The sequence below is a fragment of the Leucopleurus acutus genome (assembly GCF_964270905.1).
Source record: "Leucopleurus acutus genome assembly, chromosome: 8".
Lineage (NCBI taxonomy): Eukaryota > Metazoa > Chordata > Mammalia > Artiodactyla > Delphinidae > Leucopleurus > Leucopleurus acutus.
In genome coordinates, this window is record NC_139151.1 from 87,325,188 (window position 1) to 87,613,545 (window position 288,358).

At 40.5% G+C, this 288,358-nt stretch overlaps 4 protein-coding genes across 6 annotated transcripts; 2 read left to right on the forward strand and 2 right to left on the reverse strand.

The window, feature by feature from the left end:
* Window positions 1-1,611: 1,611 nt before the first annotated feature.
* On the reverse strand, window positions 1,612-24,764 carry TRAF6 (TNF receptor associated factor 6). Its single transcript, XM_082844868.1, has 7 exons — window positions 24,455-24,764; window positions 22,693-23,013; window positions 18,802-18,952; window positions 17,716-17,874; window positions 16,319-16,390; window positions 6,579-6,656; window positions 1,612-5,232 (listed from the first exon to the last, which is right to left on the reverse strand). The coding sequence occupies exons 1-7, from the start codon at window positions 24,487-24,489 to the stop codon at window positions 4,363-4,365; spliced, it is 1,686 nt and encodes a 561-aa protein (XP_082700994.1). The 5' UTR covers window positions 24,490-24,764; the 3' UTR covers window positions 1,612-4,362.
* A 32,845-nt stretch (window positions 24,765-57,609) lies between these two features.
* On the forward strand, window positions 57,610-60,741 carry RAG1 (recombination activating 1; the record flags this gene model as incomplete). Its single annotated transcript, XM_082845007.1, has 1 exon — window positions 57,610-60,741. The coding sequence occupies one exon, from the start codon at window positions 57,610-57,612 to the stop codon at window positions 60,739-60,741; it is 3,132 nt and encodes a 1,043-aa protein (XP_082701133.1).
* An 11,045-nt stretch (window positions 60,742-71,786) lies between these two features.
* On the reverse strand, window positions 71,787-73,370 carry RAG2 (recombination activating 2; the record flags this gene model as incomplete). Its single annotated transcript, XM_082843932.1, has 1 exon — window positions 71,787-73,370. The coding sequence occupies one exon, from the start codon at window positions 73,368-73,370 to the stop codon at window positions 71,787-71,789; it is 1,584 nt and encodes a 527-aa protein (XP_082700058.1).
* A 367-nt stretch (window positions 73,371-73,737) lies between these two features.
* IFTAP (intraflagellar transport associated protein) lies at window positions 73,738-133,065 on the forward strand. 3 transcript variants are annotated; one of them, XM_082844322.1, is made up of 7 exons: window positions 73,738-73,850; window positions 90,423-90,577; window positions 111,015-111,169; window positions 112,411-112,482; window positions 113,773-113,833; window positions 124,681-124,820; window positions 132,828-133,065. In XM_082844322.1, exons 2-7 carry the CDS (start codon window positions 90,436-90,438, stop codon window positions 132,984-132,986), a joined length of 729 nt encoding a protein of 242 aa, XP_082700448.1. In that variant the 5' UTR covers window positions 73,738-73,850; window positions 90,423-90,435; the 3' UTR covers window positions 132,987-133,065. The 3 variants fall into 3 exon arrangements, with proteins under 3 accessions (XP_082700448.1, XP_082700449.1, XP_082700450.1); XM_082844323.1 differs by having other exon boundaries at window positions 73,850-73,971; XM_082844324.1 differs by lacking the exon at window positions 73,738-73,850 and adding an exon at window positions 77,474-77,527.
* Window positions 133,066-288,358: the final 155,293 nt, after the last annotated feature.

A 288,358-nucleotide genomic window follows, 5' to 3' on the forward strand; every position in this document is an offset into this window, starting at 1 on the left:
AAACCAACCTTAATAAGTCTCATTAAAAGGAGCATCTCTAAAGTGGTAAGGCAAATGTAACAAAATGCTATTTGTGGATTCCAGGTGGTAGATGGCCATGTTACAATTCTTGCAACAATTCTGCATGTTTGGAAAATTTCATAATAAAGTGCTGGGGGAAAAAAGCAAAATAAAAGTAACATTTATTTCTTATCACCGAAAACTCACATGACAAATAACCTGCCAAAAAGTGGTGCACCTCAACCAGTATTTTCACTAAATGTTCATTGTTGATATTTGAGTGTGTGCTGTGTGCCAGGCACTATGCTAAGTCTGGGGTTTCAGCTATGGACAGAACCTTGCCCCTGCCGCTCAGTTGATGTTCCCCTCAGGGCCACTGATAGCATCTCTTCCTTGGAATACAGAAATCCATCTGCCCTTCTTCCCACTGGCATTCTATTTAGCTTTTATCCTGAAATCTATCTGGGAGAAAGCTGGGATAAATGCAATTCATCAGCAGAGACAGGGAAGCTCTATCAAGAGGAGGTTCTCCCTTTGAGAGACCGCATCTTAGCGAAGCAACTGGGCATCTCCTTGCAGGTATTTGCCTTTGACTAAAAGTGAGGGCTGTGATTGAACATCATGATCTGCAGAGATGCATCTGATTTGATTTCATCAGATCACCTTTTCGGATACTAGGAATTTGGAAGTGCCAACTCCATTCTAGACTCTACAATAGCGACTGTGAAACTAACTACAGCTTATCATATATATGCACCCGGGAATTTTTAAAAAATGTATTTCAAAGGAAAAACACAAATGACTATTGTCCCTTTTTCATTTCCTCAAGGCACTGCACTGCTTAGGTTCTATGGAACTAGGCATCACAAAAACACCTGATGGTATTTCTCATAAAACAGTGAGTAGAATTTAACTGAGGCAAAACAAGAACAGCAGTAACTGAATTAAGGAAAGCTATTTCAAAGCCTTAAGTTAGAAAAACCTCTCTAATAATTAAAAATGTTTTCTGGTCACCAGAGACTTGAGGATTCCCTGGATAAAGGAATGACAAGCAACTGCTCCTTTTTGGTGAGAATGTACTCTAACTGCATGCATAATTCATAAACATGCTCTTAGTTTACCTAAGACTTATGGTATAAAAACAGCAATGGGGGACAATTTTATAATTTTATACCTGCCACAAAAACTAAATGCTAGAGATCATTCAACATCTCTGTTAGTCCATCTTTAGGGGAAAAACGCCTCAATTTTCATCCTATTTCACTTTTTTCTATTCTATTTTTATTCCCCCCAATAAAAGTTTATTCATGTTGTAGTACAGCCAGAAACTGTCATTGCTGCAACCGCTAACGGACAGTAAAAAACTACCAAACTACCACAACATCCTGACTTTGTTTTCCAATAACAAAGGGTATGACCTGCAGCAAGTTTCATCCAACACTGGGTTGGACACCTCTGGGAAAAGAAAAAAACAATTTATTTTTAATTTAACAATGTCTAAAAGCAATGTCCAAAGATAAATGTTAAAAGGTTAATAAAACATAAATACACAGCTCAAATACTTGTTAGCCAACTGGGTGAAACCAGCATGTTGCAGAGTGAGGCAGGAGGTTTGAAAAATGAACGGAAGAGAGCCACTTTCCAGCTAAGAGTGGATTCTGAGTTGAAGTCACCAAAAGTTTATATATGGAGAGTTTGACCATTACTTTTACTCTATATTCACAATGAACGACCAGTATAAAATAAGTGGCAGGTTTATTACAAAATGCCAAATGTTGGGGGTTAAAAAAAATTGTTCAAATTAAAAGGAGACCCTAAATTGATACTAAATTGAAGTATTATGTCAGCAAAAAAAATAAAGCAATTTTTCTACTGGCAAAATCCTCTTGTAGATATTGCCAACTTTCTGCTGGTTAACACTTCATTTCTTAAAACAGAATTTTATGGTTGGCATGGACCTTAGAAATAGCTAAGTCAACTCCTTCAGGGAAACCTGAAGCTAAAAGTTGAAGTGAGGCAAAAAACTGTTTTTGTTTGGATTAAGGCTCCCAAGTTAGTAGAAAAAAATAACATAACCAAAGCAGGAAATGGCTCGCCTCAGTACCTAATGCACAGCCATGCTTTTAATAGAAATTTGACCAGGAAGCTTTTAAATGCTATTTCCTTCTCTGTGAGGGTTGAATGTTTTGTGGCAACATTTTTTTCTCCAAGAAAAGGACATGTTTACTGTAAAAAAATATAAAACATGTAAGAAAGCACAAAGAAGAAAATAAGTCATCAAAAAGAGTTTAGTATATTTCCTCCAGGCTTTTTTGTTTCTATACAAGAGTAACTGCCATTTTTCACATGGAACTGGACAGCAATTTATTTCTGGAAAACCATCACAGGAACAGCAGCGGTGCCGGGCTCCTCACCTAGAGGGCCGTGCCGCAGTGATCCTCGGGAGCTGGCTGCAGAGCTCAGGGGCCACGGAGCACGAACTGTCAGCAAGCCAACTGTGAGCTAGCGACGGGCAGCTGCTGCTGATGGTGGCACTAGGAACAGGGTCCCTGTATGACCTTTTCTTTCCCCCACTTTATAGAATAAACCCACCAGAGCAGGAGCCTGGATGTGGGGTGGGTAAGGAGAGTAGACAGAAAAGTAAAGGGAAAGGTCAGAGTGACACTTGCTGGGTCTGCCCGGAACCGAGACCATTCCTTTGCACGGTCTCTTGGCTTCCTCTTGAAATGAAGGCTGATCTTGAACACCGGCCAGGGGCTCTGATTTGGCCTCTCTGGAGTTGCAGGACTACCTCAGACAACTTTAAACAATCTTGTGTAAACAGCATGGTGTAGGGGTCCTCTCAGATTCTTCATAAGAGCCTGTACTAGTTGTGGGACTCCCTGAGAACTACATTTCACCATAATCTTTAGTATCTAAGGCTTTTAACAAGTATCTAGCGGCACAAAACCCATCCCTCCCTGTTAGGAACAACTGACCACTTCAATACATTCCACGTGATCCTCCTCAGGTATGAACTGTGGGACTAAAGCCACCCACTCCAGCCAAGTCCTGATATAATCACTATGACTTCCAACCTTGGTTTGGTGACCTCTCAGGTACACCAATGATCTCCCAAGTATTAAGAAATTCTGCATTTAGGACAGCAATTTTCTTCCATTAATTGAACTAAACCAGAAGGTGTTCAGAAGAGCTGAAAATTTCTGGCTCAAATAGCTTTTCTCACCACCAATGAGCTGCCCTATTGGTTGACTAGTTGAGCCATTTAAAATTTTTGTTGGTGATTATGTGTGTGCATCTCCTTGTCCTACAACCATTAGGCAACAGAGAACATAGGTAGGGCTGTGGAATTCACTCTGCCTGGAATAGACAAAAGGGATTTATAGCATAACACCCAGCAGCTGGTTTCCACATGGTTCTCAGAGTTCTAAACTCTGGACAAGATGCTACTTTGTAGCCTCAAGTAAATAAGCAAGGTACAATGAAACAAGAATTATTCAACAAACAACATATCCACACTTAGTAAGCTTATATTTAGGGTTTAAACTAGTCCCTGAATATCCTTAAAAACACCCTGCAGGCGGAAAAAACAGGGTTAATGAGAACTTAAACTTTCCAAGGATTATGGTTCAAATCCTCTGAAATCTACAGGAGTTCAAATAAAATGAGAACTCAAGAATAATAATTATTCTCGCTGGCACCAGCGCGAGGCGGTAGTGATTCTCAAGCTTAATATATTGCATCTAACACTATAAGAATACGTGGAAATTTTATGGAACGTCCATTATTATTAAAAGGTTTGAGCTTTACTACTCCAAACCTGGGTTTGACAATAAACCCCCCTGGAGCAAGAGCCCATGAAAATAAAACAAAGAGATATCCTACTGGAGAAACAACTGCTGCCGTAGGCCATAGGCACTTCGAGTGTAACCATTTTTAAAAGGCAGGGAACACGTCCCGAGAAAACTGCTTCAGATATTTTTTTTTTTTTTTTTTTTTTTTGTGATAACACGGGCCTCTCACTGTTGTGGCCTCTCCCGTTGCGAAGCACAGGCTCCGGACGCGCAGGCTCAGCGGCCATGGCTCACGGGCCCAGCCGCTCCGTGGCATGTGGGATCTTCCCGGACCGGGGCACGAACCCATGTCCCCTGCATCGGCAGGTGGGTTCTCAACCACTGCGCCACCAGGGAAGCCCTGCTTCAGATATTTTTAACAGGAAAGTGGCAAGTGACCTCTCTAACCACATTCACTGGTGGGTGTATCTTCCCCATTGCTTTTTTTGTTTGTATGTTATTGAAAACAGGGCAAGTTTTCTCCAAATGTTTTTTCTGTTGTTTTGTTTCTTAAACAAATGAGGGGATGCTATATCCCCAAGTCAGTACTTCGTGGTTGAAAACCCTCCCTCCGAAGACTGCCCATGTCAAAGCGGGTGGAGACCTCACAGCGTACTAATAACGTGTCGTCCTTGATGAAGGTTCTTTGTCTTAGGGCTTCCAGATGCATAAAGGTCACATAGCCAAACCCTTTGGGGTTCCGTGGGATTGTGGGTCTCTGGAAGGCAAGCAGCTCTGGTTTGGCGTCCATTATCTCTTCATGGTTTTGCCTTACAGGTGCTTCAGACTGATCAAGGATGGTAAGGCGTATCGTACCCTGGAAGGGCCAAGGGAGGTGGCTGTCATACTCTCCTTGCATCGTGTGGACAAAGAGGGATATGTAGTTGGCACAGCGCTGTGCAGTCGGTAGCTGCAGGTGCAGGCGCATGCATAGTTTGTAGCCAGGTTTGCCTGTGTAGAATCCAGGGCTGTGAATGACAACAGGTTTCTCCTCTTCTTGAGATTTCAAGTGCATCCCAAAATTGCCAATCTTCCAGATGTAAATTCCATTGCACTGCTGTGCTTCTATTTCAGCAACTTTGTCCTCAAGGGTTCGAATAGTTCGTTTTAGCTCACTTACATACGTGCTCTGAGTTTCCATTTTTGCAGTCAGCTCCCGGATTTGATGGTCTTGTCTTACAAGGCGACCCTCTAACTGTTGAATGGTTTCTTGGAAATTCTGGACCTCTGAGTGACACCCAGAGGAAATCCGGGGAAGAGAGGCAGAATCACATGGCAGCATGCCACGCTGAGGTGCGGGAGCTATCGCAAGGCTTAAAGTCTGAACAGCCTGGGCCATCATTCTCATGTGCGACTGGGTATCCTCTTGCAGGTGGCGTGCCAAGTGATTCCTCTGCATCTGAAAATCATGCACAGGCCTTAGGTTAGGAACAGAGACGTGAGCACCAGGAAAGGGGCCTAGCCAAGCCAAATAAAAGGTTTTTAAGCCATGTCATCACTTCCCTCAATCCCCTACAACCTTCTTTGATTTCATCAGATTCTCGATCCAGTAAGATGATCTTGCCTCCTAATTCCCTGAAAAACCGAGAGGCTATCTGCTGAATAATCGTTCAGGGACTCAGAAAAAAACCTCCCTCCTACCTGTAAAAGTATCAGGATCTATACTCATCCTTCTTTTCTGATTCAGAGCTGACTCTCCTCTTGTCCTAGATTAATGCTTCACCTGGGCTCTACCTGGCACCTGCCCCTTTTCAACACCTCAGAGATTCTGCTTAGCTATCCCCTTTCTCCTTTATTTTCAAACATTCTCTCCTCTTAACCCTTCCCCTCAGAACAGAATTAGTAAAGTCTTTCCTGTTTAAAAAAAGGGGCAAACCTCTCTATTGATCTTGTATCTCCCTCTAGCTAGTATCATTTTCTCCCTTCTCCTTTTATAACCAAGAGGAGTCCACCTGCACTGCCTGCCCCCAATCCCTCACTTATTTTTACAAATCTGTTGCAAAGTGGAACCTTCCCTGTCTTCATACTAAGATCATCAAGAATAGCCTGTTATATGAAAAAAAAATCATATAACAATTTTTATTGTAAGGGTAATTCATGTATATTACAGAAAAATAGGAAGTGTAGATGATTAAAAAGAAAATAAGTTACCTATTATCTCACCTAACTACCATTAACATTTTGATACATTTCCTTTAAGTCTTTGTCTCTACGCACACAAACAATACAGAATTTTCTCACAAAGTGTAACCATACTATACACTATTTGCTCATTTTATTTTTTTAATTATTAAACACATACTTACTGTAAAAAAGTCAGATAAAAAGGCACAGTGGAAAAGCCGAAGTGTAATCGCACTCTCCAGAAAGATCAACTTATCATAAACAATGCTCCCTCTCAGACATTTGACACAACTGATCGCTAAGTCTTGAAACTAATTTTGGAGATCATAACAATAACTTCTCCTTGCCTGTTTCATCAACGTCTGAGACTGTTCATTCATGGCTCCTTTCCTGTTCTACTTCTCTTTCCTGTACACTCTATATGATCCCAATCACACCTCCCATTATCATCACCAACTATTTCTCAAAATTAATATTCTGAGTCCCAATTTCTTGGAGCTTAAGACCACATAAACAATGTGTGTTGGCCATCACCAATCCACTGGTATCCTCCACTACACTATATAACTTAGTTTTCTTGATCTATATTCAAGAATTAAAAGGGAAAAAAAAAAACCTTACCTTTTCATGGCAACCAAAAGTACTGAATGTGCATGGAACTGGGGCTGTAGGACAGTCTAGATCATAATGATTAGGCATCTGAAAACCAAAACAAAGGTTGAAAAATGTTTTACCCTGCATATCATAGTCTAGTTTGACAAGATCACACTTGAAATGAAGAGTTACACTTCATCTAAACAAAATCATATACTGTCAGTGGCTGACTTTGTTACAAAATGGCTGAGTGAATAGTTGCAACAAAAACCAGTTAGCCCACACAGATTAAAATGATATTTACGGACATCCTCCAGCTGGATATTAGCTTGGACAAACCACTCTCCCTGCCCCACTGTTGGTCCACCACTGGAAAGAATAATTAGGAACAATAAGATGTCACTGAAATATCTGTAGCTGATGAGATGATCAGATTGGCATTTGAAAAAGCCTGATTCAGTGTAAAATGATTGTGAGAGGATCAGCTTGGTACCTGGGAGAACAGCTCTGTGGCTGGTAGGGTCTTGGTGCTTGGGCGGGTGTCAGGCCTGTGTCTCTGAGGTGGCAGAGCCAAGTTCAGGACACTGGTCCACCAGAGATCTCCTGGCTCCATGTCACATCAAATGGCGAAAGCTCTCCCAGGGATCTCCATCTCAATGCTAAGACCCAGCTCCACTCAATGACCAGCAAGCTACAGTGCTGGACACCCCATGCCAAACAACTAGCAAGACAGGAACACAACCCCACCCATTAGCAGAGAGGCTGCCCAAAATCATAATAAGGTCACAGACACCCCAGAACACACCACCAGATGCGGACCTGCCCACCAGAAAGACAAGATCTAGCCTCATCCACCAGAACAAGGCACCAGTCCCCTCCACCAGGAAGCCTACACAACCCACTGAACCAAGTTTAGCCACTGGGGACAGACACCAAAAACAACGGGAACTATAAACCTGCAGCCTTCAAAAAGGAGACCCCAAACACAGTTAGTTAAGCAAAATGAGAAGACAGAGAAACACACAGCAGATGAAGGAGCAAGGTAAAAACCCACCAGACCAAACAAATGAAGAGGAAATAGGCACTCTACCTGCAAAAGAATTCAGAGTAATGATAATAAAGATGATCCAAAATCTTAGAAATAGAATGGAGAAAATACAAGAAACAGTTAACAAAGACCTAGAAGAACTAAAGAGCAAACAAACAATGATAAACAACACAATAAATGAAATTAAAAATTCTCTAGAAGGGATCAATAGCAGAATAACTGAGGCAGAAGAACAGATAAGTGACCTGGAAGATAAAATAGTGGAAATAACTACTGCAGATCAGAATAAAGAAAAAAGAATGAAAAGAATTGAGGACAGTCTTAGAGACCTCTGGGACAATATTAAACACACCAACATTCGAATTACAGGGGTCCCAGAAGTAGAGAAAGAGACAGGGACTGAGAAGATATTTGAAGAGATTATAATTGAAAACTTTCCTAATATGGGAAAGGAAATAGTTAATCAAGTCCAGGAAGAGCAGAGAGTCCCATACAGGACAAATCTAAGGAGAAACACGCCAAGACACATATTCATCAAACTATCAAAAATTAAATACAAAGAAAAAATATTAAAAGCAGCAAGGGAAAAACAACAAATAACATATAAGGGAATCCCCATAAGGTTAACAGCTGATCTTTCAGCAGAAACACTGCAAGCCAGAAGGAAGTGGCAGGACATATTTGAAGTGCTGAAAGGGAAAAACCTACAAACAAGATTACTCTACCCAGCAAGGATCTCATTCAGATTCGACAGAAATATTAAAACCTTTACAGACTAGCAAAATCTAAGAGAATTCAGCACCACCAAACCAGCTTTACAACAAATGTTAAAGGAACTTCTCTAGGCAGGAAACACAAGAGAAGGAAAAGACCTACAATAACAAACCCAAAACAATTAAGAAAATGGTAATAGGACCATACATATCGATAACTACCTTAAATGTAAATGGACTGAATACTCCAACCAAAAGACAAAGACTGGCTGAATGGATACAAAAAGAAGACCCGTATATATGCTGTCTACAAGAGACCCACTTCAGACCTAGGGACACATACAGACTGAAAGTGAGGGGAGGGAAAAAGATATTCCACGCAAATGGAAATCAAAAGAAAGCTGGAGGGCTTCCCTGGTGGCGCAGTGGTTGAGAGTCCGCCTGCCGATGCAGGGCACGCGGGTTCGTGCCCCGGTCCGGGAGGATCCCACGTGCTGCGGAGCGGCTGGGCCCGTGAGCCATGGCCTCTGAGCCTGCGTGTCCAGGGCCTGTGCTCCGCAACGGGAGAGGCCACGGCAGTGAGAGGCCCACGTACCGCAAAAAAAAAAAAAAAAAAAAAAAAAAAGAAAGCTGGAGCAGCAATTCTTGTATCAGACAAAATAGACTTTAAAATAAAGATTGTTACGAGAGACAAAGAAGGACACTACATAATGATCAAAGTATCAATCCAAGAAGAAGATATAACAATGAAAATATTTATGCACCCAACACAGGAGCACCTCAATACATAAGGCAAATGCTAAGAGCCATTAAAGAGGAAACTGGCAGTAACACAATCATAGTAGGGGACTTTAACACCCCACTTTCACCAATGGACAGATATCCAAAATGAAAATAAATAAGGAAACACAAGCTTTAAATGACACATTAAACAAGATGGACTTAACTGATATTTATAGGACATTCCATTCAAAGACAACTGAATACACTTTCTTCTCAAGTGCTCATGGAACATTCTCCAGGATAGATCATTATCTTGGGTCACAAATCAAGCCTTGGTAAATTTAAGAAAATTGAAATCATATCAAGTATCTTTTCTGACCACAGCACTATAAGACTAGATATCAATTACAGGAAAAAAATCTGTAAAAAATACAAACACATGGAGGCTAAACAATACGCTACTTAATAACCAACCGATCACTAAAGAAATCAAAGAGGAAATCAAAAAATACCTAGAATCAAACGACAATGAAAACACGATGACCCAAAACCTACGGGATGAAGCAAAAGCAATTCTGAGAGGGAAGTTTATAGCAATACAATCCTTCCTCAAGAAACATCTCAAATAAACAACCTAACCTTACATCTAAAGCAATTAGAGAAAGAAGAACAAAAAAACCCCAAAGTCAGCAGAAGGAAAGAAATCATAAAGATCAGACCAGAAATAAATGAAAAAGAAATGAAGGAAACAATAGCAAAGATCAATAAAACTAAAAGCTGGTTCTTTGAGAAAATAAATGAAATTGATAAACCATTAGCCAGACTCATCAAGAAAAAAAGGGAGAAGACTCAAATCATTAGAATTAGAAATGAAAAAGAAGTAACAACTGACACTGCAGAAATACAAAGGATCATGAGAGATTACTACAAGCAACTATATGCCAAAAAAATGGACAACCTGGAAGAAATGGACAAATTCTTAGAAAAGCACAACCTTCTGAGACTGAACCACGAAGAAATAGAAATTATAAACAGACCAATCACAAGCACTGAAATTGAGACTGTGATTAAAACTCTTCCAACAAACAAAAGCCCAGGACCAGATGGCTTCACAGGTGAATTCTATCAATTTAGAGAAGAGCTAACACCTATCCTTCTCAAACTCTTCCAAAATATAGCAGAGGGAGGAACACTCCCAAACTCATTCTAGGAGGCCACCATCACCCTGATACCAAAACCAGACAAAGATGTCACAAAGAAAGAAAACTACAGGCCAATATCACTGCTGAACATAGATGCAAAAATCCTCAACAAAATACTAGGCAACAGAATCCAACAGCACATTAAAAGGACATACACCATGATCAAGTGGAGTTTATCCCAGGAATGCAAGGATTCTTCAGTATACACAAGTCAATCAATGTGATAAACCATATCAACAAACTGAAGGATAAAAACCATATAATCATTTCAATGGATGCAGAAGAATCTTGTGACAAAATTCAACACCCATTATGACAAAAACCCTCCAGAAAGTAGGCATAGAGGGAACCTACCTCAACACTATAAAGGCCATATATGACAAACCCACAGCCAACATCATTCTCAATGGGGAAAAACTGAAACCATTCCCTCTAGGATCCAGAACAAGACAAGGTTGTCCATTCTCACCACTATTATTCAACATAGTTATGGAAGTTTTAGCCACAGCAATCAGAGAAGAAAAAGAAATAAGAGGAATCCAAATCAGAAAAGAAGTAAAGCTGTCACTGTTTGCAGATGACATGATACTATACATAGAGAATCCTAAAGATCCCACCAAAAAACTACTAGAGCTAATTCAATGAATTTGGTAAAGTAGCGGGACACAAAATTAATGCACAGAAATCTCTTGCATTCCTATATGCTAATGATGAAAAATCTGCAAGAGAAATTAAGGAAACACTCCCATTTACCACTGCAACAAAAAGAATAAAATACCTAGGAATAAAGCTACCTAAGGAGACAAAAGACCTGTATGCAGTAAACTGTAAGACACTGATGAAAGAAATTAAAAATGATGCAAACAGATGAAGAGATATACCATGTTCTTGGATTGGAAGAATCAACATTGTGAAAATGACTCTACTACCCAAAGCAATCTACAGATTCAATGCAATCCCTATCAAACTACCAATGGCATTTTTCACAGAACTAGAACAAAAATTTCCACAATTTGTATGGATACACTAAAGACCCCAAAGAGCCAAAGTAATCTTGAGAAAGAAAATCAGAGCTGGAGGAATCAGGTTCCCTGACTTCAAACTATACTACAAAGCTACAGTAATCAAGACAGTATGGTACTGGCACAAAAACAGAAATATACATCAGTGGAACAGGATCAAAAGCCCAGAGATAAACCCACGCACACATGGTCACCTTATTTTTGATAAAGGAGGCAAGAATACACAATGGAGAAAAAACAGCCTATTCAGTAAGTGGTATTGGGAAAACTGGACAGCTATATGTAAAAGAATGAAATTAGAACACTCCCTAACGCCATACACAAAAATAAACTCAAAATGGATTAAAGACCTGAATGTAAGGCCATACACTGTAAAACTCTTAGAGGAAATCATAGGAAGAACACTCTACGACATAAATCACAGCAAGATCCTTCTTGACCACCTCCTAGCGAAATGGAAATAAAAAGAAAAATAAACAAATGGGATCTAATGAAACTTAAAAGCTTTTGCACAGCAAAGGAAACCATAAACAAGATGAAAAGACAACTGTCAGAATGGGAGAAAATATTTGCAAATGAAGCAACTGACAGAGGATTAATCTCCAAAATTTACAAGCAGCTCATGCAGCTCAATATCAAAGAAACAAACAACCCAATCCAAAAATGGGCCGAAGACCTAAATAGACATTTCTCCAAAGAAGATATACAGATTGCCAACACATGAAAGTATGCTCAACATCACTAATCATTAGAGAAATGCAAATCAAAACTACAATGAAGTATCACCTCACACCTGTCAGAATGGCCATCATCAAAAAATCTGGAAACGATAAATGCTGGAGAGGGTGCGGAGAAAAGGGAACTCTCTTGCACTGTTGGTGGGAATGTAAATTGATACAGCCACTATGGAGAACAGTATGGAGGTTCCTTAAAAAACTAAAAATAGAACTACCATACGACCCAGCAATCCCACTACTGGGCATATATCCTCAGAAAACCATAATTCAGAAAGACGCATGTATCACAATGTTCACTGCAGCTCTATTTACAATAGCCAGGATGTGGAAGCTACCTGTGTCCATTGACAGATGAATGGATAAAGATGATGTGGCACATATATACAATGGAATATTACTCAGCCATAAAAAGAAACAAAATCGAGTTATTTGTAGTGAGGTTGATGGACCTAGAGTCTGTCATACAGAGTGAAGTCAGAAAGTGAAAAACAAATACTGTATGCTAACACATATACACGGAATTAAAAAAAAAAAGGTTCTGAAGAAACTAGGGGCAGGACAGGAATAAAGATGCAGACAGAGAATGGACTTGAGCACACGGGAGGGGGAAGAGAAAGCTGGGACAAAATGAGAGAGTAGCATTGATGTATACACACTACCAAATGTAAAATAGACAGCTAGTGGGAAGCAGCTGCATAGCACAGGGAGATGAGCTTGCTGCTTTGTGACCACCTAGAGGAGTGGGATAGGGAGGGTGGGAGGGAGACACAAGAGGGAGGAGCTATGGGGATATATATATATGTGTAGCTGATTCACTTTGTTACAAAGCAGAAACTAACACACCATTGTAAAGCAATTATACTCCAATAAAGATGTTAAAAAGAAAAAAAAACAAAGAGCAGCTTCCAAGATCACTAGAGTCTGGTGGGTCTAGGAACATGAGCCCTGTTGGTTTTCAGAGTTAGATATTTGGGGAGCTTATCTCTCCAGTGTATGTCTTAAAAGTTGAAATGCCTGAGGAGTGGGTTTGGACCCTTCAGTCCTCAGGGAGAAGCTCCAGGGTTTGAGTTCCCTCCTGCTTGTGGGTATATGGTGAGATTGTTTCCTAGCCTTTCCTACCCACTTCGATGTGATTTTCTTCTCATTTGCCTAATGTGTAGTCATTACTCAGCCAGCCTTTTAGGTTTTTATAAGAGGAAGTTGTTCCATGTGTAGCTGTAGACTCTTGGGAGGAGGCAAATTCACAGGCATCATATTGAGTTGGCCAAAAAGTTCGTTCGGGTTTTTCCGACCATTTTATGGAAAACCCGAACGAACTTTTTGGCCAATCCAATACATAGCTGTCTTGAACAGGAACTGCAATATGATGTTCTTAAGCAATTTTTTCTTCATTTTCAAATTAACTCCAGGTATCTAAGGGCCTCTTCAAAGCAATACCTGGCTGGATTTAGATTGGCTAATGCATATATATAAAAGTTGTTTTGCAGCTCTGTTAAGCTTATTTTATAATTAAGACTTAGCTGATTTAGACTGGCTTTGCATCAACATAAAATGTATTTTATCAACTTAAAAAAATGATATTTACTTCCAAAAGTCACAAAGGAAGGAAATATCAACGTCTCATACCATGCCCCCAAATCACTCAAAATTCATTTCAAGAAAATGAATTTATTCCTATTGCCAGGGAACTGGCACCCTCTAGCGGCATTATAAAGAAAAAGTACCTTCTGATGTCAACCATGACCCAACTAAGACTCTCACTGTGGTCCAGGCCACTGAATCCCTATTCAATAAACTATATACGTTAGAGCCACTGACTGCACCCTGTCTTTCCCTCATGACCATAAATCTTTCTTAATCTTCTTACTTTCATAAATCTTCTTACTTTTTGTTAACCTGCGCATGCTTTGACTACAATGGGGAGACTAGATGTTAGAAGATATTTTAAGCACTTTAATAAAAGTTTTAAAGAAAGTCTCAGGCTTTGATTTGGGGACTCTAAATTCTTTAAGGTAAGATCCATTATGTAGAATCATGTTCTTTGAAAGTGGTACTAAAATTTCCTTTAGAAATTTAGTTTAGCTGTAATCATAGATATTTCAAGCAGAAACAACATCAGAGACCATTTAATCCAGTCCTTCATTTCGCATAATCTAGAATAGTGGTCAATAAAATTTTTTGTGAAGGGTCATATAGTAAATATTTTCAGCCTTGTAAGCCCTATGGAGTCTGTCCCAAGTACTCAGCTCTACCATTGTGGCACAAAACCAGCCACATACAACACATAGGCATGGCTGTGTTCCAATAAAACTTATTTTAAAAAGCAGGCAGCAGCCAGATTTGGCTGGTGGGCTGGTTTGCGGATCCCTGATCTAGAATGCCCACTTTCTTGTCAGAGATCAGTGGGCAAGTAGTGGCACAGTCAGGGTTAAAATTAGGTTTTTCTGACTCTAAACCTAGGGTTTTTTCCTACATTAAGTTTTACTTTTGCTGGATTTTAGATGTGCTGTGTGGTTTCCTTTAAGTATTAAAACAGAGCAAAAAGCAAAACCCGGGAGATGAGACTTCACAAGCAAAAAGTTACTTACACCTTCAAATTAAGGCCCTGTTGGAAAAAAACCTAAAGGACTCTTAACAAATGAATGGAAAAGTTTAGTTGAGGGACAGGTTTTGCTTGTTCCTACTTAGTAAGGTAATCAATTATGATCTCCGGGTTTGCAGATTTCATGAGTGTATAAATATTTAGTGACTAATATTCATATTTTGTGGGTAAACGCTCCAAATGTCAGAAGATAGCAATCAGATGGAATTTTCCTTTCTCTATTAATAAAAAAAATGAATAGTTTTCTAATATAACTACTACTTCTGATGATACCCCATCAGTGGTCTACAGGCAACTGAACAGAGGGGCTACAGATTCTGGAAATCTCAAAATCTCCCAACACGCCTCGGGGACATGGCTACAAATAACATCCTGCTACTGAATAGACTTGTTTCCTTCTATTTCATTGTTCTTACTTTTTCAACTGGTTTCTGGATACCTAAGATCCTTATTTCACAGAGTCTAAAGATGTATTGATATTTCTTATAAAGTTTCTGGTGTTTAAATGAGCATTTTAAGTTATTTTTATCTAAAAATTACTTGGCTTTGGAACTTCTATGAATATATATAAACACAGGTATTATGTTAATGACTTAGGAATTTTAAGTACTCAGGGCTGAGTATTTCGTTCTTTCTGAAATTATTCATTATAGTATTTGAAAAAATTCAGTTTTCTTAAAATTGAAATACAGATTTACAATACTGTGTTAGTTTCAAGTATATAACAAAGTGATTCAGCTATGTATATATTTTTCAGATTACTTTCCATTATAGGTTGTTACAAGGTATTGAATATAGTTCCCTACTGTGTTATGTATATCCTTGTTGCTTATCTATTTTATGTATAGTCTGTTAATCTATACTAATTTATCCCTCCCCACTTCCCTTTCCCCTTTGGTAACCCTAAGTTTGTTTTCTATGTCTGTGAGTCTATTTGTTTCGTATATAAGATTCATTTGTATTTTTTAGATTCCATATATAAGTGGTAACATAAAGCAATTGTCTTTGACTTACTTCACTTAGTATAATATTCTCTAGGTCCATCCATGTTGCTGCAAATGGAAGTATTTCATTCTTTTTTATGGCTGAGTAATATTCTATTATCTATATATATCACATCATCTTAAACCAATCGGTTGTTTCCAAGTCTTGGCTATTATAAATAATGCTGCTATAAACACTGGGGTGCATGTACCTTTTCTTTTTTCTTTTTTTTTGGCCGTGCCGCACAACCTGCACGATCTTAGTTCCCCGACCAGGAACTGAACCTGGGCCCTCGGCAGTGAAAGCACAGAGTCCTAACCACCAGACCGCCAGGGAATTCCCCGTGTACCTTCTCAAATTAAGAGTTTTCATCTTTTGGGGATATATGCCCATGAGTGAGATTGCTGGATCATATGGTAGTTCTACTTTTAGTTTTTTAAGGAAACTCCATACTGTTTTCCATAGTGGCTGCACCAATTTACATTCCCACCAACAGTGAAGGAGGGTTCTCTTTTCCCCACACCCTCTCCAGAATATTATTTGTAGACTTTTTGATGATAGTGTGTGAGGTGATACCTCATTGTGATTCTGATTTGCATTTAAAATTCACATAGTTTTAATTCTTCTTCAACCTGTGTTCATTTTGCCTTATTGATTTAAATTTTCAGTTAAAAACCTAATTCACTTCTTTAACCTGTTTATGGAAATACTGATTTATGAAAGGGAATCATTATACCTGTTCTCTGATGAGCATGGTGTTGCAGTATTCACAGATGACATTTGCCAAAGGACAGTTCTGGTCATGAATCTAAATTTTATTAAAGAAATATAAGAAAAAAAGTGAGAAAACCTGAAAAGGCAACACCAACCTATTTTTTTTTGATGTGTGTAAAACAAAAATGTGAGAATAATCTATAAAGGTTATTTTCTCTCCCTTTGCCAGTGTAGTAATGAGATTCATCTCACCCTCCAGCTCTTTAACAGAATATGATAGTATACAAAAGATGCATCTGTGACTGTCTGAGCATCATTTAACAACATTATAATTCTCCAAAGACACCTTTCCAAAAACTTCCAGCAGCAGCATGATTCAATTAAAACTCTTATCAGGAGGGTAAAGAACAGAAGCATGATTAGGGCAGGAGGCCCATGTTCTCAAAGGCCCCAGAAAGGTGAGCCTTGTTTTCTAGAATACAAAAAATTTAAGAAATAATTAACCCTTCTGGTTATGTCCATTTAATTTACTGAAGTTTAAGAAGACACCAATTTGCTCTAATTATGCCTCAGACTTTTTAGAAAGTTAGCTGACATTTTTTTGAATAATTCGTCAACTTAATGAGCATAATATGCTTGATCTCATAAGAAAGTAGGGAAAATTAACAAGATAAATTTGTAAGAAATACAGTTTAAGGAAGTATCTTAATAGTTACAAAAGAACATAAATCGTATGTACACTATTTTAGTAAAAGGGACATAGGATACGGATCCAGGATCTAGGATCTCAGTGCTAGCTTTGCCATTGATAATATTAATATAAAATTACTTAATCTCTCTACATCCCAGTTTATAAATGGGAAAAATATTCTATGTTCATGACGCTGTCAAGTGCCATGAAGTTTCTTTTTAAAAATAAATGTTTTAATTGAAGTATAACATAAGTACAGATAAGTGAATTCATCATATGTGTTTGATGAATTATCACCAAAGGAACACACTTTGTAGGATTTAACTTAATCTCCTAAAAGTTTTAACCACTCATTCTCTTTTTTAAAGAGAAAAATATAAGTCTTATACAGTAATTCTTTTATTTATTTGTCTCTAATACAAGACTGGTCATTAAAATATCACATAGGGAACAGATCAGCATATACCTTTCCTAAAAACTTGTTACTTGTAGATCTACTACTGTGGTAAGCAGTAGAAACAATGCTTTCTCAGAAAGAGATGAAAATATAAACTCTACACTCATTTACTAGAATGGTTTATTGAACTTACTTTCTTAAAATATCAGTCTTCTCACAACTTATAATACAGACTCAGAACTGGATTAACATCTTCATCTACTGCTAACCCCCTCCACTGTACATTAAAAAAAAATACTAGTGGAATTAACAAATCCAAGTTAGTACATGCCTCTTTATCTTCAAATGCCATCGATACAGCACAGTTTACACAAGAAACCTGTCTCCTTGGACACTCCTTGACAATGTGAATATTAAGTTGGCATTTTTGGAAGGGACGTTGGCATTGGGGACAATTCATAAGAGCAAACTCACAATGTGCTCGATGATCCTATGATGGAAAAAAATTATCAATTAGTATTTGCCAATCCTTAAGAAATCTAAATATAATCTCTTCAAAGAATATACTGTTCTCTTCTATAGAATTGTCCACTGAACCCACTTTGTTTAGTACACACCACAGAACCACAATATGAAGGCCTTAATGGGTTTTTTTCAAAGAATGGTTGTGAATTGAAAGTTTATACAAAGGATGTGACTTTTCAGGTTCATGTATCCAATTAGGGAAGAGAGTTGGAAAGAAGTCAGATTTTCTCATTATCAATTTAGTAGTGTCGAAAGGCCGCTCCTCCAAAAGGAGCTAAGTAAAGGGGGCAAGTTACAAATATATTTTAAATGCTTAATTTCAAATGGAACATAAGCAATATTTAACTTCTTGTAAAACCACCACACTAAGGACTGATTAATTTAAAAGCAAATTATTTTATCTCGTGGATTCAGTTAATCTCAAGCTATAGGAGAACTATATTATAGTTCATAATAAAATGAATAATTTAGAAAACCAGAGAAAAAAGTATGAGGGTGCTAAGACGATGGCGCTAAGATGATGGCTACATGTGACTTGCTGCTTATTTCAAAATGAGAGAAATGAAGCTATGGAATTAAAATGTGACACTTGTATTTAAAATGCTCTTCAGTTTTATTAAAGATAATGCTCACCCAAAAAACTTATAGAATACTGATTTATTTTTTATCATCACTGGGGCAAAGCCAGAGTAGATGGAAAAAGAAATTTCTAGTTTCTACTTATATTTATACTCAATAATGAAAGGGAAAGGGTTGGTATCAATTCAGCAAGAATTTGCTAACCAATCACTATATGCTAGGCACTGGCAATATCCAGATGGACACAGCAAAGTTCCTATTCTCTAGGAACTTCCCTGCCTATATGCTAACAGCTAGAAAATAACTTTAATACCTCAAGATGCCTCAGTTCCATCTTGTGCAGACAACCTTCATTTGGACACTTCACCATCAGAGAAAGAATCTCTCGTTTTGCAAAATTGTCAGGAAATAGTTGATTTTCCAGCAGTATTTCATTGTCAACTGGACATTTGTGACCTGCATCCCTAAAAGAAACAAATAAAATACATATTATTTGGTAGATTTTAAACAAACATTCACATTAGAAAATACACACAACTTTAATTCACCACATATAAATTCTCTACTTATTTCCTATAGAAAATAAATGAACACATTATATTGTATAATATCACTAAAATAAACTGTCCTTTTATAGACAGTTTATGAACAATTCTTTTATGAAATGGATACAACTAGCACCATATGGATTATCTATCAAAAACTAGTATGGGATTTTAGATTGTGGGATAGATTTCAACCAAAAAATGAGAAATTGAATAAAATCATATTTTGAACAACACAAATGAAGTGAAAGTTAAGGATGGGAATTTTGGCAGTCTAGCAGGCCTCTATCAGCAGCTATTCAACATACTAGGGATATGTAACTAATTATATGCTGCTCAGAATATACTAATAACATGTCTATAGTTATTAGTCATAAGTAAAAATTAACCAATTAGCAGTAAGTAGCCCCAGGAGGCCACATTTTAAGGTTTACTTTGAACAGTCATCAACACTGGCTCACGGGCAACAAAGGTTTCCTTTATTTTTATGTCTAGGGTACATACAATGCAATCAGGAGTTAAAGGACCTCTATGTCCTGCTTCCCAATGGTTTATTCTATCTTACGATGGAAAAAACTACCCCAGGAAGCTTGGGTGTCTGTCATTCCCCTTTAACTTTTTGGGATGTTTCAATCTTCACTCACGAAATGTGGCAGGTCAGATAGGCTACAGAGCGTCAATCACTCAAACATTTGTTGCACACCTCCTACGTGTAAAGCAACAGTGGTGGTTCTTGTGTACGTAAAGTTGTTGAAAATGGGAGTCTGCTGTCAAATGCCTTAGAACTACAAAATGTGACCGACATAGTCAGTCTTTATAGGGCTTCTCTCACACTGCATGATATTATCCTACTGTCGAATATTTTTTGAGAACCAGGGACGTAAACAAGTTTATTGAAATATATTCCCCAAACATAAGTGATGGATATCTAAGAGAAAATAAGAACCTTTCAAAGTAAACTGGAAACCATTATCCACCGCATTAGCAATCACTCCAAAGGAAAATGGAATTGGATTGAGATGCTGCCTTTTGATTCTCCGAATGACTATAACCGATGAGAAATTTCCGAGCCATTCCTTTAAGAACATTAAAGTTGAAGTAAGTGGTCATTTCTAGCTTAGAGGGAGATAGAAAAAAAAAAAAGCCTCACACTTCCTTTTGTAGGTTTTACTTCCTTTTCAGACCATTGTTCCACTATTTTCATGAATATCTTGCTATTAAAAAACTGCTAAAGATTAGCTACCTTCCTGGGCATGGGTGACACTTGGGTTTTTCTGTACATCTTCACCTACAGGAAAATCAACGATCCATAATATGGTCCTATTTCTACCTAAATACAATATAAATTGAAAATCATTATAGACAGAAAAAAAAGTTGAGCCTTTAACACTGCTCTCATGTATACCCTAAACCAGTGGTCTCAACTAGGGCAATTTTGACCACAGGGGACATCTGGCAACATCTGGAGACACTCTGGGTCTCACAACTGGGAAAGTGGGGCTATTTCACCATCCAGTGAGCAGAGGCCAGGAATGCTGTTAAGCACCCTACAACATCAGGACATTCTTCTACAACAAAGAAGTATCTGGCTCAAAATGCCAATAGTGTGGAGGATGAGAACACCAACTCTAGAGAGATATTGCCAATTCACCATTGGGTAACATATTTTTCCCCCCAATTGAAACAAGACACATGCTCCCTTGTAACTTAAGTTAAGCCAATTCCCAAGTATGGATGTAGTTACCACAAATTCAAATTTTATAGAAAAGTTTAGCTAGACTAACAAGAAAAAAAAAGAGAGGACTCAAATAAAATCAGAAATGAAAGAGGAGACATCACAACTGATATCACAGATACAAAGGATCAAAAGAGACTACTATGAACAATTATATGGCAACAGACAACCTAAAAGAAATGGATAAATTCCCAGAAACATGCAACCTACCAAGACTGAACCATAAAGAAACAGAAAATCTGAACAGACTACATTACTAGTAAGGAGAGTGAATCAGTAATCAAAAACCTCCCAACAGGGCTCCCCTGGTGGCGCAGTGGTTGAGAGTCCGCCTGCCGATGCAGGGGACACGGGTTCATGCCCCGGTCCGGGAAGATCCCACATGCCGCGGAGAGGCTGGGCCCGTGAGCCATGGCCACTGAGCCTGCGCGTCCGGAGCCTGTGCTCCGCAACGGGAGAGACCACAGCAGTGAGAGGCCCGCGTACCGCAAAAAAGAAAAAAAGTCGAAAGAAAAAAACTTACAAGATGAGTGAACAGCCAGCTAACCTACTTAAAAATGATTTCACCAATATGACTAGATGCTTATTAGTTGAAGAACCTAAAATTCCCCCACTTCTTCCATTTTTTTGTCCTGTATAGAACTCCTTAGTCACCTAAAAATATTCCCATCTAACTTTTGAATTATAGTAAAATGTATCTATTTCTTAGGAGATGTTTTAATCATTTGTGGAAACCCCACATACTTTTGTTCAGTTGATGCAATCATGATTTACTGAGCACCTACTATGTATCAGGTGCTATTCCTGGCACTTAGGAAATATCAAGAACTAAAATAGATCTCAACCCCTGCTCTCAAGGAGCTTATACTCCAGGTGAGCAAGCAGACAATAAACACACAAATTATCTGTATTTTTAAATATGAAAAGTGTCAGAGAAAAAAAGAAAGGTGGGTAAGGGAGACAGAGAGTGTGGGCAGAGGTGGGGAAAGGCATGCTGCGGTATAAACAGGGTAGCCAAGGTACCTACGAGAAGGTGAGATCTGAGCCACACTGGAGGGAGAAAAGGGCACTGACTAAGCAGTTAACTGAAGTAAGATGCAGAGAGAACAGCTGAAGCCAACTCCCCAAGAGCATGCTTCACAAGTTCAAGGAACAGCAAAGAGTGAATTGGTAGAGGGGAGGGGAGCCTAATAGAGAGATGATCAGAAAATTTACGGACCTATCATATAAGGCCTTACAAGGGCTTTGGCTTTTACTCCCAGACGACCTGCTGCAACGCTCTGAGCAGAGATGACATCATCTTACTTATTTTACCAGGTTCATTCTGGCTGCTATATTGAGAACAGCCTGGAAGAAGGCAAGGGTGGAAGTAGGGAGGCCTGTGAGAGAGTTGATGGTGATTCAGAACAGGGTGAGGCAGGGATTGAATTCTGGATATATTATGAAGGCAGAGCCATCAATCAATACTTTCTTTAAAAATACTGGTTATTTCACAGTTGTCCATAGGCAGCAGGTAGCAGACAAAATTTAATGTGGCTAAAATGAGAATAACGATTACTCATAAAGTCAGCATTATTTGTATGGTTGAGATTATCGTATTCTAGTAGGATCATCATTTAAGGTACATTATTTTAAATTATTTTCTTAAAGCTTAGAGACACACCCTAGTCTACAATACAACTGCTTTAAGTAGAAGTAGCTACTTATTGTTTATTTATCTGAGGGTCAAAGGAGGGGAAGACATAGTAATTACCTTTCATACTACAGTAGGAACTGGAATAAGAATGTAAATTTCTCAGTTTTCTGTTCAGTGTTCTTCTTCCTGAAGTAGCTTTTTATGTATAAGACTATTCTTGGGATGCCCTGTGTTCTATGTAATAATGTTCTATTTTGTTGTTATAGGTTCATTCTTATGCTCACGTACCTTATTGATTTGATGATGCAGGCTTTGCAGAACCTGTGGCCGCATGGTGTTTGCACTGCTTCCCGTAATGCCATCAAGCAGATGGGGCATTCATACTTGCTTTCCAGGGGTGGGTCAAATTCCACGTCATATCCCTGGATCTCTTCCATAAAAGAGCTGGAAAGATTCACTGTGCTGGCAGTTCCACTCACACTGTCATCTTTTGCTGCAGCACCACAGGAGCTGGCGGCCATGGCAGCACAGCAGTCGCTCTCAGACTGGCTGGATCCACAGCTGTTTTCCCAGTGTAGCAGACTCATAGTAAGGTGATTATCGACTGCTCTGAAGAAATAGCAAGACAAAAAATGCCTTCACATACACACATACACATACACATACACACACACACACACAGAGACACACACGTATCATAGCTATCTATGCAAGCCACCTTTTAGTTGATAAACATTAGCTCTGTTAATATTATTTACAGAAAACTTTCAAAGTTTTTTCAGCTTTGCTTCATGACTATTTTACAAGTTAAGGAGTTCATGATCTAGTAGGATGGATGGAATATAAGGTTAAAAGAAGAAACATACCTCAATTGTAATAATGAGCATAATTATCTGTTTAAATGTCTGTTTTCTATGACTGCAGTTTCAAGAATGTTCATTTCCTCAGTACTCAGCACGAGCTTTCACCTAACAGGTGTTCATTAGGCAGCTGCTGAAGAACTGAATTATGCTGCCGAACTTCCTTCAAGTATCCAGAGCTGAAGAGAACAGCTCGACCAGCAGGCAGTGTGAGGACGAACAATGCACAAAGGATCAGATGATCATGAGAAACTATTAGTTATGTGATTTTGGGCAACTAACCATTTGGATCTCAGTTTCTTCTTCTAGATCTAAAACTCTATTGACTACAGTTGAGCCCTGAACAAGGCAGGTGTTAGGGAGGCCGACACCCGCGCAATAGAAAATCCGACTTGGCCCTCTGTTCCCAAAGTTCCACATCCTCGGAGTCAATAACCACAGATCCTTTACTGAAAAAAATTTGCATTTAAGTGGACCTGTGTAGTTCAAACCTGTGTTGTTCAAGGGGTCAACTGTACCTCCAAATGTTCAGCGTGGCAATTTCTATTACACAGAAAGAACGGAATTGAAAAAGTATATCTGTATGTCCTCGTGCCTTCAGTCATGTCAAGTGACTATGTTTCATTACTAATGACTGGAAAAACAAGTGAGGTTTTGTTTGCCTATGGAAAACTATTGCTTTCATGGTAGGTGGGATGCTTTCAAATTCTAAACCATTACCACAATTTACAAGTGAGAAGCTAAGGTCTAAAAGCAGTTCACAGCCTAATTAACCAGGTCTCTCTTGTAGGTAATTACATGTATAGAAAATTCCCACTATGTACCAGATATACAGTTGACCCTTGAACACAGGGGTTGGGGTGCCGACACCCACGCAGTCAAAAATCCACATATAACGTTACAGTTTGCCCTCTGTGTCTGTGGTTCTATATCCACTGATTCAACCAACCTCTGATAATGTAGTGCTGTAGTATTTATTGGAAAAAATCCATGTATAAGTGGACTCATGCAGTTCAAACCTATGTTGTTCAAGCGTCAACCAGAGTTCTAGAAAACAGAATGTAAGCCTCCAGCCAATATGGTAGACAATGTATCCCCCGCCTGTCTCATTTTTATATAAAATCCTGGCTGCCACCATGTCAAATAGTGGGTTAAGACAGTAATCCTCTATTTTTTACAACTATAGATACCTTTTTCTTCTTCTCAAAAAGATTTTGAGTAGCATTTGATGACCACCTACAAAGGATGAAGCACTGTTCTGGCTGGAGAGGCAATATCATGAAGTGGTGAAGAGCTTAGATGCTGGATCGGATGATCTGGGTTTAACTCTTGTCTCCATCATTTGGTGTATGACCTGGGCAAACTATATAACCTTTCTGTGCTTCAGTTTCCTCATCTGTAAATGGGGGTAACAAAAGAATCCACCTCAGAATTACCGAGAGGATTAAATGTGTTAATATGTGCAAAGCACTTAGAACTGTGACTGGAAGTAAAAATGAGTTGTTATTATGTGTACCTCTATAGAGTTATTTTATTTAACAATTTTATTGCCCCCCCCGTTATCAAAGTGGAAACTCTGAAGCTTTAAAAGGCTAAGTAACTTGCCAAGGATTACCCAACTAATAAGAAACAGAGTTAGAATCAGAACCCAAGACTACTTCACCCAGAGCCTGTGCAATTTGTACTATCCTATGTTTGTCTATGTTTTGATAACTTTGTCTATAAAGCTGAATTTAAAATTTCTTTCCATTTATTTTTATTACACTAGACTAAGATGCTGACCACAGCTTCTGTTAAACATGAGCTGTCCAGTGTTACCAGGTTGGGTTGACAGAATTCCAAAAAATCAGTAAAGAAAAACTCGTGTTTTGTTCTACTTTTTTAGTTTCGATAATATTTTTGAAAAGTTAAAAACAGTTTGCAAAGCCTTGTTATAACTAATGCAGAATCCCGTGGAAGACTCAGTACAAGTTGATAAGGAGGAAGGGATGGCAAGATAATGGCAAAGAGCAGAACTAGTTATTACGCCTGTGCTCCAGGATGGGGTTATAAGGCCCCTGTTATACCCTCCAAATCTGTTGATAGATAACACTGTAATGCTATACTAGGGTTTATATCCTTTGTTATTTTTCTTCCCATATACATTTTTGTGTTCAATTACTACCTTAGTTAAATTTCTTAGAAGTAGAATTATTAGGTCAAAAAGTATATAACTTTTTATAGTTTCTGATAGATGCTGGTTATCCAATATGATATGTTTTGATATCCAATATCAAAGGCTTTATAATTCCCACTCCCAAAAGCAGAGTAAGTATGAGAACACATTTTATATACCTTTGATAATTCCAGGTATAGTTACCTTTTGAAACTTTAACCATTTTTTTTAAAGTAAAATCACTTTTGAGAAATTAATATTCGTTTGGTTGTACAGCATATATCAAAATGCTAGCCAGGAGACAAAAGCAGAAGTCCCTGAGCTAAGTCTACCTTTTCTGCCCAAATGTCCAGTTAAAATTCAGTTTATTGGATAGTCGATGAACTGCCCTCTTGCTATCCAGTCCAAAAGACTTGAAGGTCTTTAGATTTAGAGACCTTTTATAGCAAATGTGTTACTAAGAAAATCTGTCCAATCAGTCACAATTCCTTAAAAGGAATTCCACTGCAGGAATGCAGTGTCAAGACATGAAAGTGAGCACTCTTAAAAATATACATGCCATTATTTTTCATGCTTTAAGTAATACAGAAGCTTTTCATCTTTCAAATAAACTTTTTTAGGTAGTCACTCTGTCTACAGTATGTAGTCCCATGTAACTATACTACAAAGGGAAAATTAACCTAAAGCAGTATTCTGAGTGCCATTCAGTATTTTTAGGTTTACTCTTTCTGGCAAGTTAAAACGTTTTTTCCTTTTACTTTTAGGGACTGTGATGACTTAACTGAAAATCACTTTCTTAACTACAGTGAGTAACTATTTTAATTAACACCAAGAAAAAAACCCCAAAAGTGCTTAGAGTCAGCTATAGAAGATGGTCTGGGGGGGTTCCCTGGTGGCGCAGTGGCTGAGAATCCACCTGCCAATGCAGGGGACACAGGTTCGAGCGCTGGTCGGGGAAGATCCCACATGCTGCGGAGCAACTAAGCCCATGGGCCACAACTACTGAGCCTGCACTCTAGAGCCCACAAGCCACAACTATTTAGCCTGCGAGCCACAATTACTGAAGCCTGCGCACCTAGAGCCTGTGCTCAGTAACAACAGAAGCCACCGCAATGAGAAGCCCATGCACTGCAATGAAGAGTAGCCCGCACTGGCTGCAACTAGAGAACGTCCTCGTGCAGCAACGAAAGACCCAACACAGCCAAAAATAAATAAATAAATAATTTTTTTAAAAAAAAGAAGAAGATGATGATCTGGCAACCGTGTAGAAAATACTATGCTTTATTAGTATTTTTTTTTAACCTCATATGGTGCCTTAGGTATTCACTTCATGAGATGCTACAGAGGTACGCTTGGCTTTACATAAGCTAAAATAAATAAGAGTAAACAGATATTCTTACCTTCAAAGATTTCTTTGGCCTCTTTTCTATTCTAACATTCAGAATTCATGTGGCTTTCTATATGAATTAATGGAAGAGACAGCACAAAGTTTAAATGGTTCCTTAGTACGTTAAGAGCTTCATGACTGTAATTCCCTCTTTGTAATTGTGAATCTAGTACAGTAAGCACCGAGTTAATTAAATATAGTGGGATGTAACCACTGCCAACTTATTTTGACTGCAAAATGAATATCAAAAATAGCCTTATAAGAAATCATGGCTTAAATTCACCTATTAGTATGGGGTTATATATTATGCTCCAAAGAGTATACTGTTAAATATTTTGTGGGAGGGGGAGTAGAGTGATACACAAAACTTTGTTCCTTTGAGATCAACAGATGCTAATGAGAGAAACGTACCAAGCTAAAAAATCAGTAAGTTATGTCTTGAACTGGTCAATTTTAAGTTTTAAAGTAAAACCACATAATACAAAACACTGAGAAATTACCTTTAATTTGCTACTAGCTTTAGAAACAAGAACTATTTACCAAATCCTTAAGATCTATTCTTAAAATTGCAAAGACCTGCAAAAGGGCTGCAATGGCGAAGGTGCTGCAAAAGAGTCAACTACTATGCCTTATTTTTTAACACAAATTTGAGGGGACATTCCCTTTCCTAGGCATGATTTGTTCTCCTCCAGGAGGCAAAGATTTGAACTTCTTTCAAAATCTAAGTGGCCAAAAATTTATCAGCATCACGTATCCAAATTTGTCACAGAAAAGACTTCAAGTTACAATTCTTAAATACTGTGATGTATATAGTGCGTGCAGGTTGAAACTCTGATCATCACATGGGCAACAAGGGCCTGAGACACATTCCTTCCTTGAGTCACAAAAAAAGCCACAGCGTCCTCACCCCACTCCCATATCAACATCAGAAAAGCCCCTTCTCCCTTCCCGAGTAATCACAAGGGAATGGATAAAATACCAGTGGCCAGGTTCACAAGGCCAACACTCAGAATTTCAAGTTTTTCTTGTTTCTATGCCTGTGTAGCAAGACATTTAGTGATTTACACTCCCGAGAAACCAGAGAAAACACGCAAATACTATACGTTGTATGAAGCTCCTAAAATTTGTAGGTGCTTTCTGTTCACATTCAAGACAGTCCTAACTCAGCTGGAGTTCCCCTGAAGCCAAATACTAGGAACAGCTTTATCAACCCAGCGTCTGGAACAATCGCTAGAACTGCCGCGTGCAAGGGCGGGGGAGGAACATTCGTGTCAGCTGAACCTTTTCTTTCAAAAAAAAAAAAAACACTTGCTGCCTGGGACATCTATTTGAGTTCAACAGGGAACCCAAAAATAGCTCTCCCATGACAGTGACAGAGGGAGTCGCTGAGAACCTAAAAGGGATTTTTTAAAGCCGGTACCATCCGAGCAATAGGAAAATACAGGAGGCGATTTCCTTTTCTGGGAAGGGGAATGCGCGGGGTGGGGGAAGTCGGGCCGAGAAAGTTGGCGCGAGATTCCAGCTGAGGGATGGAGTGAGCCGGGGAGGTGGTCCCCACCGGCCGGCGGAGCAGAGGTGAGGGGACAGGGGGCGGCGTCTCCAACCTGTGGGAACCCAGGGGAGAGGAGGCGGCGTCCCCAACCCGTGGGAAGCTAGGGGCCAGGGGCGGCGTCCCGAGGTGAGAAACAGGAGAGGAGGAGGCATCCCAGCCCGTGGGGAGAGAGGCCGCCACCGCCGGGAGCCGTCAGAAGGAGACTCACCACTCCGGTCCGCTGGGCCGCCGACTACGCCCGGCCGCAGGACTCCACTCAGCCAAGGTGCCAGGAGAGAAAGGCACCGCACTCCAAGCCGAGGGTGCCAGGACGCCAGTCTCTTGACCCGAAGGCCGCCGTTACTGAATCCCCCGGAAGCCCGAGCCCCATCCGCGGATGCCCCTACTTCCGCCTTCTCCGCTCGCCCGGGCGAGCGAGGGGCGGGGAGCGGGCAGGGGAGGAGACAGAGCGGCCCAGCCGGGCGTGGGCGGCCCCTGGCGGCGGTCCTCCACAGGCGCGCGCTGCGGCGCCGGCGCGGGCAGGTCCAGCAGTCAATCTAGAGCTCTCCCGCTGCGCTTCCGCCTCGCTTGGGTGCGAATCCCACCTAGGAATTCCTTACCCTGCAATCCTGAAGTGAGATCTGTCCCGGAGTAACTGTGATCTAGTGAGCAGCAGCAACAGCAGTAATCCCAAACTGTGTTTTTATAGTTTCCCAATCCAAGCAGGAGAAAAACCCCAACTCGGCGAGATTACTTGACCTTCGAAAAGCCTTCACTCCTTCCCTAACTCCACCCTCCTTGCCAAGGAAGTTTACACGATATGTAGAGCCCTCTGTTATCGCCTGGTCCTTCCCCTTCAACCAGTCCAAGGGAGTCAAACCCATATATTTAAATATTTCTTTGAAACTGCTGCCAAACACATCATCTCTTTTTCGGTCAACGGCACAAGAAAGCTATTTTTAATTCCCTGTTTAACTGCATGCAAACCTCTAAGGAATGTAACAAGAAGATGCGTGAGAGATTTTGGCTCACCTCTGCAAATCTGACTCATCCTTCACCTCTTGGGGGAGGTATTACAGGGTGTTGGGTTTCATATGTACATGTCCTGAAACCAGAGTGCTTCATTCCAATCTAGTTTTTCCCCTTTATAAATTATTTGACTTTAAATAATTTACTTAATCTGACTTCAATTTTTTCATCTCATTAAAATAAGGATAATGATAGTACCTACCTCATTGGTAGCATTGTTGGAAGGGAAACATAAGTTAGTACGTGTTAATAAATTATTTAAAACTAGGACATAGTATGTGCTCAATAAATGTTAACAATACTGTATTTCCTGCTTTCTGGCTGCTGATATTCATAAAAAATACTTATGTTTTTAAGATAAGAAACTGTCACAAGTTTTCAAACTCACTCTGCCACCCCTCTTTTTAAAAAGTATTTTGAAATAGTTAAGACACAAAAAGAATTATACACACATCTGTGTGCTCACCACCCAGCTCAATAAATAAAACATTGCCAGTAGAACTGCCAGCTCTTGTGCATCCCTCCCCACTGATTCCCAGGGCCCTGTAAAAATAAATCCCCTATGTGATGGTGAAGAGATCATGATATAAAACTGAGAGATGGAGAAAAAGAAGAACAAGGGAGGTAGACTTTCCTCCACGTATTAATATGTGCTCTGGGGCAAGTTTTGTAACTTCTACGAACTTCAGTTTCCTAAACCATAAACTAGGGGATAATATTTACCTTCCAGGCTGTTGTCAGCATCAACTAATAAAAATGTACGTGAGAGAACCCAGCACTGGGCTTTCAGAAAGATTAAGTGTTGTGCGTGTATTTCACGATTTTCACACGTGTCCTTGAGGGGCTTCCTCCTACTTCTACAGATCCTATTCATTCTTCCCTGTTTATACTGGTAGAGAGTGTTGGCGCTCACCCATGCCCTGGGCACACAGGAGACTTACACTGTCCCCTTGCAGTCAGACAGTGCCATATGACTAGTTCTGACCCACAGGCTGTTCAGGGCAAGGGAGGTGTGTCATTTTAAGACCAAAGCATTTGATTTTCATTGAAAGACCCACTTCCCCACGTGACAACCATGGGGCAGCTGTAAGAGGCTGGATAGCTAAATTGCTGTATGGAGGGCAGTTGCCTTGGAAAGTCAATCCACCTTCATTGGACTTATATGAGCAGGAAACAGATCTCTGTTGTTTCGAGCCATTGAGATGTTAGGGCTGTCTTTTCTGCCGCACAACCCAGCCTATCCTATGCAAATTCCTCCTTAAAGTCTCCTCTGATCGTTCACACCCCTACTGGACTAGGAATCAGAAAACAAAATTTTCCTCTTGGCTCTGCCTCTTATTAAAATTGGACCTGGTCAAGTATCCTCATCTGTAAAGTTGGAATAAAATCCATCCTGTCTCCTTCTCAGAGGCTTTATTAGTTCAAATGAGATACACGTGAAAACTCTTTGTAAACTAGGAAGCTCTATACAGGTGGCAGGAACTGAGTATTCTGATCAGTAGGGTTATCTGATATGTACAGCAACCACAGTACCTAGGTTTCCTGAAACGTCGCTAATTTAAAATATTTTCCAGTTTCCTATATAAGTATTCAAAGTGGGCAAAAATATCATCATGGTATCATTTCTGGGTTGCTGTTTTTCACACTCTATTTGAAAACTGAAATAAGATTCACCTTGTAGGCTGTCCCAGGTAGGAGTGGGAGGGTGAGAGATTTTCCCCCATTTAGAAAAAGGATGGCTCTCTAAGTTTTAAATGATAAAAGTAGAACACAGTTCTTTAATTCAAACCATATTTACTGAACAACCATCATGTATGTGTGGCAGTCAGCCTTGAAGATGCTATTTATGTGCATATGTGATCCCCTTGCACAATGAATAGGGTACAACCAATAGGATGCTGTGAAAATGACAGAATGTGACTTCCTAGGCTAGGTTGTCTCCAGCGTTCCAAAGGAACCAAATAAAGAATTCATATCTGGCAAGGGAGAATTTGTTCGTGAACAAGGACAGATTCAGTAAGAAATATTCTAAGTGATTCCATCTTATTTTATTTAGGTAACAAACTCAAAACAAGTCTCAGTGCTCTATCATTTCTCTCTCTCCTTTCCTTCCTTCCTTCCTTTCTTTCTTTCACATCCATCCATTTGTCTATCTACCCATCTATGTGGATATCTGATATGTCTATTTTAGAGTTAAAATTCATAAATGAGATGGTTTTCATGATGCATATTATTAGATTTATTTTGATTGAAAACTGATGGAGAGTGAATCTGTTTGGTTGAAATGGTTTGTCAATAAGGACTGGCTTTATTAATTAGGTTGTGTAGTAGATTTCCTCCATAAATGGAATGAGACTTGAGTGAGCTAAATGTGCAGAGTTTTGTCAAAAAAATATGTACAGACTTGTAAAATATACAGTATGGTAGAATTACATCTTTTGCAATTATTTAAACTTAACAAAAAATTTTACACATGCCAACCTAAGAGCATGCAATGGAATATATCATCTTACAAAAGCACTTTAGAGTCAGAAACTTTCTCATACCAGAAGCAGGAAGAGCAAGAAAGTAAATATGTTATAACCTTGGATAAAATTACAGACCAAGGAAGACTGAGTCAGTCAGAGGAGGCATTAGATATGATGGAACCTAGAAAAGGTCAAAGAGATCCAGTCGGGCATCTCCCATGTACATTCAGTTTGGGGGAGGAAGTGTCCTGGATCAAAATCTCCCTTTAGCTATCCATGTTCAAAGGCAGGAGTTTTGGAGATGTCCTGATGTCATTAATCGTTGAGTTGCAAAAGCAATTTACCTATTGAATGATTTCATGGTCACTAACAGTAGCTAAGTGAAGCCAGAGGAGCACAGGAAGGAAGCTTACCCAACAGAGGGTTCCGGTCTTGGAATATACTCCGAGTACAATAAGTTTCAGGGTAGCCTCCTTCACCGTTTCTGCCTCTCTCCTCACACCCCACTCCACCAAAATAAGGGAAAGTTCTCAGAGCAGAGGAGGGCATGGGTGATGAGAAATGAAGGAGATGGGCAATAAAGGAAGATGAGTGAGGTGTGTGGACATGTGGGTGTGTATGGGGAGGCTCCTAGGGAGACTGCAGACACTAATAACAGGATTTGGGACTATGCCCTTGGCTCATTTCACTGTCTAGGTTGAGAGCAGGCTCTGAGCCACTAGGAGGCAGAAGCTTAGTTTTGGAACCTACCTTGGAATCTATGGAATTTCCCAATATTGTCCATAGCAGAGTTTTCTTTGGTAAAGCCTACCCACTGGCAAGGAGTGAAAGTACTCACCATTCCTCTCCACCCTCTTCCCAAATCCCAAGCAAGAACCTAGACTTTTTGTGGCCATACTCATTTTTCCTGCTCTTGGAGAAAGGAGGAGATCTTTTTCCGCCCTTCATTTGGGTAAATGAGGAGGGTGGGGACATTTCCACTGCATTGCAGCTAGATTTTCCTAGCTAGTTTCACTAGAGATCATCAAGCAACATTGAGATGGTAAGTGGACCCAGTTTACTGCTTTCCTTGGGGGAAAGAATGTACCAGCCATAGAATATAAGAATCTGATCTATTCATATATTTTTAATGAAAACAAATTGCTTTTGTCTGATTTGTAGATTTGTTTCCTGCGAGCTGAGTTAGTGTATAGGCACACTGGGTGGAAAAAAAATCAGCTTTTGAACTTACAGAGCTAAGGGTCAGAGTATTTCACCAAGGTAAACAATACCTTATGATTTCTCTTGGTACAGTCTCTTCTAAACACTTTAAAAAGCATTACTATGGGGCTTCCCTGGTGGCGCAGTGGTTGAGAGTCCACCTGCCGATTCAGGGGACACGGGTTCGTGCCCCGGTCTGGGAAGATTCCACGTGCTGCGGAGCGGCTGGGCCCTGAGCCATGGCCGCTGAGCCTGCGCGTCCGGAGCCTGTGCTCCGCAACGGGAGAGACCACAACAGTGAGAGACCCGTGTACTGAAAAAAAAAAAAGCATTACTATGAAGAAAAATCATCCAAAACCTGAAATAAAGTAGGAGGAAGGCAACAGTGACATTGTTTAACATGTTTGCCTAATAATTAATTATCTATGTCTGAGAATTCTCCTGTTTGACTTTGCTATTTTACTATTTGATTAGAGACCAGACACTGAGGTTATACATTAACTCATAGATTTCCTTCCAGTAAAAAAAACACACACCCTGAGGTTAATGCACTATGGGATATTAACTAATTTGTATCGGCTGGTAAATTTCAGCATTCCTTTGACTGACTTTAATATCTGTTTCTCCAAACTTCCTTTGGACCAGCTTTATCATCTTACTAATTCTCTCATTAATTAATGGGCTGAATAAAATCGTAGAATGTGTTCATTCTCGATTTCTGTGGCAGTCTTGTGTTGACGTTTTTGAAAATTGTACTTTATCATTACAACATTCCTGCTTAACTCTGCTTCTATACAACATCTGCATATTGAATGAATTTCTCAGTCAGATTTTTGCATGGTTGATGTTTGAATGGAAGAACGTTAAACCTTTCAGGACATTAGGATCCTTAAAAAACAAAGCAAAACAAAAACCTTAATCATGGCACTGGAACACAAAATCAAAAATGTATAGTTAAGCGTTTGGCTTATTTATATTTTGAAACAATAGAGGATTACCATTCAGGAAGGCTCTTGAGTTCAAAAGTCTCTTGTGTGTGAGTTCCTGCACGTTGCCAGGTGTAGAAACTCTCACAGAGGCAGTGGAAAGCAGAGAAAATCTGAAGCACGAAAGAGGAAGTGTTCAGAACTGTGGTGTGAGCTTGCTTGGTGGGAAGAACAGGAGATATATTTCCAGTGTTCCTCATTAGATTTTATAATATAATTTCCCCAAAAGACAGTTAAATAAATAAATGTTTAGTTTCCCTGAATTGCCCACAATTGAAGTTGAAATAATGTGTCTTTTATGCAACAGTATTATTTTCCATAATTGTATCTCTCTCACTGCAAACATTTTTTCAGATACAGTATGAGTCAAATAGTCTTTTGTGGGGCAGACAGCGGTGGGGAGAGGGAAAGCCAGTCCCAATTAATAATATTGTTTTTATAGAATATGTAGTTTGTTGCAAATAACTCAATAAAAATGCTTTGGGGAGAATATACAATTCTTTTATAGGTTGGAAACAGCCTAAATGAGGATTATGACAATGACAAAATTAAGTAAATTAAAAGCTGCTTTACTATGAAAGGGAATGGAAGGTGTGTGTGTGCTTGGGGGTTAATGCTGTCACTCTAAGTTTTTCATCACATAGAGTAGGACACATTCCAGGTTCCTGAAGCCTGTGTCCACGTTTGCCCTTTTCATATGGTGCTGTTGTTAATGGCTTGTGATTGTTAAGATGAAACAATTTTCAGTTTCAAGTTGAACTTTCAGCATTTCATCCACCAAAAATATCATACTTTCACCTCAGTTTCTGCCAGAACAGAATATATTTCTTTCTGGATTTTCTAAATAAAACATTGCTTTGATGAATAACATGGGACTGACTACTTTCTTATAACAAAGTAATCTTCATGTTCTGAATGATAGCTAATCCTCTAGGCTTTCCTGAAGGAGTTTCTTTAGGGGGTACAACATGTAAGAATTCTGTTAAATTAATAATGACCTTTGAAGATTCTACATGTGCACATTGGAAGATTTCCAAAATGGTTTCTTGAGGATGGTGGTGGTAATTTCTTCTCAAGGCATTTATTAAGGGTCATTTGCATTTTTTGTTTTCTGCACCAGTGAACTAGGGATATAAAGGGTCAACACTAGAAATCAATAAACGAGAGATCATTTTGCCCATGACCAGAGAGGCATTGTTTTCTGAGAGGAAACTCCTCAAAACTAAATTAGGAAAAGTGCCAAATAACAGACTCCAAAGAGGAAACAAAGTATTAGAAATTGGAACACAATCGGAAACTGGAAATGATTCATCAGCTTTAGTTCTTTTGCCCATAAAATAGTTTATATTTATCTCATTTCTTACATCAAGCATTTCCTAATTAATTAAAAATGCCTCAAGATAATATTAAAAAATGTGCAGTTTCCTATCTAAATGCCTGAATCTATAATAAATTAACTATTCCTCTAAGTTTGAATATCAGATTATTTCTATTATAGTATTTGCTTTTATAATGTGTCAGTGAACTTTTGTGGATGAATCTTTGCCCACATTTCAAACTACGACTTTAAGATGGGTTTCTTCAGTGGAAATTGGTAGGTCAAAGGCTATGGATATTTATGACTTCTGTTTCAAATGACTTCCCAGAAAGACTGTCAATTTTTGTTCCATCTAGTTCTTGGTATGTATCTTACTCATTCTCCCCAGGATTCTAGGTTAGTGTATTATTCTAAAAAACAAATGAACACACACGCATATACCACATACCCCAATAACTGTAAAAAGAAATTAAAACTCACATACAAGATAAAATATTCATTACAGAAGGTAAAAAATATAAAAGAAAAAATGTCCTCTTACATTTTTGAAACTCAGTTCTACTTTCCTGAAGAAACCACTGTGAAGGAAAAAAAAATGACTAACTTAAAGTTTTTAAACATGGCCTTGCTATCTATATGACTACATTCTGGAAGGAGGAGAGTGCCTATTGCTCACACCTGGGGACCACTACGCCCCAATCCCTGCATTCATCAACGTCACAACACTTTAATGCGTACAATCTAAAGCCACCTTTAGGAATTGCCTAGCAGCTCACTGACATTCCACTGGGGAAGATGAGACCCCAGGACATTCAGACCGGAGGGGGATGTATACTTTGGAGACATAAGTTGGCAAACTTGAAAAAGCCTATTTAAAGGTACTGAAACAGGTCACAGTAGCTGATCAGTAAAATGTTTAAGATTTATAAAAAGTTTACAGCATTTATCTAAAGGACTAGAAAAGGAGATAGTGTCTGTCTAGGCAAATAGGACATTAAAGATTCTTAGTATGGGACAGAGTTCATAACTACTGATTATGGAAGCTGTTTCCCTCATCATCACTCTTGCCTATTTGCTTATCTTTCAGGAATGTTCCATGTTGGCTGGCTGGCTTGCTCAATCTCTTTTTCCCTCGTTCTCCCCCCTCCCTTAATTATTTGAGAGTTTAAAAAAAACTTATTTATGAATTACTTGGGAACTAGTTGCATATTATCATATTGTCCCTAAATAATTCAGTGTACTAAGAACAAGGACAATTATATAGGTTCCTATATAACCACAACGCCATTATCACACTCAGAAATTTAACTTGTACAGTAGATATTATCTAACATACAACCATATTTAAATCTCCTCAGTTCTACCCCAATAATCCTTTAGAGCTGTTACTTCGGTTTGATTTTCCGTCCAGGGTCCAGCCCAAGTTTGCAATTGCATTTGCTTGTCATTATATAATCTTTAAAAAAATAAACTTTAATTTTGAGATGATTGTAGATTCATATGCAATTGTAAGATATAATACAGAGAAATCTCATTTACCTTTTACCCAATTTCCACCAATGGTAACATCTTGTACAACTATAGCACAATATCACAATATCTTGATATTGATCCAGTCAAGATACTGAATATTTCCATCACCACGAGGATCCCCCATGTTGCCCTTTTATAGCCATACCTAGTTCCCTCCTCCTCGTACCCTCCTTACACACTGGGAACCACTAATCTGTTCTCCATTTCTGTAATTTTACCATTTCAACAATGTCACATGAATGGAATCACATAGTATGGAAACTTTTGCATTAGAATTGGTTATAAACATTCCTATAAGGTTTTTTGTGTGAAAATAAATTTTATTTTATGTCCAGGAGTACAATCACTGAGTCATATGGTATTTGTATTTTAGCTTTTTAAGAAACTGCCAACTCGTTTTCCAGAGTGGCTCTGTCATTACACATTCTCACCAACAATGTATGTGTGATTCAGGTTTCTTGCATTAGCTTTTCTGATAGATATGTAGTGATGTATTACTGTGGTTGTAATTTTCACTCCCTTAATGGCTGATTATGTGCAGCACCTTTCCCTGTGCTTATTGCCACCTGTACATTCTCTTTGGCAAAATGTCTCTTCATGCCTTTTGCCTATTTTCTAATTATATTCTTAGTCTTTTTACTGTGATCCATTTTGAATTAGTTTTTGTATAAGGTGTGAGACTAGGTTTCTTTCTTTCCTTCCTTCTTTCCTTCCTTCCTTCCTTCCTTCCTTCCTTCCTTCCTTCCTTCCTTCCTTCCTTCCTTTCTTCTTTCCTCCCTCCTCCCCTTCCATTTCTTGCTACTATCTTTCCTTGCCTTTGGATGTCCAATTACTCCACCATCACTTGTTTAAAAGGTTATCTTTCCAGGGCTTCCCTGGTGGTGCAGTGGTTGAGAGTCCGCCTGCAGATGCAGGGGACACGGGTTTGTGCCCCGGTCCGGGAAGATCCCACATGCCACGGAGCGGCTGGGCCCGTGAGCCATGGGCGCTGGGCCTGCGCATCCGGAGCCTGTGCTTCGCAATGGGAGAGGCCACAACAGTGAGAGGCCCGCGTACCGCAAAAAAAAAAAAAAGGCTATCTTTCCTCCATTGAATTGTTTTTGCACCTTTGTAAAATAAATGAGTTGGGTATATTTGTGTGGGTCTATTTTGGGTTCCTTTATTCTATCCCATTGATCTGTATGTCTATCTCTCCAATAATACCACAGAGTCTTGATTATTGTAGTTATATATTGTCATGAAATCAAATAGATGAGGTCCTCTTACTTTTGATTTCATTTTAAAAATTGCTTTAGCTATTCTAGTTCCCTTGCTTTTCCATATAAATTTTAGAATAATATTGCCTATCTGCAAAATATTTTACTGGGATTTTGATAGGAATTGTGTTAAACCTATGTTTCAATTTGTGGGAGAACTGACATCTTTATTATGTTGAATCTTTCAATTAATGAACATAGTATGTATCTATTTACATCTTCTATGATTTCTTTCATCAGCACTTTGGACTTTTTCAACTTGATAGAGTGTTTACAAGAACCTACATCTAACATACTTAATGGTGAAAAACTAAATGCTTTCCCCTAAGATTGGGAACAAGGCAAGGATAGCCAATGGCACTGCTCTTATATTACATAGTTCTGGAAGTTGTAGCCAATGCAATAAGGCAAGAAAAGGAAGTAGAAGGCATACAAATCACAAAAAAAGAAATAAAACTGTCCCTACTTGCAGACGATATGATTATCTATGTAGAAAATCTTACAGGATACACACACACACACTTCCTAGAATTAAAAAAATGAGTCAGGAGATCTCAGGATATAAGATAACCATTAAAAAATGTTGTATTTCATTATGCTAGCAGTGAGCCTGTGCACACTGGAATTTAAAATATAATATCATTTACAATTGCTCAAAAAACTGAAAAACCTAGGTAAAAATCCAACAAAACATGGATTAAGAGCCTGCATGTCCGGAGCCTGTGCTCCGCGACAGGAGAGGCTACAACAGTGAGAGGCCCAAGTACTGCAAAAAAAAAAAAAAAAAAAAAAAAAAAAAGTCCTTCTTTTTTAAGGCTGCATAATAATATTCCATTATATGTATATATCACATTTTGTTTACCCATTCATTCTTTGATGGAAACAAGGGTTGCTTTCACCCCTTGGCTATTGCATTATCTTATTGTTTCTGTATGTTAGGAATTCAGGCAAGGCTTAGCTATACGCAGAGTTTCACTGGGCTGCAATTTCATCAAAAACTTGACTGGGGAAAAGTCTGCTTCAAGCTCAGGCTGTTGGCAGAATTCAGATCCTTGAGGTTATAGGATTGAGATCTCTGTTTTCTTGCTGGCTATTGCCTGATGGCCTGCTCTCAGTTAAGAGAGGCTGCCAGCCTTTCCCTGTCTGGCGACATTCTCCATAGGCCCTCTTGCAATGTGGAAGCTTACTTCTTCCAACCAGTGAGGAAGAAAATTTTCTCTCTCTGGGCTACTAAGACAGGGTCTTATATGATGTAGCATAGTCAAAGACATAATTATCACCTTTGCCATATTCCCTTGCTTACATCAAGTCACAGGTTCTATCTGAATTCAAGGGGAAGAGATTTACACATGAATGTTTTTATGTACTCTCCTGTATGTGTAATATATTTTATAGCACATTAAAAAAATAAGTTAAAAAGAAAAGTAGCATAGATAGATAAAAGGATGGAGTCAGTCAGTTTGTCTATTTATCTATCATCTATCTATCTTCATCATCATCATCTATGGTAAATTAAAAACAAAAATAAACCAATGCAAGGCAGCAAGAGTTATCCTAACCACAGTAGAAATCAAGGAAAAAGCATAACTGGCATAATGAAGGTCATTTTATATTGATCATATTTCTTAACTTTTCCTTTTCAAAGGTAATTTTTTTCCATGAATGGATATTTTCATGATCTTTATTACTCCTTAAGTGTTGACATTTTAATAGCCTACACTTTGGAAGAGATCTTTCTGTTCATTATCTTTTTCAGAGTATGGTGATGAGCTCTCCTAGAGCTAAAGCTTTGTTTAGTGCTGGAAAATTCAATGCTATCTTGAGTAATGCTTTTATTCCACGTGATTTGACTGGATTCAATTATCTTTGGGGGAACACCCACCATTCTGTGTGTTTCATTTCACTATTTCACTTATTCTATAATATCTATCCCTAACCTTTTCCTCATTATTTTCGTCTCTGCATTCACTTCCCGTGTGATCTCAGAGTTTTTCTCCAGTTTGTTTTCTATATCAGTAAGTTGCAAATTTGTCTCTTATGGCATCCAATGTATTCATTGTATGTTTTCTCCTTGGGTGTTAGTTTCATTACACATGCTTCTTATCTTGGTTTCTTCTCATCAAGAACACTGCTTGTTCAACAGAGGCAATTCCTTTTAGGAATATAGGTAAATAAATATTTTCCCTTTTGTCTTCTGTTTCAGAAAAAGCCCATCCTTTGAAGCTTTGGTGCCAAGCATTGACTTTTCCTCTCTAGCTATGAAAGTCTTAGATGGCATCTTCTTCCAATATAAGGCTGTTTTGTCTACCTTGAAAATCTGTTGTTTAGTGTAGCTACCTTAATCATTTACCTTAGCTAGATCTTCTGGATAATTTGCTGCAGCTTCTACATCAGCACTTTCTGCTTCACCTTGCACTTTTACGTTATGGAGGTGGCTTCTTTTCTTAAACCTCATCAACCAACATCTGCTAGCTTCAAACGTTCTTTCTGCAGCTTCCTCATCTCTCAGCCTTCAGAGAATTGAAGAGAGTTAGGGCCTTGCTGTGGATTAGGCTTTAGTTTAAAGGAAAGTTGTGGCTGGTTTGATCTTCTATCCAGACCACTCAAACTTTCTCCATATCAGCAATAAGGCTATTTTGCTTTGTGTGTTCACCGGAGTATCACTTTTAATTTCCTTCAAGAAGTTTTCCTTTGCATTCACAACTTGGCCAACAGTTTCATGTAAAAGGCCTAGCTTTAGACCTATCTCAGCTTTGACATGCCTTCCTCACTAAGCTTAATCATTTCTAGTTTTTGATTTACAGTAAGAGACATGCAACCCTTCCTTTCACTTGAACACTTAGAAGCCATTGCAAGGTTATTGATTGGCCTAATTTTGAAAATTGTCTCAGGGAACAAGGAGGCCCAAGGAGAGGGAGAGAGGTGGGAGAACAGCTGGTTGATGGAGCAGTCAGCGTACACACAGCATGTATCAATTAAGTTCACTATCTCCTTTGGGCGTGGTTCATGGAGCCCCAAAACAATTACAGTAGTTGCATCAAAGATCACTGATCACAGATCTCCATAACGAATATGAAAAAGTTTGAAATATTGCGAGAACTACCAAATTGTGACAGGGACATGAAGTGAGCCAATGCTGTTGGAAAAATGGCACTGATAGACTTGCTCAATGGAAGGTTGTCAAAACCTTCGATTTGTAAAAAACTGCAGCATCTGTGAAGTGCAATAAAGTGACGTGCAATACAAATGAGGTCTCCCTGTAAGAAAAACCAATGGTAGCTTTCTTTCCAAATTTAAGCTCTTGAATGCAAATGCAAAGAGTCTCAGTAAAATTGTTCTTACTTGATTAAAGGGTTCTTGTTTGACAGGATAAGAAGACAAATAGGGATAGGTTCCTGGCTTATCGTATATTCTGCAGGCTCCTTTTAGTTTCGTAACATAGTTTTAGTATGGTAAAACAAATACACCATCATTGAACTGAGAAAACTTTTATATGCCTCTAAAGCTGTGGTTGGGCAAAAGGGGTTTTAAGGAGAAGCTTTATGAGGGACTCCTTAACCTGTCCCCTCTGCCTGATTTCATGGCTAGTGCATTGCTGCTTCCCTGAAATGGATTTTTATTCTTGCCTTTGGAGTTGGCTTCTAGATACTTGGAACAGCTGCTTCTCTAAGCTGATTCTCTATCCTGATCTTTGCCTTTCTGCTTTGGGCAACCCTGTTCATCAGGGCAGCCTCCCTTCCCATCTCCAAGTTGGAAGGTATCCCTGAGGCTGTCAAGAAGGAGGCTTCAGGTCAATCCTCAATGAGCTTTCCCTTTCCTCCCTTTTCTCCTCTTCCCCTCCCTCCCCCTTTCTTGACTATTTTCTTTCCAGACTATTTTCTCTGCAAAAATTGAAGAGTGCATTGGAACCCTGTTATGGACTGAATTATATCCGCCCCCCAAATTCACACGTTGAAGCCCTAACTGCCAATGTGGCTATATTTGGAGATAGGGCCTTTAAAGGGGTAGTTAAGGTTTAATGGGATCATGTGAATGGACCCTAATTCAATTGGACTGGTGTCCTTTTAAGAAGTAGAAGAGACAGCAGGGATTTGTATGCACAAGGGAAAGATCATGTGGGGACACAGCAAGAAAGTGGCCTGCAAGCCAAAGAGAGAGGTTCTGGGAGAAACCAATGCTGATGATACCTTGATCTTGGGCTTCCAGCCTCCAGAACTGTCCGAAATAAATTTCTATTGGTTAAGTCACCCAGTCTGTATTTTGTTATGGCAACCCTAGAAAACTAATACAGATCCTATCATCATTCTGCTCATCTGTAGAGACTCCTTCTGGGGATCTTGGCATATGTCTAATTTTTATCACTTATATCTGGTACTGCTGAAATGTTGTATGATTTTGTGGGCACTTTCATTGGGCATTGGGAAGAAGGGCTCCCTTGGCCTTCCCTCAATCTCCTCTGAAACCTTATATTTCTCATGGTCTCTAGCATGTAATTTAGCAGTTATGCCCCATCTGTTCCATTCATTGATAGCGACAGCTTTAATATCATCTGCCCAAATAACCTAGTTCACAAGCAGCAGGTTATTAAGTTTTTTAATCTCTGTCTAACACAATACTTATGCTTCAAAATGCTGAAGATTTAGTTGATTGGTTTAAAACCTCGAATTGGATCCAGGGCACAGGGATCTTCTTGATCCTTTCAGTTTCCTATGTTTAAATGGTGAAGGCAGATTCCATGAGGAGTGAAGGAACTGGGGGCTTCTTCCAACAAATTCGTGTATTTTGGAGCCCCCAGTCTGGTTTCCATATGAAGTGATGTGCTGGCCTGTTGTTTTCCTCGGGGACCTCGAGGCAGATGTAGACAAACAGCAGATGAAGAGGAAGGGCTGCGGGCCGGCTGAGAGCTGTAAACAAGGGGAGCTATACTAAGAAAGGTCTCCATCTACAGCACTGTCTCAATCCTGCCACCCACTGGGCATGTTCCCAAATTGACTTTCCGCAGTCAGCTGCTCAGTGACGGGTGTGCAATGGTTTGTAACAGACACAAGTCTCAGCTTCTTAGAGTTGGGAGGATTCTCAGACACCACATCCCCTGACGTTTAACAAAGTCTCATTGCGGTGCATGAAATGAGTTTAGGTAGCACACGAGATGACTTCAGGTGGAGACATATTAACGCTGGGTGCAGGTTAACGCTGAATTGCTTTTCCAGTTTTCTTTCAATCCTTTTTAATTTGGGAAGGAAAAAGTGTCTATTTGATGCCAGTAAACCTTGACACTCACTCACCTTTCTTTCTAACAGTGAGAGCATTTTCCTTCCTACATTGTATTTCTGCTACAAACCTTTGATAACGTATAAAATCCTTCTCTAAGTAAATTGATATAAGTAAACAAGGTAACTTCATTTAAAGACAAATATTAAACAAATAATAGTGCAGGTGGTATTTGGATAAGGCAAAAATCGTGAATGTGGTACAGAGTGAAATTATAAAGATACTGGCATCCCATCCCCTCCCTTTTGCTTCTACAAATGAAGAAACTGAGGCCTCTTTTGTAATGTTTCACTGGGGGGCTGAGTTGGGAGAGTCGAGATAATTGACTAGTGGCACCTGTTATGACCATTACGCCCAAGAGGAAAAAGAGGCTGCTCCGGAAGTAACCAGAGCTTGGCATTGGACCTTCACTATGGCAATGCCTGAGACACAGGGAGGGTCTCTGGCCAGCCACCCTTCCACTGGTCTCTTTGCTAGGAGAAAGCGTGTTAATATTTGGGAGTGTGGTCTTCACGGCATTAAGAGGCATGAGAAACCTGGTACTTTCAGTCATATCAAAGGGGCATAAGAGCTGGCGGTGTTGTGTGAAGGCAATAGAGCTTGGTGTCAATAGTTGAACTTGGGGCCTTAAATTATATTTTTGATTTTTCCCTTTTAATTCATCAATCAAATAATTATTGTTATAAATTTTATTTACCTTCAATGTAGAAAAATATGAAAAAATGGAAACTATATATACAATCATGTGCAGAGCAGTTACACAGTTCAGTTGCACATAAGTGAATGTCAGAAGCCAGCAGCCTTACCATTGGAGCCCCCATTCAGTCCAAAGACAGGAAAATTAATCTAAACAATGCCTGTCATTTGAGATGAAACTAGCCAGTCCTTGTGATTTTCTCTCTTGTTCTCTCTCTCCTTCTTCCCTGGTGGCTACTACATGTCTGACATCATGGCTGGAGATGGAGGGTAGGGACCTGGCTGACATCTGTTCAGGTTGTTGGGTGTGATCTCGATCACATGCCAGAATCTGCAGACGTAACTCTTTTTCATCACCGGTCATCTGACTCTAGCTCAGCCTTCTCCTCCTTGTGGTGGTGAAGTCCTCTCTTGACCTGTCTGTGTCCCTTTCACTGTTCCAGCATCAGAGAACCCGTGGCTTGTCTCCGACCTCTGATCCCCAGCGCCCCACACGGTGTTATCAGCTCTGCTGTGTGACCTCATGCAATCATGCAGCAGTGAAACTGTGGGAGTTTGCTCATTTTCCCAGGCTCAACCCAGGAAGTTACTCTGTGCTCTCAGATCCCAAAACTTATTGGGACGTGGTTCTATTCTCACCTCCCCTCCTTCTAGCGCTTAATATTTATTAAGTACTTACCAAGTGTCAGACTCTTGCACCAGGCATTTTCATTTAATTATTTGATCCCCCAGGGATGCTGGAAAGTAGGTGTTACCCATTTTTATAGAAACTAAACTAAGAAAATCCTCACTCGAGTGGTTACATGAATGGTTCAAAGTCACACAGTCCATAGTGACAGAACAGAAAGCACATCTCGTATCCCTTGACTCTTGATTCTCTATCTCATTATCTCTATCTACCCTACCTACTACTCCAGGTCTATCTTAATTCCACATTAGACTGCAAGTCCCTAGAAGTCAAAGGCAGCTGTGATGGTTAATTTTATGTGACAACTTGACTGGATCACAGGTGCCCAGATATTTGACTAAACATTATTTTTAGGTGTGTCTGTGAGGATGTTGCTGGATGAGAAAATCATTTGAATCAGTAGACTGAGTAAAGCAACTTGCCCTCCTCAACGTGGGTGGGCATGCACCATCCAATCTGTTAAGGGCCTGAATAGAACAGAAATGTGGAGAAAGGGAGAATTTGAGCACTTTCTCTCCCTTCCCGCCCCCTCCTCTCTCTCTCACTGTTTGAGGTAGGACGTCCGTTTTCTCCTGCCCTCGGACTGGGTCTTACACCACTGGCTTTCCTGGGTCTCTAGCTTACAGATGGCACACCATGGGACTTCTCAGTTTCCACGATCATGTGAGCCGATTCCTCGTAATAAACTTCTCTCCTAGATAGCTAGGATAGAGATGTCTCCTACAGGTTCTGTTTCTCTGGAGAGCCCTAACATGGCGGTGTCTAATCTAATATTTCAGGCAGAGAGAATAGCAAGTAGCAGCATATATGGACTTTTTGAGGACCAGCACAGAGGCCAGTGTGTCTGTAGGGAAGTGGGTAGAAGAAGAAATGCTCCTTGTTAGTCCTTGTGAGGTCCTTACTTTTTACTTTAACCCAAGATGGGGAACAACAGGAGGATTTTGATCAGAGAAGTAAAATGAATAAGATGAGAATTTGGTGACTGATTGGATGTGAGGATTTAGAGAAAGAAAGAAATGAAGGATGACTTTAAGAGTTTGCCTTGAAATGGGGATTTACCTTTGATGAAAAAGGTTGTGGCTCCGGAGGGTGGTTTTGAGCGGCAGGATTGGGGGTTCTTGAGGCAACGTTGTGCTTAACCATGTGCTAAGCAGCTTACATGTATTAACTCATTTAATTCTCCTGAGAACATTACCACGTACATATTATTATTCCCATGTTTAAATGAGGAAATGGAGTCAGAGAGGTTAAAAAATATACCCAAGGTCACACGGCTTGCAAGAGGTGATGCTAGAATTTAAACCCAGGTTTATGTCACTCCAAAGCCTGGGGTACTCCACACCAGAGCCCAACATTATACAGGTAATAGTGGCCATGATAGCCATATTTGCTCATTAAGACTGAGGTCCAGTGAGCGTCCTCAGACTTGACCATCCAAAGAAACTCTTCTTCCTTGAGTGGATAAGTGAAAAGAGTGTACGAGATGAGAGACTGATCTCTACTTTCTTAGTCTTCTCGGGCTGCTGAAACAAAATACCACAGACTGGGTGGCTTAAACAATAGAAATTTATTTTCTCACAGGTCTGGAGGCTAGAAATCAGATATCAAGGCGTCTTCAGGTCGGTTTCTTCCGAGGCCTCTCTCCTTGGCTTGTAGACAGTCACCTTCTCACTGTGCCCTCACATGGTCTTTCCTCTGTGCTTGCACATGCCTCAGTGTGTCCCAATTTCTTCTTGTAAGGACATCAGTCAGATTGGACTAGGGATCACTCTAATGACCTTATTTTAACTTAATCACTCCTTTCAAGGCTCTATCTTGAAATACAGTCACATTTTGAGGTACTGGGGGTTAGGATTTCAGCATATGAATTGAGGAGAACATAATTCAGCCTACCTTTAAATCAATAGGCATAAACCACAAGTTACTTCAACATTACACTATGTTATTATTGATTATTACCAGGAGAAATAGATTTGATGGAGAAAGGGAGCTATGTATCCAGGTGACCAAAAGGCCCCGGAACCTGGAGTTGATTCCTGGAATTTTATGCAAGTCTCTACATAATGGTCTGTGGTCCATGAGGAACAGAGAAGCCACAAAGGCCCTGAGGAGGTCTGAGGACTATTCTGATATCATGTTACTAAGAACCTTTTTTTTTTCTAGTATAACATATGTAATATGTACATATTAGAGATAATCATGGATTTTTGTTATGGCTGGTGATTTTGGGGGATTGAAGGGGGCATTGGAGATCCTGGAAATGTTGAGGGGGGCTTGAGGAGAATGAAGGTAAATTCTTCTTTGAAAGAAGTACAAAGAACAACCAACCTCAGTTAAAGCTGAATTCACTGATCTCCCCTTATTTGTCACAAAGCAAAGTTACTTTTTATCTTTATTATTTGAAAATTGTATTATTTTTTTAATTTTAATTTTTTATTTTCTTGGGCTGCACTGTGCAGCTTGTGGGATCTTAGTTCCCTGACGAGGGATCGAATCCAGGCCCAAGGCAGTGGAAGTGCAGAGCCCTACACACTGGACCGTCAGGGAATTTCCCAAAGCTACTTTTTAGAACTGACATGGAGACAAGAAAGAGTAGAATTCAGACTTTTTTTTATAGAAACTTATATAATGAAATAAATAAAGTATTACTATTAGTAATACTATCTTCAGATGTGGAAATAAAATACAGACTTCTTTCTGTAATGATAGTGGTAAAGGGCAATTTTATCCACATTTGAAAATTGTACTCTTTTTGGGAGGGAGGAATGTCCCAGGAAAAACTTATAACAAGATATACATTTAAATCACATAGTAATTTTTAAAGTTTTTTTTTATAAACATGTTATCGACAATTCAATGGCAGGTTTTTGAACAAATATAATTAGAAGCTGATTCTACCTATGCCTTTCCAGAACCACTATTCATAAGTTGAAAAGGAATATAGTTTTTAATTAAAATTTATTAAAAACTTAGCAACTGTTCTCATTAGATAGAAAATTAAGCCACATAGTAACTATAGATAGAAACACAAGTCAAATTAAATTATAGTTAAATCCCCTTTGTTTAAAAGTATTCCTTTCTCACTCTCCAAAAACAATTATGAAATTTTTGGAGCCCGCAAACTGTAGAACTTGGGACAGTTGCCCAGTTTGGCTTTTTGTAAAGATATCTGTTGCTGTCCTGCAATTAGTCGTTTCAGGCCATTATGTTTACTCTAGGCTTGAGAAAGCCCATTTCTCAAACTTGAATTCTAACCCTGAGACATTTAGATCAAATTCATTCTACATTGATGTTTGAACTCATTCTTAGACCTTATACAGCTGAATGAGATGAGGAGGAAAGAAATGGCTTTCTATATTTGGGGTCTGAAAATGGAACAGATGTCTCCGGTTTAGAAAGGATGTCTAGTAGAGTCCGAAACACTGGACATCACTTCTCATTCCTCAGACTCCCTCATGAAGACATGTTCCTTACATCTTCACTTGTTTGAGGAATGGAGAGAAGGCATTTATTACATATTTTCTGGGACCAGTTAAAGTAGCAAAATAGTGAGTTCCATGTTAGACCCTTGATTTTAGTGGAAGACTAGAGTTAACTAGGTCTGGGGTCCTGAGCAAGTTACTTCAACCGTCTCAGCTTTTGATGTTGTTTCATAGTCAATAGGAATTATGGGAGATTCCTACAGAGGCAGGTGATGGTGGAGGGGATGGGTAGGGAAGATAGAGGTTGGGATAAATGGAGGAGAGAAGAGAACCAAACTTATTGACTACTGAACTAGTTCATGGACTTGAGACTTTTCCTGATAACTCAATGATATAGCCTTTTTTTGCCCACATGATGGCACTAGTTGTTTAGAAAACAGCTTAGCTAACGGCAGAAAGCCCGCCAAGGCACTCCTGAATTTGTGGCGAAAGAGCTGCAGCTGACGTTGACAGCAATTAATAACACATTAGAAAATTTACTAACAGGGGTAATCCACATTGAGTTAATTAGAAAGTAATTTTAAGACTGGAGAAGTGGGGGAGAAACGAGCGTGTGGGGATGCTCGCTTTCTACCACCAGCGCTGTGGCAAGTTTGCATTATCACTGAAGGCTCTAATCTAGCAATGACCTGTTACGGTTCTGCTTTGATGCCAAGTCGAGTTCCTTTCCAGGCTAAGAGAAGCAAGAAGGCATCATCGGGGTGGGTGGGGGAGGGATGCTCCCTTTTCACTGGGAAGAATATTGTCTTGGGACTCCAGAGACCAGCTTGTGATGCTATTTTTGCTACTAATTCCCTCCTGTAACATTGAACAGGACACTTTGCCCTTCAGGTACTGTTTCTCGCCTCTAAGATACATCCATTGGGTCAGGTAATCTCTAAATTCCCTTCTAGCTCTGGCATTCGATTTGGTGATGTTAGAAGACAAGAGTTTTGTGAGCTGGAAATATGTAGATACATGCTTATATATGTAATCACAGTGTCAGTAAACAGCATCTGCTGGATTATGATAAGAGCACAAAATGCAGTGTTCACACTCTCAGACCACAGCTGCAGGAGTAGATTTTGATTGATATCAGCAACTGGAGTTCCAGGCTGGCTGGGAGGAAATTGAATTTGAAAAGGTCTTTTAAAAGGGCCTGCAGGGAGCCCAGGGGAATAAGTGTAGGCAACCTGCCTACAGGTTTGGGGCTTGGGTGGAGAGACAGATTAAGGGAGGGACAGCAGAGTGCATGTGCCCAGAGGGAGCAGGGCCAGTGCAGACACTGTCCGCACTTCTAGGATAACCACAGCTAGTCACTCAGCCGGGAGGGCTCTACTCAACACTGGGACCTGGCATCAGATCATCCAAACTCTAGTTTGCCCTTTTCCTACTGCTAAATTTAGCCAAGATCTGTCGGCCATATTTTATTTTTAATTTGCTTGGAACAACGTGGAAATCCTGGCAGCTTTGACTTTGCTGTTTCATGATGGAAGTCAGGGTTTGCTCTAGGTGGGGTCTGTCACATGGAAAAGATTTGAAACGAGAATAGTGGGTGGAATTTTAGTGACCAGGAAAAGGGGCTCGGCATGTTTTCCTGGTAATCCAATGGAGGTCATCTCTCAGCAGGGCACAGGGGACAGCGACATGATTTCAACATGGATGGGAGAAAGAGGTCCCCAGGTGTAACGGGGAAGGACAAGAAAACATGGGAAATCCTGCTCTTGAAGAATCTGGTGTATAAAAATCCAGACTTTCAAATATAAAAAAATAGAAGTTTCTTCATATGCACCCAATATTTTATTTTGCTTCATTTAAAATTAATTATTAATAATTTATTGTGTATCTTTTTTTTCTATTTTAAAAGGGACATATGACTGATAAAAAATTAAACAGTACAGAAATTTTTGGTAAATATGATACAAAAATGATAAAGCTCTTGTTTAATCTGGTCTTACACTTATGCCCCTGACCCCTATGGCCTGGTGTGTATTCTTCAATGAGTCTCTTTAAACATCCAACTTTCCTAAGAAAAATTGAAAAGGACTCCATTTATGAATGTTTGAGATGGAGAAATTTTCCAACTCTGGCTTGGGGTTGAAGATGACCCCCTGACCCTGTTTGCCTTGGACTTTCAGGGCTGAACCCAGGAAAGTTCCAGACAAAGTGGGACAGTTGGTCACTCTAGTGTCACTTAACTTCTAAGTGGGTCTATGGATCTGAAGCCTGATCCTCTGAAGCTGGGACTTGATGCTTTGTTCCAATTCTGTGAGCTGTTACTGTTTTCCTGTTTCCTTCAAGGTGAAGCAAGAACCTCTGGCCCTTCTTCTTTCTGGGAGTCCAGTGGAGATGCAGGGTTTTGCAGTGTGGGAGGATGGATGGGAAGGGAACCTTCTTCCACGTCAGCCATGCTGTGACTCCTCTCCACTTGACCCCTTGTACAAAGAGGACATGAAGACCCATAAAGCCACATCCCAGAGACCCTACTTCCTGCTGATTTGAACATGGACTCCATCTTCAGGAACTTCTCAGCTCCCACCTGCCCAGCCTCATGATGTCATATGAACCTTGGGTATAAACAAACAGAAGCTCCTGAAAGCCACAGGCCATCTCTCACATATTATTGCAGTGGCTTCTGCTCACTCTTTATCTTAGTGAGCAGAAAGCTGTGTCCCCCAGGACTGTTGTGTGATTGGACAGGCCTGGGTATAAAATAGTGGGGATATACAAGAAGTATCTAAAGAGGGTGGCACAGCGCGGAGAAATCCTTGCACCTGCTTCTTTGACAGTTTTGCTGAAAGTGAAATGAGAGCAAGGCCACCCTCACTTGGGGGATAAAGCTGGTCTAAGAATTATAAAGGGGATTTGAAACAGAGACTGTCCTAGGTAGACTGATGACTCATTTTTGAGTCATCCTCACACTATTGGTACCAATGGCTTTCCGTATTCTCCTTTTACAGAATAGTGAAGTGGTTAAGGACATGCACTTTGAAACCCACTTCATTATTTAGTGAAGTGTATCTGTGGGTAAGTTTCTCCATTTCTCTAAACTTCTGTTGCTTTTCTTTGGGGAAAATAATATCAAATGCGTAGAATTGTTGTGAAAAATAAGTGATATGTAAAGCACTTGGAAGCTTGGCCTATTGCTGTGGATAACTAGGGGCTAAAATTGTCAATCCTGGGTTGTAGATGAGGAGATGGAACCTCATAAAGTTTAAGTAATAAATCCAAGACCTGAGGCAAGATTTAAATCCTGGTCTGTGACTTCAAAACTCTAGTAATGTAAACGTAATGTTGTTACAAGGAGCACAAACTTCCCTGACTGAGAACTGACCAGGTAGGTCATTTCAAAATTATGATAAAAACGATCATATGGTTAGCATTTGATGAGTACCTACTAAAGGCAGACACTGTTCCAAGTATTTTCTTATAATAACTCTCACTGTATAACCTCATTGACTCTTTGAGGTATATACAGTTCGTATTTCCATCTTACCGATGAGGAAACTGAGGCGCAGAGCTATAGAACACTGGCAGAAGCCCCAAATTATGTTGACAAGATCATTTCCAACCAAACAGTCCTGGGGAGTGAACTGGCAGCTTTGGCAGTGTTCCAGCACACGCCCATGTGTGGTTCTACACTCAGGCCCCCCAGCGAAGCTTCCTGATGAGCCAGGTGCCAGCTGGAGCTGGGGGCTCCTGGCCTGTGATTGGCTGCCATCATTTGTGGTTAGCCCTGTGTGGTGGGGGAGGCTGGGAAGGACAGTGGAGGCTGATAAATATTGCAGCAGGCTGCTCTGAAAGACAGGAGGACACACTCTGCCTTCTCTTTGATATCAAGTAATATCAACCAAATTGCAGACATCCCAACACTTTGTCCAGGCAGCCTGCTGAGCAAGGTAACACTCATATTTTTCACGCCTTGAGTCACAATATTTATGACATTTTTATGTTTCTACTTAGAAGTACTTGGGCTTTTTCCCTTGCAGGGAATGAGAGGAGGGAGCAAGGGAAGCTGACGTACATTTGGTTTTTCTCTCTAATCTATGAAAATAGGAAAGGAACAAAAAACCAAGTTGAGGAAGACACTGTAGGTTCATAGAGAAGATGCAAAATATCTGAATTACTGTAAATGAGTGCTGCAGGCAAAGGAAGCGTTTAAGGAGTGCCTTTTTTCTTTGTCCACACCACACCCGGGGATATTAGTTCCCCGACCAGGCGCGGAAGCTCAGAGTACTAACTAGTGGACTGCCAGGGAATTCCCTAAGGAGTGCTTCTTGAATGGATTTGTAAAAGGAATCAGCAGAAGGAAAGGTGTGAGGTACTTGGAAAAAAATACCGTGCTGGTCCAGGCAAGAAAAATAATCAGGAGCAAACAAATTCTGGGGTTGGAGGAAATGTATACTTGCTCAGGTATTTGCCAGGTACTGCCAGGAATTTCCTGAACTAGATCGGACTAAGCAGAAGACCAGTATTTCTCCAAGCATGACCTGTGGGCCCCTAGTAGCAGGATCACTGAAATGCTTGTTAAAAAATATGATTTCTGGACTCCATCTCAGATGGAGAATCAGACTTGCTGGGACCTGATGATATTTTTTTTAAACACAAGCTCCCTAGTGATTCTGATACATGGCAATTTTGAGAATTGCCACTGTAGAGACCCTACACAGAGGTTACGTTCTTGAATGGGATTCCTGAACATGGGCTGTGACAGTGCACTTCTCTTTCTGAAGTGGTTCAAGCAAGGTGTTGCCTGGAGGAAGAACCAGAATCTTCAGGTCATTTTGTGGATGCCTGAGACATAAAAAGTCTTTTGATGCTTTCAGCTTTTTGATGCTGGTGTTTGGCAAATAGTAGACAATAGTATTTGTGGAGTGAATGAACGAATAAATGAGTGGGACAGTGACAATAAGGGGTAACTCTGGGCCACACAGTATTCACTTGAACATTGTATACGGACCAAGTTGAAGATGTTAAGAGGAGAGATTGTGGACCAAGTACCAGTACGTTTGTGTGTGTAGGGTGTGTGTGTGTAGGGTGTGTGTGTGTAGGGTCTGAGTGTGTAGGGTCTGAGTGTGTAGGGTGTGTGTGTGTAGGGTGTGTGTGTGTAGGGTCTGAGTGTGTAGGGTCTGTGTGTGTGTAGGGTGTGTGTGTAGGGTCTGAGTGTGTAGGGTGTGTGTGTGTAGGGTGTGTGTGTGTAGGGTCTGAGTGTGTAGGGTGTGTGGGTAGGGTGTGTGTGTGTAGGGTGTGTATGTGTAGGGTGTGTGTGTGTGTGTAGGGTCTGAGTGTGTAGGGTGTGTGTGTGTAGGGTGTGTGTGTGTAGGGTCTGAGTGTGTACGGTCTGTGTGTGTAGGGTGTGTGTGTAGGGTGTGTGTGTGTAGGGTGTGTGTGTGTAGGGTCTGTGTGTGTGTAGGGTCTGAGTGTGTATGGTCTGTGCGTGTAGGGTCTGAGTGTGTAGGGTCTGTGTGTGTGTAGGGTGTGTGCGTGTAGGGTCTGTGTGTGTGTAGGGTGTGTGTGTGTAGGGTCTGAATGTGTAGGGTGTGTGTGTGTGTAGGGTCTGAGTGTGTACGGTGTGTGTGTGTAGGGTCTGAGTGTGTAGGGTGTGTGTGTGTAGGGTGTGTGTGGGTAGGGTCTGAGTGTGTACGGTCTGTGTGTGTAGGGTGTGTGTGTGTAGGGTGTGTGTGTGTAGGGTCTGAGTGTGTACGGTCTGTGTGTGTAGGGTGTGTGTGTAGGGTGTGTGTGTGTAGGGCTGGGCTGGGAGTCACGGGTGGTGCTGCTGTGGTTCTACCTCCAGAAATAACTAAGGATGCTCTCATAAAAATGACACTTCTGCCCCAGCCAAGCCACCCCAGACCGGCTTGTCAAAATGAATCCACGCCCTGTGGGGAAAAGGAGCCCTGTAGCTGTGATAGCAGGTGATGGCAGTGCTGAGAGGGCAGAGCCCATGGGAACAGGGCTGAGCCAGCAACAACCACCCCGCCTTGTAGAGCCTGAGGCTGGTTCACTGCTGAGACCTTTTGTTAGAAGAGGGGAGATCAAGCATCTGCAAGATTCCTGAGTGTCAAAAACAAAAAAAAATCCATGACCGACAAGATAACTCTTTCATAGTCCTAACTTCATGTGTCTGCAGGTCCATATTTCAGTCCCCTTTCAACATGTTTACCAGAAAAGAAAGATAAGCTAAGAATGGTGGTCAGATTTGAGTCTTAGCCAAATCTTAAACTTTTCTGGGGGGAAATTTAGGAAGAAATATGGAAAAGGGACCATGGGTACATAGAAATCTAGCCTTTACAACATTTTTTCCCTAAAGTGAATATATCGCAAAAATTAAAAAAATAATCTGTATTTGTTGTGAAACATTCTAATGATATAAAAATGAATTAAATAGAAAACTAGAGATCTCCTTACCAGTGCCAATTCTATTTTCTAGAGTTAACATTGTTAAGGTTTTAGTGCATATCCTTCCAGGTTTTCTGTATTTTCAGATATATACAAACATGCATAAATGAAGTCTTACTATACTTGCTATTGTTCTTCTGCTCTCTGCTTTGTCATGTGGGCATCTTTTTGTATCTTGACGTATATAGAAATTGCACATATGATCAATGCATATAGAAATTTAAAATTTCTGTGTTGTTTTCCATTGTATATCTGGACCAGAGTTTATTTAATAATGCCCTATTGGTGATCATTTATGCTGTTTTCTATTTTTCAAAGTAACAAACAGATCTTTTAAACAGATTTTTAATTTTTTTCTTTCTCTCTCTCTCTGTCTCTCTCCATATAAATATCACTGTGGGAATAACCTGTGGGAATGTTTCAATAGGATAATTTCTAAAAGCAAATTTATTGCACAAAAGATAATATATATTTAAAAAATTTAAAGACATTGCCACATTTCCACTAGAAATATTATACCAATTTACACTTCTCCCAAGACTGTATGAAGATATCTGCAATCCCCATGCCTATATTAATGCTGATTAATATCAATACTTTTAATTTTTGCTAATCAGATAGACAAACGATACCTTATTAGAACTAGTTATTAAAAGTTCTATCTTCTAAAAGTAATATAAGTTTATTTCAGAGGAAGTAAAAATCATAGATAAAGATAAAAAATATAAAACATCTATAGCTTTCACAGATCACCACTATTAGCATCTTGGTGTATGTTCCCCTAAAAATAAGAAGAATAACACATTTCTCCCACTCCCTCTTACTTCTAGTTTGGATAAACTTTTAGCAATTAAGTAGAAAAACAATCTAATAAATAAATTTGATTGGGATGTCAATGGCTAATAACTGCTTGGGGATGGTACTCTTTCCATGGGAGTAGTTACACAAATGTATTTTGGCAGATTTTGACCCAACATTTCAGGCCAATGCCAGTCAGGAGAGGGTGGGTAGGGAGGGGAGAGAGTTCTAGGGAGCCTTCCAACATGCCTTGTGGTTGACTTACTCATTGTGAAAGTTCAGTATTTAACTTGAGTAGCTCTAAAGAGGGTCATGCATGCATTTTTTTTTAAAGAAGAACTCAAAATATTATCTTGGAATTCCAGAGAACTAGTGCAGAAAAAGACAGGGAAGGGAAAGCCTAAAGAAATAAAAAAGACACTTGGGAATGAGTTCAAAGCAATGGGGCAGAGGGCAGGGGACACGGAAAGTCCTCGGCCCTGACCCAGGACAGAATTTAGGAACATAATAGAACTGTAAACAGCCCTGAGATGTTGGTTGGGCTGCAGATGAAATATTGAATACTTCTGATGTTAATGAGACCTTTGAAATGGTTTGGAACTGTTTGGTTCTCACACAGTTCTGCATATAGAACAAGGTAACAGGATTTCCTTCTCAACAAAGACTGGAAGTTGGCTTTTAGTTTTTATGAAAAACATAAACCTCTGAAGCATAACGCATGCAAGATGCAATAAAATTCAGTGGTTTAAAGGGGCGATCTGACAGGAAGCTTTGTTAGCAGCTGTCAGGACAACCCTTGTGGCTTCCTCTCCCACCCCTACCCCCAAATCCCACCTCTGGGCAAAGTGTGTTCATCTGAGGATTAGTCTCCATGATCACATGACTAGAAAAATTATCATCAGTTTGGTTAGTTAGTTAATTGAGGGGGAAACCTTGTTTGATAAAATTGGCAGGTCAAGAGCATTAACCCAGGCAAATATGAGAAATATAGATGATAGTCTGAAAATACAGTTGCTGTTTTCCCAGTTGTGTGTACTGAAGAATTTTGAGAATATTGGGCTAATTGGGTATAGAGACACTCAAATGGCATTTTGAGACTTTTTTCTGCTGCTCCATGATGTCTACACCACAAACCAGATTGCTAGGGTTTCCTGGAATGTATAATTGCTAACGTTTTTCAAAGAAGAAAAATATTACTCCCACCTCTTCTTATTACAAACTATAGAGCTAATGACCAGTGCCCCGTAATGACTTTCAGGATGGCCTGTGTAATTTTATCTGAAAATACTTGAACTTTTCATCTTAAAATTCTTCAGAATCTTTGTACATGCACACTGTAGTTTGTTGCAGGTTTAGAGAGTTCTGTGGGTTTTATTCCTGATGGAGAAACAACCTTATAATTTACAGCAGCGTTCGCTAATTAAAATTGTAAGCATAATTACTATCCATGATACTTATTATTAGCGTGCATTCATAAAGCTCAAAATTCACTTCATCCTTTCACGTCCTGAGTAATTAGTTTCTTTGGATTTGTAGCTTTATCATCCCTTTATGTTCCATTTGGAAGAAATCAACAACCAACCTCCCGGGAGACAGCTTTAAAAAGCTGGAAATATATTGTCCAGCTAATGCAATGAGACTGATACAATGCAGAAAATATGACTCTTCTTTGGTTTAGTAGACAGCTTTTCCTTGCATTTATTCAGCAAATAACTATTGAGCACATAATGTGTGCTAGGAAACTTGGGGAGACAGAGATAAATCACTCAAGGATTCTGTCCTCAAAGACCTTAAGATTTCACTGGAAGGGAAATAATATTGTACATATATAATAGTGTACATCAACTATACCTCAATAAAAAATAATAAGTTAAAAAAATAAGTTTGTACATATATATGTGAAATAAACCATGGTGTTGCATGTAATTAGATACATGGTATAGATGACCATCAGCACTGTCAGAACAGGGAATGACCCTCTCTCCGCTATATGATCAGCACCTAACATAGTATATTAAAATAGGAGGTTTAATAATTATCTTTTTGGATGATTTAATAAGTGAATAATTGAATGTACTCATTTGTATTCCTTCCAAGGTACATCAGTGGGATATTGAAATTTTTTCCTAATCTGACTTGTTTTTATTGTTTCCAGGTACCTCAGCCAGCATGGCTGTCTCTTTGCCACCCACCCTGGGACTCAGTTCCGCCCCAGACGAAATCCAGCACCCACATATTAAATTTTCAGAATGGAAATTTAAGCTATTCAGGGTGAGATCCTTTGAAAAGTCACCTGAAAATGCTCAAGCGGAAAAGCAAGATTCCTCCGAAGGGAAACCCTCTCTAGAGCGATCTCCAGCAGTCCTGGACACGCCTGGTGGTCAGAAACCAGCTCTGACTCAACTGGCATTGAAGCCCCACCCAAAGTTTCTGAAGAAATCCCATGATGACAGGAAAGCAAGAGACAAAGCCACGCACCAAGCCAACCTGCGACATCTCTGCCGCATCTGCGGGAATCCTTTCAAAGCCGATGGGCACAATAGGAGATACCCAGTCCATGGGCCTGTGGATGGTAAAACCCAAGTCCTTTTACGAAAGAAGGAAAAGAGGGCCACGTCCTGGCCAGACCTCATTGCCAAGGTTTTCCGGATCGATGTGAAGGCCGATGTGGACTCGATCCATCCCACTGAGTTCTGCCATAACTGCTGGAGCTTCATGTACAGGAGGTTTAGCAGTGCCCCGTGTGAGGCTTACTCCCCAAGGAATGCAACCATGGAGTGGTCCTCCCACACAACACCCTGTGACATCTGCCACATTGCCCGTCAGGGACTCAAGAGGAAGGGTCATCAGCCAAGCGTGCAGCTCAGCAAAAAACTCAGAACTGTGATTGACCGAGCTCGAGAAGTCCGTCGGCGCAAGAGGAGAGCCCAGGCCAGGATCAGCAGCAAGGAACTGAAGAAGAAAATCGCCAACTGCAGTAAGATACATCTCAGTACCCAGCTCCTGGCACTGGACTTCCCGGCGCACTTTGTGAAATCTGTCTCCTGCCAGCTTTGTGAACACATTCTGGCGGACCCTGTAGAGACCAGCTGTAAGCATGTATTTTGCAGGATCTGCATTCTCAGATGCTTCAAAGTCATGGGAAATTATTGTCCTTCTTGCCGGTACCCCTGCTTCCCTACTGACCTGGAGAGTCCAGTGAAGTCTTTTCTGAGCATCTTGAATTCCCTGATGGTGAAATGTCCAGCCAAAGAGTGTAATGAGGAGGTCAGCTTGGAAAAATATAATCACCATGTCTCAAGCCACAAGGAATCGAAAGAGACTTTCGTGCATATTAATAAAGGGGGCCGGCCCCGCCAGCATCTCCTGTCCCTGACCCGGAGGGCTCAGAAGCACCGTCTGAGGGAGCTCAAGCTGCAAGTCAAGGCTTTCGCTGACAAAGAAGAAGGTGGAGATGTGAAGTCGGTGTGCCTGACCTTGTTCCTGCTGGCTCTGAGGGCAAGGAATGAGCACAGACAAGCCGACGAGCTGGAGGCCATCATGCAGGGACGGGGCTCCGGCCTGCAGCCGGCTGTTTGCTTGGCCATCCGTGTCAACACCTTCCTCAGCTGCAGCCAGTACCACAAGATGTACAGGACTGTGAAGGCCATCACAGGCAGGCAGATCTTCCAGCCTTTGCACGCCCTTCGGAGTGCTGAGAAGGTCCTTCTGCCAGGCCACCACCCCTTCGAGTGGCAGCCACCTCTGAAGAACGTGTCTTCCAGCACTGACGTGGGCATTATTGATGGACTGTCTGGACTGTCCTCCTCTGTGGATGACTACCCGGTGGACACCATCGCCAAGCGCTTCCGCTATGATTCAGCTTTGGTGTCTGCTCTGATGGACATGGAAGAAGACATCCTGGCGGGCATGAGAGACCAAGACCTTGAGGACTACCTGAATGGCCCCTTCACCGTAGTGGTGAAGGAGTCTTGTGATGGGATGGGAGACGTGGGTGAGAAGCACGGCAGTGGGCCAGCGGTTCCGGAAAAGGCAGTTCGGTTTTCCTTCACTATCATGAAAATCACCATCGCTCATGGGTCACAGAACGTGAAGGTGTTTGAGGAAGCCAAGCCTAACTCTGAACTGTGTTGCAAGCCCTTGTGCCTCATGCTGGCAGATGAGTCTGACCATGAGACCCTGACGGCCATCCTGAGCCCTCTCATTGCCGAGAGGGAGGCCATGAAGAGCAGCAAATTAATGCTTGAGATGGGAGGCATCCTCCGGACTTTCAAGTTCATCTTTAGGGGCACCGGGTATGATGAGAAACTTGTCCGGGAAGTGGAAGGACTCGAGGCTTCGGGTTCAGTCTACATTTGTACCCTTTGTGATGCCACCCGCCTGGAAGCCTCTCAAAATCTTGTCTTCCACTCCATCACCAGAAGCCACGTTGATAATCTGGAACGCTATGAGGTCTGGCGTTCCAACCCATACCATGAGACGGTGGAGGAACTGCGGGACCGGGTGAAGGGGGTCTCGGCCAAACCCTTCATTGAGACGGTCCCTTCCATAGATGCACTCCACTGCGACATCGGCAACGCAGCTGAGTTCTACAAGATTTTCCAGCTGGAGATAGGGGAGGTGTATAAGAACCCCAGTGCCTCCAAAGAGGAGAGGAAAAGATGGCAGGCTGCCTTGGACAAGCACCTCCGGAAGAAGATGAATCTGAAACCAATCATGAGGATGAATGGCAACTTTGCCAGGAAGCTCATGACCAAAGAGACGGTTGAAGCAGTTTGTGAATTAATTCCCTCCGAGGAGAGGCACGAAGCTCTGAGGGAACTAATGGACCTTTATTTGAAGATGAAACCTGTCTGGCGATCATCATGCCCTGCTAAGGAGTGCCCAGAATCCCTCTGCCAGTATAGCTTCAATTCACAGCGTTTTGCTGAGCTCCTCTCCACCAAGTTCAAGTATAGATACGAGGGCAAAATCACCAATTATTTTCACAAAACCCTGGCTCACGTCCCTGAAATTATTGAGAGGGATGGCTCCATTGGGGCCTGGGCAAGTGAGGGAAACGAGTCTGGCAACAAACTGTTTAGGCGCTTCCGGAAAATGAATGCCAGGCAGTCCAAGTACTACGAAATGGAAGATGTCTTGAAACATCACTGGTTGTATACCTCCAAATACCTGCAGAAGTTTATGAATGCTCATAATGCATTGAAAACTTCAGGGTTTACCATAAACTCCCAGGGAAGCTTAGGGGACTCATTAGACCTAGAGGACTCTCCAGAATCTCAAAATTCAATGGAATTTTAAGCAGGGCAGCCACTTATGAGATGGTTTTGCAAATAAATTTTCCTCTGGGTGGCATTGTGACCTTCTCCTGGTACCCTTCACTCCTGTGTATGGGGCTTCACCACCCAAGCGGTGGTAGGTTGGAGAGGCCACAGATGCTGAACCCATGTCAGGAATGGATAACTGGTGAGCTGATTGCTTGAGCCATTTAGGGAGTTCAGAAAAGCAACAGGAGGAATCAGTTATTTGAAAGCTCAATAGCTGAGAACAGGAGTAACTGAGGGGGACCAGAGATGAACAAAGATATGTGTATGTGTGACCGTGTGACGTGAAAATCAAAGTCAAGGTTGTCAAAGGACAGCCAGTGAAGGCAGGAAAGGAATTTGACTTGTGGTTTCCATCTACCACCACCTCCCCAGTTATTCTAGTTTATATTGAGATGTGTTTTCTATATTGAGATGTGTGTTTTCTATATCATTTTTGCAGAATTATTTATTTTATAAATTTCACATATTTTGGCTTATTCTACAAGATTCAGGAAAGCTTTTCAGATCTCTCTAATAATCATATCTTACATTTGTATGGCACAGTGACCTTGACAATGCTCCTGGTGCATTTTGTCATTTGGTACACTTATGCAGAATACCCTACATCCAGAAGATTTTTGGAAAATCAGTCTTTTTCTGGATTTAAATGATGTCTCTGTTGTAACTCTTGGAGTTTAGGAGATCATCTGGTACCATGGATTTTTCAATCATAAAGGGAGAATAAAACCGTTAGCTGCAGTTGGTTACTAAATCTTGTGATAATACAAGTTTACTTAGCTATCAGTAGCCAGGTATGATTTTTATTTTTTACTTTTAATTAATTTAGATTCTCCAAATGCTTTTCCATACAATCTCAAAGCCACAGAGGCTATTAAAATCTGGTTTTGTTTACTGTATGAAAACAGTCTTGCTGAAAATTTCTGCCAGGTTTTCTTCATTTGAAACCTGGGTCAATTTTACTAAATCCACTTTTCATGGAGTTTTTCCCTTTGCAATGTGTTATTTTTTTCTATTATGATCAGCTTACTTTCAGTGTATTAAGATTTTTGTAGCAGGATATCTTTGTACTTTTCTCACCTGCTAAGTTTACATGGAGCCTGCTCGTGGTACAGTGGAAGAGTTAATATTTGTAGAGGGTTTTTTTTTTTTTGCCACTTTTAGAATATTTCTACATTCATTTTGCCTCATTTTTCCTCACTACAACTCTGTGGGGTAGGCATGGTTATGATTTTCATTTGGTGGAGAGTTAAATGATTTGCCCAAAGTTACAGGGATAGTACATACCTGATCTGGAATTTGAACACAGTCCTTTTGTCTCCAAATTCCACGTTGTTTCTACCACGAAAATTAACCACTTTTTTTAAAATTTTTTTTCTTTTTTTTAATAAGGAAGTAATATAATTTATTTAGAATCTACAACTAATCACTATAGTTTGTAATCTTGGGATTACATTTCTTGGGGGCAGGGATGGGTGGGTTTTAAGTCCTTGGTGTGCTTTGGGCCTTTTGCTGGAAGAAAGAATTGCCAAAATTCCCAAGAGCCTCCCAAACCTCTGGTGGCTCCAGTTTTGGGAAACTATTGTCTGTATCCTTAGAAATTTGGGAATTGCCAATTGTTGGCAGTTTAGAGCAGGCATGGGATTTTACATGCTAGTGAGTCATAATGATATGTTAGTGTTAATTAGTTTTTTTCTTCCTTTGATTTTATTGGTCTTAATTGCCACTCTTCATACAGAGTATATCAAAGAGCTTTGTAATTTGGTTGTCAGACGTGCATCAGTGATATTATCCTAAATGGTATGCATTTGGTCCTTTTACAGGGATTGAACCTGGTATTTTTCCATTTAAAAAATACAGCGTTTTTTCTTGCTTTATATATATAGAATACATAAATTACAAAGATGTTTGTAATTTAGTTTTCAAAAAGATATACATATTTTAATTTTATTTTTTCTTGAAAATGTTTAAGTTTTGCATTTTGTAAACAAATGGGCTTTGAAGCCATGACTTTCCTTCATCCCATTTAATCCTTACAGCATGTCTCTGCACGAATAAACAGATAAATTCATGTAATCATCTTACCCCCTGAAGCATGCTGGCGCTGGTTTGTAGATTTTTTTCCTGCTTCTACTCTGTTACTCGATTGGTGGCAATGTAAATACTTTCCAATATTAAATTCAACTTTTCTAGCATTTAGGAACTATTCTGAATGCATGTGAGTAACAGCATGATTTATAGCACAACCCTCCCAATAATCCCTTAATCAGATCACATTTTGACAAACCCCAGGAACATCTGGCTGCAGGAATTTCAATATGTAGAAATGCTGCCTATGGTTGTTTTTGCCCTCACTGTTGAGATTGTAATATACTAGACCCTGGTTTTATATTCAAGGTTTATTTTTGACAATGCCCACTGTAAATGCAGCCACACACTCTAGGGAAATTCACCACAATGAGTGGAGTTTTTGTTTTGTTTTGTTTTGTTTTTAAGTATACACTGAGACTTGAGAAGTGCAATGCATTTTTCTCCCATGAAACCTGATTCTACAAGTTCTCCTGCCAACCCACTGAGGTGCACTGCAGGGACCAGTGATAATGGCTGATGAAAATTGATGAATGGTCAGTATGAGGCCAAAAAGTGCTTTGGGATTAATAAATATGTACCAAGAAGCAAGAGCAGGAGGAAAAGATGCCTTTTCCTTCCAGGTGAACTGAAATTTAGTTTTGCTTCCATTTGTTTTCACAAAATATAGATGAAGACAAAGATTTTTTTGGTTGAGCTTGTGGGTCTCGCATTAGATCAAACAGAATTCAGATTACACACAGCTAGGAGATAGAGTTTGTAAGCACCAGTGGTGGTCGGGAGAACGAATCATCATTTAGATGCAAGTGATTTTTTTTTTTTTTTTGTAGTACGCGGGCCTCTCACTGCTGTGGCCTCTCCCATTGCGGAGCACAGGCTCCGGAAGCGCAGGCCCAGCGGCCATGGCTCACGGGCCCAGCCGCTCCGCGGCATGTGGGATCTTCCCGGACCGGGGCACAAACCCGTGTCCCCTAGCATCGGCAGGCGGACTCTCAACCACTGCGCCACCAGGGAAGCCCTGCAAGTGATTTTTGCTTGCAGATATGTATGTGTCTTCAGTTATTGTTTGGGAGGTGGTACTATTCTTTCAATGTTAAGAGGTTTTTTAATAAGAGTAGTTATTTTGTCCCTATTTTATTTTTTTCATTTAACCATAGTAATCTACATAAATATATACCTCATTCGTTTTTGGTGAGATTTTTCTTTTTGTGGAATTGCACTTCACTTTATTTTCATACAAATAATTGTAAAGTTTGTTTACTGGCTTCCAAGACTCTTCTTCTTCTTCTTTTTGTGTTTGCTTTAGGAAAAGTTCAGGTACCAGGATGCAATTGTTTTATTTGGTGATTTGATGCAAAGGACCTGTATTTTCATGTCAAATGATTTCAATTAAAATATGTGTTTCAATACTTATTTTTATATTTTAATATTTTCATTCCTTATTAATGTTATGGTTATTGTTAACAACTTTATGTTTAAGTATTTGAAATAAAAGTTTAAAATTTGAAAATAGTGAGTATTGTGATTTGTATTCAAATAATAATATTGAGTGCAACATTTAAAAAAATGAAGTAACTTTTTTTTTTGAGGGAAATACAAAATAAATTTGATGATCTTATAATAAAAAGCAACAGAATGGTGACAATGAGTATAATTTATACTACTATAGGAGAGATGATTTGGTTCCAGATACTTAAGGTAAATGTAGGATGTGAAAATGAGTCCTATTTAAACTCCTTTGAGAGTCTGATGAAAATATGACCCTGTTCCCCAGAAAATTCACACATTCATATACCAACATTTTGGTCAGAGTAGTTGACTTGTCTAGGGCCACACAGATAATGGTAGAAGTAAGCTAGAGCCCAGGTTCTTTTGACCAGTTCTTTTCCTAGTGATAACAACAAAAGCAGCAGTAACAACAACAGTAATGATAGCTACCACTGACCAAACAGTGTGGTGGACACTTTGCATATGGTTTTCTCATTGCATCCTTTTGGAGTCAGTACCACTATTTTCTTCATGTTATACACGTGGTCCCTGAAGCTTATCTCAGCCAGAAAATGGCAGAACCACGTCTTGGCAATCTTCCCCCTAGTTCTGTCCATGTTACCTTCATACTAGTCTGTCATCTCCACATCATCCGTGAAATTTCAAGTAACTTAGTGCCACTTTCTGGAGACTTCCAAGCTCCCTCCTACTCAGAACACAGATTTAGCCCGGCTGCTTCCATGCAACCATACCAGTTTTTTTTAATATCGAAATATGTTTGTACTTGTAGGTAGGTAGCCTGTTCCCCAAAGGCCCTGTTCCTGCAGCCCCTCCCCGTCCCCCAGGATCTCAGATCCAGCATCTAATAAGTTAACTTTTGGCACAGCAGGGAGCTTTAAGGACCTGCTCCTGCACCCTCTTTTTTCACTCATTTTTTAAAAAAACTCCTATTATCCTTGCCTTGTACTATTTTTTCCCAGCTTTATTGAGGTATTATGGACAAATAAAATTGTATTTATTTAAAGTGATGATTTGATATAAATATACATTGTAAAATACTTTTCGCAATCAAGTTAATTAGCTCATCCAGTGCCTCACACAGTTACCTCTTGTGCGTGCGGTGAGAACACTTAAGATCTACGCTTTTAACAAATTTTAAGTGTACAAGGCAGTACAGTGTCATTAATATAGTCACCAAGCTGCACATTAGATCCTCAGAACTTACTCATAACTGAAAGTTTGTACCCTTTGATCAAGTATTTGAACATTACCCCCTGCATTTGAGAATGAAGCATCTTCTCACACTTTAAGGTCCAGCTAATTTCTATATCATTCCCAATACCCTTTGTAACTACTTCAGCCTATTTTTAAAACAAATATTTATAGGATGTCTTCTATGAGCAGGCAACATGTGTTTGGCACACACCAGAGATATAGCGGTGAACACAGATGGTTTCCGCTCACAAAGAACTGTGTGGAGGTAGACATTGAATCAACTATAAGCCTAACAAATGCATGACTCCACAGTCTAGTATGTGTTATGAAGGAAAAGTACTAGGTACAATCAAAGTGCAGTAAGACAATGGAATTTAAACTGGGGAATCAGAGAAGTGTCTCGGAAGAAGGAACCTTTAATGGAGACTGGTAGGATGAGTGGGGTGAGGGCAGGTGAGAGGTGATAGACCTGGGTCAACTTAGCCTATGGGAACACTGAGGTGGGAGAGTGATTGGAGGTGTTTAGGAACTGAAGGAAGGTCTGTGTGGCAGAAGCAGATAGAGAGGAAGAGGGTGCTGCATGAGTCTAGAGAATCAGGCAGATGCCTCAAAATGTAGGACTCTGTGGTTTGGTAAAGACTTTGGATCCTACCCCAAGTGCAAATGGAAACCATTGCGGAGTTTGAGGCAGGTAACTGTTGCAATCCATGCCACGCCAGGAGAGGGACACCAGTGGAATGCTTTTGGAAGGTATTAAATGTGAAAGGATTTCCAAGATTGAGAAGGTTATGCATATAAATTTAAATGATGGAGTAGCTATTTCAAACATTTTTGACATCGGTCACACACTGCCTGCTAATTCATATGTCTCACTCCCTTAGTTAGGTGACTGTGTCCAACTCTAGGCTGGAGAAGATGCAGGGAGATTCTGCAGTATCCTCAACTTGACAGCCTCACCTGTTCATAAAGTTAGCATTTCTTCCCCTGACATTTTCCCTTCTTTTTCACGGAAATTTCTTTTCCTTCCTGGCTTTCAGAATGAGGTATTAGTTCTCTTAGGAATAAGTGGGCTATATTAGACGTTTCCTGACAGAATTAGGTTTGGGAAATGGTAAATTCCAAGACAAAAAGCAATATTCTATACTGGAATGGAATTTGGTGGCATATAGATAATTTGGAATTCTTGGCACTGTGGATTAGAATGACTGCCTGTTCTATCTAAATATACCATGATATCCATTCTAATCTTGTGTGAACTCTTTTCACTAGAAAAGAGAATAATTTTAACCCAAGACCTCACCTCATCTCTTTCTGTGAATTTCACCATACTTTTTGTTCCCAAGTTCTATGAGATGTGATAGTTTGATTGATCAAGATATTTAGAACACAGATTTATTTCCATGTCTCATCCTTCATTTATTAAAGACTGGAAAGATAGAAGGACAACTGCAGAAGTGAGTACATTTCAGTTCATATACAGTGAGCTTAATTCAAGAAACATTTTCAGAGCAACTATAATGTAACAGAAACCATGCTTGGTACCAAGGATACAAAGTTGCTTTCTAGGAGCCCACTGCCAAACAGAGAAGGCAGGCATATATGGTCTCAGAACAGTCAGATGATTGGAGGGGCCATGGTGGAGGCAGGGAGACCAAGTCAGGAGGTTGTTTAAACAGTCTAAGCACAAGATAATACAGACAGGGGCAATGAGTCTGCAGAGCATGGGGCTTTGTTTCTACTTTAACAGGACTCTGTTAGTACCCTTCATTATAACTTCCAGGTACTTGTGACTATTTCATCTGGTTGTTTAAATATATGCTATAGCAGGTATTGGCTTCGTGCTTACCACATCCATTTCCCTTTTCTGGGCACACAAACTATGTTTCTATTTCCCAGTTCCTTTGCATCTAGGTGGGGACATACAACTAGTTTTTGTTTTTTTGTTTTTTTAATCAGTGGAATGTCAGAGGAAATCATCTATCACTTGCAGGCTGAAACATTTGCATGAGGGTGTGCCTTCTCTGTGTTCTTTCTTTTCCTTGTATCTGAAGTCTTCAGGATCCAAGATAAAGATGAAGATGGCACAGTTGACAAACAGAAAAAGCCTGATTCCCTGGGACACATCTTGGAGGAATGCCACTCAGATGGATAGCTTAATAAGGGAAACCTGCATTGCAACCTGCTTGAATGAAAAATAAACTTTGTGACAATTTACTGGTGTTTGGGATTTTTTTTGCTAGCACAGCCAGTGTCAATTATCCTGACATACTTATTTTCTTATTCTCATCTATGGAGTCATTCAGAGGTTTGTTGGTTCCATTTATTCTTACATCTCTTGCTTATTCAGTTAGTATAATTTATTCACTCTATTTTACTCTAAATATCTATATCAGTGTTAAGCTAGGCAATGAATAGGTCTCTTTGACTGCCCATATTGGAATACAGATGCAACTCACTGAAGAATTTAATTCAGTTCATTTCAATGACAATTTAAGTGCCTATAATATGCCAGACATTATGCTAAGTACTAGGTATATAGAAATTACAAAGTATCCTATACCTTGGGTTGAACTGTGGAGTTGGGAGAACAGTAGAAACCCCAGATAAGCTTGGGGAAGTCAGGAGCAGAGCGAAGGTGCACCTCACTTTCCTGACAGAGTGTAAGAAGCAAGTGACTTTCAGAGGCGAAATGGTGATGAAGTGGTTTAGCCAGAGAAACTTGGGAAGAGGTTCTGTGACCCAGTAAAGGTGCAAGAGCAGGAAGATGTGCCCAGGGGTGGTACAGAAAACAGACAAGTCCTAGATGGTCTCACAGAGAGAACTGTGGCCACGCTGGGAAAGGAAGGGGCAGAAAGATCTCCCATCATGTGAGCCCAGAAGGGACCTGAAAGCGGCAGAGAGAGAGAGAGAGAGAGAGAGAGAGAGAGAGAGAGAGAGAGAAAGAGAGAGGGAGGGAGAGAGAGAGAGAGAGAGTGAGAGCATTCTAGACCTTATAATACCTTGTGGTTAAGGCTGAGGTGCAACCCAGGAGTCATCTTCCAAGCTAACCTCAGGCCAGGTGGATGTTGAGAAGCAGCTAGTGAGGCGGGACAATGACCCTAAGTACCAGATACTTCACCCTCACTCGTTCCTACTCTTGACACCTCAGCATTATATTTCTTCTGGAACTTGGAGAAAAAGTTGGGTGAACACAGAGAGCTCTAAATTTATTAAAGCTAAATTTCCAACGCACAGTAAAAGGGATGCATAATGTAATGTGAGTTGATTTATAGAAAAATAGTTTTATTTCTTGTAACTCTGAGTTTATAAGCAGAGATTTGCAAGCATTACAGCTATTAAGGAGGAGATGGGACTCGGAGGAGGCTTCCTGTAGGAGAAGCAGGTGTCTGAACTGGGATGTAAAGAGTGGATAGGAATGGACCAGATGGACTAGGGTATTGGCAGGTGTTATAAAGTACAGGAGGGAAAGTGTGCCCTGCAGAAGGAATGGGTTGCCCCAAGGCCCTGAGTACGTGTGAAACAACTAGGGCTGCTCACCAGAAATGTTATCAGTTCAACATTTTTGGAGACTGAGCACAAAGTGTGAAGAGAGTAGTAAAACAGAGAGGTAAGCAGTAGGGGACAGGTCAACATGATAGGAATGAAATTGATGTGATTTTATTGTACTGATGAAAAACTGGGGGCCCCTGCCCTGCTCACCTCTCCATGCGTATGCCACTCCTTGCTCCCCTTGTTTACTATGTGCTCCCCAGACTGATGTTCTTTCAGTTCCTCAAACGTGACAAGCTTCATCTCACCCTTTAGACAAACTACTCCTTTTCCACTATGCTTTCCCTCCTCCTAACACATTGAACTCATTTGTACTTGTAGATGAGTAGAGTCCCTTAAAATAGTCACCCTGGAAAGCCATATACTTATTTATTGATATTATTCTTGTGTAAAGCGTTTTGGGACTTACCTTTAGCACTCATTTGTGAGGCATATCAGAAAACCCATTTTGTCATCTCAGACTTCATTATTGGCCTAAAGTGCCAATAATACTGAGAGTTACACCCTACTAGCCTTTGGACATTTGTCTGTTTCCAGAAACCAAATCCATCTCGAACTATTGAGTATCTTCAAAGGAATGAAACATAGGCTCTGACAGTGATTGAAAAGTGAGTCCTAGAAATGTTTTTGGCAAAAGCATTATACCATTGGGATAAGTGAATACTCTTCTAATGTGGTTCATTTGAAAGTTTGCATGTGCTTAGTAGAAAAGAAACCTTATTATCATAAAATCACATCTGGTGGACTCATTGGTGAGATGACTTAAAAGACCTATTTTTACAAAAATTTATGGTAAGTAAAACCAAAGTACTTGCTCTTGACACCCACCTCCCCCAAAAAAACAGCTATGCTAATGAGATCTGAGCTTGACTGTAGAACCCACTGAGTTTATAATTGAATCACTCAGATTACCATATGTTGATCTCACTGATTACAAAAAAAAATGGGTAATTATTTTTTAGCCACTTGGTCACTGAAGACAAGTCAAGATAAGAGAACGTATATAGTACTTGAGGGAATAACCCTTTTGAACCCTGTGGAGGGTGTCTCAGTTCCAACTTGTGCTACTTCCTACTAATAGATAAAAAATAAAACAGAGAACTCCTGAGAAAATTAAACAGTATCATTTTGCCTGCAACTGGGTAACTACAAATGTTAATAATTGAAATAAATCAATATAAACAGAAGACATTTTCATATTTTATTAGTTTTATATAGGTGATGGAAACAACAAAAATCAAAACAGTGGTACAGCAAATTATTCAAAAGGTATATTCATCAAGCAATTATTCAAAAGCTATATTCATCAAGCAACGTTACTGAAACAAAGTGAACATGATTTAATTTTTTCAAATTAATTTCAGTATCTGAAGCATGGAACTATTAGCAGAAGAACTTTTGTTCCAGGATTTCATCTCCTGTATGGTTCATATTTCCCCTAAATTTGGCAATAAGAACTCATACACTGTGGACTCTTAGTGAAAACTGATGAATAAGAGGTTATGGTTTAAGCTCTTAGGCTAAAGTGAAATACTTTTCCAGAAAACTATTCCAGGAGGGAAGACATTTGTATCTAAGGTCATCTAATTATCAATTGATAATGTGAAGCCTCAAAATTAACAGTCCTTTTAATTTCAATTCTAGCAAGTATCTAATTGAAACTTAGCAAGCTCACTGATTTTATAACTTTCATTGGCAGCAAACTTCGTATATTAACTAGACTCATAAACACACACACATTTCTTTTTTCTCTTTAAAAATCATCTACCTATTAACTTTATCAAATTCTCTAAACTTTTATTATTTGGGTGAGTAATCAATATTACTTGGGGAAATAACCTCTCCATGAGATTTATTTGGTGGTTCTTTCTTAGTGCCCTGTTTCGGAGAGCTAAGAAGCAGTGGACTGCTGTTTTTATTATATCTCTCAAAGAATTGGTTCAAGTGCCTAGCTCTGGTTTGTCATCTGTGGACCATATGATGGGGGGGGGGAGGTCCTTTGAAGAAAGTGCATGTGGATAGTTTGATAAAATGTAACAAACGATGTAGATTCTTTTTCTCTTCCTTCATGTCAATGGAGATTATTTATTTCTTCCTATCTATCTATCTATCTATCTACCTACCTACCTAGCTCCTCATAGCGTTTTCTGTACATGGGCATAGTCAAGTGGCCATTGTAGAGGTGTACAAAGAACATTTGTGTGGGATACAGGTGATTCAGTCTTAATTTTTGGTCAACTACCAAATTGCTATAGTTCACAAAATAATTTATTTAATTTCTTTGAGTGTTAATTTCTTTACTAGTTAAATTTTTTTTAACTGCTCTATGGATTATTTGTTATCAAAAGTCCTATAAGGGATATAAGCATAGCTTGATTATTATTACTGCTTCTGTGTTTAAGATCCCTTGAATAAAAAATTCAGATCATAAATTCTCATTAAGATAACTGAGTAAAATATTTTCAAAATATAGGTTATAGGTCCTGTATAGGTCTAAATACAATGACTGTAGTTAGAATTGTATTATAAGCACTTTTCCCTGGCACTTCATTCATATAACTGAAAGAAAACATTAGACATTTTCAATAAACAAAAATAGGAATATAAATTTTATCATTGTTATGATTCTTTAAAATAGGTTTAAAAATTTGATGCACTTGAATCTGAAAGGCTCTTGTTGAACTAATCAAACAACCTTCTAAGAAAGGATTTCTTGGCAGGAGTAATAATTTTCCCAGAACCCTTTTTGTGGAGGGATTTCAGTGGAGGCTTTTTTAAGGGTAGAACTCTTTTGGGGGTTTGCAGTGCTCTTGCTATCTCCACATGCTCGTTGCAATAATATTTGTTGCTTCCTTCTGACAGATGGATGAGTGTGCTTTCTGCCAGATCCATACACTGGGCATGGACCCAATGCCCATCTCCATGAGAGCAGTAAATCATGGCAGGTTTGTTGAGCTCAGTTGAATAAAATGGTACCCAAGTGTTGATATCCACATCACAAGTAGGGCAGCATGTAATCCAATAGCCCGTTTCAGACTCATCTTCCTCATCATCTTCATTATAGGTGTCAAATTCATCATCACCATCAAAACTATTTGCTTCTGCACTGAAACAAAATTCTTCTGAGTCTTCAAAGGGAGTGGAGTCCCCTGGGTCTTCTGTTGATGTCTGACTATTTGTGAATGTTTTCTGATCTTCATTCACATCGTCTTCAGCACATTTCAACGTATAGAAATAGAATGCTTCTGAAACAACCTGTTTATTGTCTCCTGGTATGCCGAGGAAAATAGTTCCATTTCCCATGTTGCTTCCAAACCATATCTTGCTGTGCTTAATATCTGGGGTCCAATCTGGGGTTTCCATCTCACGAATTTCCATCTTGTTGTCCTCAAAAGAGATGATGTTGCAGACCATTCTTTTTTGATTTTCAAGCTGATAGCCACCAACGATAACAAATTCATCATTGCTTATTTGAGTCAGGATTGCACTGGAGACAGAGATTCCTCCTGGCATGACTGTGCAATTCACAGCTGGGCTACCCAGAGGGAGATCAACCCTTATTCTGTATAGGTTGGCAGGGCGGATGTTATTGGCAAGTGAATGGCCTCCTAAAATATAAATGGTATCATTTCTGGCAATGGAGACGTGAAAAGATAGCCCATCCTGAAGTTCTGGAAGAATGTATGATGTAGAGCACCCAAATTCAAAATCCACCAAGAAAACATGGGGCAGGCAGTCAGCTACACTGTTCCATTTTTCTGTGGTTCTTTGGGCGGAAGGTATGTATGACCGTCCTCCAAAGAGAACACCCACACTTTTTCCGCGACTATACACCACGTCAATGGAATGACCATACCTGCCTTCAGGAACATCTCCTACCAAGTCTTTCTCTGTGCAGCGAAAAGTAACTTTTTTGTTGTTCTTGCAAACAACAGACATGATATAGATCTTATCTGAAAGCTCATTGTTTGGTGTTTTCCCTCCATGGATGATGTACTGATGCTTTTCAGACTCTAAGTTGCCTTTGAATGTGCAAGTGGCTGGGTAACGAAGAGGAGGAAGGTAACAGGAGTCCTTAGAGAAGACTGCAGGCTTCAGTTTGAGATGGTTATGCTTTATATCAAAATGGAAAACTCCAGTGGGGCAGGACCTTTTGGGCCAGCCTTTTTGGCCAAAGAAGAAAACTTGCCCATCAAAATTCATTAATGAGAAGCCTGGTTGAATTAAGGCTATGTTATTACCGACTGTTACCATTTGTAGTGACATATTTTCTGATCGTGGATAGATCTTTTACCTGAAAGAATTACAAAATTTTTTTTGCCTTACTACATCCCTTCATATAAAATCACTGTGTTTAGATCCCCTCACACACAAGATCCCCTCTTTTAAGAAAAGAGCTGTCCCACAAGCTCGTAGTGGCCTGAATTCGCAAAATAGCAAAAATTCAGGCAGCTAGGTAAGCAAAGAGAAACAGAACCTTCCAGCTTAATACCATTCAAGAAGCTGGGACCCGTTTTAGACATGGACTAGCGTCCCTTATACTTCTGGGAATTGTAGTCCTTTTCCCTTAAAGATTGGCCGCTTGTCAGCAGAAAGAACTACATTTCCCAGAAATCCGTTCTCTATGAGATTCGTGGCTACGATAGTTTGTCTCTGTGGCTCCGCGAGAGGAGTCTGTCTGAATAAAGACGCCAAAAATGCGAAGTGACTAGACGGGAGCCAAGACGTAAAACTAGGGAAGAAGAGGTGAGAATGGCTGACGCAGACCCAACATCTAGGTTACGGGAAAGCTGCGGCACCGGGAGCGGCGTCAGGCTACCCCTGCCCGAGTGTTGTTGGAGCGTCTCCTGGGGACTCTTATTAACAGGTGACCCGGTAGGAAGCAGGGCTGCTTGTGGCTAGAGCGGGGTTGCCTGGAAACCACAGCCCGAAGAGACTCCCGGCCCAGGTGTCCTCACGGACTTCTTTGGAGCTCGAGTCAAAATTGCACCCCCGGGCTTCCCTGGTGGCGCAGTGGTTGAGAGTCCGCCTGCTGTTTCAGGGGACGCGGGTTCGTGCCCCGGTCCGGGAAGATCCCACATGCCGCGGAGCGGCTGGGCCCGTGAGCCATGGCCGCTGAGCTAGCGCGTCCGGAGCCTGTGCTCCGCAACGGGAGAGGCCGCAACAGTGAGAGCCCCGCGTACCGCAAAAAAAAAAAAAAAAAAAAAAAAATTGCACCCCCGGGCCTCCTTCGCTTAATGGGGCGGGGGTGTGACGGGGGCACAGAGAATAAAAAGCTATGACTATTTTGCGGAACCGAAAGATTAGTCTCTGAATAGCTGGGGTGCAGGGGAGAATTTACCTGATAATGGTTTTTTACCACTCCTGTATTTAGTCATGGAAACACAGTAATGAGACTTTAGCGGGTACCACGCCAAAGGCCATTTGTTTTCTCAGCTGCTCTTCCTCCGGTTTTTAGAGTTCTTTTAGGGATGCAGAGAAGTTTCCTAAACACCTCTCCTTCTCCCTTCCTCCCCTAGCCCCCACTCCTCCCTCTTTTTGGATAAGAAAATAGAGTTAGTGGCTGTTATTTCAGATCTCTCTTTCCAGCCCCAGAACCTTGGAAGTAATTAGTAATTCTGTTGTAAGCAGGCATTAAGCAAAGAGGTGCCAGAATTATTCAGAATGTAATATTTGTATGATTTTTTAAAACAGGTATTTACTAGATGGAGTAAGCTTGATAAATTTTAATTTTTTTTTTTTTTTCGGTACGCGGGCCTCTCACTGTTGTGGCCTCTCCCATTGCGGAGCACAGGCTCCGGACGCGCAGGCTCAGCGGCCATGGCTCACGGGCCCAGCCGCTCCGCGGCATGTGGGATCTTCCCTGACCGGCGCACGAACCCGTGTCCCCTGCATCGGCAGGCGGACTCTCAACCACTGCGACACCAGGGAAGCCCGATAAATTTTAATTATTAGAAAAATTATTACTTACCTTGGAGGAATGTCAGGAGCCTTAATGGGAAATGCACGCCCTGTTTGCAGAGTGAGGTCCTAGGCACTAAAGATTAAAGGAAACAAAATAGCACAGATTCCTTTACTTTTAAGAGTAAGTTGTTAATATGCTTCAAAAACAGTATAAAACAGTGTCTAAGAGTATGGGCTCTGAAGGCTGACTGGCTGGATTCAAATCCTGGCTCTGTCACTTACTGTGTGACCTTGGGCAAGTAATTTAACCTCTTTGTGTCTCAGTTTCCTCATCTGTAAAATGAAATAATAATTTTACCTACCTTACAGGTTGATGTAAGTTGTGATTAGTAAGTTAATACATGCAAAGCACTTAGGACAGGGCTTTATACACTGTAGGTCATAGCTGTGACAATTATGCTTGAACTTATAAAAAGTAAGGTTGTTAATGCACAGTTACCTGCTAGTCATGGCAGATGATGTTTATAATGTTGGAGATGATTAGAAGGGCTTTAGGATCTGGGAATCTGGTTAGTGGGTGTAGACTGATAATTTTTTAGACTAGTGAGAATTAGATAAACATATACAACAGAGGAGTTGGTGTTAGGTTCAGTTTAAATAACAGGAAATATTTCATTCTTCTCGTTACGCTTTCTCTAACCCCTCATTAAATATGCAGACTCTGAAGTTGGAATGTCTGAGTCCAAATTTGGGCTCTAAAAGTTATTTGCTGTGTAACTATTTTGGGCAAGTTTTTTGTCTCTTTTTTTATCTGCAAAATGGGGATAATATTAGTACCTATTCATTGAGTTATTTTTGAGAATAAATGGGGTGACACATGTAAATCACATAGCACATATGTGATCATATATGCTGGCACATAATAAGTATTGAAGAAATGTTAATTGATGCTGTAATTTATTTTTATTCCCCTTGCAAAGGTTCTTTGGACCGTGTGGAGTTTATGGTCAGTCTAATGAGATCTTGGGGGGCCTGTTTGCCTTGAAGATCAGGTGTAATTAATTGCTAATTATTCTCTTCTACTTATGTTTAGCTTACTTGGGAGACTCCTCAAGGTGTGATATTTTAATAATCATCTGTGGGTTATTAAACCAAGTGAGGAACTGGTGAATGAGAAGGATTATTACTAAGGTTATGAAAGCAAGCCTTTTTCTTCCTCAGACCATGGTGGTTTGTAGGTTCAGCAACTTGCCTTGCTTATGAAATAACCTGGGCAAGTGTTTTATTTACTCGTGGCCTATCCAGGTATACATGAGAGAAGGCATCTGTGCAACTAAGAAAATGCTCCCCATGGGAACTGAAAGGAAGTATTCTTGGCGCTCAGTTTGGTAAAGGAAAACCATACGCGATTACACTCAGCATGATGTGTGATGATTTTTAGAGAGTTGCTCACGTTTGGGCTGAGGGAGCACCAAAGCCTGCTTGTTGTAAACACCTGTGAAGACTGTTACTGGGATAGAAAGCAAGCTCTACAGAGGTAATGGGTCCCAGATCCCAAGGGGTGACCATACAATAAGAACTCCTGCTTTTAAATGGAAAATTAAAAATAAAATGTTTTCATTGTAGCCCATTGGCTTCATTTTAAAGTTCATAGGGATTTTGGCTTCTCATAAGTGAAAGCACTGTTATTATAGATTAAACAGATATTTTCTTGGGCAAGACATAAGGAATACTACCCCTTTTTGTAGCTTATTTTGGGTCCCCAAAGATTTCTGACCTGTTCTCCCTTTGGTGCCCTGCTATTTGGCTCACCTCATAATTTCAGGGCCCTAAAAATAGTGGTAAAGTTGATTACTGTTAAGATGAATTACCTCTTCTTGTAACACAGTTCAAGAATCTGTGTATTTAATTTTTAGATTATTCATTTTAAACTATGGGCAGATGACTTATGTATTTAAAGAATGAACAAGAACATTGAAAGTGTTTTCACATTATTTTGCCATACTTGTTTATTTTGCAATTTTGCTTTACTAACTTAAGTATGTCTTTACAGGAATAGACTATAGTATATTTTCCACGGTTTTACTATGACTCTATTCATCACATCTTGGTTTTTAAAAGGTGACACTAGAACTAAATCTACTGAAGTGGTTTTCTTTAAATAGGCCAGATAAACACAGGCAGATTTGGAAAAAAAAGACACTGTTCTGTGACCGAAAGAAGTTTCAAAGTCAACACATTAAAGATTCTTTTTAAAGGTCAGAAATATAGAACCAATAAATTTATACAAGTCTCCCAACCCCATGCTAACATTCCTCAGCAGGGAGATTTTCATTTATTCACTGTGAAGCTAGGGCATAGTTGAGAATCAAAAAAGGGCTAATGATGTAAGGTCTGGGTTTGTAGTTTCCTGTGTCTGAACTGACACTCTTTTCCTTCCAAAGGAAGCTACTGTACTCGGAAGCATTAAATCTTGCTGATCAGTGTTGCCCGTTTTCCTGATTGCTCCAAAAGAGCAGGTAACCTCGTGTAACTGCAGTCTTTTCGTGTACGAATTAACACTCTCTTGCACGGTTAATCAGGTTTGAGGCATACAGTGTTTGACTCTTTTGCTGGCAGTAAAACCAGGATTAGGTCTTCCTTCTGACACTTATGCCAGAGAAGCATTTATGCACTAAGATTAAAATTTCAACACTGATGCCACAGGAATAAAATCCTTGCAGCAGCCTGAGACCAGAAAGCCCCTCTCTCTCCAAATTCTACATCATCCCTTCCCCATCTGGACACCCAGTCCACCTGGAACTAACGTACTGCTGAAGGGGGGCATCTTTCCCTTAAAGTTGACAAACGTAGGCTCCCATATTTTAGCTCTGTTAGAAATGAAGTTATTGGACCTACCTGAAGGCCAGGGGCGCAGCTCACCCCTCTCTGAATCTTTGCCGCTAAACCAGGTATTAAATGTCCGCGCTTGGGGAAGATTCACTGACTGCTCACTCTGACCGTGGCCTGCAGAAGGATGACAGTAAAGAGAGTATGTATGTGTGCCTACAGATGTTCCAGTGAACACTGATCTAACGGGAGTAACTGACTGTGACCTTTTTTTTTTCTTTAGATGGTTAAGGGAGATATCCAGCCGGGGTGTACCCTCAAGATTTAACTGTTTTCTTACTGGTGAACAATGGAAACATAATCTATTATCTGTAAAGACCAAAAAAACCACAAAAAACTGGTAAAATCCTGATATATTAAAAACATTTTAGAATGTTTAATATGTTTATTAAGTGTTTATTATTTAAACACTTAATAAACATTAATAATATAATAATGTTTATATAATTAATAAACAATAATAATGTTTATTATTTAAACACTAATATTTAATGTTTAAATAATTAACATTATTTTAAAAATACTGTATGATTCGAATGGGAAATTATTTTTACTAAAGCAGAGACTACTAATACGAATGTCAGTTATTTTGACCGTGAATTGCTCCTCAGTGGTCTCATTTTCTTTAATGCAAGGCTCAGAAGGAGTTCTGATTATGGGAGGCCTACCACCAACTTTGTGTCAGGGAACTGCTGTGTAATATTGTATAGTGGAATGATTAAGAAAATGGGCGTTAGAGTCAAGCTGACCTGGTTTTCTCTGCCAGCTTTGCCATTTTCCAGGTGGAGTCATCTTAATCCTTAAGCCTCTTTTCCCCCACCTCTGAAATGGGGATAGAAATATTTATGTCAAAAGATTGTTGCAAAAAGACTAGATGAGATAAGGTCTTTGAAGTGCTTAGCCAAGGAAAATATTCCACAGTGGTCTTAAAAACTATGATAGTAGCCTCCCCATTCCCACTCCAAAGTTTCATAATCAAAGGAAGAATAAACCAAAAGGTTGAGAACAGATGAAAAAGCTGACTTAATTTTTTTTAATGGACCTAAGTTTTTAGAGCAGTTTTAGGTTCGCAGTAAAATTGTGTGGAAGGTACAGAGGGTTCCCATATACCTCGTGCCCCCCACTCACTCATAGCCTCCCTCATTACCAACATCTCCCACCAGAGGTACATTTGTTACAATCGATGAACCTACATTGACACACTATTATCACCCGAAGTTACATTAACATTCACTCTTGGTGTTGTACATTCGATGGCTTTGGACAAATGTATAATGGCATGTATCTACTATTATAGTATCATGCAGAATAATTTCACTGCCCTAAAAATTTTCTGTGCACCACCTATTTGTTGCTCCCTCCCCTCAATCCATGGTAACCACTGATCTTTTTACTGTTTCCATAGTTTTGCATACTCCAGAACGTCATACAGTTTTCAGATTGGCTTCTTTCACTTAGTAATATACATTTAAGTTTCCTCCTAGTCTTTTTATGACTCGATAGCTCATTTCTTTTTAGCTCTGAATAATATTCCATTGTCTGGATATTCCACAGTTTATTGTATTTTCCTACTGAAGGACATCTTGGTTGCTTTCAGGTTTTGGCAATTATGAATAAAGCTGCTGTAAACATCCATGTGCAGGTTTTTGTGTGGACATAAGTTTTCAGCTCCTTTGGGTAAATACCAAGGAGCACTACTGATAATTCATATGGTAAGAGTATGTTTAGTTGTGTTAGAAACCTCCAAACTGTCTTCCAAAGTGGCCGTATGATTTTGCATAACCACCACCGATGAATGAGAGTGCATGTTGCCGTACATCCTAGCCAGCAGTTGGTGTTGTCAGTGTTCTGGATTTTGGCCATTCTAATAGGTGTGTAGTAGTTATCTTGTTTTAATTTTCATTTTCCTAATGACATATGATGCGGAGCATCTTTTCATTTGCTTATTTGTCATCTCTATGTCTTCTTTAGTGAGGTGTCTAGTAAGGCGTTTGGTCCATTTTTTAATTGGTCCATTAATTTAATTAATCAAGTTGTTTGTCTTCTTATTATTGTATTTTAAGAGTTCTATGTATATTTTGGATAACGGTTCTTTACCAGATGTGTCTTTTGCAAGTATTCTCTGCTATCATGTGGCTTTTCTTTTCATTCTCTTGTCAGTGTCTTTTGTTATTTTATTTTTTTATAGTTTTATTTATTTATTTATTCGGCTGCGTTGGGTCTTCATTGCTGTGCACGGGCTTTCTCTAGTTGCGGTGAGCGGGGGCTACTCTGTTGTAGCGGGCTTCTTTTTGTGGTGGTTTCTCTTGTGGAGCATGGGCTCTAGGTGCGCAGCCTTCAGTAGTTGCAGCACACAGCCTCAGTAGTTGCAGCACGCGGGCCCTAGAGCTCACGGACTTCAGTAGTTGTGGCTCATGGGCTCTAGAGCACAGGCTCAGGAGTTGTGGTGCACGGGCTTAGTTGCTCTGTGGCATGTGGGATCTTCCCGGACCAGGGATCGAACCCATGTCCCCCGAATTGGCAGGCGGATTCTTAACCACTGTGCCACCAGGGAAGTCCTGTTAGTGTCTTTTGGAGAGTATAAGTTTTTAATTTTTATGAAGTTCAGCTTATCAATTATTTCCTTCATGGATCGTGCCTTTACTGTTATATCTAAAACGTCATTGCCATACCCAAGGTCATCTAGGTTTTCTTCTATGTTATCTTCTAGGAGTTTTATAATTTTTGTTGTTAACACTTAGGTCTGATCCACTCTGAGTTAATTCTTGTGAAGGGTATAAAGTCTGTGTCTAGATTCCTGTTTTTGCATGTGGATGTCTAGTTGTTCCAGAACCCTTTGTTGAAAAGACTGTCTTTGCTCCATTGTATTGCCTTTGCTCCTTGGTCAAAGATCAGTTAGCTATACTTATGTGGGTCTATTTCTGGGTTCTCTATTCTGTTCCATTGATGTATTTGTATATTCTTTCACCGATACCACACTGTCTTGATTACTGTAGCTGACCTAATTTTAAACAATTCATTAAAAACAGTTACATCAAGAAAAATATATACTATTTATTAAGCCCACTTCCTGACCATAAAACTTTTCATTTCTTTGTGCTCTATTCTAATTTTTATCCAAATGTATACATATTTTTACTTAGTTATGATAAGAATGTATTTAAATTTTGTTTTATCTTTTTAATGTAACATTATTTCATATATACTATGAAATGTATATTTTATTTCCAAAATTTTTAATAGTTGCCTAAAATTCCATTAAGTAAATATATCTGACCATTCAGTATTGTTGGTCATTTAATCAGGTTCTATGTGGCTTAGATGATAGAATGCAGGGATCAGAGGTAGACAGATTTGGAGTTGGGTCTTAGTTCTGCCACTTACTAGCTGAATGGCCTTTTTGACCTTCAATTTCCTTATCTCTAAAACAGGGACGATACCTGCCTTACTGGGAGGATTAATGGATATAAACTGTCTGTTATAAAGAGTGTACTCAGTAGATCTTGTGTAATGATGATGGTGCAATAAATATATTTGTGTAAGTGAAGGTTTTCATTTTTTGCCAAATTTTAGGATATATTTTCAGGGTTGACTTTTAAAAAACTGACAAGTAGCTCAGTTGTTTGGCTGATTCTTGGCATTTGGAATGTTGGTCCATGCCTTAAAAAAGTGTCATCATCTCTTCTGTTACTTCCATGATGACTTTTTTTTCTTTGTCTGCAAACGAGTATCGGGTTATTTCTCTAACCTGTTTATGGTGTATAATGATTATGGCGCTTGAAATTCCAGCATCAGTGACAGCTCCACAGTAAATATAAAGTAAGAAATGCAACCTAGAAACCAGGGGTAGGTTTAGGTAAGTGTTTTAGCCTTTGCATTCTACTAACACCAGAAAACAGGCAGTTTTTTGCTAAATGGGTTAGTGGTCTCCTAAAGAGACTGGAAATTAGCAACATATTTGGAAATGGATTTTTAAACCCTGAGCCCTTGCCACACATTAAGAAAGCATTAGACTCGCAGTGAGCTCCTTCAGAGCCCCCCGTCTACCAGAGTCCTCAGCATAGAAACTAAATGTGAAGTCATGAACAATATTTATTGAGTATCCACTATGTATAGAGTCATGCGGAGAATTAGGAAAAAAAAATCACAGACTCAGCTCTTGCCCTTAAGGAACATGCATGATAGCAGGATGAAGCAACTTTTTGATTGAGGATAAACATGTTTTACATTCTTCCTATGCTCACCCTTTCTTAAAAGTTCACCAAGAAATCACAGTTATAGGGGCAGAGTCAAATTCCTACCGAAATATATGGATTTCTCGTGCCTTAAATCCAAAGACTATGGACAATTAAAGAATACAAGTCAGTGTCATTACAGAGTAGAATAAGTTTTATTCCACAGAGGAGATAAAAAACTTAGTAATGGGATATACTGACATAGTAATTGAATGAAAAGGAAGCATAATTGGAGAAAAATAGAACGTCAGAGATGGAAGACAGCTTCAAGTCCAGTCCCCTTATACCTACATTCAAACTGCTTAAGGCTAGAAAAGTTAAATAACTTGAAAGGGTAACATAGCTGCAGGGGTGTGTGTACATGGTGGGTGGAGGAGGGCAGGGGAGGAGCACAGTTTTGTGAACTCATGACAGTGTTTCTTAAGAAGTGCAGTGACCTCTCAAGCATTTCCATCCCCATCGTATAAATGGAGAAAAAACTTAAATGACATTGTTGCTCAATGGTTAGCAAGTGTTTGAAATGAGGTCAGTGGCAGCTTTTCATAGCATTCAAATAGGCATAGACAGGGCTTCCCTGGTGGCGCAGCGGTTGAGAGTCCGCCTGCCGATGCAGGGGACACGGGTTCGTGCCCCGGTCCGGGAAGATCCCATATGCCGCGGAGCGGTGGGGCCCGTGAGCCATGGCCGCTGAGCCTGCGCGTCCAGAGCCTGTACTCTGCAACGGGAGAGGCCTGCGTACCAAAAAAAAAAAAAAAAAAAAAGGCATAGACAATTTTTACTTCTTTAATAAGTGGCTGATTTTTCAGGAAATAATGTAAATAGTGTGGGAAAGGGAGATGTTTGAATGAATCCCATGATAGAAGCCACAACTGAAACTAGCCAAGAGGAGAAAAGAGGAAGGAAAAGGAAATGTATAGAAGGAAGCAATCTACAGTTAGTATGATGGGTTGTCAAGAGAAGAATGTGACAAGTGACTTGTCATTTTTTATTTAAAGTAATGAATTAAATACAGCCACCTGACCAGAATGTTCCATGATGTAAGGTGGACACTTAGTTGTAAAATAAAATGGAGCAAAATTTCAGAGGTGTTTTACAATGTTGTACTAGAAAGAAAATGCACTTAAAATTTTTATTCTTAGAGAAGGAGCGAATTTGTGTATGTTAATTTCTACCTTTGAGTATAGAAACCATGATGGCAAAAGGAAATTGTTTTTATGTTGGTGTGTGTGTATGTTATGTGGTGTACATCAAGGCAAAATTGCAAATAAAATGCTGAGAGAAATTGGAAGCTAGGGAAGCACTGTATTACTTCTTAAGGCCCATTTATTATTCCATGGTCATAGGAACTTAGAATCAAAAATAGCTGAGAAATATATTTTAAAATCTTATTTCTTTTAAGATAACGTCAGATGAAAAGGTCAGCTTTATTTGCAAGATCTGGCATTTCAAAACACTTGGAAATGAATTCCTAAAAGCAGAGTTGATTTAGTTTGGTTGGTCTACACCTGCTCCTAACTAACTGTGCAGGTGTTGCTTTAAAGCAGGCTTTCTGGTCTTGTGAAAGTGCTGTGCACTGTGCATGTGGCCGACAGGCTCCGGAGCTGGAGAAAAAGGGATGATTTTAATTGAGAGTAGATGGCTTTGTGCCACAGTAGTTATGCAGTACAGATAAAATGAGCAGTAATGGGACATTGCGTCCCATGGGAAGGTGGGATTACAATTGAGCTAATAAATCTTTTATGATTGAAATCTTATTGCGTGATTAAAGAGCTCTAAAGTTAACTTAGAAACTCTACTGCCTTATGGATTCACAGCTTCATCAGGGGCCTTGAAAAAATGTGCACTGAAAAACTCACTGTTACTGTCTGTAACTCACTGAGGTAGTTGATCACATTTCTGAGGCTAGGAGATCAGTTTTGAATAAGATTGAAATATGTGTATTGTACATTTTTCTTGATAAAATGTATTAGTCTAGAGGTCACTTAATATGCTTGTAGGAGTTTTGTTAGGGGGTGAAGGTAGGGTATTGACTTGTGATTACACGACTCTTAAATTTTTCAAAAAAGCAAATTAAGAAACAAAAAATGTTAGTGAAAAGGTATCTTTCTGCTTTCAAAAACAATGGATTTTCTGAAATTTGTCTTATGGGTATATCCTTCAGCTTCCATGTCCACAGGTAATTTGCTTTTTAAAAAAACAATAGGGAGTGAGCAGGGAGAGGCAGTTCTGAATGCTTAACTGTTTGCATTTTTGTTTAATGGAATTAATAACTGTGTAGTTGAAAACAGTCTAATAGTTGACCTGCCTCAGTGAGTCAAGACAGACGTTTCTGGGTTGGCTTAAACAGCTTGGAGCAAGAGTATATTTTGGGGAAATAAAATTGATTTTATACAGTCTGCTGATGAACAACAGGGCTTAATGAATGATAGCCTCAAGAAACCCCATTGCAGTAACTTGGATGGATGATCAGGAAAGGGGGGAAGCAAATTTTTCAAGAGGAAAGTTTCTGCTTAAATATGTAATTTTATAGATCAGTATTATTCCCATCCTCCAGAGCTTTCTGCAAGAGGAAAACAATCAACATGCCTGAGTTCCAACATTTCTTGGTAAACTTTTACTGGGTGTCTTTTCTTTCTCTTTTCCTTAAGGTGAGATCTTTTGTCAAGGAAAGAGTAAAACAAAGACATGCGTACTTCTGAGACCTCTGCACAGATGACAGTACACAACTTCTGTCTTCTAAAGCTTTGTAATCAACGTTCAGCCCTAAGCCTCTCCTGCCTCCCACAAATGCTTTCCATAATATTCACTGCAGAGGCTTGTACCTAGGGGAGTTTATATGGAAGTCCAGAGGCTTATACTGTCAACTTTTTCGGTGATAATGGAGAATTCCATGCTTTTTAACGTATTAAAAAAGGCTTGTTGGGAGAAGCTTATAAATTGGAATGCTGTGTATTCTTAGATGCTAGAATGTATGTCTTTATCTCATCCTGATAAACTGTAAAGGAGTTTAGATCCTTTTCTGTTTTGTAAGGTGTTTTGTATTTATGCCTTCCTCTTTTCCTTTGTTTTCTTGTTCCTACTGGTAGATGTCTAAAACAATGGTATATATGCATATGTGTCTGTGTGTGTGTGTGCTTTGTCTCAAGATGTTTTGTATGTTATTGGGGTACAGAATGTGCTTGTAGTCAGACGCATGGATACATCCAACCAGGGTGAGATTGCTGCTTTTTGTTTAAGTTCCTAATGACTTCATGTATGCCTTAAAAGTCATAATCAATCACATCTCATTACTGTTTATGATACGAGAACCACATAATACTGCTCATCAGTAGAGTCATTAGTTGACAAAAACCTCACTTACAGTTTCTTTACCAGATTCCTTTATTTGTTCTCTGTGATTGGACTAGATGACCTTTAGATTTCTCTCAACTCTGAGAATCTTTGGCAATTTCTGTCCTTGGATTTCGTACTCCTTAATATGATCTAAACGACATAAAAAGTATTATAGGATGCAAAATAGTTGTTGTTCAGTCAAGGCAGAAGCCATCAGTTCACACCGAGTCTCTTCTATCATGTCAATAAATCTATACCCGTACAGTATAATTTGGTCTTTTGAGATTTGTCCATTTTCCAAAGTATAAAAGGAGACCTAGCCTTTGAAGTCTCAAGGTTGATGGTTTCATTCCTCAGGCTAGATGAATTCTTTTTAAAATATCCCATTTTACGTTTCACACAGCAGGAGCTTCTTATGAAGAAGAACTATGAGAATTTGAGAATGTGGGCTTTGATAGCCCCTGCACAACTCTTTAAAAATGTGTTATTATTTATTACTTTCAAGCATCAGTGGTAAACCTCACAATTTAAAAAAACACAAACAAACCTTTTTGCAGACTTACACCTTTCTGTGCTGTTAGAAAGCAGGTTATGTACTTTGAGAGGGGACACTAGCTCAGGGTGACTTGTTTCTTAAGGCTTATCACGCTCGGCTCTGACAGTTGTGTTTTGTTTAGCTAAGTCTCATGAAGCAGGGATGTGAAGATAAGCATCAAGGATATGCTACAGCGATGGTGATAATTCCACATACCGAATTTTATAATAATGTCTGTAAAGGAGCAGGTACCCTTTACAGGGACCTTCCTGGGACAGACACCCCCCTCCCCACCCCGTGTCCTCTGCCTGCCTCTTGTTCGTAAAAAGGCTCTAGTCTCCTAGATCTTCCCTGAGTTCCAAAGAGCAGATTCAAACAGCTACTAACTAGGGAAGTGAGGGAATTTACAAACAAAGGAAGTACAAGCCCAACTTAATTTTTTTCATGATTGTTATCTTAAACCAATGCCTTGATTTATGACCCCAGACTGTGGGAGATAATGTCCTGTGGGTTCAACCAGCTGGCCCCAAGTGGACCTGAACTTGATGACACGCCAGGATCAATTAAAAACTGAAACTCCTAAACCATCACGGAGGCTCTGAGTACATAATACAATGTTGCAACCATTGCTTTTGCTCTCTCCTAGAAAAAGTTACAAAAGACAGACGTCCCTGCTATTCCATAGCAGTGGAGTGAAGGGTTGACAGTGGGGAATTATAGCCATGGCATCAGCTCCTGAATAAAGCAACTTTTCCGTTTTCACCAACACTTGTCTCTCAAGTATTGGTCTTTCCAGCAGTGAGCAGTCAAACTTGGGTTCAAACTACCAGCCTCATCTAGTTACATGTCCTTTCAGAGAGCAGGTGACACTAACCGGCTTGAGTGGTCGTTAGTTTCGTTATTTGTTAGTAAGAAAGGGGACTCCAGGAAGGTTATGTGACTTTCTTGCTAGCTCCCAGTGACTCAGTAAGAAGAGAGCCATGTTCCTAAGGAAGCTTGTGGTCTCCCTGTGAAATTCAGTAGTCAAAGCAGAGCAATACATCCTCCCAGTGGTTCTTCTGGGTGCTGTGACTGTGAAAGTGTTACTTCTGATTTACCAGTGGGCGTTGTTATACATTTAGTTTTAGTTATCATCACAATATGCTCTGGGTCTTTTATGTGGAGCTTTAAGCCTTAAAACAAAACACCAAACCAAAACAAAGAATCCTGTTGTCCAAGCATGTGTCTCTCTCTCTTCCTTTTTCTGTTTTAGAAAAGTACTTTATGGTAAAAACACAAACTAATGTGAACGGTAACTGAAAAAGCATTGCTTCCTTCTAGAAAACCACTAGGATTTGCATAAACCACTTGACTGTCTGGTAAATGATTATCTGCTCTGTCAGTCTCTGGGGACTTTTAACATGAGGTTATTTGTATTTTTATAGATAAGGAAAGTTCTAAATTTGAAGGTGGGTATCTTTTAAACTCTCTAAACAATGACAGCTTGTAAAACTGGATTTTCCAAAAGTCTTTAAAAAGTCAGTAAAAACATAACCTCTCCTGAATTCTGGTAACCACATGAATAAAATTAAAGGCATTGAAAAATTTTGAATTTGTGCTGTGTACAGCCTGTTGATTGTTTGCCTTTTAGTAAAGCTGAGATGTGTTAAGGCTAAATACTCAAAATACACCAATTTGAGAATTGCAAAGGAAGTTTGAAGGAATTTCTATTATCACCCTTAAAGCATCCACGAGAAGGCATTTACAGCAATATAAAACACAATCTGGCTGCTTCTGTTTGATATTTTGCCTGTAGAAGTAGATTACCTGAGAAGCCTTGAGAAAGAGATTGATATGGTACAGTGTTGGAATCTTGCTGGGATGCACTTCTGGAAGAGCAGAAGTGTTTGTAATTAAGTACACGTCCTACTGATAGTAAAATAATAGCCACCTTTGAATTTATCATTATTTATTATTTAGCAACTAAAAGCACATAGTATATTAAACTATGGGTTGCTGAAGCCTGGCAGTATTACAGGTAAATTTGCATACACTGTAACTGGTGCTTTTTCCTATATCTAATTTTCAGGTAGAAATAGCTTGAAACAGTTTCTTTCACTTTGGGTTGGCATATAGCTACACTTTTAATTTTCACTTGGACTTCTACAATACCATGTTTTATCTAGGGTTGTAATGCATCACGAATTCTCTTGATTGATCTTTGGGTAATATTAGTACCTTCAAAGTCAAAGGGGTCACAGTCAAAACATGTCTTCATATAGACAAAGGACAGAGTACTAAGAGTGATCCATTATCATCATCATCATCATCATAACATTTCTTGAGGCCCCATGTATATTCATCTAATCCTCATAGCAATCTTGGGAGGTTCTTGTAGCTTCGCAATTCCAGTTTAAAACCCTTGGGGTCAGATGTCTTTCAGAATTCAGAAGTTTTTGGAGTTTAGAAAGGTAATCAGGGCAAATGCCACGTATTACAGAAAATCTCCAGTGAGATCAGGAAAGCACCCCAAAAGCAAGCCCATTAGTATTTTTTTAGGGAAGCATATGAATAGTTATACTATTTAAACAGAATAAATAAAAGTCATAAACACTTTCATATTAATTCAGGTCAGGTCTTGCCACTAGGTGGCTTTGGGTATCATCTTATGAATACATTTTTGTTTTATTATTTTTTTTTCTGAGCTTTTTGGTAAATACCAAATAAAGTTAATAACAGACACCAGATTTTCACCCTTGTTTTGGAAAAATAGAAGAACATGGTGTCTATACAGTATCAGAGAACCCCTCCTTTTTATTATCCCCCATGAATTACACTGGGTGCTTAGGCTGTCATTATTCTTCTGCTTTGTGTAGATAGTCATTTTTTCTCAAAGCTGTGTAAGAATCATATTTCACACAGAATGAATGGAATTTAACAAGATGAAATATCACAACCAAAAACAAAGTTCAAACTCCGCAGGGATTGAGGCGTTGTGTCTTAGCTGACAAGCATTTAGTTAGTGAAGCAGTCAATGAATGAGCTGACCATGTGAAGGGGCACTAGCATGTGAACGTGATCTTCAGGTATAAAGCAGGAGTGTAACATTTGGAACGTGAGAGTTAGTCAAATCTCAGTGTCTCCAGACCATACCTGGAGTCTTGTCTTCATTTCTGGATGGCATATTTTAAAGGGATGCAGGCACTGTGAAATCTTTTCCAGGTAGATTGATCAAAAGGGTGAAAGGACCCAAAGCCATGTCATACAAGGTACAGATATAGTGATTGGGCAGGTTTAGTTGAGTCTTTTGCCAGCTTCTAGCAATATCTGACTATAGTACCTGCTCAAATGCATAATTTTAGCTTAAGACTGATGGACTGCCAGCTCTATGCCACCTCCTGAGCTATGAAAAGACATGGACCCTGCCTTTCACGGGCTCTAAATCTAACAGAGGACACAGAAATGTATACAACTATTTACAATACAATGTGATAAGTGGAACAGTAGACACCGCTTATAAAGAGGCAGCACAGAAATTATGATTTGCTCTTCCTGTGATGATGGGAGATGGGAAGCTAAAGCTTTCAAAGAGAAACTGAATTCTGAACTGGGATTTGAAAAAGAAATGAAGTGAATGAAATGAGAAGATTGAGAAAGGACAGTATAGGCTTGTTCAAATATTTGAAAGGATATCACGGATAAAAAGGATTGAAATTATTCAGTCCCATCCAGGGACTCGGGACCAGCTGGGGTAGGGTACAGGGAGACAGATTTAGGCTCAGTCTTAGAAGAAGGCTTTAATAGAGCTGTCCAAAGGCTTCTTTGGAACATTCAGAGTTCCCAGTGTCTGGATGTGTTAGAGCACAGACAAGTCAGCTGTTCGGCAGCAATAGTACAATAGTATGGAGGGGTATGTGTGTGTCATGCAATGGTTAGAGAAGCATAGTGAAGTACTTAAGGGCATGGGTTCTAGGATCACACTTCTAGAACTGACACTTCTGCCTACTGGCTCTGTGATCTGAGCTAGAATTGTTATGAAGTGCTCGGAACAGCACCTGTTACCTAATACGTGCTCAAAAGGAACTAATAAATGTTAGCCACTATTGTTGTCATTGGAAGGGTGGTTGTTTGACATATTCTTTGAAGTTCACCTTACCTTGAAAGATTTTGGGTTTCTGATTGTGTAACTGTGGTGATATTCCTGTGAATTAAGAAGATGGAAATGAGGAACTGAAGCAAAAATAAAATTGTGATAGTTAACAGTTTAGCCATTGAGATAGGAATAAAACTCTGGTCTCTTGAACTAGGGTTTATTGCTCTACTAACTATCTTGACTTGTCCTTTTAGGACCTTGGAATTCTTCTACCTACACATCTGGAGTATTTTTAGGGGAGGCTGGTACCGCACAACTCTCTGTAGCTCATGTTTTTCTTTGTCTTACAGAGAAAGTGGCTTCATGAATAGGAATGCCTGCCAGGTACCAGAATTGGAGGTGATGGATGAAGATCGGCACATTGAAGAAGTCTTGGATAAGTTTGTGAATTGTCACGAGCAAACATATGAAGAATTTCTGAGCACTTTCACTCATCTTTCAAAAGGTGAAATGGAGAAGTAAACTTTCTATAGCAGTTGAGACAATGAATTTTATTATAGTTTTATGTCTTTGCTGTCTTTTTCAGAAAGACTATTGAATGAGCATTCATTCATTCTATCTCTTTGATCAGGTGATTCTCATCAGGGCGTTTGCAACTGATGCATGTAAATACTAACATTTTTATCCAATCAAGAGTTGTATTATGGAGTCAGAGCCATTGAATTTGAGAACTAAAGAGGACTTGAGAAATCATTTAGTAGTAATCCCTTCGTTTTATTTTTGAAGAAACACAAGCGCAAAAAAGTGGAGGTTTTTAAAAGCATATTGAAAACATTGAAGAAATCTAGCATAGTGTAGGGTGTGGAGTTACACTGCACACTTTTGGATTCTGCCATAGCCACTTTCTGCCTTGGGGGGAGGTCACTGAGTAAAGAGGGGATAATAATAGTACCTTAAAGGTTGATGAAGGTTATTTGAGATAATCCATGTAAAACTGTTAGCATAATGGCTAGCACATACATGCTTAATGAAGGCTAGGTATTAGTATTATTGTTGTTGTTGTTGTTGTGATGATGATGATGCCATGTTTTCTGTAGAATGGAAACAACCTTTTAGACCGGAGTGATAACTAAAACCCTAAAGGCCAAACCCGTGCTGTGTGTTTCTTGTGATGTGTTTGGTTGCCTCATGCAGTATTGTTGTTTTATTGAGCCAACAGTTATAAGTTGGAAATTTTACATAAAGATCTTGATTTGCTTTTTTTTTTCTGATTAAGTGAGAAGGTCGGTTACCTCTTATTTCCCTGATGGCAATATCAGCTGGAGTTCAGGAGCCCTTGCCATGTGACCTCCCTCGTTTGACACACTCTCTGGCTCTCACACACTCGAAAAACCTGTGTGTACCCTGCCTGCTTCCCTCACTTAAGTGGCTCCTGTAGGCATTGAGTTCTTGCTCTCAACCTTGGGATCATGGGATCATGGGATCCACATTCGGCAGACTGTTGACTCAGCTCTTAAGCGGAGTCCAGTGTGCATCTGGTCATGACAGTCTCAGGATACCTGACTTCATGATTTGAAGTTATAGTTCATGTGTCCTTAAGAAATGTAAAAGAAGGGTAGTTAATAATGAAGAAAAGGAAAAGTGATTCCAACCTGATTCTTTTATTGTGCCAGATAGTGGGAATATCATTATCTATTTTGTTTACACTTAAGGGAAACAGAAAATTTAGGAAATTCTTGTTAACTTGGGCTGTGAATGATCTATTTTGACATGATATGTGGATCAAATTAATCTTGATAATGGCCAAATCATCTTTTGGTCTATGCACATGGATTTAGGAAGATGCTTGCTTTCTCTGAGCCTAATGATTTAGTTCCATGTTTTCCAGAGCCAAACATGGCAGTATGAATGGCTGGGGTAGGGTGTGGAAGCAAGGGTATAACTGGCAGAATTAATGCATTTCGGTGTGCCAGTGGCATTTTGATAATCCAGATTATTTCAGAAATTTATTTGTAAGGCGGACTTTATTTTTGTACTCTGAAAAACTAAGAACTCCTTGCAAGGACTTGGATATTCTAAGGAGGTTATGCTGTTTTTGTTTTTGGGATAAGGGGTCTAATTCTTTTTTCAATTTTCTGTATGCTCATTCCATGCCGAGAGAAACTGTTGCAGATGTGGTGACTTCATTTTGAGTTCAGTTTTAGGCCCCAAACTGAGCTGAAATAAATGATGACACAAGTCATATAAACTGCATCTCCAAGCACACTAGTTTTTTCCCTTTCAAAATGTCCCTAGGCGCCAGTTCACATTATAAACTAATGACCTGAAAAAATTCCTCCTACAACAAAGATTTGTGAGTGGAAAAATATGTCTTAAATCAGTAAGTGTCCTTTTTTCCCCCAGAAACATTTAAATACCTTCTGAAAAGCCAAATAGTACTTAGGGTCAAGCCTAAGAGTTGAATGATAGCCAGCAGAATTGATCAGTCAGTGTGTTCTGTCTGTTAGTTCTGTTTGATGGAAGACATGAAAGCTGTTTCTTCAAAGTTTTCTCCTTCTTTCTAGCCCTTCTTTCCTTCATTTGTCTTAGTGTATTTGGTTGTTTTGCTCATATGAAGTGGAATCTTTTCTGTGTTAAACTGGCTATCACCACATATACTTATGTACATTTCTTTAGTAAGTTTAGTATCTCAAGTACATTACCATTTCCACTAATTGTTCTATTTATTTATATAATAGTTATATGCCAGAATGTTTATGGGATTCATTTTCTTTCCAAGAGTGTTAAAGGGGTCAGTAATCCTATTAAAAATATTTCCCTGGAAAAAATTAAACTATAGCCTTATTGAAGAAATTCACATTACTGCTTCAGATGCTTGGAAAACAGTTGGAAACTGTTAATATTGTACCATAACTGTAACTGTAGTACATTTATGTTGACCATGTTTTGCAGTTTTTTGTTTCTTTTTTTCTTTTTTCCAGTACGCAGGCCTCTCACTGTTGTGGCCTCTCCCATTGCGAAGCACAGGCTCCAGACGCGCAGGCTCAGCGGCCATGGCTCACGGGCCCAGCCGCTCCGCGGCATATGGGATCTTCCCTGACCGGGGCACGAACCCGTGTCCCCTGCATCGGCAGGCGGACTCTCAACCACTGCGCCACCAGGGAAGCCCTTGCAGTTTTTTTAAAAAGCAGCTCTGGTTTTAATAATCACAGTGCATAGTTGATGATGACTCCAGTGTTTTGTCAAAATGTTTAAAGAGACATATTACTTATTAGTTTTAAGCAGACATTTATAATTGAATTCTCATTTAGTGTCATCAGTTCAAGAAAGTAAGACTTAGTTTAAGATTTGTATTAGAAAATCAGCATGCAGGTTTTGGTTTTGTTCATTATCAGTGAAGACATTATATTTTTGACATTATTGTGGATAATGATAAGAGGCTGACTTTCAATCTTTGGTATTTCAGTTTCTTTGTGAATATAATTAATTTATACTGGACTATTTGTCTAAAGGAAAAAATGCTTCTTCCTCCTTATCTGTTATGTTTCCATCTTTTTTTAGGTTACAAAAACACAGATATAAATAATTATACTTGATTTTCTGTTAATGCATTCATTCATTTATTCATTCAGTAATCCTCTGTGTCTTGTTATGATCTGAGTTTCTTGTTTTAGATGCTAAGGATTCAAAAACAATTAAGATATAGTTTGTGTTCTCAAGCACTCATAGTCTCACACACACACATACACACACGTACACATACACACACACCATTATTGTTACGATTTTGTGCTTCAGGTAAAATGATTAATTTCCATTAAGGTTGCCAATTTTACCAACTTCAGCTTAAAATGCTTTGGAAATTGAAATGAATCTACTGTGATTTTATGATTAACTCTTAAATAGGACTTCGTATTTCATTCTTAAAATACCTAGGATCCAGATTCCCTAGAATCCAGATTTACCTGTTTCTATATTACCCCATAATAATAGCTTTTTACTCAACTGCCATATTTATCTACTTTAACCTATTTTCTTATGTCGAGATCAAAGATCTTGTTTCTGATTTTGATGTGTAATTTTGTTTCTTGTTTTCTTTATGCCGTTCTCATTTCACTTTCAATACTTTGTGCTTTTAGCATTTTATTCTTTCAACATATATTTGAAAAGAAAAAATCCTGTCATCTCAATCTCCCTTTCTCCCTTCACACTTGTTAATATTTGAATTAAATTCACCCTTAGGTAGAACATTGTCTGTCTGAATGTTCTGGACAAACGGCTATGCCTGTGGCTTTATAATCTGGGTGGTCTAGTCTTTGATTGTCCCAAACTCTTAGTTTCAAAACCTCTGAATAGGTTTCAGTTTTTCTTAGGTTTTAATAATCTTAATACTCATGAGAGAGTTTGACCTTCTCTTATTGATACGCAGCTGACATTTGTTAAGTACTAGGTATTATGCTTAGCACTTTACCTGGGTCATCTCAATCTTTGTAATTACCTAGTGAATTTCTTTTTTACATTTTTATTTTTATTATTCTTAACTTACAGATGAGGAAACCAAGGCTTAAGGTTAAGTAAATTGCTGTTATGGACTAAATTGTGTCCCTTCAAAATTTATCTGTTGCAGCCCTAACCAGTAAGGCAACTGTATTTGGAGACAGAGCCTTTTAAGAGGTAATTAAGATTAAATGGGGTCATAAAGGTGGGGTCCTAATTCAGTATGACTGGTGTCCTCATAAGAAGAGACACCAGGGATGCCTGTCCACAGAGAAAACACCACAGGAGGACACAGTGAGAAGGCAGCCATTTGCAAGCTAAGGTGAGGGGCCTCAGGAGAAACCAGACCTGCCTACACCTTGATCTCAGACTTCTAGCGTCCAGAAGTGTGGGAAAATACATTTGTGTTGTTTCAGCCACCTAGTCTGTGTTATTTTGTTATGGCAGCCCTAACAGAATTGCCTAAGGTCATGTAACTAGTTAGTGATGACATTGCATTATGGGCCTAATCATCGTGGCTCCAGAGCCCGTACCCAGAACCATTTTGCTTTTCTGCCTTCCATACAGCATTGGGCAGTTCTCAAGGTCTGGGATTCACTGGCATGTGGATAATGTGAGCCATAGGAATGGATGTGCTACCCCAAAACACTTACACTCTGTACTTCTCCAGAGTGTAAGCTCCATGATGGCTGATTGCTCGGGGGTTTTGTTCACCATTATTATTCTAGTGTCTAAAGCAGTGTTTGGTAATGTAGAATAAATCAATGCTTAATAAATATTTGTTGAATAAATGAAACAAAAAGAAAATAAGAGAATGAAGGATGTCAGAAACACAGATAGGAGGGCCTCAGACCAAACCCTAAAGAACATACACATTTAATGGCTAGGCACAGTAAGAAGAGCCCACCAAAGGATGCCCCGATGTCATGATGCCCCGAGTTTGGATTTGATATACTAGCTAACTGGGAACCATAGTAGAATTTCAACACACACACACACACACACACACACACACACACACGCACTGCAAGTGATTTTGAAAAATAGAGGCAAAAAAGGAGAGAAGCAACTAGAGTCAGGGAGACTAGCTTAGCTAGGAGGCTGAGCAGAAATGCATATATGGTTGCAACAGACTCCACTAGGGCCATGGAGGAGGAAATGGAAAGGAGATAGGGCCGATGCAAGTGAGAGTGACAGTACCTGGTAACAGGTGACTGACGGAGGATTAGGGAAAAGAAACCAAGATGAGTCACAAGTGTTTTACCTGGAGATCCTGAGGCCCACTGAGGCCAAGTGACTTGTTCAAAGTTCTCATTTCAGGAGCCTTTTATTTTTTCCCTTACTGAGTGTATGTTCTGTCAAGAGCTCAGGATCTTGGGCTGGGACTTGGTTTATACTTCTGGACTGATACATTTTGAGTTGTCAGTTCAGCCAAAGGAATATCACCACTCACACTTGACAACTTCTGAAAAATGTAATTAAAAATGAAACTGGTGACAGCACATAAAACAGCATGTTTCCGAAGTTGACATACCATTTTGGTCCCCAAAGCTATTTTGAATTTGAACATTAGAAATGCATCTTTAAACTTCCAAAGAGGGACAAAGAGTCTTTTCCTCATCTGAAGAATGAATTTAAAATCTGCTGTAGAAAAATACCGCAGAGAAAAATAGAGAAAGCAGCTGGCCCTCTTACCAATTTCAGAGCAGAAAAGGAATTTCAGTAGAGCATAAAAACAGCTTTCTCTCATAAAGAAAACACAACAACAAAAAATAATCCTCGCTGTGCAGCCTTTTGCAGTTGTTTTCTGTCTAGTATTAGATAGAGACCAGCGGGCTTAGCATTGTTTTGACACCCTTGCGACTGGCAGATTGCCTGCCAGCGGAAGCTGGAAATGAACTGACCAGCTTTATGCTTCCAGGTGGCACTTAAGCCACATTTTCTGTGCTGTTGTTATCAGCCATTTAATTCCCTACTGAATATTGAGCGGTGTTTTTAGTTCACAGGCCATTTGCAGTGTCTTTCTGTTTCCTTTTTTACGTTAGCCACATTAAGAAAAAAAGGCAACTTGGGAAGCACTTTTGCAAATGTGAGTTTAACAGTAAAGTGCATTATTGAAAATAGCAAGTACAGCAAGTAGCAGTAAACTTGCTTTAACTTAAGATATAGACCACTGGGATGTTAAATTCAAGAGAAATTTGTAGAAGGCATCATATGAGGACTTGGTAATAAAAGCAACTAGGCAATTAAAAAAAAACCCACCTAATTAACCTGGTATCCCAGGGGAGAGAATAAGGAAGCAGTTATTGATTGATTGATTGATTTTTTTGGGGGGGTATTGTTGAAAAGACTAAAAGGAGAAGAAAAAAAGCTCATGGTTTTATATTGATCATACATTTAGTAGCTCTCTGTATGTGACTTATTTATCACAGAATAACATCAAATATCACATAGAACACTGAAGGAGAAAAAAGTATTGGATGAAGTGAACTACTTTATAGCAGAGTCCTTTGGAAGAAGCATCATCAGCTGTTTAACCTTTTCTTTCTCTTTGGGGGACCAAACTGTCCCCCAAACTGTCATTAAGCAATTTTCATTTGTTTCTCTATTTCTTTTGTCATCACTAAATTACTTCTCTTCGGGAACAAATTGACAAATTATGAAACACAGAAAACTGCTGGTTCAGTTGTAGAAGGAAATTTCCCCCTCTCAAATTATGATGGATTTTGAGCTGATCAAGCCATTTTGTTTTAGAGATATTACCATAAATCTTCAGCCGCAGTTGTTACAATTCATATTAATTTTACACATGAATATTTGGTCCATAGATAGTCATTTGTCTTCTCTGCTGTAGTTTAGGTGTAATTGGATAAGGAAAGAAAATGTATTTAAGTATTTACAACATTTTGAATTACAATCATTACATTTATTTTCGGCAGTGCTTTTAACACATATTTTCTTGCAATAAATATCTTTTCTAGTGTGTTTTCTCAGTAAAACACACATAGATGTTATGTGAAGTTTTAAATTTGACTTATGTCCAAATAAATGAATCATTTTATTTCTCTCTTTATAACTTTTCAATACACACACATATACATATATATTATATAGTATATTTTATATGTACATATAAATTAGGTGAACTTTCTTAGGCAAATGGAATTTTGAACTTTTCCAAAACACAAGCAAAGAATTACTGGTAGCCAAAGAAACTTTTAAGATGGTTACTAACAACCTTTAAGTAGCCAATTTAAACAATATTAAGTGCATGCACATTTGTTTCGTATGCATTTTTCTTTAATTTTTGCTTATTGTTGTCAATATGTTGTTATACTTGATGGAAAAGAGTAAATTACTGGACTTGAAACTGAGGTGGTCATAAGATTGTGTCCTTTGATTCAGTGAATGGGTACATATTCACATCTGGATGGTTTTAGCAAAATGTTCTTTCAGCCATAGAACAATAATATTTTCTTTGAAACGGTCAGCTAAACACAAAGGGATACAAACAGGAAACTTTATTTTAACCGAACTCATATCTTCCTTATATGAAAATCCAACCACAATCGGTCTAGTATGAGATTTTTTTGTGTCTTGTTTTCCTTCCTATTTGGATTCATTCCAGGTGGGATAGATTGAAGTGAACATTAGTTAGCTTACTCTTTTTGCAGCCCATTGCTCCCTTAGCACAGTGAGGAACCATTGTACCATTTTCATGTTCTTTCCGGACTTACCCTGCCTTTGTGTTAGTTTTTGTAGCGTGTGAATCCCTGATTAGAAAAAAGGGATTGTGAATCAAGTACCATTTTCTCTTTTTTTTCCACCTTCTCCAAATTAGGCTTTGTGTGACTTATAGCCAGTCATCTAATTTCGGGGTATTGGGCTTAGTCCCTAATTGTAGTGTCAATCCAGTTCTTGCTAATGTTGAGGTCATTTCTGTATTGACTGCATTCCTGCTATAATTCAGGCATTGAGCTAGAATCTGGGAGCACAAGATGAATGAGACAGAAGTATGTTGTTCTTATTTATTTCTGTGTGCTGGGTGTTCCAAATGCTCTAGATGTGTGAAGGCACAATAGCAATCTATATGTCTGTAGACTACGTACAGTTACAGGTTGATTGCTCAGGCAGTGCATAAAACAGTATCTAGAATATTGCCTTTGGTTTTCGAGTCTCAGTTTTAGATTGAATAAACACTTAATACGAGTTAAGAAAAGAGCAATAAGAATACTTAGAACAGCGGATTTAAAGACTTTTTCTTTTTTTTTACTTCAGGTTTTTTTTATATTCAAGGGATGTCTTGGAGCACTCTGAAAAAAACGAGGGAGTGTGAAAGACATGTATAATTTAAGTCTGTTCTTGCATTGCTCTCATATGCCAATGTACGAGTCCTATATTATTACAGATTTATATAGAAGAGGTTATTCTACCTCATAAAGTTTGAAAACTTCTAGGAAGCATTTATTTATAAAGGAGACAGAAGAAAATTACTCCAGCTTTCTCCAACCTATATGAATAAAAGAGGTTGTCTTGAGTAGATGCATCTTTGTGTAGGCAGGCAGAAGGGCATGATCTCAAGGTGAAGGGAAATTTCTTAGGTTGGAGGAATTTAGTTTTATGAAGAATTGAGTATACTGCCCTTATATTTCTTATTTTGTTGTGGGCAGGACCAGTGTAATGGAAAGGATGCTTTTCTAATATAGGATTCAGAAGACCTGGTCCAGGCATTTATTAACTCTTTGAGACTGCTGTCCTGCCACTTACTCTCTCTGAATCTATAAATCAGGGATAATTCTGTCTGCTTGGTGTCTCATGGTTATGGAGAGAATCAGATGAAATATACATGAAGATACTTGATAAGTTTTAAAGATTTACTCAAGTGTTATGACAATGGGGACTATTTATTATTTAAAAGAGGAACATCAAGGTTAAATATTAAAGAAATCTTGATTATACAATATAAAAAATGTAAAATACTGTCTACAGTATTTTATATTTTTATAAAATTTTATGTATTTCAGTATAGTTTTCCACACCTCTTCACTGAAGTAGTTAAAACCAATTATGTGTAGTATGTATTGTGTAGTATCTATGTATAGTGTGTATTGTATAGTGTAACACTATACAATGCAGGGAATAATCCTACACTGGCCTCTGGTGGATGGACTAAATAATATGTCTACACATAACCTTCAGGCAAAGGTATTTATGTGCTTTGACAAAGATGAGGTATCAGAAACTTCTTTTTAATTCTAAATTTTTAGATTCTGCTCCACAGAATCTTTACTTGGGACTCTTACCTTAAGTGTATGTAAAGATCACCTGGGAGATGCTTATTAAAATGCAGCTTCCTGGGGATCAATCCCCCAATTCTGAGTTACTAGTTCTAGTGTGCAGCCCAGGAAGCTTGACTTTCAGACCAGCTTTGAGAAACACCCTAAATGAGATTAAGGAGGGGCGAGGGAAGATGGATGAATTCATCAAAATTCTGTGCTTTTGGGCTTCCCTGGTGGCGCAGTGGTTGAGAGTCCGCCTGCTGATGCAGGCGACACGGGTTCGTGCCCCGGTCCGGGAAGATCCCATGTGCCGCGGAGCGGCTGGGCCCGTGAGCCATGGCTGCTGAGCCTGCGCGTCCGGAGCCTGTGCTCCGCAACGGGAGAGGCCACGACAGTGAGAGGCCCGCTTACGGAAAAAAAAAAAAAAAAAAAATTCTGTGCTTTTGTATATATAACATTTCTCTAGGAATAAGTTCCATAGCTTTCATGAAATTGTCCACACTCTTCACCCAAAGTGTAAGAACAATTATTTTACTTTAAATATAACTTTAGTTTAATGTCATCATTTTATATTATTTAAAAAAGATACTTTGACAGTGAAAAAGCATGACATGATACAGGAATGATTTTTTAATTGAAATATAGTTGATTTACAATGTTGTGTTAATTTCTGCTATACAGCAGAGTGACTCAGTCATACACATATATACGTTCTTTTTATATTCTTTTCCATTATGGTTTATCCCAGGATATTGAGTATAGTTCCCTGTGCTATACAGTAGGACCTTGTTGTTTATCCATTCTATATATAGTAGTTTGCATCTACTAACTCCAAACTCCCAGTCCATCCCTCTCCCACCCCACTCCCCCTTGGCAACCACAAGTCTGTTCTCTATGTCTGTGAGTCTGTTTCTGTTTCGTAGATAGGTTCATTTGTGCCATATTTTAGATTGCACGTGTAAGTGATATCATATGGTATTTGTCTTTTTCTTTCTGACTTACTTCGCTTAGTATTATAATCTCTAGTTTCAAAAAATATGGAACGTTTCACCCATTTGTGTGACATGTTTGTGCAGGGGCCATGCTAAACTTCTCTGTATTGTTCCAATTTTAGTATCTGTGTTACCAAAGCAAAGCACTACAGGAATGGTTTTACTTTGATCTTGCTAATCTCTGATACAGAGGCTAGGATATAATAGCTTACAGAATTTTAGGGTGGGCTTTGGTTCAGCATATATTCTGTCCCAAGTCTGAAGGATTATAGTGCATGTGTCTGCAGGCCAAAGTTACCCAATCACAGGGAAATCTGTCTACCTCTACTGTTGCCAGAAGAGTATCTGAGTATTTTGCCATTAGCGAGTACACAGGCAAGAGACTTGGGAGACCACCTGGGCTATGAAGGCATCTTGTTGCACATACTTCTAGGAGATGCCCCTCCAATAATTTTGTGCTTTTGGTAACTTTTCTGCTCTGTATTTCATACATGAGGGTACTTTGTAATTTTAAAAAATGTACTCAAGTGTAAAATTTTATGATTGGGGTAACTATGATTTAAAAGAGGGACCTCAAAGTTAAATATTAAAGGAAACATGAATCCAAAATATTAAAAAATGTAAGTGTAAAATATCATATATGTATATGTATATTTTTCTTTGGTATTTCTAGGAAAGACTTCTTAAGGAGGAAGGAGATGCATGTATGTGTTCTCCCTGGATTGAGGGTTTGAAGAAAATGCTTTTCACCTCTACAAATGAATGTTTATTTTTTTGTTCATGGTAGGAAAATTAGAAAATACAGAGAGGCACCAAAACACATGCATATACAGATATACAGCAAAACAAAAAACATACTCTTTCTGCAGCAGTAAAATTTTTAACTACTCTGTGGTCATTCAGAATGAAGATTACATTTCTCATTCTCCCTTGCAGTTGGGTATAGTCATTTGACTAAGTATGTGCCAGTAAGAAGTGAGGGGAACTGATATGTGTAACTTCTGGGTCAAATCCTTGAGAAATGTGCCCTGGACTCTTTTAATTCCATTTCCCCTGGCAGGAACTAGGCAGTCATTAGAGCAACTCTTTAGACCCAAAGGTAGAAGCCATGTGCTGAGGATGGCAGAGCACCCCACCAGCCTGGATTCCTGGGTCATCTCATGGAACAGAGCCTGTCTACCTGCCCTAAACTGTTACATGAGAAATAAAATACTTATTTCAGCTGCTCTATTTTGATACCTCCTTGATATAGTAGCTTAAACCACGCCTTCACTAGTAACAGAGGGAAATAGACGTCCAGGCTTCTTTCTCTTTCTTCATACTCTTGCTTAGAGCAAGGGTGTGTTGGTGCTTCATGCTGGATTATGTGGAGAAGGGTCGTGTCTTAGGAACGGCAGAGCAGAAAGATAGGAGGAGCCTGGGTTCTAGGATGACTTTGTGGAGCAGAGCAACCATGTTAGCCCTGAATTATCTACACCTGTACTATTGCATGAGTGAGAAATAGACTTCCATCTTGTTTAACTGATTGTTACTTTGGGTATCTGTTTCATGTAGGCAAACCTATATCTAATTAATAAAGCCATAATCCCGTGTCTTAGAGATAAACCATGAGTGTATTATATATCCTTCCTGAATTTTTCTGTTGATTAATTTGTATATATGTATACAATTATTAGTTAAGAATATAGACTTGCTGACAACCAGGATTTGAACCTAAGCTCTGCTATTTCCAAATTAGGTGGTCTTAGGAAAGTTATTTAATATCTCTGAGCTTCAGTTTTATTATCTATAAAATGGATGTAATAGGCTCTACCTCATAGGCTGATTCTTAGAATTAAATAATTATCTATAAAACACACATACACATAGATGTTTGTTTATATTAATAGTACCTGAATTATAGTAAGGGCTCAACCTAATAGTTTCTTTCATTTATATATTCAGCAAATTTATTATAATTATTTTGTAACAGTGTGATCATACTATATACTCTTTTTGTAACTTGCTTTTTCATATAACATTATGTTATAAACATCTTTCCATGTCAATAAATTTGGTTATTTAACAGTATTTTTCATGACTGCATTGTATGTAATCGTATGGATAGGCCATTATTTATTTAGCCATCCTTTTTGTTGAACACAAGTTATTTCAAATTTTTTGCTTCTATAAATGATGTTATATTGCACATCCTCATTCATACAGTTAATGCTCGTTGAACACCTAGTATGTGCGAAGTGCTGTTCACATACGTGAACAAAACAGACAAAGATCATTATCTTCAGGGAATTTGCATCCTGTAAGGGGGAGATAGACAACAAACAATAAACACAACAAATAAGAAAAATATCTGTGTTAGAAAATAGTAATTTCTCTGGGAAAGAAAAATAATACAGAGCAGCGTATGGAGGATCATGAGTGCTGGTAGCAGGGGTGTAAGGTTGCAATTTTATGTAGGGTGATTTGGTTAGGCCTCCGTGGGAAGGTAAACTCTGAGTGAGGACTGGAAGGAAGAGAGGGAGTTAAGCCTGCAGAGACTTGAGGGAAAAGCATTTGAGGCCAAGGGAACAACTAGTGCAGAGGCCTAGTGACAGCAGTGCCCGGCCTGGTTGGGGAATAACGAGGAGGCCAGAGTGACCAGAGTGGCCTGAGCAGGGGTGAGAGGAGGAGAAGCTGAGGTCGGGGGGTGTGGAGGTGGGGGTGGGGGATGAGACATGGATAGCCTCGTGGGTCCTTGTAATGACTTTGGCTGTATTAGTAGTAGTATTAATTTTTGGTAGCTACATTTTTGCACCCTTCTTATTTGTGGCCTTTGGATAAATTTTTACACATGGAAATGCTCGTTCAAAGATATGAAAAAATGTAAGGCCTTGATTAAGTAAAAATTTTCAGGGGAATAGGTCAGACATTTTTGGCTTTGTAGTGAAATCTTTGCCCACATATTTAATTATTTTTTTGGATACATTCTTAGACATGGAAATGCTGGCTGAAAGATAAGCAGAATGTTATGCCTTTGAGTGAGTAACAGTTTTAAGGGGATAGATTCTGTTTCTCATAGGCAGAAGTCGTGTCCTTTAACCTTCCCAGTTCCTAGTCTTCCAGCCTAGCGTGGTGCTAAGCACACAGTGAGCTCACTGGGTGAAGTGTAGTGTGTCAGTCTGCCTTTCAGTCTTAATCATTACATGTCCTTGGGAATGGGGAAACAACATTTTCCCTTTCAGGAATTGTGAGTAAGTTTCTGATGGAGGGGTCCCTATTCTCCTTAGGCTTACATTTTAGTGGGAAGAGACAGAGCACGGACAATTAAGAAATGTAATTGCAGATGATTTCAGATACATTTGGAGAAGAAAACAGGATCATGTTTCTAAGGCTGTGACCATATGAGACAATAAGATGATCAGAGTTGTCGCTTCAATTACTATATGCATTTTTCCCCTTGCTGGGGTGTGAAGGGAAGCTGGAACTCTGTGGTTGGCCTTTGTGTTGATTTCAGCATGTCGTGGCACCGCGTGGAATTGGATTAGTGATGGTGGTCTTTGGATCCAACTCAGTATTAGAATCAAGGGGGTACCAAATGTGGAAACAATCCAAATGTCCATTAACTGGTGAATGGAAAAACAAAATGTGGTCTATCCAGATAATGGAATAGTTTTTGATGATAAAAAGGAGTGAAATACTGACATATACTACAACATGGATGACCCTCAAAGATGTCATTCTAAGTAGAGAAGTCAGGTACAAAAGACCATGTATCATATGATTGTATTTATATGGAATGTCTAGGAAAGGCATATCTTTAGCTATAAAAAGTAGATTAGTGGCTGCCTGTGTTTGGCAGTAGGAATGGGGAGTGGCTACAGATGAGTACCTGGGACTTTTTGGGGTGATGGAAATGATCTAAAAATGTAATTGTGGTGATGGTTGGACAACTCTATATATTTGTTAAAAATTATTGAATTGTACACTTAAGTGAATTCTATAAATACACCTCACTAAAGCTATGGAGAGGTGGAACTACTATTCACGGATACCTAGATCCTTACCTGAGTGCTTCACTGGATGAGCATATGGCCTTGTGACTCTGGGTTTGGCTGAAGAACTAGGAGGATGCTGCTTGTCATAAATATTTCCTATTAATAAACCATTTGTGCATAGCCTTGAAATTTTTAAGTAGATAAGGACAGTGATACAAAAAGAAACAAGATCCTACTTTGTGTAGACAGTGTCACCCTGTTAGGCATTCTGGGAGCTCGGGGAAGCTGTGCTCAAATATGCTGCATCTGCTCCCACGCTGGACCAGCTTCCTTCTGTGGCCTTGACTAAAGCAGTTGGGAAGGTGAGTTTATATTATGGGATGATATGTGTGGCCTCTTTGCACCAACATGTAATCCATTTGACAGGTTGCAAGCATGCTGTAATGTCTACTGCCACCATCACAGAGATTGTTTAGTTGTTGTTGTTGTTTTTAAGTTATCTGGGGCATGCCAAATTAAACTAAAATAATAATACAGATTGCCATGGGAAGATAAGATGAACATTCTGAGATATCTAGAGGGAGGAAACATAACCGCTTGGAGATAGTGTCTTCATTTCTGTTCTAGAAACACAAAAAGAACCCACATTGTGAGCTCTTTTCTCGTTTCTTAAATCCATCGCTGAGGCTCCCTTTACTTCTCACCTGGATTGCCACAGTAGCGCCGTACTTTCTAGTATGAAAGTATCTGAACCACTCTGCCGCCTTCCATCCATTTCATCTTAGAGCACAGCTCTAGTTATGACTCCCAAGGGCCTTGGTATAGTACAGAGTTTTTGTCAAGCCCTGCAAATAGCAGCCCTTCCATGCATCGCAGAATATGTGCTCCTGCCTTCCTGGAATACATGGTGGTTCTTCCTCAGGCCCCACGTGTTCCCACCATGGGAGCTTTGTTTGTGCAGTTTTCCCTTTGTGGGATACCTCCTCACAGGGCTCACCTGCTGAAATCATAGCCGTCTTTCAAAGCCCGGCTCAGACTCCCCATTCCTATATGAAGCCTTCTGTGATTCTCCCAAACCAATTGCGATTTCACCCTTCTCTAACTCTGTGTTCCCTCATATCCTCTGCGTTAGTGGTGTTCTATTTGGGTGGTTTGCATACCTGGCTAAACTTCTTAGTTTGTAGACTCCATAAGGGCAGGGACTGGGTCTTACCCATCTTGGGTCACTTTGCACATAGTTGATGCCCATGATACAACCTGTGGGTTGAATAAGTTGCATAACTCAACTACCACTCAGCTTTTCTCCCTGAAAACAGCAACTTTACACTATCCTCACTTCTTTTTTTCTCTCTGTTACGTGCCTAACACTGGACATTTCAAAATGTCAACTTACTGCTGTTGTGTGCCTCATCTTAGACTTTTGACACACTTTTTTTTTTTTTCTGAGCTAGGGTTGTGCATTTGTGTCTTGGCAGCTGGAGAGCTATGTCTATGAATAATGAGTCAATTATCATCCAGCCTCGGGGAAAGTACAATTATTCCTGACTGGCCAGGCTAAGGTAATCCTCTCCTCCCTGTGCCCTTTCCAGTGAAGAACATGAAACAGTTGGAATTCAGACCACTGCAAAGGGAATTTAGACAAAACATTTGTCTGCTGAATTTAGCTTCTTTGGACTTATTCTGATTTATGATTGATTGGTTTTTAAATTACTTATTTAATCCTAAGGACTGTCGCTCCAGGGGAGGCCATATACCAAGGAGTATGTGATCAAGAAGCAGTGGAGTGAAGTAGTTTGGCTGGGCAAATGAAGAGCAAGTTTTGTCCAGAGCAACATTGCTTTAGGCTAGGAGTATGATATGAAAATCACCCCCCTGACTTTCAAAGGACCCAGTCTTGTTATAAGCGTGATTGCTTATCCCCTATGCTCTGGGCAGGAGGTTTTTGGCAACTACCCAGTGTTGCACAGAATTTCCCCCCCATGAATTTTTCTTTCCTACTTAACAACGTATTCAGTATCTCTTCACAACTGAGAACATGCTCTTGATTTGTATTTCTGTTGACCATGGTGCAGAAGAACGGACACTCAGGTGTTGCTGGGAGAATTAGGTCATGAATTCTGATGTTGGTTGTGTTGATCTGTGAGAACTTTCCTGTAAAGTGTAAACTTTCTTCTAAGCTCATGGACACTAGTCTGGCCTTTGAATGGATGAATTTGAATTTTTAAAAAGTTTCTTTCAAAACTGAGTTCTCTGAAACTGACCGCTTTCATCTGGAAGATGTACAATCAATTTACGATTGGTGTTTAATTTATCGAGGCGTCCATAGTTTCAACCTTTTGCAGGAGTGTAACCTTTTTCTTTGGCCTGAAATTAGACACTGTAGGTGTAGTTGGTGACCTTGTAAGGGAGATCTGTTGGAAGCTTGTCTGTTTGGTATCAAAAGAAAATTGAAATTCCATTGCTTCAGAATAATGAAACCTTTAGCAAAAAACCTTTGTTTCATGTGTATTGAAGTTTTGACTCAGAAATGCCCAAAGAAACACTCTTTCAGGTCTCAGTAACCGACTTGTTCTCTGAAATATTGCTGTTAGATTTCCAAAGTGTGTTATGTCTGGCACTTATTTCAAAGCAAGGAACATTAGGGATAAGATGAAAAGGTAGAAAAGGACTCTGATGAGAAGCAGAAACAGAAGAAGATGAAACGCACGCTTGGGTGGCATGTTTGGATGGCCCCCAGGATAACTCTGGGAAGCAGCATCTGGCACTCTAATCAGGCTTTAGGCCACTTCGGATTCTGGGCTGTGCCAACATCTGCCATTTTGTCATTATCATATTGAAAAAGAACTTCTTTCCTATCTTCTGCTGCCAAGAGATTTTTTTTTTTTTTGCTGTTTTTTTAAAAAATGATAAAAGCATTTGTAAGAAGCACTTCGGGGCCTTTGGAGTGAAATAGTACTTACTCTTGTGAAACTGCTTTCAAGGTTTAGAAAGGAGTCTTAAACAGTAGGTTCAGTCAGAGAGGGAACAAGTTCTTTTCTGAATCTTTCCATATTTTAAAAATGAAAGCTTTATGTTTATGAAAGGACGAAGTTTTGAAAGAGTAAACAAGAAGTTGTGTTAGATCTGAGACCTCAACCATCGCTCCACATCAGCATCGGAAGCTGGGACTTCATTACATTTTGCTCTTTATTTTGAAGGAGTTTCATCTGGTTATTTGTCAAATAACCTGGTGTTTTATTGGAAATGGCAGAGGAGCACACTGAGTGATAATAAGAACAAACAGAACTTGTCCTTACGGAACATCTGTTCTTCCCAGACATCACTGTGGTTTTCAAGTATGTAAAGCAATAGATTATTACAGTAGTGTTGTGCTGAGTACACGGCATTTTCTCAGGAAATACTAGGTTTAGGTTGTGCTAAACTTAAAGGATAAGCAAGGAGAACTGAAACTATTCCGCGTCTTATTAGAACAGGACACTGAGGAATGGCAGGGAGCCACTGGTTGCCTCTAACTTTGATGAAGTTTGAAGGACCCTTTCATTCCTCCTCACTCCTGTTTCCAAGCATCTCCATGCCTGTCTTGCTCCACGCTGCTGCCACTGCTTGTCTCTGCCCTAGGACTGATGATTTTACAGCCATAATTGTGGCTGTAAAAGAGGAAGAAGTCAGGGAGGGTAAACCTAAGACCATTTTGTCCTCACTTCTGTGGCCTGGCATCGTGCTGGTTACTCCAGCAGTGTTCCTGTAACCCTCCCATCACCTTCCTTAATCAGCCCCTCAGCCCCTCCACCCCCAGCAGCCAAGGCGAGTGCTTCATATCAGAGTTTGCAGGGATTTGTTGGGGCACAAGGAAGGGGTCACCCGTCCCAGTAGTAGCTAATTAGGAGTCGTGGGTGCTGGTGCAGGAGGCAGTAGAGAGAGCTGGCCTGAGCTGGTGGTGTTTGCTAATAAATCCCTTTGAAAGAAAAAGCGATGCATTTAAATATTTGTGTTTTCCCTCTCTGGCTTACTGAGCTAATGCTGTATTATAGGCTAGGCTACCTTATCTCTTCTCCCCAACAGTATTTCTGTGTTAATGTCCTATAGATATCCCTACAAGTCTTTTTTTTTTTTAAATAAATTTATTTGTTTATTTATTTGTCTGCGTTGGGTCTTCGTTGCTGCGCGCGGGCTTTCTCTAGTTGCGGCGCGCAGGCTTCTCACTGCAGTGGCTTCTCTTGTCGCGGGGCACAGGCTCTAGGCGCATGAGCTTCAGTAGTTGTGGCTCACAGGCTCTAGGGCGCAGGCTCAGTAGATGTGGCGCACGGGCTTAGTTGCTGTGCAGCGTGTGGGATCTTCGTGGATTAGGGCCTGAACCCGTGCCTCCTGCTTTGGCAGGCGGATTCTTAGCCACTGTGCCACCGGGGAAGTCCCCCTACAAGTCTTAATTCTACCAATGATGAGGTATTCAGAAGCAAACACAGGATTCTGGCGGCCTTGCACCAGGCCGAGATCATTAGAACAACAAGAATCTTTACTGATTTTGAAGCCATGCAACCAGTGGCTCAAGAGAAACATGCCACTTTGGTGGGTTAGGCTGTTTTGTAACCCCTTCAGTTAGATACCTGACCAGGTTGTTCACAAATAAACCCATGTCTCCAGAATCTTTCCATGGTGGAGTATTGTAAGGGGATGGAACAGGGTGCCCAAATCTGACAGTAGCTTGATTTCTGCCACTTGGCCTCTTTTGAATCCCTTATTCACTCTTCTAGTGATCCTTGAAGTAGATTCCTGTGTTTTGCTATTGTCATTTGAAGCAAGGGAGTTCTAGTTTTAGTATGTGCCATGCTCCCTGGGTTCTTGTACTATTGTAAACTTTTCTTCTTTGTCTCCTTTCTGGGCTTTTTAAAATTTCTTTTTTTTTCTGCTTTATTCTTCTGTTCTCTAAGAACCCTTTCCCTTCATTTACTGTACTATTCTAAGTTGCACAGCAGTGAGTGCTGGATTAGGAAGGCCTGGGTTCACATCCCCACTCTGCTACTTACCAGCTGTGTAACTTTGAACAAATTATTTAATCTCTCTGTAGGCCTTGGTTTCTTCACCTGTAAAATGGGGATACTAACAGTACCTACCTCTAGGCTTATTGTGAGGCTTAAATGAGATTTATGAGATGCATAATAAAAGACAGTCTGACCCTCAAGTAAATGTTAACTCTTATTTATTTTAATATTGCTGCTAATATTAAAAATAATTTTATGGCTTAAACCACTGCCCCAGTGTAATCGACTACCAGCTCGTTACCTATCGCTGTGATCTCTCTCCCACATTTTAGCCTACATTTGCAGCTGCCTCTGGGACATTTCCCTCACAGTTTCCACTGGCACCTCAAATGCAGCATGGACAAAAGTTAATTCATTCTCTCTCATCTGAATTTGTCCCCCACATTTCTGTTAATGGCATCATGTTATAATTTTCTCTTAATTTAGGATGAATCTTAGACTCTTTCCTTATCCTAAGGACATAATCATGAATGTGCAAAGATTTAACACAAACGTATTCATTGTTTATAGTTTTAAATAGTTGAGAATAGGTTAAATAAACTATGTTAAATATATACGGTGGAATTCTCTATAATCATTAAAATTATGCAGAATATGCAATAGTATGAAAAAATATTGCTCTCAAGTTGACTTATAATATGGTATGTACAGTACAATTCCATTTGACTTTTAGAAGTTTATGGGTGAATAGATAAAAGATGAGAAAAATAGCCACTGAAAAAATTTTGTTGCAGCTTTTGTCTTGTAGGATTATGAGTGATATTCTAATTTTAATCTTTTTCTTTTACAAATTTTCTAAAATCATCCATACATTGCCTCCATATTTTTTTTAAAAACCCTCAAATTTAGAAAAAAAATGAGATCGGTAATGTCCAAGAGTCTTGCAAATACTTTATTGACCTCTTAACAATGGCTGAGAACGGTGCTGGATACAAACTTATAAATGTTTGTTGAATAGTGAATGAAATAGTGTTATCTTTCTATGCATTTTTAGAAATAACTTTATAGGTTAAGAGTGTTTAATGCTTCAAGCATTCAGTTTGTAGATTTTTTTGAAAAGTATTTTTTTTGTTGTTTGGAAGAAAGATTCTCAATAAACACAAAATAAACTAGACTGGATGTGGTGGGTGTTTTCTAATATTATGTAATTTATCATTTCAGATAATGTGACCGAAAGAGGAGCCTTTGGAACCAATTCTTCAGAAAACAATTTTCCTTCAGTAAAATTTACTCAGAGAAATGAACCCAATGATCACCATCTTAGCAATAAAGCCATCTTTCTTCGTACTTTGTCACAGTGTTCAGAAGAGGAACAGGTAATACCATAGCACATTTACAGAAACAGAGAAAAAAAATTTTTTCATGAATTAAAAAAAAGAAAGAGACCATAATAAGAAACATCGGACAACTATTGGATCAGTAACTCAGACTCCTAATTTTAGAAGGAGTGCCTTTGGGATACTTTACTGAAAATCATCATTACATTTCATGATTTCAACAGCCAACTTTTATGATAGTAACTTAATTATCCCCAATTTTTGTTAAAAACCTCTTAAGGATCTGCCATCTACAGATTTTTCTTGAAATTATGTCTATATTTTAGCTTGTCCTCTGGGACAAAAGAGTTCCTTTTTGTAATTCTCTGTGTAAATGAGAGTTTCTTTTACCTGTCCTGGATTCATGTCCTTCAGACTTAAAGTAGAATATGTTATCTTGGTTCTTCCGAGATTTGGTCAATAAATAAATGTTAGATGCTCTCTTCCTAATCTTCAAGACTTCATAGACTATATTCACATTCTCTTTAGCTATGGTTTTTAACTATCGAGGAATCCTAGTGGAAGCTGTTCTATTTTTTAAGCCATTTGAGTTTCTACTTTTTATCTCATCGTGTATTCCCTGTGATATTGTGGACAGAATTGTATATGAGATTATGGTTTTATGCAAGGGAGAAAAATCTCCATGTTAGAAGTGTGTTTATATACAGCGAAGGGCTATAATTCTTTAATTCTATAACTTATTTCCAGTGAGGTGATTATGGGACAAGAACTTTTCTTTCTAGAGGATTCATTGTCTACTGGCCATCATTGGCAATTGGAATTACATTTTCTATTGAGTCTTTAACCAGTGTGTGAGAGGCTAAGAATTGTTCCACGGTATTTTTTCCTAGTAACTTGAAAATGTTATATTAGCATTCTCTGATTTGTCCTTCAGAGGCTCATTGGGGTGGGATGGGACGGGGGCTGGGGTAATGAGGTGCGGAGTGTTCATATTTTACACATGAAAAAATTGGGGTTAAATAATTTACCCTAGGTTACACTGTAGATGAGTCTAGAAGACAGAAGTAGAAGTCAGACCTCCTGGAACCTATTCCCTGATGGCTGCTATGACTTAGTGAATCTGCTGTCACTAAGGTGTCATGGTTTGTCACGCATAGCTAATTAACAGAAGGCGGAAAGGGAATTTTAGTGCCTGAAGGACTACAACATCAGCTCCTTTATTTTCACTTGTTTCATCTTCCCATCAATATGTCCTCAATGTTGTTTGTTTGTTTTTCCAGATAGTGATGGATGAAGGCCAAAAAGTTGGCAGTTCCTTTCAGGGTGATCTGAATCGGGCAGGAAAGGTGAAGGTAAGGCATGATTCGATTTTATTCCATGGCCAAAACCCAGAAAGAGCATAAAAACCTCACAGGACTCATTTGCTGTCTGTCATACAAATTTGGAGAATTCAGCAGATTTTGTCTATATGCTTTAAAAAAAAAAAGTGGTGTTTGATTATCTTAAACTGTCCTTGGTGGCCTGGGTTCTGGATCTTTTTTCCTCAAAGCTTTACAAATGGAAGGGGTGCTTCAATAGAGAAACGTGACTCTTGTCCTGACAATATAACAGATTCTCAAGTTTTAGTACTGAAACCATCATATGGAAGATAAATTTTTGCTGTCCCTTGGAAGTCAAAAAATAACTGTAGTTATGTACTTCCAAGTATGGAAGCTACAAGCCATGGTCTGGCAGGTAGAGAGTGGGGAAGAAAGACCCAGGCTGTGTTTTGAATTCCAATGATGAGATCTAAATTTATAATTTTATGGTATTTTGTTATGTACATGTTTTAGGTCATAAGCATAAAAGGCATTTTGACATCATGCCTTTACTAGATCTGCCTTCGGGTGCCAGTGGTGAAATCATTTGTTTATTCACACTCTTTGATATTCACCTGAGATGAATTGGTTCATGTCTGAAGTGCTACCATTTTGTTGATCTAAAATGTCTCGTTGTCAGCTTGCAGTGGAAAGCAACATTGAAATGCTGCTACTGTCTGTAAAGGTCATTTGCTCTGCTTTTTACCTTTGAAGTAATTTTCAGTTTTATTTGCTCAAAAGAGAGAACACTTGATTTTTTGCTCTGTTCACCTCTCTTGTGATTACCTGGGGCAGGATGATTTTGTCTTGGATGAACCTTCTCCCCTGCTTTCTTTAGTTTCTACTCTCTCTTTGGAGTTTAAAGCACACTGTTGTGAGAATAGCCAGACCCACCACCATCATTTGCTTGAGGAGCAAAAGCAATAAAACAAAACCAAAAAATAGAAACATTGTTTCAGACTGTCTTGATGGTGGTATATATTCTGGGATAGAATCAGGAACAAAAACTTTTCAAAAACTTCCCAGACTGTTTTTTCCCTTTCAGTATAGAGATCTTACTGTGGTGCCTGTGAAATCCCAGCCAACTTCCAGACTTAGTGCTTCTTTCAGATGTCTCTGGGAAAGCACAGTGAACACAAAGGTCTCTATCTGGGACTCAAAAGTTAATGAGAAAAGGAGATTCATTTGCTCACTTGAGTGTTGTGGAAGTGGATTCACTGATTCTTAATTGCATATTTTTCTCTAGGTCTAATTTGCATAAAGATGATGTTAATCCTTTTCTAGGTAGACAACTTCCTTGATTTAGAAGATTTGGACTTGGATGAAGAGATTAAGCCCCCAATGAGTAAGAGTATGCTTTCTGTTTCCTTTCTACCACTGCTTGACCTTTTTCTCTACAAATAAGACTTTAGACAGCTTTTCTTTTCTTTCTTTCTTTTTTTGGGGGGCAATCCTTACCTCTGCTTTCCCTGAGATAGGAAAAACTGGAGTCCTGCAGTCTCTTTTTTGATAATAAAGATTTCAGCTGAAAGGTCATACAAAACTTGTTGAAGGTTGTAATGTCTTTGGTCTTAAATGAAGGAAAGGTGTTCTTCCTCCCACCCCCCACCCCCATTTACCATGTGATTGATTTTTGGATAATTGTCTCAGAGTCATTTAAGTCAAACCCTTATTTCTTAGAAGCACCATGTTGTAAATTGAGATTATTTTTGAGTGCTACTTAAAATATCAGTTGATCATAAAAATTATGCGAATTGATCATAAAATAAACAAAAAAATAAAATCAAAATCTTTGCTTTTATAAATATTTATTAATATGTAAACCAAACAATTAAAACTAAAGATATAGTGTGAATGTTTTTTCTGGGGCTTTCTCTGAGGTTTATGTAGATGAGGCCTTTTCCTTTCTTGGTTAACGTTTCTGTGTAAGACTAGGTATCCTTTGTTGCTCAAAGGGGCTTTGAAATATGTTCAAAATTTGAGTTACTTGTTTTGAAAACTCTCGTTCCTAATTTAATATGTAAGAATATCTCAAAATTAGTTGAATGTTAGGGAAGGGGCAGTTTCCATGGGGTTTTGGTTGTTGGTGTTTGATTGTGTCTACAGTCCTTAGGTGGTCATCAACAGCGACTATGGTCATTATTGTTGGGGAAGGGGGCTTCTTTATAATCACACAGCAGTTAAAGTGCAGGGTGTAGTTGCTTGGGGGATGGCCACTGTCTGTGAATTGACTGTATAAGCCTCTGCTTTGGCTTCTCTGCCTGAATTTGAGAGGCTTTGGTAATTGGAAGCAATTAACATTTTTATTCTGCTTCCAAACATCACACTACTCTATTGAAGGCACTGTTACTCAAGCACTCTATTAACCAGTAGACTTCGCAGATTTTTTTCCGTACTTGCTTGGTTCAAGGGAGATCAGAGATCTAACAGAATCACAGAGGTTCTCTTAACTTTAATGCCTTAGGCAGTTCTGAATTTCTTTATTAGAGCAGTTTAGAGGCTCTGATTGGATTAGAAGGGATTGCTGAGGATTTATGAGGAAGCCAAATTTGTGGAGGAAGCCCACTGTTTCTGGGTTTTGGGTGATTTGGGGAAAGGGAACAGATTCCTGGGTCCTGTTCCTAAGAAAGAGTCTAATTCAGAAGGTCTTTTGTGGCATCTAGTGATCTGCATCTTTAACCACTACCCCAGGGGATTCTGATATGGTTCATCTGTGGGTGATACTTGGAGTCTGAACGTATACCTTTGCAACATAAAATTAATTTCATAGGAGGGCACAGAAGTGCACAGGTTGAACATTTTTGTGATGGTTTAAACTTGCTTTCTGCCGGTAATGAGAAGGTCTGTATACTGACATAATCCTGCATAGCCAGCGAATTTGATTTTGGTTGTATCAATATTTTAAATTAGTCTTCTAACCTTTTCCATTATTTTCACATTGTTTTCTTTAAACTTTTTTTTTTTTTTTGGCTGCGTTGGGTCTTTCTCTAGTTGAGGTGTGCGGGGGGCTACTCTTCGCTGTGGTGCATGTGCTTCTCATTGCGGTGGCTTCCCTTGTTGTGCAGCATGGGCTCTAGGTGTGCAGGCTCCAGTAGTTGCAGCATGCAGGCTCAGTAGTTGTGGCACCCAGGCCCGAGAGCACACAGGCTTCAGTAGTTGCAGTGGGCAGGCTCAGTAGTTGTAGCTCATGGGCTCTAGAGTATAGGCTCAGTAGTTGCGGCTCATGGGCTCTAGAGCGCAGGGTCAGTAGTTGTGGCACACAGGCTTAGTTGCTCTGCAGCATGTGCGATCTTCCCTGACCAGGGATCAAACCTGTGTCCTCTGCGTTGGCAGATGAATTCTCAACCACTGTACCACCAGGGAAGTCCCTCTTTAACCATCTTTTAAGTTTTTTTTTTTTTTTTTTTATCCAGATCTGTTTCTGTCATTTAAAAAATTGCAAAGAAATGTCTCACTAGTATGATTTTTCTGGAAATGAGATAACAGGTAGTTTTGCATTTGTGTGTATAAAAGCTTACTGAGGCTGAACCAAGTCTCAGTGGACTTGGATGAGCTAGTCAGGACCTTCCCAGGTGTAAAATAATGTGAAAAGCCAAGGCTAAAAAGCAACCTAGGCTTCAGTGATCTATTCCAATTACCAAAAAGACCACCAAGCTTCACAATTTTCATAATGCACAATCTGGGTCATTTGAAAGGAAAGAAAAAAGAAATAGTTGTGCCAGGGTGAATTTTAGATTGTGTCTGATTTGTATGACACTTAAGGAATGGGAGCAGAAGGCGAATATTTATATCAGATGGGAAACGTGACATTTTAAACAGGCAAGTTGCTTGTATAATTTTGGCAGCTGAGGGGTTTACTGATTAGATTCTGTTGTTATTGTTTAAGCAACAGATTTGCTTGGGGCAACAAGGAAGTGAGTTGCGTATTGTTTTTCTACCACTGACTTTATTTGTTCACCTTTTTCATTTTCATAAATATTTTCCAAGATTCAGGCGCTTGTTTCTGTCCTGGTATTTGGCTTATTGTTTTGGCAGCCCAGGTGGAGACAGTTTTTCCAAGCAGACAACTCAGTGCTGTGCTATTGACCAGTTGTTGGAGGGAACCTTGGCCACAGAGTTTGGTGCCCTGTGTTTATTTGATGTCACATTAACGATTTTTTCCTCCTTTGAGATAAGATAGTTAACCTGATGGTTAGTTACTGTCATGCTCCAGACTGTTACCCGGAAAGATTATTGTTTGGAATAGGTATTAGTTATTATGCTTTGGCCATTGGAGTAGGAAGAATCTTCTGGTCGTCTTTATTTTTTACCCCCTCAGTTGGCCCAGCATGTTCTCTGGATGAGTGCAGAAGGTCAAAGAGACTTTTTGAGGCCTAGTTTTCAGAATTATACTGTCTTATACAAGTTTCTTGACCAGTGGGTATACTTATGCTATGGTTGATTGTGTTGGATGAAAATGGGCAACTGATTCCTGCTCAAAGATTGGCAGCCTTATTTGATTTTCATTTTCAATCTCTCCAGTACTCCCAGTTCTAATGAAGGCATCACTTTCTCTGTCTCTCCCTCTTTTTTAAAAAAATTCTTTCCTTATCTGCAACTTTAAGGCTTTATGTAGACTATGAATGACCTGGACTCTTATTCAAAGATATTTAACAACTGTGACTGGATCCTGGAATAAAATAAAGAATAAAACAGATCTGGTTCCTGTCCTTGGAAATTCATAGTTTATTGGAAGAATCAGACATATCACAAATATATAATTACATATGCTCTAGATCTCATGAGAGCATATGGCAGGGGAATTTAATTTGTCCATGGATCAGAGAAAGTGCTGAGAGCCTGAGATCTAAAGGATGAGTAATTATTAACTGGGTGAGGGGTGGGTAAGAGAGTATAGGAACAGCATAAGAACAGTGTGTGTAAAGGTCCTGAGCTAGGAGAAGATGGCATATTTCAGCCAACAGAGAGTTTAGGCATTTCATTTACTTTCCACTTGGGACTGTTAAAAATCATTCTTTCATTGCTTCGAAGATCACTAAAAGATCATTGAGAGGGAAAAAATCCTTGCTTCAAAATGTTCCTCTATCGCTGTTCCTCCAATTTTTTTTTTAATGTGCAAACTTATCCATCTATTAAATTCAAACTTGAAAGCCATATCAACCACAAAGGCAAATGCTTCCACTCCATTCCTGAGAAGGAAACAGAATTGGGATGATAATTCCACCCTTTCAATAATTCCTCTATTTATTTCTCCCCAAGGGTAAAGGAAGGCATTATCTAATTGGAGAGATTAGGGAAAAAAACTGATGTGTATGGATGAGACATTTTGTTTCTTCTTTTGGGTTCATGCTGTTTGGAAGGTGTATGTCCTCTCTTCTGTGCCTGTGTCACCTTTCTTATAGTAGACACACTTTAAAAGGGGCCCAGGTCTGCCTTACATGGTGGTTTTCAACCTGAGAGATACATTGGAATCACTTGAGGAGCTTAAAGAAAAACGACAATACCTGGATCCTGCCTTTGGAGATCCTTTCCCAGTAGTCTGGTGTTTGTCGTGGGCATTGGCAGTATTTAAAGCTTCCCAGGTGACTCTAACATGCGTTTGAAGCTGAGAACCATCTCTAGACAGATGTCTGGAGGTATCACTCTCTGAGCCCCTACTCTAAGGGCTCTAGGGATATGAAGAGGATCTCCTTATACCTGGCTGGATTCATGTCATCTGTGCAGACTCCCTGTCAGGTGGGATAGTGCAAGGTCTAGACTTGGAAGGAAAGTTTGATAAGTAAGAGGGCAAATTGTGACTGCAGGACAAGCTCTATTTTCAAAGTCAGCTCTATTAGTTATAAAGCTCATATTTTGATCCCCATCTATTTGACTCCTGTATGGATTTTTCTTTTATTTCTGTATTTAAAGTAGAGGGATATGATTTATTATCACTGTCAAATGCCAACTCCGCCCATGAAGTAACTCTTCCCTGACCTTCCTGACCTTCCCCTTGGATGGGCAGTAATCTTCCTCTGTTTACATTTCCACTTTTATTTATTTTGCAGTTATTTTTTTTCTCAAAGTAAGTTTTCATTAATGTGTCTCTTGAAAGTGGCATATGGTTTATTCATATGCATGTACACACACACACATACACACACAAATAAAACTTCATCTTTTAATTGGTGAGTTTAATCCATTTACATTTAATGTAGCTGCTGATATATTTGGCTTTAAATCTCTTATCTTACTATTTTGTTCTCTATTTGTCCGGCCAGTTATATGTGCTTCACTCATTTTTTGCCTATTTTGGAGTAATTGAGTATTATCATATTATTGTTTCATTGCCCTTATTTTTGCTGGGTAGAGAATTCTAGGTTTGTAATTATTTTTTTTTCAGAATTTTTAAGACGTTATTCTATTCTGTTATGGTGTTAATTTTTTCTCTGTTGAAAACTGTCGAAAGACCAAGTGTCAATCTGATGGTTGCACATTGGAAGGTAATATGTTTTTTACCTCATTTGACTACTTTTATGATTTTCTCTTTGTTTTTGTTTGTCAGTAATTTCACTGTGCCCTGGCATTGTTAACTTTGTATTTGTTCTGTTTGGGGTTTGTAGATTCTTGTAAATGTTAGGAAATTCTCAGTTCTTATGTCTTCAAATATTACCTGTGCCCAGACTTTTCACCATGTCCCACATGTCACTTACGCTCTTTCCTGCATTTTCCATCCTTTTTTATTTCCTTTCTTTCTTCAGTCCAAATATGTTCTACTATCTATGTTCTAGTTCAGTAATACTTTCTTGAATTGTATCAAATATGATGTTAAAGCCATCAATATTTCAGTTATTATAGTTTTCAAGAGGTCTGGAATATCTATTTTTATAGATTTTAGTTCCCTGCCAAAATTTTCCAGTTTTGTAATATATTTATTGGAATATATTAATCAATTATTTTAAAGTTCCTGTCTCATAATTCCAATAACTGAGGTGTCCTGTGAGTCCATTTATATTATTAATTTTCCCTTTTGATCTGATATCTTTGTATAATTTTTGTTTGAATGCTGAACATTGTATATAAAATATTACATAGGCTCTGGATGATTATCTTAATCTTGTTTTAGAAAAGCTTCTCTTCAACATTTTGTTAGAAGTTAGAGTAGTCATAGGTTATCTTAATCCAATATGGGATTGAGCTGATTGGTAACTGGGTTTCAGGCTTTATGAGGGCTGCTCTACTTCTAGTTCTTGCTTACTGCTAGGGTGTAGCCCTTCAAGGTAAATCACAGCCCCTCCTTCTTGGAGATCCCAAACTCTATTTTTTATCTTCACAGCACTGTGAACCTGCTGGTAGTTCTGCTAAGCTTCTCAGCCTCTTGATCTATTTCTTCTTCACTTCTTGGTTTTTCAGCCTCTGCTTACAAATCAGTAAATGACATAAGTTGAAAAACAGCTTAGACTCTTAGATTCACTTTCACTACTTTCCTTCTCTCCAGGATCTTGGCCCCTCAAGTTCTGGACTTCCCTGGTAGCTCTCTAATGCCTTTAAGTAGTTGATTTTTTATCATTTATTCAGCTTTTCTAATGTTCTTGGTGGGAGGGTCAGACTCATATTAAATGTGGTCTGGGAGCTCCTTGGAAAACCCCAAGGTCTGAAGGTCAAATAAGTTGACGTTTGCACTGATGTTGCAAAAGCAATGATGGGTAAAGATGCTAGTAACTTAGTGTGAATCAAGGTAGAAGCACCAAACTATACTAGTAGTCACTGTAATCCTCACTGTCCTGAATTTGTAATTAAAGCAAATGCCAGTTTCCATTGCAAATGTCCTTGATGAAGTGGTAAAAGTTATTAATTTTATTAAACCTTGAGGCTTGAGTACACCTCGTCTGCTGCATACTGAAATACAACAGTTGTATTTCACATATACATGAAATACATGAACATTTTTTCATGGAAAAAATGAAAAACACTTTTTCATGAAAAAACACTTGTGCAATTGAGGGGTGTGCTGAACTTGTTTTGTTTTGTTTTTTCTTTCATGGATCAACGTTTTTACTTGAAAGAATGACTGACAAAGTATAGTTCTCAAAAAGGAATGAAGTGAGCCCGTCTCTACAAGACAACAGCTGACAGTACTCATTGCCAATGATAAAATTGGCAATGGATCAAGTGAAAATTGGAGTTTTGGAAAACTTACATCCAGTGCTGTGAGCTTGAGAGCTTCCCAATATTTAAAGCCTTTTCTGATAAAATTGGTAATGTTAACTAATGTGATTTTTATATTGCATGATGAAATATGTCAACATTTGAAAGATCTGCATAACACAGTGAACCACCATTTTCCAAATAACCAATATATGATGTTACAAAATCATGCACAGGAGCGCAATCCATTCAACATGTAAGATAGACCAATGGATTTTAACATAAGAGTATGAAAAATTTACTGAAAGGGTGTCATATTGCACATTGAAATTATTTTTAAAAACTTTATCATTTGTCAGTATCTAGTGTGTATCAAAGAATAATATCCCCAGTTATATAAAAAGAGTATTAAAATAGTCCTCCCCTTTCCAGCTACATATCTGTGTGAGACTAGAGTTTCTTCATTTTCATCAACTGAAACAGCATATTCCAAAAATTCAATGCAGAAGCAAATATAGAATCCAGCGTTCTTCTATTTAAGACAGACATTTAAAAGATTCAGACAATGTAAAACAATGCTTCTCTTCTATTTTCTTTGTTTCTGGAAAAGAGTTTTTTAAATAAAAATATTTATTTTAATATATGATAGTATTATTTTAATGATTCAATAAGCAAATATTTGAAATTTTAATTTCTAATATGGTAAATATTGATAGATATCACTCCCATAAACAAAAGCTCTTTGGAGTCTTCAAAAAATTTTAAGAACAAGAACCACCTGATATAAACTATCACAGCTGGAAGCTATGTGCAGAGGAGGCCTGAGGGCATTTCTTATCTGTATCCTTTTTGGTCTTGAGGAACACCCGAAATTTCAGGAAATTTTGGCCATTTCTACATGGCAACAAAGGAATGGATTGGTTAATTTTTATAAATATGACAGGCAGACTAAATATTATTGTCTAGATTATCAGATGTCAGGTAGATGGCTTACTTTTTAATGTTGTATTAAATTACATGATTATAGCCTTTGACTTACTGGTCATTGGCTAAATGCAGAAAGACAAATGGCACAAACACATAGTTTATAAACGTTGGACGTTCTTGTCAGGTAGTTGAGAAAGAGGTTGAAATGCTTTCGGCCAGGCTTGCCATCCAACATCAAGATTCGGTTTTCGAGAGGTGCCTTAACTCTACAAAGCACATCAGTCAAGATGGTGGTATTTAGCTAAGAAGGAAACTAATTGTTTTAGAAACAATAAGGTCAGATGAAGTGTCTTAAAGATAAGATTTCAGTTGGGAAATCTTTGCAGAGAACTTCAGAAATTCCATTCCCCATCATCAATGAATACAATCATTTTCCCCCTGAGAGAATGAATATTTAAATAACCCATCAGTGATTATAAAATGGCTAAAAGATAACTTGTGTCTTATCAGACTATTCGTGTGCATATTGGTTTCACTCTTTTATAAATCTGTCCTGTTTAGAGTTAAAGCAGTTCAATTTTTGTGTTGACTATTGTCTGATTTTATGTATAAAAATCCTACTCCTATAAAAAAAAATTTAGTTTTTGAGGGAAAGGACTATACATATTTTGCATCATTCACAATGTCCTGTGGATAGGTAGACTCTTCATACTTGCTGTTCAGTTTAAAAGTTGAGATGCAGGAAATTAATTTCCTTTCTGCAAGTATGTGCTGAGAATTTACTACATATAAGGTGTCATGTTAGGCTCCAACAGCTATGCGTTTGTGCATTTTACCTTTACACTGGAGAAACAAATGACAGGAATGGGAAATGCAGTGGATACTGAGTCATATTGTTTTGAAAGAATTGTACCCATGGCAGTGGAATTCTTATGAAATAAACCATTTTTGTTGAAAACCGTACCTTCTTTGCAAACATATGAAGGATGTGAAGAGTTTCAGCAAAGGAATTGCAGAGTTGTTCCTCTTGGTGCACAGTACTGTCCATCAGATTTTAAATAGTTCTGAAAGCAGAATTGATTGTGATTTCACACTCAAAGGGATGTCTGCACTGGCAGCCAATGGGTATGGTAGATACTGGTTTTCACATTAAGAGGCTTGAACCTTTCTCTTCTTGCCTGTCTTGTTGGCAGGCCCCTAACCAGTGAGGGAGGTTAGCTTTGGACTCATAAAGGAATACTTTAGAAAGCCAGTTTTTCCACCAACCTTATTGAATTTAAAAATATTACTTCTCTGGGACTTCCCTGGTGGCGCAGTGGTTAAGAATCTGCCTGCCAGTTCAGGGGACATGGGTTCGATCCCTGGTCCGGGAAGATCTCACATGCCGTGGGGCAACTAAGCCTGTGCGCCACAACTACTGAGCCCACGTGCTGCAATTACTGAAGCCCACGCGCCTAGAGCCCGTGCTCCGCAACAGAAGCCACCACAATGAGAAGCCTGGGCTCTCTCAATGAAGAGTAGCCCCCGCTCCCCGCAATTAGAGAAAGCCCGCACGCGGCAGCAAAGACCCAACGCAGCCAAAATAAATAAATCAGTTAATTTTAGAAAATTTAAAAAAGAAATATGTATTAAAAAATATTACTTCTGGTTATAAAATTGTAAAATGCCCTGAACACTTACTAATCACGCTAATGTGCTATCGTAGTGACATTTCTTGGCCCTGAGTTTGGAGGTACAATCTGATAGATTTTAAATAATATATGTGGTGAAAGTGCTTACTTAAAAGTAAGTTCATGATGTGGCATCATGAGCTAGGAGCACGGGCTCCGCAGACAGACTGCAGCTGTGGCGCCGTGAGTGAGGTGGCTGGGGTGACTCTCAGTGTTAGAGCTCATTGCCTCTAAAAGAGGAAATAACAGAGTTGTTGAGAGGATTGGCGGAGTTAATGCATGTAAAATGCCGACTATTATTATTGTTTTTATTTCTCCTAATTAATCAGGTCATATTCTATGATTTCAATAATTAATCATAGTAGAACTTCCTTCTTCACCATCCCCCTGCCCACGTGCTCAGTTTCTAGGCTGTTTGCCATGTTCCCTGTTGCTGAAGTCTTAAGAATTTTGTAATCATGTCTTTTGTGGAGGTGATAGCTGTAGTGGTGAGAGACGTATTTCAAATAAGTTTCAGTTTTTGAATATCAATACCTGCTCAGTTATCTCTCCATACATGCTGCCCTTGGCAACAGCCAAGGCATGCCTGTTGTTAATTAATCACTTCCACTGAGAACTTAATTAGTGTCTTAATTAGGATCATCATTGAATAGCAGGCAGCAGCATCTTGCGCCAGCTGCAAGTTATTGGTTGCAGCCCTTCTGGTCCTGCGAAAACTTAGACGGAGGAGGGATCCTGTTGTGCTTCTGTTTGTTTTTGTCTTCAGAGAAAGCTGCGGAAGGTCATCAGTTGTTTGTGATGCATCGATGTTCTGTCACACGTGCAAAAATAAGGAAACACATCCACTTCTAATGGATCGATCAGAAAACCAAGATTGGCTTTTGAATTGTTGTGATTGTGCTAAACAAGCCAGAAACACATTGTTGTTGTTTGCATGTGTTGAGAAGTAGGCCATGCGTTCTGAGTATGACAGAGTATTTCATTTTTCTGCTGGAAGTCAAAGTTCCTTCCTTCTGGCATCATTGTTTTTTAATATGTTTTTTTGAAATATTGCCATATTGTTACAGGATGAAATCAGCACTCCATTTTCTTTCTCTTCACCCCCTCAGGAAAATGTGGCAAAATGAGGCAAAAGTAGCATCTTCTTGACTTATTTTCCTGTAGAAGTAGAATTGGGTTGAGGGTGAGAGGCGCGATCAAGTTATTCCGAAAACAACATTTCTCCCAGACCTTTTGGATGGATTGTAACATTGCAACTGTAAAATAAACACCAATGCACTGACGACTTCTATTTTATAGAAAGGAGAATCCCTGAGTCAAGTTCCCAAGTGAGGACAGGCATTGTGAAATGGACCTGCTTCACTTGAGCGTATTTGCTCATTTTTTTTGACTATCATAGACTTTTAGATGACTTAGGTCAATTGTGGACTTGGTGAAGGGATCAAGTGAAATATTTTGTATTCAACAGATTTGCTGCTGCTTCCAGGAGAGGTGGAGCAGGACAGGAGCATGAGTGTTCCTTCTTACATTCCTTCCGTGGCCCAGCCTCTTACCTCTGGAGTGAAGCCAAGGCCCACTGGAAAAGGAGCAGGGGAACAAAGGGAAGAGGTACTCCACAGGGAATTCAATCCTCTTGAAATTGCCTTGATTTTGTAACTAGTCCTTTCAGAGTAATGCCACTACACCCTTGTGCTTCTGTATTTTTCTGAGATTTGGGAAGATTTACAGTTCAGGTTGCTTAATTGGGTCCCTCTCACTGCCATCTCTCTCTAATGTGTATAATCCCTTTTAAACACACAGAGAGAGCAATTATGTTTTTACATGGAAACTATGTTTGTGTCATGATGTTCGCCATGCTACAGGGACAGTGCTACGTGGGGACTCCGCAAGAGAAAGGATGGAAAGTTTTCTTATCTCTTTTAGTCTGCACTGGCCACTTTTCTTTTTATTATTGTTTCCAAGGTCCTAAAAACATTTTGCATTAGTTAAGGTAAGGCCAGGCTGCTATAGTAGGCAATCCCAACAATAAATCAGTGGCTGAAAGGAGACAGAAGTTTATTTCTCTCATGTAGCAGTCTGTAGAGAGCCTTTAAAATGAGCAGGTGCTTCTGTTCCCTGGGGTTACCAGGGCCCAGGTTCCTTCTCTCTGGATCTCCACTGAACCTCAGGACATTGTCCTCATGTGCATATTCCGAGTCAGGTCACTGTCCTACCTGCAGGGGCAAGGGATGAGAATGTGGGGGCAGCAAGTTCCCCCAAGGCTTAGGACTCAGGGCTCTTCATCTCTGCTCACATTCCATTGGCAACCACTTAGTCACATGTTCCTATCTGGTCACTGGGGAGGCTGGGAAATGTCATCTAGACATGCGCTTCACCAGCACAGGAGAATGGAATCTGCCACATGTTAACGCCCCCAAATGCACAACTTGAAAGCCATCTTTCACCATCATTTGCAACTCATCTACATATACTTAACAAGCATGTGCCAAGGCTGCTGATGGTGCTGGGTAGTGACCTTTATCACCTTTATTACTCTAGCATGAAAGGGGATGGGGCACAGGAAGTTGTTAAGGGCTCTTTATTATTGCTTCCTAATAAAAACACTAGGGTGTTTCGTGATTATTTAGTTGTTTGGGTACTAGTCTTGTCACTTGATGTTATGGAAGCAGTCATTCAATCAGAAGTAATCCACACATTTCAATTTTAAATTGCCCTTTTCTCATAGAACTTTTGTTCACTGACATCACAGAAGTCTGTCTAGGATGCTTGCAGACTTATATTAAACCCCAAATTGTTTACCAGGTAAACTTGCGGAGATAGCCACTTTTCAACGTGCTTTTTGAATTATAGATTGCTTTCCCTGAGTATTAAGAAACTATAATTACAAGGTGATTTCTAGCAGGAATCAGTTTCTTTTAAAGACTTGTTCATGTTCTTGACTTCAGTTGTGACCATACAAATTACTGGACCAGTCAGTGGTCAGTGGCACCTAGTGCCATTATAGAAATTGTTACAAAATGGTTTTAGTTGATGGGTTAAAAAAAAAAAAGAATGATTTCTGGAATCAATCATATAGCCAGTAAAATGCCAGTTAAAACCCTGTGTATGGTTGTATCTTTAAAAGGAGTATAAATTTCTTCCCAGAGAATGTGAACATTTTTCAATGTTTGAATCAAAATGATATGAACAATTTTTGTGTTGGCAAAAATGAGACATAGATGAATAATTTGCTGCTTTTTAAAGATCCAGAGTAATATTTTGGGTGGGATTTTAACTTCTAACCACTATTTGTTAGAGAAATGTTTCAGACTGTCTAGAGTCACAATACCACACCAACTCTGCCTTGGTTTAATAGTATTAATCTTATTTTAAAATACCCAGTGTAGGTAAAAGAACATAATCACCAATTTCCAGCACATGCAACGGGCTGTTTTGGGTGAGAGATGGTAGTTGCTTTCTGTGATGTCAATCTCAAAAGATGAAACTTATCCTGGATGTCCTGACTTCCTCTTAATTGCCTAATGAGAATCCGTAACTTCCTCATATGGACTGGACCCATTTAATTTTTTTCCTAATTTTATCGCTGCTTTTATACATGTGCATTTCCTCCTTACAGTCAAACGTTTTTCAAGAGCCTTCCACTTTCCCTTTGTGAATAACTTCTTGCCGTAGTTACTCTATTTTGATGAATTTTGGAAGTTTTGAACAACTTTACTGAACAAAAAGAATTCACATTAAGACGATGAAAAATTGTGAGTTCTTGTCCTACTTCCCAAAATATAGAAGAGGTCATTGAAGAAACTTTTGTAGTATTTTAATGGGAGATTGCCTGTTTTTCCAATTCAAAATAGGACTCTAGGGCTTCCCTGGTGGCACAGTGGTTGAGAGTCCGCCTGCCAATGCAGGACACACGGGTTCGTGCCCTGGTCCAGGAGGATCCCACATGCCGCGGAGCGGCTGGGCCTGTGAGCCATGGCCGCTGAGCCTGCGCGTCCAGAGCCTGTGCTCCGCAACGGGAGAGGCCACAGCAGTGAGAGGCCCGCATACTGCCAAAAAAAAAAAAAAAAAAAGGGACTCTAAAATTTTTCACCTGTATAGACAGTTTATTTATCATATTACTGTGTAAGATAACCTACAGCTAAATGCTGCTATTATTGATTTGAGCATTAGTTCTAGTTCCTTTAATTTGCCTACATGGTACTATGAATGAAAATGATTCCTTCTGTAATAGTGTCCCTCTTAGAATAAATCACGTGAGCAATTTTAAGAAAACTAGCAATTTTCTAATAGTGTACAAATTCTATTCCCTCAAAGGCTACAAAAAGATTTCAATTAGATTTGAAATTAGACGCCTGAAATCCACGTGTTTCTCTCAGCTCCTTAGGCAAAAATAACAAGTTAATAACTTAATTCACAGTTGTTTTCTGTTTCGTAGCAGGGGATTTGGTGTTCCATTGCACGAATTCTGCTCTTTGAAATAAGTCAGAAGTTCAGTTTGCAATCTAAAAAACTTGGAGCCTTATATCTTAGAACCTCAAAATGAACCTAACTTGAAAGAAGAGAATTCCCAAAGTACGTCACAGTAGCCAACAGCTGAAATGTATAAATAGAACTGCAGCTTTACAGTATTTGAAAAGCTGTCATTTTGAAGATCACAGTGATGTGTTCTGAACTGCAGTGTACATCAGGGTTCACTTTGAATTACATATATGCCCCTTGTCTTACAAGACCCTACATTCACTCGTGTATGTCTCTATAAGGTTATTTAATTAAAATGCAAAAAAGTCGGAACTAGTGCCGAATTCAGTGCTTTGCGTATAGGAGACATGCAATAAGTATTGAATGAACAAATAATCAGGAAACTTTCCTCGCTACAGGGAGTGATTTTCTGGTATAATAAGATGGTTAGGGTCCTTGTCTCTTTCCTTCTCTATTGGTTCATTGCCCTCAACGTGTAAACATGTTTAAGTCTCTCCCATCCTTAACGAAATGAAAGAAAACTAAAGAAAAAACAACCTTCCCTTTACCTCAGACGCCCCTTGGCTATTGTCTAGTCTTTTTTCTCCCTTTTCATACAGACTTCAGAAACCAACAGACTCGACTCCTCTAGTTGACTCTGATTCCTTTCCCCTCACTCCTCATTCAGTTCATTGCAAAATGCCCTTGGTCTAATCACCTGCCTGGACATATTCAGAATAAAGGTACTTTATCATTGCCAATCATCCCAATGGACAATTTTCAGCCTTTATTTTAATGGGACTGTCTACTGTGTTTTTTACCATTGATTTTTCCCTGACACTCACGGTCCACTGGTTCTCTCTTCCCAGCTCTTCTCAGATTCTTTGTGTATTTCTCTGAGTGTTCTTTCCCTGCCTCCTTTGGGGGTTTTCCCTCCATGCTTCCCTTAGGAGTTGGTATTCCTCAGGGTTCCATGCTAAACCTACAGCTCTTCCCGCTTGCATACTTGGATCTGTTTTCATCTATAGGTTACTACCTTTTGTGCTTATGTCTCCAAATCTGTATCTCCAGCTTCAGACCTTTTGCTGAGCTTCAGGTTTGTGGGTTCAATTGCCTGTTGACAATTCTATCTGGATTCCTTGAGGTACATTCAAATCAACATGTTAAAAACTGAGCTTCCCTTCCATATCCAAATCAGTCATCAAGTGCTGTTAATTTCACTTTCTAATATTTTAAAATATCTGCTCTCAATGCCCTGTTCTCATTATCTTGTCTGGACTGCTTCAGCAGGCTCCTGACTAGTCTCCTGACTCCCAATCTACCCTCTGTTCAGTCTTCAGAGTGATCTTTCTTGATGTACTCTCCAAGAGGGCAGGGTCTCCTCCTGTTCTCTGCACGCCTGTGTCTCATTGTAGGTGCTCAGTTAACATTTGAATGAAGGAAGGAATTTATTCGAAATGCACAGATACCAAGTATCTACCTGCTTTCAAAAATCCTTCAGCAACTTTTCGTCATCTCTGGGAAAAGTAGCATATAAGACCTGCCATGATCTGCCACCATCTTCGTCTCTTGCCACTCTCTACCTGACATTTTCTGCTCTGACAACACTGAACTACTCGCAGATACACATATGTGAAATTCTGTGTGTTTCTGACTTGCCCTGTTCATGAGACCTGCTTTTGTCTGCAAAGCTCGTCTTCCCTCAACCTTGTTAAATAATATTACCCTTGAAGATTCTGCACCTCTTCCAGAAAGCCTCCTCTGAATCCTTCCCAGTGCCTTCCAACCTGGGCTGGGTTAGGTGTTCCTTCTCTGTTCCTGTCACCTTCTAACTATACCATGTGTATGTGTACTTACTACATTTTACTACAATGATCTGTTGATGTGTCTATCTCATTTCTCTGTGATTTCATACAAGTCTGCATCTTTGTATCCTCAGCACCTACACAGTGCCTAGATTTTAATAAACTTGTGTGGAAAGAATGGAATATATCTGAATGATTGCAGGAGACTATTCCTCTGACATTTTGATCCAGAGATGTACTGGCCACCTTGCAGTATAGAGAGACAGTGATACCCCCAAAATGTTTTAAAAGGTCTTGAGTATCATATTTTGGCATTGCAGATATGAAATTATTATTATTCTTCGTTTCTTGCTTTTATATTTCAGCATTTAACTGATTGCCTAAGGAATTAATCTAACAATGATAGCTGCTGTTAATAACTCAGTTTCTAAGTGAAGACATTTATAAGTATATTTTTAAGTGTATTGTAAATGAATAATTATTGTGTTGGCCTCATATGTTTATTGGCTAGCTAGAAACTTATTTCTTGTTGCTGTTTCGGTTAATAACAAATGACTGATGAAGGAAATCATGCTCCACAATAGAGAAAAATTCCAGTGTATGAAAAAGAACTTAAAGGAAAATAAAAAACTTTTCACTTAAGGATAAATTTCTATATCTCTAGTTCCATACTGTTGGATATTATGGGCGAAAGGTGTATGGGGACCGTGGGGAAGGGAGAGGAGTAAGAAGGTGGTGGGTTGGACCCTATCTGGGAGAAAGGACTAACTTGGTCACAGGAGTCAGCCCTCGTCAGAGAGTCTGCAAGTTCAACATACAAGCCTTAGTCTGTCTGCGTTGCTGATAAAAGGTGGGTCCTGAGTGGGGTGATGCGTGGGGAGGTGAGTAGGATTTTCTGGAGAGTGGCCATACTCAGCTGAGGCTAAGTTAAGCTTCAGCACTTTACCCTCTGTGCTCCTTTAGCCCTTTTTGCATCCCTCTGTTGGGGAGCATGGAGCATGATAATGAAATCACTCATTTACTTCCGTCTTCTCCCTGAAGTTATGAAACCTCGTGGGCACAGATTTTGCTTCTTTTCATCCTTGTGTTCCCGGTGTCTAATTCACATTAAGCACTCAGTGAGTGTTTACAGAGTGAACACGTAGAGGGCAGGGAGGTGGGCATGGGAGGGTTGCTCGGGCTGGGTGAGGGAGCGGGGAGGATGGTATGATGGTCTCGCTGGGATTTTAGCTCAGCAAAGGGATTTGTCTAATTTGAACCTGCTTTCCAGCCTCAGAGGGAGCTGGGTGCAGGCAAAGTGACTGCATCTAGTGAGAGTGGCTAGTAAGGTCTAGGCAGGTTTTAGAGACCTCAGGATAGGGTTCAAAGTCCTAGTGCAATGGGCAGCCTGAAACTTGGTGGACATGTGGATGGCAGGTCTTCAACCAGGTGTCCATGGGCAGTAAGAATCCCTTCAGACCGAAGCCCTGGCAGAGAGGGGGCTCTTTCTCGTCTTCTGCCAGGACCAGGCCTGCAAACCTCAGCGCTTACTGCTGGATAGAGTTAGAGACGGCGAGGATGCTTCTATTCAGGAAATGAGCATACTGTGTCCTTGTGTCTGTGTTTCTTCATTTGAGCTGGTCTTAGCCATATTACCCCCACTGTCACTTTGTGGTGACAATAAATTTAATCTTCAGAAAGTGACCTAAATGGACAGATTAGCCACTCGGCAGACTGAGTTGCTCCCAGGGTACAGCTGCTCTTTTAAAGATAGTCATGGTATTATGTGGATCCTCGAGTGCATTTATTTTTCTCTTTTTTTTTTCGAGTGCATTTTTTTATGATAGGCTGTGAGAATTTTTTAGCTTATTTAGAAAATATCTTTTCTCCCAAAGAGCTGTGACTTGGCTTAGTGAAAACTTCAAGGTCGATCTTTACTGGTGTTTTTTGTTGCGAAGGTGAAGCTTTATCTACAGGTCGTCCAGGATTCAAATCTTGCTTCTCTTCCTTACTAACTGTGTAGCCTTGGCAAGTTACTTAACCTTTCAGAGCTTTGTAAGATGGGTTGTTTGAAGATTACTGCTAATGCCTGCACGGTTCCTAGTACTGGGGCTGGCGCGTGGTGGGGACTCACTCAGTGGCAGCTCCCATCATTACCTTTGCCAGGAAAGCACACAGACACTTTCTAACAAAGGGGAAGTGAGCAAGTCTCTGAAATTTGTTCTCGTGCTGGTTTTCCCGAGAAAGGATGATGGATGGCTGGGTGTTTGCTATTAGCACTGCACACCCAACTACAAGATGCAACTTGCTGAACAGATAGGAGATACCTACTTTTCCTGTTCTGGGGTGTTTTGTTTTGTTTTTTTGCACCTTTGGTAACAGTACACAGTTGCTGAGCTAGATGCTCCACTTTCAAGAACATTCCAAAAGCCACTAAATGAGATCATTTTCCATGCAGGAATATTGAAAGCCGATTATAGCTTCAGGGCATTTTTTTCATTCTTGCATAAGCCATCCTTTTCAATTATTTCAGCATCACCATACATAATAGAGAGCGACACAGAGGTGCTGGGTGATTTCACTGTATCACACACCATTTGCTTTTGGAGAGGCCTTTTAAGGAGTGATACAGTGAGATTTAAGGCATTAAATCTCTTTTGTTTATTGGAAAATATGCTTTTTTTAATCTACCTTCCTTTAGGAAGTCTTTAAAATTGACAGATTATGAATAAGTAGATACGAAATTATTACATCTCTTTGCAGCTACTCTGAGTTGCAGATAAATTCTGTAATATTTAAAAAATTCTTGGTAGGAAGAAAGGATCCTGGACTTTTTAATTTAGGGTGCTACTATGTGTTTTAATTCCTGCTACTATTGGCCCAAGTATTATCTGAAGAAGTAAGTATATTAAGCAGAGAGTATTTTTATCTTTGAAAATGATGTTTTATTGCTACAGGTCTTTTTTAGTAAATGGTAAAAGTGTCCTTAAGGTCAACCAAAATCTTAAGGTATATTTTCTCACATTTGAATATAACTCTTAGTTTTTCCATATGCCTGTAGCCCTAACACTACAATGGTAAAAATGTAATGAATGTGTGCAAGAGAGACTTTCTGATTCTTCTTGCCGTGGGCAGAATTAGTTAATGATATTCATTCAGATGCAGGATGGTACAAATGGGGCATATTAAGAGGCTTAAATTAGGTCAAATTGAATAATTGAATTTATTCCTTTACTTAAAAACAGCTTAATCAGCTCAGAGTGCTGAACTCTAAAAAAAGTTTAATTAAATATTAATAGAGAGTTTATGTTTTCAACTTTATCTTCATTTACAATGATTATATGTTATTTTCCTCCTTTGTTACCTTTTATAGATAGTCGGAGGTGAAGTTCGGCCCTTCTCACTTGATGAAGAATTTGATTATGACGCTGTGATGCTAACCCCCAAGTTCACTCCTGCAGAGGTAGATACCATCAAAGAGCTATGCAAGCAAAAGAGAAAGAGCACAGACTTAGAGAAACCCCGGGACTGATCCACCAAGACATCTTCGTGTTTATTTTTATTTTGTTCTTATTCGAGCGACATTAGAATAAAATATATACCTACTATAATCCCTTTTGTGGAAATTTGTGTGTGTGTTGATTTATCAGAGTTATTTGTCAGTAGGGAGATGAAACTTTATAGCGTTTTATGAGACTCTACCCTCACAGAGTTCTCTTCTGTCACATGGCTGCATCCATGGCTGGTCGGGGGAGATGGAGGTGGCAAATGGGGACAGGAAGCAGTGCCTACAGAAGGGTCCATCTGATGAGAGTGCGGAAACTAGGTAATGTGGGGTATTGTAACAAAGACTGGAAATTTCGTCCCGCCTCCTTGGGGAGGAAGGGCAATTGAACATGCAAAACACAAAGAACTGACTATGTGATAGGTCACTGGTCTCAGCTATCCAGAGATAGTGGTATGAATGTGAGTGCTGAGAGGTTGGGCGTCTAGGATTGATTGGGAAAAGACTTTACTGAAAAAGAAAGCGTCTGAGAATTGATTATATGTCATATATTAAATTCTTGCACTTTGTTATTGCTGTTCAGCCATGTGTGAGGAAAGTTACAAAGTACAAGGAATGATCTCTATTTCCAGAAGTTTACAGTATCATTTGAGAAGGCAAGGCACGGATAGAGAAGACAACTAGAGAATGTAGAAACTATTAGGAAGTGCTAATTGTGTAAAATACCCACGAATGCTTTAAAGGGAGGAGAAAAAGTGGTGAAGGCACAGACGAAGGGGGAATAGTGTGTATGAAGTAACTTTTATCATTGAAGGAATCAGTAACATCAAATGTACTTAGTCTTTTTTTTCTTTGACTATATATTTTATTTCTATTTTTTCTTTTCCATTATGGTTTATTACAGGATATTGAATATAGTTCCCTGTGCTATATAGTAGGACCTTGCTTATCCATACTATATATCAGGGGTCCCCAACCCCCAGGCCATGGACCAGTATCCATCTGTGGCCTGTTAGGATCCGGGCCGCACAGCAGGAAGTGAACAGTGGGCAGGTGAGCAAGCAAAGCTTCATCTGTATTTACAGCCGCTCCCCATCGCTCGCATTACCGCCTGAGCTCCGCCTCCTGTCAGATCAGCGGCGGCATTAGATTCTCATAGGAGTGCGAACCCTACTGTGAACTGCACACACCAGGGGTCTAGGTTGTGAGCTCCTTATGAGAATCTAATGCCTGATGATCTGGGGTGGAGCTGAGGCGGTGATGCCAGCAGTGGGGAGCGGCTGCAAATACAGATTATCATTAGCGGAGAGGTTTGACTGCACAGAGACCATAATAAATCAATTGCTTGCAGACTCATATCAAAACCCTATCAGTGAGTGGCAAGTGAAAACAAGCTCAGGGCTCCCACTGGTTCTGCATTATGGTGAGTTGTATAATTATTTCATTATATGTTACAATGTAATAATAGCAGAAATAAAGTGCACAATAAATGTAATGTGCTTGAATCATCCCAAAACCATCCCCTCCCATCCTAGTCTGTGGAAAAATTGTCTTCCACGAAACTGGTCCCTGGTGCCAAAAATGTTGGGGACTGCTGCTGTATATAATAGTTTGCATCTGCTAATCCCAAACTCCCCATCCATTCCTCCCCTGCCCCCCCCAACACCCTGGCAACCACAAGTCTGTTGTCTATGTCTGTGAGTCTGTTTCTGTTTCCTAGATAAGTTCATTTGTGTCATATATTAGATTCCACATATAAGTGATATCATATGGTTATTTGTCTTTCTCTTTCTGACTTGGTTCACTTAGTATGATAATCTCTAGGTCCATCCATGTTGCTGCAGATGACATTACTTCATTCCTTTTTATGGCTGAGTAGTATTCCATTATATATATATATATATATATATATACCATGTCTTCTTTATCTGTTCATCTGTTGATAGACATTTAGGCTGTTTCCATATCTTGGCTATTGTCAGTGGTACTGCTGTGAACGTTGCGATGCATGTATCCTTTTGAATTATAATTTTGTCTAGATATATGCCCAGGAGTGGGATTTCAGGGTCATATGGCAACTCTATTTTTCGTTTTTTGAGGAACCACCGTACTGTTTTCCATACCAGCTGCACCAATTTCAAATGTACTTAGTCTTAATTAGTTTTCATACAGGCCTGTGCTTGTGTGTGTGTATATATTCATAAAAACTGCCATTTATATTCCTTACAAAAAACGCTCTTGATTTAATATTGCTGTAGTCAGGTGGTTTCCACATCTATTTTTCTTTGTCTAGTCAAAAGACTTTCACAAAACACCGTTTATGTGCCAAGCCTATGCTAGGCAATGGGGAGGATACAAGTAAATTAGACATGGTCTGACATAGTGGGGAAGACAAATGTATAAACAAATAATTATGGTAGAGTTGCACTGTCCAACATCCTAGCCACTAGCCACTAGTGTGACTGAGGAACTGATTTTTTAAATGTTAATTTTATTTTCATTTAAAATATAAAGTTGATATTTGATGCACTTATTATAAAACTCTCAAGCCCATTTGGAACAACTTGGGTATGTGAATCTGCTTTTTCAGTTGTAAATTTTATGACATCTAAATACAGATCATTTATTTTTGATGACGACTTAGTGTCTAAAATATGCTATAAATGTAAAATGCGCATTGGATTTCAAAGAATTAATATGAAAAATTATAGACTCTTGTTTTTGTATTGATTACATGTTGAAATGATAATATTTTGGGTCTATCTGGTTAAATAAAATATATTATTAAAAATTACCAATTTCTTTTTACCTTTTTAATGAGGCTACTAGAACATTTAAAATTACACGTGTGGCTTGTGTATTTTTATTTGACAGCACTGCTGTAGAGTGTAATGAGTTTTGTAAGCGTAATGTGTACTAAGAGGTACTGGGCAAAGCAAGTTGGAGTTATTGAATTATGCCTTGGAGAGCTGGAGAATCTTCAAAGAGGAGGTGACATTTGAGGCTGGCCAGGAAGAATCAGTAGGACTTTTTGATTGGAGGCTATTAGAATAGTTTGTGTGGGAGATAAGAGCCAGAATTAAGGCAGTGTAAGTGGATGTGGAAGGTATGGATTTGATTAGAGATTTGGATGTAGAACTAGCAAGGATTTTTGATTGATGCAATGAGGGGACAAGGGAGCAACTGTGAGGTTAAAACAAGATTTTAGCATGCAATCTATACACACATGCTGACTTGAGGAGACAACTGCATGTGACATAATTGTTCATAAGACCAGAGGATCTCTTTTGACTCAATATATATACACATAGCATTTTGGTATTTTACATGAAGAAAGACTTCACCATTTTTAAGGCATCCCAATTCTATGTACTTAAATAGTTTTATAATAGAAGAAACAAAACTAAGTATTCAAAAAGAATTACACTTTGGCGGAGTATTCCATTAACTAGGCAGGGTAGATGGCAGGTGAACGTTACTGTAGAGCATTCTATCTGTAGAGTTGGTGTATTATTGGCTTCATTCCTTTTGGAAATTTTTAAAAATAAATTTAATTTATTTATTTTTGGGTGCATTGGGTCTTCGTTGCAGTGTGCAGGCTTCTCATTGCGGTGGCTTCTCTTGTGGAGCACAGGCTTTAGGTGTGCGGGCTTCAGTAGTTGTGGCATGTGTGCTCAGTAGCTGTGGCTCGTGGGCTCTAGAGCGTAGGCTCTGTGTTGTGCACAGGCTTAGTTGCTCCGTGGCATGTGGGATGTTCCCGGACCAGGGCTGGAACCCGTGTCCCCTGCATTGGCAGGCAGATTCTTTACCACTGTGCCACCAGGGAAGTCCCCCGCTTTGGAAATTTTTGATTCCTACATTATTTGGGGCAATTGTGCATTACAGCAAAAGTGACACTGGAAAATGGGTCCCTCAAGGTCTTTGAATGAAATAGTTTTGTCTCAACCGTACCGTTACTCTTCCCCTAACTAGCAAATACTCCTCTATGACTTTCAGCTTTATGGGTCCCTTGAATCAATGTGAATGGTTTATTTTACGTTGGCTGGCAAACGCTAACCAAGTGCCTTTAGAAGAAGCCTGAGCTTGTATTCATAGATAATGCTTACCCGGATTAGGTAGCGGCATTGAGGATAAGAAAGAGTAGAAGATAAGGAGAAGCTCCTGCATTTATACACCAAAATGGGAGGGAAGAAAAAAAGAGTATCTTGAAATAAGGTAGCAGTTACAACATGAACAAACTTGAATGGAGAAAATTTCACTCCAAGCCTTCAGTGCCAGCCCTAGCTTGTTCAGTGTGGTGACACAACAAGCAATCTTACTCCTTCAGCATCCATCTTATGGGGAGTTTTGCACAAGAAGGAGAAGAAATACTTAGACCTGATATTGAACTTCCTTGATTCCTTCATCAAGAAATTTCTTTTCCCTTGAATGAGATAGAGCTGTATCCTCATTTAAAAGAATGAATTTTCCTTATGTGCTAGGTAATTGTGTGGATGAATTAAAATATGAAAAAGACACAAAAAATTTTCATTTCATTGGCTTGTTTCTTGGAGGTTGAAGGTACCTGAGTACAATAGCATGGGAAATGACGTGAAAGAGACAATCTTAGAATTTCCTAGAAAAATATTTCTCCATATGTGGAAGAGAAATCGGTACTTTTCACCCTGGCCTACCCAGCCCTTACACCCTATGGCCCCTACTTACCTCTCCAATCTCATCTTGTACCTTCTTCCTCATTTTTTATTATGTTCTAACAAGTTCGTATTCTTTTTTGTTTTTCAAGCACTCCACCTTGTTTCCACCTTAGGACCTTTGCTCGCACTCTTCTTTCTGATTGGCCTTCCCAAGTCTTGGTGTAGCTGGGTCCTTCTCATTATTCAGGTCTCAGGTGAAATGTGTCTCCTCAGTCTCTCTCTTGATCACCCTATCTAATCCCGTTCTTACAACCTTCACTCCTTCCCGGTTTATCCCATTATCTTACCTTGTCTGTGTCTTATCTGACTCTCCCATTAGATCATAAACTGCAAGAGGGCATGGACCTCCTCTGTCTTTTTATTGCTGTGTCCCCAACACCTGAAAAGGACCTGCAATAAAGTAAGTGTTCAATAAATATTTACTGAATGAATCACACCTAAAGTATGAGCTTATTAGTTTGAAGAACCCAGAGGTCCATTTCATTGATTCAGTTTAGTTAGACATGTACTGAGCACTTTTGGTATATATTCTTACTTCTTAGACTCATGACAATCCGGTGGCCCATGCAAATTTGGGAAGCCTCACCTGATTGGCTTGAACTGTTCCATCCAATCTGTTCCTTCTTTTCCTTGCCGTAACTCCATGGAAAATTGAGAGACTCTTGGTTCACATGGAAACTTGACCCACTTCTCAATTGTTCTTCTGAAACCTTGTTATGACTTCTTAGCATTAAAAACCCTATTGAGGAGCCATTCCTGTGATACAATACTGATATTGCCAACATTCTACATTAAAAAGTGTGGACTGATGACTAAAGGAAAACTGGAGAAGGAAAAAGAAAACCAAACTTCAAGAGTGAGGTAGGAAGGAGGAAAATTCCATTTTGGTAGCTGCCTGTAAAGCAGAAGCCTTTACCATTCATTCAAAAATGTTAATGTTCATAAGAGTCATCACATTTTAGAGGCGGTCTTAAAGCCTAATTCCCTCATTTTCATTACACTTTTATTTATTTTGAGTGTCATGTAAGCCACAAGAGGTTTTTAAACAGAGGAGAGACATAATCTGACTTACATTCGGGGGGAGATGGTGGAAAGGGGGTAGGGCTGTATTGTATTGGGGGAAGACTCCACTGGAGGGACGTGTGTGCCAGGTTATATTGTTCTCTCTCTGGAAGTTTCTATGATTTGGTTATCCCCAGTATTCTGAAAATTTACGATGATCTGTGTTGACACAGGTCTATTTTCATTTTTTGTCCTGGGCACTCAGTAGCCTTTTAGTCGGGAAAGCTACATCCTTAGTTCTGGGAAATTGTCTTGAATTATTTTTTGATGACTTGCTTCCTTCCATTTCCTCTTTTCTTTCTTTCTAGAATGCTCGCTGTTCGGATATTGAACTTCTTAGATGCTACTACAATGTTTTCGTACTCTCTTCTGTTTTCTTTCCTTTTGCTCTGTTTTCTGAGATTTTCCTCAACTTTATCTTGCACGTTTTTATTGCAAGGTGTGTATTATTTTCTTTTTTGAATTTTGTATTATTTTAAAATCTGCTAAATAGTAAAGCCAGTTCCATGAAAAGCAAACACACACCAAGAAACCACATCCAGAGTGATGAGGACAGCATGCCGGAGCTGCATCAGGGCTAGACGATTAGAACTGAGAGAGTGAAGGTAGCATCTCATCCTTGATAAGGATGAGCATGGTGCCCCTTGATGGGAAGCACTTGTGTTCATGAGGCTGAATGAATGAGCCATAAGAGATGGAGATTCCAAGAGGGACTTGGGTATTCCCAGCGTGTTGTAGAAAGCATCGGGTGTGAACAAGTGGAGGCTAGGTAAGCTCTAGGATCCCTAACACTGAGAGAGGGAAGTGATGCATTGGGTGCTGGGTCTTTGGCTGGGTTGCCTTTGGAATGTACGAGGCATTCATGTGTTAGGCACTCCATCCTCTAAAGCAGCTCCTTTTTCTCTTCCTGATGTTCCTGTTTTTGGCACCACATTGGTTGCCAGAGGCTATTATTTTGGCCTCTGCGCTACCTTTTCATTCCAATCTCTCCTCTGTACCCCCCTGGCCATTATTCAAGACTTCATTTTTACTTATCTCCTCCAGGAAGCCTTCCTACTTCCCAATTAGTCTCTAATGCCTCTATTCTTTCCATCCTGGCTTGTTTTACGCATTGTTTTCATATTCATCTTAATGTCACTATCTTGTTTCAAAACTACTACTAGCTGCTCATTGCCTACTGATTATTAAAAACTTCTCAATTTAGCATCCAAGGCCCTATTCCCTTGTACCCCCACAATACAGACAAAACTGACTACACGTGGTTCCCAAATGTTGCCTCCCACCTTCATGCTTTTCTTCTTACTGTTCTTTCTTTCTGGATGGTCACCCTTCATTTCTGCCCAGTGAATTTCTCCTCATCCTTTAAGATGCACCAGGTATAATTTCATCTTCCCCAGAACCTGGATATCACTTTGTAACACTGTTGCTACTTGTCACATTCTGCCTTGTGTACATGTTCCCCCCTCACTGGAACCCACCCCCCTCACCGACTCCAAAGGCAAACACCAAATCTCATTCATTCTTGCATCTTTAGGAAGCACTGTCTCTTACGTATTATGGTTCTTATCTGGCTTCATTTACTTACAAAATCCAGGAAGAGTGCCACAACAATGGATCCCATTAAGATTTATTCATTCAACTAATGTTTATCTACTGTCTGGTTCTTTTGTTACATTTTGTTTTTAGAAACAAATAGTTAATGTCATGATTTGTTAATCCATTGAATTTATGATAAAGAAAAGAAATGCAAAATGTCTGCACAAGCTGCACCAGAATGTTGATTTATTGAGAGAACAATCAGAAAAAGTAATTCCATCCAGTACAAAAATGAGAGGGAAAAAAAGACCCAACAATATGATTCTAATGTAAGTGAATTTTGCATGAGGGAATGTATGAAGACATTTTAGTATCAAAATAATGGCAAGTCAGTAATAAAGGTTATGGTACATGATAAATAATTATAATACTTTGCATCACTATAAAAATGTGCAGTCTTTCTAAAGAGATTTTTGTTGTTGGTTCCACTTCAGATGGTAGTAGATTATCTCCATTGTGTGCATTTAGAATATTGACATCCCTGTTAAGATTAAAAAAGTAAATCCAATAACTCTCCAAATTGTGTTAATATTGGCTATATTCTCAGAAGAAATTAGCATGAATTTTAGTTTAGGTTAAAAAGTATTTTCAAGGGATGGCTTATGTGCAAGTGGTGGTAATGGAGCATGAAGTAATTAGGGTGTTCAACAACCGTGCAGAAAAAAACTGCTAATTCTTTTTATTTTTACCCACAAAGATGGGAAAACCTGGAAAGTATTTGAATCACAGACATATTGGGGCATTTTGGGGGGAAAAAAACCATGATATCAGATGTCTTTGCAAAAATGATTTCCTAAGTCCTTTGGGTTTAAGAAGGTCATTGTCTTGTACTTATAGAGGACTTAGCTTGAAAAATAAAGGTCAACTGATTCCTGAGGAGACTTTAGTTTCCAGAGAGCAGTTTATGCTTTTCTTTAAATGCTTTGGTTATAGTGTTATCCTGTTATTGATGTATTGACTCTAATGACTTCTGATGACTTGATGTTTTTATATCTATCTATCTCTATATATATGATATATATTTCATGTGTATATATATTTATATTATTTTGCAGTGAATCCAACTTATTTTCAAATGTGAATGAAATCCACAGTTTGGTTAGTCTGTGTTACCTTTTTGTTTTGCCAAAATTGAGTTTGCTAACTTTTCTTGGGGGAAAAAACTTGCAGCATTTGTTTCTTCAGCTCTATTCCTGTTATTGTTCTGCCCTGTGAGCTTTGCTTCTAGCATCGGTTTCTGCTTCCCCCGATCCCACCGAGCATAAGTGTAACAGAGAGAGGTACATGTTGGTGGATGTTTCGTGTTTGAACAGCTGAACACCTGGCTACTGGTATGCAGGTGCCCAGAACTCTGGAGGAGGGGCTTTCAGTTAAGACAAACAAGAAGAATATGTGCAAGTTGCAGATGAGGGCTTGGGTATTGGACTTGAGATGTTTCTGTGTTCAAGACAATAAGGAAATGTGAATCCCTTACAAGTCAGGGACTGAGTAAAGTGCTGGTCAGAGTATTTCTGGAAAATTTCTTCACTTACATAATGGCTTCTGTATTTGTTGGCCTAAATGAGTCTACTATATCCTGTTTAGTTATGGTACTCAATTTTCAAGGATCACAAAGGGTTTCATACAGATGGTACCCAAAGTGATCACTTCTCATTATGGTGAAATTAAGCTCTAATATGCTATATATCAAACAAATAACCTGTCCAATGCCATCACCATAGTTTAGAATGAGAAATGAATTACATTTTGCTAAAAGTGTGCTCCCATGTTCATTTTCCCCAAATTTGACAGTCATTACATTTTAAGTAATAATTAATCAAAATAGAAAGTATTAAGAAAACACTAAGCGTCAACTGAGTGTTTACCGCATGTTCACCATCATATTAGATGAGATGTGGGAGAAGAAAAATGAATGGCTAAGTACTTAGTAACATCACAGAGAGGCCAGTTTTGACACAGGAAAGAGAAGTCAGTGCAGTATCCTGGGGAGCCCAGGGGTGAACTAGTACTACCCTAGCTAGACTCATTGCTTCAAATAAGTCATTGACATTCCATAGCTAAGGGGAGAAGTAAATAGACCTTACTTTCTAGAAGTTGAGCCCCGTGTTCTTTTGGGGAGAGATGGCTCATCCGGATGATGTGGCATCAGTGGCACATACCAGTATCTGTATGTATTTCCCTGCCCATCCCCCTCCCCCGTCAGACACTACACCACAGATGGCACGTGTTCATCTTGCAGTGGTGAAGGGTTGACATCAAAAGCAAAGAAACCCTTGAAACCCATCCCTCTGGGCCCCCAAGAGCAGCTTCCCCCCACCACAGCGATCAAAGCCGGAGATAAGAGGGGCATTCCCACCACTGCACTCTTGCGGGCCGCTGACGGTTAATGCAGGTGGGCGTAAGGGGCTGCCTGTCTTTTGAAGGTCGTCTGTTGAACTAGAAGGCCACCTCCCTGGGGTCAGTGCCCTGCTTTGGCCCAGGAGCTGCTCTGAGAGTAGCCAGGTGGTGAATACCTGCCCGTATTTTCAGAAGACCAGAGGTGGCTGTCAAAAATCCCTCTATCATTCAGATGCAAGGCGGTGAGCCTTTGCGATGAGTGGCCATTGCAGGGGCCACCTTGATTCTTGTTTTTTAGAAGTCAAATTCGATTGCTGAGCAGCTGGCTCATCTACCTCCTCCCATCAGCTAGACGGGAGGGAGGCTGGCTCTGCAACTCAGGGTGAGCACAGCTAAAGTGCAGAAGAGGAGCAAGCGTGAAATGAGTCTGCCATTCACCAAGCAAATGTCATTTGGCTTAAACTGGACTCTGCTATTTTATCTTGACCCACAACCCAGCACAACTCATCGTAATACATTATCACATACAAGATAGTTGGCTCATGAATAATACCCCAGGAAGGAGACAGGAGTAAACAATGAAAACTCCCACACATTAGCACCATAATGTACTACAATATTTTTCCTTCTTTTCCTCAAAATCCTCCATGTAATTAAATCCCAAGTAAGTCAGCGAACAAATCCCTCAGCTTCTTTTATTGCACTTTTGTGTTTTGGAGTGAATTTGTGATTTTTCATACTAGGGAGCAACTAAGCACAAGCTCCTGGATGGCTCTGAAAGTTTTCCTACAGACAATAAATATTTATTGAGTGCTTCTGATAAGCAAGGGCACTGGCTTTCTGGAGTTGCAGCCGCAAAGACAGAATGCGTATTGCTGATAACTGCTGTGATGAATGCCAACCTGGATGAAGTGAAAGAGAGCATTTGGGTGAAAAGGGAAAACCTCGTTAAGGAGGTTACAGGTAAGCTGAGACCATAGTGGCAAGATGGGGCCAGGCTTGCAATGACCAGGACAAAGTGTGTTCCTTTTTGAGCCAATAGCTAGGACAAGACCCTAAAGTGGGAAAAGCTTGATGACCAGAGAAACATAAGGAAAGCCTGCGTGGCTGGAGTGTAATGAGAGAAAGCAAAGGTTGGTGGAGATGACTGAGGCAGGTAGGGTGGTCCTGAGATTGTATGATACTGGAGGTTACGGTAGGGAGTTGGATTTTAATCTCTGTGCTGCAGGAAGCCATGGAGGTTTTATTTGAAGTCTTTGATGTGCTTTATATTTTAAGAGATCAACTCTGCTTGCTGGTGTTGAGATGGGGTCAGGAGAAGAAGCAAGATGACCCGCTATGTGGCTGGTTTTGCAGTCATTCAAGTGGGGGGTGATGGTGGCTTGGGTGTTAATAGCAAAGGTGGAGAGAATGGATGGATTCAGGACCTATAGTGGAGATGCGGTTGATGGGACTCAGTGAGGGATTACATACGGGGAGGCTGAGTGGATGAGAAGACTTGAGGCTGAATACTAAGTTTATGCTTCACAGTTTTCTCTTCCAACCTCTGAGGATTAAAGCTAGGGTAAAGAAAAACATGTTGATGGGGGCTTGAGATGTGTCTGGAACTTCCAAACATAACACTATGATATAGTAGGAGGTTTCATTCTTTATGAAACATCATCTTTCTGACTTGTGATACTTCTCAAGCCAAGTGCTATTTTCCCTCTTTTCCAGTTGAAACCTGTGGATTATTTAATTACACTCTCACTTTGCAATAGCCCAGCCTCATTCTCATTCATCTCAGCATCTGAAAGAGGTTTTAAGCCAGTCATCTAAATATCAGTGGTGGCCACAGCACCTAGCATAGACCTGGAAATTGCCTAATAAATGTCTGGAATTGAATTGAAAAGGGATTTAGGGCAGTGCCTCTCTGTGTGGTCTGTAGTCCCACGTGGTTCTGTGAACTGTTTGTTACAAGTCCATGGCAAGAAAAGTCTGGAAATAAGAGCAAACATTTAGAAGCTTTTATAGCAAATTGAAATTGCTGTGACATCCAAGCCGCATTTCATTTTTCCAGTAATTTACTTTTATTCTGTTTTATAAAATAGCCGTCTAAGATGTACTGGAAATTATCAGACAAAAAGACGAAACTGGGTTTTCACACCCAAACAGTTTTGTGTATGCGGGCCTCTCACTGTTGTGGCCTCTCCCGTTGCGGAGCAGAGGCTCCGGACGTGCAGGCTCAGCGGCCATGGCTCATGGGCCCAGCCGCTCCGCGGCATGTGGGATCTTCCCGGACCAGGGCACGAACCCGTGTCCCTTGCATCGGCAGGCAGACTCTCAACCACTGCGCCACCAGGGAAGCTCCATTTGGAGATATTTTAAATGAGATAACTAAGTGATAATCTCACTTAAAATAATAAAGTTGCCCATCCATAGTTCTCGAAGCTGATCCACATCAGAATCGCCTGAGGGAAGATTTGCAGATTCTGACTCATTAGGACTGGGGAGAAGTTTAGGAACCTGTATTTTTAAAAACATAAAGATAATATTTTAGACTTAGGTAACAGTTTGTGCCAGACACTGTTCTAGGAGCTTTCCCCACATTAACTCATTTAATCCTTATAAAACTCTATAAGGTGGATACAGATATTATCTCTATTTTACAAATGAGGAAATCAAGCCACGGAGTAACTTCTTAAGGTCACAGAGCCAGTATTAGAAACTGATTGGGGTGTGAGGGTGATGTCTGTCTAGAGGGTAGCACTTGGGAAAAGTGTCGCAGGTGCTGGTGGCCTTGGGGATGGCAGGTATGGGGATTGTATAGCCCCACTCTCTCACCCTCTGGGTGGTTATCCATTTCACTTGGAAAGATTGGGCCACTGACATTTTCAGAGTTATTTCCTTATGCTAAGATGATCGCATTCTTCATTTTTCCTGGGCATAGTAATATAGTTGTCCATTTAGGGCATTTTGACTTATTTCCCCCTGTAGACTCTTCTTGCCCTTCTATTTCCTATTAGCTCTCCTCTGCCCCCTGTGAAGTGCTTGTCTTTATCAGACAAATGCTTCTATCTTGAGTCTCCAAATAAAGTGAAGGAAATGGAAATAATATGTATGTCCTAGTGACACTTTATGAATGAAGAAATAGTGATTTTTAAAGATCTAGAGTTTAAATGATTAACATTAGTGTAACTAACACAGTTAGTATATTACAGATAATTTTATTTATTTTCACCTCAACTGAAGCAGAATGATGGTATTAAAGCTATGATTAATTCTATGGTGATGGCCGAATTGTGGGCCACCTGAAAACAAGATGAAATTTTAAAAGGCCTTAATGTAAAGTCCTTCACTTAGATCCAGACATCCAGGGACACAAGTTTCTAGAAGTATTTCCTGGAGTCATTTCTAGAAATAAAGCTGTTTAAAAAATTAGAGCTAGCATAAATTAGCATTTACTATTTTTCGGGCACCGTTGTACGTCTTTAAATATTTGAGCTCATTTAGTCTCTCCAACAACCCTATGGATAGGTACTATTATTACTAGAAGTTTACAGATGAGACCATTGAGGCACAGAGAGGTTGCATAACTTGCCCAAAGTTGCACAGCTGACAAGTGGCAGAGCTGGGATTCTAACCCAGGTGTCCTGGCTCCAGAGTCTGGGCTCTGAACCACCCTTACTGGATTTTGGCTGGGATTATATCAACTCACTGTGGTAATGTCGGTAATCCGGTGCTGACCAGAATTTAAATTGTCATTTTCTGTGTCCTTCATTAATTTAAAAAAAATGCGGAACAAAGGATTGTTAATAAGCGCTATGAGCTTATTATTAATTAGCATGATGTTTCAATACATCGACTCCATGGAGGTTCAGGGAAGGGTACGATAAAAAGGATCCTTAATTGTGAAGATATTGGGCAAACGTGGGTGATGACTGCTCATGGGACCATAATGTTGCCCTTTTGCAATATTTCTATGTTAGAGGGGGGTTCACTGGAGGGACTCAGGAGTAAATTTAAGGGGCCATGGAAATGCAAACATAGAGATCTAGGACTGGGAGAGCTTTTACAATCCCCATTTGCAATGGAGGCATCTGTGTCTGCTGTCTCAATAAGGCTCTTACTTGACTTTCAATAGAGGGGACCAATCCTCTTTATGGAAGTGAATATTGCAGGTGAACAGTTTTGTTTTGTTTTCCCAGTGAATCCAAGACGAGCAAACATGGCCAGCAGTTTTCTCTCCATAACCCTACCTGGCCTCTTAAAATACACAGCTCCAAGCTTTACTGAAAGAACATGTTTTCATCATTTTTTTTGCCCTCTTCTGACTATTCAAAGGAATTCTGGCCAAGAGTTCCAGGAACTCTGAATGTAGCTGCTGCAGGTCCCTAACAAATTCACTAAGTGCCCCATTGTCCCCTGTAGCCTGGGCGCTCTTTTTGGTGGAAAGTGTAATCTCCTTTGAAGAGTTTTTTTCAAAACTCTGCTGAATTATTTCGGAAAACCCAGTCTCTTAGAATCCTTATCTGAAACACTAAAAAAGATATGAAAATCAATTAACTTCACATATGAAAAAATTCTTCATATGTTTTATCTTCCTTTACATAGTTTCTTGATTATGTTTGGAAATAAATTGCCTTGATTATAAATTGGATGGAAAGGAATGTCTTTTAATTAATTTGAAACATGCTGTCATGATGCCGATTTGTACCATAGAATGAGAAACTGAGTTGAGAGCTAGAAGTCGTTCTGATAGGAGTGAGCTGCAGTTGTATTTTTATTTTATTTTTGGCTGAGTGGTGGACTCGGAGCTCTGCTTTCTTAAAGAGACAGACTGAAAAATCTGTCCTTTATTTGGAAGTCAGGCTGAGTTTTATTGGCTTTTGGTTGCCTGAGAATTTGTGAGAGCATTTTACAAACTTCTCCTGTTTTCTTTCTTTTTTAAAAAAACGATAACAAGAAATTACCAAGGTCATAAGCCGAGACACTGGCAATTACAAAGAAGAACTTTGAATGACGGAGCTGGACAGAGCAATTATGTAACAATCTCTTATGGCTAAACTTTATTAAGGGTATTATCTCATTTAATTGTAACTCACTTTAAGCTGCGGAAACTTCTCAGAGAGGTTAAATAACTTAACCAAGGTCACTCTGTTAGTTCACAGTTCAGCCAGGTCTGTTTGATTTCAAATCTATGCTCTTAATTGTTCAGGTCTTGGGATCTTAGGAATCTGGGGGCTTCTTGTATGATTAGTGGTCAATGCTAAATTGCTAACATTAATCTTAAGTGGTGTAAATAACAAAATATACCTTGTAAGATATATATGATGGTTAGTCTATAAGTCTACCTGTGAGGTTTCTTTTTTTTTTACCTGTGAGTTTTAATGTAGGGACTTAGATACCAGAGAGCCTTTTGTTTGTTTGCTCATAATTATCTTAGTACGATGGTATTCAAATTTAGGGTTGATAAAAGATTTAATGCAATAGAAAGTATTATCGATCTTTATTATGAGGCCATTATTCATTGCTGTGGCATTCTATAAATTTAAGTAAAAGTATAGGAAGTATTTATATCTAGGATTTAAAATACATGTGTTAAAAAAAAAGAAACTGAATATACCCAGTGACCAAATCTCTGAATATTTTGCTGATAGAAATAGAATAGATAATGTGGATAATGTACGGGGATGAATTTACACCAATGTCAAAGACACCCATTGTTTTAAAAAACATTTTGTATCCTTACTTTGGAAATCACTGGAAAAATCCTGAACCATTTTTGTTTTTTTCTTAACAGAAGCCATAGTTTTAAAAGAAGACTTACTCCATCCAAGAAAACTTTTACAGATGACAGGAGGGCCTGGAGGTATAGGTGTGTTATCAAACCGAGGTTTACTATACTTTGGGACATACTGAAAAGATGTTTAAACATCTTCTAAAACCTGTAATTGATTAATACATGAGTTACATAATCCTCATTGTTTAGATGGAGAAACCAAAGTCTATAATAGTTAATCAATCTTGTTAAAGATTATCCAGAATATTCCAGAATTATCCCTCCTTCCTGATGTTAATTGCTATTTGGTTTTTCTTCAATTCAAGACAATTAAATAGCATTCAGATGGGTTTAATTCTTATATTAATTCCATGGTGCAACATTAAGGTATTTTAAAAATCACAAATGTACTAATTATTCAATACAGAAAGTTTGGAGTATAAGAAAAAAAAACACACAGGAGATACAAAACCTCCTGCCAACCCAGAAAACCTCTCCTCAAAGATAGAAGAGAAAAAACCGTTTTATTAACTGAATGAGCATTAAACAAGAACGTGATGCACATCCATTAATGCAGGCAATCCATTAAGAGATTACAGAAACAGAAAGAATCTCACCATTTTGTATAGCCAAGCGGACACAACCTGTTCCATACACGTTCTCAAGGTAAACGATAACTAGTACTCAAATAAGAGGACTTGACAGCACTATTTGCCACACATAGTTCGCCCTAATTTCGCCTTATAGTTGGGATAACCATCTGTGTTTGCTAGTTGCCTTTACCCAAAGGAAAAGTAAATTTCTCATATCTTCATGACAGGAGGTAAGTTTGCAACATGAATCCCGGAAGGTAGGCTCCTGTCCTCCCAGGAAACTGAGAGATAGGGGCCCTATCTTTCTTTCTTTCTTTCTTTTTTAACATCTTTATTGGAGTATAATTGCTTTACAGTGTTGTGTTAGTTTCTGCTTTATAACAAAGTGAATCAGCAATACATATACATATATCCCCATACCTCCTCCCTTTTGCATCTCCCTCCCTATCCCACTCCTCTAGGCGGTCACAGAACACCGAGCTGATCTCCCTGTGCTATGTGGCTGCTTCCCACCAGCTATCTATTTTATATTTGGTAGTGTATATATGTCCATGCCACTCTCTCACTTCGTCCCAGCTTACCCTTCCCTATCCCCGTGTCCTCAAGTCCGTTCTCTACGTCTGCAACTTTATTCTTGTCCTGCCCCTAGGTTCTTCAGAACCTTTTTTTTTTTTTTTTTTTTAGATTCCATACATATATATGTGTTAGCATATGGTATTTGTTTTTCTCTTTCTGACTTACTTCATTCTGTATGACAGACTCTAGGTCCATCCACCTCATTACAAATAACTCAATTTCATTTCTTTTTATGGCTGAGTAATTGTCCATTATGTATATGTGCCACATCTTCTTTATCCATTCATCTGTTGATGGACAATTAGGTTGCTTCCATGTCCTTCCTGGCTATTGTAAATAGAGCTACAATGAACATTGTGGTACATGACTCTTTTTGAATTATGGTTTTCTCAGGGTATATCTTGCATTCCTATACACTAATGATGAAAAATCTGAAAGAAAAACTAAGGAAACACTCTCATTTACCATTGCAACAAAAAGAATAAAATACCTAGGAATAAACCTACCTAAGGAGACAAAAGACCTGTATGCAGAAAACTATAATACACTGAAGAAAGAAATTAAAGATGATACAAACAGATGGAGATATATACCATGTTCTTGGATTGGAAGAATCAACATTGTGAAAATGACTCTACTACCCAAAGCAATCTACAGATTCAATGGAATCCCTATCAAACTACCAATGGCATTTTTCACAGAACTAGAACAAAAAATTTCAAAATTGGTATGGAAACACAAAAGACCCCGAATAGCCAAAGCAATCTTGAGAAAGAAAAACGGAGCTGGAGGAATCAGGTTCCAGACTTCAGACTATACTACAAAGCTACAGTAATAAAGACAGTATGGTACTGGCACAAAAACAGATATGTAGATCAATGGAACAGGGTAGAAAACCCAGACATAAACCCACGCACATATGGTCACCTTATTTTTGATAAAGGAGGCAAGAATATACAATGGAGAAAAGACAGCCTCTTCAATAAGTGGTGCTGGGAAAACTGGACAGCTACCTGTAAAAGAATGAAATTAGATCACTCCCTAACACCATACACAAAAATAAACTCAAAATGGATTAAAGACCTAAATGTAAAGCCAGACACTATAAAACTCTTAGAGGAAAACATAGGCAGAAGACTCTATGACATAAATCACAGCTCTATCTTTCTTGATAATTACTTTTTAAAGAGGTGGCTCCCTGATCCTCGAGGAAACATCCCTGGATTGTAAAATTGGCAAGAGGCTTATTTAACTTCTAAAAAATTTACATACATTTCGAGGAGGCAGAGAAAGAGCTTACAGTGATGAGTTTTAAAGTAAATGCTCAAAGAAAAAAGGGAGTTGGAGGAAGGTGTCTTTCCATTTTCTTTGCCTCAGGGTGAATTGCTTTTTTTTCTTATTTCTAATTTGTATTCACCTTTACAACACCAGTATCAGCATCGCCTAAGATTTTGATTTCTAAATGTTACTCTTTTTCATGCTCTGTTTGGCTTATTAAATGTTGATGTTAATCTTAAAAGCATACACACACACACACACACACACACACACACACACACACAAACACACACACACACATGATCCAGAGTAATTACTGGCAATATTTAGTTCTGTCCTTTTAAGTCTTCTCTCTGTGAAAGTTGACTTAAAAAAAATCTATGTGTACCATTCTCTTAAGAGGTCTTACTGACCTCTTAAGAGAGAGGTCAGGTGGAGCAGACAAGTGAAAATCACTTGATGTGAGATTTCTTTTTCAGTAGGCTATATTTCACATATAGAAGCCTGCACAGGAATGAGACATTTTGCATAGCATTTAATTAGTGGCTGTTTGCTTGGTCAAGCTTTATGTGACCCGTGCAGTAATCAACATAATTATGGGCACAAATTGCATATGCAAAATTGAGACCCAGTAGATGTCCTCATCTACTCCCCTGTTCCCCTGGGGAACTGATGGTTCCTGACAATAGGGTTGTCTGCAGACACTAGCATGCTGTGGTTGCTTGCTTTCTCTCTGCTTCAGTGCTTTTCTTTCAAACAGCAGATAGATTAAAAAAAAAAAGAAGAAGAAGAAGAAACTCACAATACCAGAGGAAAAAGGAAATCAGAGGTCAGGAGGGTGCCTTCTTTTTTTTAAAAAAAAAAATTTATTTATTTTATTTTATCTTTGGCTGTGTCGGGTCTTAGGTGCGGCATGCGGGATCTTTTGTTGCAGCGTTCAGGCTTCTCTCTAGTTGTGGTGTGCGGGGTTTCTCTCTCTAGTTGAGGCGCGTGGGCTTAGTTGCCCCACAGCATGTGGGATGGGATCTTAGTTCCCCAGCCAGGGATCGAACCCACGTCCCCTGCATTGGAAGGTGGATTTTTTACCACTGGACCACCTGAGAAGTCCCGAGAGTGGCTTCTGAACTGGCAGCTGGAGCACTTTATAGCCCTCACCACCCATTTGTGCAAGTCAGGTCTTTCCTTTGATTATTCGCAAGTCTCTCTTACCATTAGACTGAAAGTTCCCTGAGGTGGCGGCCATGTCTTATGTCTCTTCTGTACTTCCTGTATCCTTTCTCAAATGCTGAGAATGTAGCAGGTATTCAGTAAGGATCTGGAGAATTTAGCTGAAGAGCTGGGGTAGTACAACAGGGGGATATTTTGAAATGTTTTTTTATTTTACACTTCCCTCCATGTAATCATCTCCCTAGTTTACTTGAGGCATCTTCCTACCTCTTAGAAAGGTTACAACAGGGGTGCAAAGGGAAAGAAGGAGTTAATATTCCAGGTTTGGTATTTAAAGTAGTATGTTTGATTCTGCAGTAAGATAAGACATTTTTCCAGAGGGGAAAAGAAGTCTAGGGCTCCTTTCATAGGAGTTCCTCTCACTCCCAGCTTACCGAGAGGAGGCCTCAATGGATCAAAGCATAAAGATTTTCCAAGTGTAGAGGCACCTCCTTCTGCCTAGGACAGGTAGGGCACAAGACTTGATGTCCAGAAGGAGGATAATTTATAGAGGTAATGGACAATCCGTGGTCTACTCCTCTGGCATGGGGGATGGGGAGAAGAGGAGGGGAGACAGGAAGTGAAGAAGGGGTGAGATCTCCTTTCTTCTGGGCCTGAGCCCTGGGGATGGGAAGAGTGTGTGTGTGTGTGTGTGTGTGTGTGTGTGTGTAGCCAGCAGTAAGTTGGGATTCTGGGTGTAGATTTGTTTCTCAGGCTGCCTTTGCAGGAACCTGTGGACAGCTTCATCAGAAGACACTGGTCAGCACAGCCAGGTTAGGCCTAGGAGGGCCTGCTTCTTCTGAACCAGGCTTAATTCTCAAGTGACTGAAAGGGACCTAGGATTTCCTCACGTCCGCAGGGCCGGCCACTGAATTTTGCAGAGCCTGCCTGGGGAGCCTGGGCCGCTTTGGTGGGCAGAGGAGCCAGTGTTGCTGAGGACAGCAGGGCAGTGCTTCCTGGCCAAGTCTCAGGGGTGTGTCCACTGTGCCACCAGGAACTGAGGTCAGGCGAGTCCAACAGACCCTGAGTGATGCCAGCAACAGACTCAGAGGCACCAGCAGAATGTCCAGAGCATAGGTTCATGACTCAGTGGTCTCCAGTCCAGGGGTCAACCCAGCCTGGGCCCTCCGCAGCAGATGCTGGCTGACATCTCAAGGACCCCGGCCATCTCCCCTCTGCCCCCATGAGGTCACAAAGCCACACCCTTCCTTTCTGGCTCTAAGGTGCCACCTTAGGAGGAGCAGAGGAAAGGGAGGTGCAGACTCTGAAACAGCATGTATCCAAGCCATCCCAGCCGAGATGGGATACCAAACAAGACTAAATTACTAGGCTGGACAAACCTTTCATTTTCTTCTCCTGCCATCAGCCTGGTGAAGGTCTTCAAGGGAAGCAGATCAATTACAGAGGAATAAAAGGCTCTTTGTTTCCGTACATCTGAGTATAGTGTAAGTGAATATTGATCCTGCTACACAGTGTGGGTGTGTTTTATGTTTCTTTAAATGCTCTGGGAATGAACATGTCCTAGCTTTCTCTGTAAGCTCCAAAGTTACACCTCTGTTGATACAGGTGTCAGCAGGAAGCAGTGCCTCCCAAGGTGGAGGGAAGGGGGGAGGAAAGCTTCCCGGTTGCTTCAGGTGAGGTGAGAGTGAGCTGCGAGAACTAGTGCGATGGTTTGACCAAAGCTGCTGGCCAGCAGATCTGAGCAGACAAGCAAATGTGCTTATTCTCTTAGAAAATACCCCTACTCTGCCTTTACATGGTCAGCCCAAATGCCTCATTTTGCATTAAATGTCAACTCATCTCCAGGGACAAAGATAAAAGCCACTTTGAATTTACCTATTTAAACGAGAAAACACCAAATCTGTCAGCCATACTATGGGAGCAAAACAGATTCTTCATCACTGCTGCAAATAATGAGGTTTCCAGACAAGAACTGTGTGTGTGAGTGTGTGTGTTTGTGTGTGTGTATTTAGTTTTGAAGGCAGCATTTAAAAAGAGCAAAGTTCTACTCCTAACCTGGGAATTAGCAGTAGCACGGACATGGAGGACCTAGCCAGGGCTTGGTATGCGGTAGGGCCATCAATAATAGGGGGAAACTGTAAAAATCAGGGCAACCAGATTTTTCTTCATCAGAAGTATGCTGGTTGAAAGGGGTAGAGGGCTACCACCCTGTGCCAAGAGCTTGCACATCTTTTCGTGCAATATCTCATTTAGTCCTTTTCCTAGCCCCGTGAACTAGAGATTTATGTATTGATTCTATTGAAAAGAGAACTTAAGCTTCAAGAGTCCTACCCAGGTCCCCAGCTGGTGGGTGAGAAGGTTTGAATTCGAACCTAGATCTGATTTAAGACTTATGCTCCTTCTGCTACCCCTTACTGCCTCCTTTTGGGAGAGGTGAGAAAATCTCTCAGGGGGAGCCAACAGTTACACTTTGTACTTCTTTATAGAACAGATCTCATCTGTAATTTTTTTTTTTTTTTTTTTGAGGCACGGGGACCTCTCACTGTTGTGGCCTCTCCCGTTGCGGAGCACAGGCTCTGGACGCGCAGGCTCAGCGGCCATGGCTCATGGGCCCAGCCGCTCCACGGCATGTGGGATCTTCCCGGACCGGGGCACGAACCCGTGTCCCCTGCATCGGCAGGCGGACTCTCAACAACTGCGCCACCAGGGAAGCCCCTGTAATTTTTTAAATTAAGTGTTTTCCTTCCTGGATGGTGAGCAACATGAGAGCTGGGGCCATGTCTGTTTTGTGTATTATCAGTAACACATGACATATGCCTGGCACATAGTACATGCTCAGTTTTCGTTAGTTGATTGTAAGTAACCATACAATATTGGAACCCTAAAGGTACACTAATGCAAGTTTTAGGGATTGTTCTTTGCAAATAAGCTTCCTGAGATATATCGTTAACTTATTTAGAAAAATAATTCTTTTTTTCCCTAAAGTTACAGATGGTTTGTGAGAGTCTTTGATGTTCATACTAACTAAAAACTCCTACATGATTAATAGAGAGATAAGAAATGTCCAAGAACAGGCAAGTCAACTGCTGAAGTGATCATTGTTAGTTTTCTGAATCTCCCATCTTTTTCCTTCTCTTTCTTTTTTTCCCTCTTACAGACCAGGATAAGAGTTGGTTCCTAATGGTTGGACGTGGGCTTTGTGAAACCTAGAGACACATAACGGGAATGGGACCTATACTTTGAGTTCAGGGGGGCACCATTGAATGGCCAGCAGCTGAGATTCAGGAATGGTGTGGAAATTGATTAAGCTGCAGTCAAACAATAGCTGCTAACAGGAAAGGAACACAGTGGGGAGAGAACAGAATGAATTGAAGGAGAGGTGAATATGGGGGTTCCTAGGGTTACCTGATTACCCAGGCACTACTGCACTTTTTTTTTTTTTAACTCCTGCACTTTCTGATTAATACTTTGTGTCCATCTGGAAGAAGGCCTTATCTCTCCTCTTCCAACTGAATTCTAAGCTAAAAATGCAAAAGTTAAGCTTGTTGGGAGGCCCAGGAAGCAGTGCATCTATTTCAATGAGGATGAATATTACTTCTGTCCCAGCCATTTGCATCTGGGAACCACATGGTGGTAGTGTTGCATCATTCCTTGTGAAAGCTTAACCCACAGCCCCATCTCGGGTAAATTCAATTGCTAAGCAATAAAATTGGGAGATGCAGGATGGTGTTGGTTTAACCAGCGAACATTATACTTGCATTTCGTACCACTGATTGTGTTTTCCGTGATAAAATATAGCACACTCTGGGAAAAGTAATACATTTTCACCCCTTGTTAGACTGCTTGCGTAATTCAAGCAAGTAACAAACGTGGACACCATCTGAAATCCAGTCACATAGGCTCAGTTGTCCCCAAGATCAAACTAATTAGTTTTATTCTATCCAGCCAACACCTGCTTGAGAAGAACATTTAATGTCATAAAACAAACCACCCACCAAAACGTGAGTAAACTGTGAAAGGCCCACACATCAATGTCATGTCGCCAAGCTCCGCTTTGAAACAAAGCCTTACAACCTACCCTGGTGGGTTCTCTTGGAGGAAACTCTATTTTCTAATCTAAGCATCTCCATTAAAAATTATGTTCAGAGTTGTGAAATGTTCCTAAGCAAATGATATTGTTGGGCATCTTTTTCCTCTGCATTAGGAACAGTCTCTGAGGACACGTTCAAAGTTGAGTTCTTTCAGCAGATTCTTTTTTTTTTTTAATCGAAGTTAGTTGATTTACAATGTTGTATTAATTTCTGCTGTACAGCAAAGTGGTTCAGTTATACATATATATACATTCTTTTTTTAAATATCCTTTTCCATTGTGGTTTATCATAGGATATTGATTATAGTTCCCCATGCTATACAGTAGGACCTTGTTGTTTATACATTCTATATATAAAAGCTTACATCTGCTAACCCTAACCTCCCATTCTATCCCTCCTGCAACCCCTCCCCTGAGACAACCACCAGTCTGTTCTCTATGTCCATGATTTTCAGCAGATTCTTGAGTCCTCAGATTTCTGAGAGTGTTTGAGGAAAAAAGATTAAAGTGAAATTATGTGGTAGAATCAGATGCCACAGGGTTTGGAGTCTTGTGAAGTATGATGGACTTAGATCAAGTACTGAATACGTTTCAGTGCTTTTTAAGTCAGGGTACACGTGTTAGAATTGTTTGATCTAGAAAAGGTCCAGGTAAAAATGAGTTGTCTTGGGGGGGGTTAAGGGAAAGAATGCCACTAGATCAGTGAGTGGTTCTCTGATTTTAGCAGGTATCAGAATCACCTGGAGCACTTATAACACAGATTCCCGGCCCCCACCCCCAGACTGTCTGATGCAGTAGGTCCTGGGTGGCACCTGAGAACTTGTATTTCTAACAAGTACTCTCAGCTGTCTGTCCAAGTGCCACATTTTGAGAATCCGTACTCAAGACCTATTTTTCCTAAAGAACAGGCAGCTGGTGATTCTTATTTAGGTGCTTTGCAGAGAATGTTGAGAAACATTAACTCAACAGAATGAAAGGCTTGCTTTAGGATCCAAAGATGCGAGTTCAAATACAAACACCATAACTTAGGCAGTGGATGAATAGAAGGAGTGATATAACCTCTTAGAACCTCAATTTGTCATCTAGCAAATAAGACTGTACTCAGATGTCAGGATTTGAGTCCTGGCTCCGCTAGTTACTATGTGACTTCATGCTAAATACTTAGCCATTCTGAGTCTGATTCCTTACGAGTTAAAAAGAGAGATCTTTATTTCAGAGCTGTTTCAGGAATAAATCATTTATTGTTAAAGATTTGCTAATCCCTCGCTCCTTTTTATTTTTCCTTCCTTAGTTGATTTAGGTACCTGAAAGCACTTTATGAAATATAAGACATCATAGAAATGTTAGTTAATATTTTACAGAGAAATTGCTTTAGGAGAAGCCTTCCTGGGTCCCTAAGATGATCTGTTTTCGTTGACCAGCCTAGTGAATTCAGATAGAGTGGCTATTCTCGTTTCATGGTCTCACATTTATTCGACTGAAATCACTGGACAAACCTAAAGTTTGCATATGTAGTTCAGGTTGCAGGAGGGAGCACTAATAACTTCTGGAATCTTCTCCAGATTGGGTTGGTCAGCCGTTTCCCTCTTTCAGCTCCCATTTTAAAAGATAGGAATAAAGACTGAAGAGCAGGATGACTCAGTGCAGCTTGGCTGAGAGAATGGGGGTCAGCTGGGGTAAGAGATCTTGTTGGAGCTATTTTCCTGTCTCAGGAGAGGTGGGTGCCCAAGCAGAATTTCCACATTATTGCTGTGTCTAATTGAGGTCAATATGACTTGTTAGGCAGTGAAAAAAAAAATTGGTCAGTTGAACGTTGGTTGAAGATGTTAAAGACCTGATTCTGTTTCTGCCTGTAACTAGTTGTGTAACCTTGGGTTAGTCATTTCCCTTCACAAAGCCTCAGTTTGCCCATGGACAAAATGACGGGTTTGCATGAGATCAGGTTTCTTAAATAGCACTGTGTAGATGGGATGCATGGACCACCCCAAACTCCAAAGCTTTTATCAGATTCCTAAAGGGGTCTGTCGCACTAAAAATTTTAACCCCAGGTTTTATTGTTAACCTCAAGTCTAGCCTTGCAACTCTGCCTGTGCTGCCAAATAACCATTATGGCTGGGTTTTTCATTGAACAAGTCAAAGAGGTCAACTAGCTCTTTTGGTATTGTAGAGATACTGCCTATGGGTCAAACCATTAGGGGAAATTAACCTTTTAAGCAATGGTGAAAGAATGGAAAAAGATCAATGGTAAAGGAAAGGATAAAGCCATAGAAAGGCTTCTTGGTGCTTTGTAGCAGCAGCTGTGTAAATGTACTGCTGTGTAAGGGGCTACAGAAACTGGGCTTATCAGTATACTTAGAATTGACCAGATTTAAAGTGATGGCTACTCACTAAGTCAATTCACCTGAGATTGATGGATAAACTAGAATGCCAATGTGATTATTTACAACAAGAGAGAACTCCTGCCTGTGCCTGGATGGCCCCTTTACCAGGCATTGAGCTGAGTTACCAATCAGCAGATTGTTGAATAAGGATTCAAAGCAAAAGGATGCAGATAGCTTTGAAGAATATTTCTTTTGGGTCAAGGTAAGGTTCCATTGTGCCAATATCATTGATTATGCATCAGAAAGCACTCGGTAGACTTTTTGCTTTCTCCTGTTCCGTGTTGATTTATTTGGTTTGCTTTTCAGTGGGCACCTTTGTTCTTTGGGGGCATACTTCACTTTGTCCCCAAGGTACTGCCTACAAAGCCAGTTATTTTCCTTATTGAATGAAAGGATCATCTTGTGCAAACCCAGTTAAGTTGATGAGATACAGAGCATGCTTTTCTATTCACAACATCCTTTAGGTTGTTGACCCACGTTGCAAGCAAGTTGAGTGTGTAACTTCATTTACCACAATGATACACATCATTCTTCTTGAGTTTCTAGTAACTATTTCAATGCAACCAAGGCTTTTGTTCAAATACACTTTGTGTCAGTTCTCACTATAAGAGCCTGTAGCTGAAAGAAGCCTCTTATCTAGTTCTTGGCATCTTCTCTGTTTACCAAGAGAGGAGACTGACTGCTCATTCCTTTACCAACTTGTCAGAAGAACAACCTTTTAGCAGTTTGGGGATGATCGTATTCACTTCATGCACCCCACACAGGCATAATGAGATCATCAGGGCGCTCCTGCAGATCCTTGCCCACCTGAACAGGCATTTTGTAAATTAAATCAGTAGTTGTCACAGAGTTCTAAACATTCTGCCTTTCAGAGAGAGAGGCAAACACACTGTAAGTGTACTTCTTCGCAAGCAAGGCTGATGTAGGAAAGCAAGCATTTCTACAAAATAGTCAAGACATTTTCACTGTTCCAGCTGATCTCCTCACTAATTCTCCCCTGGAATACCTACATTACAATTTAACTTATGAAAAATTATTTACCCAGAGCTTGTCAGAAGCATATACACTGTATACAGGGAAACACTGAGTTGGAATTCATGCTGCCTCATTCTTGGGATGCTAGTGATGCAAAATCAGTGGCAGAAAATTTCAGTAACTCAATCCTGCAGAATAGGATGCCAGCTACAGTCAGACTCCTCAACCTCTTATTTCCACACAACTGTCTACAATTTTATCAATGCCAAGCAGGAGGTACAGATATGAAACTTGCTTTCTCCGACCCTCCTTCCTCTTTTGCCTTGTTTTCCACCCTTGGTGGTGGTCCTGCCCCAGCTACTCAGGTCATTGCCTCTAGCTACTTTGTTTCAATTCTCTATAAACTCCAGTGCCCTAGAAAAATGGCTCAATTTATCTAGACTTATCTGAGGCATAAATGATTGACCATAGTTTGATATGTGATCCATCCTACATGATATTTGCCTTTTAATAGGAAAAACCCAAAGGAATACATTTCTGGTCCTAAAATTTCAGATTATAGCAAAATGGTAGGTCAAGTGTCGGGGCGTGGTAGTGGGAGCCAAGGATGCGTTTCTTGAGTCCCAAGAAAGCACATCCCCTTAGATCAGACCTTGTGTCATATTTCTAGGCCTGAATTCTCTATCCTTGTTTCTTACTGTGCAATTGATATAAAAACACAATGGTCACTGCCACTCCTTCGAGATCAAGCATGCATTAACCTGTGGGGTTGTTTTATAGAAATTAAGTGATAAACCCTCTCTGAGGTGGTGCACATGTCGAAGGCTTTTGTAGTTGATTAGCAGGGGAGTGAAACTGAAGAAACCAAACTGAGTGAAACCAAAGTTGTTAGGTTCAAGTTTACGCTAGCACCACATTTGCGAATGTGTATCAAAGAAAGGAAGGAAGGGAAGGAAAGAAGGCAGGAAGGGAGGAAAAGATTTCCATCCACTGACATGTAGCACATGTGCTTTTCCGGTTTCATTGCAGGTTGGAGCAGATTTGTGCTACATTTCTCAATCCCAGCGCCGGGCTGTGCTGCCAGCTGACCTCATTCAAGGCTCTGGGCTCAGCTGGGGTGTGAGTGAGCAATGCTAATAAGGAGGCCAAGATCAGAATTTCCTTAAGGGTGGAGCCGGTTGGCTTTGTCCCTAGTCAGAGACTGCTCTAACCTCTCTCTCAGCCATACTGTAATCATTAGTTCCAAGGTAACAAGGATGAGAATATATGGATATATCTATATGACACATCCCAGTGTTTGGAAACGTATCCAAAAATAAAGGCTGTCGATAGCGTTGTAGTACTATTATTGCTGTATGTAAAGGATAACACCTCCCTCCTTCCTCCCTCATTCCTTCACTTGTCCAATGTTTATTATAGCTCATACCCTTTTCTGGGGTTGGTGCTGAGGGAAATACTAAGACCAATACAAGGTAATTCCTGACCTCAAAGCGTTTACAGTAAAGTGGGGGTAGAAGCCTCCATACTGTTTTCCATAATGGCGGTAACATTTTACATTTCCACCAGCAGGGTACCAAGGTCCCCTTTTCCCCACATCCATGCCAACACTTGTTACCTCTTTTTTTTTTTTAAAAAATAATATCTATCCTAACAGGTCTGAGGTTATATTTCATTGGGGTTTTGGTTTGCATTTCCCTGATGATTAATGATGTTGAGCACCTTTTCATATTCCTTTGGCCAAGTTTATGTCATCATTGGAGAAATGCCTATTCAGGTCCTTTGCCCAGTTTTAAATTTGGCTGTGGAGTTGTAGGATTTTCTTATACTTTTACATGTTAACTATACCTCAATAAAGTGATTTAAAGAGTGGGGGGGAGTCTAGAAAACTAATATTTACAGTGCTTTTTCATGTATGTTGTATTAAGGAGAGTGTAATTGATTATTTCTGGGGGGAACCATAGAAGGCTTTTAGAGGAGATATCTGCTGAGTTGAATCATGAAAAATTAGCCAGGTGGATTGGTGGAAATCTGGGATACTCCAGCTGGAAGTAACAACACCACACATAGGAATACTTAGAGCAGAATGGCAATAGCATGTGGCTTTCTGTGGCTAAAGTGTAGGTGATGGGTAAGTGCAGTGATAGGAGATTAGACTGAAAAAGTGGGTAGGGGTCAGGAGGGGGTTTCTGGGCCATACAAAGAACTTTGAAATATACCTCTCTGGCAGTAGGGAGCCTTAAAATCTAATCTGGAAAAATATTTAATCTGTGGTCAAATCAAAATTTTAGAACAAGCCCTATGCTAGCACTACAGACAGCAGATTGGAGACAAAATTGGTAGCGTGACCCAGTAGGAAAGCTGATGTCATGGTGCAGGTGAGAGATGACAGGTGCAGGTGAGGGTCCAAACTCAGACAGTTGCAGTGAGTATGGAGCGCAGGGGACAGCTTTAGAAGATAATTAGTAAATTGGTATAACCTGATTAACTATAGATGCATGGGTGTTATTGGAGAAAGAGTAGAAAAAGCTCTTACAAAAGGAGACAGAAGACCTTGAGGATATTCTTTCCAAAGATGGGGGAACTACCTCTCTCTCAGAGAGTCAGCACTTTCGGAGAGTATGGCTGCCATGGGAGGGAGTTCTGGGTGGGGCCTGATGGGGAAGTCTGCATGAGGCCCCCAGATGCTTGTGTGCTGGGGAGGAGACAATAAAAACAGGCAGGAGAGCTGGGAGCCTTGACTGAAGAATGGAGAAGAGTGCCCCTTACATTTGTCACAGACCGACCCGAGGTGGCTCTTCAGGACAGATCTTTAACAGTAGTAATAATAATAGCAATAAACTACATAGCTCTAAGCACTTTATGTACATTGGTGCATTAATGATCAGGAACCTGAGTGCAGAGAGGTTGATAACTTGTCTAAGGTAGAGCTAGTAAGTAGTAGAGCTTTGAATCTAGGCAGCCTGGCTCCAGGAGCCATGTGTTTATCCCTCAGCTGTCTCCCAAATGACTGGCAAGAGAGGACACGAGTCCGTAAAACCCTGGATTGTGTCTGTTTCTTTATCCCAGCGATTCCAAAGTGAGTCACTCCAATTTGATGTGTACTTTAAAATAGAGAGAGGGAAGGATACTGTCCTTGTGTCCTTGAATTCAGGTGAGAGTGAGTGAGGAGGGAGATCACTTTGACTCAAAAGGTTCTGGGATGCCTACCCTACTGGCTGGAACTTCGGAGGATGAATTGACCACATTGAGGGAATTCTGTCTCTTTAAAATTTACTAAAAAAATTTTTTTTTGGCTGTGCTGTATGGCATGTGGGATCTTAATTCCCTGACTAGGAATCGAACCTGTGCCCCCTGCAGTGGCAGCATGGAGTCTTAACCACTGGACCTCCAGGGAAGTCCCAAGGGAATGCTGTCTTATCCCGTCTAAAGGTGATGTTATTGAACCTGTGTCTTTCCTCATCAGCCTGCTCCTGGAAGTGGTAGGCAGCTGAAGCCAAGATGACAAAGGAGAAGATTAGAGGTACTGGAGACCTAACCAAGCCATGGACCTGGAAGATGAAAAGGTGAGCCTTGTTTGAAATTGCATCTCCTGGGCCCACTTCAGTGCCTGAGCTTTCAGACAGAATTGTGGCACACACACTTTTCTTTATTTTAAAAGGTAAAACACTGATTGTTCTCGAGACAGGAAACTCACCTTAGCTGTGAACTAATGTCCCAGTTGAATGTAGGGATCACTGTCTCCATGGCTTTCTAACCCCGGGCAATGTTTTATCGCAATTACCTGTACCACCAGTTGCTATAGTTACCTGTTGTCTATGCGTCAAGAGGAGAAATATCTAGCTAGGCTAGCTAGCAGGAGAGAAACAGGTACTACCGTCTGACAAAAAAAGAGTGGGACACGCAGAAAAAATATCTTTATCCACCCAGTGGCAAGTTTTAGAACGTCTACCCTATTCAGAGGCCAGTGATCATGCATCTCCACCCCCCTTTCCTATGGGAACCACCCCAGTTCACAGCGGTGAGCCCAGAAGAGTCAGGTGTGAAATAGGTGACCACATCGCCATGGTTATAACTAATTGGACCATGGCGGACACCTGACCTCAGCTGGGACCATCAGATTCTCACCCTGGAAATAGGTCCTGAAGTTTTTCTAGCCAGTCTGGATAAACAGCAGGACCATCCTAGGGAAGCTTGGCAGTCTAGGGACCATTTTCTATCCTGTGGAATGAGGAGAAGAGAAAGGAGGTGTGTGGAGAGAGAATATGCCTGTTTGCAGAGAGAGCAGGGAGGAGAAGGAGAGTGTCCTGAGAGTTTTTCAGTTTCTGGTTCCTTCCTTCTTGAGGCGTGATTGTTTTTCTGCCTCAGAGTTTTTTCTTACTTTTTTTTTTTATTTTTTATTTATTTATTTATTTATTTTTTTGCGGTATGCGGGCCTATCACTGTTGTGGCCTCTCCCGTTGCGGAGGACAGGCTCTGCACACGCAGGCTGAGCGGCCATGGCTCACAGGCCCAGCCGCTCCGCGGCATGTGGGATCTTCCCAGACCAGGGCACAAACCCGTGTCCCCTGCATCGGCAGGTGGACTCTCAACCACTGTGCCACCAGGGAAGCCCCCGTTTTTTTCTTTTGATGATTATGATGATGATTTGCTCACACTGGCATGAATTAGTTTCTATTACTTGTCACTAAACACTTAAACTCTGCTCTAATATAGACTATCCTCAAGACCACCCTTATGGGATGAACTGTGTCCCCTCCCCTCAAACTTATTTGTTGAAGTCCTAACACTCAGGACCTCAGAATGTGATAGTATTTGGAGTTAGGGTGTTTAAAGAGGTAATTAGGTTAATATGAGATCATTTAGGTGGCCCTTAATCCAATATGACTGGCATCCTTATAAGAGGAGATTAGGACACAGACAGACACTGAGGGAAGTTCATGTGGAAACACAGAGAGAGGGTGGCCATCTACAAGCCAAAGACAGAGGCCCTCAGGAGGGACCAAGCCTTCTGACACTTTGATCTTGAACTTCTAACCGCCAGAATTGTGAGAAAATAAACTTCTGTTGTTTATGCCGGTTTGTCATGGCAGCTGTAGCAAACGAATACAACCACTCTCCAAGATATGAGACTCTAATTCCTCCTCCCTTTGCCCCTGACAAAGGAAACTCAATAATGGAGAAACTGTTGTTTCTTTTTTCTTTCTTTCTTTCTTTTTTTTTTTTGCGGTACGCGGGCCTCTCACTGTTGTGGCCTCTCCCGCTGCGGAGCACAGGCTCCGGACGCGCAGGCTCAGCGGCCATGGCTCACGGGTCCAGCCGCTCCGCGGCAAGTGGGATCCTCCCGGACCGGGGCACAAACCCGCATCCCCAGGCAGACTCTCAACCGCTGCGCCACCAGGGAAGCCCAATGCTGGTTCTTTTCTTAATGGTGACCCTTCAAGAAAGCAGCAAAAAGATCTTTTACTTTGGCTAAAAAGTAAGCCAACAACTGGCATTGAAGGACCCTGAAGGAGTACAGCTCTGAAGGAATATATCTTCTTAATGCTCTTGTTTGGCTTAAATGAAAAGTGTTCGGCTTCATGTCTTCCCAAGGAAAGGTGTCTGCTAAGCTTTAATTTTACATGGGAAAATGATTGTTTTTTACTAATTGGGATAAATGGGAACTCTTTCTTCAATTCATTTATACTCAGGTGAAAACAAAGTGAGTCAATTTGCAGAAAGTAAAAGGGCTTGCAGATTCTCCCAGTGCCCTTGAGTTCTGAGGTCAGGGTATGAAAAGGCTTTTCCATCAATTATCATTGCATTAGAGAATTATGTAGAGAAAAGTGTCCAGGTCCAGCTTTTAATCAGGAACAAGGTGTTTAGGGAAATTCTTTTGAGATTTCCAAAAAAAAAAAAAAAAAAAAGCTGAGAGGAGAGGTGAAGGCCAAGAGTGAATAGAAAAAGAAAAAGATGTTGATTCAACTGAACTTCAGTGCTGTTTAAAAGGTCACCAAGCAGAGGCAAGGTGCAAAGGAAATGGGAATAGTTTGTAGACTCAGCTAACACAATACCTGCTAATAGAAATAGGCACCGAAAGAATTCTGGCATTTGTGTGTGTGCTTCAGGGCAGTTTCTCTTTTTTTGGGGGGGAGAACACGGGCCTCTCACTGTTGTGGCCTCTCTGGACGCGCAGGCTCAGCAGCCATGGCTCACGGGCCCAGCCGCTCCGCGGCATGTGGGATCTTCCCGGACCGGGGCACGAACCCGCGTCCCCTGCATCGGCAGGTGGACTCTCAACCACAGCGCCACCAGGGAAGCCCTGGACATCACCTTTTATGGGTTGAAAAGTGAGATATTTCATCAAACTATTTTATTTAACAATTTTTTAATGGAATCAACAGTACAGACTAAACCACTCCTCTGAACTCCAGAGCTGCATGTCCAACTGTCTACATACCATCCTCACAGTGTCAAAAATACTTCAAACATACGTGTCCAAAATGAAACTTATTTCCTCCCCAAATCTGCTCCTTTCCGTCTATCTCAGGGAATAGCACTTCCCTCCATTCAGTTATGAAAAACAGGGACCTCTTGCTCACTACCTGCTTCCTTCCCAGCCTGGCCCAAACATTATAAAGCCCTGGTAATTCTGCCCCTGAATATCTGTTGACTCTGCCCCCTTCTCTTTGGCCCTACTGCTCTCAGAGTCCTCACTTCCATCACTTTTTGCAAAAAACAATGGCAAAGACCTCCTCACTGGTCTCTCACACCCCTCTCACCCCACTTCAAACTTTTTTTCACGGCAACCATGGTCACCCTTATAAAACCCCAAATTGATCATGTCCCCTCCCTGCGTCACATAGTCCAGAGGCTTCCTACTGTTCTCAAGACCTAAGACCCACTTCTTTGCACACACACACACATCCTCACAACGTCTTGGCATTTGCTTCTTACATGTCCCACGTAGCTTGTCACCTTCCTTTCTCTTAGCAAATCCATCTTCATAGGAAAGCAGATCAGCCCAAAAAGGACTATGTGTTAACTTCATCTCTGATTTATACAACCAGCAGGTTTTTATTTTATTTATTTATTTATTTATTGCAGAGAAGTAAATTTACTTTCCTTAGCTACTTAAAAAGGGATGTTACTATGTCTGTGGCTTTGAGCAGAGGTACTGGAGGGTTTCCAATTTGTACTATAATAACACACTTGGGGGAGTCATCCTGAAGAGCAGGAATCCAGCCTTTGTAGAAGTGAAGATACCAACTAGGATTTCAGATACCAAAGAAGCCTAGGTCCTGGCTGGCAATTATTCTTAATAAAGATTTGTTGATGCTGATGGTGTCAGAAACTGAATTGGACATGAGGCATACAATAATAATTTAGACATGGTTCCTATTCCTAAGTGGCATAAAATTTAGTGGAAGAGGACTAGAGAATTTTGGAGAATTAGACTTCAGAGAAGTGACAATCTAGGTGTTGACGGATGATTAGGAGTTTTCTGAGGCAAAAAAATGTTTTCTCAGAAAGGAATTTTGAATGGAAGAAGGAGAAAGAAAAAACCACAGAGGCCCAAAGGAGTATTTGTTGATTAAATGATCGGTTGTTTGGAATGAGTAGAGCTTAGGACACACAGGGGCAAATTTCTGGAGACGAACTTGGTGGGGTAGGCTGTGTTGAGAATGCTGCTAAGAAATTTGGACCCGATTTTAGATGCTAGGGAATGACTGAAAGTGTTAGGCAAAGGGGTAGCTTGATTAGACTTGTATTTTGGAAAGATAAAGTGGAAACTGTCTGGAGGGCAGATAGAGGTGGGGTGAGTCTGGACTCAGAGGGAACAGTTGATAGAAGATTCTGGATAGTTCAAGTGAGAGTGTGACAAGGGTCTGAATGTGGAGGGAGAGGATGGATTCAAGAGATATTTCAGGGAAACAATGGGCAGGACTTAGTGACCAAAAATAAAGAGCCCTGGTCCGGGAAGATCCCACATGCCGCGGAGCAACTAAGCCCATGTGCCACAACTACTGAGCCTGCACTCTAGAGCCCGCGAGCCACAACTACCGAAGCCCACGCACCTAGAGCCTGTGCTCCGCAACAAGAGAGGCCACCGCAATGGGAAGCGGGTGCACCGCAATGAAGAGTAGCTCCTGCTCACCAAAACTAGAGAAAGCCGACACGCAGCAACGAAGACTCAACGCAGCCATAAATAAATAAATTTATTTTAAAAAAAAGAGCTCGGAAAGTAGACGATTTCAAGTTCACTTACTTGGTGGTTACTCTGTGCCAGCACTGTACTAAGCATGAGAGATTAAAAAAAAAAAATAAGGAATGGTTCCCATGTTTCAGTAGCTGGAAGGAGAGGCAAGTATGATAATAAATGCATACAATGCAATGTCATGCATGTAATGATAGACATGTGTATAGAAATAGTACACGGGAGGCTGCCAAGAATGATTCTAAGTTTTCTAGCTCTGGTGACTTGGTGGATGTTGATGTGTCTTTGAATAGGAGAGGAAAAATGGAAGAGGTATAGGTTTCTAGAGGTCTTCAATGCATTGGTTTTGATGTTCACGAGGCAATTGGAACTTAAGATAGTCTAGCAATTGTCAGGCACAGTCTAGCTCACCTTGGATTTGCAAGAGTTACAGAAAAAGAAAGAAATAGTAGCTGTCTATAAAAAACACTGCTGGCATGATGTTTCTCCTTTTAAATGTTTTTGTTATGAATATAAAGAAAGAGAGAGACTATTAATTGCCTCTTTACTTCCCACAGTCCTGACTTAGGTTTAAAAAATTCTTCCTACACTAATTACAAGGGCTCTGTCTATTCACGCTGAAAACTTAGTTCATTGTTATTTTTTAAAATAGAAATAGCACCAAAGGCTAAACTCATTTTTATTTTGTAGGCAAGAGGATGATATCCTAAGAGGGCCTCATAATCAGAGTTGCCTTCTAAAGGTCAGATGACCTATACTTTTACAGTGACCTATACCTGATGTGGGTTCAACAGTAATTTACGGGTAGGTAGGGATTCATGCAAAATATTTCATAGTTTGCAAAGATTCATGAAACAGCCAAGTGTAATTACATTAACTTAACCAACTATCTGGAAACTAAGTTTAACAAAAGGTAGAAAAGAGGATAATACCAAAACTAACTTAAAGACTATTCTAAACTATGTAATTCTTCTTTCTTTCTTTCTTTTTTTGTTTTGGATAGAAAAACTCTTCCAGGGAGCTCAAAGAATTTGGCCAATGCTGTTCCAGTTTTAACACTCATCTGGAGCCTGTAATATGCTAGTTCACCAGAAAGCAATCATAACATGATGTTAGGAATCAAGGATGACTTATACAGGTCTTCTGTGCAATAGTGGGAGAGATGTTTTAGGCATCACTGTGTTCAGGAGGAAAGAGTGTAACTTGGAAATGAGCATAAACAGAACCAGGACATCACTTGATGTGAGCATGAAAAGGGCATCTGAGGCCACCTGTGTTAGCAAGGAACAGTGGTTCTCAGTCTTTTGAATTTCACTGACATACTGAGCGCTGGGGTTTTGGGGGCAAGTAACCTTTTATTTTGCCAATACAAAGCCTGTTATCTACTATTACTCTAAGTTATGAAAGTACATTAAAAAAATTTTATTGGCGTATAGTTGATTTACAGTGTTGTGTTAGTTTCAGGCGTACAGCAAAGTGAATCAGTTATACATATACATATATTCACTCTTTTTTTTTAGATTCTTTTCCCATATAGGCCATTACAGAGTATTGAGTAGCGTTCCCTGTGCTATACAGCAGGTTCTTATTAGTTATCTATTTCATATATAGTACTGTGTATATATCAATCTCAATCTCCCAATTTATCCCCCACCCCCATCCCCTGGTAACCATAAGTTTGTTTTCTATATCCCTGACTCTACTTCTGTTTTGCAAATAAGTTCATTTGTACCCTTTTTTTAGATTCCACATATAAGTGATATCATACGATATTTGTCTTTCTGTGTCTGACTTACTTCACTCAGTATGACAATCTCTAGGTCCATCCATATTGCTGCAAATGTCATTATTTTGTTCTTTCTTTACCAGTGAGTGCCAGGACCTGCCCTGCTGTCCCGGGAACGCGCGAATAACTCTTCCCAATAAAAAAGAAAGGACGTTTTTAACATCCAAGTGTTGGAAGGACATTGGGGCAGTGACTGCCCTGCATCCAGCACAAGCCACAGACGGACTACAGTTCCCAGCGTACCTTGCAGTTACACGGGCCCTGGGGATAGGGCGGAAGTGAGGCTCACTGCTCGCGGACCTGGCCGGTAAAAACCCCCGCAATCCTCCTCACTCTCATCCCCCACAATCCTCCTCACTCTCATCCCCCACAATCCTCCTCACTCTAATCCCCCACAATCCTCCTCACTCTCATCCCCCACAATCCTCCTCACTTTCATCCCCCACAATCCTCCTCACTCTCATCCTCCACGTGTGGAGGCAGGTGCTAAGCTTCCCGCGAAAGACCGGGTTCCCGGGTAGTGGCTGAGTCACAGGGTAGCAGGAGCCGGAGTGCCCACAAGGCCATGTGGAAGGCCACTGTCAACCCGGAATATTTTCACTGGATTCTGAGTGAGCGAGTGTGGAGCCGTAACTCTGACTTCTGAGGAGGGGACAGTGGCCTGCAGTGTGCTACTGATATCTCTGGGAGCTTGGTGAGGCTCCTTCTGGGAAAGAGGAAGTAAACTGGAAACTGGAACCAACTGCTTCTAGAACTAGCAGCTGCCGCCAGGTAAGAAGTGGTGCTCAGGTGACATTGATGGGTGTAGCAAAACAAAGCAACCCACAAAAACATGAAAAAACAAACAAAACCCCCAGACAAGTGCATGAAGGAGCACATCCCTTATTCCTCCTCCAGCCTTGCAGGCCCCTTGTGGGACCTCGTACTGTTAGAACCTTCAGGAAATAGCCGTTAAAGCATAGTGTGGTTTGCTGAATTCCAGCTCCAGCATCATAAAGCTGAGTATGAAAGGTGGGTTTTGAGAAGAGATACAATAGCTTAATTACCAGCACAGTAAGAAGTATACTTTTATTGCAATAAACCACCAAGATATTTGTGACAGTAGCTAATCAAAACAGATCCCCCAAAGAAATTTAAATTGAACAAATTTAATTTCACAAAACACCGTTTTTTTTCCTTTTCTTATTTCAGTAAGGATTTGGTGAAAATCCACCTCCTGATGCTGTTCTTGGGGAGGTGTGTGGAAGCCCTGGGGTTTTGAGGGCAAGTAACCTTTTAATTTGCCAATACAAAACCTATCATGTGCTATTACTCTGATGGCTCCATCCTTTCCTCCAAGTGTTTGTTTCTGTTCTCAGATGTTCACAAAATCGTGGGTGTGAGTGTGGGTGTGGGAATAGAAGGATGAATTTTGGTTGGGGGCAAGAACGAGATGAAGTGATGATTTAGTACCAGTTTCCTTTGGGCTCCTTGGATTGGGTTTAAATTCCTCTGGTTAGAGGAATAGGAGTAAAAACTGACTTGTTTCTTGTGAGAAATCCTGTTGAGGGAGTGTGTTCATCAGTTAAAAAATAATCAAGTAAACAAGACCAGGGAGTCCATCAGCAATGGCATCTACAAGGAGAGATCTAGCTTTCAGTGGCTGGAACCAGGTGGGGTTCAGGACTGTGTAACCAACCTTATACTAAGGTGTTTAGCAGGGTAACAGGGAATCTGGGTCTCTTATACTTTGGTCCAAGGGTACTTGGTATGGTAATGGGGCATCAGAGGAGAAGCTCAGACAGGAAGGGTCCAGGGATGTGTTGTGGTCCATGCGCGGTTGGAAGAAGAATTTCCAGACATGAAGTATTTTAGAAAAGAGTGAGTTTCTTGAGAACAAAGAGCAGAGTTACTGAGGGGCACTGCAAACACAGCGGGGTGACTTCCTGATAGACCAGGGAGAGCCCAACCCCCTTTGGGGACTAGTGGGCAACTTTTATAGCCTTAAGACAAAGAAAATTCCTGCTGGCAGGATGGCATTAGGTGATTGGTCAGGATGCTACAAGGTTGCTACGTGGTGAATATTTTACCTAATATGGAGTTGGGGCGCTGTCCGGTTTAGATTAGGAAAGCCCATGGCAACAGTTGCTATGGGGGCTCGGTTAATTCCGGGGTTTTTGTCCTGTGTCCTTGACGTAGGGTGTCCTTGATGTACGGCTCCGCAGGATGCTGTGTGTCCTGAGGTTCGAGGATTGTCCTGGGAACTGGGCAGTGTAGGAGCCTCAAGCAGCTCCAGGGAAGCCTGGCGGCTGTGGTTGGACACTGCTTCCCGGGATTGGAAACCTTACTTAACTCAGCATGATGATGTCTATAGTCCCAATAGCTTTCTTCCTTGTAATCATGGCCTGCTGGGGTTTCCAGAGTCACCTACAAAAATACAAAGAAAAAGGCATTTCGTTATAACTGGCAATTTTATTATCATCAGGAAGTCAAGGAGAGAGAGCAGCTTGATGTCTCAAGCTTTGGAGCCAGGTGGGTAGCACCCACAGGAGGGAAGACTCTTCATGTGAAAACTTGTGACAATCACAGATAGCACCTGCAGCCTGCTACTGCCTCAGGCCTTCCACAGGCCGGGCCTGCATCACACTTCTGAGTATCAGATCGCCTAACTCATACATACCGCAGGGAAACATGCAGGATTGTCAGGCTGTCTTAGCAGAGCTGTCTGCACTAACAGAAGGCGTAAGGCATTTGTCTGAAGACTTGTAGGGCCATGAAATAAATCTGCCTCGTAACTACCAAATCCCAAGTAGAGGAAAGGCTATGGATGCAATTTCAAGATTGTCCCCAAATTGCTTTATGGTGTCAGTTGTTCCTACTCACTTTATGGTTTCTGCCTTCTGTTGCACTCCTCAGCCCTCACACTCAAGGTGCCTGTCAGTCATGACCCACTTCCATGATTCTGTGGAAGCAGGGTGACACAGAGCTTAGGAGTCCTGGGTTGTGACATTTGGACTTAGGCTCTTTAAGCCTCAGCTTTCTTGCCTGGAGAATGAATTTCATAAGAGTCTGTCTCTTACAGGGTTGTTAGTGAAATGATGCATGTAAGCATTGGACAAATATGAACTGTTACTATCACATTCTCATCGCCCATACTGGAGTGTATGCTCCATGAGGACAAGAGATACTCTTAATTATCACCAGGTCATCACCCAGTCTGTAGCACATAACAAGTAACCAGTGATACTTAAGTGATGTACTTACCTGGACCATTTCAGGCCATACCTGTCTCTAGGCTCTCTCCTAAAAGCTGGAGATCTGGAGGCCTCTCTTCCATGACGGTAGCATACATTATAAAATAAAAGTTGTGAAAATGAAACCTAACATTTTAGTACAACATAATATTTCTTAGTGAATACTGCTAGTACATTATGCTGAACTACTTACTGTTTTTAAGGGTCACCAATGTTTTTAATCTTAGCAATACTACAGTTGTTTTAACCTGTATGTGAACAAGAGCCACTTGACTTGCTTGTTACAATGCAGACTCCTGGGCTCTATCCCTGGAGGTTTTGGTTCATAGGTCTGAAGTTCTGTTTTTTTTTTTTTTGCGGTACGCGGGCCTCTCACTGTTGCGGCCTCTCCCGTTGCGGAGCACAGGCTCCGGACACGCAGGCTCAGTGGCCACGGCTCACGGGCCCAGCCGCTCCGCGGCATGTGGGATCCTCCCGGACCGGGGCATGAACCCCGTGTCCCCTGCATTGGCAGGCGGACTCTCAACCACTGCGCCACCAGGGAAGCCCTGAAGTTCTGTTTTTAAAAAGCTCTTCAGGTATATCTGACGTAGGAGGCTCTTGGACTAAACTTTGAGAAATACCTCTCAGTTCACTAACTTACAAGCTGAATTGTGCATCTGAAAAGCTATCTCCCATCATCAGTTGGACCACTAAAGTCACTGTGGGCACAAGGGGTTGAACATCCACAGTGAGCGTGGGAAGAGCTGAGGAAGTGAAAGTCTGGCAGGGGAGGTCGGAGAACCAGAGAAACAGTCACTGAACATGATAGCCTGAAGCACTGGTCCAGGCGAGCAGGCCACGGCTTGGAGGAAATCCCACAACCTGTGGGTGGCCATCTGCCCACGGGGACCTGCAGAGGGGGCTGCTAGAGAAATCTGGGGCAGCTGCTGGCTCTGGAGATTGGCTTGGGGCCGCTCTTGTTTGGTGGGTCCTCATTAGAAAGAGCAGCTGGAGGCTGGATCCCACCAGTCCCGCCTACATCCGTCGCATCTTCCCGCTGTGACCTGAGAATATGACTTCATTTCTTCCGTAAGTTCCTCTTTTTGACAACTCTAACCCATATCTGTACGGGGAAGAGGCTCCTGGAGAACAAAGTTTCCAGCTGTAGTCAAACGGACACAGAACACTCTGTGACACATCTAAATGCGCTAATGTGCTAAAAATCACACCCATCCAGCCTCTCCATCCTGCTGCCCCAGGTCTCTGAGTGCTGGCCTGCACCCCATCTCTTGAGTTCCTGTGTATCTCAACTGCACTGTGGAGAGGATTCCAACCTCTTTATCAGGGAGAAGTTGCAGATCTGAGTGTATTTGGCATGTCGGAAGAACCTGCACTCTGAGCTGCAGCCTGGAGCCAGCCTGCGGCCTTAAAGAAATAAAAGATGATAGATGTAGACATAACATGAATGAAAGATGTTTAGATTCATATCATTAGGAAAATTAGCATTTCGGTGCTCAGCTAATCATACACGCAAACAGAAAATCATATATGTTAGGTCTATCTCAAGACAGACATCCCAAGCAGCCTCAAAAATGGTCTCTCCAGGGCTGGTGGAATCCTGTTTGCCGGGCAAAGGTGGAGGATGCCTTTAGAAGGAGGAATCACGGCCCCTAAAATCTCGGGTCATAATCCCTGGCACCTGTAAATGTTACCTTATGGTTCCACATGGAATATATTATAAAAATTTGTAATTTTTGAAGTATTTGTAAACTATTTTACAAATGGAAAATGGGTCTTTGCAGATGTGGTAAAGTTAAGGATCTTGAGATGGGGAGCTTATCCTGGATTACTGGGTGGGCTCTAAATGCCATCGTAAGTGTCCTTGTTAGAGAGAGGCAGAGGGAGATCTGGCACAGAGACAGAAAGGCAGGAGGGAGAGACTAGAGTGATGCAGCCACAAATCCAGGAATGCCAGCAGCCACCACAAGCTGAAGAGACAAGGGACAGGTTATCCCTTAGAGCCTCGGAGGGAACATTGCCCTGCTGACACCTTGATTTTAGCCCAGTGACACTGACTTTGGAATTCTGGCCTCCAGTACTGTGAGAGAATACATTTATGTTATTTTTAAGCCGCCAAGTTTGGGGTGATTTCTACAGCAGCCACAGGAAACTGATATAATATCCCTTTTCCAGCTCATCTTCCCCTCCACTGCCCATTTGCAGGGGAACTCCCTGCTCGCAGGAATAGTGGGGCTGGTGGTGGCAGGGGGAGGGTGAGACTTCTTGAGGCCATCGCAGGGGAAAGTTGGCTTTCTGGCACTTTACAATACAAGGTAAAGCTTTGAACTTATTTCTTTTGTAGAGGCAAGTTTTATAGGTAGTGTTCTCCACTATATTAGAAAAACCTTTCTGTTCAGTATTAAACCAAGTGTCCTTAAGTCCTCCAGTCCTAGGCTGTTTCTTTACTGGATAAATAGAATAACTCAAGCCCTTGTCTTGCATAGTTGCAGGACATGGTGCCCTCTGGAGTTTTAGGAGTGGTTCCTTGTCACCTCCCTCTGAACAGTCAGTGATGGCTCTGTTCATCTTCCATTGCTGTCTAATATCTCCTTCTGCAGGCTGCTGTCATCTTTTGTGCTTCTGGGTAAGAACCACAGTCCTTCCTTCATTTCCATGGCATTTGACCAAGAATGAGGGGAAGTTTCATCCTTTTTGATAGTATTACTGCCCACATCTTCTGGGACCTTGGGTTAGTTTCCTAGGACTGCCATAACAAAGTACCACAGACTGGGTGGCTTAAACAATAGAAATTTATTAAAGGTCTAGAAACTAGAAGTCTGAGATCAAGGTGTCAGCAGGGTTGGTTTCTTCTGAGGCCTCTCTCCTTGGCTTGTAAATGGCCGTCTTCTTGCTGAGTCTTCACATGGTCTTCCCTCTCTGTCTATGTCTTCGTTTCCTTTTCACCAGTCATATTGGATTCGGGCTCACCCTAATGACCCCATTTTAACTCAGATACCTCCTTAAAGACCATCTCTCCAAATACAGTCACATTCTGGGGTCCTGGGGGTTAGGACTTCAACATACGAATTTTTGGGGGGACACAATTCAGTCCATAATATAGCTTAACTTCCTGTACTGAGGTAATTCTTATGAAGGGCTTAGTATGGTGCTGGGCACACTTAGTAAGCACTATATAAACAGAGTTACTTAATAATAGCACAGTTATTTCTGTTCTCTCATACATCCACAAAACCACCATAATTATACATAAACATAATGTGTCCATTATACATGTATAAATATAAATATACACACATTTCTATGGTATCTTCCTTGGTAAATTTTTTGTGATTTCGTTCAGGTAATATTTCTGGGTGGTTTACTTTCCAATTCTCAGAATCCTTGGTGATATCTAAAATATAGGGCATAGGGCAAACCCTCTTAATTTTCATTCATTCATTCAACAAAACTTTATTGAGGATGCTGTGCTGGCCTCTGGGTTATAATGTTGACTAAGATTGTGAAGTCACAATTCAGTTTAAACGTCATAGTGAGGCAAGTACAATGTACCAGGGGGAGCTGCAGGAAGGGCCCTGTGATAGAGAAAGCTTGTTCACAAATTCTTTGACTTCTATATCGTCTCCCCTTGAATCTGGACTGGTTCTGAGACTGTGCCTGCTATCAGAATATGGAAAAAGTGATGCCTCACCCAAGCTTTAAAGAGGTAGCAACATCCTCTCTTGGAATGCCTGCTCTAGTGGAAGCCAGCCGCCAGGTAATGGGTCCACTGTCCTGAGACTGCCATGCTGTGAGGAAGCCCAGGATAGCTAGGTGGAGAGCCTGTGGGAAGAGGGAGGCCCATGAGCTCTGGTTATCCAGCCATTCCAGCCAGGTGCCAACATCTGAGTGAAGAAGCCATCTCAGATACTTCAATCCCAGCTTGTATAACATAGAGAAGAACCTAGGAATTCAACTGGAATTCAGAACCCAGGCCTCAGACATGTGACCCCAGGCAAGTTTTCCTAGTCAATTCCAGTTATTCAAGCCATCCTATAGCCATTCCAGCTCTGGTGTGTACAGAGTCCCAACTTGCAAAATGGTGAACTTTATAAAATGGTGGCTATTGTACTAAGTTTGGGGATGCTCTGTTAGGTAGCAGAAGGTAACTGGAACAGGGCCCTAAATTAGACCTGGAGGATAATTAAGAAATCCTTTATATCACAAGTCCAACATTAAAACACAGAGCACATAAAGACACAGAATTCTCAGACAACGACTGTCTGCAAACTCCATTCTCTTCTGTCCCGTGTGAAGGCTGTAGGTGAGGCCTCTTCAGGCCTCAGGCTTCCAGGCCTTGCTCTGTTGATGAACTCCATGGAAAGTGCTGATTTTGATCCTTATATAAAAGTGCTACCTGTATGGAGTCCACTGGTCTCCTGAGGGCTGGGACTGCAGTTTTCTACGGTGGCCACCCTCCAACGGCTCCCCGGGTCATTACTGCAGGATGCTTATTCAGCCTTTCCTCCACCCATGGTTCTGTGCCATGGAATGCTACCTGATTTTGCTACCTAATCTGCTTTGCCAGAGGTCCTGCCCTTCTCTCGTCTCACTAATTATTTTTTTCTGTCCAAAGTTACCTTTTTGCATTCCTGGGTCCAAAGATCCCTTGAACCTTTATTCCTCCAACTCTCCATCATGTTACATGGCAGAAAAGCAGCATAGTAGAGAGAGATTCAGGGTGCAGGCCCTGGAGTCAGACTGCCTGTGTTTGAAGTCTGATTCTACCTCTTACAGTGTAACCTTGCAGCTTCTGTGCTTCCATTTCCTCAACTACAAAGTGAGGGAAATGGTAGTGCCTGCCTCACAGGGTCAGTTGAGGATAAAAGAGATCACTCCTGTTAAATGCACAGAACGGTGCTTGCATGTAGCAAATGTCCAGTAAATGTTGTTGACTTCTATTATTCATAATATGCATCTTGTAGTATGGTACTTACCTGCCTGTTTTTGGGTCTGCTCACTAGATTCTAAATTCCTTGAGGACAGGTGGTGTCTTGAGCACTCTCACCTCCCTGATGCCCTGTACAATGTGTGATGTGTTAGACATTCAGTAACTGCTTCTTGGATGAGTCAGTGCCACAAAAATAACCGAAAGACAGTGTTCTATCAGTGGAAGGTCAATGATATCTTCATAGGAGAAAGGCAGCAAAAGTTGGACAGCAGCTTGACTTTGTAGAACATACTCTATCATTCCAAGAAACAATAGGACACAAAGTTGATTGGGTGGATACATGTGAAACAACCATATTCTTATGTGTGGTTTGCATCTGTGGTTTACCATTATTGCTGTGTGCTTAAGGTGCTTGAGAATGGAAAACAGTAACGATCGGGTACCTGAAGAAATCGGGGTGTAGGAATCTTGACCCTGAAACACCTTGATTATTTGTGGAGTGGCTGCATAAATGAATGGAGAACTATTTAGTTATACATGGGATCCACTTGGTTTAAGAAAGGATTTAAAGTGGCATACAGAGACCCATATAATAATTCAATAAGATAAAGTGAAGTGGGGGAATTTGAGTCCTAAGAAAACGTAGGTTAAAAGCTAGATGAAGCTGGGAGTGACGTTTCTTCCCGAAATGCTTGCTGTGCTGTCCTATACGTTTTCTAGAGGTGGGTTACAAATTTGAAGCTGCACTTTCTACTGGATTTTATGTGAAAAACATAATACAACCAATTACATGAGTCACGCTCTGGAATAATAATGCTAACAGCTAGCATTTATCAAGTGCTTACTTGGTACCAGCTGCGTCTCTAAGTGCTTTGCGTGCATTAACTCTTAATCCTCATGTTGATCCTAGAAGGTAGGTACTTAGCCCCAGTCACGCAGCTGATTCACAGTTTTGAAACAAGGCATCTTGGCTCCGTGCTTTTAAAACCTACCTTGTTTAAAACAAGAATAGCTAGATCTCATATTAAGAACTTGGAAGACATTTTTCTGGTTGGTTCTTGAATTTTTGTGGTACTGTCATCTGAGAAATAGAGGAGACCGTCCAATCAGAAAAGGAAACTGATTGCATGCCCAGCTAAGGCAGTTCTCAAATCTGACCCCAAATTAGCAGCATCAGCCTCACCTGGGCACTTGCGAGAAATGGGAATTCTTGGTCCTCTTCTCAGGTCTGTTGCATCAGAAGCTCTGGGGGTGGGGCTCGGAAGTGAGCATTTTAACAAGGTTTCCAGGAGCTCCTGATACGCGCTCAAGTTTGAGAACTCCTGCTCTAAGGGGAAATAAGCCTGTGGTACAGAAGATGTCTGGCTTCTTATGACCTTGGTGAAGAGCTTCAGGAGGCAGAATGGCTCATGAAAGCATCTTGTCAGCCTCGGAGACCAGACGGATTGGACTCCTATACTCACTATTCTAGAAAACTAGGAGATACTGTAAAAACCAGTGACAATGTTTCTGACTAATCCATCAGGTCAGAGGGAAAAAAATGCAATAATCATAGTAATGCCTCCTCATACAAGCCAGCAATGCAGTTTGACAAAGTGCTTTCCTTATATTTTCTCATAGAGTCTCACAACACCAGTGTGAATTAGAGATTCTAATATTGAGATTTTACTGGTGAAGAATTAGGGGCTCGGGCTCGGGGAATTTGCTTTTCTCAAGGTCATGTGACTGATACATCTCAGAGCTGGAACTTGAGTCTAATTTCTTCTACCTCTGACCGTTTCTCAACACTTCCCTCTTCTCTCCACCTCCAGCCCTGCCCAGTGTCTTTCACCTGGGCTATTACAGTGACTTCCTTGCTTGTGTCCCTGCGTTTACTCTTATCCCTCTCCAATCTATTCTTAAGTCATTCATTTAACATTTTTTTGGTGGGGGGGCACTGGGGAGTTGGCACCTTTTGTGTGCCAGGTATTCAGTGCTGAATTAGAGCCGTGATCAAAGTCACGGAGCTGGTACTCACAGAGCTGGCATGGCAGCAACAGGGATCCTCTTAGGATTTTAATACAGATCATATTGCTTTTTTAAGAAAATATTTTATTGAAGTATAGTTGATTTACAATGTTGTGTTAATTTCTGCTGTATAGCAAAGTGATCAGTTATACGTATATACACATTCTTTTTCATATTCTTTTCCGATACGGTTTATCACAGGATTTTGAACATAGTTCCCTGTGCTATACAGTAGGGCCTTGTTGTTTATCCATTCCATATATCATAGTTTGCATCTGCTAACTCCCAACCCATCCCTCTCCTACTCCTCTGCCCCCTGGCAACCACAGTCTGTTATCTGTGTCTGTGAGTCTGTTTCTGCTTTGTAGATATGTTCATTTTTGTCACATTTTAGATTCCACATATAAGTGATATCGTATGGTGTTTGTCTTTCTCTTTCTGACTTGATTCACTTAGTATGATAATCTCTAGTTGCATCCATGTTGCTGAAAATGGCATTATTTTATTCTTTTTTATGGCTGAGTAATATTCCACTGTATATATGTACCACATCTTCTTTATCCATTCATCTGTCGATGGACAGGTTGCTTCCATGGCTATTGTGAATAGTGCTGCTGTGAGCATAGGGTGCATGTATCTTTTTTTCATTATAGTTTTCTCCAGATAATATGCCCAGGAGTGGGATTTCTGGATCATATGGCAACTCTATTTTTAGTTTTTTGAGGAACCTCCATACTGGTACCTCACTGTAGTTTTGATTTGCATTTCTCTAATAATTAGGGATGTTCAACATCTCTTCATGTGCCTCTTGGCTATCTGTATAGATCATGTTGCTTTTGTGTTTGAAATTGTTTAAGGCCTTCCCATTATACTTAGAACACAATTCAGATACCATGCCATGGCCAACGGCCTTCCTCCTGTGTCCCTGTCCTCTCGCTGGTCTAATCTTCAGCTCTCCCTCTTGCTCCCCAAGCTCCAGCCACAGTGGCTGACTCTCAGCTCCTGGAACACTCCAAGGATTTCCCCAACTCTGGATCTTTGAACATCCCTTTCCACTGCCTGGATTGCTCTTCTCCTTGGTCCTTGCATATCCAAACTCTTCTCATCATTTAGGTCTTAAACTAAATGCCACCTCTTCAGAGAGGCCTTTCCCATCTGTCATAGGTCGGTTGGGCTTCTATAACAAAATACCACAGACTGGGAAGCTTATAGTCAACAGAAATTTATTTCTTAAAATGCTGGAGGCTAGAAGTCTGAGATCCGGGTGCCAGTGTGGTCTGGAGAGGGTCCTCTTCCTGGTTCATAGCTGACTCCTTCATACTGTGTCCTGACATGGCGGAAGGGATGAGAGATCTCTGTGGGGGCCTCTTTTATAAGAACACTAATCCCATGTACGAGGGCTCCACCCTCATGACCTCCTCCCCAAAGCCCCACTTCCTGATACCATCATATTGGGTACAGGATTTCAACATATGAATTTTGGGGAGACACAAACATTTAGACCGTAGCACCGTCCAACATGAAATATTCAAGCCAGCTTCTTTCCTCAGTTGTTGTCACCTGGCTGAATAACCAGAGCTCACTGGGCCTCTTCCCACAGCCTCTCCACACAGCCAGCTTGAGCTTTCTCACAGCATGGCAGCCTCAGGGACAGTCAGACCCATTACATGGCAGCTGGCTTTCCCTAGAGCATGCATTCTAGAGAAGACACTGCTGCTCTTCAAAGGCTGGGTGAAGCATCACTTTTGTCATATTCTGCTGGTCAACACAGTCTCAAAACCAGACCAGATTGAAGGGAAGAGGACATAGACATCTCTCAGTGGAGTGAGGGGCAATGTCAAAGAATTTGTGGACAAGCTTATTCTATCACAGGCTCCTTCCTACAGCCTCTACTTTCACACTGTATTTGCTTCACCATGATATTTAAACTGAACTGTAATTGCACAGTCTTAGTCAGCATTATAACCCTAGAGGGCAACACTGAACTCTCAAAACATTTTTGTTGAATGAATGAATGAAAATTAAGAGAGTTTGCCTTACATTTTAGATATCCGCAAGGATTCCAGGAGACAGGAAACAGGACACAAAGCTCCATGAAGGGACCACGTCTGTCTTGTTCACTCTTGCTTCCTCTGCAGGTGGCAGAGGAATATTTTAGGTTTTACATGGCTATTTGTTTAATGAATGAGTGAATGCATGCATGAGCCTAGTTCCGCTGCCCTTTCAGTGGCACCAGAGTCGATTGTTTGTCTTCGAACCTCAAGCCTTTTTTTCTGCATCTGCTGCAGAGCCACCTCCATCTTTGTCTTCTTAAACCTCAAGCCCCAGGGACTCAATAGAGTCACTGCCCGCCTCCCCCCCCAACCCCAGCACCATACACCGTACTTCACACACGAATCCTACGATCCTTGAAGCAGGAGTAGAATACTGTGAGTTTTAGAATTCATTCAGCTCAGTAGAAAGTGTCTTCAAAGCTAAGAGGCCTCTCAGCTATAATATTTAGAGTTTTGGAGCTTATTCAGCCTTTTCTTATATGGGTACATTGGAAAACAGGAAGTTGGAGCAGGATGTGGGAAAAGCTGTATATACGTGAGGTTCTTCTCTCTGTGCCCAGAAGAAATGCAAAGGGGGACTATGTGAACATCATAGGAGTTGCTGAGAGGCTCAGAATTAGAGTCAATTCCTGTCATGGTATTTTGCTTTTCAGCTCAACAAGATGATTTATTGTTGAGGCTTTTTACTCTGGTGAGTTTACTTTGAGTACTTTGGATTCAGAGTTTGCTTACAGGGGACCAAGTCAATTGCCTGTAAAGTAAAGGATTCCTCTGAATCTTTATCTTTGGTTTAAACTTCCCTTCTGAGCTTCGGACCTTTATATCAGACTGCCAACCATAGATCTCACTGGATATCCCACAGCTATTTCAAACTGCACTTGCCCAAAATAGAATTTATTTTCTGTTCCCAGAAATGAGTTCTTCTTTCTGTAGATCCCATCAGGATCAAAGGCACCACCCTCCAAGCAGTCAGTCTTGACCTGTGGACGCCATCCTCCAAGCTTCCCTAATATTGATGGTAATGGATAATGGGTAATGTTAGCTTCCTATTGCCAGGTACTGTGCTAAGTGTTTTGTGTGCTTTAACTCTCTTAGTCATCACGTTGCCTGCGACTCAGATGATGTTGTTCTCTCCATTTTACAGACGGGGAAACTGAGGTGATTGCAGAAGTATCCAAACATCCCTCTTGCCTCCTATACCTCTCCATCCTACCACATGGCAGCCTGACTCATCTTTTAAACATGCAGATCTGATTGTGTCATTCCCTTCCTTAACAAGCTTCACTGGCTCCCCACCATCCTCAGAATACAGCCCAAATCCCTTAGTCAGGAGTACCGGGCCCTTCATGACCTGGTCACTGAGCTCCCATCCATTCCTAGCTGTTCCTACCTGCCTTCCTCCCCCATGTGCTAGCCATGCTGGATACTTGCAATCTCTTGAAATACGCGTAGTTTTCCTAGGCTCATTTGATTCTTCACTCATTCTACAAATACTTTCAGGGAGCCCACCTTGTGCCACGCCTCTCCTAGGCACTGGTGATGCAGCTGTGAACAAAACAGATCAAACCCCTGCCCTCATAGTTAGACAATACACAGGTGAATAGCTAATACATGTATAATATCATAATCCTGAGTGCTATGTAGAGAAATAAAGCAGGGCAACGGGCTAGAGAGTGATAGGAGGGCGCTAGTGTATGTAGGACTGTCTAAGAAGGCACTTTGCAAAGGCGTTTGCAAAGGAGCTTGCCTGGAAGGTTTGAAGAACATCAAGAAGGTCAGTGTGGCTGAAATGGTGAACACTGAAGGAGGGAAGTCTCTGATACAGCATGCATCCGTCATGTAAGGTCCCCAGACCACGGCAAGGACTTTGGATTTTATTCCAGGTGTGATAGGAAGCTGCTGGAAGTTTGAGGTCAGGGAGGGATGGAATCTGACATTTTAAAAGGATCATGAGGACAGTTGTGTGACTGCCAGGCAGCCCACGGTGGGGCCAGAGTGGAAGCAGGGGGAACATAGGAGGCTCTCGTGTATCTAGTTCCCATTTCAGGGATGCTCATTCCCCAGCCCCCTCTCCACCTTCGTCTGGTGACAACTATCCCGTTTTCTATACTCATCTCAAGGGTATCCCTACACAAAAAACATTCCTCAGTTCTCCTCTTCTCCACCCTCCTGACACAGAATCGTATCTTTCTTTCGCAGTGCTGAATTTCACTCTTTTGCAGTTATTTATGTGTATGTCTAACTTTCCTAACAGGCTGTGAACTCCTTACGGGAAGAACCTATTTTTACCGTTCCTTGTGTTTCTAGATCCCTGTCACGGCACCTGATACTTGATAGCACTCAAAAAGGGTTTGATGAAGAAATGAACAGCTTGTTTGGCTAACACTAAACATTCAAAGCTTATTTGATTGAACAAAGGGAAGCTTTACATAATTTTGTTCAGTCAAAATGGGCTGCGTCCATATAGGCTGGCTTTAGCATATAATGAGCACAGATTTCAGAAATGGTTGTACAAACTGGATTTGTGGGGTCATGGAGCAGTTCCTTTGATTACAGTGCCATCTGTTGGCAAGAGCTCAAGGCTGTTAGCTCGCTTAGCCAACCTTCGTGCACAGTTTCCATCACCTCTCGCAGTGGGCTGAAATGCAGCCAGTATCAGACAAACAGAACCAGAAATCACACATTTTTGTTTCAGGTTTTCAAGTACTTCTGCAAAACTCGCTTCAGCTTCCTGAGGGTGGAGGATGTGACTTATGGCTCCTCAGAATACTCATTTGTCGAATGGCCTTCAGTTGGCTTTGTGCCTCACCTAAAATAAACCTAATATAAGAAAATCTTTTTTTTTTTAATACGAATGACTGAAAGCTGATTTATTTGATGAATGAATTAAATCACTATAGGATTCCTTTAACTAACAAGGTTCTTTAATGCATTTAAAATGATGCAATTTGTTAAAAAAAACCCAAACATTTACGTGCAACCTCTAAGGGTCCTTCAGCAATTAGATTTCAGCAATTCTAACTCCGACAGTTTCCATCAACAGTAGTTACTGGGTACCCGTGCTGTGGGAAGCACAGAAGAGTAGAAAAGACCAGATTGTGGCTCTCAGTCTAGTCCTGCAGTGTCTGAAATGTAGCCCCTATTCATATGTGGCTGTTGAGCTCTTGAAATGTGGCTAATGCAGCTGAAGAATGGAATTTTAAATTAAATTCAATTATAATTAATTAAAATGTAAAAAACTGATACTTGATTCAGCGACTCGAAAAGATGTAAGTATGTGTGGAACAACTTGGGTACATGGATTTGCTCTTTCAGCTATAAATTTTATGAACCCTAAGTACAGATCAAGTATGTCTGATGAAAATTTAGTGTACCGATTAAAATGTATTTTATAAACACTGATTTTGAAGACATTAGTACAAAAGGATGTAAAATTTCTCATTATTGCTTTTTTATACTGATGACGTGGAGATAATGTATTGGATGCATTACGTTAAAATAGGTTAAATTGATTTCACCAGTTTACTTTACTTTTTGAATGTGACTATTCTAAACTGCATACGTGGTTCATGTTATATTTCTAGTGAACAGCGCTGACAGTCTGTACTAGGGATGCCTGCTACCTCTACCACACATATCCTGTTCTATGTGAAACCACACAGCCTAAATGGGGCAACCCAATGCACTAGTAACCCTGGCTTATGATCTCACTTAATTACGCAAGCATTGAACAGCCAGGGTTAAGAACCAAGTTTTATTATTTGATTACTTGTGTGGTCCCTGATGTAGACTCTGTCTTTATGGATATAAAAAAAAATCCGAAATGCTCCACCACCCCCTTCCCTCTTTTTTTTTTTTAACATCTTTATTGGAGTATAATTTCTTTACAATGGTGTGCTAGTTTCCGCTTTATAACAAAGTGAATCAGCTATACATATACATATAACCCCATATCTCTTCCTCTTGCGTCTCCCTCCCACCCTCCCTATCCCACCCCTTTAGGTGGTCACAGAGCACCAAACTGATCTCCCTGTGCTATGTGGCTGCTTCCCACTAGCTATCTGTTTTACATTTGTGTATATATGTCCATGCCACTCTCTCACTTCATGCCAGCTTACCCTTCCCCCTCCCAGTGTCCTCAAGTCCTTTCTCTACATCTGCATCTTTATTCCTGTCCTGCCCCTAGGTTCTTCAGGACCTTTTTTTCTTTTTTTTTTTAGATTCCATATATATGTGTTAGAATAAAGTATTTTTTTTCTGTTTCTGACTTACTTTACTCTGTATGACAGGCTCTACGTCCATTCACCTCACTACAGATAACTCAATTTGGTTTCTTTTTATGGCTCAGTAAAAATATTCCATTGTATATATGTGCCACATCTTTAACCATTCATCTGTCGATGGACACTTAGGTTGCCCCTATGTCCTGGCTATTGTAAATAGAGCTGCAATGAACATTGTGGTACATGACTCTTTTTGAATTATGGTTTTCTTAGGGTATATGCCCAGTGGTGGGATTGCTGGGTCGTATGGTAGTTCTATTTTTAGATTTTTAAGGAACCTCCATACTGTTCTCTATAGTGGCTGTATCAATTTACATTGCCACCAGCAGTGCAAGACGGTTCCCTTTTCTCCACACCCTCTCCAACATTTATTGTTTGTAGATTTTTTGATGATGGCCATTCTGACAGGTGTGAGGTGATACCTCATTGTAGTTTTGATTTGCGTATCTCTCATGATTAGTGATGTTGAGCATCCTTTCATGTGTTTGTTGGTGATCTGCATATCTTCTTTGGAGAAATGTCTGCTTAAGTCTTCTGCTGTTGTTTGTTTTTTGATATTGAGCTGCATGAGCTGCTTGTATATTTTGGAGATTAATCCTTTGTTGCTTCATTTGCAAATATTTTCTCCCATTCGGAGGGGTGTCTTTTCGTCTTGTTTATGGTTTCCTTTGCTGTACAAAAGCTTTTAAGTTTCATTAGGCCCCATTTGTTTATTTTTGTTTTTATTTCCATTTCTCTAGGAGGTGGGTCAAAAAGGATATTGCTGTGATTTAAGTCATAGAGTGTTCTGCCTATGTTTTCCTCTAAGAGTTTTATAGTGTCTGGCCTTACATTTAGGTTTTTAATCCTTTTTAAGTTTATTTTTGTGTATGGTGTTAGGAAGTGTTCTAATTTCATTCTTTTACATATAGCTGTCCAGTTTTCCCAGCACCACTCACTGAAGAGGCTGTCTTTTCTCCATTGTATATTCTTGCCGCCTTTGTCAAAAATAAGGTGACCATGTGTGCATGGGTTTATCTCTGGGCTTTCTATCCTGTTCCATTGATCTCTGTTTCTGTTTTTGTGCCAGTTCCATACTGTCTTGATTACTGTAGCTTTGCAGTATAGTCTGAAGTCCAGGAGCCTGATTCCTCCAGCTCTGTTTTTCTTTCTCAAGATTGCTTTGGCTAGTTGGGGTCTTCTGTGTTTCCATACGAATTGTGAAATTTTTTGTTTTAGTTCTGTGAAAAATGCCATTGGTAGTTTGATAGGGATTGTATTGAATCTGTAGATTGCTTTGGGTAGTATAGTCATTTCCACAATGTTGATTCTTCCAATCCAAGAACATGGTATATCTCTCCATCTGTTGGTATCATCTTTAATTTCTTTCATCAGTGTCTTATTTTTTCTGCATACAGGTCTTTTGTCTCCTTAGGTAGGTTTATTCCTAGGTATTTTATTCTTTTTGTTGCAATGGTAAATGGGAGTGTTTCCTTAATTTCTCTTTCCGATTTTTCGTTGTTAGTGTATAGGAATGCAAGAGATTTCTGTGCATTAATTTTGTATCCTGCTCCTTTAGCAAATTCATTGATTAGCTCTAGTAGTTTTCTGGTAACATCTTTAGGATTCTCTATGTATAGTATCATGTCCTCTGCAAACACTGACAGCTTTACTTCTTTTCTGATTCGATTCGTTTAATTTCTTTTTCTTCTCTGATTGCTGTGGCTAAAACTTCCAAAACTATGCTAAATAATGGTGGTGAGAGTGGACAACCTTGTCTTTTTCCTGATTTTAGAGGAAATGGTTTCAGTTTTTCACCTTTGAGAACGATGTTGGCTGTGGGTTTGTCATATATGGTCTTTATTATGTTGAGGTAAGTTCCCTCTATGCCTACTCTCTGGAGGGTTTTTATCATAAATGCGTGTTGAATTTTGTCAGAAGCTTTTTCTGCATCTATTGAGATGACCATATGGTTTTTCTCCTTCAGTTTCTTAATATGGTTTATCACATTGATTGATTTGCATTTATTGAAGACTGCTTGCATTCCTGGGATCAACCCCTTTTGATCATGGTGTATGATCCTTTTAATGTTCTGTTGGATTCTGTCTGCTAGTATTTTGTTGAGGATTTTTGCATCTATGTTCATCAGTGATATTGGCCTGTAGTTTTCTTTTTTTGTGTGACGTCTTTGTCTGGTGTTGGTATCAGGGTGATGGTGGCCTCGTAGAATGAATTTGGGAGTGTTCCTCCCTCTGCTATATTTTGGAAGAGTTTGAGAAGGATAGGTGTTAGCTCTTCTCTAAATGTTTGATAGAATTTGCCTATGAAGCCATCTGGTCCTTGGCTTTTGTTTGTTGGAATATTTTTAATCACAGTCTCAATTTCAGTGCTTGTGATTGGTCTGTTTATGATATCTATTTCTTCCTGGTTCAGTCTCGGAAGGTTGTGCTTTTCTAAGAATTTGTCCATTTCTTCCAGGTTGTCCATTTTATTGGCATATAGTTGCTTGTACTAATCTCTCATGATCTTTTGTATTTCTGCAGTATCAGTTGTTACTTCTCCTTTTTCATTTCTAGTTCTATTGATTTGAGTCTTCTCCCTTTTTTTCCTTGATGAGTCTGGCTAATGGTTTATCAACTTTGTTTATCTTCTTATCAACTTTGTTTATCCTCTCAAAGAACCGGCTTTTAGTTTTATTGATCTTTGCTATCATTTCCTTCATTTCTTTTTCATTTATTTCTGATCTGATCTTTATGATGTCTTTCCTTCTGCTAACTTTGGGGTTTTTTTGTTCTTCTTTCTCTAATTGCTATAGGTGTGAGGCTGGGTTGTTTATTTGAGGTTTTTCTTGTTTCTTGAGGTAGGATTTTATTCCTATAAACTTCCCTCTTAGAAACGCTTTTGCCACATCCCATAGGTTTTGGGTCTGTGTGTCTCCACTGTCATTTGTTTCTAGGTATTTTTTTGATTTCCTTAGTGATCTCTTGGTTATTTGCTAGCGTATTATTTAGCCTCCATGTGTGTGTAGATTTTACAGATTTTTTCCTGTAATTGATATCTAGTCTTATAGTGTTGTTGTTGGAAAAGATACTTGATACGATTTCAGTTTTCTTAAAATTACCAGGGCTTATTTGTGACCCAAGATATGGTCTCTCCTAGAGAATGTTCCATGAGCACTTGAGAAGAAAGTGTATTCTGTTGTTTTTGGATGGAATGTCCTATAAATATCAATCAAGTCCATCTTGTTTAATGTGTCATTTAAAGCTTCTGTTTCCTTATTTATTTTCATTTTGGATGATCTGTCCATTGGTGAAAGTGGGATGTTAAAGTCCCTTACTATGATTTAATTACTCTCGATTTCCCCTTTTATGACTGTTAGCATTTGCCTTATTATATTGAGGTGTTCCTATGTTGGGTGCATAAATATTAACAATTGTTATATCTTCTTCTTGGATTGATCCCTTGATCATTATGTAGTGTACTTCTTTGTCTCTTGTAATAGTCCTTAGTTTAAAGTCTATTTTGTCAGATAGGAGAATTGCTACTCCATTTTTCTTTTGATTTCCATTTGCATGGAGTACCTTTTTCCATCCTCTCATTTTCAGTCTGTATGTGTCCCTAGGTCTGAGGTGGGTCTCTTGTAGACAGCATATGTACGAGTCTTGTTTTGGTATCCATTCATCTAGTCTATGTCTTTTGGGTGGAGCATTTAATCCAATTACATTTAAGGTAATTATGGATATGTATGTTCCTATTGCCATTTTCTTAATTGTTTTGGGTTTGTTTTGGTAGGCCTTTTCCTTCTCTTGTGTTTCCTGCCTAGAGAATTTCCTTTAGCATTTGTTGTAAAGCTGGTTTGGTGGTGCTGAATTCTCTTAACTTTCGCTTATCTGTAATGTTTTTAATTTCTCCATCGAATCTGAATGAGATCCTTGCTGGGTAGAGTCATCTTGGTTGTAGGTTTTTCCCTTTCATCACTTTAAATATGTCCTGCCACTCCCTTTTGGCTTGCAGAGTTTCTCCTGAAAGATCAGCTGTTAACCTTATGGGGATTCCATTGTATGTTATTTGTTTTTTTTTTCCCTTGCTGCTTTTAGTATTTTTTCTTTGTATTTAATTTTTGACAGTTTGATTAATATGTGTCTTGGCGTGTTTCTCCTTGGATTTATCCTGTATGGGACTCTCTGTGCTTCCTGGACTTGATTGACTGTTTCCTTTCCCATATTAGGGATGTTTTCAACTATAATCTCTTCAAATATTTTCTCAACCCTTTCTTTTTCTCTTCTTCTTCTGGGACCCCTATAATTCGAATGTTGGTATGTTTAATGTTGTCCCAGAGGTCTCTGAGACTGTCCTCAAGTCTTTTCATTCTTTTTTCTTTTTTCTGCTCTGCGGTAGTTATTTCCACTATTTTATCTTACAGGTCACTTATCTGTTCTTCTGCCTCAGTTATTCTGCTATTGATTCCTTCTAGTGAATTTTTAATTTCATTTATCGTGTTGATCATCACCGTTTGTTTGCTCTTTAGTTCTTCTCGGTCCTTGTTAAACATTTCTTGTAATTTCTCCATTCTATTTCCAAGATTTTGGATCATCTTTACTATCATTACGCTGAATTTTTTTTCAGGTAAACTGCCTATTTCCTCTTCATTTGTTTGGTCTGGTGGGTTTTTTCCTTGCTCCTTCATCTGCTATGTGTTTCTCTGTCTTCTCATTTTGCTTAAGTTACTGTGTTTGGGGTCTGCTTTTCATAGGCTGCAGGTTTGTAGTTCCTGTTTTTTTTGGTGCCTGCTCCTAGTGGCTAAGGTTGGTTCAGTGGGTTGTGTAGGCTTCCTGGTGGAGGGGACTGGTGCCCATGTTCTGGTGGATGATACTGGGTCTTGTCTTTCTGGTGCAAGGACTGCATCCAGTAGTGTGTTTTGGGGTGTCTGTGGACTTATGATTTTAGGCAGCCTCTCTGCTAACGGATGGGGTTGTCTTCCTGTCTTGCTAGTTGTTTGGCATAGGGTGTCCAGCACTGTAGCTTGCTGGTTGTTGAGTGGAGCTGGGTCTTAGCATTGAGATGGAGGTCTCTGGGAGAGCTTTCACTGTTTGATGTGACGTGGAGCCAGGAGGTCTCTGTGGACCAATGTCCTGAAGTCGTCTCTCCCACCTCAGAGGCTCAGGCCTGACACGCAGCTGGAGCACCAAGACCGTGTCAGCCACACGGCTCAGAGGAAAAGGGAGAAAAAAAGAAAGAAAGAAAAAATAAAATAATTAAAATAAAAAATTAAAGCTTATTAAAGGGCTTCCCTGGTGGCGCAATGGTTGAGAATCTGCCTGCCAATGCAGGGGACACGGGTTCGAGCCCTGGTCTAGGAAGGTCCCACATGCCGTGGAGCGACTAGGTCTGTGAGCCACAACTGCTGAGCCTGCGCGTCTGGAGCTTGTGCTCCACAACAGGAGAGGCCGCGACAGTGAGAGGCCCGCACACTGCGATGAAGAGTGGCTCCCGCTCGCTGCAACTAGAGAAAGCCCACACACAGAAACGAAGACCCAACACAGCCAAAAATAAATAAATAAATAAATAAAATTAAAAGAAAAAGGAAAGCAAGGATGTTTTAAAAAAAAACTTATGGGGCTTCCCTGGTGGCGCAGTGGTTGAGAGTCCGCCTGCCGATGCAGGGGACATGGGTTCGTGCCCCGGTCTGGGAGGATCCCACATGCCGCGGAGCGGCTGGGCCCGTGAGCCATGGCCGCTGAGCCTGCGCGTCCGGATCCTGTGCTCCGCAACGGGAGAGGCCACAGCAGTGAGAGGCCCGCATACCGCAAAAACAAAAAACAAAAAACAAAAACTTATAAAAATAAAAAATTAAAAAGTAATGAAAAAGAAAATAAAAAAGAAGAGAGCACCCAAACCAAAAACAAATTGACCAGTGATAACAAGCTCTAAAAACTATACTAAAAAAAATAAAAACAAAAAACAAAAAAAATGGACAGACAGAACCGTAGGACAAATGGTAGAACACAGCTATACAGACAAAATCACACAAAGAAGCGTACACATACCCACTCACAAAAAGAAAAAAAAATGTTATTTAAAAAAAAGAAAAAAGGAAGGGAGCAAGCAAATCACTAAACAAATCTACCTATGATAATAAACTCTAAATACTAAACTAAGATTAACATAAAACCAGAAACAAATTAGATGCAGAAGCAAACCCCATTTCTACGGTTCCTCCCAAAGTCCACCGATTCAATTTTGGGATGATTTGTTGTCTATTCAGGTATTCAACTGATGCAGGGTATATCAGGTTGATTGTGGAGATTTAATCCGCTGCTCCTGAGGCTGCTGGGAGAAATTTCCCTTTCTCTTCTTTGTTCGCACAGCTCCTGGGGTTCAGCTTTGGGTTTGGCCCCGCCTCTGTGTGTAGGCTGCCTGAGGGCGTCTGTTCCCACCCAGACAGGACGGGGTTAAAGGAGCAGCTGATTTGGGGTCTCTGGCTCACTCAGGCCTGGGGGAGGGAGGGGTATGGATGTGGGGTGAGCCCGCGGCAGCAGAGGCCAGTGTGACGTTGCACCAGCCTGAGGCGCCATGTGTTCTCCCAGGGAAGTTGTCCCTGGATCATGGGACCCTGGTAGTGGCGGGCTGCACAGGCTCCCGGGAGGGGAGGTCTGGATAGTGACCTGTGCTTGCACACAGGCTTCTTGGTGGCGGCAGCAGCAGTCTTAGCATCTCATGCCCGTCTCTGGTGTCCGCGCTGATAGCCACGGCGCGCATCCATCTCTGGAGCTCGTTTAGGTGGTGCTCTGAATCCCCTCTCCTCGTGCCCCCTGCAAAACAATGGTCTCTCACCTCTTAGGCAGGTCCAGACTTTTTTCCGGACTCCCTCCTGGCTCGCTGTGGCGCACTAGTCCCCTTCAGGCTGTGTTCATGCAGCCAACCCCAGTCCTCTCCCTGGGATCTGACCTCCGAAGCCCAAGCCTCAGCTCCCAGCCCCGCCTGCCCCGGTGGGTGAGCAGACAAGCCTCTCGGGCTGGTGAGTGCCGGTCAGCCCTGATCCTCTGTGCGGGAATCTCTCTGCTTTGCCCCCCGCACCCCTGTTGCTGTGCTCTCCTCCGTGGCTCCGAAGCTTCCCCCCAGCCACCCACAGTCTCCACCAGAGAAGGGGCTTCCTAGTGTGTGGAAACTTTTCCTCCTTCACAGCTCCCTCCCACTGGTGCAGGTCCCGTCCCTATTCTTTTGTCTCTGTTTTTTCTTTTTTCTTTTGCCCTACCCAGGTACGTGGGGAGTTTCTTGCCTTTTGGGAGGTCTGAGGTCTTCCTCCAGCGTTCAGTAGGTGTTCTGTAGGAGTTGTTCCACATGTAGATGTATTTCTGATGTATTTGTGGGGAGGAACGCGATCTCCCCGTCTTACTCTTCCACCATCTTGAAGGTCTCTCTACACCACCCCTCTTGATAACTTCTTCATGCTTGGCCAACCAGACTTTCTCACCTAGGATTTTAGAATCAAGACTTGATAGTAAGAAGTTACCTACACGGAGCTTTAAGGTGATGCATCAGGTTACCTCATGGTAACCCGAAACTTCCTTGGGAGAGTAGGAACCTTGCAAGTGGACCCCAGTATGAAGAGGGCAGAGCCGGCCTATGTGCAGAGCCACGGAGTCTGGGAAGAAACACAGTGGGAACCTAGCTGTACCTCCCACATGGAGTTTTGCGAGATTCCCTTGTATCTTTACCATAAATCTCCCTTGGTTTAACCTAGCTTGAGTGGATTTCTGTTTCTTAAGGCTATTGATTTTCATACGCACACAATTAGGGAAAAAAGGTGAAGAGTCATAAAATTAAAAGTCATTGAAATATACCAACACTGAAATTAGAGAAATGAGCCTGTATGTGAAGGTGGAGGGAATGTAGGAGAAGCGGTGATGCAGAACAGGGGTCCTCAAAGTGTGGTCTGCGGATCACTGGGGGACCCTGAAGACCCTTTCAAGGGGGTCTCCTTAAAGTCAAAATTATGTTCCTAGTAATAGTAAGCCATTATTTGCTTTTCTTTCTCTCATTCTCTCGTGAGTGTCTGATGGAGGATTCCAGAGACAGCATGATATGTGATAATAGCAACAGATCAAATGCAAAGGCAAGTATGAGAACCCAGCTGTCTTCTATTAAACCATACTTTAAAGAGATTTATAAAAATGTCAAACAATGTCACTCTTCTCATCAATTTTTTTGGATTCTGGAAAATAAGGTTTTTTTTTAATAAACCTATATTATTTATGTTAGCAGGTAAAGAGTTTATTAAATATTTAAATTTTTTCCATTTTAATTTCTAGTGTGTTAAACATGATAGGTATAACCCACATAAACAAAAGCTCTTTGTTGTCCTCAATAACGTTTAAGAGTATAAATGGGCCTGAGCAGAAAACGGTAACATAAGTCAAAAAAGAGACCATGGAGGGAGACCTGGCTTAGAGCTGCTCTAGGATTTTATGTAATTTCTGTTCGTAATGCCTGAGTCTCAAACAAGGGCCAAGCAAAGATGTGATTACAGTGGTTCTCAACCTTGACAGAAAAATCAATTTAGGGGACTAAAAATAAATACAGATTCCCAGGCATTTGTGTCTAGATGTTTGTATCATAAAGTATGAGAGGAGATCCAGGAATCTGAATTTTTAAAAAGTACTTCAGGTTTTTTTTTTTTTTTCCACAACATGCAAAAGGGGAGCCAGGACAAGACATCATTTACTACAGAGAGATGGGCTACGGGGATGAAGATCGAGGGAGGGTGCCTGCCCCCGCCTGGCAGTTGCCCTTTCTCTGGCAGCTGTGGGTGCACTGGGGGGAGTGCAAGGCTGGTTAGTTGGGTCAGAGGGAGTTGGGTGCACCCAGGTGGGCCGCGCTCCCCTGCTGCCTCTCTGGTGGCCTGCCAGCGTGACCCTGGGAGCTGATGGCCTGAATTCATTCACAGGTTCTCAAGGGCACATCCTGAAACCCAGGAGCCCCCCAGAGTTGAGAACTGGAAAAGAGGAGATGCTGCAAACACGAGCCAGTCCTGGGGCCGTATTTCTAGATTTTAGCTCTTTAAAAGATGTTCTTAGGACCCAAAGTGGCTCCTGAAGCAGAGGCTAGCTGTGTTTCAAGAGGTAGGCTAGATTTTGTCATTTCTGTAGCAGACCTGCAGCAGGTTTTCCATAGTGTGTGTGTGTGTGTGTGTGTGTGTGTGTGATGTACATGTGGTGTACATGTGGTGTACATGTACGTGTTTCCTTAAAGAAGAGGAGACTCCTCCTCACTGCAATACCTTGCAGACACATATTGATTTCTTCTGAGGGCTTAAAGAGTGCTGTGTTTACCCCTCACCCACCCTACCCTTGTACACAGGGAAGGTATAGGGAGGGTTGGTGTGGAATTTTCATTTCTTCTCACACTGGGATGGTATATTGAGGTGGGTTCTGGGTTTATTTTGGCACTCCATTTTTCCCTTCATTTGCTTTTTCTGAAAACAGACACTGCCCTCCTGGACTCAGGACTGCCATGTGACACAGGCCTATCCATTCATAATATCCTATCCTTGGGAGCAGGGCCACCATGCAGCACAACTCTACTTAAACGCCAAATGCCACCACTGACGTAGATTTCAGTGTGAAGATTGCCCCCTGGTGTTGTGTGACAGGACAGCTTCCCCTGGAAATTGAGTGGTCTGAGGAGTGGGCATGAGACATAGCAGGACCAATTGGACTCTATTCCTAGAATTAATCTATGGAAATTAGGAGACAAAAACTCCCTTTGCATTGCGACTGCTAAACAGGGATGCTGGGAAATGGGGCTTTGGTGGTCCTCCTCCTGACTGCATGCAGGAAGATCTTTGATGGAGAAAATTATGCAAACATACACAGCAGAAAACAGAAATGAGAGACGGGGAGAGAAAAAACCCTGATGACATAGTTTGAGCCCCTGGATCCAACTGAGCCTGAAGTGAGACCCATTTTTGGACTCATCAATTCCATGAGCCAATAAATTTACTATTTTTCTGAAGAAAGTTCAAGTACTGATTAATAATGTGTTCTCATAGAGAAATAAACATGTGCAATTTGGGTGGGGTGTGGAGGTTCAGAGAAAAAAAGAAAAAAAACCTCAGCAGAACATTTGTACATATTAACTCTCCCACATTCTTTTGAAGAAGCTTCTTGCTTTGGGCCGACTGGTGCATTTTGATTTTATTGGCTGCAGGGAAGAGGTTTAATATAGAAATAATAGTGATGATAAATAAGCCTGGTCATCATTTGAAAGCATGATGTCAATTAATAATAAGAATATAAGAAAATTTATATAACACTTTAGATCTTTTTTTTTTTTTTTTTTTTTTTTTTGCGATACGTGGGCCTCTCACTGTTGCGGCCTCACCCTTTGCGGAGCACAGGCTCCAGACGCGCAGGCTCAGCGGCCATGGCTCACGGGCCCAGCCGCTCCGTGGCATGTGAGATCCTCCCAGACCGGGGCACGAACCCGTGTCCCCTGCATCGGCAGGCGGACTCTCAACCACTGTGCCACGAGGGAAGCCCCTAGACCTTTGTTTTTGAAAAAAATTTCCATTTCAAAATCTCACATTTTATATGCATGATCATATATATAGTACATATGTAGTATTTTACAAAAATGTTATCACCAGGCAAAACAACTTCTGTAACTTGCTGGTTTCATTTAATTTATCTCATTGTTTTTATTTTCATTTTTAAATTATTGATGTCCTGAGAATCACCTCATACATTTTTGTTGTCATTTTAATTTCTTTACCTTGAATTATCTATTGTTATGCTTTGTTCGCCACTTAGGTTAATTTATGAAGCATATTAACAGTTTTCTCCTAATCTATCTCGTGAATACTTTCTCCTAAATTTTCACTTCCCTTTATGTAATATCTTCTGTTTTGCCATACGAAAGCCTTTCTTATTTTCCACAGGCTTTTCTAATAAACACATAATATAGCTCATTGTCAAGCAGTTGAATGGTATATGTGGTCCATTCACTGCTCCTTGATGGCCTAGACCGGTGCTGCTTGGTAGAACAAGTAAATGTTCTCTCTCTCTGCTGTCCAGTGATTAACCACATATGGCCGTAGAGCTATACAACAGAGAAGGTAAATATCTAATTTCATTCCATTTAAATTAATTAAATTTAATTTAATTAATTAAATTTAATTAAATTAATTAAATTTAAGTAGCCACTGGTAGCTAGTGGCCACTGTATTGTTTTGTTACTCTATTTTGCCTTCTAGCCTCACTGGAAAACTGTTTCTTACTAAAGCCTGAAAGGGAAGAGGGAAGGCAGAGGCACAAAGTCAAATGGCTTGTTTGCTTGTCCGGACCGGGTGTGAGAGTCGGGAGACCCTGGTCCCAGGCCAGACGCCTTACCTCCCCGCTCCCGTCTGAGACAGAATTCTGTTCTAACTTGGAGGCTGGAGAGCATACTCATATTCCGGTGTTAGAGGCGCTGAGCTTGAGAGCTGGCTTCACTAGGAGGTGGATCCGGGGGCTCGCAAATTTATTTCTCATAGTCTGCTGTCCAGTGACTGTGCTGCTCTTTACTCTTCTGTCAGTTCAGGTCATAGGTTGAGAGGGATGCTAAAGTGCATTTTGTCTGGTCCAGTCCCTTCCCTCTGATGCCATAAGGCAAACAGATCCTTAATGAGTTCTCTGCTGGGAATGCTCTGGGCAGCTACCTGGGCAGTCTGTGGAATTGCATCTGGTCCCTCTGGCTTAGTGAGGAGGTGGGAGGTGGCATACTTCCTCCTAGTGCCTAAGTGACATGAGGGCTATTGGAAGTCTTGACCTGTAATGTATTATCATATTGGAGTCGCGAAAGAACCGTGTGGGATAAGCTGGCTCTGGTGTTACCATGATATGAATTTTGTTATTCACATTTTTCAGATGAATAAAATGCCACATAGTGAGTCAGTGGAAGAGCTGAGCCTGAAAACCAGCCCCACTGACTCCACCATGTCATGGTTGACTTCCTACCGTATCATGTGGCCACCAGCTGTGCATGTGTACACCTGTTCTATCTGTCTCCTTGCTGAGGCTCCTGGGGGTGTGTGTGTGTGTGTGTCTATTTGGAAAGAATGAGAAGTAGTGGATGAAGGCTGGATCTGGAGCTATAATGTGAGAGAAGATCATAAATACAAGAAAATTGGGATTATGACATAAACCCCCTGTAAATTCAGCCTAGATCAGTGTAGTAACTCGATGCTTCAGTAGAATATTCAGCCATTTCAGTAATAGTCGTCAAAGCAATTATTTCATCAGATTCTAAATGTGCATGCTGGCTGTTGTCGCTCTGGGGGTCTCATTTCCCTGTTAGCCCCAGGCTGTGAGACAGATAATGGCCTATTCCTGTGAAGGGATCAGTGTGTCTATTCAGCAACCACAGAAGCTCAAAGCAGGAATGTGAGTTTTCATCTTAAGTACCAACTCTGACTGATTGGCAGTGGCTCTTTGGAGAACGGACAGCATTGATGAGGACTGAAGGGGCTTTGGGCCTCAGTAGGAAAGTGTGCCTTCATTGATTAGTGATGTCTGCCATGCGCACTAGATTATAGAGTCTGTTAGGGCAGGGATTGGTTTATATTGTAAACCAATATATTGTTGTATTTACTGCTGGGTTCCAGCACCTAGATGTGCCCTACACACAGCACATAAATATTTGTTAAAGGAATGAGTGGAGGAGAGGAAATGATGGCATGAAAGCCAAGCACTTGCCATCCCTGGTAAAGAGATCAAAGCATATGAGAAACCCTAGGAAGCCCTCCAAACAGCCTCAGTTAGGCACGGGGTCTCCTTCCTCTCTTTATCAAGTTGCTCCTAGGTCCCTACCTTGTCCTTCCAAGCCAAGGGTGAATGGGCAGCTGTAGGTGGTATTGCAAAGTGCCTCAAATGCTAGTCCTTACAGGATGCTGGTGCTTTGAACATCGATGCTGAGGTTTTGTTGCTGCCCACTCACATGCTTCCTGGTTCCTGGTTCTCTCTCGGCTTTTTGGATTCCTCTGCCTCTCTGGGTCTTTAACGTGGCACTTCCTCCACTCTTGTCTGATTACCTTGCTCTGACTCCCAGCCAGTCCTGCTCGCATTGCTAGAAATAATAACGATTTCTTTAATGTTTACTATTTTCTAGGCATTCTACTTTATAGGTAATATCTCATTTAATCCTCACAAGAACCTAATGGGGTAGATACTTAGTATTTGCTAGGGAGGAAATTGAAGCACATAAATATGTTAACTTGCTTAAGGTCACACCGTGAGAGTGGCAGAACTGAGATTCAAATTCAGGGCTGTCTGATCTCAAAGCTTATATGCTTGACCTTATAGGACATAAGTTATGGACTCACACTGAGCTGCTTGGTTTTGACACATGGATAGACTCAGACCTCCAAACCATCCTAAGGTCCCCCTGGTGCCAGTAGGTGGAACATTTACTCATAGCTGATGCTTCTCCTCCAGTCCACAAGCAGAAGCCAGCCAGGTCCGTTGAATTCCATGCCTGTGCTAGAAACACATCTGCTGAAACCACAGGTGTCTCTGGCTCCCCAACCCTCCTGAATAGGAGTCTAATACTTGTAGCCTCTTCTTCTTCTTTTTTTTTTTTTTTTTTTTTTTGCGGTACATGGGCCTCTCACTGTTGTGGCCTCTCCCGTTGCGGAGGGATGCTCAGGCTCAGTGGCCATGGCTCATGGGCCCAGCCGCTCCGCGGCATGTGGGATCTTCCCGGACCGAGGCACGAACCCGTTTCCCTTGCATCGGCAGGCCGATTCTCAACCACTGCGCCACCAGGGAAGCCCTGTAGCCTCTTCTAACTGCACAGGGTGTCCAAAGGCATCAGTTTGCATTTCAGCAAGTCTGACTAATTCCTGTGTAATTGTTGCATTGTTGTGCACTGTCCTCCAGGAAGCCCATCAAGGCATTTTTGCACAACAATTCCCTTTGGAAATGCATTCCAATTCTTACCAACTTGGACTAGTAGCAATTTCCTCTTTACATCTAATCCAGAGATTTCTTGGATTCATTTTGGCCCAATTCCTCCTCATGCCGCTTTGCTAAGAGAATGAAAACTGCCGATCTTTATCCCCCTTTGCATCCTTTATATAGTTGAAGGTCTCAGCTTCTTCTTTACTGAATTCAGAAACTAATAGTGGCATTGCTGCGTTTCATTGTGTTTCACTTTATTATGCCTTGCAGATACTGCTTTTGTTACAAATTGGTTTGTGTCAACCCTGAGTCGAGCAAATCTGTTGACACCATTTTTCCAACAGCATTATTTTAAAAACTATGGTATATGCATTGGTTTTTTTCTAGACATAATGCTATTGCACACTTACTAGACTACAGTGTAGTGTAAACATAACTTCTGTATGCACTGGGAAACCAAAACAAATCGTATGACTCACTTTGTTGCCCTGGTCTGGATCCAAAACCACAGTGTCTCTGAGATATGCCTGTAAATCTTCTTTTTTCAGTTAGTCTACTCTTTTAGAGTGATGTAATAGTTTTCGATGGCTGCCATAGCACATTACCACAAACTTTGTGGCTTAAAGAACATTTATTCAAAAATAAATATTTATTTTAAAATAAATAAATGTTTATTTAAAAATAAAATGTACTTTCTTACTGTTCTGGAGGTCAGAAGTCTGAAATTTATTTCACTGAGCTAGAGTCAAGGCAGCTCCCTCTGGAAGCTCTGAGAAAGAGAACCTATTTCCTGGCCTTTTTAAGCTTCTAGTGGCCACCAGCATTCCTTGACTTGTGGCCCCTTCCTCCAGCTTCAAAGCACATCACTCTGATCTCTGCTTCTATCTTTTCCTCTAACTTTGGCTCCTCCTGTGTCCCTCTTAAAAGGCTCTTGTGATTATTTTGGGCCTGTACAGATAATCCAAGAAAATCTCTCCCACTCAAGATTCTTAATAACTTCAGCAAATTCCTTTTGCCAGAAAAGGTAACATTTAGAGATTCAAGGATTAGGATATGGACGTATTTGGCGGGCATTATTCACCCTACCACAAATTCACTTGTCCAGGCTGGAAGAATCTCCCTTTTGTCAGAATATCTTGTGGCAATTCTATTTTGTCAGGGGTGTAATTTTTCACTGATTACTTTATTCTTTAGAAAATTATGCTCCACAAAATTAATTCATGGTCAGTGTAGAAAGTTTAGAAAACAGAGATAATTAAGAAGACAAAAACAAATATGCGTTCAATACTATCACCCAGAGGCTAGGTAAGTTTTTGGAGGAATCCACTCACCCACATGAAGGAAACTCTGTAAGTCACTATCAGTCCATGTGAGTTTTCAGAATTTTCCTAAATGGTATCCTCATCCTTAGACCCTGTAAAGATGATCTCATCTCATTAGTCCATGTTTAACATGAGGAGCAGAAAGAAATTATAAATGACTTTTTTCAAGGTCTCATAATTAGTAAGTGAAGAACTCCAGGTGAGAAATTAGATTCCCTAGTTCCTAGTTCAGTGGTCCTTATCTTCCACCTTGCAGATGTTTCCCTTAAGGGGAATTCTTCATTCATTCATTTAAACAATAGTAAGTACCTCTTCTGTGCAGGTAATTTTGCTCAGTTTTGGGAATAAGTCTAATCTCTTTGAAGACAGAGAACCCAAATGGACCTGTGTTCAGGTGATGTTTCTGTTATGTACTTGCCCTATGTGACCTAGGGCAATTTGTTTAGCTCCATTGAGCCTTAGTTTCCTAATGTATAAAATGGGATAATAATAACACCTGCCTACATTGATAAGGATGCTTTGATTGCATGAAATGGAAAAATTCAAATTAAATTGCTTAAACAATAAATTCCAGGAGTAAATGTAGCTTCAGGCAAGGTTTGATCTAGCATCTCAAAGCCCTGGTTTTCTCACTCTTTATTTCTCAGCTCTGCATCTTCAGCATTGGCTCTCATAATGGAAGTACATCCCCTTACATGTCCAGAATGTCTTACATCACATAATGAGACCCTATGCTTCAGGTTGTTCAAGTCCTACAGGGAAGAAGTACACCATATCTCCCGATCCCTGGCAAATTCCTGAGGTTTCTTCTGACTGTACTGCTCAGGTGTGGTCTGCCCTTGAACCAATCACTGTGGCGAGGGGAGGGGGCATATACTGATGATGAAGCCAATCAAGATCTACTTCCAGAGCTGGGGCTGAAGCCAATGCCATGAAACCACATGGGGGAAGATGACGAGGAGGCATGTTTTCTCGTGGGAAATCCAGAACACTGTTACCAGGAGGCAGAGGGAAATGAATGCTGGGCAGCCAACAGCACGTGTGTCCAGTCAACTTTTCTCAGTGTTGTTGGCAGGATTAAATGTGCTAATGAACGTAAAGCATTTAACACTGTGATTGGCACATCGGAAGTGCCCAGTTAATATGACCTTAGTATTTTAGTCATTATTTTACAACCTCTCAAATCTATCTATCATCTATCTATCTGTCTGTCTATCTATCTATCTATCTATCTGTCTATCTATCTATACACACACACATATTGCTGATTGGTTCAGGGGTGGACAAGATCTGAGCAGTACAATCAGAAGAAACTTCAAAAATTATATATCTCTCTCCTCAAAGATATGTATATAGTGTAGAAAAAGTAGAAACTACAGATAAGCAAAGTGAGCACCCATGACAACATTCCTCTTGTAGGAAGAGGAGGGATACAGTTCATCCTTCTCGCTGACAGGAAACTGCGACCCTTAGGGAAACAAGAACTTGCTAGAAGTTCAAGTGGTGGGAGGATGGGAGCCCAGGGTCCCCTCGGCCCCCAGCCCAGCTGTCTTTTCCCCTTGATTGACCTGCTGTCATTAGCTGCTTGGTCTTTCCCAAGTGCTTCTGTAGAGCTGGACTTGGCAGACAAACTGACGATGATCTATGGCCCTGGGAGTCCCCGGGAAGCGTACTCTGGAGCCACTATGAACATACAGCTTAAAGGGAATGGCTACATCTGGAAGCCTGGGGAAACTTCCATCTGAGGACGTGCTGTCTGCCACTCTGTCCCTGCCTGTCCGCTTTCTGCCGTCATAATCTGCCATAAACCTGTCATAATACGGGAAGATGCCGGTTAGGGAGGCCACTTCCAGCTGTTTTGTTCTGTGCCTGCTTTGTAGCGATTCCCTCCCACTTCTCCCAAATGTTTCCATTAGGGAGGGGTCCCCATTGTAAGATTGCTCCCTGATGGCAGCAGAACACAAACAGCCAAATTATGTCCAAAAGCTGAACTCAGTTATTGCTGACAACAGTAGTAATGGTGTCTCCAACACGACCTAGTTTATTGCTCAGCACCTGGTCTGAGTTGATGAATTCATTTTGAGAGGCTGACTGGTCATGCACGCATCCGAAGGGAGAAGTAGCAGTAGGACTGTGGTAGGTACAACTTCAGGGAGGGAGAGAGAGAAAAGGGAGGGTGGAGAGAGGGAGAGGGAGAGAGAGAGCACATTTATGCTCACTTATTACCAATACTCATGATTACCAATAATAACTGCTACCATTTATTAAGTGACAGGTACTGGGATATGTGTTTTGAACATGTTTTCTCTTACCTTCGCCACAGCTATACAAAACAATATTATTATCACTGTTTTAGTGATTGGAAAACCGAGGCCCAGAGAACTTAGGTAGTTCGTCCAAGGTCACACAGCTAGTAAGTGGAGAAGCCCAATTCAGACCTAGTTCTGAGTCTGATTTCAGAGCCCAAGCTCTTTACACATCCTGCTGTTTCTGGTTTATCATATTCAGCTGGTGTCTTCTGGGTCTCTCTCATGAAAGGTCTGACTTCACACACGTGAACTAGTAGCGGTTTTACATTCTCATTGGATTAGTTTTGAGAAATGGGAGGTTCCTAAAACAGGAGCCTGGAGATGCCGAGGGGCAGGGTGTATGCTTGTGCTTCTGTGTGAATCCTAATCGTGCCCATTGGGGTTGCAGCCTGTATCTGTAATGATGTTTTATTAATTGTGGTCCTACATCTCTTCTGGCAGCCTAATGTAATCTGGAGGCAATAGACCAGAAAGTGACTAATGAGAATCATTTCTTGATTGATGGGGCTGTTCTTTCTGGATTTTTGTAAAAAATGATAGAGTCTCATTTTCACACTATATCTTCACTATTTAGATATAAAAATCCTAAAAAAAAATAAGCCATTCCAGCTACTTGGAGGACAGCCTTGGGAACCAGGCATTCTGTCCTGCCCCAGCTTTCAGCCAGGCTGAGCCAACAAAGCTTAAGGCGGCAGCTGTTCACAAAATCCACCAGTGCCGGATGTGGCCACGGGCAGTTGTTCTGAAGTGCCTCGTCCTTTGCTTGTACGCATCGCCATCTCTAGCAAAGCACCATTTAGTAATGAAGCTCCTGGCAGGTGCCCATCATCGGGTCTCTCTCTCTTCATTGCAGTGGCTCAGCTTCGGGCCCCTTAGGGAAGCAGGCTGTGCAACATTGTGCATAGAGGTCGTGGCCCAGCTCTGGGAGATGATTTGAGGCACTGATCAAGACTTTCTGCCTTAAACATTTTTTTTCTCTTCATCAGGCATCATGCGCAAATGATCATCCTTAGCCATTAGTTTCTTTTAACTTTGAACAACTTAATATTTGGGGAAATCTTACAAAATTTAAATCATCCTGAGAGGACGAACACCTAGGGCACTGTCATTCGTCACCGTTTTGGAAACTCCCTGAGAGTCCAGGCCCTTGGGAGTGGGATTTAGATCAGGCACCTGGACTGGGAAAGGCACAGACAGGCACAGGAAGAGGAGTGGAGGAGCAAGAAGGGCACAGAAGACGATGTCCGTATCTCCATTTTGTAGAGAGGTGGCTGCCAGTGGTTAGAGGAAAGTTCCAGAAAGGGCTCAGGATCCTGTGATACACTGAAGAACTGGGTGGCAAAGTAGTCCTTTTGTCAGGAAAAGGCAATGCTCCTTGACAAAGGAGGTCAGGATTCCATATCCCTGTCAGAGTAGCGTTTGGAAAATGCCAACTGATAACATCCTCTACATCCCCCTTCCCTCATCTAAACAGAGCTCAGAGCAGGGTCCACAAAGGCTGGGCCGACTGTCAACCTGATGCAACAGGCAGGAAATGATCTCTTTTACAGGGTATGTGAGGATTAAATGAAATGAAGGACGAGTCATGTAGCTCTAGAAGAGCAAGAGATTCTTGACCTTGTTTTGCTCTTTCTGGTGTCTCTGAAATGCTTGCCACATAGTAGGAGTTCAGTAAAGGTTTTCTGAATGCAGTGAACAAATGACAGGCTGGGAATGCAATTAAGGAATGCTGGAGTATCATTCAGCGTTCAAGGGTCATGGTTTAAGAGTAGCATCTATTCTTTTTCACTAAGGTATATTTGACATCACATTATAGTAGTTTCTGGTGTACAATATAATGATTTGATATTTGTGTATACTGCAAAATGATCCACGGTAACTCTAGTTAACATCCATTGCCATATGTAGTTGCAAATTTTTTTCTTATGATGAGAACTTTCAAGATCCACTCTCCCAGTTACTTTCAACTGTGCAGTCCATTAATTGTGTATTAACTATAATTGTTAACTGTAGTCACCATGCTGTACACTTTATCCCCATGACTGTTTATTTTGTAATACAGGCAATTATTGATCAAAATATTATTCCTGTAAGATAAATCCTCCAGCAAGTTTTAAAAATATGTATATGGTTATTAGGGCGTTCTGTCCATTCTTTTGTTGGTCCACGTAACCATCCATGTATCTGTCCATCTATCCAGCGTTTATTGAGTGCTTGCTCTTTGCCATGTTTAGAAGCCGTGTCTAGATTTTTTTCTGAATATGCAGCTTCTTAAGCCATGTAAAGTGCTTTGCTGCTAGCGTTGACTGTGCATGTACGAGATCCATCCATTCTTTCAACATACAGTACTTGAGCACCTGTTGTATGCCAGGTATTGTGCCAGGTGCTGGAGATACAGTGGAGAGCAAAACTAGACATGCCCCTGTTCTTAGGTATCTTATAGTCTGGTGAGAGTAGAATTAAATAATAACTCCAACATAAAATTATAATTGTCATAAGTGCCATAAAGTACAAGTTCACGGTGCTGTAAGAAAAGATACTAGGGGAACTGACCTAGTCTGGGAGGTTAGAGGCAGTTTCTATGAGAAAGGGGTACATGAGCTGAGATATGAAGGAACAGGAGGACCTGAGGGTCAGTGTTCCAGGCAGGAACAGCATGTGCTAAGGCAGGACTGCAGTCATTTCTTATGGCTGTTGTAACAGATTTCCACAAACTTAATGACTCAAAACAACACAGGCTTATTCTCTTACAGCCGTGGAGGTAAGAAGTCTGAAATGGGTTTCATGGGGCTAACGTGAAGGTGTCTGCAGGGTTGCGTTCCTTCTGGAGGTTCTAGTGGAGAGTCTGTTCCTTGTCTCTTCTGGCTTCCAGAGGCTGGCTGCATTTCTTAGCTCATAGCCCCATCTTGCAGCCCTCCACTTTCTGCTTCTATTATCACTTCTTATTATATCCCCTCTGCTTCTGATGCTCCTGCTTCCCTTGTGATTCCATTGGGCCCACCTGAACAATCCGGGGTGCTCTCCCTGCCTCAAGGTCCTTAATTACATCCACAAATTTCCTTTCAGCATGTAAGACAACATGTGCACAGATTTCAAGGATTAGGGTGTGGACATCCTTGGGAGGGGGGATTATTCTACTATAAGGAGGTATGATGATATTTTGAGTAACTGAGAGAAGCCCATGTAGCTGGGGTGAAAAGGACCAGGGAAGATGAAACTGGAGTGTCAAGCAGTGGAGCAAATGGGCATGTGTCAAATTGGTAACTGTCTACCCTCACTGGTTGTCTTTCCTACGCTTGGGGAATTTCCCACACCATGCACTCCACCTTCCTAAAGCAGACACCAGAATACTCTTTTCCCCAACTTCCCTTACAGACAGGGCACAGCGCTGTTGTAAGCTCTGACAATTAGGGGCTCCCCCCCAGTGCAATTTGTTTTCAGAAGAGAGCAAGGTGAGGCAGCGGGAGCCATGCTGACTTCATCCTCTGGGGAGCATGGTGGCAGTGGCGGCTTTCAGGAGCAGCAGTGGGCGAGGTTCTGGTGTCCAGTGCTCGGCAAGGGAGGGGTGGACCGGGCAGTCTGTGTGAGGGACGGAGTCAGGGAGCAGTCTGGGTGAGGCTGGCTGTTGTTCCTAGCTCTGGAACCTTCTGACTGTCTCTCCCAGAGGTTCTCTGAGTCCAGTTAGAGTGGGTCTGTCATGAGCAACTAAGACTCCTGCCCCAAAGAAGCCATACCCTGGAAGGTCCTGCAAGTCCTGGTAAGGACTTTGATGTTACCCTAAAAACAAGAGGAGGCTATAGAAGTGTTTTTGTTAGAAGCTTTGGGGTAAGAGTGGCATACTCAAATCCACCCAAGTGCGTTCAAGTTTTGAAAACAAACCTTTGAAAAACAGACCACCCTAATATACCCTAGACAGATAAAATAACAGGCGTGGTGATTCCTAGAGCAGCCTGCCTTCTCTGTACCATGTTGCTTAGTTGTGGTTGTTGAGGGTATTTGTTCTGATAGAAAAGAAGACAGATGCGTCTTCAGAGTTAGATGGGGGTCACGAATGGATTTCTAGCAGTGCTTCCCAACATTTTAAACCCGATGTCAACATCATTTAACACGGCACAGGTAAGGATGATTATATTCCTACAGCCACCGGGGGCGTGCGGAAGGCTGCTCACAGCTGGAGGCAGCTGGCCTGGCATCTCCAGCTCCCCCAAGGCCCAGCCAGTACAGAGGGGCTAACACCTGGAAACACCTGTGAGTCATTCGTAGCACACAGTGTGCCCTGGCATGTGCGTGGGAAACCCTGGGTTTGAGGACAGCGGTTGGGTTTTACCCCTTTGACTGCTGCTCCCTTGTCTGTGCTGCACGTCTCTCACATCCCTTCATGCTCTCAGCCCATCTCTCCTTGGTCTCATTGCTGCCACGCCCAATGCGGCTGTTCTAAACACAATGTGCTGCTTTCAATTTATCCAGTGTCTGAGGTCTGATGGGTTGACTTTGAAGTGGTCCAGGCTGGACCCAGCCTTTCATCACTGTACAGACTGTGGAAGCTGTATCGTGTCTCTGCTGCCTGTTTGCCACCCCTCTGTTCTACAAGGTCGGTTGGTAGGGAATTCCCTATTTATGAAAGACCATGGTTCAGTCATCTTTCAGTTAAACTTAATAAGAAAAACAGACCCTCAAATTCTACTTGGAGGGAAAGGGCGTCTGAATCTGGAGAGTGTTAGAGGCTCAGGGAAACAGTTTCAATAAGGTCACAGATGAATTAGAATTGGGCTTAACGAGCGGCATGAGCATCTGGACAGCTTTGCCAGCAAAGGGGATCATCTGGGTATCTTTGAACGGTTCCTTTCTCTGCTGGGTGCTCATTCTGTAGTTTGGGCCTTGGTTCCCAATGCTGTGAGAGACTCTTGTGCCTGAAAGCTCTTCCAAGTCAATTATACAGGCTTCTCTATGGCTGGTTAGTTTGGTTGCAGGGTTATTCTAGTGAAGTCAAGGCTTGATTCCCCGCGTGGGCCCTTGGTTTTAGTCTGTTCTGCAGCCCTGACTGCATCTTTCCTCATATGGGGAGCAAAGACACTGCTTGGGTATGGAGGGGGTGCAGGTTCGGGGTGTTCCACTAGGGTGTCCCTGTAGGAAACTGGGTGAGTGAATTTGACTTTGACAAGACCAACAGGGTGATAAGTGGAATACTTATAAAGGGCATGGAATATTTATATATGGAATATTTCCTGCCATATAAATAAACAAAGGATGGCACAGTCATCAATGATTGCAACCCTCCAACGTGAGCCCGTGAGCCCTGAGGTGACTCAGGGCTGAAAAGGATCCCTGCCATCTAGCAGCCATCAGACTGCAGCCACTCCCTAAGGCGAGCCCTGAGGAAACTCAGGATGTGAAAATACAGGATACTGGCCCCAGATAGCTGAGGTGCATATCAAAGGAATGATTACACTGAGCCCACTCTTGCATCTTCCCATACCTAGAAAAGCGCTGAATTCCTTAACTTGAGACATTTGGTTTTCTTTATTTAACAATAATCTTTTGACTTCTGACTACTTGCTCTTTGCTGCAAAACTCCTGTGTCTCCTGGCTCCTCCTCTCGCCGCCTCGGGGCAGTTTCTCAGAGTTATCTGAACCGCTGTCTCCGGGCTGCAGTCCTCATTTTGCCTCAAATAAAACTTAACTCGCAACTCTCAGGTTGTGCACATATATTTTTTAAGTCAGCAGGGGCGTGCTTAAGAGGCAGCCGTACCCGTCCTTTTCACCATCAAATCCCATTCTTCACCTGGCTGCCATTTGGAAAGTAGCTGATGAACTAATTCCTACTACGCTGGCAATGACCAGCCGTGGCTTAAAATGTTACCTTTATTAGAAATGCTTGTATTGTGACAAGGGTAATGAATTTTTCTAAATCGGGGATTTTTAAACCATCATGGAGGTGTGTTTAGGGTTAGGTGACCAACTATCCTGTTTTGCATGGAACCGAGGGGGTTCCCAAGATGTGGAATTTTGAGTGCTAAAACCCAGAAAGTCCTGGGCAAACTGGGATGAGTTGGTCACCATAGTCCAGGGTTTTTAGCAGAGGTGAGTGTGTGGCAGGGAGGGTCAGGCCCAGACGGCAGTGCCAAGAGGTGGCTGAGTACACAGAGCTCGGGGTCCCTGCCTCTGCTTCAGCCAGAGCACCAGCACTCTATATGTTCCCTATTTTGAAGTTTGGAGAAGATTTTCCTTGAAAAGCATTTTAAAAACCTTGCTCTCAAAGAATGAGGGTTAAAAGGAGTCTCTGAGGACCAGGAGCAGGGGGAGATGTCTGGGGGTGCAGAGGTTCTGAGGTCCCCTGCTTTCCTCCAAGAAGGCATCCCTACTCTGCCGACATGAAAAGCAGGATTTGGCTGTAGTCACAGCAGAGAAGGGGGGCTGGTTACCTTGTCTGGAGAATCAAAGCAAGAGAGTGCTTTGGGAGTAGGATAATATTTAACATAATAATTTGTGTTTTTCTATTTCCCCCTTTCACTCCCCCCACCCCAGTTCCCCCAGATGTTAAGTTTCCTTCTCTCAGGAGGGGTTGTGTTGAGGTGGAAAGCAGAAGCTGCCTACAATATACTTTTCTTCCAGGCGTGTGTTTTCCATAAGTCTCATCTAACTGATGCAGTTAAGTATCTTTGAATAGAATGGAAGGGAGTAAATGGAAGATTTCTATAAACTTTAGGGTATGAGAGACTGAAGGTGTTGGACATTAAGGCTCTAAAGAGATGGTAAGACCTCAGAAGACAGTAGCTCTTTGTGTATATGAGTACCTGGACCCAGGTTTTATATCTATATCTATATCTTATCTATATCTATATATAAATAAATAAGTAAAAAAAAAAATATATATATATATAATCTCCATCCTCCAGTGTAGTATGAAAAGATGAACCTGCCTTCCTCTGGAGGCTATTAGGATACTTGATAGCTTTCCTGTCACCAGGAAAGCCCAATCTCCCAGTTCACCCATTGTGACCTTGACCCTTAATGACCATATAATTCTGACCACCCAGTGCACTTCCTTGTCCTTTTAAGCTTTTGTTATGCCTTTGGAACTCTTAGGTTATCATTTAGCTAATAACTCTGTATCCTCAACATCTACTTTAAGTGCTATATTTTTACCCTAAAAGAAATTAGCTGTCCTCTGATGATATCACCCACTCTGCAGACTTCTTGTGTGAAGCTTATATGTCTCATAAATCAGAGCCTGGAAGTAGAGATTGTGCCCTTCATATTTCCTTTTGCTGTTTTCAAACTGTTTCTTCTCTATCTTAAAAAAAAATCTCCTCCTTCCAGTTTTAAAGTAGTAGAACAGAGAAGCATTCCATCTGTCTACTCCTTCATTTAAGAAAAAAGGAGAATACTCAAAATTGAGAAAACTAAAATTCCAGCTTAAAGAGCACTCCAAACTATAATATTTGAGAAAGGGATGTCAAAAGGAGTAAAAGTCAAATAGTGGTTATTCCAACAGGAGAGGACGTCTTTGGCTGCCGATCTCAGACAAGGCTCGCAGAGCAGTTCTTCAAAGTCAGTAATACACCCTTAGGGACAAAGCTTTGTTGTTTCAGTTAGGATTAAGTTCAAGTGCATCTAACAGAACAACCAAAATAACAGATAGAACTTTGTTTCTCTCTCACATAAGAGAAGTCTAGAGGTTTGCCGTCCAGAGCTGGTGTAGTGACTCCACTGTTATAAAAAACCAGGTTTTCTGCTTTTCGGGCCCACTTTCCCAGTGTGTGGCTTCCATCTTTATGGTAACCTCTTGATCCAGGAGTTTGCTGGAGCATCAGTCATCACATTCATATTCCAGGCAGTAGAAGGGAGGATAACAAGAGTTTTGTTCCAGCTGTCTGTATTTTTTTAATAGAGACTTGCCAGAATTCCCTCCAAAAGATATCCACCAGAACCTGATTATATGGTCACAAACAGCTGCAAAGTCCAGAAAAAGTAATCTTTTAGCAGTTTATATTGCTATCTCCAATAATAGAGAGGTTCTGATATAATGAAACTGAGCGGGACACTGTGGGGCCTCCTGGGGACAGACTCTTGTGTCCCCTTCCTTTTGTTTATAGAGAAGCTTTAGCCTCCTAGGCGTTTCCCAAGTTCCAAAGAGAAAATTTAATCAGGGAAGTGAGAAAATGCAGAAACAAAGGAAAACAGTCAAACAAGACAAAATAATAATAGTTTAGCCATAAAACAAAGTCAAGGACCTTCAGTGCCTCCTCAAGGGCTACAGATAATATCCTGAGCCATATCCTTGAGTTGTTTTGCAGATACTAAATACCCCACCAGGTGGAAGAAATAACCTGCATGCTGATAACCAGCACACAGACCCCAAACTGGTTGGAACTGTAAGGTTGATAATGTTGACTCCCAAAATACCATCTGGTTACCTCACCACCGACCAATTAGAAGAATGTTCACAAGCTGATCAGGCACCCTACAATCCTTATCCCTAACGTTGCCTTTAAAAATCCTTCCCTGAAAGCTATTGGGGAGTTTGGGTCTCTTGAACATGAACTGCCTGTTCTCCTTCCTTGGCAACATGGTGGGCGCCTTGCAATAACACAACCCAGTGTCAATAGATTGGCTTTGCTGCATGTCAGGTGAGCAGACTCAAGTTTGGTTTGGTAACAAGAAGAAAAGAGAATGTTAGTAGCAACTGGTGGTCTTGGTCTTATCCTTGTTTGGAACAGAGAATATGTCAGGACTCGTTACAGGGACTTTGCTAGGCCTCAGTGGTAAAGAGGACGACAGGCAGGACTGAATGAGAAATTACACAGACAAGACATACTGACAGGAAGCAAACTGCAGATGAAGCAGGGTGGGAGAGACAGTCTGTATTGTGAAAAGATCAGACGGCTATGGGTCACTGCTGACTGGGGGAAAGAAAAGTCTAAAACCATTTAATTCCACCTACAGCTTCATATAAAAAGAGAGTTCTTTCTAGTTTGGCTCAGAGTCCTTGGTGAGTCCCCGAGATATTTTCTGTAAATATTTAATTGAGTTAAGAACCATCTTACTCATGAGTAACAGCAAAAAGAGAATGGTCACAGGATCATTATATAAAGACACTAGAAGAAAGAAGTCAGAAAAGGAATTGAAGCAACTAATAGCAAATAAAGACTATTCACCAGAAAAATATTGTCTTCAAGATACAAAAATTATGATCAAACATATCACCATTAATAAAAAATATCATAATGAAGTAATTGCCTCCAGAAAACAGGGATCAAAAAGGTGAGATGCCAAAAAGAGATGCTCTGTGACCCGACAGAGCTCTGGGAAGAGATGGAGGAGAAAAGTAAGTTCAACAAAGGATTGAATGCAACAGTATAACGGATAGACACTGATGAACATAAGGCACAGGAAAGTGAAATGTAAAGTACCATGAAATTTTTTAAATGATTAGGACAAAAATAACAGATATCGAAGACAGACACAGGAAGTCTAAAATACCCATAATTGGTGTTAATGATGGTTAAATAAGGAAACTGAACGAATATTTAAAGATAAATTTTTTTTTTTTTTTTTTTTTTTTTTTGTGGTACACGGGCCTCTCACTGTTGTGGCCTCTCCCGTTGCAGAGCACAGGCTCTGGATGCGCAGGCTCAGCGGCCATGGCTCACGGGCCCAGCTGCTCCGCGGCATGTGGGATCTTCCCAGACCAGGGCACGAACCCGTGTCCCCTGCATTGGCAGGCGGACTCTCAACCACTGCGCCACCAGGGAAGCCCTAAAGATATGATTTAAAATTGAAATTTTAAAATTTAAGAGAACTTTTCAGAAATAAAAGAATACTTGAATCCATAGGTAGAAAGGCCATATCCTATCCCAGAAAAAAATGACCTTGTTAAGAGAAAAAAAAAAGCAAGGAATAGCTTAGTATGACAGAAGCTACTCTTTATATAAGTAAGCCAATTTTTTATGCATTGAATATCTCTGAAATTATCTCCAAACAGTGACAACAGTGCTTGCCTCTGGGGAGGAGTAATTTTTTTCTCAACAGAGACTGCTAGATACTTAGCAAACATCCATTTCCCTGTCGTATCTCAAAATACAGAATTCCAAATTTACCACCTGATATTTACTATTGTGATATGTACCACCTCTTTCAGTTTAAGTCAGTGGTTCTCAACCAGGGGTATCCCTCTTTCCCTGGGAAATTTGGCAATTTGTGGAGACATTTTGTTACAACTTGGAGGTGGGGAGAGGGGCATGTTCTACTGGCATCTGGTGGAATGCTAGCAGAGATGCTGCTAAACATCCTACAAAGTACAGGACAGTCTCTCCATAGCAAAGAATTATCTGGTCCAAAATGTCAATAATGCCAAGGTTGGGAAAGCATGGCTTAGGTTATGGATGATGGGATATAAACAGAAATGAAGTATGGACTTCTGAAAGTCTACTTAAAATAAAGGGGGCATGTCTTTCTTCCTCCTTCCTGAATCCTGCTGCTTAAAATGTGGATGTGATGTCAAAGACTGAGCAGTGATCTTGGGCCATGAGGACAAGGGTCATATTCTAAGGAGAGAGGAGTGGAAAACTGGAAGGATTCTGGGTCCCTGATATATTCTTTCCTTCTTTCATTACTGCATATTTACTGAATATTTATTTCTGTCTTCTATGTGCCAGGCACTGTTCCAGATACTGGAAACACAGCTGAAAACAAAACCAACAAATCCATGTCTTTATGAAACGTATACTAATTTGTTTATGATAAAACAACAGATAAGTAAAATACATAGTATGTTAGATGGTGATAAGTGCTATGAAGGAACATAGAACAGGGAAGTGGTTAAAAAGTGCCTGTTGGGGAATTTTTGAATTTTAAACATGGTTATTAGGAAAGTTCCCAGTGAAAAGCAAAGAATTGAAGGAGAGGAAGGAGTAGGTATAGTATGGATATCTGGTAGTGTTTCCAGCAGTAGGAACAGCAGGTAGCCCTGGAGTGGGAGTCTGTGTGGCATGTTGGAGGAACAGCAACAAGGCCAGGGTGTCTGGAGTGGAATGAACAAGGCGAGGAGTGGGAGGAGTCTGAATTGGAGAGGTGATGGGAGAACCCAGTGATGTAGGGCTTTTTGGGCAATTGTAGGACTTAGGTCTTTACTCTGAACGAGATGGGACACCACTGGAGGATTTTAAGCAGAAGAGTGATACAATCTGATTTAACATTTTGAAGGATGACTCTGGCTGCTGGGATGAACTAAATTTGGGGGTTGAGGGAGAAGGGAGCATGCAGAGTGAATTATTGCAAAAAGTCATGCAATCGGTGATGGTGGTTTAGACCGAGGTGATATTGTGAGGTGGGGAGAAGCTGTCTGACTATGGATCTACTCTGAAGGCAGGCCTGGCAGGGTTGATTTGTTGATGGATTCAATATGTGGTTTTAGAGACAGAGAGGAGTCAACGATGGCTCCAGGTTTTTAGCTAGAGCGAAGGAAGAATTCGATTGCCAAGTATTGAGGTGGGCAGACGCAAGAGAGGAAGATTTGGTTTTGGATAAGTTATATTAGAGATGCTTATTAGAAATATAAATTAGGCAGTTTATTTATAAGTTGAGCTGTCTGAAATCACACATTTTTAGCCCCACAGAAAATGGGACTTTTGTATGATTCGAGCTCTATAATTCTGAAGTTCAGTGGAGAGGTCTGAGTTGGTTTTATACATTTTGGAATCATCAGCATTTAGATGTCATTTGAAACCGTGAGATTGGATGAGGTCATTGAGTAGATAGGACCTGCCTGCTAAACCAAAAACAACATGTTAGCAGAATGGCCCTCTTTACCAGACCGGGAAAACACTTTCTTGTATCTTCCTCAAACCCTGAGAGAGAATGCTGGAATTCTGCATATGTGGGCATCATCATAGTTTGGTATTGATGTTTGAACTGCCTCAAGATGGGGCTGCTCTCTGCCTGGCATGTCATGTCACACAAAGTCATGTCCAGTTGGCAGAAAATAGTTACCAATATTGGACTTGTTTCAATTAACTCATTTCCTGAGCATTTGCAAGCACTTCTCCCTTTTCATTCTTTCCCTCTTTATCCCCAGTATTTGAAATTTCCTTATGAAATATAACTATATATGGAAAAGTGCATAGATTGTAAATGAATTTTTACCAAGTGAACATAGACTTATATGTTCATAATTATAATAAGTGTAATCAGCACCCACATTTTACTAGCATCCCAGAAACCTCCCTTATACTCAGTCATCACTAGCCCCACGAGAGTAATAGCTATACTGACAGTTCACACCATAATACAATTTTCCACTGTATGAATTCTATGAATTCTGCTATGGATGGGTATTTGGGTATTTTCTAGTTTTTGGCAGTAATGAATCATGCTCTTATGCTCACTCTTGTCCATGTCTTTTGGTGAATATGTGTAGTCATTTTCGCTGGCTATCTACGTGGGATGAAATTGCTGGATCACAGGATAGGCACATATGCAGTTTTTTAAAGTGGTTGTATCAATGTATCATCTCATTAGCAGTGTATGAGAGTTCTGGATACTCCACATCCTTACCAACACTTGGCATTTTCAGTGTTTTTCATTTTAGCCATATTGTAGTTTTAATTCTCATTTTTTTGGATGGCTAATGAAGTTGAGCATCTCTTCATATATACTGGCTATTTGGATAAACCCTTCTGTGAAGTGCCTGTTGAATTATTTTGGTCCATTTTACTATTGGGTTATCTGTCTTTTTCTTGCAAACATTAGTTATATATTGCGGATGCGAGTCTTTTGTAGGATATGTATATATATATATATTTTTTTTAAAATATTTCTTCCCACTCTGTGCCTTGACTTTTTACTGTCTTAATGGTATCTTTTAGAGAGCAGAATTTCTTAATTTAAACAGCATTCAGTTTATTAATTTCTTTCTTATGGTTAGTGTATTTTTGTCCTGTTTAAGAGATTTTGCTTACCTCAAGGTCATAAAGATATTGTCCTTCATATTCTTTTAAAAGATGTATATTTTATCTTTCACATTCAATTTACAGCCTGTCTGCAGTTGACTTGTCTGTATGGTGTGAGTTATGATTCTAACTTACTTTTTCTCTTTATGGATACCCAATTGACCTAGCATTGTTTATTGAAAAGACCACTCTTTCTCTACTCTGTTTTGAAGTTATCTTTATCATAAATTCAGTGATTGTAGACATGGGGTCTGTTTCCCTATTCTGTTCCATTATTCTACTTTTCTATGCTTGTACCTATACTTACACTTTAATTACTGCAGCCTTATAGTGTCTTGGGATGATAAGTCTTAACGTCTCGTAGTATACATTTTCCAACTTTGTTCTTCCTTTTTGCCATTATCGTGGATATTTTTGGCCTTTTGTTTACTATGTAAATTAAAAAACTACACTGTAAAATTCTTAAAAATAAAGATGCTGAGATTTAGATTTTGATAGAGATTGCTTTAGATTTACACATCAATTTGTAGAGAATTCCCAGATTTACAACATTGGGGCATACAAAACTACGAACCTGGAATATCACTCAGTTTATTTAGGCCTTACTAAATTTCTGTTAACAATATTTGGTAGTTTTCTGTGTAGAAGTCTTGCATATCTTTTGTTAGGTATAGTCTTTGGCAGTTGATTCTTTTTATATTATTGTAAATAGTGTCTACTTGAGAATTTCATTTTCTTCCCCTTGGTTCTATCTCTAGTCCAGAGCCTGAAACCTCAGAGGGTAGGGATTCATTTTTCCTTTTTAAAAACATTGTGACAGAAAGTATGGGTGAAGGAGAGGGAGAGCCACAGAGGTGAGACAGAAGGCAATTTACCCAGCAAGATAAAATTTAGATCCATTTGGAAAATGGACTGAAATGATGCAGGCTCATGTGAGGGCACTTGAAACATCTCCATGGTGACTGCTGTTTGCAAAGTTCCAGACCTGATGGCTGCCAGTGAGATTTTAGCCACATCTTTTAATACGGAGTTGGTTCGTTCTTCTAAGAGGACAAAAGAGCTTTTGTGAACAACTCTTAAGTGGTGACCAGCTCTGAAAGTGTTTTGGGGTTTTTTTGGCTTGATTTTCACTGCTTTTGATTTTCCTTGCTGTTCAAGTTCTTCTACAAACTCCCCATGATCAGATTTTGTATCTGTCAGTGAGATCATTTCAGCTTCAGAGACAAATGTTTCTGACACTCAGCATAAACCAGGGCCCTTCTCTGCTTCATGCTGGTAACCTTTAGGAAGCATGGGGCTTCATCCTTTCTTCTCTTTGTCTCCTCCAGCCAGTTAATTGTTCTTAAGCCATCAGATAAAGAATGGCAATGTATATTAAACCGACATTCAAAGTCAGTTTCTTTGAATGAAAATATAACCTCAAACCTCAGGGTTTGTGTCTTATTGTTCCTGAGTCAGATTACCTGTGCAAATGTTGCCCAAAAGGGAATAATCCAGATGGTTAATTCAGTTTCTTTAAAGACTTGAGAAAAGGCACTACATAGGCAATGGTACAATATAGTTTAGCATGATGTTGAATAACTTCTTGTTTTTGCTCATGAATGTAATAGATACATTAATTTTTGTCTCCCAGCATCTAATCACCCTTCTTCTTACACAGGACTCTGTATTGAGTAGAGTCCCCTGTGCTATAAAGCAGGTTCTTATTAGTTATCTGTTTTATATATAGTAGCATGTATATGTCAGTCCCAATCTCCCAATTTATCCTTGCCCCCCCATCCCCTGGTAACCATAAGTTTGTTTTCTACATCTGTGACTCTACCTCTGTTTTGTAAATAAGTTCATTTGTACCCTTATTTTTAGATTCTACATATAAGTGATATATGATATTACTCTTTCTGTGTATGACTTACTTCACTCAGTATGACAATCTCTAGGTCCATCCACGTTGCTGCAGATGGCATTATTTTGTTCTTTTTTATGACTGAGTAATATTCCATTGTATATATGTACCACATTCCTCTGCTGATGGACATTTAGGTTGCTTCCATGTCCTGGCTATTAATATATGTATATGTAAAGCTGATTCACTTTGCTGTATACCTGAAACTAACACAGCTTTGTAAATCAACTGTACTCCAATTAAAAAAAAAATAACCCAAACCATAAAACAAACAAACAAACAAACAAGATACCACTACATACCTATTAGTGTGGCCAAAGTCCAAAAAACTGACAACACTAAATACTGGCAGGATGTGGAGAAACAGGAACTCTCTTTTATTGCCGATGGAAATACAAAATGGTGCAGCCACTTTAAAAGACAGTTTGGCAGTTCCTTATAAAACTAAACATACTCTTACTATACAACCCTGCAGTTGTGCTCCTTGGTATTTACCCAAAGGAGCTAAAAACTTAAGTCCACCCAAAAACCTGCATATAGGTATTTATAGCAACTTTATTCATAATTGCCAAAACTTGGAAGCAACCAAGATGTCCTTCAGTAGGTGAGTGGATAAACAAATGGTGGTTCATCCAGAGAATGAAATGTTATTCAGTGTTAAAAAGGTATAAATTACCAAGCCATGAAAAAGAAATGGAGGAAACATAGACATACATAAGTGGAAGAAGCCAATCTGAAAGGGTTACTTACTGTGTGATTCCAAATGTGATATTCTGGAAAAGACAAAACTATGGAGACAGTAAAATGATTAATTGTGTCTAGTTAGAATGAAGGGTGAGATGAACAGTTGGAACACAGATGATTTTTAAGACAATGGAATTATTCTGTATGAAACTACAATGATGGATACATGTCATACATTTGTCAAAACCCAGTCAATGTACAATACCGAGAGTAAACCCTAGTGTAAACTGTGGACTTTGGGTAATAGTGATGTGTCAGTCTAGCTTCATCAGTTGCAACAAATAGATCACTGTGGTGTCGGAAGTCAACATTGGCAAGGTTGTGCATGTGTGGGGGTGGGGGTATTTGGGAATTCTCAGAACATTTTGCTCAATTTTGCTTTGAACCCAAAACTGCTCTAAAAATATTAAGTTTATTAAAAGTGTAAAAAAAGATTAAAAATCAAAAGAAAACGGGACTCTGTTTCTCTTCTAGGTAACCACTTCCCCTTCACTATGTAATCTATGTGCTTTGGATGGAGTTGACTGCAGCCCTGGCCCCATAGGTAGGCATCTAACTCCAGCATGCCTGATCAGAGATCTGTATTCTATAGTCGTTATATCTGTAGCGACTGCTTCAGAGATGGGCTTGTGGCCCTCTCAGAGCCGGTGGGTAACAAGGAGACAATTCTGGGAGTGTTGGCAGAGAAGCACACTCCCCTTTGTGTTGGTGTTGATACTCAGAGGTTTCCTTCCGAAAAAGGTGGCAGCTACTGTATCCCCAAGTGGAACCTGAGACTGAAGCCCACGTGTAGGATAGCAGAGCAAGGAGAGGGCAAGTTACCAGGCACCGGTGACTTTCTTTGAGCCTCTGAAGTTGAGACATCCTAGACTTTTAAGTTTTGTGAGCCAGTGCATTTACACTTCTGCCTAAACCAGTTCAGTGTATACTTTGTGAATTGTGTGTATGCGTGTGTGTCTGTATGTTTAATAAAAATATTTATAACTCATATAGTGGCAGTGGGTGAAAAGAAGAGGCTTAGCCATAAAGACTTTGTGTAGGATTCCTTTTCATGGACTTTATTCTTACCCATATTATTCTGTTATGTAAAGGCTACTGAAAATATAATACAATGATTTTAAATTTGAATGTAGCAGCATTTCACTGGAGAGGGTGTGGAGAAAAGGGAACCCTCTTGCACTGTTTGTGGGAATGTAAACTTATACAGCCACTATGGAGAACAGTATGGAGATTCCTTAAAAAACTAAAAATAGAATTACCATATGACCCAGCAATCCCACTACTGGGCATATACCCAGAGAAAACCATAATTCAAAAAGACACATGCACCCCAGTGTTCATTGCAGCACTATTTACAATAGCCAGGTCATGGAAACAACCTAAATGCCCATCGACAGACGCATAGATAAAGAAGATGTGGTACATATATACAATGGAATATTACTCAGCCATAAAAAGGAATGAAAGTGGGTCATTTGTAAAGACGTGAATCTAGAGACTGTCATACAGAGTGAAATAAGTCAGAAAAACAAATATCATATATTAATGCGTATACATGAAACCTAGAAAAATGGTACAGATGAACCAGTTTGCAGGGCAGAAATTGAGACACAGATGTAGAGGACAAATGTATGGACGCCAAGAGGGGAAAGCGGTGGGGAGGCGTGGCGGTGGTGTGATGAATTGGGAGATTGGGATTGACATATATAAACTGATATGTATAAAATGGATAACTAATAAGAACCTGCTGTATAAAGAAAAAAAAAAGGTAGCAGCATTTCTAAAAGTATCCCCCTCCCCCAACTAACTCATTCTTCATTGCCATGCTGAGCCCAGAAGTTGCATATAGACCAGAGCTCTTGTGTCAGGATAAAAAGATGCATGCCTCCACTGTGTGCAGCAAGACGGTGTGACAAAATGGACTGCACTCTCGTTCCAATTTCCAGTGTAACCGAATGTGACCTTGGACAGGTCCCTAAATCAGGGTGGGGTTCAGTTTCCTTGTTGAAAAAACGGGACTGTCTCTAGCTTATAGTGAGACCCAAATGAAATTAATGTAGAAATAGTTCTAGGAGGATTTATTCAATTTAATGTGTCATTATTACTATCCTTCATAAGAGGAAGATTCAGGAATGACTTTGAACATGTCTGTGTTGCTCAGTCCCAGAGGAAAAGTGTTTCATATAAATTCTTGAAGTGTTTACTTATGTTTCTAATATAGCTATTAGTATATTTTCCCAAAGGCAGACTTAATTCATCTGGTTTTGCTTCACTGGGGTTTGTCAAACCAACCAGAGTGAGTTTACTTATAGACACACTAAGGGCAACTTTTTCATCAAGTTAATGGCCTATTTGAATAAAAAATTAAAGAACTAATGATAGTTTTGAGTGAGTCCTACTGGCTGCCTTTCATTCTCTCCAACTCCTGTTGAAGCCCATTTTTGTTTATATCTCCTTCCCATTCCCTGCTGCAGGAGGAGCCCTGATTTCTTTTTTTTTTTTTTTTTTTTTTGTGGTACGCGGGCCTCTCACTGCTGTGGCCTCTCCCGTTGCGGAGCACAGGCTCCGGACGCGCAGGCTCAGCGGCCATGGCTCACGGGCCCATCTGCTCCGCGGCATGTGGGATCTTCCTGGACCGGGGCACGAACCCATGTCCCCTGCATCGGCAGGCAGACTCGCAACCACTGCGCCACCAGGGAAGCCCCCGCAGCCCTGATTTCTAAGGTGATTAATGCGTGGCATTCCGTGATGGCACTCACTAGTCTAAGGGGGTGGGGGCGGAACGTTCTGAGTTGGCCCAGTCAGAGGGACAGCCTTTTCTTTCTCTCCTGCTGGAAGCAGACGGGGAGGTACGCAGCTCCAGCAGCCACTGGCTCCCATGTTGCTGTAAGGAGAGAAGGCAGCCCTTTGAGGAAGTAGACGTTGAGGAGAACAGAGAAGAGAGGTAGAGAGAACATGGGATTGCATGGCATCATTATGTTTCTGGGCTTCCAGTTATAGGCTTTCTGGCATTTCCTTATTATCTGAGCCAGTTCGAGTCTACATTTTCTGTTACTTGCAGCCAAAGATACTCCTGATGACCCCATATGTTTTAAGAATCTTTCTGGGAAGCCTTGAGGTGGAATTAGAGCAAAGACTATGTGTTGGGGTACCCTTTTCCCATATTGGCTAATCTGGAGTCTAACTTCTTTTCCTTTCTTAGGGAGATCAGAAGAAAGATGTTAGCAATCACTTGGATTCAGAATTGAGAAGGAATCAGTCTTTGACATATTACTATGCCAATCTATCACTGCCATTTAAAAACTTGCCGATGTATTTTAGAAGGTGTTTACTTCATCTGAGGTCCACTAATGAGCAGTCAGACTGAAAGGTCTGGGGACTAGGGTTGTCAGATTTACCAATTAAAATAGAGGATACCCAGCAAAACTTAAATTTCAGATGAATAATAAATACATATATTTTATATAAGTATGTTCCACACACTATTTGGCATATACTTATACTAAAAAAAAGTTTGTTGTTTGTCAAAAATTCAGCTCTGCAACTACATAATGACTGAAGTATTTTTAAATATATGCATATAATTGTGAAAATGAAACTATAGGCTAAAAGGAATAAATCTTGTTCCCCTTAAACTTGTGCCTAAATGTATTACTGGCTAAATGCATATCAATATTACATAAATTTGAAAGAGTCTTAAGACAAGGTGATGATTAAGACATTTATTAAATGAATCTTTAATATAAAACTTTTAGATACTAGGTGAAGGAGATATTTTCCCAGGGTCTCACATGTCACACTAAATACATAACCTTTTACTGTAACTTTGAGTAAAGTGGGCCCTGAGCTTAGAGCAATTATTCTATTATTTCTTCCCAGACAAATGTGAATCTCGGCTAAATTGCTTGGTGTATACTGAGGGGATAAGTCAGTGAATTCAAGATCAGTCAACAAATACAAAGTGAGTGAGTGGGATGCAAATGGGAGACAGAATCAGGAGTCAGGGAACAGGAAAGCTGGACAGAAACATTTAGGGAATGTGGCAGGGAAGGTCCTGGGTCATTGCTGAAAAGCTGGCCAAAGCACCCAGAGATCTAAGTCACCTTGATTGTCATTCACATAGAATGTGCTCTTTTCTAGGTTGCTATTCAGGATGCAGGATCAGAGAGAACATAGTTATACTCAGAATTCTTAGTAATTGTTCCTAGTCGTTTTTAAAGTAACAGATCTTATGTGCATCTCTTCCTATTTCAGACTTCGGGCAGAGGTCCTACAGGGGGAGAAAAACACAATTAGGTTCCAAGTAAAATGCCATCCTGAAATGCAGTATGGCCTATCAATGCAGGGCGTGCCAGTGAGTTTGTGAAATGGGTTTTGCCAGCACTAGTGACCATCCATCCACCTGTAGCCCGTATAAGAGGTTGGAGAGAGTTGTCAGGGCTGTGCCTTCCCCCCACCATGCTGGGGGAGGCTGGGGGCTGCTTCTCTTCACCTTAGGCTCAGTGAGAGGGGCTTCAAGGGGAACTCTTGGAAAGCTTGACATGTGATCTCTGGAATTTAGAAAGCGTAAGACTTCTATTGAGTAGAAATCAGAGAGGAAATTATTTGGGTGATGCTGCTAGCTTGGCTGCGCAGGGAGTGAGTTGCATGGGGCAAAGACGCCTGTTTTTCTGGCTTGAAGTAAGGAGCCAGCCTGTGGGTGTACATGTGAGCTCTGAGGGCTTCCTCTCAAAAGGACTGCTTGGAAAGACAAAAAGACCCTGTTAGAGGGAGTCCCTGTGGAGTGGGCAGATGGAGAAGAGCTGTGCAAAGGCTCCTAGCTGGAGGATTTCAGAAAAAGCTGTCAAACTGACCCATGGAAAACCAGCTCCACACCCTGGGGACCCAACACCAAATTATTGATACAACGGTCCCTGCCACAAAGACTGTGCCTCCTGTGCCCTTTCCTCCTCCCCCTCTTTCCCTCTGAGCCCATGGCCAGAAAGCTAGAAACCATTTCTAGAACCACACTGTGTGGGGAGAAGTGGGGAGCAGTAGGACGAAGGTGGCCAGCCAAGCCCCTGCGCCCACTGCAGGCTCCAAGCCTGAAGCTGGGGACGCCGAGAGGGGAGAAATTTTATATCGAATGAAGTGTTTTTTGAGTTTTGGTGGTTATATTGGATAAGCCGTTTTAATTATTAAAGTGAAATTGTTCTTCACCTTAGGGGACTGGGAAGCCCTGGGGCCGGCTTGACCGCTGTCCCAGGCTGGGGGAGGGGATTCAGAGTGAGTTGAGCTGGGTGTAGGAGAAAGACTAAAGTTGCTTTATGATTGCACCCTATCCAGTATCACCCACTGAGTACAGCAATTTCATTGGCAAATTCAGTATCCCTCTTTGGAGCAATGCTCTGGAGGCCAGATATTTGCTGGAATTCTTGAAGAAGAATTTAGGTCAACCTCATTGCAGTCTGTGGGTCTCTGTGGGAGCATCTAATTCGTTCTGCTTCTTCCCCATTGATGGGAGAATGTATAATAATCATAATCCTGCAGACTAGAGCTCTGAAAAGACAGAACGCTTTTTACTTCTGAATTTGGCTGTTATAAGAAAGAAACAATTTAAAACATTCCTTATAAAGATTTGACCAACAAGGACATGTAAAGTGTGTGGTCTGGATTTGAAGCAGATGAAGCACAATCACCTAAATTTTCTAGATTCCATCAAACAGTAAGAATTGATGTTCTCAGTCATAACCACAGGGTCCTGAATCTTAGACACAGGTACTTCTCAGAAGTCTCCCATTTGGACTAGACTACTGACTGTAGTCCAAACCACCACGATCTTGAATTTGAATTCTGTGGTAGCCTCCTAATTGGTTATTTATTTATTTTTTCTTTCAAGAATTTAAATTTACTTAAAGCCGAATTTTCGAATCTAAGTTGTGCCAGGTTCTGGCATGGGAGATGTCCTATTCTTGGTTTGCAGACTGTGTGTCATCCACCAAGTATTTATTGTTTTAGTCATGCACAGCAGGGTGCAAAGGCAAGCAGAGATCTTAACAAAGAGGAGACCGCTCTCTGCCCTCAGGGAACTTACAGTTTAATTGCAAGCCCTTTGTTTTATGTGTTGTCATGGTTGTTTTAGCTCCTCTGTACATACAGTTTTTGGACATACAAATAATAGAAGACTGTCTTATTTTGACTCATCCAGCTTTGGAGAGTGACTTCCATCACTGACCTTTTGGACTTCGTCTGTGCATAACAACTTTTTATCTGAAGTTGGTGAAATACGTTTTGTTTCAGGAAGTGAGGGGTGCAAATGCATATGTAGAGCGGACATGAATGAAGCCAAAATCAAAGCGCAAGAGCTAAGGAGGACTGGAGCAAATGAGGTCTGAATGGAGGTGGCTGGTAGGCAGTCATGCAGAGAAGGGAGGCAAGAGCATCCACTCCAGGTGAAGGAAGTAGCAGATGAGAAGGCGCAGGAGTAAAGAGCCAGGTGTACTCCACGGCTGGGCAGCCCAGGGGACTGGCCACTCTCTTTGCTTTGGTGGACACAGCGTTGTGTGGAGATGTATTCAAATTGAACTTTAAAGTGTAGGAAACAGAAAGTGCTTTGTCCCCTTTGGAGAGTGTCCCATTTTCCACTCAGGCCCAATTTGTGTGCCACAGTCCTGAGTCTGCAGTCTTCCTCTCAATGGACACTTATGTTCATGCCAGGAAGGGCAGCCCTTGCTAAATGTTATGGTTTGGAATGATCCTTCACAAGGATGGAAAACCAAGTTAATTCAATTAAGGCCTGGGGTCCTGGGCTTTGAACCAACCACAGTCTCAATTTTATGAGAGAATGAAAAGTTAATTATTTGCTGAGTTTGAGCAAAGTCCACTTTGAAAATCCCTTTCCAAAAGAGTCATTTCCACGTCAGCTTCCCACCGTATTTTAGTTTGTCCTTCTGGATGGCCATTTATGTTGTTTCTAATTTCTCACCCTCGGAGATGGATCTGTGATGCGTATTCTGTATACACAACTTTTGTGGTGCAAGATACAGGAGAGAGAGTCACCTGCTGGGGAAGGGTGGTCAGGAAGGCTTCCTGGAAGGGGTCAACTGCAAAGGATTGGGGAAGCAACACAGGAAACAGGAATTGTGGGTAGGCTAGTGTATTTTTCAGGATCTGTTGACAAAATTGAGGTCCTGACCAATGGTTGCTTGTTTCCACAGAACCCAAAGACATTGACCTTCCAGTACTTGATCGTGGTGATGGTTTCATGAGTGTTTGCATATGTCCGAACTCATCAAATTGTATACAGGCAGACCTTGAAGATATTGCTGGTTCGGTTCCAGGCCACTATTTTTTGTCTTATCTTTTGTGCTTAGTCTAGTTTCACTGGCTCATGGGGTGCGGCATGCAGAGGCCTCTAACCCAGCACCTTCAGACCAGAGTTTCTAGCACAGAGCGGCTGCACAACATCCCAACTCAAGATGGCAGCGGCAGCGGCAAGCCATGTCCTAATTGGTTTTCTTTCTTCCAATTTTGGCTTCTTCTAATCCATTCCTAGCACAGCAGCCAGAGTGAAGTTATATGCTTACTCTTGTGGAGTTGTGAATATTAATTAAGGAATTGCCTATCACAGAGTCTAGCTCATTGTCAATGCTCAAGAGACGCTCATTCTATTGCTGCAGCCACGTCTACTATCACTTATTTGTCCTATAATGACAAATTGCTGTCTCCTAGCCTCCTGTCATCATTATCCTCATCTTCATCACCATCACCATCATCACCATCATCATTTCTTTCCACATCTTTTTTTTTTATATAAATTTATTTATTTATTTTTGGTTGTGCTGGGTCTTTGTTGCCGCGTGCAGGCTTCTCATTGCGGTGGCTTCTCTTGTTACGGAGCATGGGCTATAGGTGCGTGGGCTTCAGTAGTTGTGGTGCACGGGCTAGTTGCTCTGTGGCATGTGGGATCTTCCCGGACCAGGGCTCGAACCTTTGTCCCCTTCACTGGCAGGCGGACTCTTAACCACTGCACCACCAGGGAAGCCCCCTTCCACATCTTTTGAGTTTTGTTGGGATCAAATCTAAACTCTCTAAGGTCTTCCAAGGTCCTTTATCATCTCACCCCTGCTGATTTTTCAGGACTCACCTTTTACCACTTGTGTCCTTGCACCTAATACTCCAAACAAATTAAATTTAGTTCTTAAGAAATTCCGTGTTCTCTTTCATCTTCAGATCTTTGCACATGCTGTTCCTTCCGCATTGATCATTCTTATTCTTCAAGCCCATGTTTGGACAGGACTTCTCGGAAACTTTCCCTGATCCCTGAATGCTGGGCTAAGTGCTGTTTCTATGTGTTTCCATGAGCCCTCTACTTCTCTTGTCATAATGTGTGTCCTGCTGTATTGTGATCGCTCCTTTACCTATCCGTATTCCCTGCTTACCATAAACTTTGTGAGTGCAAGTGCTGTAACAGATTGTGTACGTCAGTTCCACAGTGCCACAGTGTCCTTTAATGGATGTTCAATGAATGAATGAATGAGTGAATGAAAAAGTCACAAGAGTAAAAATAAGAATTACTATTTGTTATGATGCTGGTGTGATATTACAGGAGTCAGTATAGAGACTATAGTCTTACTCATCTTTGTACCCCCGGATTTCAGTGCCATTTTATTTCCTGAAGCTAAGATTTCTCATAGCTCTCACAAAGAAGCAGAACAGGATAATCTCGAAGGAAAACATCTAGCTTCAGAGGGTCTATGTCAGTTTTAGCATAGGCATGTTGGTCGGAACTGTCACATTATCTTCTTGGTGTATTGAGAGCTTATACTAATGGGAATTATTATTGTTGATACTGTGAAACAACATTAGTTAGCCTTTATCTTTTTCATGGCTGTGTCTGCAGCACCCAGGACATTGCTTAGCATATTGTAGGTGCCTAATATATATTCACTGAGTGCAAGAATGAACTACTCATTATTAAGAACTTTTAGTGTTACCCTGTATTGGGGCTTTACATATATTAGCTCAGTTAATCCTCACAAAAACTCTAAAAGACAGGCGTTATCCTGCCCACTTTAGGAATCATGAAGCTGGGACTAAGTGAGGCTCAGGAAACAGCCCAAGTTTTCACAGCTAACAAGTGGCAGAACAAGGTTTCAGACCTAATTTGGACTAACTCTGAAGTGTGTGCTATTTCTGCAGTTTTGTGCTGCCTAATTGTTGCATTTTTAACTGCCTGATAATCTCTGATAATCTCTAAAGTTTAACCAACTTTCTCATGGGGTTTCAAATCTGGTACATTTTTGTATGAGAGATGGTAGCAGGGAGAAACTTTGGGGAGAAGGGACTAGGAAGTAATAATAATCATCATTGTAAAGGTCCCATTGTAATGTAAAGAGATTTATTTAAAAAAAGATGAACCCTAAATAAAGATAAGGAAGATTTAATCCAGCTGAACAGCTATAAAATCTCCTCAATGTTATTATCTTACAAGGAATAACTCAGATCCTCCCAGAAGAAATGAATTTCATATTTCTTCTGCCTATACATAGGGGCCAAGCAGGCCATTGTCATGTTCCTGATGAGCAAGCCTACAGCACTGATACCCTCCTCTCCTTTCCTTTTTATCTCCTCTCCTGTCATTGGCAAGTCCAATCAGAACCAGAGCGCTCGGGATTTCCTTTTATTTCTTTTCATTTTATGACACTGTTTTTATCACATAGTTTATGGTTCCCCTTGTATCTGCCATGCAAGCTGGCATAATTCAGCTGCTCTACCATTCTTATTAATCTAAAGCCTTTGGAATTCTGCTGCAAGTTCTCTAACGATTTGTCCACAATGGAGTGCTTGTGAGAGAAAAGAAACACATTTTAAAAGTTTTACTTTTCAAAACTGTGGCAACTGGAAATATTTAAATTATACACATGGCTCACATTGTATTTCTACTGGACATCACTGGCCTCGACCCTGGCCCAGCAGCGTCTATTAGACCCACCACCTGCAGTAGACCATACACTGTTTCTCTGCTTCTGTGCCTTTGCTCGTGCTATTGTACTTCAGCTGCGCAGATCACCCTTCTTACTCACACGCTGAAATCCTATCCCTCTTTAAGGCCTAACTCAAATATGATCCCCCTTTGGGAATATTTTTTAATGCTCCTCCTCAGACTTTCCACGGCACTTTATAATAATTCCAGTGTGGAGCATCTACTTTAGGGCTGACAACGTCCTGGCACCCATGCTGACGTGGCCATCTTTGTTCATGGCAGGCATTGCTAATTTATCATAGCACTCTCCTGTTGAACCTGATTTTTTGTTTGTTTGTTTTGCGGTACGTGGGCCTCTCACTGTTGTGACCTCTCCCGTCGCGGAGCACAGGCTCCGGACGCGCAGGCTCAGCAGCCATGGCTCACGGGCCCAGCCGCTCCGCAGCATGTGGGATCTTCCCGGACCGGGGCACGAACCCGTGTCCCCTGCATCGGCAGGCGGGCTCTCAACCACTGCACCACCAGGGAAGCCCCGAACCTGATCTTTTTATGAGAATCCTCAGGACAGCAATCTAGGCAGCAACCACCAAAGAATCAGAGTAGAAGAGTAGAGACCTGGTTTGAAATGTTGAAGTGCATTAATAGGCTGGATGCCCCCTAACCATGTGAAGATTTCCCGTTCGAGCAGAATTCTCAGGGAGGGATCCATCATCATTGCTCTCAAGAGAGAATAGCTGTGAGGGATCATATATTTAATATCTTTCTTCTGATGTCCTAAATAATTGTATTATAGTAGCTTTGCTATTCTCTGCATCTTTCCTTAGGTGTTTCCACGAGCCTGCTGATAATATAAAATTTCAGCAAACTGACCTCCTTCAAAGAAGACTGGTTGCTAAGGTGTCTGGCCAAGGACAATTTGGGGATGTTGTAAGCAATCGGATACGTCACGATGAGTTGAGCCTCATGGGTAGTACACACACAGGAAACCTCTGTTGTTCCCTTGTGAAGATCGTCAGGTGTTAGGAGAAGTCTGGAGGAGAGAGAAAAATTTTATGAAAGTTCCTTTTCACAGTAGGTTTGGGCGTTATTTATCTCTTCCTGTGGATCGACTATGATGTGGTTAACATAATTTCCCACCTTTTTTGAGCTAACCATTCACTGTTACCCTCTGGGACTTTAAGGTGTTATAGCTTCTGGATGTTGGTACAAGCAGCAGAAACCTATTTATGACTCTGGTATAATTCTCATTCATGCGAATCTCTTCTACAATATAGGAAACACATGAGGGCAAAATCTGTATGTAGGCAATTACAGTGAGTTATTTTGCGTGTGTGTGTGTGAGATTTTAGTTGAGTGACTGCTAAAGGCAAAGATACACTAGGTACTTTGGCTGAACACCACTGCCAAGACCCTCAATGCAGATAACAACGTTATATAATTTGATTTCAAGGACTTTGAAATCAGTTGGTACAGTGAGACAAGCACGAGACAAATTACAAAAAAATTAAAACAGAGTGAGATAACAATAGAATGGATACACTAGGAAACAGTTGTGTTGCCAAACACGTTTTGCAGAGAGTGAGTGCAATGGCTCATCAGAGAGAAATATCCCTGCGGGAGGATTTTAATATGAGCGTGTCCTTCTTCAGGTAACCATGCCGAAGGGACATCTCATGAGTGACGCAGTGTTGTAGTAATAAATCGGAGCCCCTGGCCAGCATCTGCATCAGAATTACTGAATTCCCAGTGCATTGATGCTTTAAAACCCAGAGAGAGAGAGAGAGTTGGCTCTAGACTTACAGGGTTGATGGAGAATAATGGGAAGAGAGAACAGTCCCTTTTGATCAGAGAAGTATTTTTTTGGCAAACAGAGAACAGGAGGAGCCAGGCTAACTCCAGGGATTAGATACAAGACTCTTCCTTGTTCCACTTTTTGGTTTAGCTGTAGCTTCTTCAGAGGAAAGGCCCTTTTCCCTGCTTACTTCATAAACCATCCTGGCCACAGAGAAGACCTTCCATTTATGTCAGATCTGTGATGAAGCAAAGCAGAGGTGCTTCCTGAGTGCCATAAGATCCGTGATGCCAGCGGAGGGAAGGAAGCTGATCTCTTTGGAGATATTATGTGCCCTTATATGAAACATTTCTCCAGTTATTGTAGCTGAACTGACAGGGACAGTGCCAAGACGTGCATAAGAAAACTCAGTAATTAATCTATAGAGACACCTATGCAACAGATCAGATTCAAGATAAATTATTTCTTGGCATTTTAATACTGCTTAAAACTGGTGTAAAATTGGCATTAGAAAATGGCCTCTTTGATGGCAAGGAAGATCCATAATGCTATCATGAGCTGGCCTTCTCGTGAATTTGCCTTGGTCTGTTTTTCTTTTTTCTTTAGTTTTATTCATGTTGAATGTTTTCAGCACTGAACCTGAGCTGAAACATAACCGAACATGGAAGTTAGGAACATTCCCAATGATAGGTGAGGACGTCCAGAAGCCCAGCCAATGCTGTTCCAGGTTTCCCGAATCACAGAGAAACCATGAAATTCTGTGTGGGCTCCTGGGGCAAGAACTGGCTGCGGCTTCAGGTTCTTGTTTGCGTAAACCACTTAGTTTCTCTGCACTACAGAATTGGCCTCCATAAAACAGTGATAGCCATCATTTATCGAGCATTTATTAAATGCTAAGCACAGTATTCTAGGCATTTTATATACATTACCTTGGTCTATCTCCAAAGTAACCCCATGTGCCAGGTCCAGTTATCATTGCAATATTAGAGACAGGGAGCTGAGATTTAACAAGACTCAGTGTTTGCTCAAGGCAGTGAAGAGAAGAGCCAGGAGGTCTGACTCCAAATCCAAACCCTCCTCTGTTACGTTATACTGTTTTTACTAGAGTTTCTCAGCTCCCTCTCCACAATAAATGCCAATGATTCTGTGGGCATTTGTTCCATTAATTAGTGATAGGAACTACCTTCAGGGCCAAGAGTTTTGAGGGAGGGTCTTGTCTAATTTGGTCTCACCTTTTATACTCCTTGGAGTTCTTCCAATTGGATGTAGCATAGGAAGACACATAGTTCCACTAATATTAATATTTGTCTGTGTTTCAAAGTTAAAAAAATAACAACTAACTTCTTGGCCGCAGAATTTCCCATTTAATCTTTACTGTAGATTGTTGAGGTAGGAAATGGGCAGAGTAAATGTTACTGTCCTCATTTTCCAAGGGCTTAGAGAGTGAAGACATTCAGCTAAGGTTACTCCATTAGTAAGTGTTGGAGCCAGGACTGGAATTCTGGTTTTTCTAGGCTACTGTGTTATGCCAGAAAAATCCACCTTGTCTTCATTGATCATGTCCTGTAGCACAACGTAAGAGCTTGGACAAAGCCCTGGCAGTGATTTCTTGGTGAATACCAGAAAGATCCCTTTTCTGCAGGGTTTCAAATGCATGTGAGAGCTTCTGTTTATACTTCTAGGACAGAATTCTATGACGCTTAATCAGTATTTGCCAGGTGGGTGGGCCCTGGGTGAGAGGTATACAGCACTGGGAAAGTGAAATAGAGGGAGCTATATCATAAAGGAGTTCTGACTCTGACTTTCCCAAGGCAGGTGCCCCATCACTCCTCAGTGTTCCTTGTCAGGGAACACAGGCTGTCTGGCTGGGCAGCTTAGGTGTGCTGAGGTCTGGACATAGATCAGTCACCTGTCCCCAGTCACAAGGAAAATCGAGGTTCTCAATACCAGGGCAGCTGCTCCCTGGACAACAGTTCTGACTGATGGATTTGCTGACCCCTAGGCAGCCTCATTACCTTTTTGTGACACACTTTGAACTTTTTGCCCACCAAGGTGCCTGGAGACTAACCATGCCATTCTACCAGACTCTAGCTCTGTAGCTTTGAAGATGGACACTTGTTCTCCCTGGATCATCTCCAAGCACTCCAGGGCCTGCCGGTGTTCATTCTGGACCTCTCGTCCCTTGGCAGGTATTTGCTTCATCCATCAAAAAAAAAGCAGGGGGCTTCCCTGGTGGCACAGTGGTTGAGAGTCCGCCTGCCGATGCGGGGGACATGGGTTCGTGCCCCGGTCCGGGAAGATCCCCCATGCCGCGGAGCGGCTGGGCCCGTGAGCCATGGCCGCTGAGACTGCGCGTCCGGAGCCTGTGCTCCGCAACGGGAGAGGCCACAGCAGTGAGAGGCCCGCGTACCATTAAAAAAAAAAAAAAAGCAGGGACAGCAGGGCACCCTGAGGATTTGCCCTGACAGTGACTGTGCTGGTCCTTGCCATGTTCACGCCGTAGTTTGGCTGTGCAGATTAGTAGGGATGGTCCAAACCCAAATCCAATAGTGCCCGAGAGGATGATGATGAATCTCTTCCATATCATTTTCACTTCTGCCCCCACCCCATGTGTCCTGGAAGCTTTGGCGTCACAGGGTCTGATTTATTCTTGGCGGCAACTAGGAGGGCCCTTGTATAGATGCAGCTGGTGAATCTAACTTGGCCTTGAGCTCTGACAGCCCAGATCCCCACCATTATTCTTCTCTATCCTGGACCCAGGAGGCAGCTCTTTGTTGACTAAATTCAGGCCAGTGGCAGGGACCAGGTGACATTTCCTTTTCAGGGTGGAAAAACCTTGGATTAACTTTGACAGAGTACCTGTGTGTGCCAAAGCCTTAGACATGAGAGTGAATGCTAATTTACTCTCACCAACCTTGAAGGGAAGGACAGCCTCTCATCCAGAAAGTTTCCACGATGCTAGTACTTCCACCCACATCTCTCCATAAATACAATCATTAGTGGCATCTTATAAAATGGTGATGACTACCAAGAGTCCCTTATTCTGACATAATACTTTTTACAAAGCACTGTGACATGTAATATAATATTCGATTCCCAAATGTTTTAAAAATATTTACATTTGTTAAATATTGTGTTCTCACCCTCAAAGCCCAGAACATTTTCACACGTATAGCATATCAATTTCTCAAAATTCCTAAGTTTTCATCACTTTCGTTTTGCCTTTTTCACTTTCCTCTTAACTTATGGGGTACTCAACCCTTTGGTTGGCTGTTTATGAATTATACATTATATAGTATCTAGTACCTCAAATGATTAAAGTCCCAAACCCCTTAAACCAGTTGAAATGAATTGGATCAAACTACAGTACTTTAGACTTGGAAGGTATTTCTCTTCGGGCAGAGGTTGCCCCATGCTCAGTAGAGAAGGAAAGGCAGCAAACTAAGAAGGAAGATAAGCTGTTAAAAACACAGCTGAGTTTTCTTAAAGGAATAGGGAAATAAAAGAGGTAAGTAGAATACCAGAGGCATATCCCACTGCTGCGAGAAAAGATGTGACAAATGAAAATATTCTGCTGCCTTTGAAATGGTTACTCAAGGCCTAGCATTAAAAGGCCAAGCAAAGGCTAGGCTTTTGAAAAGAATGATGGCAGAGGTTTGGTTCTCTGTGAGCCCTTAGGGGCACAGGTTTCTAGAACCATCTATGACAACTTTAGTTCAATAATCTGTTAAAGGTGACTCTCAAGCAGAAAACTAATGCGGATATAAGGAGGCAGGTATTCTTGGCTCAAACAATTCCAAAACCTTTGGCACAGGACTAAAATAGTGTTCTCAAGGCTAACTCACTCGACAGGGCTCACTCCTAATTCAGCACTGATGTGGCTGGGACACAGGGCTCAAAGAGAAAATAGAAATGAAGAGGACTTAAATCTACTGAATAAGGTAGTAAAGCATCTCTAAAGGAAAATCTGGTGATTGGGGTTGACATCATTGCAAATTCTTAAATTTTACAGGAAGACATGAATATCTCAATGATATTCTCTGAGGGGAGAACACCATCTCACCATGTGTGGTGACCATAGGGTAATAATCAACATCTAAAGATTTATATCTTAATGTGAGTTTTCTCATACTTGAGTGTAGGGTCAAATGTAGAAATTTACAGACTATGATAGACTCCCTGGCATCCTGCTGGGGTTGAAACCGAAGGATCATCTAGGCCTTCCCTCCTTACCTTAGTTACCTCTGAGACTCTGTTCTGGTCTCTGTCAACAGTAGCATGGGGTTAGATTTCTCCAGGAATGCTTTTGGGAATGTCATTTTGAGTATGAGGTAGGGGCTGAGATTGACTTGTGTTCTATTTAATGTGGGAATGTAATTTGGACTCATGAAAACTTGAGACTGATGAAATTCAACTTCGGAAGTTGTTCTGGAGGTATACCATTCCAGTGGGAGAGAGCGCAGGCTGCATTTGCTGAAGGAATTGCAACTATATTGAGACACATCTGGATGAGATTAAACAGAAAGAAGTTTAGGCTTTAATGTTTTTGGCCTTTGGAATTCCTAAGGACTTTAATTTATAAGAAACGAAGAATTTGAATTTCGAATTGAAGTGTCTTATAGATTTGATGATGGACACTGGTTCTGTTTGACCTTTTGTTTTTGATATTGGAGTGTTTTTATACTGCCTTTTGATTTCTATAGGACATTTGGGGAGCTAGTTATTTTGAATAGAGTAACTGTGCATTAATTTGGGATGGGAATTTAGCTTAGGATGCAGCGTAGCCTTGAATTTAATTATTGTATTAATCAGCTATTGCTGTAATAATGTGGTATAACAAACTATGCCAAAACTCAGTGACTTACAACAATAAGCGTTTATTTTTCTTATTCATAGGTCTGTAGGTCAGCTGGGGCATTTCTACCTCAGGATGCTGGTCGGCTACTTTGGCTCCAGGTTGGGTTTAGGTCTGTTCCACCTGTCTCCATATTCTTCCTGAATGAAGCAATGACCATATTCTTCTCATGGTCTATGGCGGGTGCTTAAAAGATAGAACATCTTCTTAAGGCCTTTGTTCTGAACTAGACACTGTCATTCTATCCACATTCCTTTGGCCAAACCCAATATCAGTAGAGTGGAGAAGTATACTCTGCCCACTCTTGGGCACTGCAAGGTCTTATTACGAGAGACTATGAAGAATTGAGAACAATGACCTAATTTACCACAGTAACATATTCTTGTTTTGTTGCATTTGTCTTTTCGTATTTTATCCATTCAGAAGTATGGTGAAAGGTTACCTGGCTCCCCTCAGAAATCTTACCCTAGAATTATTGAATTAGAATCTTCCTTGGATGGGCTTCAGGAATTTGTGTTTGTATGATCTTGGTAGATGATTTCAATGCACTGTTACATTTTAGTGATTTGTCCATTTTACTCAGGAACTCTGCTCGAGTTGAATAATGGGATCATCCTACTTAATTTATCATCTATTTGTTAATTATTAACTGGCTGAAAAACCTTTCTTCTTTTGCGTTTGACAATAGCTCAGACTACGTTAGACCTCTTAAAATTGACTTACTGTTTTCTGCCTTATCCATGTTGCTCCCCATTTCTAGAACACCTTTCACCCAAGTGCTCCTACCTAAATTCTGCTCCAGCCCAAACCATATATATCTTAAGGATCATTTCAAAGGCTACTTTTTTCAATTCACATTTTCTCGTGTTGTGTTCCTGTATTTTCAGGTCACAATTTTTATTAAAGGTAATTGTATACAGACCTTCATGTCCAGATTAAAAGCATCTTTTTTAAAAAAAAAAAAATGGGCACATTTTATTGTATTTAAATTACACATCAATCAAGTTAAGTTGAAACAAAAGGTAATATGATACAGGATATGAAAGAAACAAACCAAGAGTGGAAGTGAGGTAGGAGTCCAACTGAGATGAGTATCTCAGGAAGGCTTCTAAGGTTCTCAGCTGCAAGGAAGAAAGAGGCTGGTGCAGGAGTCACATGAGCAAAGGCCCTGATTGTTCTCTTTATGTTTCTTGCAATAGAGGACTTTATTAAGACAAAAATCCCAATTTTACTCTTCTCTGGAGAGATAGTATATGCAACCAGATCATCCCACCAACTCCTTCTATGGAGTGGTGGTGGGGCAAAGGAGTAAGAGATAAAGGGTCTGAGGCTTTTTCTTTTCTTTCCTTTCCCTTTTCTTTTTTAGGACTGAGGCTTCTTTTTTTTTTTTTTTTTAACATCTTTACTGGAGTATAATTGCTTTACAATGGTGTGTTAGTTTCTGCTTTATAACAAAGTGAATCAGCAATACATATACTTATGTTCCCATATCTCTTCCCTCTTGTGTCTCCCTCCCTCCCACCCTCCCTATCCCACCCCTCTAGGTGGTCACAAACCACCTAGCTGATCTCCCTGTGCTATGCGGCTGCTTCCCACTAGCTATCTATTTTACGTTTGGTAGTGTATATATGTCCATGCCACTCTCTCACTTTGTCACAGCTTACCCTTCCCCCTCCCCATATCCTCAAGTTCATGCTCTAGTAGGTCTGTGTCTTTATTCCTGTCTTACCCCTAGGTTCTTCATGACCTTTTATTTTTTAATTTTTTTCCTTAGATTCCATATATATGTGTTAGCTTACAGTATTTGTTTTTCTCTTTCTGACTTACTTCACTCTGTATGACAGACTCTGTGTCCATCCACCTCACTACGAATAACACAATTTCGTTTCTTTTTATGGCTGAGTAACATTCCATTGTATATATGTGCCACATCTTCTTTATCCATTCTTCTGTTGATGGACACTTAGGTTGCTTCCATGTCCTGGCTATTGTAAATAGAGCTGCAGTGAACATTTTGGTACATGACTCTTTCTGACTTATGGTTTTCTCAGGCTATACGCCCAGTAGTGGGGTTTCTGGGTTGTATAGTAGCTCTGTTTGTAGTTTTTTAAGGAACCTCTATACTGTTCTCCGTAGTGGCTGCATCAATTTACATTCCCACCAACAGTGCAAGAGTGTTCCCTTTTCTCCACACCCTCTCCAGCATTTGTTTCTAGATTTTTTGGTGATAGCCATTCTGGCTGGTGTGAGATGATATCTCATTGTAGTATTGATTTGCATTTTTCTAATGATTAATGATGTTGAGCATTCTTTCATGTGTTTGTTGGCAATCTGTATATCTTCTTTGGAGAAATGTCTATTTAGGTCTTCTGCCCATTTTTGGATTGGGTTGTTTGTTTTTTTGTTATTGAGCTGCATGAGCTGCTTGTAAATTATGGAGATTAATCCTTTGTCAGTTGCTTCATTTGAAAATATTTTCTCCCATTCTGAGGGTTGTCTTTTGGTCTTGTTTATGGCTTCCTTTGCTGTGCAAAAGCTTTTAAGTTTCATTAGGTCCCATTTGTTTATTTTTGTTTTTATTTCCACTTCTCTAGGAGGTGGGTCAAAAAGGATCTTGCTGTGATTTATGTCATAGAGTGTTCTACCTATGTTTTCCTCTAAGAGTTTGATAGTGTCTGGCCTTACATTTAGGTCTTTCATCCATTTTGAGTTTATTTTTCTGTATGGTGTTAGGGAGTGTTCTAATTTCATACTTTTACATGTACCTGTCCAGTTTTCCCAGCACCACTTATTGAAGAGGCTGTCTTTTCTCCACTGTATAGTCTTGCCTCCTTTATCAAAGATAAGGTGACCATATGTGTGTGGGTTTACCTCTGGGCTTTCGGTCCTGTTCCATTGATCTATGTTTCTGTTTTTGTGCCAGTACCATACTGTCTTGATTACTGTAGCTTTGTAGTAGAGTCTGAAATCTGAGAGCCTGATTCCTCCAGCTCCATTTTTCTTTCTCCAGATTGCTTTGGCTATTCGGGGTCTTTTGTGTGTCCCTACCAATTGTGAAATCCTTTGTTCTAGTTCTGTGAAAAATGCCAGTGGTAGTTTGATAGGGACTGCATTGAGTCTGTAGATTGCTTTGGGTAGTAGAGTCATTTTTACAATGTTGATTCTTCCAATCCAAGAACGTGGGTCTATCTCTCCATCTGTTGGTATCATCTTTAATTTCTTTCATCAGTGTCTTATAATTTTCTGCATACAGGTCTTTTGTCTCCTTAGGTAGGTTTATTCCTAGATATTTTATTCTTTTTGTTGCAATGGTAAATGGGAATGTTTTCTTGATTTCACTTGCAGATTTTTCATCATTAGTATATAAGAATGCCAGAGATTTCTGAGCATTAATTTTGTATCCTGCTACTTTACCAAATTCATTGATTAGCTCTAGTAGTTTTTTGGTAGCATCTTTAGAATTCTCTATGTATAGTATCATGTCATCTGCAAACATATCATGTCATCTGCAAACAGTGACAGCTTTACTTCTTCTTTTCCGATTTGGATTCCTTTTATTTCCTTTTCTTCTCTGATTGCTGTGGCTAAAACTTCCAAAACTATGTTGAATAAGAGTGGTGAGAGTGGGCAACCTTGTCTTGTTCCTGATCTTAGTGGAAATGGTTTCAGTTGTTCACCATTGAGGACAATGTTGGCTGTGGGTTTGTCATATATGGCCTTTATTATATTGAGGAAAGTTCCCTCTATGCATACTTTCTGCAGGGTTTTTATCATAAATAGGTGTTGAATTTTGTCGAAAGCTTTCTCTGCATCTATTGAGATGATCATACGGTTTTTCTCCTTCAATTTGTTAATATGGTGTATCATGTTGATTGATTTGCATATATTGAATAATCCTTGCATTCCTGGAATAAACCCCACTTGATCATGGTGTATGATCCTAAAAGCATCTTTTTTTTTTTTGCGGTACGCGGGCCTCTCACTGCTGTGGCCTCTCCCGTTGCGGAGCACAGGTTCTGGACGCACAGGCTCAGCGGCCATGGCTCATGGGCCCAGCCACTCTGTGGCATGTGGGATCTCCCCAGACTGGAGCACGAACCCTCATCCCCTGCATCGGCAGGCGGACTCTCAACCACTGCACCATCAGGGAAGCCCCTTAAATGCATCTTGACAGCAAGAACATGCCTCATTTATCTGTGTCCTCTTGAGTTCCTTGTAGGTTACCTTTTCTTGTTTTCAGAACTTGCCTATCATTCCCTTTGAGTGTTATCCCCACCTGTGGCTTTTGTTCCTTGTTAGCTCCCCATCCATCTTTTCTTCCTTCAGTCCTGCTGCTTTTAATACCCTGAAGGTGGTATCTTTCGGTTTCTTATTCTTCCTTCTTCTGTTATCACTCTATTTACACAAACTTCTCACTTGCTCTTTGATTTTCACTATTCCAGCTCCAATTTTGCCACTTTTGTGTCTTCTAGTTCTTCACTAAGTATATTGCAGCAGGGGATATAGATTTTTCTCTTTGAAGCCTCTGGCTTTAGTCTTCCCTTGAGAGCTTTCTCTTTATCATTTTGAAAAAACATGCCCTGCCGTTCTCTACCCCTTGAAAGAGGGGGAGGCCTTCCCATTCCCGTTTTGATCATTGGTTTTAATCATGTTTGAAAATTTCTTCCTAATCCAGCTGGAGAATTTTCTTATTGTCTATCCATTTATGCCAGATCCTCCAGCTCTTGAGAAATTACTTCTTGCTCTTTTTTAGTGTGACCTGACAGGGAATTCTCTTTCACTTTACATTTGACTACTTCTTTCTTGCACATAAATCTTAGTGATGCGGAAGAGTCCCATTCTTCCTTAGTACATTCAGGATTGTTGTCTCTGGTTCTATAGTGCGAGCCAAGGATTCTAAATATCTGGCTTTCCGAGATCCCTTTGGGATCACTCCTAGCCTTGCCACTTGGCACTAATACATAGTTATAATCCCCAAACCACAATTTTTGTTGTAGGTAGGGAAAGTATCATTCCTTAAATGTATTTCATTCCCTTTTCCCATTTTGCAGAAAGAAATTGTGGGGGAGGGCACAGGCTTTCCAAAATTTTATGTAATTGGTCTTTTGAACAAGACAAAGGATATTGTAACACAACTACAATTTTATTTTTTATGATTTTTTTTTTTGATCTCCCATAGTCCCTTTGAAATTTGTTCAGTGGGGGAAACCTTCCCCTACCTCCTTATGCCTGTGACTTTTATTCCTCTTAGGTAACAGGTTCCCAGATTGCTTAACACAGAAATGAGAATGTCAGCTCTCAGTGTTGTCTCTCAGCTCTCTGGTGGCTGGCCTTGGGCTGGCAGCTGGCAGGGATCCAGGGGGCTGGTTGGCGTCTTCGCTCTGTTTCTACCTTCCGCAAGCTGCTTTCGCCCCAGCTTGCTGGCTAGTTGCTGACTCCTCCCAAGTTCAGTGGTGAAGGAGAAGAGTGGGAAAGGGATGGGGAAGCTCTTACTTGGACTCGTCTGTCTGAGGCTGGTTTCTCACTCCTTGGGGTGGCGGTTACTTAAAGCTGAGTCTTTCTCTCTGGGGTGACAGTGAAGTTTATTTCAGAGGTCCTTATTCTGGGGACCTTGCTCCATAGTTTTTTTGACTGAGGAGTGTACATTTCCTACTCCACTGGTGGGTCCTTCTACAGTCCCTGGAAATCTAGCATTTGCATCCCTCTTTCTGTGGGGATCCCTCTGCCCTTTTAGGCAGCCCTAGTGGACAAGACCCAAGGCAGCCTCAAGCTGGTGTTCTTTCATGTGTGGTCCCATCTGGTAGTGCCAGCCATCCAATCAGCTACCCAGATCACTGCAGACTCCTTAGCTTTCTCAGACATGTGTCAGGCACCAGCCCTCTGCTTCGAACAGCAGGGAGTACCTTCAAGCCACTAGCTGTTTACTGGATGGTCAGTTCAAGTGTGTGATAAAATTACTTTTCCGTCGAGGGTTGTCTGGGGAAAGGGCCAAAAGTTCTGCTAAGAAGGAGGCAGGTGCAAAAAAACAAAACAGGCTCAGGAACTCCAGGATCACACCATTCTGCTTTATTTGCTGTCACTCGTGAATGTTTTCTTGCTCCCCCAGGCCTGGGCAGGCTTGTTCTCATTTCCTTACCATTGCATCTGCAGGCAGCCTCCCCCTAGAGGCCAAGCTGGTTTAGTCCCCGTGAGCATCTCCCATTCACATGTGAGGTTCACTTGAAGTCTCACAACTACCATGTGAAATGGGAAAATGGACACAAAAATGTTCAGTGACATATTCTCTGTCTGAGCACAAGTCTCAGCTCATGGTTCTGAGCTCTTCATACAAACCTGTTCTCTGATACTGCCCAGATCCCTACAGACCTTGGCCTGGGTCTCTGGCTCTCAAGACACATGAACAAATTTGTTGAGAACCTGGGAACCATCAAAACCATATAGTATTTGGCATTTTCTTTCCAGTATAGCAATGGAACCCTTTCTGTTTGCTAGGTGAGGACTCGATTTAAAATTTTACTTTTTCCATTCAGAGAGCTCATCCTTGTTGCTCCCGACTGGCCTCCTTCTAGTCCTTTAAGATCTCACTCTTCTGAGCAGACTTGCCAAGGGTGGGGGGAGGGGTGAATGGGGAGTTTGGGATTAGCAGATGCAGACTATTACATAGAGAATGGATAAACAACAAGGTCCTACTGTATAGCCAGGGAACTATATTCAATATCCTGTGATAAACCACAATGGAAAAGAATATGAAAAAGAATGTACATGAATGTATAACTGAATCACTTTGCTGTACAGCAGAAATTAACACAATGTTGTAAATCAACTATACTTCAATGAAATAAATTTTTTTAAAAAGCTAAAAAAATGAAGAGCAAGTGAAAAAACCCCTCACTCTGCTAAGCTAAACTCCTCCAGTTGCTTGGGCATCTTCTCGCTTCTCCTGAATTGTGTGCCGTGATACCCAGGGCACAGCTGTGTGCAGCCTCACTCATCGTTTGTTTGTGTGCCTGCCCGGCTTTGATCACAACAGGCAGATGTACCGCAAGGCCTTCATCTTTCTGGAGACACTCTTCCCTTATGGTAGCATCTAAGTAAAAGCAGCCGATTTCATATGACTGCAAGAAGTCTAGGACCTTTCACAACTGTTTGTGAGGATTCCTGGGAGGCACGCACATCTGTCCTTGCTATTTATAGCCTCTTACTCTAGACTCTTCCCCTGAGCCCCTCTCTGGTTACTCTGTCTGTTCCACAATATATCTTCCAGGTTGCGCTTCTTCTTCCCAGGCTGCTGGCACAACCATGCGGTCTGTGCACTGCACAACTCCAGGGAGTGCTGTTCATGTCAAGTGGGATGTGAGTGGCATCCTCTAGGGTTGACCAACCTGGCACTCCCATGTCTCCCTGCACTGCTTCATCCCAGGCGCGGGAAGAGCTAGTCCCTTTGGTCCCCAAAGAGCCCTAACACAAAGCTGGTTTGTGCAGTAACAGAACAAGAGATTTTAAAATTGGTTGTCAGCTATTCCTTCACACACTGATCATCAGCTTTTTTCTCTTTTGGTGGTGTGTCTCTGGCCTCAGGCCCCCAGCCTGACCCTATGTTGTAAGGCCAGTTTCTCTTTCAGGTCAGAATCTCCCTTTCCTCCAATTTCCTGAGGAAGAAGTAGATCAGTTAGCAACTTAATACCCTCCCAGAGATGCTAGCCATACGAAATATTGCTTTCCTTCCCCTCCCCTCCCCTCCCCTCCCCTCCCCTCCTCTCCCCTCCCCTCCCCTCCTCTCCCCTCCCCTCCCCTCCCCTCCCCTCCCCTCCTCTCCCCTCCCCTCCCCTCCTCTCCCCTCCCCTCCCCTCCCCTCCCCTCCCCTCCTCTCCCCTCCCCTCCCCTCCCTTCCTCTCCCCTCCCCTCCCTTCCTCTCCCCTCCCCTCCCCTCTCCTCCCCTCCTCTCCCCTCCCCTCCCCTCCTCTCCCCTCCCCTCCCCTCCTCTCCCCTCCCCTCCTCTCCCCTCCCCTCCCCTCCTCTCCCCTCCCCTCCCCTTTTCTCCCCTCCCCTCCCCTCCTCTCCCCTCCCCTCCCTCCCCTCCCCTCCTCTCCCCTCCCTCCCTTCCCCCCCCCTCCCCCTCTTCCCTCCCCCTCTTCCCTCTTCCCTCTCCCTCCTCCCTCTTCCCTCCCCCTCCTCCCTCTTCCCTCCCCCTCCTCCCTCTTCCCTCCCCCTCCTCCCTCTTCCCTTCCCCTCCCCTCCTTTCCCCTCCCTTCCCTTCTCCTCCATTCCCCTCCCCTCCCTTCCCATCCCCTTCCCTTCTCCCTTCCTTCCTTCCTCAAATTCTTATCTATTGACCCCTATGTGTAAGGCATAATTCTAGATTCAAGAGATTTAGTGTTGAACAATCAGACAATAGCCCTGCCCCCATGCGACCTGCATTCTGTTAGTAGGAGAGCAACACATAAAGGTATCATTGCAGATAGTTGTAATCATTATGAAGAACAAGCTGGATAAGGGCATAGAACAATGATTCTCAGCCTGGGCTTCACACTGGAATCTCCTGGGGAGCTTTAAAGAACCCCCATGCTTAGTATTGCCCACAGAGTTTCTGATCTGAGTGGCCTAAAGTGGGGCTTTACTAGTTGTTAAAGCTCTCCAGTTGTTTCTAGTGTGCAGCTGGTTTTGAGAACCATGAGGATAGAGAAGGATAGTGTATGTGCTATTTCCTATCAGGTAGTTAGGGAAGGTTATCTGGGATGAACTTGCATAAAGCACAGACAGGGCCAAAGGAAGATTTCTGGGATAACGCAGGAGTTCTGGTTAATGTTTAACCACTGGCTCTCCTAGAGTGAGAGCACTGATTTGTAGGGGTTGCAGATTTCCATGATGTAAATACTCCCTCCACAGCCAATTTCAAACTACCAGTGTGATAGCACTGAACAGAGTTGGGAATAGATGCTAACCATTGGTTTGTGTGAGCTTGTAAGAGCCGACACCAGCAAACCACTGGCCAGACAGTCTAGGCAGAGAACAGGCTGTGCAAAGGCCCTGGCTCTTCTGTTGTTTTATAGGGTAGTTCAGCATCGATTTAGCTCAGCCTCTCCCTTTGGGACCAGGCTTTGAGCATTTCCTTTATAGAATCAAAGCATCCACTGAGGTAGTCCCCTCTCCCTACAAATACCCCTCAACAAACAAACAGACAGGGAAACAAACTAGCCTTTTCCTTAAGGTCGCTTCTGTGTCCCTTCCAGACTTTAGATCTCAAAGTGGCATTCCTTGGTCTTTTATTTCCTTTTTGGTTCTATCACACATAGCATCCTGCACATGTTATCCTCCACCTACCAAATCCAGGCTTGCCGTTTCTCTCTGCTCCCCCATTTCCTACAGACTCTTGACACTTTGAGTACTGAGTGTGTTAGTTCTCCCTGAGTCTATGATGGTAAAAACAAAAAACAAAAATAAGAGGTCCAATAGAGATGCAGCCCTCCTCAAAAGATATCCTCAGGTAAAAAGTAAACAAAAACACTCCATTTCCTCCACTCAACAAAGTGGCTTTTCTTTTTGAACCCCTTCTTGAAATAACATTAAAGCAAACAAGCAGGCTCAACAATAAATGAAGAGTCATGTAGTCACGTACGGGACAAGGTATTATCAGAAGCACGGGGAATTAGAGTGAGTTGTTCTTCAATTGCAGAAGACCGACATTTTTTTACTGCCAGGAACGTATGCTTTTATCTCCCTGAAAGCAGACAGAATGTCAAACACAAGTTGTAATTGGGCTATGTGATTTACATACAGATTAATCCATTATTAGTCTAAGTGAGAATCTTGATTCAGCAAGATGATATTTATCATCCAGTTGCTTTGCTCACATAATCCAAGTGACTTTGTAACTTTAGTTGTATTGCATGTTCTAGAAACATTGCCCCTGATTACAACCTGTTTGAAATAATTAGGTGGTAATCAGCATTACAAGTTTCTTTTAAAAATACTATCATTGGAGAGATCGTTAAATGAATTACCTGGCACTGCAGACTAGATTTTCTTGGCATAAATACCTTTCTCCACAGACAGAGCAGAGATGTTCAAAGGCATTCTTAGAGCCTGTTTTTATTTGATATCAATGCTGCAACAGATTACCCCAAATTTCTTATCTCACAGTTTCTGTGGAACAGAAGTCTGGCAGGCTTGACTGTGTCCTTTAGAGACCCGAAAGGCTGAAATCAAGTTGTTAGCAGGGCTGCCTTCCTTTCTGGAGGCGCTAGAAGATCCGTTTCCTTGCTCCCTCAGATGGCTGACAGAATTGTTTCCTTCTGTGTCGGACTGAACTTGTTTCCTCACTGGCTGTCAGCTGAGGTCCATTCCCAGCTTTTAGAGGCCACCCACATGCCTTGGCCCGTGCTCCCTCCATCTTTAAACCACCAATGACAGGTTGAACCTTCTTGTCCTTCAAATCTCTCCTGCCTTTTCCTCTGTAGCATCTCTCTGACTTCAGCTGAGGAAAGTTCTATTTTAAGGCTCCTATGATTAGATTGGGTCCACCTGGATAATCAGTATACTCTCCCTATTTCCAGTTCTTTAACCATCATCACATCTGCAAAGTCGCTTTTGCTGTAGTGGGTAGCATCTACACAGGTTCCAGAGATTTGGGTGTGGGCATCCTGGTGTGGGGCGGGGAGGGGGACATTATCAGCCGTCTCATAGAGGCTGAGCCATATGTGTGTTTCATTCAGAATATCGTTTCTTCCAGAAATGGTGGTGGTATAGTAGTAATTTCTCTCTCTTTAGGGGTATTGACTTAGCTCCATCAGAAAAAGAAGAACCACTGAATACTTGGATGTTTAGGGTATATCGAAATGCTATGATAGGCAGAGAAAAGAGAATTTCTATTAAGTTTGGTTGACATTTTTGGGAGAGGGTGTCTCATAACGAGCTGTTGATTTTAAAAATATTGGCTTGTATGGTGATTGAACATTCACTTATTGAAGAAATGTTTGTTTAATTGTGTGTTGCCTGTATCTTCCAGACAAATATAAGTCCGTGAAAACAAGGACACTGCCTTCACAACTGTGTCCATAGAACCAGGAAGAGGGTCTCACGTGGAGTTGCTTAATAACTACCTGATGCATATGTATTGAATGAAATCCTTATCTAGCAACTACTAGGAGAACGCTTGACCATGCTTGAGGGTCCCGCCATGAAACTGACAGATGTGGCCCCTGCCTGCCTGAGCTTAAACAGACACGAAACAAATACTTATACAAATAATTAATTATAAATGGGGATAAAACAGGAAATCTTCAAAATGGTACACAGGTACCTTCACCATTCTATTTTAACTTCATGGGTACAGTTGTCCACCAATATCTGGATATAGAGTCAAGACATTTTCTTTGAATAGGGTTGGCTGAATGAAGTTCTGCATCTTCTTCCTTAGATAAATCATACCTTCTGTGATTTGAGGTTTTGCTTCTCTTTAGTGGAGTGAGGACTCAAGATCAGGGGTTGGCAGATTGTGGCCTGAGCTAAAGCTGGCTTGCCATCTGTTTTCATACGGCCCTGAGCTAAGAATAGATTTTGTATTTTTTAAATGGTTGAAAAAAATTAAAAGAAGAATAATACTTTCAAACACATAAAAATGATGTGAAATGCAAATTTCGTGTTCATGAATCAACTATTATTGGAACATAGTCACGCTCAATTATTTAGGCATCTATGGCTGCCTTCACACTATGGTGACAGTAAATAGTTGTGACAGAGACGCTATGGCCTGCAAAGCCTAAAGTACTTACTATCTGACCCTTCAGGAAAAAAGTTTGCTGACCTCTGCTCAAAATACTTGAGAAGTAAATTGAGTACAGAGACCTAGTTGATTCCTCCCCCAATTATTTTCTTGGTGGTGTGTGTATACAGGGAGGGGTGTCCATGGGGAGCCAGTAGACTATTTTCTAGTATATTTGCATCTTAACCAACAATAATTTTTTTGTGACTCCACTTTATCAAATCTTTCCAAACATTCAATTTATTTTTCATAGGAACATCTCTCTTTCTTGTTTAATTCGTGCCATCAATTTACACTGTCCTTAATTAAATTACACAATGCTAACAGATGCAAACTACCATAAATTGGTTTGGAGATGTACATGTTTATTAAATTACCATGATGTATACTTCAAATATCTTACAATTTTATAAGTCAATTATACCACAATAAAGCTGAAATTAAAGAAAAAATAAAACTCTTAGAAGAAAAAGAAGTCTGTGTGGAGATGAACACAGCTGACCCCTGGTGCATATCCATCTCTAACAGTGGGGACAGCGATGAGCATTGGGCCTGGAGAGGGGCCCATTAGTCCTCCGTTACAGACATAGTGAGGTCATCTGCGCCTACGTTTTCCGGAGGAGTGGAGAGGTCTGGTTAATACAGAAAACACATCAAGTGGAGGTTAAGTGATGAGGCCTTCTGCTTCATAGAAAACTTGGTCCAAATTAAACATAGATTTGCACGTTATAACTAGAACCAAGCATTTGTAGATGTCACATAGGTATCCCTCGCACAAGGTGACTTGCATCTAGAATTTTGAATTTTTGGCATTATTAATGTGGGAACTATTTCATGCTACAGAACCTCAAATCTCTATCTTAAGAGACTTTCTTGCAAGAATTCTCAGAACTCTGATTTGACTTTCATAGAAACTCTGTCTTCTAATATCAAAGTGAAATACTTTGCCTCCACTCTGTGTAGAATCCAGTCAGTACTTTCCTAAGAGAGAATATTCCCCCTAAAATCTCTTAATTCAGTATAAAGTAGACATAAATTCTCCATAAATTAAAAAAAAAAAGGCTCAGGCTTATACATCTGTGCTCCCTTAAACCAATATTCTTTCTCTTGAATATTAATTGCAATTTATTAAAATGAAGGTAATTGTTGCAAAATGTAACAGAGAATTAAAAAGTAACATCTCAGCCAGATACAGGTGTTAAAAATAGCATTGATGTGGATTTGGTATCACTTTCAGTTTAGAAAGTTTGTCTTTGCATATTTCAGTGGGTCCTTTAGCCCTGAAACATAACCACTTCAGTGAGCAACTGGCCTATTTTTATGTTGTAAGGCCCTGGGATTCCAGAGGCAGAAGCAGCCTCTCTCCATCTTTTCTAATTTGCTTCAGTGGATGCAATATGCAAAAAGCATAGCATTACGGAAGGATCTTTTCTTTATTTTTAGTTTCCCTCTCTGGAGCCGAGTTAAAATGGAATACAGTCATTAAAAGGTTATCTAGTGTAACAAGTTCCTGCCAAAGGCAAAGCAGAAGGTTTTATTCCTCTGTGAGTTGTTTTATGAAGTAGCTCATGGTTGACAATCAATGAACTAAATCCTTCGACAAGGAGAGATTTACAAGGATTTGTCTACAGAGATGAAGTGTTTCTACAGACTTGAGCAGAGCTGGGGCCAGGGATTAGGAGCCCTGCACATAAATACAGTTTGCAGCTTTGGGATTCCACAGCTAGGAGCTTTCAACAGCTACTATGTGTAAATACGCCTATGGAATTGAGTTCTAAATACCAACTGTACTACATACAGAAGTCACATGGCTTCCAGGAGCTACGGACGGGTTAAAAAGGTGGTCTCCAGACACATATTACAACCATGGGGCTCACTTTCTTGATCTCTTTGGAAGCTATTGTGCTTAAACTATAACTCTGTCACTAGGAAGGGGCTATCCAATTTAGGTTTTCAGCCCAATTTCCTTTTTCTAGCCCTCAACTCTGTATTGTCCTTTGTGATATGTGTCTCTTGGCAAGTTTTTTAGCTCTTAAGAGTGGTGATAACGGTGAGTGCAGTGTGCCCATGGACATTTACTGTGGTCTGAATGTCTGTGTTCCCCCCACATTCGTATGTAGAAATCCTAATGCCCAGTGTGATGGTCTGTGATACCCAGTCTGCGGTATCTTGTTAGAGCAGCCCGAATGGACCAAGACAACATTCTATTACACAGCCTTGTTTTGACATGACTCCTAATATTAAAAGGTTAATTTTTTTAGGTCCAAATGCAAGAGCTGATGATCAGAGGTTAATTGTACCAGGGACTTAAATGCATAGACTAACACAGCTTGAAAGGATATTAAAAGATCATACAGAACATTTCCATAACTTTTTAGGTGAGAAAACTAAGGCCTACAGAGGGTGAACGACTTGTCCATGGACATAGGGATGGTCTAGTCCAGTATGAGGACTAAGACCTGCAGAGTATAACAGATGACACTGCTTGCATGGTATCCAGATACAGTAGTTAGAAACATGTGCTTTGGAGCCAGAGTTCCCACCTCTGTAATTTACCGGCTGTACAACCATAGGGAATGCATTTAACATTCCATGCCTCAGTGTCTTCATCTGCAAATGCAGTAAGGGTGCTACTTCATGAGGCTGGCTTGGTTACTGAATTAGTAAATACAAGTGAACCGCTTAGAACAATACCTGGGAGGTAGTAAACACTCATGAAATGTTAGCTGGTGCTACAGTTACTACCACTGTCACTACTACTGTCACTGTTACTACTGCTACTACCACTCTGACTTGACTGACCTCCTCCAACCCAGTGTGACCTGAGAGCAAATTTACAAAAACCCAGAAACTTAAAGAGAAGAAATATACTCAGTTAAGCATTTGCACCTGGACAATATATGAGTATGGTGTGTGCGTGTGTGTGTGCGTGGTATGTGTGTGTGTGTGAGTGTGTATAGCATGTAGGTCTTTAAGTCTATTGTTTGTATATTATTTGCGTAAAACCACGAAGTAAGATCATCCAATCTGTCCTTGAACTAACTCACATTTCGTCACTCTCAAGTTGCTGATTTGCATGTATCAATAATCCATTTTGAATATGCATGTAACCTTGTGGGCCGGACTTCATGATATATATTGAGGTGTGTCTGGGGGATTCCACTTCCTCTTTTTTTCAGTAAGTTGAATTATAAACCAGATGGAATTTTCCTTTTGTCTATGTTTAGTAAGTATGAAACATGAACTTACATACTAGTTACTCTCTGAATGTTTTTTCTTGGGAAGAGTATGAAACTAGTTGAGTAAGTCCTTTATTTTGCTTTAGTGTCCCCCTGGGATGAAATAAAGAGAAAGCCTGATGGCTCATATCAGTCTCACTTTGTTCTAAAGAATTTCAAGTCATGGTCCTGCAAAAAGTATCTATTACAAGATTGTTTATGGTAGCTCTGTTAATCACAAAGCCTGGAGACAACCTAATGACTATTGAGACAAAAATGGAAAAACAAGTCACAATTTATTTACAACAGGGTATTACATGGCAGTAAAAATGAATGAACTATAGCAGTATGCAGCAATTTAAATGAATGGTGGTAATGTATGATGAGCAAAACCACAAATTCCAGAAGATAATGGGTAGTATGGCATCCTTATAATGTTTAGAAACAAAAGTAAAGAATACATTATTTAAGAATATATATGTGATACAACTCTCTCCCTATATAAATATACATTTATATACCATTTCTAAGTAATAAATAAGAATAAAAGAAGACCATGCATTGCCCAATGACAATATTTACTGTGATTAATCCAAGTGTATGCACCTCAGGTCCAAAGCAAGAAAAAATAATAGCTTCAAAGAGAATGATCTCACAGAGCCACTTTTTTTGCAGGAAATAAGACTTCAGCATGCTGTGTGTACTGAGCAGAAACCACAGAGTGTGACTTGGGAATGGGAAACTGTTACTTAAAAGTCTTTAAATTTTGTTTTGTTTTATTTGATAACATCTGTCCTCTGTAGCCGTTTTCATTTTATGATTTCTGGCCAAGACATTGCTATTTGTGCTTGAGTCCATGGGTTAAGGCTATGAGATAGCCTTTGTAGGACTCTGTTTAAAAGAAATAAAATTCAGGCAGATTTCCATTCCCTCCAGTCCTGCTGAAGCCCAGAGTAGAAAAAAGGCAACAGGCTCTGAGGGCTCATCCCTCAAATACATGGAAAAAAGCCAAGCTAATCCTTTCTTCTATCACTCGCTCCTCTTTCAGCACTGCTGTTTGTTTCCTTACTCTGGTGTTTAAAGAGGGGATGAGCCCCTGAGCAAGGACAGGCCCAGAGATGATGCGCTGCTCAGTCTGCAAGCCACCTGAGAGCAGCACGATGTTCAAAGCATGTCTGGGTTTCTCTTCTCCATAAATGCCCGGCCTTCGTTGACTTCCAAGTCGAATGGCTGCTGCTGAAGAATAATGAGGGGCAAACTTGCATATCATAAATGACAAGGGTGGGCTTAGAGGAAAGGGCTAGAACTCAGAGCCTGTTTTCTCTCTCTTCCTTTTATCTCTTCTGATGACAAGACGCACTTGTGAGATAAGCTTAGAGTCCTGAGCCGTTTCCAATGTTTTGACGTGGAATTTTCCAATTTGCAAAACTTCCGTCTTCAGGTGTGATGTGGAGAAATCTGAATGAATTTCCCCTATCTCTCTACAAGGTTAAGAGAAAACTACCCTCCAAAGGGCACAGGGGAAAATGAAGCCAGCGCTTCTCAAACATTTCTGCCTGAGTCACCTTAGCAGCGAAGTACAGAGAACTTGTGCCCCCAGGGGCTTGGCAGCATAGTCCAAAGCGGCCTGCTACCCATTCTATAGTTTTTGGAAGCCAACCGCAAAGTTGACCTTCCACTCAGTAATACGTCTGTGTTTGTTTTAATAGAAAAAAATTTTTTTCTTGCCCAAATTATCAAGGAAAAACAAAGCTTCTGGAAGATGTTTATCCTATGACTTCTGGAATCTTTGGAACACGTCACTACGTATCCCCTGGGGTATTCATACCTCAGTTCGAAAAGCATAGAGTTAGGCAGCATCAGAAAGTAGCAGTGCTTTCTTTATTCTTTTGGCAGGTTGTTTCAGTCACAAAGTTAAGTTTTAAAATGAAATTGATTAATTCAATTTAAATTGATGAATTCCTCAATAATTAGTTGACTAAGCTTAAGGTCAAACCACAAAAGTGTAACCAGTAGTAAGTGGCTAATTATTACTTTGTTTTATGGATGAGATATAAGACAGGCAAAATGCTGCTATAATATGCAGACAGTTCTTAGCATATGATACATTTTTGTCAACGTAGACTTAAATTCATTTTTCTCGAATTAAGAGGAGTATAAATAAGTAAAAACATAAAATCATTAAATAGTAGAGCAATTACAATAATGGTGCATGACTAGGATGTATATGACTGAATTAATCATCTAAGAGCCTCACTAAAATTGACAGTCTGCCTTCCGTTTCTCCACATTTCTTCTCATTTATTCTTCTTATCACTGAAATTATCTAAGAAGGTAGTTGTACTACTTTCTATTTGTGTAGAGCACCCAAATTGTATAATCAGCCGTCACCTCTCTCCTGAGCCCCAGAGTAGCATACTTCACTTAAATATCTTTAAGATGTTTAAGAAGCATTTTGAACTTAATGTGGCAAAAGCAGAACTTTGTTCTCCATTTCAGTGTACGGCATCACAACCTACCCAGTTACCAAAGTCCCAAGCTAGATATTATCTGATGTTTTTCCCCTCACCTACCTCATGTCTAAATCATCAGCATTTCTCTTAGCTTTCTCCACGAAACATGGACAGAATCATCCACATCTCTCCATCTTCATTGTTCCTACCCTGCCTAAGACACCGTTTTCTCCTTCCTGGATTATACCCTGGCTTGTACTTCTGGCTGCTTATCCTCTCCCATTTCCCTAGCAGCCGGAGTGAATTAAAAAAAAATTATTTTTATACAATTTTTAAAAATTACTTTCCATTTACAGTCATTACAAAATTATTGGTTATATTCCCCATGTTGTACAGTACATCGTGGGGCCTTACACCCAATAGTTTGTACCTCCCACTCTTGCATACATATATTCCCCCCACTGGTAACCACTAGCTTGGTCTCTATATCTGTGTGTCTGCTTTTTTTTGTTATATTCACTAGTTTGTTGTATTTTTTGGATTCCACATATAAGTGATATCATACAGTATTTATCTTTCTCTGTCTGACTTATTTAACTTAGCATAGTGCCCTCCAACTCCACCCATGTTCCTGCAAATGGCAAAATTTCATTCTTTTTCATGACTGAGTAGTAGTCCATTGATCGATCTACCTACACATCTATCTATCTATCTATATATCTCTCACATCTTTTTTATCCATTCATCTATTGATGGACACTTAGGTAGTTTCCATGTCTTGACAATTGTAAATAATGCTGCTATGAACACTGGGGTGCATGTGTCTTTTCAAATTAGTGTTTTTGTTTTTTTGGATATATACCCAGGAGTGGAATTGCTGGGTCATATGGTAATTCTATTTTTACTTTTTTGAGAAACCTCCATACTGTTTACCACAGTGGCTACACCAGTTTACATTCCCACCAACAGTGTACAAGGGATCCCTTTTCTCCACATCCTCGCCAATATATATATTTTTAACATCATTATTATAGTATAATTGCTTTACAATGTTGTGTTACTTTCTGCTGCATAACAAAGTAAATCAGCATATGCATACATGTATCCCCATATCTCTTCCTTCTTGCACCTCCCTCCCACCCTCCCTATCCCACCCCTCTAGGTGGTCACAAAGCAGCGAGCTGATCTCCCTGTGCTATGCAGCTGCTTCCCACTAACTATCTATTTTTACATTGGATAGTGTATACATGTCAATGCTACTCTCTTACTTTGTCCCAGCTTATACTTCCCCCTCCCCTTGTCCTCAAGTCCATTCTCTATGTCTGCGTCTTTATTCCTGTCCTTCCACTAGGTTCATCAGAACCATTTTTATTTTAGATTCCATATATATGTGTTAGCATACAGTATTTGTTTTTCTCTTTCTGACTTACTTCACTCTGTATGACAGTCTCTAGGTGCATCCACCGCACTACAAATAACTCAGTTTTGTTTCTTTTTATGGCTGAGTAATATTCCATTGTATATATGCGCCACATCTTTATTCATCTGTTGATGGACAGTTAGGTGGCTTCCATGTCCTGGCTACTGTAAATAGTGCTGCAGTGAACATTGTGGTACATGAGTCTTTCTGACTTCTGGTTTTCTTAGGGTATTATGCCTAGTAGTGGGATTGCTGGGTCATATGGTAGTTCTACTTTTAGTTTTTTAAGGAATCTTTCTCCACACCCTCTCCAGCATTTATTGTTTGTAGATTTTTTGATGATGGCCATTCTGACCGGTGTGAGGTGATACCTCATTGTAGTTTTGATTTGCATTTCTCTAATGATTAGTGATGTTGAGCATCCTTTCACATGTTTGTTGGCAATCTGTAGATCTTTTTTGGAGAAATGTCTATTTAGTTCTTCTGCCCATTTTTTGATTGGGTTATTTGTTTTTTTGATATTGAGCTGCATGAGCTGCTTGTATATTTTGGAGATTAATCCTTTGTCAGTTGCTTCATTTGCAAATATTTTCTCCCTTTCTGAGGGGTGTCTTTTAGTCTTGTTTATGGTTTCCTTTGCTGTGCAAAAGCTTTTAAATTTCATTAGGTCCCATTTGTTTATTTTTGGTTTTATTTCCATTTCTCTAGAAGGTGGGTCAAAAAGGATCTTGCTGTGATTTATATTGTAGAGTCCTCTGCCTGTGTTTTCCTCTAAGAGTTTTATAGTGTCTGGTCTTACATTTAGGTCTTTAATCCTTTTTTTTTTTTTTTCGCGGTACACGGGCCTCCCACTGCTGTGGCCCCTCCCACCATGGAGCACAGGCTCCGGATGCGCAGGCTCAGCAGCCCTGGCTCACGGGCCCAACCGCTCCACGGCACGTGGAATCCTCCCGGATCGGGGCACGAACCCACATCCCTTGCATCGGCAGGTGGACTCCCAACCACTGCGCCACCGGGAAGCCCCTTTAATCCTTTTTAAGTTTATTTTAGTGTACGGTGTTAGGAAATGTTCTAATTTCATTCCTTTACATGTAGCTGTCCAGTTTTCCCAGCAACTTACTGAAGAGGCTGTCTTTTCTCATTGTATATTCTTGCCTCCTTTATCAAAAATACAGTGACTATATGTGCATGGGTTTATCTCTGGGAGTTTTATCCTGTTTCATGGATCTCTATTGCTGTTTTTGTGCCAGTACCATACTGTCTTGATTACTGTAGCTTTGTAGTATAGTCTGAAATCTGAGAGCCTGATACCTCCAGCTCCATTTTTCTTTCTGAAGATTGCTTTGGCTATTCAGGGTCTTTTGTGTTTCCATACAAATTATGAAATTTTTTGTTCTAGTTCTGTGAAATATGCCATTGGTAGTTTGATAGGGATTGCATTGGATCTGTAGATTGCTTTGGGTAGTAGAGTCATTTTCACAATGTTGATTCTTCCAATCTAAGAACATGGGTCTGTCTCTCCATCTGTTGGTATCATTAATTTCTTTCAACAGTGTCTTATAGTTTTCTGCATACAGGTCTTTTGTCTCCTTAGGTAGGTTTATTCCTAGGTATTTTATTCTTTTTGTTGTAATGGTAAGTGGGAGTGTTTCCTTAATTTCTCTTTCAGATTTTTCATCATTAGTGTATAGGAATGCAAGAGATTTCTGTGCATTAATTTTGTATCCTGCTACGTTACCAAATTCATTGATTAGCTATTGTAGTTTTCTGGTAGCAGCTTTAGGATTCTCTATGTGTAGTATTATGTCATCTGTAAACAGTGACAGTTTTACTTCTTCTTTTCTGATTTGGATTCGTTTTATTTCTTTTTCTTCTCTGATCACTGTGGGTCAAATTGCCAAAACTATGTTGAATAATAATGGTGAGAGTGGGCAACCTTGTCTTGTTCCTAATCATGGTGGAAATGGTTTCAGTTTTTCACCATTGAGCACAATGTTGGCTGTGGGTTTGTCATATGTGGCCTTTATTATGTTGAGGTAGGTTCCCTCTATGCCTACTTTCTGGAGGGTTTTTATCATAAATGGGTGTTGCATTTTGTCGAAAGCTTTTTCTGCATCTATTGAGATTGTCATATGTTTTTTATCCTTCAATTTGTTAATATGGTGTATCACATTGATTGATTTACATATATTGAAGAATTTGTGCATTCCTGGGATAAACCCCACTTGATCATGGTGTATGATCCTTTTAATGTGCTGTTGGATTCTGTATGCTAGTATTTTGTTCAGGATTTTTGCATCTATGTTCATCAGTGATATTGGCCTGTAGTTTTCTTTTCTGTGTGACATCTTTGTCTGGTTTTGGTATCAGGGTGATGATGGCCTTGTAAAATGAGTTTGGGAGTGTTCCTGCCTCTGCTATATTTTGGAAGAGTTTGAGAAGGATAGGTGTTAGCTCTTCTCTAAATGTTTCCTAAAATTCTCCTGTGAAGCCATCTGGTCCTGGGCTTTTGTTTTTTAAGATTTTTAATCACAGTTTCAATTTCAATGCTGGTGATTAGTCTGTTTATATTTTCTATTTCTTCCTGGTTCACTCTCAGAAGGTTGTGGTTTTCTAAAAATTTGTCCATTTCTTCCAGGTTGTCCATTTCATTGGCATATACTTGCTTGTAGTATTCTCTCATGATTCTTTGTATTTCTGCAGTGTCAGTTGTTATTTTTCCTTCTTCATATCTAATTCTATTGATTTGAGTCTTCTCCCTTTTTTTCTTGATGAGTCTGGCTAATGGTTTATCAATTTTGTTTATCTTCTCAAAGAACCAGCTTTTAGTTTTAATAATCTTTGCTGTTGTTTCCTTCACTTCTGTTTCATTTATTTCTGATCTGATCTTTATGATTTCTTTCCTATGCTAACTTTGGGTTTTTTTTTTTGTTGTTGTTCTTCTTTCTCTAATTGCTTTAGGTGTAAGGTTACGTTATTTATCTGAGATTCTTCTTGTTTATTGAGGTAGGATTGTATTGCTATGAACTTCCCTCCTAGAACTGCTTTTGCTGTGTCCCATAGGTTTTGGGTCATCATGTTTTCATTGTCATTTGTTTCTAGGTATTTTTTGATTTCCTCTTTGATTTCTTCAGTGATCTCTTGGTTTTTTAGTAATGTATTGTTTAGCCTCCATGTGTTTGTATTTTTTACAGTTTTTTCCTGTAATTGATATCTAGTCTCATAACATTGTGGTTGGAAAAGATTCTTGATACAATTTCAATTTTCTTAAATTTGCCAAGGCTTGATTTGTGACCCAAGATATGATCTATCCTGGAGAATGTTCCATGAGCACTTGAGAAAAATGTGTATTCTGTTGTTTTTGGATGGAATGTCCTATAAATATCAATTAAGTCCATCTTGTTTAATGTATCATTTAAAGCTTGTGTTTCCTTATTTATTTTCATTTTGGATGATCTGTCCATTGGTGAAAGTGGGGTGTTAAAGTCCCCTACTATGAATGTGTTACTGTCGATTTCCCCTTTTATGGCTGTTAGTATTTGCCTTATGTATTGATGTGCTCCTGTGTTGGGTGAATAAATATTTACAATTGTTATATCTTCTTCTTGGATCAATCCCTTGATCATTATGTAGTGTCCTTCTTTTTCTTTTCTAATAGTCTTTATTTTACAGTCTATTTTGTCTGATATGAGAATTGCTACTCTAGCTTTCTTTTGGTTTCCATTTGCATGAAATATCTTTTTCCATCCCCTCACTTTCAGTCTGTATATGTCTCTAGGTCTGAAGTGGGTCTCTTGTAGACAGCAAATATATGGGTCTTGTTTTTGTATCCATTCAGCTAATCTGTGTCTTTTGGTGGGAGCATTTAATCCATTTACATTTAAGGTAATTATCGATATGTCTGTTCCTATTCCCATTTTCTTAATTGTTTTGGGTTCGTTATTGTAAGTCTTTTCCTTCTCATGTGTTTCTTGCCTAGAGAAGTTCCTTTAGCAGTTGTTGTAAAGCTGGTTTGGTGGTGCTGAACTCTCTCAGCTTTTGCTTGTCTGTAAAGGTTTTAATTTCTCCATCAAATCTGAATGAGATCCTTGCTGGGTAGAGTAATCTTGGTTGCAGGTTTTTCTCCTTCATCCCTTTAAATATGTCCTGCCACTCCCTTCTGGCTTGCAGAGTTTCTGCTGAAAGATCAGCTGTTAACCTTATGGGGATTTCCTTGTATGTTATGTTTGCTTTTCTCTTTCTGCCTTTAATATTTTTTCTTGTATTTAATTTTTGATAGTTTGATTAATATGTGTCTCAGCGTGTTTCTCTTTGGGTTTATGCTGTATGGGGCTCTCTATGCTTCCTGGACTTGACTATTTCCTTTCCCATGTTAGGGAAGTTTTTGACTATAATCTCTTCAAATATTTTTTCAGACCCTTTCTTTTTCTCTTCTTCTTTTGGGACCCTTATAATTTGAATGTTGGTGCATTTAATGTTTTCCCAGATGTCTCTGAGACTGTCCTCAATTCTTTTCATTATTTTTTCTTTATTCTGCTCCCTGGCAGTTATTTCCACCATTTTACCTTCCAGGTCACATATCCGTCCTTCTGCCTCAGTTATTCTGCTATTGATTCCTTGTAGAGTATTTTTAATTTCACATATTGTGTCATTCATCACTGTTCGTTTGCTCTTTAGTTCTTCTTGGTCCTTGTTAAATGTTTCTTGTATTTTCTCCATTCTGTTTCCGAGATTTTGGATCATCTTTACTATCATTATTCTGACTTCTTTTTCAGGTAGGTTGTCTATTTTTTCTTCATTTATTTGGTCTTGTAGGTTTTTACCTTGCTCCCTCGTCCTTAACATATTTTTTGGTCATTTTGTTTTTTTTGATGGGTGGGTTGTATTCCTATCTTACTGGTTGTTTGGCCTGAGGCATCTAGCCCTGGAGTTTGCAGGCAGTTGGATAGAGCTGGGTCTTGGCGCTGAGATGAGGACCTCCGGGAGGCTTCATTCTGACTAATATTCCCTGGGGTCTGAGGTTCTCTGTTAGTCCAGCAGTTGGGACTCAGAACTCCCACCAGAGGAGCTCGTGCCCGATCTTTGGCCTGGGAACCATGATCCCGCAAGCCAGTTGCTGGGGGTTCCTCCCATCCTCTTAGGTGTCCGTGGTCCCCCACCAGTGCCTGATAGGTGCCCTAGCTGTGCGGAGACACAAATTCTGTGTCCTCCTAGTCTGCCATCTTGAATCCGCCCAACATTTGTTATTTGTAGGCTTTTTGATGGTAGCCATTGTGACAGGTGTGAGATGATATCTCACTGTGGTTTTGATTTGCATTTCCCTGGTGATTAGTGATCTTGAGTGTCTTTTCATGTGAAAGTGTAAATCGGATCATGTTGCTCACTTGCTCAGAGCCCTCCACTGATGTCCATTGCACCTGAGTATAATACACAACCTTTCTCCAATCACAAGGCTATGTAGGGTAGGTTCCATGTCTCCCTCACTTATCCTCTCCCAGCTTCTCTCCTCCTCCTCTTCATTGTACTTCCGCCCTAATGGCATTATTTCTGTTTCTGGGAATGTGACTTTTGCCCTGGGGACTTTTCACTTACTGCTTGCTTTGCCTAGACTGGAAGCTTCTGGATCTTTCCATGGCCAGGTCCTTTCCATCACTTAGGTCTCAGCTCACATGTCACTTCCTCAGAGCCCTTTCCTGACCAATCTGTTTAAAGCAACCCCATCCTCTAAGTCACTCTTAAAGCGTTACACAGTTTTAGTTTTTAGTTAAATTCTCTTCTTAGTATTTATCACCTCTGAAATAATCTTGTTTTCATTTTTCTGTCGACTGCAATGTGAGTTTCATCAATGTAGAGACCTTCTCTGTTATTCAGTATTGTATCACCTGGCTCAGTAAATATCAAGTATTTGTGAATGCCTGGACAACCCTCCATTGACCTCATTTGGTCTTCATAATAACTCTCTGGGATAGTGTGAATGAAAAATGTTGTCTGCTATATCAGTAAACAAAGGATGTTGCAGCCATCAAAGCCATTACAACCACCTGATGGTGAGCCCTGAGGGAACTCAGGATGGGGAAGAACAGTATACTGGCCCTAGATAACTAAGGTGCATATCAAAGGAATGATTTCAGTGAGCCCACACTCTTGCATCTTTCCATACCTAGATAACTGCTAAATTCATTAACTTGAGATATCTGGTTTTCTTTAATTAACAGTAGTCGTTTGAAGTTCCAACTTTTTGGTCTTTGTTGCAAAAACTCCTGTATATCCTGTCTCCTCCCTTACCTGTTTGGAGCAGTCCCTCAGAGCTATCTGAAAGACTGCATCCTGGCCTTAAGTCCTCAGTTTTGTCTGCCAAATAAAACATAATTCTCAACTTTAAGTTTTTGCATTTTTTTTTCACTTGACAGTAGACACTGTTATTGCTTCTTTTTAGAGGTTGGTGTCTTAATGACTATTGTGTCTTTAGGGCTTTTTAGCATAGCGGTCCCCAACCTTTTTGGCACCAGGGACCAGTTTGATGGAAGACAGTTTTTCCACGGAAGGGGTTGGGGGGGATGGTTCAGGCGGTAATGCGAGTGAAGGGGAGCGATGGGGCCCGGCAGATGAAGCTTCGCTTGCCTGCCCACCCGCCACTCACCTCCTGCTGTGCAGCCCGCTTCCTAACAGTCTGCGGACCTGTAGTGGTCCGCGGCCCAGGGGTTGGGGACCCCTGTTTTAGCAGATCCATAATACATGTTTGTTGAAAGAATGCATGAATCTCATTTTACAGGTAGGTAAACCTCATAGTTCATAGAAGTCATGCGACTTTCTCCAACATTATAAAGTACGTAAATGACACAGTTGGATCTGAAACATACGTCTTTAGTCACTTGGCTCCTAGTTATTTGCTCTTTCTGTCTTTACTTGTTGCTTCCCGAATGGAAGTTTCCCTGATAAGAAACTCTGGAAGAAAAATTTGGATGGTGCAACCTCTAAGGTGGTGCCTGTTGTATCCCACAGTAACTGATGGGAAGGGGTATATTTAGTTAGGTGCTTAGAAACTGAATCAGTTTATTTAAAGCATGTAATCATCATACTTTTCATTGAGTTCCTGGATTTCCTTATTGTTCACATGGCTTTAGTATGAGCTCCATTCATGTCCTAGTGGAAAATGTTAGAAAAATTTGGAAATGTCATTTTGAAACATTTACTATTGTCTTTGCCTGGTATTCTCTTCCTTGGTTCTCTCTACCTAGCCAAATCCTACTTATCCATTACTCAGTACCTAGCAACCTTTTGAGTGCAAGACCTTGTCTTGGTAGTGATATTTAATAGAGCTTATCCAGCCACTCTTTGGCTTGGCATTGTTTGAGCTCAAATTCAAGCTCTGTTGCTTGCTAGTTTTCTGACCCTGAAAAAATCTTTAAGTATCATTTTTCTTATCTGTTAGATGGATATAATAATAGTACATATTCCCTAGCGTTGGTAGAAGAATTAAACAATGTAGTGCATGATAAGCCTGAAGTCCAGTATGTAGTGGATAGTGAGTATTCAAAACAGTTAGCTATTATTTTCCATCTCTGTATTTCTAGTACATCAGCATAGAAACTAGCATTTAGGAGATATCTAAGATGTTCTTAAACTAATCCAGGGGCTGTGTTATCCTCTGGATCTCTGACAAATAGTTTTATCCCTCTCATCAATTTCCTTAAAGTAGAATCAAGAATTGGTACCTATTGCTTCCCCTAACATTTGTCATACATTGCCTAACCAGACCCGATTTCTGCCCTAGAGCTATTTGACAGAATTTACAAAAATAAGGATTCTTTCAACATAAATTATTGTCAACATGAAAAAGTATATTGTTGAGAGAGCCTCTGCTTTTGGCTTGGATTTTGAATTGTCAGTACTTATTTATGGGATTGTGATGACACACCTCCTCAAAGCTGGTCTTTTTTCTCAGGCTAAACTGCCCACTATTAGTCTCTCTCCTGAGCATCTTACCTCTTAATCCTAGCATGCTCTGTTATCTTGTTGCCCTTGTTGATGGAAACATACCATTTTTCAATAATGCCTTGAAGCTGAGACGTTCAATGGTGCACATGGATTTTAAGAGTCAGGAGGATATGTGCCATCTGCTGCCTTCTTTTGGGTTTGTTGCTGCTGAAGGGGAGCCCAGCATGTTTTCTTTTTGCCAATTATAAGGGAAGTGACTGGGGAGTCTTTAGAAAAGGAATGAAGTTATCATTTCATGGGCATATGCTGTTCACACAGATAGGAAATCTACATTTTTCAAGCCATCACTTAAAGTACTGTGTTTCAATAAAGCAGAGATACTGAGATGGCGCCAATCTTGTCAGAAGAAAGTATGACTTTTCTATCTAAGATGTTTACCTAAAAAAAGAAAAAAAACAGAAAGAAAACTGTAGGAAACGAATGAATCAGCAGTGAGTACTCTGTAGTAAAAGTCCCTGTTTTTAACCTTCTGTTTATCAGTCAGTGTCTGGTTGCTGTAAGGTATAGAGTTCTTTTTCTTTGTAGTCACAGGCTATGTGGGGAGATAGCTTCCCTTTTCAGTTGGGTGATAGAAGGAGAGTTGCATCATATCAGAAGAATGATATTGGGTAATCAAATTTTTAAAAATGTGGACAGTCACATTAGGGAAACTAGTCTTCCCAGGTGCTGCTGCTAACTACTAGCTACAAGGCCACTCTCTCGTCCCCCTCACACCAGTGGTCCCAGAAACAGAGTCATAGGATTACCAAGACTCAGCCGTTCTTAGTTCCATACTTGTTTATGCCTTTATAGTTGTACTGTATTATGTAATTTAAGATCATATAAACCAACAGAATATGATTTTTAAGAACAGGGTTATTGCTTCTGTGAAAAACAAGCTGAATGACTGGAAAATCATTAATAAAGATGAGTTGATGAAAAATTAATAAAACTGTTGAGTTAGATGTAAGATCACTTAAAGGGATTACAAAAAAATAATAAAAATTTAAAAGAACGTCACTTTCCAGCAAGACACAGGGTGTCAGCATCTCAGGAGTGAGACAGAGGACAGCTCTTAGAAGATAGAGATCCTGTATAGCCCTGTTTTCAAGCCGGCCTATTCTGTTCACAGGAGAAGCAAGAAGAACTACAGTCCTGCAGCCTGTGGAACAAAAACCACATTCACAGAAAGATAGACAAGATGAAAAGGCAGAGGGCTATGTACCAGATGAAGGAACAAGATAAAACCCCAGAAAAACAACTAAATGAACTGGAGATAGGCAATCTTCCAGAAAAAGAATTCAGAATAATGATAGTGAAGATAATCCAGGACTTCAGAAAAAGAATGGAGGAAAAGATCGAGAAGATGTAAGAAATGTTTAACAAAGACCTAGAAGAATTAAAGAACAAACAAAGAGAGATGAACAATACAATAACTGAAATGAAAACTACACTAGAAGGAATCAATAGCAGAATAACTGAGGCAGAAGAACGGATAAGTGACCTGGAAGACAGAATGGTGGAATTCACTGCTGCAGAACAGAATAAAGAAAAAAGAATGAAGGGAAATGAAGACAGCCTAAGAGACCTCTGGGACAACATTAAAGGCAACAATATTTTCACATTATAGGGGTTGCAGAAGGAGAAGAGAGAGAAAAAGGACCTGAGAAAATATTTGAAGAGATTATAGTTGAAAACTTCCCTAACATGGGAAAGGAAATAGCCACCCAAGTCCAGGAAGCACAGAGAGTCCCATACAGGATAAACCCAAGGAGAAACACGCTGAGACACATAGTAATCAAATTGGCAAAAATTAAAGACAAAGAAAAATTATTGAAAGCAGCAAGGGAAAAACAACAAATAACATACAAGGGAACTCCCATAAGGTTAACAGCTGATTTCTCAGCAGAAACTCTACAACCCAGAAGGGAGTGGCATGATATACTTAAAGTGATGAAAGGGAAGAACCTACAACCAAGATTACTCTACCCAGCAAGAATCTCATTCAGGGGCTTCCCTGGTGGCGCAGTGGTTGAGAGTCCGCCTGTCAATGCAGGGGACACGGGGTCGTGACCCGGTCCAGGAAGATCCCACATGCCGCAGAGCGGCTGGTCCCATGAGCCATGGCCGCTGGGCCTGCGTGTCTGGAGCCTGTGCTCCACAATGGGAGAGGCCACAACAGTGAGAGGCCTGTGTACTGAAAAAAAAAAAAAAAAAATCTCATTCAGATTTGATGGAGAAATCAAAAGCTTTACAGACAAGCAAAATCTAAGAGAATTCAGCACCACCAAACCAGCTCTACAACAAATGCTAAAGGACTTCCCTAAGTAGGAAACACATTCACTATCATTATTCTGAATTCTTTTTCTGATAATTATCAATAATTATAAGGTAATGTGAATGGCTTAAATGCTCCAACCAAAAGACACAGGCTTGCTGAATGGATACAAAAACAAGACCCATATATATGCTGTCTACAAGAGACCCACTTCAGACCTAGGGACACAAACAGACTGAAAGTGAGTGAATGGAAAAAAATATTCCATGCAAATGGAAATCAAAACAAAGCTGGAGTGGCAATACTCATATCAGATAAAATAGACTTTAAAATAAAGAATGTTACAAGAGAAAAGGTAGGACACTACATAATGATCAAGGGGTCAATCCAAGAAGATATAACAATTATAAATATATATGCACCCAACATAGGAGCACCTCAATACATAAGGCAACTGCTAACAGCTATAAAAGAGGAAATTGACAGTAACACAATAATAGTGAGACATTAACACCTCACTTACACCAATGGACAGAGCATCCAAACAGAAAATTGATAAGGAAACACAAGCTTTAAATGACACAATAGACCTGATAGATTTAATTGTTATTTATAGGACATTCCATCCAAAAACAGCAGATTACACTTTCTTCTCAAGTGTGCACAGAACATTCTCCAGGATAGGTCACATCCTGGGTCACAAATCAAGCCTCAGTAAATTTAAGAAAATTGAAATCATATCAAGCATCTTTTCTGACCACAACGCTATAAGATTAGAAATCAATTAGAGGGAAAAAAAAGGTAAAAAACACAAAAACATGGAGGCTAAACAATATGTTACTAAATAACCAAGAGATCACTGAGGAAATCAAAAAATACCTAGAGACAAATTACAACGAAAAGACAATGATCCAAAACCTATGGGATGCAGCAAAAGCAGTTCTAAGTGGGAAGTTTATAGCAATACAAGCCTGCCTCAAGAAACAAGAAAAATCTCAAATAAACAATCTAACCTTACACCTAAAGGAACTAGAGAAAGAAGAACAAAAAAACCCCAAAGTTAGCAGAAAGAAATAATAAAGATCAGAGCAGAAATAAATGAAACAGAAACAAGGAAAACAATAGCAAAGAAAAATAAAACTAAAAGTTGGTTCTTTGAGAAGATAAACAAAATTGATAAACCACTAGCCAGACTCATCAAGAAAAAGAGGGAGAGGACTCAAATCAGTACAATTAGAAATGAAAAAGGAAAAGTTACAACAGACACCGCAGAAATACAAAGCATCCTAAGAGACTACTACAAGCAACTCTATGCCAATAAAATGGACAACCTGTAAGAAACGGATAAATTCTTAGAAAGGTATAACCTTCCAAGACTGGACCAGGAAGAAATAGAAAATATGAACAGACCAATCACAAGTAATGAAATTGAAACTGTGATTAAAAATCTTCCAACAAACAAAAGCCCAGGACCAGATGGCCTCACAGGCAAGTTCTATCAAACATTTAGAGAAGAGCTAACACCCATCCTTCTCAAACTCTTCCAAAAAACTTGCAGAGGAAGGAACACTCCCAAACTCATTCTATGAGGCCACCATCACCCTGATACCAAAACCAAACAGAGATACTACAAAAAAAGAAAATTACACACCAATATCACTCATGAATATAGATGCAAAAATCCTCAAAAAAATACTAGCAAACAGAATCTCACAACACATTAAGAGGATCATACACCATGATCAAGTGGGATTTATCCCAGGGATGCAAGGATTCTTCATACGCGAATCGATCAGTGTGATACACCATATTAACAAATTGAAGAAGAAAAACCATATGATCCTCTCAATAGATGCAGAAAAAGCTTTTGACAAAATCCAACACCCATTTATGACCAAAACTCTCCAGGAAGTGGGCATAGAGGGAACCTACTTCAACATAATAAAGGCCATATACGACAAACCCACAGTAAACATCATTCTCAATGGTGAAAAACTGAAACCATTTCCTCTAAGATCAGGAATAAGACAAGGATGTCCACTCTCACCACTATTATTCAACATAGTTTTGGAAGCCCAACCATGGCAATCAGAGAAGAAAAAGAAATAAAAGGAATACAAATTGGAAAAGAAGAAGTAAAACTGTCACTGTTTGCAGATTACATGATATTACACATAGAGAATCCTGAAGATGTCTCCAGAGAACTACTAGAGCTAATCAATAATTTGATAAATGTGTAGGATACAAAATTAATGTGCAGAAATCTCTTGCATTCCTATATACTAATGATGAAAAATCTGAAAGAGAAATTAAGGAAACAATCCAATTTACCATTGCAACAAAAAGAATAAAATACCTAGAAATAAACCTACCTAGGGAGAGAAAAGATCTGTATGCAGAAAACTATAAGACACTGATGAAAGAAATTAAAGATGATACCAACAGATGGAGAGATATACCATGTTCTTGGATTGGAAGAATCAATATTGTGAAAATGACTATACTACCCAAAGCAATCTACAGATTCAATGCAATCATTATCAAACTACCAATGGCATATTTCACAGAACTAGAACAAAAAATTTCACAATTGGTATGGAAACACAAAAGACCCTAAATAGCCAAATCAGTCTTGAGAAAGAAAAATGGAGCTGGAGGAATCAGGCTCTCTGATTTCAGACTATACTCCAAAACTACAGTAATCAAGACAATATGGTAGTGGCCCCAAAACAGAATTATAGATCAATGGAACAAGATAGAAAGCCCAGAGATAAACCCACACACCTATGGTCAACTAATCTATGACAAAGGAGGCAAGGATATGCAATGGAGAAAAGACAGTCTCTTCAATAAGTGGTGCTGGGAAAACTGGACAGCTACATGTAAAAGAATGAAATTAGAACTCTCCCTAACACCATACACAAAAATAAATTCAAAATGGATTAGAGACCTAAATGTAAGACCAGACACTATCAAACTCTTAGAGGAAAACATAGGAAGAACACTCTTTGACATAAATCACAGCAAGATCTTTTTTGGTCCACCTCCTACAGTAATGAAAATAAAAAAAACAAAACAACAACAAATGGGACCGAATGAAACTTCAAAGCTTTTGCACAGCAAAGGAGACCATAAACAAGATGAAAAGACACCCCTCAGAATGGGAGAAGATATTTGCAAATGAATCAATGGACAAAGGGTTAATCTCCAAAATATATAAACAGCTCATGCAGCTCAATATTAAGAAAACAAACAACCCAATCCAAAAATGGGCAGAAGACCTAATAGATGTTTCTCTAGAGAAGACATACAGATGGCCAAGAAGCACATGAAAAGCTGCTCAACATCACTAATTATTAGAGAAATGCAAATCAAAACTACAATGAGGTACCACCTCACTCCAGTTAGAATGGGCATCATCAGAAAATCTACAAACAACAACTGCTAGAGAGGGTGTGGAGAAAAGGGAACCCTCTTGCACTGTTGGTGGGAATGTAAATTGATACAGCCACTATGGAGAACAGTATGGTGGTTCCTTAAAAAACTAAAAATGAATTACCATATGACCCAGCAATCCCACTACTGGGCATATACCCAGAGAAAACCATAGTTCAAAAAGACACATGCACCCCAGTGATCATTGCCGCACTATTTACAATAGCCAGATCATAGAAGCAACCTAAATGCCCATCGACAGATGAATGGATAAAGAAGATGTGGTACACATATACAATGGAATATTACTCAGCCATAAAAAGGAATGAAATTGGGTCATTTGTAGAGACGTGGATGGATCTAGAGACTGTCATACAGAGTGAAGTAAGTCAGAAAGAGAAAAACAAATATCGAATATTAACACATATATGTGGAACCTAGAAAATGGTACAGATGAACCAGTTTGCAGGGCAGAAATTGAGACACAGATGTAGAGAACAAATGTATGGACACCAAGAGGGGAAAGTGGTGGGGGGCTGGGTGTGGTGGTGTGATGATTTGGGAGATTGGGATTGACATGTATACACTGATGTACATGGATGGATGACTAATAAGAAAAACAAAAATTTTTTAAATGACGCCATGCTTTGATTTCTTTACAAGTGTCTTCAACCTCTTGCTTTACTTAAAAAAATCAAAACTGTAAGTCTTAGATGTTGCATTATGGTTATAGGAAGAAGACAATGTAATCTGTGCATCCATATATTGAAAGGAGCATCTTGACTCAGAATAGAAACATTGCAGAATGAATGTACTTTTATATGTTTTAAGTTAAAATAACATGTCAAAGGTATGTATGTATATTTGGAGAGTTCTCATTACCCTACCTTTCCAAATAATTTACTGTGAAGGTATCAACTAAACCAGATAAGAGTGCTTTTACTCTGATCGCAATCCTAATGGGATTAAAGGTGCAGACATGACAAAAAGAGGTGTGCGTTGTCCTGGATGGAATGCTTCCAACCCAAGGCTTTAGTTTCCTTTTCTCTGAAATGAAAGGGTGGGGCTGAACAAACCTCTAAGTTTTTTCTAATTCTCATATTTTATATTTCTTCACTTCAAATTGGGAAAGTTTAATTTTTAAAATGGTGCCTGTTAGATAGCTCTGTCGTTCCCTGTATTTCTGTCAGCTACCTTCTTTTAAGCATTGTATTGACCCTAGAATATTGATCTGATCTCTTGTTAAACATTAAAGAGACACTTGTCTGGAGGAGAAATCCAGAATTTAAATCCTTAAACACAGGCCGTCACCTACAGTCCTCCCTGTGTAGCTAAACTTATCCGTGGTGGGGCCTCCACATGGCACCCCAGCCTGACTCTACGTACTTCTAATACTGCCTTGGCTTGTTTTCCCCCAATCTAAAGTGCTGTTCGTGCCTCTGACACTTCGCTCACCATTGCTTTCTCTGTCTAGGGTATTTTTCATCTCTTTTTTTTTCTGCAGGGTAACTCTTTCATGCCCCTAAAGATTCAGTTCTGGGGCTTTCTCCTTCATGGAATCTTACCTGATTTTCCCAGGTCAAGCGAGGTGCTCCCTCTGTGTCCTCTTTGGAGATCTAACTTTACTTCAAATTTCGTAATATTCCATTATTTATCTCCTCCACTAAACTAAGCTCCTTGCAGAAAAGGATAGAATGTTATTTATGTTTGTCCCAGCACTTGCACAGTTTCCAGCATGAGGAAGCTGTTCAAAAATATTTGATCAAATGTACTGTTGCAAACGTAGAAATTTAGAACTGGATATGAAAGGAAATATCCAGGCCACCTAGCTCAGGACCTTCATTTTACGTATGAAGAAAGAAACTGAGGCCCAGAGCAGTTCACAACTTTGTCCAATGTCTGTTGCCAGCACTGGAAGCTATGATTAGCCCTGCTGTGTCTTGGATTAGCCTCCCTCCCTGGGATCCCCAAACTCAAGTGCAACTAGCTCACAAATTCACAGGAAAATGTATTTATTGAACAAGAGATTAAAACTGGCATCATGAGAGAGGGTGTTGGAATGTTGCTACCCCAGCTCAGATTTCAGAAATGAACATAGGCTAAGGCCTAGTCAATAAACCTTTTTCCCAGTTATCTTAGTGTAAACATTTTTTTGCCTACATCACAAGCCATTATTGAGAGACATTTCTTGGTGTTTCTCTTCAGGGTCTCATCCGGTGATCTTCTCTTCTTATGGAGCTTGAATCCTTGTGATATAGAGCCAAGTATCACTTGGCCACCTTCATATGCATCAAAATCCTGCTGATATTGATTGCCAGGTAAGCTCAAGGTTACATTAAATTCAAAGATGATAACTCTGACTATCTAACTATGTCTCAATCCTAAATGGAAAATTTTAAAATGTTTTAGAAGAAGGGATTCAAGATATCAGTGAGCAGAGAATTAATCATTATAAAAGCCCAGCTCAAAAGGAAATTAAAGGGGAAGAAGAAGAATGGGCAAGGCGAGTTTAAGGAACCCAGTCCTTAAAAGTAGGTGTCACTTAAGCTTGATGTACACAAAAGTTAGAGATAATTTATTATCCAAGCTGGGACACTTGTGAGAATGAAAAAGAGGTCTGTTGACAATGACACAAGCGTAAACCAGATGGCCCTGGCAAACAGGACATGATTACCCAAATAAAGCTTACTTCCATCCTGTGGTTTCATTGCTTCAGGAATGTTCTCCCAGACAAGACAAGCCCAGCAGTTGGGCTGAGACTGTCAGATGAGCTTCTGATCTAGTTTTTTCAACCTCTTCCCACTCTAGCCTGGTCCCGATGCTCCACTTCAACACAGACTCCATTCATCTACCTTCCTATTTGCCGGCTTCTCCTATTGGAAAGACACTTGCTTTCTTAGATCTCTGCTTCTTGGCTACACACGGCTTCATTCTTCTACTTGTTACATGGTTTCTGATCTTAGTGATTTTCAAACTATTTCTGGTATAATTCTAGATTTTAAGTGTTTAATAAATGCTTGATTTGCATTTCAGTTTTTGAAAATACATCATAAATTCATCATTATTTACTTGTCACAGGGGTTGGGAAATGACCTGTGATTCTCTGGCTTGTTTCCATCTTCAATTAGAGCAACTATTTGCTTCCTCTTCTGGCAGCGCTCCTTATCAGGCAGCTGATGAATGCCCACTGTCCGTGCTGCCACCCTGTTCCCAAACTCTTGAGTGTCAGGAGGAAGGGAGCCCAGCCCTGGGCCTGTGTCGCAGTTGGAAAAGGATCGGTGCCCATCATCTCCTGGGCCTTACTCAATGCTTCGGGGAAAGTAATTCTGCTTTCACTTGTTTTAAATATTCTGTTTGAAAAGATTTTCCCCATTAAATTTTCTTGAAGGCCATGACTCTAACTTGTATCTCAGAACCTGACTTTCTCTGGGTGCAGCTCCCAGGCTCCCATACCTGTGTCTGTGGTTGACAGCTTCTGGTATGGCCTCCAGTGATGCCTGTCTGCTGGTATTGACCTCTTAGGCATTATGCACTCTTATGTATGGTGTATGCCTTATGTATCCCCCTCCCCCTTGAGTATGTACTGGGCCTAGTTACTTGCATTTAACACATAGAATAGTACAACAAATGTGATAGGATGTCCCCTCCGAGATTAGGTTACAAAAGCCTGTTACTTTCATCTTGCTAGCACTTTCTTTTCCTTTCACTTGCTCTCCTGGTGAAGCCAGCTCCTGTGGTGTAAACTACCTATGTGGAGGTCTACATGCCATGAGGAACTGAAGTCCTCAGTTCAGTTCAACAGGCCCCAAGGGACTGAATCCTGCCAACAAAAACATGAGTGAGCAGAAGTGGACTCTTTTATCCCCATTTAAGCTTTGAGATGACTGACTGCAGCTGTTTGAGAACCCAGGGTCAGGGGAACCACCGAGGCCGTGCCCAGATGCTTAACCTGTAGAAACTATCAGAATAAAATGATGTTTTAAGCCACTAAGCTTTGGAGTAATTTGTTACATAGCAACACATAGCTAATAGTGTCCCATCCACAAGGTCAGTTTCAGCCACGACCTTGCTTCCTTATCTTTTGGGCTTGGGTGGTGGACTTAGTCACCAACTGTTGCACAGCTTAGTTAAGAGAACTAAGACTAAAACTCAGTCTTCTTCATCCTAGATCTAGGTTTGCTTCTTTCTCCCATTATTTACATGCAGAACCCTGCTAGTTTCATGAAACGCTCATTCAAGTATTTGAACTAATTCAAAATTACTGATAAAAAAAAAACCAACAAAACCCCCCCAAACTTTGCCCTTTTTCCTCCTGTGATGTACTACCTGTATCTCAGTCAGAAAACAAGCTAAGAGTTTTAATTTCCTTAGTGAAATACTAGTGATGTTGTCTATGTTTTGGAACTTCCGAATCTCTTTTCAATCAGCAGCATTGGGCTTTTGCATGGAAGGACCTCAATGTGGATTTGACTGTCGCGCATTGCTTGACAAAAGCCCTGCTGAGATAGTCTGTATTACCATCTTAGAGACAGCTGAACCGTTTATTTTACCAGATTCTCTAGGCTTTATTGGTTTCAAAGTACACCAGCAGTTGGCCACCTACTGGAATTTATTACTCTGATTCTCTACAGAAATGTCTTGACAAAACTACAATTTAAAATTTTGAAATAAGGAATGATCATGAATAGAACTATATCTATAAGATTTTGTAAAATCATTATCAATTACATCATCAGTTTTTGTTGTTCAATATTCTTTTATTATGATTAATTCTTTTCGGCTCAAAGTGAGGAAATTGGAATATTCCCTCGGAGAACTGGGTACATGTCCTTTTAATAAACAATAAGAAACGTGTAACATTGCTTTGCCTATGAGGAAACACAGCTATTTTATGATCAATTATAGTAGCTATCCTTAGCCTAACTTTCCTGCTATATATTCTTTTTGGTTCCACATTTTATTACTTGGCAGTTGATTAATTTTCTTTTAATCTTTTTTTGTGGTTTTATTGTTTTGGTGCCTTCATATTTTAATCTGTGACATTTTTGGAAGTAGGTGGTGAAATGCTCTTTCTTTTTTTAAAAAATTTCTTTATTGAGTATAGTTGATTTATAATGTTATGTTAATTTCTGCTGTACAGTGAAGTGATTTAGTTTTACATATATATACATTCTTTTTCATATGCTTTTCCATTGTGGTTTATCACAAGATATTGAATATAGTTCCCTGTGCTATACAGTAGGACCTTGTTGTTTATCCATTCTATATATAAGAGTTTGCATCTGATAATCCCAATCTCTCAATTCATGCCTCCCCCACCCACCTCCCCCTTGGCAACCACAAGTTTGTTCTCTATGTCTGTCAGTATGTTTCTGTTTCATAGATAAGTTTATGAAATGCTCATTCTTAAATGCTTGAGAAAAAGTTTTATGAAATTAAACAAGGAATATTTATTTCATTCTTTTTCACTTGCACAGTTAAAACCTAGTCACAGAGACTGAAACATTTTCTGTTGGTAATTTTATAATTTAATAGGTAGGTCTACCTTGTTTTCATCCAAATGTCAACGGGATACTGGTTCTGTGAGCAGAACTGCAGTTGGAAGTGAGCAAAGCGAGGCGGTGGCAGTACGAGGGAATCAAACTAGTACCCAGAGCAGTGGTGGGAGCAGCCGTCTGGGGGAAGCGTGTGTGCGGTTCTGAGCACTCTTGCTGCTGAGTGGGGCATCTTCAGGAGAGAAGCCTCATCTGTGGTCACCACTGTTCCTGCTTGAGTAGCTCCTTATTCTGTTCCCCTCACCCTCTCAGCTAGTCTGTGAACTATCAAGTATCCTTTAACAAATGTTTTTTTTTCTTTTGAAAAAATTCTTTTTTAACACATTTTTTCCCCTGTTTAAACCCATCACAACAGATTTTATTTTGTGCAACTATGAAACCTGACCAGCCAAGCTTATAAACATACATGGTCTAGGGGCTGGTTAAATAAAAATACCTGATGTGGGTCAGCATGAGTAGGGAGTAGTGAGGCAGAGGGCGGAGGAGAGTGCATGCCCCTCCAATTCAGCTTCTCCAAACATCCTCTTTACCAAAACTAACTTGGTTGCATCTGCTCTCTGAATTTGGCTTATGGGGCTACCAGTGTATGACTTTTGACCCTCCAGTTTAATGGAGTTGAAGTAATGAAAAAAATTTTTTGGACTGAATTTTTATAATTCCTTGCTTTGTCTTTTTTTAAGGTTGCATTTTCCACCTTTATATTTTGCCATCTTAGCAACAGGACTTGTGGCTCTGTGGCTGCTCTTGAGTTTCTACAGGGTTAGCTTGTGCTGATTTTCCTTATGGTGAGGCCAGCTGAGGTCCTAAGTAAGAAGAGCACCATCTCTGACATTGCTGGCCTGTCGTAGCAGCACTTTTCTCTGGCAAATCCTTGTCCCCATGTCACAGAGAATGGGCTTCCAGGAAAACCCTGTTCTAAGTGGAGCTTAATGTCCCCAATAGTTCCTGACTTGCAACTTCTTTTAAAATAGCCACAAAACTGGAAACCTAGCTGACATTTCCAATCTAGGATACAGCAGAAATGGGAGTTCTGTTGCAAGTGATGTGCCTGAAAGTTACACCTGAAAGAGTGATTATCAGGGGGTCTGGCGGCCAGTTTTCAGAGTGGCAGGTGTCTGGGATGACGCTCAGGTGAAACTTGTCCTCTATTTCATACTTGTTCTCAAGAGTCGGTTAGTGTTAGTCTTTTAAGGAGTGAAATTTAGCATCTAATGGTCTTCTCTGTGCGTCATCCAGAGAGACACAGTGCTTTAAGCCAACATTTTATCCGTGGTTTGAAAACTGTATTTGGATTGCATACTGTGTCGTGATTCATATGTATGTCGCCTCATTCCTTCTCGTTGGAACAGCACAGCTAGCGGCCTCATTAGCTCTAATAGACCTTTTAGCACTCTCAGGGTTATGTGGTTTCCAAGTATTACAAACTCATTCATGTCACTCTAATTTAAACACGATGCTGTTGTTATTGCTGCATCTCTTTTATAAACTACCCCTCAGCTTCCTTTCCTATGTATCGGGTGAATGAGAAGTGGAAGATAGCATTCCAATCAACTTTGGAGCTAAAAAGTCTAGGTAATTGCATTTGACAAATGTTGAAACCTCAGCTCCCAAGTACTTGCAGCACTTTCCTTCCTGACACCAGCAATAATGGAAATGTCGTGGTGCTAACGAAGGATTTCTACCGTGGGCCCTTGAACATGGTCCAAATAGCCATCGTCAGGCATAAACCATTCAGATTTCTTGGTATTGCTTTACCCTTCAACTCAAGTCAGGCCTTTGTTTTTTTCAAGATGACAAAGATGTATTTATTCTAGACATAAGTCCTGAAATCTTTGAGAAAATACAAAAAAAAATGTGGAAATAAAATGAGATGATAATGGCTATGTGCATAGGAAAGTCATTTTAATCCTATGTGGTTGGCTTTTTTAGCTCCCACAGATACAAGGGGGAGAGATGACCATCTGGGGTATGTTTTTGAGCAGGGAAAGTGTTTCTTTGGAACTGTACCTTAGCAGAGTTGGGAGAAAGGTTAGAGATGACCTTTTCCAATGCCTTTGATTTGTAGGCAGGGCAGTGTGGTTTAGAAAATAGTAGTGACTTGTCTGGGAAGGTTGTGATTGTGACGAAGGAGGAAGTTGGTAGAGAAACAGATCCTCCATGAGAACAGAGCACCCAGCTTCTTGGAAGGGAGTAACAAATAAGTGAAAGTGAGTACCTTTAGTGAGGGATATTAATCACCAGTAGCAGAAATATAGCAGAATAATATTTTTTAAAATATTTCTTGATTTATTTTCCCTCCCTCCCTCCCTCCCTCCCTCCCTCCCTCCCTCCCTCCTTCCTTCCTTCCTTCCATTCTTTTGTTACTCTTGTATTTATCCCCTGCAGCTCTTGCCCCATTAATTCTAGGTCATGGTTTTCAACTGAGGGTATTTTGCCCCCCAGGGCACATTTACCAATATCTGAAGACATTTTCTGTTGTCACAATTGGGGAGATTGCTATTGGCATCTGTTGGGTAGAGATCAGAGAGGCTGCAATGCATAGGACACCCCTGACCCCACCCACAGTGAAAGATTTTCTGATCCAAAATGTCAATGGAGTTGAGATTGAGAAACCCTATTTGCACTGTTGCTTACTGGAAAAAAAAAGAGGCCAAGGTATACTTGGAAGGAAGGAGGAGATATGATATGGGCACTTACCAGTGTCTTGTATAAGACACTGTCCATGAGACTCATGTCCTCTATGATGGAGAGCATGTCACTGCATAGGATATCTAGCTACATTCCTGAATCTACCAGGACCCCAGAAGGAGACATGTGCAACCCTCAAATGCCATATGAGACAAGTTTAACAAAGGATCTCTTTACAAAGCTGCTGGCAGCGTTAACAGAAATGAACAAGGGACAGAGAAGTGTCTTGAAGACAGCAACAGTGATCTGAAGGGTGAAAAGCAGGGTGTGGTTATCGGAACCAGTGATATCTCTAGCTGTAGGAAGAACATTTGGTAGAGGAGGGGGTCACTGCCAACCTGTGGCCCAGCAGGGAGGAAACCAGGGATTACACACCCTGATCTTGATCTCCTCCTACCCTCAGATCTCTTGCTGGTAACTCCTTTTAATCAACCTAACTGGAAACCAGAAGGCAAAAGGGCTTTAGTTGGTGAAGTCCATAGAGCTCAGCCCCCTGGAACACAGAACAGGGTGGAGAGGGGTTCTGTAGGGGAAAATGGAGAATATCCAAAACAACAGTGTTTATGGATTTTCTTTGGGTCTGATAACATGGAATTTGGGCTCTGCCACACATAATATGTGTGACCTTGAGCATGTTACTTAACTTTTCTGTAAATTAGTTTCCTCTTCTGTATTTTGGTAGTAATAACAGTATCTACCTCGTGTAGTTTATTTTGAAGATTAGGGGCAATGGTGCATGCGAAGCCCTTGTAACATTACTAGACACATAGTAAGTTCTTGGCAGATGTTGGTGGTTAATTTTCCCAGTCATTTGTTCTCCCAAAGGACGAATAGCAGGGCTGTGATTTCAGGATGATGTGAAAAAGCATTTGCTCTTCATATTTAAGGGTATGCCTTGCTCGGGGAATCCTGAATGTGTGGAGAATTGGTTAAACTCTACTTTATAGTACCATTGATTTCACACTTAGTTAATTTTGCTTATGTCATAAATCTGCTTCCATATTCTTTAGAGGATGATTTTGAGAAATTTTATTCCAGAAAAAAAAAGTAGTCACAATTACAGCAAAGTTTTTATTATCCAGTTGTAAGTTAAGTGATTTGTGTTAGGGTCTCATAGATGCTTTAATGTTCAATGATTGAATTGTGTGGCTTAAAAATTACTGGGCCCTTCTTCAAAGCAAAAACTGGTCTGTACTGTTCAGTCTAGTGGATGTGTGGTGTGCCACCCAGGTCTCCCCTGCCCTCTTTCGGGATGGAGGTATCTGTTTCCCCAGCTGTTGAAGTGTTGGTGATTGACAGCTTTTAATGACTTCCTTTCTGGGAATAATGATTTATAAAGGCTTGGATGCTTTGCCTCAACTTGAAACAATTTTAAGGGGTCATCCCAGCTCCTTGGCTCCCTTTGGGATCAACTGAAGGCTTTGTAGTGACTGCATACAGTTTGGCTTTTCCCCTTGCACAGTTTTGCTTTCCCTATATTCTCCAAGGTGTTGATCTCATTAATATGTTCCAACAAACTTCCTGCTTGCAAATCTCATTCCTGTAGTCTGTTTCCGGAGAAAATCTTACCTGCAACCTTTGGGGTGAAGAGTTTTTTTTAATAAACCTTTGCACTTGACCGTTGTGCCATCTGGAATGTTCATTAAGTGTTTATTGAGGTAAGCAGTAGCTTGAAAAGCTGACTCAATAGGACCTTGGGTTTAGGGTAATATGATTTTCACAAAGGTCACCATGTTAATTTCCAGGATTGATTTGGACGATTGGGTTGGTTGTAGACATCCCCTTTTCTCCCTTACTGATCCATGTGTGTTCCACCAAAGCCACATTCTCTCTCAGAGAGGACCACTTTTCCAGATAAAGTAGAGCAAGTCTTTAATTTCATAGTGGTTAGGAAGAACTAACATTCTAAAGAACAATTTGACTTGGAATTTTTATTATGGAATTATATATTCCAATTAACCAGTGCATAGGCAGTAAAGTGATATTTTGTACCCTGCACAGTGAATCCTTGAGTTGGTGCCAGATTTTATAGTGTTAATGTTCTGTCTTAGTCTGCTTAGTCTGTTCTGTCTTAGTCTGTCTTAGTCTGCTCAGATTTTATAGTGTTAATGTTCTGTCTTAGTCTGTTATAATAAAATAGCATCGTCTGGGTAGCTTATAAACAATGAACGTTTATTTCTTACAGTTCTGGAGGTTGGGAAGTCCAGGATCGTGGCATCAGCAGTCTTGGTGTTTAGCGAGGGCTTCCTGGTTCATAGATGGTCCCTTCTCTCTGGTCCCTAACATGGTGGAAGGGGCTGGGGAGCTCTGTGGGGTCTCTTTTATAAGGGCACTAAATCCCATTCAGAAGGGCTCTCCTCATGACCTAAGCACCACCCAAAGGTCCTACCTCCCGATACCATCATACTGGGCATTAGGATTTCAACGTATGAATTTTTTGGGGGAAACAACTTTCGGGCCGTAGCAGGTTTCCACTGAAGAATCGCCATTCAAAAGACCAACCTGACTTGGAATTTTATTATGGAATTATATATCCCAATTAATCAGCACATAGGCAATAAAGCTCCATTTTGTACCCTGCACGGTGAATCCTTAAGCTGGTGCCAGATTTTATAGTATTAATCTATGCTTAGAGCTCCTTAGGCAGAAATGTCCACCAGAATGACGCACAGGACAGTGGTGCCCTTGCCTTGTGGCCTGATGTGACTCATTAAGGCTTTTACTCTATCTTCACACTGCTTTAGGAGAGCTGTGCTTGGCATGTACTGCCATGATTAAGAGAAAATGTAGCTCCATTAGCAAAATCTACCTTAAGAAATGTCAGTGCCTTGGTAGCTTACAGACGTTCGAGGCATTGGGATGACTTTGCCCAGTCAGGGGACACACTTCAGTTCTGTCAGCTGGTTGCAGTAGGTGTAACAGCAATGGCACTAACTTGATTATACTCATGGCTTTTATGAACATCTGCCATGCTTTCAGGGCAATTTCCATTCATGTGCAAGTGGCTCAATCATGCTTTCTCATAGGGCTAATAGCTAGTCATACTCTGATATTTCCAGCATGGCCCCTGTGCCCAAATTCAAGCTTCTGGATCATATTCAATATTCAAGTTGTATCATCCAGTTTTTAAAATTTAAGGCCTACAGCTGCAACTAAGGTGGAGACAGTACAGTTGACTGTGGCAAAGTCTCATTCACAGTGGTATTTTCTTGGGGGTCCAGGCCTCAAAAGGGAATTCTTCTATGGACCCCTAACAGTATAGAGTCTCACTGGGTTGGCCTAAGAATTAAATGAGTGAAGAAATAGAAAGCACAAACTGAACTGTAAAGCACTGTGAACAGTGTTACAAGCCAGATGCAAATAGCCTCACCTAGTGAGGGATGACTGAGCTCTGCCTGCCAGGCTGAAGTATGTATGACACCTCCTGGTAGAGGAAGCAAAGATATGACTGCGATTCTAGGTTAAGTCATCCAAATAAAAAGGAGGGATCAGTGCAATATCTCTAAACACTTAGGGCATCTTCTCCTTTCCAATTTTGCTTTAAATTGGTATGCTGCCTCCTTTAAATTTGGGGGAAAATGTACATACAGAGACGAAACATGCACATTTTTTAAAATTTTTTTTAACATCTTTATTGGGGTATAATTGCTTTACAATGGTGTGTTAGTTTCTGCTTTATAACAAAGTGAATCAGTTATACATATACATATGTTCCCATATCTCTTCCCTCTTGCGTCTCCCTCCCTCCCACCCTCCCTATCCCACCCCTCCAGGCTTGGTGCTTTGAAACATGCACATTTTTGAGAGGACATATAATATGTGTGTTTTGAGATGGTAACTAGATCTAACTGGGATCAGGTTTGAGAGAAATAGTTACAAGGGAGGTTTGTAAGAGAAAAGAATACAATCAAACTCCAAGTATACAGGACCCAAGCAAACTTGAATTGTCCCCATGGCTCTCAGAGGGACAGGTGGGTTCATACCCTGGAGGGTTTGACACATCAATTCAAATCTGTACACTGTGACTAACATGGACTGTTAGACGAGGGCACAGATGGATGTTTCAGTCAGTAGGAAAGACACATTCTCATTGAGAACGAAAAGACTCACAGGAGTATAGCAGTTAAAAAAGTTAAATGTTCATCTAAAATTGAACATGATACAAATTGCATAAAATAGATGAAGAAATGCATCATAGGCATACCTAAAATGAAATGCATATATTCAGTTATAAAACATTTGAGTCACATTTAAGGACTCTGTGGTCATGGCTGACCAAAGGAGACAGGGAAGGTGTGGTCTGTTACTAGAGCTGATTCCCAGGCAGAATCAGAGCTTGAGGATCTTGACCAGTTTCAGGTGCTATCAGTAGAAGTTCCAGTTGTGGGCAGAGTGCCATGTCCAGAGGGAGTACAATAATGATAGTTTGTGGTCTAGGCAAATAATGAGCACAGGTAGGAAGAGATAGCAGGGGTCCAAGGAAATTTAATGAGGCAGTAGTAGGAGGGTGGACCCTAGAGAATGGTGAATTTAAGTTGGGTGTTTCTTGAAAGTCAGTTGGATTAAAAAGACCGTCCAGGGCTTATGTCACAAGGCAAGGCTTCACAAAACTCCAGAATATTGGCAAGGGCAAGCAAGTGCAACTTAGACTCCCAGTTCTGGAAGAAGTCTTGGAGAACCATGAACATTTTGAAAATAGAGACACTGCACCAGACTACGAAACTGACATCCAGATAGAAAACAGATTGTGACGGATGGGGATATAATCACTCCCCAAATCACCAGGAGTATATTTTTTTACATACTCAGGCACCCTTTGAGCAAAGTTGCTATAGATATGCTTGCTAATGATTGCAGTAGGCTGTCCTAGCAACCAGCCAATTCCATCAGAATGGCTCATTTAGTGGCCCTTAAGTCACCAACTCAGCAGTATAAGCACAAATAATCTAGTTCTTACTATAACATTCACTCTTTAATCTTTTCCATTGGTCCTTGGGATGCCTGGAGTCTCATTTGGTTTGCATCTGTTTTCATTATTCTTGTAAGTATTGAGTCACTTTGCTCCATCAATAGCAGATTCTCTTTTAAAATTGGATCAATGTATTTAACGGGTTTTCAGAATGGGTACTTACGATCAATGTGCGTTATTTATCACAGAATTGCCTGTGTGCGTATCTTGAAATGTTTTTTAAAAGGCAACACTCTAGATATGCATATAGGTAATATGCATAGTAATCAGAAAATTAATAATTTATAAATTAAATATTACATTGAACTTGAAAAGAAACTCTTCTCATCACTTATGATGTTCTCTTGTTGTTCTGAATGATGATGACTTAAAATAGATCAGTAATAAGAGAAATGAAGACATGTCTACATATTTATTTTGTATTATTTAATGATATATAATAATTGTCAGCAGAAATATATACAGTTTTACATGGAGGAGATCATAGAAATAAAAAGAGAAGATAGAAACCATATAGGAAAGGCTAGAGTTAATGACATTGTGCACTAAATTTGTTCATGAGCTTCCTGGCTGTCAAGTCAAAAAGGGAAAGACATCTCCCTCTGTGATGAAAGCATGCAGCCAGACTTTTTCCGGCACTGAAATTGAGATTATATAGTGTGGTGGTTAAAATTGTGGTTTTTGGACTTAGTAGTAGTTTTGAGTTCTAACTCTCTCACTTATTAGTGTGGATGCCTGGGTTAATGATTTTAACATTCTGAGCCTCAGTGTCTTCATCAAAAAAAGTATACAGCAATACTTAGTCCTTAAGGTAGCTGAGAAGTTCAAATTAGAAAATGCATATAGAGTGCCTAAGGCAGTTCATGTCACATGGTAACTGCTTAATAACTGTTAGTCAAAAGACCACAACTTTTTTTTTTGCCATCTGTATTCTCTTTAATCTAAGGATTACTTTATTAATTTTAAGTACATAAAATGTGCTAATTTTAAATGTACAATTTTAAAAACATGTATATGTCAGTTAAAGTACCACTCACATCAAGATATTGAACATTTATTTTACGTATGAATGCCATGTTATTTACCACATAAAGCCTCTTAACTGTTACAATCTGTGCTGTATGTTTTATAAATATGTTATAGCTTGATCTGTCTAATAAAAATATTGCTCCCTACTTCTGTTCTGATGACTTATGGTTTCCATTATCTTCAAACTCTTTTATCCTTTGTTTTATACAAATGAGAGTATCCAAACCAGATGAGGCCATCCAAACCAGAAAATTCTCTGGCAGGTGAGATACTAGTTGACGGGAATATAGGAAAAGCCAAAGTATTTATTTAAAACAGTAATGGAAACTTCATAGACTCAGAAAGGGTAATTCTTTTCCTCCTTGAATTTTTGTAAAGGTAAGATGAATCCAAAGTGGGTATTCAGGGCTTGTGATCATTAATAATTGTTGCCAGTGTGAAATGAATAAAGGAAACCTCACTTAAATTGTAGTCAGGAGGCTGGAAGTGGGAGCTCTCATAATCCACCACTCATTGCCATCTGCAGACCCCAAACAGGAAGAAGTTTATTACTTTACTAGCCCAGCAAGAGAAAGGGAGATTTTCTCTTTGCCCAACAACAGTTCAGCCCATGAGAGACTGTCACAACTCAGCCAATGAAAAGCCACTAGAGTTCGAACTTCCAGTTTCGTCCAGTGGACTCCCTGTTTATAACAGCTCCCCTCCAATTTCCCTTTTCCTCTATGAAAAGATGTTCCTCTCCCTTGTTTCTCCAGACTTGCATCGTTTTTACTACAGCATGCTTGTCCTGAACTGCAATTCTCTGCTACTTTGAATAAACCTATTTTGCTGGCAAAATAACTGGCTGTTTTAGTTTTAGTGTCAACACTAGTTTTTCTTTGTATACGTGTTTCAACACTGTATAGAAATAAAAATATTTGCTATATTTGAGCTATTAACAAAGTGTCATATTCTGAGAATAACACTTGGGCTTATTCATTACTTAAAAGGATTAAACTGACAAATGTTTATAGTTGAGGGGTTAAAAAAATTTAAACGTATATCATCTTCAAGTTAGAAGTCAGAGGTATGCTTAATGCTTGAGAAGCTATTAGACTTCCTCTCATTGCCCCGGAGGGACTGGAGCCTCAGATGGTGTGCTCATTGTACATGTGGCTGTAAATACTATGTTGGGTTGCCTGATGCGAAGAAGGATATTCCCAGGCTCTTTTTTCTGTATAATTCTGCCAGTAAAACCAGTCTGCAGCGAGTGACACCTCATGTCAGGTTTGGAAGGCAGAATAAGTATTCTAAGGCAGTTGCGGCCACGAAAGGTGGTCTTGTGTAATGTTTGAAACACCTTTCCCCACGTCAGTGCCCAAACTGAGTCTCACCAGTGGTACTTCCCTGACCTTCAGTCGCTGAGCTCTTCCAGTGATCAGGTAAACCTTTAAAACCTGTATGTAAATCCTTTTGTAGAGTGAGGGGCGTCTGCTGTCCTGACCTAACCTTGACTGATTCACACACACTGAACACCTACTGCATGATTTATTCTAAGCACTTTACAAAATTATTTCATATAAGCCTCCCTACAGCCTGACTAATACTCTGCCATTTTACAGATGAGGAAATGGAAGCTCAGAGATAATCACAACCCCATTTAGCCTTCACCGGCATCTTTCCATACTTTCTGCTCCAACACTCTCACTATTGATTAAATATCCATATTCCTTTCTAAAACAGATACTTCTATTTGTATACTAGGTCCTATTCCCTTTAGCCCACCCAAGAATATCACTATAGCAATTCCTCTGTCTCCTCCATCATCAAGTATCTCCTTCAGTGGGTAATTCCCATTACTATTAAAAAATACTTTATTTCTTCCATATTAATCCTATTGCCCTTTCCAACTATCACCAATTTCTCAGTTTTCTTGAAGAGCAAATCAAAAATTCTCATTGTCTCCAATACCTCTCCTCCATTCTTTCTTTCTTTTTTTTTTAACTTTTTATTTTATATTAGAGTATAGTTGATTAACAATGTTGTGTTAGTTTCAGGTATACAACAGAGTGATATAGTTATACATATACATGTATCTATTCTTTTTCAAATTCATTTCCCATTTAAGTTGTTACAGAATATTGAGCAAAATTCCCTGTGCTATACAGTAGGTCCTTGTTGGTTCTCCATTTAATTAATTAATTAATTAATTTATTTTCCTCCATTCTTTATTAAACCAATCCTACTTCTTGTCAAAGTCACCAATGACTTCTGACCCAGTGATCTCCTAAACCCAAAGATCAGTTCTTAGCCCTCAACTCACTGACCTAATAGCAGCGTTAGATTCAGTTGACCTTGCCCTGCTTGATCCAGTTTATTCACCTGACTCCCAGGAGGCCAGCTCAATTTTCTCTTGCCTCACAGATTACTCCAACTCAGTCTCTACTGGTTTTGCCACTTCTTCCAAACCTACTGCAATTAGAATCCCTTAGAATTCTTTTTTTGTTTTTTTCTTTCTCTACTCTCACTCCCTTGGTGGTCTTATCCAGCCTCATGATTCATTATACTATTTATAAAACAATGTCTTCTGAATTTCTATCCCCTATCCAGATCTGTGTATTGAACTCCAGCCTACTGAACATCTCCGTGTGGATGTCTAGGAGAAATGCTAAGGTAACATGTGCAAAATTGAACTCTTATCTTTCCATTTAAGCCTGCTCCACTCAGTCTTTCCATCTCCATGGGTGGTAAATCCATCCTTCCTGTTGTTCAATCAAAAATTTTGAGGTGATCCTTAACTTTCCTCTTTCTCTCTCACCCACTATACAGTCTTCCAGGAAATTTAGTTGTTACACCCTCAAAATATACCCAGAATTGGATTGTTTTTCACCATCTCTACTACCGCCACCTTGGTCCTCACTACCATCCTCTCTCACTGGATTACTACGATAAAATTTAACTGGTTTTCCTGTTTCCACCCTTAACCTATTCAGCATAAGTCATACCGTGTCATTCCTCCACACAAGACCCTGTGAGCGTTCTCCATTGACCTTATAATAGTCTACAAGCCCCTATATGAAACCACCCCTATTACTTATCTAATCTCTTTTACTCTGTTCCCTCTGAGTCTAACTACTTCAGCCTCTTTTCTATCAGGAATGCACCTCAGGGTTTTGCACTGGCTGTTCCTTTAGCTATAATGCTGTTTCAGTAGATAATTACATGGCTCATTCCCTCACCTCCTTCTGGTCATTGCTCAAATGTCACCTTCTCAGTAAGAGCCACTCCGACTACCATATTTCAAACCACAACTCCTGATTCCCCTTACCTGAGCACTTTTCCTTTTTCTCCAAAGCACTTATCACTTTCTAACATAATATATAATTTATTATCCATTCCTTATCCTTCTCTCCCTCCAGATGTGAGCTACGTGAGGGCAGGGATTTTGTTTTTGCCTGTTTCCTTTACAAGTGTCCCAAGTTCTTTTAGAGGAATACCTGGTATATAATAATAATAATTAATAAATTTGTTGAATGCATAATGAAGGTTAAGCATTTTATCTAAGGTCATATCATTAACACAGGGCAGAGATAGCATTTGATCTCAGTAGAGTTAATTCCAAAGTCTGGGCTCTTTGCTTTATGCCAAATTACACCCTAAAGATCTGCATCTTTAGAGCATGTTTTGTGGGTTTCTCATTCAATCTTTAACAGTGATTCTGGAAGAGTGACATTAGCAAGAAGGCAGAATAGTAGTTTTCTTCTTTCGTCCCCCCCGACAGAACATCAGTTTTCACAGTCACCTGTTGATGAGAGTAGCATTGTGGAAGTCAAGGAGTCCAGTGGAAAAGTTTCAGTACTCTGTTGGAGCAAAAAAGTCCAGTATAGGTGCATTGAGCAGGGTAAAAAGAACAGTTTCACTTTAGCCATGTCATCCCTTTCATAAGGGGGCACAGCTAAGTGCCAAGAGAGACCTCTTTGGCCCATGTTTTTTCCATAGGGGAAAGTGAGAGCATGTGACTGAGTGCCTGGCTTCCTCAGCTGTGAAGGGTACTGTACAAGAGGCCCAGTTTCTTGCCCAGTTCAGAGTACTGAGATTATCTGCATGCTTTAGCGGCTGGAAGAGGCTCTGAGCACAGCAGCCAGGGCTTGGAGCTCATTAAAAGGACATGGGTCCTACTAACTGCTTTACAGATTACATCAGGAAGCCTGCCCCTGAGCCACTGGGAATGCCTCACCTCTGGACACACCACCGACACACAGCTGGCCCATGAGCACCCTGAATGTTCTGCACACCTCATCCACACATCATCCCATGGCCAGCTTCCTGTGTGCATCTCCGTGGTCTGTGAGTGTGAGCTTTTGCAGACAGCTAGTGAGCATGTACAGAAAGCTGACTTGATGCTGTGGGATTGGAAGAAAGCAACTTGAGCATTTCAAGGCCTCACCCTAGGGAAAGCAAACAAGAGGCTCTTACCACCTGTCCTGGTTTTGTGGGATCAAGAGAAGGCATAGAATCTTAAGAATTCCCCTCCACACCGGAAGAGGGAGCAAGAAGTGTGGATTGGGTGCATTCATCAAAAAGGTCTGAGGAAAAGTTAGGATCCCTAGGAAGGCTGACTGGTGAAAGTATTTCTCTCCTCAAGCCAGTCAGACTGGAGGAGGTGACTGCTTTTTAAATGTGAAGACAGTAATGAAAGATATCAAGGAACAGGAAAAATCAAGAAAATATGACACACCAAAGGAACACATTAACTTTGCAACAACTGACCCCAAAGAAATGGAGATCTATGAATTGCCTGAGAAAAAATTCAAAATAATTGTTTTAAGGAAACTTAGCAAGCTACAAGAGAACACAGATAAAAAACTCAATAAAGTCAAGAAAATAATACATGAATAAAATGAGAAGTTCAACAGATAGACATCATAAAGGACCAAACCAAAATTCTGGAGTTGAAGAATACATTGAATAAAATGAAAAATGCAATAGAGAGCATCAACATGAGATTGATCAAGCAGAAGAATCTGTGGACCTGAAGACAAGTCATTTGAAATTATACAGTCAGAGGAGGAAAAAGGAAAAAATGAAGAAAGCCTATAGGAATTATTGGAGACAATCAAAACAATTTATGTGTTATGAGAATTCTAGAAGGAGAAGAGGGAGAAACTGGTAGAAAGCTGAAATGGCTCAAAATTTCCCAATTTGGAGAGAGAGATATGAACATCCAGGTACATGAAGCTCATTGGTCCTCAAACTGGTTCAACCCAAAGAGGTCTTCACTGAGACACATTATAATCAAAAGTCAAAGAGAGAATTTTGAAAGCAGCAAGAGAAAAGAAATTCATCACATAAAAGGGAACTCCCATAAGGCTATCAGTGGATTTCTCAGCCGAAACCTTGCAGGCCAGGAGAGAGTAGACTGATATATTCAAAATGCTGAAGGAAAAAAACATGCAACTCCCAGCCAAGAATACTTTACCTGGTAAAACTGTCCTTCAGAAAAGAAGGTGAGATAAAGGCTTTCCCAAGCAAACAGAAGTGGAGAGTTCATCACCACTAGATCTGCCTTACAAGAAAGGCTAAAAGGAGTTCTTCAAGCTGAAGTAAAAGGATGCTAATTAGTAACATGGAAACATATGAAAGTATAAAACTTAGTGCAAAGGTAAATATATGGTTACATTCAGAATACTCTACTACTAAAATGGTAGTATGTAAATCATTTAACTCGAGTGTAAAGGTTAAAAGGCAAAAATATTAAAGTGAACTATAGCTACAATCATTTATTAATGAATACACGATATAAAAATGTATAGAAAAAGATATTCCATGTAAATGGAAACCAAAAGTGAGCAGCAGTAGCCATACTTCTATCAGAAAAATAG

What these genes read in the sequence shown, in the direction of transcription:
- IFTAP (XM_082844322.1), top strand. Translation starts at nt 90,436, where the DNA reads ATGAATAGGAATGCCTGCCAGGTACCAGAATTGGAGGTGATGGATGAA. An exon ending in AGAGATTAAGCCCCCAATGA is followed by an intron (nt 113,834 to 124,680) that starts GTAAGAGTATGC and finishes TGTATTCAACAG; the next exon opens with ATTTGCTGCTGCTTCCAGGA. An exon ending in CAGGGGAACAAAGGGAAGAG is followed by an intron (nt 124,821 to 132,827) that starts GTACTCCACAGG and finishes TACCTTTTATAG; the next exon opens with ATAGTCGGAGGTGAAGTTCG.
- TRAF6 (XM_082844868.1), bottom strand. Translation starts at nt 24,489, where the DNA reads ATGCTACTCAAAATCTTTTTGAGAAGAAGAAAAAG. An exon ending in TGCATCATCAAATCAATAAG is followed by an intron (nt 18,953 to 22,692) that starts GTACGTGAGCAT and finishes TGTTTCTTTTAG; the next exon opens with GGATGCAGGTCACAAATGTC. An exon ending in CCATGCTCATCAGAGAACAG is followed by an intron (nt 6,657 to 16,318) that starts GTATAATGATTC and finishes TTTGGTTTTCAG; the next exon opens with ATGCCTAATCATTATGATCT.